Source organism: Podarcis filfolensis, assembly GCF_964270895.1.
Source record: "Podarcis filfolensis genome assembly, chromosome: 3".
Taxonomy (NCBI): Eukaryota; Metazoa; Chordata; class Lepidosauria; order Squamata; family Lacertidae; genus Podarcis; species Podarcis filfolensis.
Window position 1 is genome coordinate 121,819,263 of NC_139606.1, and position 251,806 is coordinate 122,071,068.

Consider the following 251,806-nt stretch of genomic DNA (forward strand, 5'->3'; position numbering starts at 1 on the left):
TGTGTGTTTGCTCCGTGGAGAGAGCAGCAAGATGTGCGCTCTGTCGCCGGGAAATTTATAGCTATTGTGTTTTGCTAAGGAATAAAGACTTAAAACATAGATAAGGAGACTGCTGCGTCCAGCCTGAGTTATTGCCCACACAGAACGTTCCTGCTTCTGTTCCGCTGTGTTTACGTGCTGCTGAGTCGGAGGTCCCTGGGGGAAGACCAGAGCCACGCAGCGAAGAAGTGTGCCGGACGCCATTGGGCTCCATAAGAACTAGCTCAAATTTGTGCTGGAAATGTAAAAGGAAAGAAGGTACCTTTTATCATATGTGGTGGTCCTGTGGAGTGGTAAAAGCGTTCTGGGAAATGATATATACTGAATTAAAGAAAGCGTTTAAGAAAACTTGTCATCATCAACATCATCAATTCTAATTTTTATACTGCCTTTCTATCTTACAATACTGAAAGTGGTTTACAAGCTGAAGAAACAGAAAATGTACATCTTCTAACAATCTAATGCAATACAAAACATGAATTTAAAATTGGCAGCCTACATCAAAATAGCAACATTCAACCATTAATTAGAATAGTGTAACATAATAATAACATATAAAAGTTAAACAGAAATCCACTCAACGGTTACAATAATATCTAAACTATAATCAATAAAACAACGGCAAGCCACAGTACACAAAAGAATACAATACACATTGAGAAGCGGGGGGGGGGGGCAAGGCAGGTGGGAGGAGGCCTTGCCTGATGGAGTTTCTCCCCTCACCCTTTCTCAGAAAACCAGAGGCTTCTCTGGTATAATATAATATGTGATGAATTACCAAAGAAAATAAGAGACTGTTTACGTATGTGTAATGGAGATTGGGGGTTGCCGCCACTCTCGGCGAGGTTGCCTGGATAAACCTTCCCCTGGCTGGACAGCCCTGATTCCGCGTCTGTCTCAGTCACTGGCAGAATCCGTCAGTGGGCGTTTCCTGAACTTCTTCCAACATAAAAGTTCCTTGACGGATAGTCTCCGCCTAGCCTCCCTGCGCGGAAGTCTTCTGCGCAGGGTGGGTGTGGGCAGTGGAGGACCCGTACTCTCCTTGCTAGTCTCTGGCGAAGAGTCCTGGAGCCAACTCTCCGAAGCCCGCCTCTGCCCGCCTTTCTCCCTGGTGTAACGCTGATTTCCTTCCCCGGTAGCTGAGTCCCCTCCTTTCCTGCTGGGACCTTCTCCGGCATCGCTTGGGAGCCCTTCCTCCACTCCTGGCTGCGATGGCAGTTCCCTGACAGTATGCAACAATGGCAGTGAGAATGTTTTTGGCCCAGAGATGGAAAGGTGAAGTACCGACTAAGGAAGAGCGGCAGACCAAACTGATGGAATGCGCAGAAATGGCGAGACTAAGGGGAAAGATCAGAAACCTGGAAGAACAAGTATTTTTAAAAGACTGGAATAATGTTATTGTTTACTTGAAAGACCACTGTAGATAGTTAAAATCCTGGGCAGGGATACAAGGACACTTGTAATGTGAACTGAACTTTGGTTACTATGGTTACATAAGAGATGGATAATGGTAAAAGATGCGGGGAAAAGGGAAAAGAGAACATCTTTAGAACTGGAACCCGTATGGGGGAAGGTCTGAAGCTTTGAAAGAACCTTGATATTTTGTATGTTTTATTCTGGATAACTTTATCTAAAACCAATTTAATTTTTTTTAAGAGCTGGCCATCTCCCAGCCATCTGGTCTAGGGCACCACCCACTAACTGCCTCAGTCTTATCTGGACTGAGTTTCAGTTTGACATTGAGTTTCAGACATCCACTCCACCTTCCTCCCAGGGAAGGCAAAAAGAGCAGAGACTGCTATAGACTACTAAAAATGCTGAAAAACGGAGGGACACATTCCATGCTGGATGCCATCAGACGGTTGACTCATGTTCAGCTTGTGGTCCACAAAGACCATTAGACCTCTACAATTCTATGATTCTATGGGAAACGGGGGGCCACTAGGGGGCGCATAGGAAGATGGCTGACAATAACATTGAGGCCGAGGGCCTTCTGGCGGTTCCCTCACTGCGAGAAGCAAAGCTACAGGGAACCAGGCAGAGGGCCTTCTCGGTAGTGGCGCCCGTCCTGTGGAACGTGCTCCCATCAGATGTCAAAGCGATAAATAACTACCTGGCATTCAGAAGACATCTTAAGGGAGCCCTGATCAGGGAAGTTTTTAATCTGTGATATTTTACTGTATTTTTGGTTTCTATGGAAGCCGCCCAGAGTGGCTGGGGAAACCCAGCCAGATGGGCGGGGTACAAATAATAAATTATTATTATTATTATTATTATCTCTCCGACCCACAGGAGGTAATTTGGAGGCTATGTTGGGAGTAATTAGCCTCCCTACCCACTCAGGTCGGTGAGTGGGGCCATATGCCTGCTGTGCCCGATACCACCCCCAAATTTTTGAGGGGGATGGGGGCATTAGGCACAAAAACCCTCCTGTGGGATCTCGGCACTCCTGGACGCTGTCTCTGACCTGCGCCACTAGCTGCAAGAACTTCAAAGGAAACAATTTGGCACGAAGGAATGCACATACTTCATGAAATGAGGAGTGAGTGAAGACTGCAACAGAAGAGGTCTCTGGAAAAGCAAGTTTTAAATTATGAGAAGATACGTCAAGATACGGTATGGCAAATGACTGATGGGGGAGGGGGAAAAACATTTTATTTTACTAAGTGATACCCCAAGAATCCCCTCCCTTCAGGAGTCAAAAGCCAGAAATTAGGTTTTAAGGACTTAAGCTGTGAATCTAAGGCTGTGTGGAGATAAACTTCCGAACCAAAGCATGTTTTTAGAAGACTGTGGAATGTATAAGAGCTTTGCTTCTGACGCAGTTAAAAATGTCGTCGACGCCATCTTAGGAAGCTCTGTCGGAGGAATAAGCCTGGGAGGTGGAAGAGAGTGTGTTTACATCGTGGGAGAGACCCCTCAAAGAGGCTTTAGGTACGACAGAGCTATAAATTTACGAGGGAAAAAGTGATCTTATCTCCGAAGGTGACGATTTATGGGAACTAACTGGAATTGAGGATTTACGACGGGAAATCTACGCAGGAATATTATCGGTGTTTATCGGCTTAAGGAGACCATGAGAAGAGACCATAAAGGACAAAGAGAAAATATTTGATTAAGAGTGATGTGGAAACAGCAAGATATGAATATATGTTTGGACTGTTTGAACATCTATTTGGACTTATTTGGACTGATTTGGACATTAATGCAGAAGGAATGATTAGATCAGAATTCTTCCTCGGATCTGGAAGTATGGGACCCCCCAACAAAATTTAAAAAATTCGGCTCTGTAATTTGGAATTTATGTGATGTGGTTTGATTTGATGTGATTGGCCGGTTAATAAAATTTATTTAAAAATAAAATAAAATATGATTCTATGGGAAACACCACACTTGCCGGCAGCATACGTGAAAAGGATCTAAGGGTCTTAGGACACCAAAAGCTTAACATGAGTCAACAAGGTGAGTCCGTAGCAAAATAAGCTAATGCTATTTCAGGCTATCTCAACAGACATCTAATGTCCAGGTCATGGGAAGTAATACTATGTTCCCGTCTGCCTTGGTCAGACCACACCTGGAGTCCTGTGCTCAATTCTGGATGTCACAATCAAAGGAGGATATTGAGAAGTTGGAATCTGTGCAGAGAAGGGTGACCAATATAATCAAGCATTTGGAAACCAAGCCTTTTAAGGAACGAGAGAAGGAGCTGGGTAGGCTTAGCCCAGAAAAGAGGAGATTGAGAAGACATAGGAGACCCATCTTCAAATACCATGATTCTCCCTGCTGTGAGTTCCTTGATGGAAAGTGAGACTTTTCTCACTTGAAAAGCACTTGAAGCTCATTCCACATTCCAAGCACTGATATGGTCTCTCCTCATGGTGAATTGTTTGATGGGAAGTAAGATGTCCCTTCTGACTGAAGTTCTTTCCACATTCCAAGCACTGATATAGTTCCTCCCCTGTATGAATTCTTTGATGGGAAGTGAGCTGGCAGCCCTTAATGAAGCCCCTTCCACATTCAAAGCATTTATATGGTTTCTCCCCTTGGTGAATTCTTTCATGTGAAGTAAGGGTACCCTTCCGACTAAAATTCTTTCCACATTCCAAGCACTGATATGGTTTCTCCCCTGTATGAATTCTTTGATGATTTGTGAGCTGAGCTTTCTGCCTGAAGCTCTTTCCACATTCCAAGCACGTATAGGGTTTCTCCCCTGTATGAATACTTTGATGGGATATGAGATGGTCCTTCCAACTGAAGCTCTTACCACACTCCAAGCACTGATATGGTCTCTCCCGACTGTGAATTGCTTTATGATAAGTGAGATGTCTCTTCAGTTTGAAGCTCTTCCCACATTCCAAACACTGATGGGGTTTCTCCTCTCTGTGAATTATTTCATGTGAAGTAAGGTAAGTAAGGGTATCCTCCCCTGTATAAGGGTATCCTCCCCTGTATGAATTCTTTGATGGGAAGTGAGCTGGCAGCCCTTAATGAAGCCCCTTCCACATTCAAAGCATTTATATGGTTTCTCCCCTCGGTGAATTCTTTCATGTGAAGTAAGGGTATACTTCCGACTAAAATTCTTCCCACATTCCAAACACTGATATGGTCTCTCCCCGCTGTGAACTGTTTGATGATAAGTGAGATGCCTCTTCAGTTTGAACCTCTTCCCACACTCCAAGCACTGATATGGACTCTCCCTTGTATGAATCCTTTGATGGGATATGAGATGGTTCTTCCAACTGAAGCTCTTACCACACTCCAAGCACTGAAATGGTCTCTCCCCGCTGTGAACTGTTTGATGATAAGTGAGATGCCTCTTCAGTTTGAAGCTCTTCCCACATTCCAAACACTGATGGGGTTTCTCCCTTCTGTGGATTCTTTCATGTGAAGTAAGGTAATCCTTCCGAATAAAATTCTTCCCACATTCTAAGCACTGATGGGGTTTCTCCCCTGTATGAATTCTTTTATGGAAAGTGTGAAATGTCTTCTGACGAAATGTCTTACCATCTTCCAAGTACCGATAATGATATTTCCCAGTAGGATATATTTTATGGGAAGTAGAATGGGAGCTCATGCTATAACTCTCTCCACACTCCAAATATTTATACAACTTCCCCACTGTGTGAATGTTGTCACGGTTCCCCTTGTTCATAATTTCCAATCCATCAGCACCTGCATCAAAGAGAGAAACTGATTAGAGCCTCAGGAAGAAATAGATCCCCCAATTATGGAAGACTGCTAATGAATGTTTGTGATAGATGAAGAACGGAAGGGAGTTAGATCTGAGGTCTTACTACAGGGTTCACTGCCTTTGTTGACTCTCAATGACACACAGATTGATGGGAACCTGAGATTCAAACAGCCTGGCATCTTCCAGGGTGGATTTTGTTTGACCTAATCGTGGAATCTGCCCCATCTGCAAGGTCAGTTGTCTCTTTGGTCAACCAGAAAGCGACCGAAGCAAAAAGAGAAAACCTCACAGAAGCTGCTAATTCTAACCACATCATGGAAGGTTACATTCAAGAAGGTCTGGACAGCTCAGACCAGCCTGGTCATGGTTTAAAAAGGCATATGTGGGGCAAGAATATTTGCAGACAAAACAGTAGATTCAAGGTGAGCTGTGGGGAAGGAGAATCCCAGATGCTGTCAAGCGCCATCAAAATATTGCAGTATTCTCACAGGGGTGGGTGGGTGTATTTCAAAACATATATTAAAGTCCAGCAGGAATCCTTACTGAGAGAATCCACAATCCTACGATTCTCCTCCATGACTTCCTTATGCAGAGCTCTCTGGTCAGGATCCAGCAACGCCCACTCCTCCTCGGTGAAATACACAGCGACATCTTCAAAGCACAGAGGACCCTGAAGGAAAAGGAAAAAGGTCCTCTTCTGAGACAGCATAAAGATTATCCACTATACATTCCTCAGTTGTTTTCTGCCCATTCCTTGTTGTGTTCTTTTAATGGGATTATTTTGCTGCACGTTTTAGGTCTGGATGCCTATTTTAGCATTTCAGTGGATTTATTTTACTGTGCATTCTAATGATGGGTATTAATCTTTGTGTGAATGGGTGGAACTCCGCAGGATGTTCTTCAAATTATTCTGTCTGTGGAAGTATTCCTGTCTGCCAGACAGAACGCTCCCTTCTCTACTCCTGCTGTGCGATGCTTGGGGGGCGATGGGACCCTCCCTCTGCCCTACAGCCAACTTCAAGGGGCTCATGGGGGCACAGAGAGGGGGAGGAGGGGGATTCCCCTTCTACAGCTGATGGGGCTGCTGAGGTGAATCCCGGCCACGGTTTGTTATGGCTTCTCAACTTCTTGGAAGCTTCTCAACTGCTTAGAAGCCTGATTAGATCAATATAGAAATATAACTGCAGCTACTGATAAATCATATAAATAGTGACATTCCGAAGCCCAGCTAAGGAGAGATGGCTGTTCATTCCTGTCAGTACATAGAGTTTCTCGAATGGCATTGCCCATCTTTGTTCAGGACCGAGGCTTGGACAGAAGCAAAGAGGAGGAGAAATTCTTTCCGGCCCAGAGGCTCCCTGGCTGCCCCACTCCTCTGACTCTTTCCCCACAAAGCTCTTTCCCCATACCAGATCTGTTTCCACAGCTGCTGCTTCTCCTCCATTCTCATGAAAAGATGGATGAGGAGGTCTGGGGGGCATCCTTCTCTCACCTGCAAGAGACAAAAGTCAAAGACATCAGCTCCTGCGTCTCTTACTTCTTCAGATACACTGAAACAGAAGTCTCTTTCAGAAACCTGTTTCAGTGTATCTGAAGAAGTGTGCATGCACATGAAAGCTCATACCAATAACAAACTTAATTAGTCTATGAGGTGCTACTAGAATGATTTTTTTTTTAATTTTGTTTCAACTATGGCAGACCCACACGGCTACCTACCTGTAACTAGAGGTTCAGCACTTAGAGATAAGTGCCATAGATGTGCCATGGAAAAGGTCTTGCTTGTTGAGTGCATTTCGACATTGTACCCATTTCAAATTTATGTCCTGTCAAAATACATCTGCCCTCCTTTGGGCTTTTGGCCCCAAGTGCCTCCCCCCCAAATGTGAACAGAACCCAAAGATTAGTTTCAAGATCCACAGAATGAGAAGAAAGACGAGTTCCTCCTTACCCAGTGGCCTCCCTCTGGCGTCCAACGGAGTCTTTTCTGCCTCACAGGAATCCAGGCCCATTTCCGCAAAGAGACCCTTTTCCTAAAAGAGTAACAAGGATTTAAAACAGAGAATGGGGAGAAGGATTAGAAAAGGAATGATCGGAGCAAACACTTTAGGGGAGCAGATCTCATCGCTTGCTTCTCCAAAGAGGGCGAGCCGTTAGGAGAGCATCTTGGAAGGCTCCCTGTCTTGCCTGGAGCCCCTTGGGAGTTTCCAGAGGAAAGTCTCTCTCACCTGCTGCTCTGCTTGCTTCCTCTCCTCCGCCTGACTCAGGAGGAAACTTTCAGCCAGGGCTACAGCCTGGGAACTGGTCTCCGCTCCACATTCCCTCACCCAGCTCTCCATCTCCAGCGGAAGGACAGCCAGGAACTGCTCCAAGATCACCAGGTCCAGAGTTTGGTCAATTGGCAGGATTTAAATTGAATAAGTTAAAGACAAAGGTATTAGAGAAAAATTTAACACAGACTGAAAAAGAAAGGTTTCAGAATGAGACAGGGTTGACCGTGGTTAAAAAAGTGAAATATTTAGGTATAAACATGACAGCTAAGAATGTGAACCTATTTAAAGACAATTATGAAAAAACTTGGACAGAAGTGAAAAAAGATTTGGAGATTTGGTCAAACTTAAAGCTTTCCTTGTTAGGTCGAATCACAGTTATAAAAATGAATGTACTGCCAAGAATGTTGTTTTTGTTCCAAGCATTGCAAATAATGGAAAAAATGGACTGTTTCAAGAAGTGGCAAAAAGATATATCTAAATTTGTCTGGCAGGGCAAGAGGCCCAGAATTAAATTTAAGATATTAACCGACTCAAAGGAAAGAGGGGGGTTTGCCCTGCCAGACTTTAAACTTTACTATGAAGCGGCAGCTTTCTGCTGGCTGAAAGAATGGCTACTTCTTGAAAACACAGACATTTTGGATTTGGAAGGTTTTAATAACATTTTTGGGTGGCATGCATATTTGTGGTATGACAAGGTTAAAGCACACAAAAGTTTTAAAAACCATATTGTCAGAAAAGCATTATTAAATGTTTGGATTAGATATAAAGATCTGCTGGAAAATAAAACTCCAAGGTGGTTGTCACCAATGGACGCTAAGGCAGTTAAAAAGTTAAACATGGAGTCGAAGTGGCCAAGATACTGGGAAATTTTGGAAAAGGAAGGGGACAAATTGAGATTGCAGAATTTTGAGAAATTAAAAGGGAAGGTGAGAGATTGGTTACACTATCATCAAATAAATGAAGCGTTTAAATTGGACAGTAAAATTGGCTTCCAGGTGGAAAAATCAAAATTGGAGACAGAATTGTTAGAACCCAGTACTAAGAATTTGTCAAAAATGTACAACTTGCTGCTGAAATGGAACACACAAGACGAAACGGTTAAATCAGCTATGATTAAATGGGCTCAGGACATTGGTCATAATATTTTGTTTGCTGATTGGGAAAAGTTGTGGACCACCGGGATGAAATTTACGGCATGTAATGCTCTAAGAGAAAACATTATGAAAATGATATATAGGTGGTACATAACCCCAGTCAAGCTTGCAAAGATTTACCACTTGCCTGATAATAAATGTTGGAAATGTAAAGAAAAGGAGGGTGCATTCTTTCACCTTTGGTGGACGTGCCCGAAGATCAAGGCATTCTGGGAAATGATCTATAATGAACTTAAAAAGGTATTTAAATATACTTTCCCTAAGAAACCAGAGGCCTTTCTCTTGGGTATTGTCAGACAGGGGGTGTTAAAGATGGATATAACTTTCTTTTTGTACGCTACAACAGCAGCTAGAATACTTATTGCGAAGTACTGGAAGACACAAGAACTACCCACACTGGAAGAATGGCAGATGAAGGTGATAGACTACATGGGCTTGGCAGAAATGACGAGCAGAATCCGAAACCAGGGAAGAGAAGCAGCGCAAGAAGAATGGAAAAAGTTCAAGGACTATTTAAAGAGATATTACAAAATTAACGAAAGTTAGAATGATGTTGGACTGGAAAGTAAATGGTTACTATTAGTAATGGTTAAGACAAGGAAAATAAGGAAGATTAATTTAAATTTAATTTAAAATAAGGGAAGATTTGCTGAGTAATTGATAAGAATTTGGAATACAGAAAAGGGAGGCATGAGGAAGTCGGGGAAGAAAGGTATAAGAAATTAAGATATGAAATGGTACATGTTTTTTGTTTTGTTTTTGTTTTTGTCTGTTTATGTATTTGTTATATGTTTGTTATTGTTATAAAAACCTTTAATAAAAAATTATTTTTTTTAAAAAAAAAAAGATCACCAGGTCCAGCACCTGAGCTTTCGTATGACTTTCTGGCTTCAGCCACCGACAGTTGAGGTGGTGGAGTCGGCCGCAAGCCTCTCGGGGTCCTTTGGCCTCCTGGGAGCAGAACTGTCTCAACTGCTGGCTCTGCACCTCTGAGCAGAGGGTGTCCTCCTCACCTGGGATCTTCTGCTCTGAGTTTTCCCATAATCTCCCACTGCTCCCAGTTTGGAGGGCAGGGCCTCCTCCTGCTTCAGGGTCAGCTGAGTCTTGCTCATCCATCTGGGCTCTCATGAAGCCTCCAAGAGATCAGAAGGAATCCTTTCGCTTTCTGCCAAGTTCTGATGGTCCAATCTAGAGGTGCTAGCAAATCCTACAAAGCAAACATATTGGTCTGTTATCAGACTGATACATGGTCAGGAGAAGAGAAATGTTTCCTGAGCAAGCGTGGCTGAGTCTTGCTAGGAGCCAGGGCTGGACTGCACCACAGCCCCGACTCTGAACTTCCATTAACAGGAAAAAAGTAAGAAGAAAGAGAAGTAAGCCTCTAGCCCTGGTCTATGGAAAGAGACCATGCGGAATTGCCTCACTGACAATTTCATGACCCAGAAGGTGGAAGAAACAAGAAGGGGATCATCTGTCTTGGACCTGGTCCTCACCAACAGATGGGAACTGATCAACAAAGTGGAAGTACTGGGAAACTCGGAAGTGATCATGTCCTCTTGAGGTTTCCTGAGACAGAGGGAAACGAAAGCTGAGTGTAGTCAGGAATTCACTTTAAGGCGGCCAATTTTAAAAGGCTTAAGGAGATACTGGGCAAGATCCTATGTTCTGAAATGCTAAAAGAAATGGGAGCTTCTTCAAGGTGAAATATTGAAGGCCCAAATGCAGGCAGTCCCAACAGGAAAGAAAAGTGAGAGGCATCTAAGGAAAACAGTGTGGCTGCATAAGGAAAGTGATGCCCAACCTAGTAATCAAAGAATAAATGATGTAAGGAGGGAGCTGAAGTCCAGGATCGGAAAAGTGGGAGTAACTGAACACCTGGCTTCTTCAAGTGAATTCCGATCTCCAGGACCTGCTGAGCTGCAGGGGTTTCTCGAAAACAAGTCATGCCAGACCCATCTGGCAGCTCCCAGATTATGGGCTGGGCTCCCTTTATTATGGCATTTCTATCCCACCTTTTTCTCCAAGGATCTCCCGGGGGCATCCATGCGTCTACCCCTCCTCACTGAGTCCCCACAACAATGGGGCTCTGTTCAAGGTGCTGCCATGAGGGGTTCACTTGGACCCCAATCTCTGAGGAGCCTCTGGGGCAGAGCCCACCGCTAAGCACCAACTGTTATGTCACAGACTCACTCATTATCGTTGCCCCACCAAATTTCTACCCTTTGCCACAGGCTGTGGGGGGGGCTCTTGTGTGAGGGAAAACCTAGTGATTTGCAGTCTGAGGCAGGAGTTGGTCAAACCAGAAAAGCTTTTTTTTTTAACACAAAATGTTGGTGAAAGAAGGTTGGGTCAGGAGAGGCATTCTTTCAGGCAGAAGTTAAGTTATTCTTAAACTAAACTCAAAGATGTCAAAGGCCTAAACACAGCGTCTCTCCAGATCGGTTCTTCCACTTGAGGGAGACGTTGAGGTGGACAGAAGAGGGGGCCATATGCTTCCCGGCCTTGCTGCTCCTTTCCCTAGTAATGGCAGAATTTTCCGTGAAAAGCTTTGGGCGCAGCCTCATTCTTTGCCTCCAGAGAAGGGACCTTTTCTTCCTTGACCCGACACTCTTAGGTCTTTCCAAAGAAGCTCACCGACCTCGGGGTCCCCTTCTCCCCTCCAGACGGGAAGGAGACCCCGGTCAGAGCATAGCTGTCAACCTTTCCTTTTTTTGCAGGAAATTCCCTGATTCCAGCGCCGCTTCCCGCTGCGATCCTGGATTGTTAGATATCCCGTCGACTGTCCCCGGGACAGGGGAGGCTGCGGATCCCTTCTTTTCCAATCTGAAAGTGGACAGCTCTGGTTCAGAGGGTCTTCCCACGGCTTCTCCTCTCCTGCCCCAGACTCAGCCCCCCATGTGCCGCCCGTCTGTCCATCCGTCTGTCTGCCTGCCTGCCTTCCCCAGAGGCTCCACCGGCTCTTCCTCTGGCCAGAGACCAGCTTCTCCTCAGAGAGGATGGAGGCTCCATCCAGAGCCACTTCTCCTCCCTCAGTCCAGGCCTCTCCGGATCCCTCTTTCTGCCCCCTTTCCAAAGGAGCCCTGTCTCACTTTAAGGCCTCTTTGGGGAAGCTTCGCTTTTCAGGGTTTTATTATGGCTTTATATGTGCTGGAAGCCGCCCAGAGTGGCTGAGGCAGCCCAGCCGGATGGGAGGGGTATAAATGATAAAATCATCATCATCATCATCATCATCAATAATTTGCTCTTTTCCCTTTTCTGCCCTGACTAAAAACTCCCTCAGAAACGGCTCCTTTTCTTTTCCCGCCCAAAGTGCTGGCTCCGCCCCTTTGACTGGTTGCTGAGCAGCCAATCAGAGAGAGGGGGGGCTCCGGCCCCCTGGTGGCGTTTGAGGAGAACTGCACCCCCACTCCGGCCTGGCTCTGCTGTCAATCACAGGCTCCTCCCGCCTTCACCCAGAGACTTCAGATGGAAGAGGAGGAAAATGACTCTCGAGGAGGCTGAATCCCAGCCCAGCCAGAGGCGCTCCTGACCTGGCGCTTGGGGGGTCACAGGGACCGCTCTCACTCACTTCTGTCCTCCTTCCTCTTTGTTCCTGGTTTGGTTTAAACCGATTCACGAACCAAGAGCCCGCATCCTGACCCCCGGCTGCGGACATCTCTGCCCATTTTGTGATGCACAAATGAAACAAGAAGACAGCCTATTTATTTGGGCCTATTATTCCTAAGATCCTTGTTTCTAAAGGCAACCTTGTTTAGGGAAGTTTTGAATCACTAATGTTTTAAAGTATTTTTACTCTTTTGTTGGAAGCCGCCCAGAGTGGCTGGGGAAACCCAGCCAGGTGGGTATAACTAATAAATTATTATTATTATTATAAAGGCCAATAAGAAGACCCCGGACCCGTGGTGCATCTGCCAAGCAGGACCAGAGCCCTTTCAAGAGTTATGGCTTCCTCCCCAGAATCCTGGGAACCGTAGTTTCTTCAGGATGCGGTGAGTGGATAGGAGAGCGCTCTGTCCCGCAATTCCTAGAGTGCTTTAACAACCCAGCCTCCTTGCCAGGGGACTTGGGGAATTTGGCGCTGTGGGTAAAACCTCAGTGCCTAGGACTTGCCGATCATCAGGTCGGCGGTTCGAATCCCCACAGCGGGGTGCGCTCCCGCTGCTCGGTCCCAGCGCCTGCCAACCTAGCAGTTCGAAAGCACCCCCGGGTGCAAGTAGATAAATAGGGACCGCTTACTAGCGGGAAGGTAAACGGCGTTTCCGTGGGCTGCGCTGGCTCGCCAGATGCAGCTTGTCACGCTGGCCACGTGACCCGGAAGTGTCTCCGGACAGCGCTGGCCCCCGGCCTCTTAAGCGAGATGGGCACGAAACCCCAGAGTCGGACACGACTGGCCCGTACGGGCAGGGGTACCTTTACCTTTTAGCTTGAGCAGAGGGGGCTGTTGAGAGAGGGTCTACCACTTACTCTCAGCACGTGGAGGGGGCTGCCTCTTTCACCCCACTCGCACCCTGGGATTTATTTATTACACGTACAGACCACTTTCATCTTCCCAGGATCTCAAGGTGGAATACGTGATTCTCCTCCTCCCTATTTCACCCTGTGAGGAAGGCGAGGCGAAGAGATGGTGACTGACTCAAGCTCACCCAGGGAGCTTCATGGCGAACCGAACCCTGTCTCAGTCCGGCACTCTAACCATTAGACCACCCTGCCCCTCCTTCCCACCATGGCCTCTCCTCTTGGATGCAAGACCTCCTGAGCCCCCCTCCTGGAGAAAGGAGATCCCGACTAAGCTCTTGGGCCCTGTCACCCCCAGGAGAGATGGCGGCCTCTCCTTCCTTGGAGGTTTCTGAGCAGAAGGTGGATGGCGCCTGCAATGGGGAACTGAGCTGAGATTCCTGCATTGCAGGGCTGGACTAGATGTCCTTTGGGTCCCCTCCGAGTCCCCAAGGCTTCCTCCTCAGTCTGGGGGAGGCAGATCTGCGATTTCGGTCTGGGCTGCAGTTTTCCGTTTCATGGCGGAGCTGGAAGGGGGAGCCCCGCGGGGTCCTCAGTCCAGCATCTCCAGCTGGGGGACTCCACCTCCCACCCCCCCTCCAGGCCCCCCTCGGCCAAGGCCTGCCTCCCCCAAGAGGACCACGAGGCGAGAGAGGAGACTCACCGGAGGAGGAGGCCAGAGGAAGACCCGCCCCTCCCTTCCGGTCCCCTCTAGGAGGGCGGCTCAGCTGCTCTTCACCCTTGCCTAGCCAGCTGGGAGGTCTCCTGGGGGGGAGCCTGGGGGGCCGGAGAAGGAGGAGCCGAGAGGGGGAGAGGCAGGGCGGGGGGGCCTGGAGGGCTGGCACTTTCTGGCCTCTGGGGCCAGGGCTCAAGTCAGGCAGGGCCAGAGCTGGCCAGGGAGCAGCAGCCTCCCCGCTCCCGGGACAGGCTGACAATCCTCTAAGGTAGACTGGCTCTGGCCCTGGAGGCTCCATGCAGGAAGAGCTCTGAGGAAGGTGCATCGCGCCAAAGGGGCCCATCCGGCCCAGGATCCTGCGCCCACAGTGGCACCCAGGCGCCCCAAGCAGGAGCAGAGCACCTCTTGCAGCTCTAAGGTAGACTGGCTCTGGCCCTGGAGGCTCCATGCAGGAAGAGCCCTGAGGCAGGTGCATCGGACCAAAGGGGCCCATCCGGCCCAGGATCCCGCACCCAAGCAGGGAGAGGGCGCCTTCCCCCCCCCCACCTTGTGCCCTGCCATTCTAAGGTAGACTGGTTCTGTCTATGGAGGCTCCATTCCAGGCTGCTCAAGCCCTGCAGCAGCTGGATCTAGGGGAACCATCTAGCCCAGGACCCTGCGCCCTCATTGGCCCCCAGTTGCCCCCCAAGGGAAACCCAAGAGCAAGATCCTAGGCCAAGAGCAGCCCTCTCTCCTCCTGTGCTTTCCCGGAACTGGGATTCAGAAGCCTTGCTGCTTTCGACTGTGGAGCCAGAGCAAAGCCATCGCGGGTTGTGAGCCATCCTCGCCTCCTCCGTGAATTTGTCCCGCCCTCTTTTAAAGCCATCCAAGGTTGGTGGTGATCACTGCCTCCTGTGGCAGCGAGTTCCACAGTTTAACTCTGTGCTGCATGAAGGAGGCTTTGCTGTTACCCCTCCCCCTGGATCCTGGCACACAGTCACCCTTCTTCCATCCAGGAGGAGGAATGAGAGTTTCAGAAAGCAAAGGGTTATAGAGTTGCCTGCTAGAGAGGAGGGCTGTGAAGAAGGAAGGGGCAGGCGGTGACGCACCCCCCAGAGGCGGAACCCCAGATCTCTCCCCATTGTCATCTCCCTGCAAATTGGAAGCGAGTCCGGCTTCCGCTTTTGGCTTCTGCCCCTGGTGGTGCTTTAGTCGAGATTTCTGCATTTAATAATAATAATAATAATAAATTTTATTTATACCCCGCCCTCCCTGACCAGAGCCGGGCTCATGGCTGCTAACACCAACAAAATCATAGTAAAACATAATAGGGGGAAAGGGGGGGAACAATTTAAAATACAGGTTAAAATGCAATTTAAAATGCAGCCTCATTTTAAAGTAGCTGGGGTTGGACTAGATGACCCTCGGGGTCCCTTCCATCTCTGATTCTGTGATTCCCACTTGCAGTGCAGGCCTCCACCTCCTGGTTGGCACCTCCAAGTGCCCCCTGGTGCCTGGCAGGGGCGCCCTGACTGCACCAGCCCCTCACTTGCCAGGAGAGTGACCCACTTTACAGGGGCAGCAGCACAAGACCCACCCCTGCCAGGTTGCCAGAAGTGCTTTGGAGGGAAGAGGCAGGGATGCAGTGGCTGGGGTTGCGGCGCTCATCTCGCTTTACTGGCCGAGGGAGCCGGCGTACAGCTTCCGGGTCATGTGGCCAGCAGGACTAAGCCGCTTCTGGCGAACCAGAGCAGCGCACGGAAACGCCGTTTACCTTCCCGCTGGAGCGGTACCTATTTATCTACTTGCACTTTGACGCGCTTTCGAACTGCTAGGTGGGCAGGAGCAGGGACCGAGCAACGGGAGCTCACCCTGTCACGGGGATTCGAACCACTGACCTTCTGATCGGAAAGTCCTAGGCTCTGTGGTTTAACCCACAGCACAACCCGTGAGGGAAGGATGCACATGGGAGCAAAAAAATCTGCGTGCCAGGATCCAGAGGGGCAAGGGATGAAAGCAAAGCCTTCTTCAGGCAGCGGAATTAAATTGTGGAACTCCCTCCCACAAGGGCCAGCCAGGGCCACCAACCTGGATGACTTTAAATGAGAATTTCTGGGGGGGAATTCATGAAGGTGGAGAGGGCTGGCAGTGGCTCTGCTCTATAACAACAACAACAACAACAACAATAAAATTTATTATTTCTACCCCGCCAATCTGGCTGGATTTCCCCAGCCCCTCTTTGCCTCCACAGTCAGAGGGAGCAGTGCTCCTGAGGGCAGTTCCTCTTGTGCTCAGATCCTGCTTGCAGTTGCAGGTTTCCCACAGGTTGGCCACTGTGAGGAAACAGAGAACAGGATGCGGTTTGTTTTTTGCATTGTCACCACAGTAGAATTATTATTATTATTAATATTATTATTATTAATATTATTATTATTGATATCCTGTCCATCGGGCTGGGTTTCCCCAGCCACTCTGGGTGGCTTCCAACAGAAGATTAAAAGTACAGTGGTACCTCAGGTTACAGACACTTCAGGTTACAGACTCTGTTAACCCAGAAATAGTACCTCGGGTTAAGAACTTTGCTTCAGGATGAGAACAGAAATTGGGCTGCGGCGGCACAGCAGCAGCAGCAGGCCCCATTAGCTAAAGTGGTGCTTCAGGTTAAGAGCAGTTTCAGGTTAAGTACAGCCCTCCAGAACAAAATAAGTACTGCACCTGAGGTACCACTGCACATTAAAACATCAGTCATCAAAAACTTCCCTCAACAGGGCTGCCTTCAGATGCCTTCTAAAATTCAGATAGTGGATTATTTCCTTGACATCTGATGGGAGGGCGTTCCACAGGGCGGGCGCCACAGGTTGGCATCTGTCTATCTCAGGAGACAAAGGAGGAGTGTTCTTCCAGGGGTAAAGTCAAACCATGAGAAGGTTGCATCTCCTGCTGTGGCTGTAGAAACCGAAACATGAAAGGCATGTTTAGTTGCAGCTGAGGCAGATGAAGGCGTCCGGTTCTGCTGCTGCAGATGCACCAAGACGATTCCTCTCCCTGCAGTCTTTCCTCTTCTGGCCACTACTGTGGATGCACAACCAGGCATCCCATATCCCCCCTCCAATTTAATTCACATTTCCCCTTGACTTAAGTTAACCATATTCATTCATTTCAGCTTGCCCACTGAGTATTGCTCACCCAGGAACCATGCAAGGCAGAAAATAAGAATGCCATTATTCAGAGCACTCTGCTTGGATGCACAGATTCTGTGACTTTTGGGTGTGCTGCAAATATAGGTGCTCAATGTGTTTTTGCAACATGAGAGTAATGCATGCTTGTGCATATTTATAAATGTTTATATTGAAGGCAGTGAGAGATTTGACTTTCTTGGGCTCCATGATCACTGCAGATGGTGACAGCAGTCAGGAAATTAAAAGACGCCTGCTCCTTGGGAGAAAAGCAATGACAAACCTAGACAGCATCTTAAAAAGCAGAGACATCACCTTGACAACAAAGGACTGTATAGTTAAAACTATGGTTTTCCCAGTAGTATGGAAGTGAGAGCTGGACCATAAAGAAGGCTGATCGCTGAAGAATTGATGCTTTTGAATTATGGTGCTGGAGGAGACTCTTGAGAGTCCCATGGACTGCAAGAAGATCCAACCTCTCCATTCTGAAGGAAATCAGCCCTGAGTGCTCTCTGGAAGGACAGATCCTGAAGCTGAGGCTCCAAGACTTTGGCCACCTCATGAGAAGAGAAGACTCCCTGGAAAAGACCCGGATGTTGGGGAAGATGGAGGGCACAAGGAGAAGGGGACGACAGAGGACAAGATGGTGGGACAGTGTTCTTGAAGCTACCAGCGTGAGTTTGACCAAACTGCGGGAGGCAGTGGAAGACAGGAGGGCCTGGCCTGCTCTGGTCCAGGGGGTCACGAAGAGGCAGACACGACTAAAGGTCAAGGATATATATATATTGAGCGGCGTTGTCCCCCCTGGGCCTGATCCTGCTGCAGGCTCTTTCTTCTTCTGCCCTCCCTCGGGAGGAGCTTCCAGGGGCAGAGCCAGTCTACCTGGATCCCGAGCTCCACAGGGACTTTTGACCCGCATGAGAACACGAGTCTGCCCCGGCCTGTCGGGATCCAGCGACCCGCCTCTCTTCGTCAAGGGTGGTTGCGCATGCGCCTGCGGCGTGTCGAGGGGCGGGGCCTCTGCCGTTCACGTGACGCCTCCCGGGCCGAGGTCACGTGCCGCATCATGGCTGCGCCCGGGCGCCTCTTCCCGATGCTGCTGCTGCTCCTCCTGCCCTGGCCGGGCTCCTGCCTGGCGGCGGCCGGAGACAGCACTGACGCGAGGCTGCCGGCGGTGTGCGGCGGAGGCTGCTGCCCGGGGTCCGCGCGGAAGGGCTCCCCGGTGGCCGCGCAGTGCGCCTCCCGGCCGGGCGCTCGGCTGCGGGGCCGCTGCTGCTGCTCGGGAGGCGAGGCCGCCGCCGCCGCGGTGGTGGGGTGAGTCCGGCCCGGGAGGGAGCCGGGGGCTGCAGCCAAAGGAATCCCGGCCATGTTGGAGAAGGGGACCCTCCCCGGAGGGATGAAGACGCCGACCTCGGTCCCCGAATCTGATGTCAGCGTGCCGGGAGGGGCGCTGCTTTCTCTTAATGTGTGATTTTATGTCCTGGATCCTTTAGTTGAGATTTTTACCTCGCAGGAATTTGGACTGGATGACCCGTGGGGTCCCTTCCAACTCTGCTATTCCGGGATCTGTGATTCTGTGTATCTTGTGCTTTTATGCTGTGTTTTAGAATCATAGAATTGTAGAACTGGAAGGGACTCCCAAGCATAGCTGTCAACTTTTCCCTTTTCTTGCGAGGAATCCTATTCGGAATAAGGGAATCTCCCTTAAAGAAAGGGAAACGTTGGCAGCTATGCTTCCAAGGATCATCTAGTCCAAGCCCCTGCAATGCAGCAGTCTCAACATGCAGGCCCCAATACAATCTGAACCTACACCAGACCTTGCTTAGCTTTGCAAATAGTAGTTTTATCCTTGAGTGAAGGGCAGTATATACATTTAATAAATAAATGCCTGAAGAACAGAATACATAAATATTTATTTTATTTATATCCCACCTTTTCCTCCAAGGACCCTCCCCATTTTATTCTCACAGCAACCCTGTGAGGTGGGGTTAGGCCAGGCTTCCTCAAACTCAGCCCTCCAGATGTTTTTGAGACTACAATTCCCATCATCCCTGACCACTGGTCCTGCTAGCTAGGGATCGTGGGAGTTGTAGGCCAAAAACATCTGGAGAGCCGAGGTTGAGGAAGCCTGAGTTGGGCTGAGTGACAGGTCCAAGATTCATCCAGTGAGCTTCACAGCTAAGTGGGAATTCAAACTCTGGTCCCCCAGGTCACACTCGCAGCACCACTGCCTGGCATGTGTGCTCCCAAGGGATAGTCACCTGGGAAATGTTACCTGTCACTCTGACCTTAGATTCTGGCAGCAGGGTAGCTGCTACAGTCGCCCGATGTGAACGCATTGTCATAGATTATTGTATTTTAGTGTTTTGTTGGAAGCCGCCCAGAGTGGCTGGGAAAACCCAGGCAGATGGGCAGGGTATAAATAAATTATTTTATTATTATTATTATTATTATTATTATTATTATTATTATTATTCATGGCAAGCGTAGCAGGTGTTGTGCCTCCCAGATGTTGCTGGACTACAACTCCCATTATCCCTTGACAATTGGCCATCTTGTCTGGGGCGGGGGGAGGAAAATGTTCATCCCACATCACCGCTTGGACTTGGATGCATTGCAGCAAATCTCTTGTGGGCCCTTGGGGAAGAGATGATGCTCTCAGGTGGCCCCCGAAAGGCTGATGCATCTATCCCCAACCTGATACACAGTGCCGAACTAACCCTGTGGAGGCCCCTAGGCAGTCAAAATCTTGGGGGGGGGGGGGCTTGCAATAATGTAGGCTTCTGAGTTAATGGGAGTTTCTCTTCCAAATTAAAAATTCTTTGAGGATGAAATCAATATTATTTTGATCCGTTCTCATGGGGCCGGTGTCTACTCTGGCTATTTGGTAACCTGGCACTGCTGGTATGCTCCATATTTGTGGGACTAGCACCCCCATCAGCCCCTGCCAGCATCTGGAGCACCTGCATTTCAGTTGGTTGGACTAGATGACCCTCAGGGTCCCTTCCAACTCTACAATTCTCTGCTTGGAAGCCTGGAACAGATTGTGACCTGATGCTGCCTAATTGGCGGCTGTTCCAAAGGCCCAACGGAAGGGCGAGGCTCTGGCGGCTGGCGTTTGGGGTGAGCCCCATATTATTGCTGCTGTGAGAAACTCATCCTTCACCCCCAACCTTAAATAATGCCCCCTCCAAAACTGCTGGAGGGGCAGGGACTGGGGACTCCTGTTAAGTGATTCTCTTCTCTCTTTGCTACCTAGGCTGGATCTGGGGAACTGCTCGCTGCAGCACCTGTGTTCCAGCTTCCAGGAGGCCAGCACGGCTTTGCTCATGTGAGTCTATAAAAACCTAAGAGGAGCCTGGCTGCTGGATCAGACCAAAGGGGCCCATCCAGTCCTGCATTCTGCTCTCACAGTGGCCAGCCAGGTGCCTGTGGAACTCTGTGGCACTCCAAGCCTTCTTTAGGCTCCTTTGTTCAGGCTGGATTGGTGGGACGGATTCAGCTCTTGGGTCCTAACCTGAAGTCGCCTGTCCCTCCCCCCCCCCACCTTCTCAGAGGGAGCTGGAGTGACAGAGTTCTGGTCTCCGCAGAGTACTGGTCTCCGCTTGGCTTTGTATTTGCTTGCTCATGCATAATGCCATGCAGGGATTTGGCTGCCCTGAAATGGGGTTGAGTCACAGTCTTGGTGCCCCATTGTACAGGGAAGTATTAGGAAGGGAGCCTGAGGTTTGCATTCAAGCACCCTCTCCCGGGTTGTTCATCTGCGCTCCATTTCAGGCTAGAAATAATGCCTCAACATGATACACTTGCCCTGAGGTTTTGGTAGCCCAGTCCCAGAGGGGCAATGATGCCCGTGTAAAGTGCCACACCAAAATGTGCCCTGTGGCAGAGCAGGTGCCTTGCATGCACAAGGCCTCAGGTTCAACCTCAGGGGAGGGCAGATGCAAGAAGGGCTGGTAAAACTTTCATGCCCCAAACCCTGGAGCAGTGGCTCTCAAAGGGTATGGTGCTATGCTATAATAATAATGATAACAATAACAATAAAAATTTATTATTTATACCCCGCCCATCTGGCTGGGCCTCCCCAGCCACTCTGGATGGCCCCCAACAAAATATCAAAACACAGTAATGCATCAAACATTAAAAGTTTCCCTAAACAGGGCTGCCTTTCGATGTCGTCTAAAAGTCAGATAGTTCTTTATTTCCTTGACATCTGGTGGGAGGGCGTTCCACAGGGCGGGTGCCACCACCGAGAAGGCCCTCTGCCTGGTTCCTTGTAACCTCACTTCTCGCAGGGAGGGAACCCCCAGAAGACCCTCTGTGCTGGATCTCAGTGTCCGGGCTGAACAATGGGGGTGGAGACGCTCCTTCAGGTATACTGGACCAAGGCCGTTTAGGGCTTTAAAGGTCAGCACTTTGAATTGTGCTTGGAAACGTACTGAATCAAGCACTGCTAGGAGCAGTTTCTTTTCATTTCCCATTGTATTTCTTACCAGTTTAAAAGTTGGTGCAGCCGAAGCAAATTTTTATTCTGTGGCCCAGAGAAAAAAGTATGAGAACCATTGCCCTGGAGAGCCCCTGTCAGCGGGCCTGACTCTGCAAAAGGCTGTTTCCTGTGTTTCCGTACCAGAGCGCAGGGCCTGACTCTGTTTCCTCCTTCTCAATGCAGCGACCTGACTGACAACCCTCTGGAGCCTCTCCCTGAAGACGCCTTCCGGGGCTTCACCCACCTGCAGACCCTGTGAGTGGGGTGGAGAGCTGGGCTGGGGGCTCCTGCTTCTCCTGGACTGTGCCAGCTGAGCCCGAGGGTGATGGGTTCCCCTGGTGCACCTCCTCCTGGGAAACAGCAGCTTAGTGGTGGCCAGGAAGCCTTTTGTGGCTCTCATGGCCCTTTGCTGCAGGGCGGGCCCCTGGGACATGGCTTCCAAGTCCTGCTGTTGGGGCTGTTGGGGGGGAACCAGTCCTGGACTCGGTGAGATTCAAAATTCCTCTTGATCCGCAGAGCTCTGCCCCTGATGCTGGACTGCCCTGGAGGCAACGAGGGCTGGCACAACGTCACCATCCAAGGAAGCAGCCGGATCTGCCAGGGCCAGAGGAACCCCTGCAACGGCTCAGGGGGGCTCGGTATGGAGGGGGTGGGCAGGGGCTGGCCTGCTTGGGTGCTGGAGGAGCAGCCTCGTGCGGAATGGGGGTGTCGGGGCAGCTGTGGGGCACAGGAATTATCGCTTTGGGAAGCCACAAAAGTCCTTCCTGAAAGCGCTGCAGGATGATGTGGTGTGTAGTGCTGTGTTCCAAAAGCAAGAAAGGATTGGACTCTGATTAATAGAATACACACGAGACTTAGGAAGTGCCAATAATAATTCCTCTCTACCCCTTGGTCCAGGCCGTTTTATTCACAAAACAACTTTTTACACAGTGTTCGTAAGAACCAATCAGATTTCCTCTGAGCATTTCAAAAACCCCACGTGGGACAAAGATCAGAAGAAATCCTTTTAACTACAAAGAAACTATTTCCTACTTGAGCATGCTTGCATGGTTAATCTAAATAAACAGGAGCCAAGTAGAAATGCATTTAGTACCCCCAGAGCTCATAAAGCCATAGGAAAGAAAGATGCATTTACCATCTCCATGTAAACTCTGTTTCTCGCCCTTAAGACCTATCTAAAGACTAACAAAAGCTACATCAAAGTTACCTCCTATTTTTATGGCTCAGGATTCCTGGTGAAGCAACCAGTCTGTGTTTCAGAATGCTTTACGTGCCTGTCAGGCGTAGAAAATGGACAGTAGAGAAAATGGGCAGAGATGCAGAAGCTTGAGGGATTTAATCAGGAATTATTGTCAATGAATCAAGCCCAGTCAATGCAGTGCTTTCATGGCGGACACAATGGCGTGCTCCATTTTTCATAATTCCTCATAGCAATTCTGACCCCCACTTGACCCCCACAGTGTAGGAACTGGAGCCGGGTCTGAACCATTCAGGGCTTCCAGAAGTGCCCTGTGGACCGAGAGCGACCTGACCTGGGACCTGGGCATGGTGCCGTGTCTCTTTGGTGTTCAGATCAGGCCACAAGCGGCGCTGAGAGAGCTCAGGGGAGGGCAGGAAAACATCCAGAGTCCAGAGCCATCCCAGGATCCCTCGTGCCACACGGCCCAGTTGCTCAGGGCAACCACCCGTCTCCCTCGAGGCACAGCCCTAGAAAGGACGGCTGCAGCTCTTTTGTGTTCCTGCCAAGGGCTGCCATCTGGCTCGTGGGGCACCAGCTGCCAGGAGCTTCTCCTGCACAAGACCTGTGTCCTTGCGTGGGACGTTCTGCTCAGACCTCGCTGGAACAGAGGGGAGCCCTGCAAGGACCTGGGGAGCTCCCGGGGGGGGGGGGTTCTCATTGCCTCCCGCACCGAGACATCATGGCCTGGCCCTGGTAGCCCGAAAGGAGGCTGGTCGAATCCTGCGTGTGGTCGGCCACTGTAAGAACAGCACTAGACTAGATTTGGCACTAGCCTGACCCAGCAGGCTCCTCTTCTGTTCTTCTAGAACCTCCAGGTCCAGAGACAGTCTACCTGGATTCTGAGGTTCTTTGGGGTATTTGGCCACTGTAGGACGAGATGCTGGACTAGTTGGGCCACTGGCCTGATCCCACAGACTCTTCTTAAACATTCTTCACCTGCAGGATGTGGGGAAAGTCTCCTTCTCTTGTCCTCTTCCTCCCGCAGGCCACCTGTGCCCAAAGGACTCCTCGTGTTCCCACGACGGGCCTGGCTTGCCCCAGTGTCTCTGCAGCAGCCCCCACTACGGCTACAAGTGCCTGCGCCAGGTGAGCTGCCCCAGAGGCTGGGGGGCTTTGTGTTTGAGAGGAGGGGTGCAAAGGGGGCCGGGGGTTGTGCTACTCAACTGGAGCAGAGTGGCTTTTTTCGTGCACCAGGAAAGCCTGGGGGCTGGGAGACAGCGGAGGCCAGGAATGCAGGGCCGCTGCCCCCCCTCCCTGGCCCAATGGCGGGAGCCCTGCCCTGCAGCTGTGTGGGCGGCTCAGGGCCGCAAGTTCAAGCCCCACAATGGGCAAAAAGATTCCTGCATTGTAGGGAATTGCACCAGGGCCTTTTCAGCACTGGCCCCGATGTGGTGGAACGCTCTGTCACAAGAGACCAGGGCCCTGCGGGACTTGACATCTTTCCGCAGGGCCTGCAAGACAGAGCTGTTCCGCCTGGCCTTTGGTTTGGATTCAGTCTGACCCTTATGTTGCCCTCCCCTTATGGTCTTGATTTATCGGCTACTTTAAAATGAGGCTGCATTTTAAATTGCATTTTAACCTGAATTTTAAATTGGGGTTCCCCACCCCTGTTTTGTTTTTACTGTAATTTTACTGGTGTTAGCTGCCCTGAGCCCGGCTCTGGTCAGGGAGGGCGGGGTATAAATAAAATTAATTATTAATATTAATTATTATTATTATATGACCCTCAGGGACCCTTCCAACTCATCCAATTTATGATTCTCTGCAAGAAGGCAGACCCTCGACCCAGCCAGGTCCAGCGGCAGCCCACAGGCAAAGGCGCTGCCCCTCCCGGCCTTCCCCAGACTGGCTTGGGTGTTGGGGGGCTTTGGGGGCTGCCCCAAGAGGAGAAAAGTCTCCCTAACTGACCTTTCTTTTCCAGGGCACCTTCCCCTACCTGCTGTTCTTTGGGACCTTGGGAGCCGTCACCATCGCCCTCTCCCTCCTTCTGTGGGTCACCCAGAGGCGGAAGGCAAAGGTCTCCTAGAGGCTCTCTTCTCTCTCCTCCTGGCCTGAGGCTGGACAGACACCCTTTGGCTTGGGCCACAAGTTTGTAATAAAGTCTGGAACCGGAACATGGAGAGGAACAGTCCTTGTGGCGGAACCGAACCCCCCAGGGGTTCTCAGGGGTCTCTGCCTGGGGGCTGCTGGCCAGAGGGTCCCAGAGGAAGAGGCGCCCTGGGCTCCCCCCTTCTCCGCCAAGGCCGCTCTGATATCTTGGGATTCTCACAAGGGGCAGAACCTGCATCTCACAAGCCTCGCTGCAGTTGCTGCCCTCCGGACCCCCAAACGGCCTGAAGGACGGGGTCCCTGACGCAGCCAGAGTCAGAGGGATGGTGGTTGCCGCCCTTGTTTTGCAGGTGCGTGGAACTCTCTCCCAGAAAGCCCACCGTGCGCTATTTCCCTAGAAAGGTTTGTCCGTTGCCCCCCAGCAAGAGTCAGGCTGGAGCCAGGGCACCTGTGTGTTGACGTCCTCGCCCGCAATTGCCAAAATGAAGGAACGTCACACTTTTGCTTCTGTGTGTGGACGGCGAGTTGGAAATGCAGAGGCAGCAGCCCCTGTGAGCGGCTCACGGCCACCTCAGGTTCATTCCAGGCATTTAAGCAGGATTGCCCAAAGGTTGCATAAGAACTTGTTTTTATTTTGAAATATTTTTTGTTTTTATCAATACAAATTTACAATCCAACTATTATATAATCGTCTCTTGAAATTCTCTGAATTGTTTGACTTCACCCTGTCCCCATCATGGTTCCTTATTAAAATGTTAATTCTTCTCCTTCTTTGGCGATCCCTCGTAGCCGAGTAAAATTGTCTTCCATAAACACAGTTTAACAATGAGTCCGTAAGTGACTGTGGAGGCCAATTCTGGACCCACATGTCCTTCCACAGTGGGGACACAGGTTTCTGGGCGGGAGTTGATCCCGGTGAGGGTTTGCCAAGTGTGCCTCCCTCTTAGCACGTTTCCCCGTTGCGGCCTGAGTTTGAGTGTCTTCAAAACCCAGGACACCTTTGGTGAAGGCTGTTCTCCAGTAGGAGCGCTTCTGTTCTCCAAATTTCAATTTTCAAATCATCCATACTTTCGTGACATTACAAGTGAGTCTCAGAGTCCAGCTAAAGTTTTGATTACAATGGTCTCCTAAATAAATTATGAATTTCCTCCATTATTTTTATTAAATCTTATCCTCTCGATTCCTGTCTTCCTGTTAGCTTTGCCATTTCGGCGTAGTCCAGCAGTTTGGCTGGTTGCGTAAGAACTTCAGTTGTGATTCCTGCATTGCCCTTGCGGGTCCCTTCCACCTGTATGATTCTGTGAACTCACCCCCCCAATTGTGAAGAGGCTGCTGTGGTCACTTGGGGAGACCTTGGCTGGCCAATTTTCCTTCTGTGAAAGAGCAGGGCCTTCCTGGGACGCTTGCATTGCAGGGGACTCATTCTTCATCTTTGCTGCTCCCTTCAGCTTGCCAAAGAGTTTTGAAGGGTGCCAGGAAAATACCGTATTTTTTGCTCTATAAGACACACTTTTTCCCTCCTAAAAAGTAAGGGGAAATGTGTGTGCATCTTATGGAGCGAATGCAGGCTGCGCAGCTATCCCAGAAGCCAGAACAGGAAGAGGGATTGCTGCTTTCACTGCGCAGCGATCCCTCTTGCTGTTCTGGCTTCTGAGATTCAGAATTTTTTTTTTTCTTCTTTTCCTCCTCCAAAAACTAGGTGCGTCTTGTGGTCTGGTTCGTCTTATAGAGCGAAAAATACAGTACTTTTTTATTGGGGAGGGGGAGATGGGGCCACCCTCCAAATACAGAATCGCGTACAAGCAAGGGGGAAAACGGCTGTGTCTTTTGCCTGCCTGCCCACAACTCAGATGGACGCCAGCTCCAGAACTCTCTTGGAAGGAGACCTTTGCTTCATACACAGAATTAAACAAGGCAGGCAGGTATTCTGGTGGTGGTGCTCCATAGCCTGGAATCATAAACGGGAAGAAGGGGCACCTGCTCCCTGCTTGATGCTAGAGCAGCCTGCCAGGTGGTATTTGCTGCTCTAAGATTTGAGTTGTGCAAAGAGTTCTGCACTGTTGGTGGCAGCAGGCAAGATCTGTTCGGCCGGATGCAGCAGCCCCAAGCAAGGAGCATCATTCGCATCTGGGGCCCAAAGTAGCTCTTCTCCTGGTGCCAGCTTTACACCCAGGGAGCGATTTGAAATTTGGCCCATGTGAGAGCCCTGGACTAGGTGGGTGTTAGGGAAAAATCTAGGTGCGAGGCTGCTCAGTCCCCCAGCTGGTCGGGCAGAACCGGCGGGTCCCTGCAGAATAAAGGAAGGAGTCCAGCCACCAACCGGAGCAAATGGCTATAGACCAAAGTTTATTGTGCAACAGGTTCAAAGAGGAATTTTGAACCCCGAGGATGGGGTGACAAAGACTTTTAAAACTTTCCCACCGTATCCCAGAATACAGTTCGTACAGCATCATTGATGCATCATTGCTACATCACTGACATGTCACCAAAGGGGAGGGGTAGACAGTAGTTTCACCTTGGCAAACGTGTCCAGACAATTCCTTGGTACAAGATTAGCATAAGGGCAAGACCCAGGTGCCGTATAAGATTAGCCTAGGCAAACACCTCTGAAGTCCCACCACCCAAAGTACAATAGAACTTCCTTTGCGTGTCTGGACCCCTTGGCAAGTCTGGTGATGGGATTAGGCTTTCCTTGGCCAACAATCAGCTCAGCAATTGTCACCTCTGGGAACTTCCTGGGGCAGGAGGTGTGGATTCATGTCCCCAGGCTTGGGGAGGTGGCAGGGAAAGAGTCCTTTTTTCCAAGGGCAAAATAGTGTTGAAGTGGAGGAAACTGGCAAAGGAGTTGATTTTATATGATTGTGAAAGCTAGGTAACTTCCCTAAACTGTCAAGTCGAAAGGATACATTTAGGCATAATATTTCTAACATTTAACTTTAAAGATGTGCGCCCCCCCACCATAATTTCCTTAACCATGGGCCATTGGTCTGATCCAGAAGGCTTAATTTCCTCAAGTGTTTTCCTTAAAACAGCCTCAGGAGCCTCTAGCGAACAAAATAAAATTATTGCAGTAAAAATACTTGAGAGTTTGTTTCATAGAGTCTCTGGTTCAACACTTGAGCATTCCCCATGAACACCATAGATTTGTAGAGCTGGATGGGTCCCGAGGGTCATCTAGACCAACCCCCTGCCATTCTTTATTTATTTATTTATACCCTGCCCACACTGGTCAGCTTCCAACAAAATATTAAAATACCGTAATACATCAAACATGAAAAGCTTCCCTAAACAGGGCTGCCTTCAGATGTCTTCTAAAAGTCTGGTAGTTGTTCTCTTTGACATCTAAAGGGAGGGCATTCCATAGGGAGGGTGCCACTACCAAGAAGGCCCTGTCTGGTTCCCTTGGCTTCTCACAGTGAGGGAACCGCCAGAAGGCCCTCAGCGCTGGACCTCAGCGTCTGGGTAGAACAATGGGGGTGGAATTGCAGCTACAGTGAGCAACGGCTGAGTGGCAAACCCTCAAGGCGGCTGCTTCTGCCAGGGCAGGGAGTGTGGCTTCTCCTTGCTAAGGTGCCCCACACATAAATGCAGCTCAAAGCCTGTCTGGCTCTTCTACATAGGCACTGCCCCTCATGCAAAGCGCCCCCTGCTGGCTGCTGCGCCCGGAGATCTGCCCAGGATGAGCCTCCACCCTCCCCACCTCGTGCTCCCACAATGCACTGCTCCTGCCTAAGCCACACACACACACACACATCCCACTCTTGTCCTGCACACCTTGCACGTCCTGGAGGCAAAGCAGCGCCCCCTGCTGGACTCCCTGGGAAAGACATGCCAAGAAGAGCCACATGTCAAGGGCTGCCAGAGGCACCTGGGCCAACGGGAACCGGGGTGTGGTGTAATAAACGGAAATCTGCCCTTATTCCCTTATGGGGGACAGAAGAACCCTTACAGAGTCCTTTGCAGGTTCTCCATCGGTAGGAGAAAAGAACAGAGGCCAACCAAAGAATATCGAGAAGCAAAGCAGCTCGTAAGCCTGATCTTTATTGATCTGTTGCAACCGGGGGCTCCCCTCACACAGGAGAAGGAGGAGGACCCAGGACAAAGGTGTGTCCGCCCTTATATAGACATTTTAAATTGCCCGCCCTGGAGGCCAAGACCACCCCCAGACACATCATACCTACATCACAGAAAGGGCGGTCTAAAGCAGATATCTGAGTGCGTTGTTTATTTCCTGTCGTCATTTATTTCCTATCTGGCAGGTTGCCTGTGTTAACGGAGAAATCTGAGGGCTCCCTTGGACAAAAAACAAGGCAGAGCAAAACAGCAGCCGGTCGGCTTGGTCTTGATTGAAGACTGTGGCGACAGGACTCCCACCTGCCACCAGGTGGAACAAGATGGAAGCCCCGAACAAAAGAGAACCCAAACTTTTATTAGCTGCTCATCCCCATGTTACACCCCCTCAACTACATCACTCATACATCACAGTTACATCATGAAAGGGGAGGTCTGGTGGCAGGAATCTGAGCATCCTGGACCCTGCCCCATGGTTCCCCTTGCCCTCCACCAAACACCCATCAAGTGTAACAAAAAAAGATATTTCTATTTCCCTGTTTCCCAGCCAAGTTCATCGCACCCTTTTGTCTTCATCTGGGTTTGTTATTTCTGGAATGGCTACCTGTCTGGCACTCAGGTATCAGGATGCCAGGGATTATCCCTCAGGCAGAGGGGCTGCTGAGGAGCTGAGCTCACAGGTCTATAGGAATTTTTGAAGTTTCCATATACAAAACAAAAAAATTTTTTTCCTGCCAGTAGCACCTTAAAGACCAACTAAGTTAGTTCTTGGTATGAGCTTTCGTGTGCATGCAGGTATCTGAAGAAGTGTGCATGCACACGAAAGCTCATACCAAGAACTAACTTAGTTGGTCTTTAAGGTGCTACTGGCAGGAAAAAATTTTTTTTGTTTTGAAGTTTCCATAGTGAGCCAGTACATAGGTACATCTATCAATGAATTTTTACATTTGGTATCGTGCAGCAGAGGCGCTTTGAACAGGCAGGAAGAAACTGTGATGAAGTGTTTTGCGGGGACAAATCACAAAAGTCACAAAAGCGATTGTGCTGATCTTAGTAGTGGGCTGCATGTGCAGGATATCTGCTGGAGGGGCAACCCCCCCCTACATAAATTCCTGCAACGCCTGTTTAATGGTTACTTGATTGGATTACCTGGAGAGCTTGGCCAATCTTTTGTAATGATAAATACTTAGTTCCTGGGCCAGGTCACAGGCTCACACCCTATTCAGATCTTAAATGTGCCATTAAGACAGGATTTGTGAGGAAAGAGACAATGGGGAGGTTTCCCACTTTGACCTTGCAGAGAAATATTTGAGGTCAATTTGTTCAGGACTTTTTTTCTGTGGGGTTTCAGACATTTGCTTTATATACCGTATTTTTCGCTCTATAAGACGCACCAGACCATAAGATGCACATAGTTTTGGGAGGAAAAAAAGAAAAAAAATATTCTGAATCTCAGAAGCCAAAACAGCAAGAGGAATCACTGCGCAGTGAAAGCAGCGATCCCTCTTGCTGTTTCTGGCTTCTGGGATAGCTGCGCAGCCTGCATTCGCTCCATAAGACGCACACACATTTCCCCTTACTTTTTAGGAGAGAAAAAGTGAGTCTTATAGAACAAAAAATACGGTATTTATGTACGTGTTTGCTTGGTACATTTATTACATATAGCGCAGGTGGCGCTGTGGGTTAAACCACTGAGCCTAGGACTTGCCAATCAGAAGGTCGGCGGTTCAAATCCCCGCAACAGGGTGAGCTCCCATTGCTCGGTCCCAGCTCCTGCCAACCTAGCAGTTCGAAAGCACGTCAAAGTGCAAGTAGATCAATAGGTACCACTCCGGCGGGAAGGTAAATGGCGTTTCTGTGCGCTATTCTGGTTCACCAGAAGCGGCTTAGTCATGCTGGCCACATGACCCGGAAGCTGTACACCAGCTCCCTCGGCCAATAAAGCGAGATGAGCACCACAACCCCAGAGTCGTCCGCAACTGGACCTAATGGTCAGGGGTCCCTTTACCTTTACCCAAGACCTTAAAATTCTTATAACAATGGCAAGAGTTCTCTGCGGCTGTGCAGCAGCGCCAGGCATTTGCTGCTTGCCGCCCATGCCCCGGGGTCTGGGGCGATGTCCGAGCAGCCTCTGCCAATGTGGCGCCCTCCAGGATGTTGCAGTACGACTCCCACTAGCCCTGCCCAGCTGCCGGCTCCCTTGCACGGGCTGTTGGCTTTCGGGGAGCTTTGACCTTGTTGGGTAATGCCAAAAGTGAAGTCCGCTGGCTTCTTGGCCTGGCCTCCCTGGTGGCCAGCAACCTTTCACTGTCTCCCCAAAAAAGGTTGGGGGCATTTGAAATTTTGCTTGCACAAAATGGCATTTCTGAGGCTTGCCTGGGCACAGGGCAGAGTCAGCAGAGTGGGGTCTTCCCTCTGTCCGTGTAAGCGGGTAGCCCTCCTCTGCAAACTTCATAAACGGCACTTTTTAATGAAAAAAAGAAGCGATAACATTGCAAAGGATGCATCCCTCCATTAAAAGCAATGCAGGAAGAGTGCTGTGCCACGAGGTTTCCATTCGAGTGTGGCTGGGGGGCCGTGGAGACCCCCAGCTGTATGTCTTGGGGGGGGGCTCCTTTTGTGATTAGAATTTAAAAGCCTTAGATGTATAATAAATGTTCATAAACGTACCAACCAAGCACGTACATAGATCAGCACTGGAAGACCCTTCTGAAACCATTTTTAATTCCCAAACTGCCCAAATGTTTTCTCTGAGAGGAGGGAGGGGGCGAGGCAACCTTCCCATTGTCTCAGAAATTGGGAAATCACCATCTCAAAGGGTGCCAGACTACCAGGAAAGGCCATCAGATAAGGCAGATAACCCGGCAGGCAGGAAAAACAACACCACCTCTTCTGTGATGCATGGGTGGAGGGGGGTCTCGGGCTCCAGGGGGGGCAATTCCCAAAGTCTATATAAGGGCTTGTGCGCCATTGTTCCTCCTGCGCGTGGCGAGCGGGGACCCCCTTGCAATAGCTTAATATCAGAGATCAGGCTTGGCTTTGCTTCTCCAGAGTCTCTGCTCGGCCTCTGCTATTTTCTCCTGCTATAGGGACCCCCCTAAGGACCCTCTCCGGCCTCTTGCGTGCTTCGCAGCCCTTTCTCCTCCCGCGGATCGACGCCTCCCCTCCTCCCGCCCCCTGGCGGGTCATTTCCTCCCCGGCCTCGCCGGCTCCGCCTCTTCTCCGGCGCCGCTCCTCGCCGCCCGGCCCCGATCCGGCCTCCCTCCCTCCCGCTCCCCGCTCGCCTCCTCCTCCTCTCCCCGGTCCCACGTGCCGGGCGCCGCGATGGGCAGCCTGGTGCTGGAAGATGGCACGCTGGTGCGCGGGCGCCCCTTCGGAGCCGCCAAGGTCGCCGCCGCCGGGGAAGTGGGTGAGTGTTTTTTTGGGGGGGGGTCCAGGTGGGGGGGGATCTGGTGCGGGGGCGGCACAAAGGCGGGATCCCCCTCCCCTCCCCCACCCTGTCCTCCTCCGGGTCCGCGCCTGCCCCGCCCCCAGACCGAGCCTTCTCCCTCCACGTGGGCGAGGGGCTTCCCCTTCTTCTCCTGCTCGGGGGGGGGGGCGATCGGGGGTCCCCCCGTAGGTCCGGGGCCCGGCAGCCCCGAAGCGCGCCCAGGGCGGGAGGCCGCAGCTGCTGGAGAGCGCCTCTGAGCGTGTCCAGAGTGCCTTCCGGGGAGGGTCGCGGGGGGGGGTTTCGCCTTGTGCCGGGGGCCAGGCCTGCGGGGCTGCAATGGGGCTCCAAGGCAAAGCCGGGCCCACACCTTGGCATCTGGATTGGGCCCTTTGGCATCTGGATCGGGCCCTTTCTCTGTTCCCCCGCCGAGGGAGCTGGGGGGCTCCTGGGACACCCCCGAGGAAGCAAGCCGGGCTGGGGGGGTCTCCTCTCACGCCCCCCTTCGGGCTTCTGCGACTTTGCTTTGTGTTGCAGAAATAATCCTGGATAAAGAAGGGGGCAGCAGGCGCTCTCAGGGCCCCACAGAGACCTCTGGCTAATGCCAGTTTCTCGGGCCCCAGCCCATAATAATAGTAAAATGACAGGGCGTGAAAACAAAATAAGACCCCCCCAAAAGAGTGAGACTAATGTGCAGCTCTAAGCTGAGACAGGGCTCTTGGCTGGGCTAGATGACCCCTGAGGTCCCCACCAGCTCTGCAATTTGGCGATTCTACGATCTGGACCTGAGGCGCCTAAAACAAGTCGTGAAACTTCCTAAATGCCAACAAATGGATCAGTGTCTGCGTGTGACGCCCCCCCTTTGAGGTCCAGGCCAGGCAGCCCCCCTCCTCCGCTGCCCTCTCAATTAGCCCAGAAGTGGGCCCTGGGGCCGCTGTGGTCCCCCCTTCCTGCCCCCCTTCCCTCCTGCAGCACCTGATACCTGAGCGGCTTCTGGCGCACTTCTAATTATCGTCACCTGAGAAGGGATGTCGTGGCGTCGGGATTGGCAGGACCCAGATCAGTGCAGCCCCAGATAAGGGGGGCAGGGAGGTCTAGGTCCAGGGTGGCTGCCTCTCTGCTTCCTCTGACACCCCCTGGGGGGTCAGGCGCCCTGCCCTGCGGGGGGGTGTTTGCTAATAATAATAATAGTAATTTGTACCTGCCTATCTGGCTGGGTTTCCCCATTGATGGCACAGCGGCTTCTGTCTTGATTTCCCCCCCATGACCCTCCAGCCCCCTGAAGTGGCTTTGGCCAGGTGCCTGGGGGTGTGGCCAGCAACCCCCCACAGATCGGGGCAGGAGGACTGACCCCTTGCCCAGGGCCTTGCGTTGCTGACCAGGCCTCCTCTGCCTCCCCTCTCCGCAGTCTTCCAGACCGGCATGGTGGGCTACCTCGAAGCCCTGACTGACCCCTCCTACAAATCACAGATCTTGGTGCTGACGTACCCCCTGGTCGGGAATTATGGGGTCCCGCCGGACGAGGAGGGTCCTTACGGGCTCAGCCGGGTGAGTAGGCGGGCAGAGATTCCCGGTTCTGCTTCATGTAGCTTGTCATCTAGATCAATGAGCGGCTTCTCAGCAGAGGCCGATATAAATGACACAGCCGCATTTCACGTCCGGTCCTGGGAATAAGCTGGTCATTGAGGGTTCTTGTCGCTGCCAGAAAGGCCAAGCATTAGTCCTTTGGAATCCGGCCTGTGCTTGTATTTAGGGAAGTTGTAAATTAAATTTGTTTAAAAAAACCTTGATCGGATCAACGGGGTTCATGCAGGGAGCTAAGAAACAATCTTGCAGGACTGAAATGGTAATTCCCTGCTTCTGCAGATATAACGATGTGGGTCCCCGGTGGGCCTCTCTGTGGGGCGGATCCCGCTCTCTCGCAGCCCCCCTCGCGCATCAAGTGGGGGAGGAAGGATGCCTCACATGCACTGCAGTGTCCTTCACGCAACACGTGGCCCAGAGTGCCTTCCATCAGCTTCGGCTGGTTGCCCAGCTCTTAAGCCCCTATCCTGACAGAGAGAGCCTAACTCCTCTTGTCTGTGCTCTGGCAACCTCAAGGTTAGATTACTGCAATGCGTTACACGTTGGGCTGCCTCTGAAGACGGTTCGGAAACTGCAGCTGGTGCAGAATTCAGCAACCAGGTTGCTCACCGGAGCAAGACGGTTTGAGCATATTGCACCAATCCTGGTCCGACTGCACTGGCTACCACTTAGTTTCTGGGCCCAATTCAAAGTGCTGGTTTGGACCTGTAAAGCCTTAAACTGCTCAGGACCGCAATATTTCAAGTACCGCCTCTCCCCATGTGTACCTGAACCCCAATATCATCTTTTGAGGCCCTCCTTCGTGTGCCTCCTCTGTGAGAGGCCTGGAGGGTGGCAACACGAGAGCGGGGCCTTCTCTGCAGTGGCTCTCTGTCTGTGGGATGCTCTCCCCAGGGAAGTTCGCCTGGTGTCTTCATTATACAGCACACCTTTAGGTGCCAGCAGAAATGTTCCTTTTTAACCAGGCCTTTGGTTGATCTGATTGACATCCTTTGCCCTTTTAAAATGTGGGTCTTTTCTGTTGGGGTGTTATTCGGTTGTTGTTTATATTTTGACTATGCGTTATGTGGTTTTATTCTGTGATCCACCATGAGACCCCCAGGTATAGGGCACGTATATAAATTCTAATTCTAATAATAATGATGATGATGATGATGTAGTTAAACTGTGGAGGCAATGGTGGCCGCCAAGGCTTTGAAAGAGGATGAGACAAATTCATGGTGGGCTCTCTGTGGCTGCTGGCCAAGATGGCGATGGTCCCCCTCCACAGCTGGAGGCAGCCATTCTTCCAAAAGCTACAGGAGAGTTGCTTTTGTGCTAAGATCCTGCTTGCTGGCTTCCCCTCCAAGGACACCTGGGTGGCCCCTGGGGAAACAGGCTGCTGGACTAGATGGGCCCACCTGGACGGACCCAGCAGGCGCTTCCGATATTCCTTAAGACTGTGGTGGTGGGATGCTGGCCCTGATTCCCTCTCCCCTTCCTCCTCCTCCTCCTCCTAGTGGTTTGAGTCCAGCTCCATCCACGTCGCGGCCCTCATCGTCGGAGAGTGTTCCCGAAACCCCAGCCACTGGAGCGCCACCACCTCGCTTGACCGCTGGCTGCAGGAAAAGGGGATTCCTGGCCTGGAAGGTAAGCCCAGGGCCAGCGGGAAGGCCCTGGGGGGCAGCAGGAGGGGCTGGCGAGGTTACCTGTTAATGCTCACTTGATTGGATACCCTGGGGAGCCTGGCCAGTCTTTTGTAATGATAAGTACTTCGTTCCTGGGCCAGGTCACAGGCTCACCCTATTCATACACAGACAGACATACCCTTCAGACAGGATTTGTGAAGGAAAAGACAATGGAGAGGCTTTTCCATTTTCCTTCTACCTTGCAGAGTAATATTTGAGGTCTATTTGGGAGGGACAAAATGGTTTCAGGACTTTTTCTGTGGGGTTTCAGACATGTGGTTTATATATTTATGTATGTATTTGCTTGGTACATTTACAAACATTTATCATATAAATATATATATATTCATATATATATATATATATATATATATATATATATATATATATATGAGAATGACCTTAAATTTTTCATTTCACCTCCATTATTAGATTCCTGTGGGGGAAAACACATAGGTGGAAAATGCAGAAATGGGGGGGATTATAGACACCCCCCAGGATTCCTTGTGACAAATACTCAGGTGTTCCCCCCACATCTGGGATTCTGGGAGGGAGCAGCCTGTGAGCAGACAAGGGCTTCTCCTTCCAAATCTTACAGGGGGATAAAAGAGCTTGTTCTCCAAAGCACCCTGTCCATTGTGGATTCCTCCTCCTCCCCCTTCGGGCCCCTTCCCTGTCGCCCCCACTTTCCCTGCTGCTGTTGATGGAAAAGACCATCTCTCTGCACGATGCAAAATGTCAGCTGAGATTGGATTTAGTGAACCCAGGAGTAGCTGGGGGGGGGACAAAACAAACACACCATCCTCATGGGGAGGGGGAGGCCCTTTGAAAAGGGGGTGGGGGCCACTGAAAAGGGACATGTGAGCCCCTTCATATATCTGAAAGGCGTCCCAAGCTTGTTTTCTGATGCTCCAGTGGGTGGGGCACAAAGCAACAGATGGAAATGGCAAGAAAGAAGATTCTGGCTAAACGCTAGGAATACTTTTCTGCACCTAAGAGCTCTTTGACAGCGTCCCAGACGCCCTTGCCAGATGGCAGACTCTCCTTTGCTAGAGGTTTTTAAGCAGAGGTCAGGTTGCCACGTGATCCTCCAGGAGCGCTTTAGTTGTGCTTCCTGCACTGCAGGGGCTGGACTAGATTACCCCTGGGGTCCCTTCTATAATTCCGCCAGGTGGCGGGGAGAATTTGCCCCCACAGAAGTGCGATGAGCTGTTCTCTGCCCCTTGGTGGCCGAACATGGCTGTGCGTCTCTGCCCAGGGGCCGCTCTGTGGGGGTGCCCTGGTTCTCCCGCTGAGCCTGGCAGGGGCTGCAAGGGACGCGCCGGCGGATGAGCCTGTCCTGGCGCTCACTGGCCCCTTGTGCTTGCAGGAGTGGACACTCGCGCCCTGACCAAGAGGATCCGGGAAAAGGGCAGCTTGCTGGGCAGGCTGGTGCCCGACGGTGTCCCCAACACCCACCTGCCCTTTGAGGACCCCAACAAGAGGCACCTGGTGAAGGAGGTCTCCCTCCAGGTAGGTGGGGCAAGCGGGGAGCTTGGGCGGTCGGACCTGGAGGTGGCTTGGCTGCCCATGAGGGGGTCTGCTTTTGTGCATGGCAGAGTTTGCTTCTGGGCCTAGATGTGGCCCTTGGCATTGGGGGCTTAGCAGGAGGGCAGGCTGTGCTCCAGTCTCCACGGCTGGAGGTTTCGTGGGCTGCTTGGACATAGAAGAAGGGTGGGAGGAAGCAGCTGGGGACCCCCACGGGAAGAAGGCTCAGAGCCCCGAGAGGGGTGAGTGGTCGGAGGGAGAAGCCTGGGAAGAGAAGGTGTCAGAAGCAGAAGGTGTAACAGGACTTGGTGAGCGGGGAGAGTCTGTGCCAGAGAGCAGTGAAGAATCGGAGGCAGAAGCTGAAGGAGGAGAGGAGGGAGACCAAGAGGCAGAGATGGGTCCTGCTGGTGAAGAGTCACGGGGGTCCCCCTCCTCCTGTGACAAGCTCCCAGAACCAGAAGAGGCATGAAGAGGGAGGGGCAGAGACAGGCACGCCAACAAAGTCTCAGATTGCTTGGGAAGAACCTGGGAGAGGAGGAGACTTCGGCCTCGTGGGGGCAAGATGCACCAGGAAGAGTTGCTGTGCGGGTTGCGCTGTGGGTTAAACCACAGAGCCTAGGGTTTGCCGATCAGAAGGTCGGCAGTTCGAATCCTCGCTATGACGGGGTGAGCTCCCGTTGCTCGGTCCCTGCTCCTGCCCACTGAGCAGTTCAAAAGCACGTCAAAGTGCAAAGTAGATAAATAGGTACCACTCTGGTGGGAAGGTAAACGGCGTTTCCGTGCGCTGCTCTGGTTCGCCAGAAGCGGCTTAGTCCTGCTGGCCACATGACCTAGAAGCTGTACGCCGGCTCCCTCGGCCAAGAAAGCGAGATGAGCACCGCAACCCCAGAGTCGTCCGCGACTGGACCTAATGGTCAGGGGTCCCTTTACCTTTACCTTTCACTGACACCATGCGATTTATTGCTGCCTTGCTCCTGGCAGCACCGCTTCTGAATGCCCTTTCCTGGAACCCACAGGAGGAGAGAGGGATCTTGTGCTTGAATCCTGCTTGTGGGTTTTGCAAAAGAGGCCCTGGGAGGACAGGGTGCTGGGTTCGATTTCACTGCCCTGCTCTAGCAGGCTCTCCTTACGTTCTTAAGCAGAGGGTGGCCAGGAGCACAGAGCCATTGTGGGCCAGCATCCTGGGGGTTGGGGGGTTTCCTGGGCCAGCCTGGCCCCTGAGTGCCCCCTGCCCACCCTGGGAGGCTCCCTTTCTGGCCATCCGCCTCACTCTTCCTCTCTGCCTCTGACTAGGCTCCCCGCCTCTTCAACCCCGAGGGATCCGTCAGGATCACGGCCGTCGACTGTGGCCTCAAGTACAACCAGATCCGGTGCCTCTGCAGCCGTGGCGCAGCCGTGAGAGTGGTGCCCTGGGACCACCCCCTGGACAGCGCAGGTGAGTGGGGCGGCCGGGGCCCGGTGGAGGCTGCTGGCAGGAGCCTTCCTGGGCGGTGGGCGGACACGGGGAGGGGAGGCTGCCGAGGGTCTCTCCTCGCTTGCTGAAGGGTCCCAGCTTGCCCCATTTCTGGATTCTCCTCCCAGAGTTCGACGGTCTGTTTGTCAGCAACGGCCCTGGAGACCCCCAGCTCTGCCAAGTGACGGTTGCCAACCTGCGCCGCGTCCTGGAGCTGCCAACCCCAAAGCCCGTTTTTGGGATTTGCCTGGGCCACCAGCTGCTGGCGTTGGCCATCGGGGCCAAGACCTACAAGATGAAGTAGGTGTCTGTGGGGGGAGAGTCAGGGCAGTCACCCTTTTTTTGCAGCTTACGGTTAACCTGTGGAACTCCCTCCCCCAGGAGGCAGGGATGGCCTGTCAGGAGTTCAGCCTACACTTGAGTAGGACCCTGGCAGAGACACATGCCCGACTGGCTTGTTCTCTCCTTCCTGGTCGATCGTTCGGGAGCTTCAAAAGCTTTCTTTTGCCCGAACATCACAGAGACCGATGCCAACAGACCTCGGCACACTTAGAGATCTGCAGAGTCTTCGCAGTTGCATAACAGACCTAAGCAACTCAGCATTTTGGCTAATCTACTTTATTTACATCTAAACACACATGGAGCACTGCAACATGGCTCCCTTTCTCTCTAGCATCAGACAGCAAAGAGAAAAAGGACAAAGGACAATAGTCCCATTTCACAGAACGCAGTAACACAAACACCCTCTCTCCGTCACTTCCCACTTTGTAGAGTCAAAACATATACTGGCACGTGATAGACAACAATCTCATGACTGCAGTCACGGAGCAGGAATTCTAACATGGCCACCAACCTGGATTGCTTTAAAAGAGGATTAGAAGTTTTTAACGTCCAATGTTTCATGGTGTTTATTATATTGTGTTGGAAGCTGCCGAGAGTGGCTGGGGCAGCCCGTTTTGATGGGCAGGGTGCAAGTAATATATTATTAGCACCAGGAGTTGACGCATTCATGGATGGCTCCTAGCCAAGTTGGCTCTGCTTTCCCTCCACAGTTGGTGCTTCCAAATCCCTGTTTCTGGTGCCCGGATCCTGCTTGCTGGTTTCCCATAATGGGCATCTGGTTGGCCCCTGTGAGAACAGGAGGCTGGACTGGAGGGGCCACGGGCTGGATCCAGCTGCAGGGCCCTTAAGGGCTGCAGTGGCCACCTCTGGCCATTCCTGTCTCTCCATGTCAAGTTCGCGCTGGGCACAGAAGTCCTTTGGCTCCTCCCTCTGGCCAGGCCTGACTGCCCCCCTCTCCCCACTGGGCAGGTACGGAAACCGCGGACACAACCAGCCGTGTCTCCACGAGGGCTCCCAGCGCTGCTTCATCACCTCCCAGAACCACGGCTTTGCGGTTGACTCGGCTAGCCTGCCGGCCGGCTGGTCCCCCCTCTTCATCAACGCCAACGACCTCTCTAACGAGGGCCTCGTCCACGACTCCAAGCCTTTCTTCAGGTGAGAGGCGGTGGGGGTATGCATGGGGGGCTGGGGTGTCTTGCCTCGCTCCTGCCCCCTTTGGAGTGGGGAGTACGGTGCATGGCAGAGCGCATAATGGGAGTTGGGCCAGATGACTTTTGGGTTCCCCTCCGACTCTCTGTGCGCTGGCAGGGTCTCCCCACACCCCTGGGGCTCCTGACCCCCCAAAGCCTTTTCTCTCTCCCCCCCCTTTCAGTGTGCAGTTTCACCCTGAGCACAACGCTGGACCAACAGACCTTGAGTGTCTCTTCGACATCTTCCTGGAGACGGTGCGAGGCCAGGTGGAGGGAGCGCAGAGCCCGGAGACAGGTGCCTATTCGGGGGGGGCAGGTCTGGTCCCTGAGGGGCTCCTATTTGGGGACTTCCCTGGCTTTTTTCTGGCCCACGTTGGACCAGTCTGGATAGTGAGCCTTGGTGAAGACTTGACGTTTTCATCCCCAAAAAAGTTTTTGATTGGAGTTTCTGCTGAAATGAGGCTGCATTTTAACATTGTATTTTAATCTTGTTTTTTAAGTCGTATTTCATTCAATTGTTTTTATACCTGGTGTTAGCTGCCCTGAGCCCAGTCTTGGCTGGGGAGGGCGGGGTATAAATAAAATTTATTATGATTATTATTAGGGACGCGGGTGGCGCTGTGGGTTAAACCGCAGAGCCTAGGACTTGCCAATCAGAAGGTCAGCGGTTCGAATCCCCGCGACGGGGTGAGCGCCTGTTGCTCGGTCCCTGCTCCTGCCAACCTAGCAGTTTGAAAGCATGTCAAAGTGCAAGTAGATAAATAGGTACCGCTCCAGCGGGAAGGTAAACGGCGTTTCCGTGCGCTGCTCTGGTTCGCCAGAAGCGGCTTAGTCCTGCTGGCCACATGACCTGGAAGCTGTACGCCAGCTCCCTCGGCCAGTAAAGCGAGATGAGTGCCGCAACCCCAGAGTCGACCGCGACTGGACCTAATGGTCAGGGGTCCTTTTACCTTTATCTTTATAATTATTATTATTATTTTCCGCCTTGCGTGCTGGTGGGGCCTGCCCCAGTCTCTGCCCTGTCCAGGTTGAGGTATCGCAGGCACCTCGTGTGGGGCTGGACCACTGTCTTAACTGAGATGCCCCCTTTTTCTTTCTCTCTCTCTCTCTCTTTCCCCCCCCCTCAGTTCGTGAGCTCCTGCAACAGCGCCTCTGCTTTGCCAAAGCGCCCCCCGCCAGCAGCACTGCCCGACCCCACAAGGTGCTCATCCTGGGCTCAGGGGGGCTCTCTATAGGGCAGGCGGGTGAATTTGACTACTCTGGCTCCCAGGTGAGTTGAGGGAGGGAGGGGAGGGCGATCAATCTGATTTGATTGAACGTATTTCCATGCCACTTTTTCCCCATTGAGACGCATCCCAAAGCAGCTTACAAAACAATATGTAGCAATAATGTAATTTTATTTTACCCTGTTTACATTATTTGCAGGCTACCCTTCACTCCGCAGAGTGAGGAGCAAAGTAATGAAAATAGTAAGAGAAAAGCAGTGTACAAAAATCGGAAAATCATGTAAACAATATCAATAAACAATTGTATCGTAAACAAACAAAATTACAACATGAATTTATATTTGTAATTTAATGAGCTGGGAGCTAAGTAATGAAAACACAGAAAAGCAATGTTCAGAAATTACAGAAACATGTCAACAGCACCAATAAAGAACTAAAATTTATCATAAACAAGCAAATCTACAACAGAACAAATATTTCGCAATTTAGCCATGTGCAGTTAAGATCATCACAGGGGCAACAAAAATCATATAATTAGCAAATCAGCAATTGCAATCTGTAGAGCACTCTTGGGAAACCTGCAACTAAAAAAAGAAGCTAGACATCACAGTGACCACAAAAGTCATGTTTATGCTTAACAAATCAATGTGGCATTTATAATCTCTAAAACAATAAACAAGATAGCAACCAGAAAATATGCTAAACCCTAGAAAATTAATACACACTATCCCCCCCCCCGCATGACTCATACTCCTTCACTCTGTTTACTAAAATACACAACCACAGACACAAGCCGTACGGAAGGTCCCTGATCTCACAGAAATATCTGCAGCAGATCTAGACTTTAAAGTTCCTAGGTGGGGGGAGAGGCCTTGGGGCTTTTGGGGGGGTGATGGGCAGGAGGTCGGGGTGCTGGGAGCATGTGGGGCCTGTCACAGTGTGGGTGCGGCTGAGATTCCCCCCCCCCAGCATCTTCTGGAGGTGCTAATCTCTCCCTATCAGCCAAGGCCACGCAAAGCCTTGCAAACTGCTTTCCCACACTGGGACGGCCGCCCTGCGCAAGTGCGCTGCTTCAGATTGTGAACGTTGTGGTTGCAAATTCGAGGTCGTTCCCTTGACTGGCGTCCTTGTTGGCAAGGCGGGTGGGGGTGGGGAGGGACCGGACCACACACACACACACACACACACACACACACACACACACATGACTGACCCAATGCCCTCTTCCTTCCCTCCCTGCCAGGCCATCAAGGCCCTGAAGGAGGAGAACATTCAGACGGTGCTGATCAACCCCAACATTGCCACTGTGCAGACCTCGAAAGGCCTGGCGGACAAAGTCTACTTCCTGCCCATCACCCCCGACTACGTGGCTCAGGTGAGCTGAGCTCCCCCTCCCGCCGTGGAATTGTAGAATTCAGAGGGACACGCAAAGGGCATCTAGCCCAACCAGCTGCAACTGGTATACGGAGTCATCTGGAGGCAGCAAGTAGTGGCTGCTGCTACCCCTCTGCTCCAATAATTTGTTCCATCCTCTTCTAAATCTGCCCAGATTGGTGGCCCTCACTGCCTCTTGTGGCAGCAAGTTCCGCAGTCTAACTCTGCGCTGTAGAAGGGCTTTATTCTCTCTGTCCTGAACCTTCTGGTTTATATACATATATTTTTATTAGTTTTTTAACATATCATTTTCCACAATTATTAAACATACTTTTATATCTTATACAATTTTTTTTACTTCCATCAATGACATCTAAAAGTTTTCCAATCTTTTCACTTAATTTACATTTCTTACTTTCACTACATAAATATCATAACCAGTATCTCTCTTCTTTCTCTTCTTTGCAGTATTTCATATATTCCTCCTTACAAAACTTCTTGTAGTCCTACTAGCGTAATTTGTTGATTACAGTTGCTCTTCAAATAATTCGTATATTTCTACCAATCTTCTGTGAATCTCTGGTTTTGAATCCTTCCTGTCATTTTATCCCATTCTGCGTAGTCCATTAATTTCGTCTGCCATTCTTCTTTTGTCGGTATCTGTCCTGAACCTTCTGATCTTCCTTGGGTGCCCCAGAGTCATACGGTTACGAGAGAGGGAGGGAGAAAAGTCTTTCACGTAGCAGGGACTTCAGCGGTGCCTGGGTGGCCCCCAGAGCTTTGGAGAGATGTGTTGCGTTAGGAGACTGCACCCGTGTGGCCACTTCCTCTGCTCCTCCCTTTTCAGCCCCCTCCTGGTTCTGCAGGAAGGTGAGGAAGGACCTGATCCTTCACTTGCCTGGCCCGCCTCTTCCCCCAGTTCTGAATCTTCTCCTGCCTCCAACTCTCGCTTCCTGGCCAGCACAGTTCCCCACAAACCGCTGCCCCCCCCAGGCGAGGCTCCAGCCCCCTTTCTGCTGGGGTCCCGCCAGTTCCCGACACCTCCTTCCCCTGCCCCCAGGTCATCAAGAACGAGCGCCCCGATGGGATCCTGCTGACCTTTGGGGGGCAGACGGCCCTGAACTGCGGCGTGGAGCTGACCAAGGCGGGGGTCCTGGAGCACTACCACGTCCGCGTCCTGGGCACTCCGGTGACCTCCATCGAGATGACGGAGGACCGCAAGGTCTTCGTGGAGAAGATGGAGGAGATCGGGGAGCACGTGGCGCCCAGCGAGGCCGCCTGCTCCCTCGAACAGGTGAGGGGGCTCGCGCAGGGTGACCACCTTCAGGCTCAAGGCTGGCCTTTCCTTTGCGGGGGGGGGGGTCCCCAAGGCCAGGTGGGCTTGTTCCTGTGGGAAGAAGGTCTGGAAGAGCCCTGCGGGCTTCTATTTATCGAGGGGGGCTTCTGAAAATCAGGGGGTGGGGAGGCTGCTATATCTGAGCGGCTACAAAGGGGCAGAGGGGTCCATCCCCCCTAAACACACACACTGCCCCCAGCTAATAATAATAATAATAATTTATTTGTACCCTGCCCATCTGGCTGGGTTTTCCCAGCCACTCTGGGCGGCTTCCAACAAAGATTTAAAATACATCAAACTGTAACATATTTAAAACTTCCCTGAACAGATGTTTTCTAAAGGGGAGGTAGTTATTTTTCTCTTTGGCATCTGGTGGGAGGGCGTTCCACAGGGCAGGTGCCACCACCAAGAAGGCCCTCTGCCTGGTTCCCTGTAACCTCACTTCTCGCAGGGAGGGAACTGCCAGAAGCCCCTCAGCGCTGGACCTCGGTGTCCGGGCAGAACGATGCGGGTGGAGACGCTCCTTCAGGTATCCTGGGCCAATGTAGGTCTTTCAAGACCGGTGTAATATGGTCTTGGCGGCCGCTCCCAGTCCCCAGTCTAGCTGCCCCATTCTGGATTAGTTGTAGTTTCTGGGTCACCCTCGAAGGTAGCCCCACGTAGAGTGCATTGCCAGAGCATGCACCACTCAGGCTAGTCAGTCTGCGGGCAGGGAGGGTCTCATCCTGCACATCAGATGGAGCTGATAAACAGCTGCCCTGGACACAGAATTGACCTGCGCCTCCATGGACAGCTGTGAGTCCAAAATGACTCCCAAGGCCACAGTTACCCCATTCAGGATCAAGGAGTCCCCCACACCCGCCTGCCTCCTGTCCCCTAAAAACACTACTTGTGTCTTATCAGGATTCAACCTCAATCCATTCGCAGTACGAATGGACTCCGAGAACTTGTGTCTGTAAGGACTGGGCGACGTATTCCTTCCACTGCACAATGTGATTTTACCTATTAAAATGCTGGGTCTGGGGGCACTGCAGGGAGCCCACAGCGGCTTCCTGGGCACTGCCTGGAGGTGCCCTTCGCTGGGGACCCTTGGGACCCTCCTGGAGGAGGCCGGGTCCCTCACTACTTCCTCCCTCCCCCCCCCAGGCGCAGGCGGCGGCTGAGAGGCTGGGCTACCCGGTGCTTGTGCGCTCTGCCTACGCGCTGGGCGGCCTGGGCTCCGGCTTTGCCAACGGGCGAGAGGAGCTGACGGCGCTGGTGAGCCAGGCCTTTGCCCACACCTCCCAAGTGCTGGTGGACAAGTCCCTCAAGGGCTGGAAGGAGATCGAGTATGAGGTGGTGCGGGACGCCTACGACAACTGCGTCACGGTAAGCGGCGGGGGGCGGGGGGGTCTTCGCTTGGTACAAGGAGGCAGGGCTGGCACTCACAGGACCCGGTTGGTCCTCACCTGTTGGATGTCTGTCTGGAAGCGGCCAGGCCGGGCAAGTCTCTAATGGTTCCTAGAAGTGAAAGGAAATCACAGCTAAAGGATCCCAGAGAGAGATCCCTAAAAGGTTGTGGACTGTCTCTCACTGGAGGTCTCTAAGCAGAGGTTGGGTGAGCGTCTGGCCCTGAGACTCCTGCATTGCAGGGGTTGGACTGGATGACCCTCAGGGTCCCTTCCAACACAATTCTACAATTCTATGATCTCTACTTAAAAACTTTCTTTGAGGGAGAGTTCCCCTCCTCCTCCGCCTTGGAGAAAATAAATTATCATTTATAAAGAGAGAAGAAGAAGAAGATATTTATACCCCACCCATCTAGCTGGGCTTCCCCAGCCACTCTGGGCGGCTTCCAATCAAATATTAAAATACAGTAAAATACAGATACAAAGATTATTATCATTTCTCTTTTTTGCCCAGACTAAAACGTTAACAGCGGAACCCTGGTTCCCACTCCACTTAGTTGATGAACAAATTGGCTCCCAAACACCGAAAACCTGAAATTTAGTGTTCCGGTTTTTGAACGTTTTTCGGAAGCCAAACGTCCAGTGCAGTTGTCAGCTATTGTTTCTGGGACGCCTGTGCCAATTGGAAGCCGTGCCTTGGTTTTCGAACGTTTTGGAAGTCGAATGGACTTCCAGAACGTATTGCGTTTGAGAACCAAGGTACCGCTATATCTAGGTCCAATTGGGAAGAAAGAGGGGGAGGGGATATATAAAAAGAGATGGAAGGATTAAAAGAGAGAGAAATAAAGTTAAGAAAGAAATTTCCGATTCTTCCATCTGCCAACTATATAGAGACCTTATTCGATGTCTCCCACTGCCGGAACAGCTTGTGTGGTGGGAGGGGCCTGTTTGTGCCCCAGAAGGGCCCCCCTCTTCCTACCTGCCTCACCTGCTCTCCCCCTCCCCCCCCCCCGATCCAGGTGTGCAACATGGAGAACCTGGACCCCCTGGGCATCCACACGGGGGAGTCCATTGTGGTGGCCCCCAGCCAGACGCTCAACGACCGCGAGTACAACCTCCTGCGCACCACGGCCATCAAGGTGGTGCGCCACCTGGGCATCGTGGGCGAGTGCAACATCCAGTATGCCCTGAACCCCGAATCTGAGCAGGTGAGACCCGGCGGGTGGGGTGGGTTGGGGTGGCTGCCCTGTGCCTGAGCAGCGCATGCCGGCTTCTGCCCTCTCTGGCCCCCGGCTGGGTCTGCTGCTGCAACCTTCTCTTTTGCCCCCCTCCCGCAGTACTACATCATCGAGGTGAATGCCCGGCTGTCGCGGAGCTCAGCGCTGGCCAGCAAGGCCACTGGCTACCCCTTGGCGTACGTGGCTGCCAAGCTGGCTTTGGGCATCCCTCTGCCTGTCCTCAGGTAATGCTCACCTGGGCTGGGGCATCGCTCTGCCCAGTCCTGGCTAGGGCGGGGGGCTTGCTGTTCACAGGATCCGAGGGTCCTTCCCCGCTTGAGCATCTTGTGGAGCAAAACCGCTTTCCTTGCCAGAAGCCTCCCTTGAAACACAGAAGCGGCCGGGTTGCGTCTTGCTCACGCCTGGGTTTTAGCTGCCCTCGCTTGGCTTTGCCTTCTTGCCCTCGCTTGGCACCAAAGACAGTGCCAGGCGAGGCTCCCTGGGGAGAGCTTTCCACAAACGGGGTCGTGGGTTCGAGCCCCTTGTTGGGCGGGAGAGTCCTGCCTTGCAGGGGGTTGGGCTAGATGACCCTTGGGGTCCCTTCCAACTGTACGATTCTCTGCCCCAGGAACTCGGTCACCAACTCCACCACCGCCTGCTTTGAGCCCAGCCTGGATTACTGCGTGGTCAAGATCCCGCGCTGGGACCTCAGCAAGTTTCTGCGCGTCAGCACCAAGATTGGCAGCTCCATGAAGAGTGTGGGTGAGCGGGGGAAGGGGGTGTCCCTGGGGGACCCGGCTGGGCTCCCTCGCTTTGCGCCTGCTGCTTCTGAGATGCTAAAGAGGCAGGATTTGGTCCTGGCGCTTGCAGGCTTCCTGATTCCTTGGCGCTGCCCCCTCCTTTTCCCTTTCGTGGGTCTAGAACTGTCAGTTGAGAGCATAAGCCCCGGACTAGCGCAGACCCGGAGTCGGGACTGGAGTCAGATGCAGTTCAGCGCCAAGCGGCAGAGTCTGGTGTCAGCAGAGTTAACCCTTTATTCAAGGAGACAACTCCCGGCAGGCCTTGGCCCTACAGGGCAGCGTCCAGGACTGAGCCTTGCAGCCTCCGAAGGCTCCTCTCTCAGATGTTTCCCCAGCAGACTCAAAACTGCATCTGCGCCCCTCTGGCCCCTCTTCTGCCCTCCTAGTGATCCTGCACAGTCTTGGAGACCAGAGGGGAGGGAGACTCCCACGATTCTTCAGCACCTCTTGACCCCCCTCCTCTGCTTCAGCCTCAATGTCTGAACTGCTCCCTGTCGCCAACTCTGTTGCCCCTTCCGCATCCCTTCTCCCTCGGATCTTGCTCACTTCCTTGGTTTAGTGTTGCGTTCCCAAAGCAAGGAAGGATTGGACTCTGATTAATAGAATACACACGAGGCTTGACTAGCAAGACTCTGGGAGGAGTGTGTATAATAATAATTCCTGTCCACCCTCCGGCCCAGGTTGTTTTATTCACAAAAAAACTTTTTACACAGTGTTCGTAAGAACCAGTCAGATTTCCTCTGAGCTTTTCAGAAAACCCCACGTGGGGACAAAGTTAAAGGTAAAACTACAAAGAGCTAATTTCCTTCTTGAGCATGCATATGCAGTTCAGAGTAAATAAAAGAGGAAGCGAAGAGGAATGCTTTTAGGAAGGTCATAAACAGGAGTAATCAGGAGAGGACGGAAGGATGGCAAGGAAAGAGTATTTACCATCTCCCTGTGAACTCTCTTCCTGGCCCTTAAGATCTATCTAAAGATTAAACTACACCAAAGTAACCTACTATCTTTATGTACTGAGGATGCCTGAGGAAGCAACTGGCCTGTGTATTTAGAATGCTTATACGTGCCTGTCAGGTGTAGAGAAAGCAAATGGCAGAGGTGCAGAGGCCTGTGGGATTTGATCAGAAATTATTGTCAATGAGTCAAACCCAGTCAACGCAGTGCTTTCATCGTGGATACAATGGCTTGATGCATATTTTATAATTCCTCATAGTAATCCCATCTGATCACTACAGTTTAGCGCCTGCCTCACTTGCTTTGGGGAACAGGCTCCCTTCCGGATCAATTGATAACTTGCATCTTCCCCACCCCCCTTCTTTCCTGCCCCCCCAGGCGAGGTGATGGCCATTGGGCGCAGCTTTGAAGAGGCCTTCCAGAAGGCTCTGCGCATGGTGGATGAGAACTGCGTGGGCTTTGACCACACTGTGAAGCCTGCCTCAGACATGGTAAGGGGTCCGGGTGGCTGGAGAGAGTCATGGCCAGACTGTGCCTGCCCCACCGGGCCCAGAGCCCTGACCCTCTCTGCCTGCCCCCTCCCTTTCTCCGACCCGCAGGAGCTGGAGACGCCCACCGACAAGCGCATCTTTGTCCTGGCGGCCGCCCTGCGGGCCGGCTACTCCATTGAGCGCCTCTACGAGCTGACCAAGATTGACCGCTGGTTCCTGCACAAGATGAAGAACATCACGGACCACGCCCTGTGCCTCGAGTCCTACCGCCAGGCCGAGCCGGGCTCCATGCCCACCGCCGTCCTCAAGCTGGCCAAGCAGCTCGGCTTCTCAGACAAGCAGGTGGCCCAAGCTGTGCTCAGGTACCTGGAGGGGTGGCCCCCCCCCCAATCCAGCCAGGAGCAGCAGCCCCCTCTTCCCTTGTGGGGAATAGCAAGGGGGGGAGGGAGGGCGTCACTGCAGGCCTGACTGCCAGGGTGCCAGCATGTTCGGCACTTCTTTCAGCTGTCCTGGGGCAATTGTCATGGAATTATAGAAGGAAAAGATGCTGCAGCTCACGGGAGTTGTCGTCCAAGCCACCTGGAGGGCGCCAGGTTGGCCATGGCTGAGCTAGGCCAAGAGATGGGTTTTCTAGGGACCCCCAAGGGCTATCTAGTCCAACCCCCTGCAATGCAGGAATGGCAGCTCAAGAATCCCTGACAAATGACAGTCCCACTGCTGTTCAAAAACCTTCAGCGAAGCAGAGTCCGCCCCCTTCCAAGATCATCTGTTCCAGCTCTTCCCGTCAGAAGAGTTCTTCCTAATGTTTAATCAGAATCTCATTTCTTGTAACTTGGCTCCATTGGTAATAATAATAATAATAATAATAATAATAATAATAATAATAATAATTTATAATTATTTATACCCCGCCCATCTGGCTGGGTTTCCCCAGCCACTCTGGACAGCTTCCAACAGAGTATTAAAATACAGTGGTCTGTTAAACATTAAAAGCTTCCCTGAACAGGGCTGCCTTCAGATGTCTTCTAAAAGTCTGGTAGTTGTTCATCTCTTTGGCATCTGATGGGACGGCGTTCCACAGGGCAGGTGCCACCACCGAGAAGGCCCTCTGCCTGGTTCCCTGTAGCTTTGCTTCTCGCAATGAGGGAACCGCCAGAAGGCCCTCGGAGCTGGACCTCAGCGTCCGGGCAGAACGATGGGGGTGGAGACGCTCCTTCAGGTATTCTGGACCAAGGCCGTTTAGGGCTTTAAAGGTCATCACCAACACTTTGAATTGTGCTCGGAATTCAGGTCCTTCTCTCTGAAGCAGCATAAAACAAACTTGTTCCCTCTTCCATGGGGCAGCCCCTCAGGTATGAGAGGAGGAGACACGAGAGCCATCTGGCAATATTGGAAGGGCTGCCCCATGGAAGAAGGAGCAGGCTTGTTTTCTCCTGCTCCGGAGGGCAGGACTTGAACACATGGCTTCGAGTGACAAGAAAGGAGATTCTGACTCAACAGATGGAAAAACTTTATGAAGGTGAGTTGTTTGATGCCATGCGCCATGGCTGGCAGCATCTCTAGGCAAGGCGAGGGAAGACCCCTTTCCAAAATCTCGGCCGGCCAGTGCTGCCAGTCAGTGCAGGCGAACCTTGAGCAGAAGCCCCTGGCTCCGCGCCTTACAAGGGAACTTTTCCTCTCCCAGCACGGAGCTGGCCGTCCGCAAGATGCGCCACGACCTGAAGATTCTGCCGGTGGTCAAGCAGATCGACACGGTGGCGGCCGAGTGGCCGGCCCAGACCAACTACCTCTACCTGAGCTACAACGGGACGGAGCACGACTTGGCCTTCCGCGAGCCCCACGTCATGGTCATCGGCTCCGGCGTCTACCGCATCGGCAGCAGCGTGGAGTTCGACTGGTGCGCAGTCGGGTGCATCCAGGAGCTGCGCAAGGTGAGCCTCTTCCCGGGAGGGGGGGGTAGATCCGTGGGGCCCCAGTCTATTCTCCCTCGGATCTTGCTCACTTCCTTGGTTTAGTGCCTGCCTCACCTGCTCTGCGGGGCCCCAGTTAGTGCCATTGCCTTCCGTTAAGAGTTTGGGTGTAATCCTTGACGCCTCCCTTTCCATGGAGGCGCAAGTTACAGCAACAGCCAAGGCGACATTTTTCCACCTTCGCCGCATCAAGCAGTTGGTCCCTTACCTTTCCTGCCCCAACCTGGCCAGTGATCCATGCGACGGTCATCTCCAGGCTTGACTACTGTAATTCGCTCTACATGGGGCTGCCCTTGAAGCTGTCCCAGAAACTCCAGCGGGTGCAGAATGCTGCAGCGAGGCTCCTCACGGGGTCTCTGCCATGGGAGCATATTCACCCAGTGCTTTTCAAGCTGCACTGGCTCCCGGTGGAGTACAGGGTCAGATTTAAGGTGCTGCTTTTGACCTTTAAAGCCCTTTGTGGCTTAGGGCCCTCGTATTTATGGGACCGCCTCTCCTGGTCTGCCCCGCAGAGGACCTTAAGGTCCATGAATAACCATAGTTTAGAGGTCCTAAGGAAGTCAGATTATACTCCATCAGGGCCAGGGCCTTCTCAGTGATGGCTCCAACCTGGTGGAATGCTCTGTCCCAGGAGACCAGGGCCCTGCAGGATTTAACCTCCTTCCGCAGGGCCTGTAAGACAGAACTATTCCACCTGGCCTTTAATCTGAATTCAGCCTGATCTTTTATTTCCCTTCCCTTCCCTCACCCACTCTGGGATCCCACAGCTAATTCTCCCCTGGTCTCCTTGCTGGCCCAAACAGGACTAATTTAGCCAGCTAGCCCTGGGGAGTATCTAATGTTTATTGGATGGATTTTCCCCCTAAATTGATTTTTGAATTCTGAATTTATTGTTATTCGTGTTTTATACTGTATTTTATGCTTTTTTTTGTTGCATCAATTAAGTGTTTTAAATTTGTTGTTAGCTGCCCGGAGCCCGGTTTTTTGAACCGGGAAGGGTGGGGTACAAATAAAAAATTATTATTATTATTATTATTATTATTATTATTATTATCCGCCCCCATCTCCCGCGGCTGCGCAGTGTTCGGTGATGCTCCTGCCCCATCTAGCCTTTGTATTTCATAGAGTTGTAGGGTTGAAAGGGACCCCCAAGGGACATCTAGTCCAGCCCCCTGCTGTGCAGGAACCTCAGCTAAAGCGTCCATGGCAGACGGCCATCCAACCTCTGCTTTGAGACCTCCAAGGAAGGAGATTCCCCAGGGAGACCGTTTCACTGTCAAGCAACTCTTGCCGTCAGAAAGTTCTTCCTGATGTTTAGTTGGAATCCCCTTTTATGTAACTCGAAGCCTTTGGAGCGGCAGAAAACAAGCTGGCTCCCTTTCCCGTGCGACAGCCCTTCAGATAATACAAAATAAAACAGAATAAAACCATGCATCTATTATAAAACAGCAACACTGGGGCTGAACTCTGAGCGGCATCCATATCTGATAGGTTTTCACCTAAATTTCTCCTAAATGCAGCCGATGGGGAGGATGGTTGTATCTCAGTCTGGAGGGTGTTCCATAAATGGGGAGCCACCACTGAGAAGGCCCTGTCCTGTCCCTTGTCCCCATTGTGAGCATCACACTGGCTTTCTCTGGGCTTAAGCCTGTGTGGGTGACACTGGTGCTGGGGAGGCCCTTCTGTCCGGCCCCCAGGCCATCGATGGTTTGGGGCCGTGTTTCTCCTCTGGAGCCCCAGCTGTCGATGGACTACAACTCCCATCACCCTGAACTAGCCAGCAGCACCAGTGGTCAGGGATGATGGGAATTGTAGTCCCAACAACGGCTAGGGACCCAGGTTTGAGAAGCACTCCCTTTGGGTGCTTGAGGCAGCAAGCTCCCAGCCCCTGGGGGGGTGGCAGGACAGGGGGCCGGACCCACAGCTAATATTCAGGCTGAGTTCCGGGAGAATGAGCTCGACGCCACGCCTTCCTTCTCTCCTCCGCAGATGGGTTACAAAACCATCATGGTCAACTACAACCCGGAGACGGTCAGCACCGACTACGACATGTGTGACCGGCTCTACTTCGACGAGATGTCCTTCGAGGTGGGTCCCATCCATGGGTGGTGATGCCAGGGGATCGGGGCCTCTAACAAGTCTCATCTGTCTTGTAGGGCTTCTCCTTATTTAGTTTACGCTACTCCTCAGCCGTCCTTTATTTACATAAACAACTACCTGACATTCAGAAGACATCTGAAGGCAGCCCTGTTCAGGGAATTTTTTAATGTACGACATTTTAGTGTATTTTTGGTCTTTGTTGGAAGCCGCCCAGAGTGGCTGGGGAAACCTAGATGGGCAGGGTACAAATAATAAATTATTATTATTATTATTATTATTATTATTATTATTATTATTATTATTATTTCACAAAGTCTGTATGCCCCTTGATCACAGGGGCAGGAAGGGGACCTCAAAGCAGTTGTCAAAAAAAGGAAAGATAGAGCAATAAAATTATCACTGAGTTGCAGCCATCATTCAAAACATACAGAAAACTGCAGCCACAATAGACTGAAACAAGTGGAAACTCACATCCATTCTCCCGGCAGGCTTGTTAAGCGAGAATGTTTTTTAGCAGGTGCCGGAAAGAGTGCAGTGATCTCAATAGGCAGGGAGTTCCAAAGGTTCTGTGCTAAAACATTTGAGTTGTTACTGTTGTGGTGCAGCAGGTATCAAGGCCTCCCATGGGAGTGTGCTATTAAAACGGCAAAACAATGGAATAAAACCCCACAATGATTCTCTCCAAAATGATTTCTGTTGATGGCTGTGTAAAGGACCCCCAAGTGGGTGAAAGGGGCCTCTTCTCTGCAGCTGGAACCGCAGTTGGGCTTTGCAGGGGGGTCTCCTTGGTGCAGCAGCAGGAGGAGGAGAAGCCCTGAGCTGCTGTGCCTGGCGGGCCTGATCCTGCCCCCCTTGGGATCCTCACCCGGCCTCTCCTCCCTCCCTCCCCCCAACCAGGTGGTGATGGACATCTATGAGCTGGAGAGCCCCGAGGGTGTGATCCTGTCCATGGGGGGCCAGCTGCCCAACAACATTGCCATGGCCCTCCACCGGCAGCAGTGCCGCATCCTGGGGACGTCCCCGGAGGCCATCGACTCGGCCGAGAACCGCTTCAAGTTCTCCCGCCTGCTGGACACCATCAGCATCAGCCAGCCCCTCTGGAAGGAGCTCTCCGACACCGAGGTGAGGAGCCGGGGAGGGCGGCTGGCTCTGCCCCTCGCTTGGCAACGCTGGGCAGGGGGCGGGCCAACCTCTCTCTTGACTCCAGGCAACCAAGAGGGGTGGGGGAGAGGGTTCGAATCCTGCTTGCGGGCTCCCCGTGTTGGGCATCCGGGTGGCCACTGTGAGAAGGGGGTTGGTTGCCAGTTTTCCAGACCCAACTCAGTTGGAAAGGGACCCCTAGGAGTCATTGCATTTTAACCTATATTTTAAATTGGTTTTCTTCCCCCCTATTATGTTTTTGGTTTTTTTTAAGGGACGCAGGTGGTGCTGTGGGTTAAACCACAGAGCCTAGGACTTGCCTAGGTCGGCAGTTCGAATCCCCGTGATGGGGTGAGCTCCCGTTGCTCAGTCCCTGCTCCTGCCAACCTAGCAGTTCGAAAGCACATCTAAGTGCAAGTAGATAAATAGGTACCACTCTGGCAGGAATGTAAACGGCATTTCCGTGCGCTGCTCTGGTTCACCAGAAGCGGCTTAGTCATGCTGGAAGCTGTACACCGGCTCCCTCGGCCTATAGAGCAAGATGAGTGCCGCAACTCCAGAGTTGGCCACGACTGGACCTAATGGTCAGGGGTCCCTTTACCTTTTTTATTATGTTTTTACTGTAATTTTTCTGGTGTTAGCTGCCCTGAGCCTGGCTCTGGCCAGGCAGTGCGGGGTATAAATAAAAATAATTTATTATTATTATTATTATTATCAAGTCCAAACCTTCAGTGCAGGAAGAATAGTATGGGGATCACGGCCTTAAATGGCCCCCAATCCCTTAAAGGCCCCCAGCTTCCCCGCAGACCCTTGTGGGTGCAGGGGGCCCCTCCTGGTAGACCCTCCGCCCTCTGGGGGGGGCCCAGGGAGAGACGGCCTTCTATGTGGGTCTCCCTCCTCTTTGCCCCCCTGACCTGTGCCTTTTAGGACCCACCTTATTGTTATGGTTGTAAGCTGTTTGAAATTCATGGTGCTATTCTCGCGGCCACTGGCCTGATCCAGCCCGTCTCTTCTGATCTTCTTTACTGAGTTTAGATACCGCCCTATACCCAGAGGTCATAGAAAAAAAAACCACAACATACATAATCAGAATTAAAAACAACACCCCAATAACACACACACCCAAAAAAGAGCCACATTTTAAAAGGGCATAGGATGCCAATCAGACCAACCAAAGGCCGGGCTAAAAAGCAACGTTTTTGCCTGGTGCCTGAAGGTGTATAATGAAGGTGCCAGGCGAACTTCCGTGGGGAGAGCATTCCACAGACGGGGAGCCACTGCAGAAAAGGCCCCGTTCTTGTGTTGCCACCCTCCGCACCTCTCGAGGAGGAGGCACATGAAGGAGGGCCGCAGAAGATGATATTGGGGTCCGGGTAGAGGCAGTCCTTGAGGTCTTGCGGTCCTGAGCCATTTAAGGCTTTACAGGTCAAGACCAGCACTTGAATTGGGTCTGGAAACTGATGCCAGATGCTCCCCCTTGGGGCCGTGGGTCGTTCGCTGCCCTTGTTCAGGGCAGAGGTCCAGAATGGATGAACCCCGGGGTCCCAGGCCAGAGGGAGCCCCTGGATCTTTTATCCCTGGAAACCCAAGTGGCCCCTCTGTCCGCCAGGGGTTGGCCCTGGGCGCCCGCTGACTGTTTCCTCCCCCCCCCCCACAGTCGGCCAAGCAGTTCTGCTGCAAGGTGGGCTACCCCTGCGTGGTGCGGCCGTCCTACGTCCTCAGCGGGGCGGCCATGAACGTGGCCTACTCCGACAGCGACCTGGAGAGGTTCCTCTGCAACGCCGTGGCCGTCTCCAAGGAGCAGCCGGTCGTCATCTCCAAGTTCATCCAGGAGGCCAAGGTGCGGGGGCAGAGGGAAAGGGCGGTTAGACTCTGGAACTCCCTGCCACCGGACCGGGCAAGGGTGGCCAGCCACTTCAAAAGAGGATCAGACCAATTCAGGCAGGAGAAGAGAGGGCTCTCGATGGCTCTGATCTTCCAGGAGGCAGTAAATGCTTCTGAATTCCACTCGCCGGAAGCCACAGGAGGGGAGAGGAGGCTCTGGTGCTTGGATCCTGCTAGTGGGTTTTACGCAATGGCTGTCTGCTCAGCCGCTGTGAGAACAGGATCCTGGACTGTATGGGCCAATGGTCTGATCCGGCAGACAGCCTTCCGAACGCAAAAACAGATGCTATTCTCCCCTTCCTAGAGATGGGGAAAATTGTGGAGCGGGGGACTGGGTTTTTCCAATTCCCTCCCTCCCCCAGTATTCCCATCTCTACCCCTTCCAGATTCAGAGCTGGGGGGATAAAGGGTGTGGTTTTTGTGATCTGGGGGTGAGCCCTCCAAGTGGGGAATAGATGTTCATCTGCCCTTCACTGCCGCAAAGGTGGCTGTTGTCGTGAGGGGAGCAGGGGGCGGGACTGGTGCTTTTGAGTGCCCGATGAAGCTCAGAGGCGCCCCCCCAGGAAAGCATGAATCAGGGGGGGGTGTCTGCTGGGGGTGGAGTGAACAGACGCTTCACTGGGCTCTCGCACTCCCCCCTTGCCACAGGAGATTGACGTGGATGCCGTGGCCTGCGACGGGCAGGTGGTGGCCATCGCCATCTCTGAGCACGTGGAGAACGCCGGGGTGCATTCGGGGGACGCCACCCTGGTGACGCCCCCTCAGGACATCACGCCCAAGACGCTGGAGCGCATCAAGGCCATTGTGCATGCCATCGGGCAGGAGCTCCAGGTCACGGGGCCCTTCAACCTCCAGCTGATTGCCAAGGTGAAGGGGGCGGGGGAGCGGGGGAGCCGGGGGGGTGACAGACCCCTTTGTCCGCCATCGGGCTCTGGGGTTCTCTAGCAGGTTTGCTTGGCCAAGTTTTCTATTGCAATACGATCACATCTGATACACATGTAACTTGCGCCATTTCAACCAGACGTGGTTGGAGACAGGCTGGTTCTTTATAATATTTCAAATCAAATATCCTTTATTAGGCATAGCAAACCACACATCAAACAGACACTATATACAAATTGTGCGAAATACAAGCTTAGCATAACAAGGTTTGTCCCAGTCAGATCTTTAACTCCAGAGGAAATTAATTTTCATAAATAATACGATACAACACTACCACATCACCGATCTTTAGTAAGAACCACTAAATCTCTTTATAACGGCCCAGTCTTTCTACATGGACAGCACTCAAAAATTCCGCCACTATTAAAGTAATTTGATCATTCCTGTCCAAAAGCAGGTCCTGAACCGTTGGTATCGTAGAAGTCAGCCTATTGAGTCGTAAGGCCTCTAATAATTGTCTTCTGGCATAAATGCCAAAATCAGAAGAAAATAAAATAGTAGTATTCGGTTCCTGTTTACTACATTTGCAGAGATGCAAAGTATCCGGGATCCAAAGTATCCGGTTCCTGTTTACTACATTTGCAGAGACGCTCTGATTCTGGGAGAGCTAAATATCTTTGTCTTACTATCATCGAGGGAAACATATTAAATCTGGCTAACATAAACAGCCTGTACAATCCATGATTCTTCATATTTATCATGTATCCCTTTTGAAAATCTCTACACAAAGAGAGATTTAAATAGAGAGGAGAGCAAGTTCTGTGCTTTGCAACCTCAAGAGTGGAGAGAACACTTTTTTCTGTAAGACTCTGCCTGATAATATCCCAAGCATCTTTGGGGTCCGAATTTTCAAAGTCAGTTAGATTAAGCCCTATCAAGTTCAGTTTTCTCCTACAAATCAATGATAAATTGTAAATTACATTATCACTTAAAAGGTTGTAAAGGAGAGAATTAGGAGATAGGGCTCTATAATGCAGGAAGATCCAATATTTCAAGGTTCTCAGCCATACTCTTACTGATAAAGGAAGTATTCCCAACTCACAACATGTTATAATATTTATTTTCTGCATTCATGTATTTAGTTGCGCTACAGTTCTATGAAGGCAGAAAGAGCTTTCATGCTTGGGGGGGGCAGTGTGCAGGTTCTGACATGCTTGCGCCAGCTTCCTGGAGCCAGTGCGCTGAGCATGCGATGAACTTCCTTCTTTTTGTGCTGGGCTTACCGTGCAAATTCCCTGGCCGGCAAGTTCCATTTGGCACAGGATCTCTGCGAGAAGGGAGGATTCTCACAGGGCTTGGCCATACAGGATTTCTGTGTATATGCAGACCCCCGGCGTGCGATTGTACAGTAACGTTTCAGCCCCTGTTGTTGTTTGGCGCTGAACTTGGCTTGGGCCTGGCACATCCCCGTGCGCTTGGGGCTCTGGGCTGGGGCCACGTGGCCCCCCTTTGAACCCCTGGCCAACCTGCCTCTCCTCCTCCTCCTCCTCCTCCGCAGCACGACCAGCTGAAGGTGATTGAGTGCAACGTGAGGGTCTCGCGCTCCTTCCCCTTCGTCTCCAAGACCCTGGGCGTCGACCTGGTGGCTTTGGCCACGCAGGTGATCATGGGCGAAGAGGTGGAGCCGGTGGGGCTGATGGCTGGCACAGGCATCGTGGGGGTCAAGGTGAGTGGCGGGGGGGGGAGGCCTCCTTGGGGGGGGGTGCTGAGGCAGCCGGATCTCCCCCTGGGTTCTCCGAGGGGCCTCTTGTTTGGGGCCCATAAATAATAATTAATAAATAATAAAATAAAAATATTAGGAATTCATCCTCATTTCCCCCCTCCCCATTTTTCACCTCCCTGAAAAAAAGAAAACCCTCCCTCCCTCCCCCCAGACTTCCCTCAGCTCCTCTCTCTGATTTTTCAGCACATTACAGAATTGTACAGATCCTTAATTTATCTATCTAAATGTTATCAATAAAAAGTTTGTGTATATTTATTCAAAACCTGACAAGGAGTCCAGTTCATTTTGTTGTTTCTTTAAATACTTTGTGAAAGGTTCCCATTCTTCTTTAAAGCCGCAATTATCCTTGTCATGTAATTTACATGTCAGTTTTGCCAATTCCGCGTAGTCCATCAGTTTCTCCTGCCACAGTTCTTTAGTCGGGATTTCTTCATTTTTCCATCCTTTTGCTCTTAAGACTCTTGCCGCCGTTGTCGCACACATGAAGATATTTTTCAATTTCCTTGTCAGGTCTTTTCCTACAGTCCCTAACAAAAATGCTTCAGGTTAATAAATAATTTTTTATTTATACCCCGCCCTTCCTGGTTCAGAAAACCGGGCTCAGGGCGGCTAACAATCAATTTAAAACACTTAAATCCCTGTGCCCCTCTCCGTCCGCAGGTGCCCCAGTTCTCCTTCTCGCGGCTGGCAGGGGCCGACGTGGTCCTGGGCGTGGAGATGACCAGCACAGGTGAGGTGGCCTGCTTTGGGGAGAACCGCTGCGAGGCCTACCTGAAGGCCATGCTCAGCACCGGGTTCAAGATCCCCCGGAAGAACATCCTGCTCACCATCGGAAGCTACAAGGTGAGCCGGGCAGAGAGGGGAACGGGGGGCAGCCTTGGGGCGAGGGAGGGCCTGAGTAGGGGGTCCAGCAGTGCCCCACACATCCCCAAAGGCCTTTTCATTTAGCACCAAGAATTCCAAAGTGGAAGAGAGGAGTCCTGTGCGGAGGGGAAGAGACTGGGCTGGCCGCGTGTGTTTCTGGAGAGGGGCCCTGGCGGCGGACGTAGCAGATTTGGACTTTGCCAAAGACTCCCAACTCAGATTAGCAGTCAGGAAATAAGAGGAGGGACCGTCTTGTAGGTCAGCAACTGCTTCAGAAACACAAAGCAGAGAGCTGGAATAAATGGTCAATTTTCAAGGATCAGAAAGGAGACCTGAGCTTTTTTAACCTGATCTGGAGTTTGGGGTGATCAGTGAAGTGGCCCATTTTGCTGAGGGTGCGAAACTCTTCAGGGCTGTTAAATAAAGAGAGATTGTGAGAGCTCCAGAAGGGAGCGAATGGGCAGAGGCCAGTGCCACCCTGGGTCTCTCTGCCCTCCACAGCTGGAGGCTGCCATGCTTCTGAGGAGCCAAGGAAGGCTCTTGCGCTCGAACCTACTTTTGGGTTTTCCTTTGGGGCAGCTGGTTGGGCGCTGCTGGAAGAGGAGCGGGGGGTTCTCAGGTTCCTCTGTCCTTGGATGCCAGCCTGTGGAAGCGGGCGCTTGGCACAAGGTGGCAGGAGAAGGCCGGGTGGTGGCAGCACCCACCCAGTACCGCGAAGACCCTCACCCCGGGAGGGAGGCAGCGAGAGGGCGCTGCCACGTGGCCTGACCTTGGCATCTCTTCCAGAACAAGAGTGAGCTGCTGTCCACCGTGCGAACCCTGGAGGGCCTGGGATACAACCTCTATGCCAGCCTGGGCACGGCCGACTTCTACACTGAGCACGGCATCAAGGTGGGCTGGGCAGGGGGCTGCAGCGCTTAACATCCCTGTCAGTTTGGCTGATGGCTGAGCCTTGCAGGGGTGGGGGTGGGGGGGAGGGATGGAAAAGGTCCCTGCAGGTGGGAGTGGGGCAACGGATCCATTTCCAAGGCCATGTGGGGTCGGGGGTGATGTTACTCCGTTCAACAACCGGAGCATCATTTGGCCCCCTCCCTCACCAAGTGCAGTGGACCCCCCCTTCTTATCCCCTGGGGGGGGGCACTGTGAAGACTTCTAAGGCCAGTTCCCTCTGTACCAGGACACGGGTGGCACTGTGGGTTAAACCACAGAGCCTAGGACTTGCCGATTAGAAGGTCGGCGGTTCGAATCCCAGCGACGGGGTGAGCTCCCGTTGCTCGGTCCCTGCTCCTGCCAACCCAGCAGTTCGAAAGCACATCAAAGTGCAAGTAGATAAATAGGTACCACTCCAGCGGGAAGGTAAACGGCGTTTCCGTGCGCTGCTCTGGTTCGCCAGAAGCGGCTCAGTCCTGCTGGCCACATGACCCGGAAGCTGTACGCCGGCTCCCTCGGCCAATAAAGCGGGATGAGCGCCGCAACCCCAGAGTCGGCCACGACTGGACCTAACGGTCAGGGGTCCCTTTACCCTTTTTACCCTCTGTGCCAGCCCTGGAGGGACTGGAAGTTTGGCATGTAACAATAATGATGGAGATAGTGATAATAATACTTTATTTATACCCCGCCCGTCTGCCTGGGTTTCCCCAGCCACTCTGGGTGGCTCCCAACCGAATATTAAAAACATGATACAGCATTATAACTTCCCCCACCCCCCTAGCTTACATTTTTACAACGCCTCCCTCTAAATCAGAATTGTAGCGTTGGAAGGGACCCCAAGGAATCTCAAGTAGATCCCACAGAACATATTTCCTTCCTTCCTCTTTAGCCACCAGTTTGTGCCTTACTGCATGTGGGGCTCAGGGGAAACTTCCTATGGGGAGGAGGCAAGGCATGGGGTGCACTAAATCCTAAAGCTGCGCAGTTGGAAGGGGACTCCAAGGGTCCTCTAGTCCAGCCCCCTGCAATGCAGGAATCCGGTGGCTCCCTGATCCCTAGCCTCCCGTGGCCCTTCCTTGCTGGGTGTGGCTGACCTGGGGCTGGGGGGTCTCCCCCCTTCTCTCGTGCGGCAGGTGATGGCTGTGGACTGGCACTTTGAGGAGGCCGACGGGGGCGAGGTGGCCGGCAAGGAGCGCAGCATCCTGGACTACCTGGCAGAGAACCACTTTGACCTGGTCATCAACCTCTCCATGCGCAACTCGGGCGGCCGGCGACTCTCCTCCTTCGTCACCAAGGGCTACCGCACCCGGCGCCTGGCCATTGACTACTCCGTGCCCCTCATCATCGACATCAAGTGCACCAAGCTCTTCGTTGAGGTGGGGGGGCATTTGGGGGAGGGGGCAGAAGGCTGGGACTGGGCTCTGGGGGTGGGAGACCCCAGTTAGAGGTTGTGAACGGGGAGGGTGGGAGGCAAGCATTGGGGGTTCGGGGGGGGCCTTTGCCAGCTATTCCTGGGCAGTTGTGACCCCCTCCTCTGCTCCCCGCAGGCCCTTGGACAGATTGGGGGGGCTCCTCCACTGAAGATGCACGTGGACTGCATGACCTCGCAGAAGCTCATCCGCTTGCCAGGTGGGACATTGGGTATGGGGGTGTCTGGGGGAGGGGGGTATTAGGCAGGCAGAAGAGCGTCTCCCCCTGAGCCCATCCTGGCCCTCTCTTGGCCCTCACTTGCCAGCACTGGGGTCCTGCCTCCATCCGTGGGGTCAGAGGGCAGACCTGGCTTGAGTTCTGTCCGTGGGGCTGGAGTGAAGCATCAGTCCCTTGGACCCACATGGTTTGTGGGCCCCAGACAGTAAATCCTGCCACTCTGAACAGACCATGGCTGGCCGACCCTGCCTCGGTTTCCCAGACGGTGTGCTCCATCGCCTGCGCACTTGACATTTTTCGGTTTATACTGGGCGTTCTGTTCTTATGGAACCTCCAGTTTCAAAGGCAGTCCGTCTGGACTGCAAGTTCTGAGGGGGTTTTGGCCACTGTGAGAAGAGGGGGCTGGACCAGGCGCAACTCAGGCTGCCGTCCTGAGCACCTTTGCCTGGCAGCAAGTCCATTCTGTGTGCGATGCGGCGATGAGTGCTTGGAGGAGCCTGGTGCTGGGTGCCCTCTTGGCCGGAGGCTGAGCTGGACCTGTTGGGCACCTGCCTGACTCCCCGGGGGGGGCTCCCTCCGCTGACCTTGGCCCCCTTCTCCCCCTCCAGGGCTCATCGATGTCCATGTGCACCTGCGGGAGCCAGGGGCCACCCACAAGGAGGACTTCGCTTCTGGCACGGCAGCCGCCCTGGCTGGCGGCATCACCATGGTGTGTGCCATGCCCAACACCTCCCCAGCTATCATTGACGCCGGTTCCTTTGCCCTGGCGCAGAAGGTAAAGAGGCTCCTGCCTGGCGGGTCCCGCCTTGCGGGGGGTTGGACTAAATGACCCTCCGGACCCCTTGCAGCTCACAATTCTGTGACTGCGGAGAAGGGAGGTGGGCGGCGGATCCTGCTTTTGGGTTTCCCGTAATGGGCATCTGGTTGGGCTCTCTGAGACTGGATGGGCTCCCTTTGCCCCAGCAGGGCTCTTCCTCGGTGGGGGTCACCGTCTGCAGCTCCTGGTTGGGGGGTGGCGAAAGGTGTGCCAGCCACGTTGTGAAACTGGGTTTGCCTCTCTGCCCTCTCCCCCCATCCCGCAGCTGGCGGAGGCCGGGGCCCGCTGCGATTATGCGCTGTACGTGGGCGCCTCCTCGGACAACGCCGGCTCCCTGGGGCCTCTGGCCGGAGCAGCCGCTGGCCTGAAGATGTATTTGAACGACACCTTTTCGGACCTCAAGATGGACAACGTCTCCCTGTGGATGGAGGTGGGTCGGGCACGCAAGACGCACGTCGTCGAGGCAGACCTTCCCATCCCTTCTCTGGCCGTGGGTCCAGGAATCATGTCTTAACTGGGCGAGGCCTTCGGCCAACACCCCAGAACACAAAATCACCTTGCTCCGCTGCTTCATTTTGGGGGACCTGGCACAGCTACAGGTGCCCTGTAATGCCCGTTCAACCTCTGTAAGAATTCAGCATTTTAGGGCAGCTGCAATTAGACTTTGGAACTCCCTGCCTCTTGATATCAGGAATCACTGGGCTCTTTTGTTGAGACAAGCCAAGATGCTTAGGAAGTCTGTGTGAATCTATTTCATCACTTGTACGCCATTTCACCATCAAGCGGTGCCTGAATATTGGGGAGGTGGTTGACCCGCCTCCTTGCACCCGGGGGGTCTCCTTCCCCCGCCTCTTTGCGCTCAGGGGGTCTCCCTCACTTGCTCCTCTCTCTCTGCCCTGGCAGCACTTTGAAAAGTGGCCCAAACACCTTCCCATCGTGGCTCACGCAGAGAAGCAGACGGTGGCTGCCATCCTGATGGTGGCCCAGCTTTACCAGCGCCCCGTCCACATCTGCCACGTGGCGCGGAAGGAGGAGGTGAGCGGGTCGGAAGGGGTGGGGGTGGCGGCCCAGGGGGGCTGCAGGGGGTCCTTGGCCGGGAAGAGTTCTCCTGCAGGAAGGGGGCAAGGGGACAAGCCAGGCTGGCAAAGCACCTCCAGCCTTGGGTGGCTTGAAAAGAGGGCTGGACCGATTCATGGAGGGGGGAGAGGGCGATCGATGGCTCTGCGCTGACTCCATGCCCACGAGGCAGCAATGCTTCTGAATCCCAGGGGCTGGGAAGCAAAGGGCAGAGGGCTCCTGGGCTCGGTGTGAGAACAGGATGCCTGACAAGATGCCATGCAGCATCCAGGCTCTTCCGGTGCTCTTATGCAGCCTCCAAGCTCAGAGACAGTCTGTCTAGAGTCCTAGGTTGCTAGGACTCAGGATGAGGCCAGATGGGGGGGTGCTGGCCTGATCCAGCAGGCCCCTGGGCACGCCAAGGGGTGAGAGGCAGTGGGAAGAGAGCAGGCTGTGGGCTGGGCTGGCACTGGGGCAGTTTTGAGCAACAGCGGAAAGGGGGTCAGTGGGTTGGGGAGGGAGAATCCACACAGGGAGGGGGCGCTGGAAGGGGAGAAGGGGGGCAGAGGCAGGTCTCCCTTTTCCTGCAACAGAGAGTCAGGAAGCTGCTTGGGGAGGGAAGGCCATCGTGATGCAGATCTGCCTTTTCACCCCACAACTAAGGGGCGAAGGGCTAAGGGTTGTGTGACCCCCCTTCCCCCACAGATCCTGATCATCAAGGCCGCGAAGCAGAAGGGCATTGAGGTGACCTGCGAGGTGGCCCCCCACCACCTCTTCCTGTGCCAGGAGGACCTGGGGCGCATCGGGGAGGGCAGGGGGCAGGTGCGGCCCATGCTGGGCACCCGCGAGGACATGGAGGCCCTGTGGGAAAACATGGACACCATCGACTGCTTTGCCACAGACCACGGTAAGGGGGGCGTGGGGGGGAGATCCGCCCGCCACGCTCCGTCAGAGCCCCATAGCTAATAGAGAGGCAGTGTGGTTCAGTGGTTAGAGTCTTGGCCTAGGACCTCAGAGAGACCAGGGGTCAAATCCTCACTCAGCCATGAAACTCTCAGGGTTCTCTCTCTCAGCGTAGCCCACCTCACAGGGTTGTTGTGGAGGATTAAATGAGGAGGGGGAGGGAGAACCGCCCCACCACCGTGACCTTCTTGGAGGAGAAGGTGGGGTAGATAAATGGGGGGAAGGGGTGCTGTGTGGGGCCCTAGTCTCTGCCACGCGTCTCTCTCGCACTCAGCTCCCCACACGCTGGAAGAGAAGCTGGGCAAGGAGCCCCCGCCCGGCTTCCCTGGCCTGGAGACCATGCTGCCCCTGCTGCTGACGGCTGTCTCCGAGGGACGGCTCAGCGTGGAAGACCTGGTCCAGCGTCTCTACGAGAACCCCCGGCGCATCTTCGGGCTCCCCCTGCAAGAGGACACCTACATCGAGGTGAGGCGGGGGGCAGCCCTCCCGGTGTGTCCCTCTGCGGGGGGGGGGGGACCTGGCAGGGGCGGGGGGCCTCCCAGGAAAGGCCCTGCTGCCTTCTTCTCCAGCCACAATGCTCTCTCTCTGCCGGTCAAGGCCGTCTGCCTGGGAGGACCAGGCCAATGCCCAGCAGCTTCCTCTCCTCACAGGGGCCAAAGACCCCTAAGAACGTGGGATCCAGATAGACTGCCTCTGGACCTGGAGGTTCCAAAAGAAGAGCCTGCTGGATCAGGCCAAAGGCAGCCCAGTATCCCAGGCATACATTTAATAATAATAATAATAATAATAATAATAATAATAATAATAATAATTTATATCCCGCACTCCCCAGCCGAAGCCGGGCTCAGAGCGGCTAACAACAATAAAAGTAACAGTTTACATAAAATCACAATCAATTAATTGGAATGCATTCTAAAATCAATTCATTCTAATTAATTGAAATGCATTCTAAAATCATTTCATTATAAAATTAATTCAAATCAAATTAATGGCAACCATTGGGATGGAGTTCTATGAGGGTTACAGAAGGAGGGGGTCAGGCTGTGCCTTGGCCAAAGGCCTGGTGGAACAGCTCCGTCTTGCAGGCCCTGCGGAAAGATGTCAAGTCCTGCAGGGCCGTCGTCTCTTGGGACAGAGCGTTCCACCAGATCAGGGCCACGGCTGAAAAGGCCCTGGCTCTGGTTGAGGCCAGCCTAACCTCCCTGTGACCTGCGACCTCCACGATGTTTTCATTTGAAGACCGTTTGAAGACCGTAAGGTCCTCCATGGGGGACATTTCCCAACCAGGTGCCCCCAGTGGCAGGGCAGAGCCAGCAACAGCCCCCTCCTCCCCCACGCATTTGTCCAAGCCCCTTTTCAAGCCCCCTAGGCTGCTCGCCATTGCTGGGTCTCCTTTGGCAGGGAGTTCCACCGTTTAACTATGTTCGGAGAGGAAGCCTCTGCTGTTGCCCCCAAGCCCTGCTTGCTTCCTGCAGGCTTCCTGCAGAAGAGGCTGCTGAAGGGCCGTGGTTCGGGCAGCGCATCCTTGCGTGCAGAAGGTCCCACGTTCCATCCCCGCTGGCAGCATCTCCTGGGGGGCTGGGAAAGACCCCTTGTCTGAAACCATGGAGATACCCTGCTGCCAGTCACTGCAGGCAGCGCAGAGGAGCCCCGTGGTTTGACTCTGTCTGAAGCAGCTTCTTATGGAGGTTCTTGTGGACCAGGTGGGCCGTGGGCCTGATCCACCAACTGCAGGGCTCCTGGTCCTCCAGGAACGACCCCCCCCTTGGCATGGGACCCCCAGGAGCTGGGGGGCTGAGGCTCCGTGGAACTGAGCCATTTCCTGCCGGCAGGTGGACCTGGAGCAGGAGTGGCTGGTGCCCCCCAACACAGCCTTCAGCAAGGCCCGCTGGACGCCCTTCGAGGGGATGCGGGTGAAGGGGACCGTGCGCCGGGTCATCCTCCGCGGGGAAGTGGCCTACATCGACGGGCAGGTAAGCGGGGCAGGGAGGGCGGAGAGGGAAGGGGCTGAGTCACAGAACCCTAGAACGGCAGAGGGGGAAGGGGCCCTCCGGGGTCATCCAGTCCAGCCCCTGCCACGCAGGAATCTCAGCTGAAGCATCCAGGACAGAGGCCCCTCCAAACTCTGCTTAAGAACCTCCAGGGAAGGAGAGTCCACCAGCCTCCAAGGCTGTCGAACAGCTCTTACTATCAGAAAATTATCCCTTATTATTATTTACATTTATATACTAACTTTATTTTCCCTTCCCATTTTATCCTCGCAACCACCCTGTGAGGAAGTAGGTCAGGCCAAGAGCTGGTGAGTGACTCCCAAGGTGACCCAGGGAGCTTCGTGGCTGAGTGCGGGATTCGAACCCGCCTCTCCCAGGTCACAGTCCAGCACTCTAACCATTAGGCTGCACTGGCTTCCATGAGCCCAAACCAGCTCTACCCGTTAACTATCCTTGTCGGAGGAAGACTAGATGTGATGCCAAGCTTGCAGTTGGGAAAATTGCAGCTTTTCGTTAAAGGAGGTGTCTTGGCAAAAATAAGCCCTGCACCTGCTGTCAGTCCTGGGATCCTGATGTTTAGGGTCGGCCGCTTTCCTTGAGCTGAAGGGGGCTGCGGACGCCGCTTCCTGGGGAGGGTCCTCTGGGGCTCTGAGCGCCTCCTGTCTCTCCTTCCAGGTCCTTGTAGCTCCAGGCTATGGGCAGGATGTGCGGAAATGGCCGAGTGCGGTGCCAACCAAAGAGATCCTGAAGGTAGGCGCTGGGGCTGGGCCCAGAATGCCCCCCAAGGGGGCGGGAAAGGTGAGGGAACCCACCTGCCAGGCTGCCCAGCACCCACACCACTTCCTGCACCCCTTTCTGTGGGGCTGTGAGGGTCTCTCTCTATCCTTAACCTTCTGCCCCCAAGAGGGATGAAGGAGAGGTGGCTTAGTCCGTGAAAGAGTGTTTGGGTGCTGCTTTCAGACAGCAAAGTTCCAAGTCTAAGCAGTTAGGAGACCCCTCAGGAAACACATGCAAGAGCAAAAGGAGGACTGAGAGAGGGCATTTATTTAATTCACAAACTTTATGCACCACCAAGAAAATCAAGAGCACTTTAAGAAACACAAAAGTTAAAATAACTAAAACAGGTTACTTTGCACCAACTTTCCAAACACCTGGGCAGGCTTGTCTAAACCAGAATGTTTTCAGCAGTGGCCAGAGTACAGCGACAGGCCTGCCTGATATCAAGAGGCAGGGAGTTCCAAAGGGCAGGTCCTGCCACACACGAGTTCTTCCCAGTGCAGATCAGCTATCGGGTGGCCCCTGCAGGACCAAAGTGGAGTAAGATAAATTGCTCCCAAGCTGTTAAGGGACAATTTCTTGGTGACTCCAAGCAGAGCCTCAGGCCAGCCATTCCGCGCACAGAGCGAAAAGGTGTCCATGTTGCAGCTTTGAGATCCCACCAGCCGTGGAAAATCCAGGCAGGGGGGTTGGTCCTGCTTTGAGCCAACTATGGGGAGGGGGGTCTTTGCCATAGCGCCTGGGCTCCTTTGCTTTGCTGTCCTTTTCCTACAAATTCAGGGGACACCCCTTGTGACGCCTTCTCCCCATGCAAGGGGGGCTGCTGCTGCTGCTGTGTGTCTGTCATCCTCACATGCCACTGGAGCAGGTGGGAGATGCCATTCCCCCCCCCTGCTTAACTCTCCCCCCTTTCAGACGCCAGAGCGGCCCCTCCCCACTGTCCAGCCAGAGGCCTTGCGCTGTCGAGCACCCAGCCCCCGTCGAGCCGGACCGGTGGGAGACGCCCGGTTCTTCCTGGCCCCCCGCATCCACCGTGCCTCGGACCCCGGGCTGCCAGGTGACGGGCGTGGGGGGTGGCGGGAGGGGGGTCCTTCCTGGGGGCAAAGAGGTGCTGTTGGAAAGGCCTCCCGTCTTTCTCTAACGTTGGTCCTCCTCTTCCTCTCTCCATCCTCCGGCAGCCGAAGATCTCAGGGAAAAGGTGGTCAAGAAAACGGTGGAGCCGCCAGGTGAGGTTTCCTTCCTCCCCTTGCAGAGCCCCTCGTTTCCTTTCTCTCGTAAAACGGATGCGCCGCTTGGTTGCTTTTAGAAAATTAAGAAAACCACGCAATAAAATGATCGATGAAGAGTTAGCAGCAATAATTTAAGGCTGTGGAAAAGTTAAAATAGCAGTGGACCAAAGGCTGATGGGAACCGACAGCAACTATATCTAGGTCTCTGGATGTGCTTTCCTAAACAATAATGCACAGCACAGGCGCCGGCCTGGTCTCAAGTAGCAGGGAGTTCCAGAGGGCAAAGATCTGATTTTTCACAAACTGGGACGGGGTATTACGCAGCCCCTGTGGCCGTGCCCACTTTGCTGATCCAAGAAACCAAGTGGGGAAAGGGGATCTCTAGGTAAACTGCTCCCAATTTGTTCAGGGCTTTGTGTACTGATAGACTTCCTGGGGTGTTTCCAGGATCAGAGAGGAGCTGGGGTTTCCTGCCATACCGTGGCAAGAGGCCGAGAGGCAGATCCTACTGCCCCCGCTGGGTGGTGCCTCTCTGGTCCTCCTCTCGAGCGGAGCTGACCTTCCTTTCCCCCCGCAGACTTGGCCATGATCCAGGACGGCCCCCTGTACCTGGCAGGCCCCTTGCCCAGGCAGACGTCCCCGCAGAGCCTGCCGCACCCCCAGACTTCGCCGCTCCTCCACCCGCTGGTCGGGCAGCACGTCTTGTCCGTCAAGCAGTTCACCAAGGGACAGGTACTCGCGCAGAGACACACTGGGACACCCCGCTCCTCTGGCCTGCCTCGGGGAAGGGAAAAGCCCAGAGAGGAGCCTGCAGGATCAGGCCAGATGCCCCAAGTGGAGACCCACCAGAGCCTTCTCCCCTCCCGGGGCTTCCAGCCCCTGGATTCAGAAGCATTGCTGGCCATCCTGGCCAGGAGCCACCCAAAGCCCTCTCCTCCATGAATCTGTCCAGCCCTCTTTTCAAGCCATCCAAGTGGGTGGCCTTCACTGTATCCTGCGACAGGGAGTTCCACAGTTTAACCATGTGCTCTCTGTGTGAAGAAGGACTTTCTGTCGTCTGTCTTGACTCTCCCGACCTCCAGCTTCATTGGGTCTCCACGGGATCGAGTGTTAAGAGAGAGGGAGGAAAGCTTTTCTCTGTCCACTTTCTCGCAGGCTAGGGAGAACTTTTTAAGCTTTGATCGTGTGTTGCCATTTCTCTAAACTGAAAAAGTCTCAACTGCTGCGACCATTCCTCATGGGGGCAGTCGCTCCCTCCCCTCAGTCACTGACCTTGTTCCGAACGCTGCCGAACGCCATAGAATAGTATAATGCCCTTGGTAGCATTTTGAGACCCCCTCCTGTCCGACTGAGCGCCCCTCTCCCCTCTGCTGCAGATGTCTCACCTCTTCAACGTGGCCCACAACCTGCGCATGATGGTCCAGAAGGAGCGCAACATAGACATCCTCAAGGTGAGGTGGGGGCCGGGGGTGTAGGGGGTGGGGGTTGGGGAGTTTCTGTACCTGTACTGAACTCTGCCGCTTCCTCCCGTGCAGGGCAAAGTGATGGCTTCCATGTTCTACGAGGCCAGCACGCGCACCAGCAGCTCCTTTGCCGCCGCCATGTACCGCCTGGGGGGTTCCGTCCTGCCCTTTTCGGAGGCCACCTCCTCCTGCCAGAAGGGGGAGTCGCTGGCGGACTCGGTCCAGACCATGAGCTGCTACGCCGACGTCTTGGTGCTGAGGCACCCCCAGCCGGGGGCCGTGGAGGTGAGCTCTGGCCAAGGCCGCTCTGATGGGACGCAGGGCCTTCGGGGGCCCCCAGCAAAGAAAATCCTAGGACTGTCAAGTTGGGAGGGGGACCCAAAGGTTATCCAGTCCCACCCCCTGCAGCGCAGGGGTTACAGCAAAGGGATCTCTGAGCATCCAGGGAGAGGCTGCTCCCCTCCGAGGGAGACCGTCCCAGAGGATTGGGGTCTAGCAATCATCATCCCAAGAAAGGGAGCAGATCGGACCCTGCTAATTACAGGCCAATTAGTCTCCTAAGCATTATCAGTAAACTATATGCTGCCCACTTATGTAATAAACTTGTGAGTGAGAACATGTCCTTGCAGAAGCACAAGCTGCTTTCAGGGCAAACCAGTCAACCTTAGACCAAGCCTAGGACTCCAACGTCTTGTGGAAAAATATACCTCAAGAAAAGGAGGATCCCTCTATGCAGCTTTCATAGATTTTAAATCTGCCTTCGATTTAATATCACGAGATAGGCTTTGGGAAAAACCAAGCGCCTCAAACATAGACGTCTACTGTGTCTCATCTGCAGTTTATACGAAAACACTCGGGTCCGGGTTTGGTGTGACTGACAGGGCCATTTATCCAAGGAAATCCAAACCTCCCATGGTGTTCAACAGGGCTGCGTCCTTGCGCCTACTGTATTCAACTTCTATATTAACTCCTTAGTAGGAAACATGGAGAAAGGAAATGCCCACCCCCCTAAATTGGCTGGTACACCCCTCTCGGTTCTCTGATATGCGGATGACCGTTCCAGTGTTGAGGAGAAGGAACAGATCCAGCCTATGCTATCAGTGGGGCGCAGTTCCCTAAAGCCTCTTGTTTTCCCTCCCTGGGTCTGTGGATGGGCTTCTTCTTCCGCCCAGAGGAGGCTCTGAGCCACTTCACTCCCACCCCAGGCAGCAGAGTTATTGGTTTGTTTATTTATCTGATTGCATTTCTGAACCACCTTATTCTCCAAGGAGCCCAAAGTGCTCTACGTGCTTCTCCCGCTTCCCATTTCATCCTCACAATGACCCTGCAAAGTAGATTAGGCTGAGAAAGGCAGCGACTGGCCCAAGGGTCACTCCCAGTGAGAGCTTCATGGCCAACTGGGAATTTGAACCCTGGGCTCTCGTGTGGCCCTGGGAACCGCCGTGGGCAACTGGGCTTCCATCTCCCAGAAAGGATGAAATGGGGACCCTCTCCACGGCAGCCGTGAAAGGGCTCTGCAGGAGCGCCCCTGCTGACTCCCTCCTTCCTCCTTGTGCCAGCTGGCTGCCAAGCACTGCCGCAAGCCTGTCATCAACGCGGGCGACGGGGTCGGGGAGCACCCCACGCAAGGCCTGCTGGACATCTTCACCATCCGGGAGGAGCTGGGCACGGTCAACGGCATGACGGTGAGGGGACCTCGCTCGGAGGGGGGGGTTGGGGGGGGCTTCTTTGCTGGGGCCTCCGCCCCGGCCACGGGTGCTGACGGCTGCCTCTGCCCTCCCCCCAGATCACCATGGTGGGCGACTTGAAGCACGGCCGGACCGTCCACTCTCTGGCTCGCCTGCTCACCCTCTACCGGGTCAGCCTGCGCTACGTCACGCCACCCAACCTCCGCATGCCGGCCGACATCTTCCACTTCGTGGCCTCCAAGGGGATCAAGCAGGTGAGGGGGAGGGGGCTGCGCTGGGGGTCCCCCCCTGCTGTATTTTAACAGAGCTAAAAGAGTATCAAAAGCAAATCTATTAGCGTTTGATTTAATTTGCTGTTCTCTACGGAAGCCATTCCCTTCCTAAATTTAACTGATTTGGGCATTTTTAGACTGTTGAAACTCTGAGGTGGGCAACATTTTAACTTCTAAGCCCGCTCTTAATGGTTCATGCAACACCTTAAAGAAAAGCACAGCCAAGAGAGATACACAAGCTCAGCATCCGGCAGAGACCCCGTTTATTAGACGAGCTATTGCCATAGGGCAGGCTCCATAAACCTGTGCTTCAGAGAACCACCAGTTAGGGGAGCTGCCCCAAAGGCACCTTCTAACATTAGCTCATAGGATGCATACCTGGAAGGTCAGGAAACTAGAACAATCCTGCTTTGCCTTCTTATCTTCCGTCCCCTCGGACTCTGGAGCCTCAAGAGTCACGCTTCACCCACTGATCATCCTGCTTCCTTGACAACCAGACCTCCTTAACTTACCATTCCTGTAGCTTCCCATACCTTGGGGAATCTCAAGGAAGGCACATTGCTCCCTCAATCTTTGCAAACCACCCGTCAGGGATAGTTAAGCCAGGAATGCCAGAGTCCAGCAGTTTACACAGCGTAGGAGAGGTACAAAAATACAGGGATGCAAGAACCAAATCATGCCTTGATACCCAAGTTCTGCATAGAGAATGAATACAATTACCGTATCGGCCCAAATATAAACTGCGCTTTCCCCCCAAATTCCTCCCGTGAAAAGTTAAAGCATCGCTTATATTCGCAGTCTTATTGTATGCAGCTAGGTGCACCCGTATGCAGCCGAGAGAAGTGAGGAAGGAAACAGCTTACATTCGGGTATTTTTTCTTTTCCCTCCTCCAATTTTAAAGGTGCAGCTTATATTCGGGCCAATATGGTATAACTGGAGAAGGCTGCTGAGGGGCTAAAGCATTTTCTTCTTCTTCTCCCTTTTCCATGTTTGATCTGTGTGTTGCTTTGATCCGTGCAAGCTGCCTCGAGTCCCCTTCTGCGGAAAAAGGCAGAGTATAAATCATGGGGTATTTTTACACCTTAAACCGTTGTAGTTTTTTTTCCTTGGTGTTATCTTTCTGCAAACGGCGTTGAGGCGGGCTCTGCTGCCATTGTTCCAGTTGAGAGGCGTGTGGATTTTAAGGAATAACAAAAAGGCAAGTAAATAAATGTAGGAGCCATAATTGCGGTAATAATTCTCAGGAGGAGTTTGAGAACATCGAGGAGGCTCTGCCCGACACGGACGTCCTCTACATGACCCGCATCCAGAAGGAGCGCTTCGCCTCGGTCCAGGAGTTTGAGGCGGTGAGTGAGGGAGGGGCCCTGAATTGCTGCCCCCACCCATGGCGTCCCCATGGCCTCCCTCCCTCCGGGCCAGGCTGGGAGACCCTGAAGCAACCCAGCGGGGATGGAGAAGAGGGTCCCTTGGCGGGAGGAGTGGGGCCAGCCCCAGACGCAGGCTCACTGGCTGTGCTCCTCTCCTTCCTCCTCAGTGTTTTGGGCAGTTCATCCTGACCCCTCACATCATGACCCGGGCCAAGAAGAAGATGGTGGTGATGCACCCGATGCCCAGGGTCAACGAGATCAGGTGCGCTGGCCAGGGAATTGCTTCAGGGTGTCACATGGGGTGAGGGGACATTTTGGGTGGGGCTGAGGAATTTGGACCAGTGGTGGACCCAGCAGAGCCCCCATGTAGGAGGATCAAGACCTGTGGGTCACGGGGGGGGGCGGGTTCATAAGCAGCAGACGTCCACAGCTTTGTCCCTGTTTCTTTGCTTCTGGCTGCTTGGAGACTCTGGAGCAGTAGAAGGGGGTGTCAGATGGGGGGGCGTAGTTTGGCGATGGGAACACCAAGCCTCAGTTGGTCGCCTTGGGGTGTGTAGAACCACACAGAGCATCAGAGTTGGAAGGGACCCGCAGGGTGTGGCGTTCCCAAAGCAAAGCAAGGACTGAACTCTGATGAAATACACACAGAGGCTTGAACCAGCAAGACTCTAGGAGGGGTGCGTATAATAATAATTCCTCTCCACCCCTTGGCCCAGGTCGTTTTATTCACAAAAGAACTTTTTACACAGTGTACATAAGAACCAATCAGGTTTCCTCTGAGCATTTAAAAAAAACCCCACGTGGGGACAAAGTTAAAGTTAAAACTACAAAGAGTTAATTTCCTACTTGAGCATGCATATGCAATTCAGAGTAAATAAAAGGGGAAGCGAAGAGGAATGCTTTTAGGAAGGTCATAAACAGGAGTAAAGGAAGGAAGGATGGATAGTATTTACCATCTTCTTGTGAACCCTCTTCCTGGTCCCTAAGATCTATCTAAAGATTAAACTACATCAAGATAACCTATCTTTATGTACTGAGGATGCCTGGTGAAGCAACTGGCAGCTGGGCTGTGTCCGAGACTTGTCAAGCTTGATAAATAGACGGTAGAGGAAATGGCCAGAGATGCAGAGGGTTGTGGGATTTGATCAGAAATTATTGCCAATGAATCGAACCCAGTCAACGTCATGCTTTCATAGTGGACACAATGGCTTGATGCCTATTTTATAATCCCTCATAGCAATCCCATCTGATCCCCCCACTCTGGATATTTGCACTCCTACCCCAGGGGTCATCTAGCCCCCACCCCCTGCAATGCAGGAACTGGAGCTGAGTTAGAAGAGCGGCCTACCTCGCAGGGCGGGTGGCAAAGCATCTTGCACAGGAGAAGCACATCGTGTGCAGAGCTCTGGGCCCTCGGAAGGGCGAGGGGTCTGTGTGTGGCCTGGAGCGCTTGCTGACTTAGAGGCAATCATGACCTCCCCGCTCTTTCTCTCCTTCCAGCGTGGAGGTGGACTCGGACCCGCGCGCGGCCTACTTCCGACAGGCAGAGAACGGCATGTACATCCGCATGGCCCTGCTAGCCACCGTGCTGGGACGGTACTGAAGCCGCCTGGGCGGGACTCTGGGCCCTGGTCTGCGTTGCGCACCTGGCTCCTCCACCAAAGAGCAAAGAACGGCGCTGCTGGGAGGCAGCCTTGGGACAGCTCCATGCTGGGGGGGGGCACGGGAACCTGGGGGGAGCAAGCTCAGGAAAGGCCCCACCCTCCCTGCCTGCCCAGCTCTTGTCTTCCAGCCTCCAGGACGGGCTCTGTGGGGCTCTTTGCCTTCCCCTCTTGGGCTGAGCTGCTTCCTGGGCCCAGCCCTGGAGACATTCCTCCTTCCCGAGGACCAAGTTCTGTTCGTTTTGGGTCTGGGTTGGCAGCCCCCTCTGGCAGGCTGCAACACCCTTCAGCCCTCGCTGCCCGCAGTGACTTTTCTACACATACTAGTGAGCCAAGCGGATCCCTTTGTTTCCGTTTCTTTTTTTTAATAAAAACAGTTGAATACAACCTACTGCTCTTTTGTGAACTGCTTTGGGGTGCCTGTGTGGCTTTCTTAATCCCACCAGCGTGTAAGTTTTATTAATAAATCCGTTCCAGAGAAACGGTCTGCACAGGGATTGGATGATTCTGAGAATTTCCCATAGAGAAAACTCCCTAAGGCTTTCCCAACTAACAAAAGTCAGGGAATAAAATCAGAAACAGTGTTACCATTAAACTACAGTGGTACCTTGGTTCTCAAACACCTTGGTAATCAAACAACATGGAACCCAAACACTGCAATTCTGGAAATGTGTGTTCCGGTTTGCAAACTTCTTTCGGAAGCCAAATGTGCTCCATTTTGAGTGGTACGCTGAGGTCTGTCTGTTTTTTGCTATTCATTTTGCTTTTTTGTTTCTGTGACTGTCGAACCCAGTTCAGTTACTGATTGACTGCAGTACATTGATTCTTGCTTTCATTTTATGGATCAATGGTCTCATTGGATAGTAAAATTCATGTTAAATTGCTGTTTTAGGGGTTGTTTTTAAAAGTCTGGAAGGGGTTAATCCATTTTTCATTACTTTCTATGGTAAAGTGCACCTTGGTTTTGGAACCCTTTGGTTTTGGAACAGACTTCTGGAATGGATTAAGTCTGAGAACCAAGGTACCACTGTACAAACTCACTCTCTCTCTCTCACACACACACAAACAAGCAAGCAATTAAAGCATGGTTTTGCAGTGCAAAGAGTTGGCAAGGGAGCAGGAAGAGGAGGTGAAGGCGATATTACGACGACTGCAAATGAAGATCTGCCTTTGTGACTCTTGCTCAGATATCTGAAACTAAAAAGTGTGAATATATATTGCTACAGCAGGTTGAAAGCACCATAAGGTTTGACATTATCACTGCGCTTGTTAAGAAACATGGAAAACACCGTTTCTCCCCACAAACCTGGGCCACCTCCAGTCCGCCTTCTGGCCAGTCCAGACCCCTGACCTTCCGCGGCCAAGCAAGCCAGGGAAGAAAGGGCTCCCCCAGCCAGCCAGCCCCGGGAGAGAGCCTGCAGTTCTCCCTTTCTTGGCTCCTGCCCGGGCTGGATGCTTCTGGCAGAGCCTTTTCCAGCCAGCATCTCCTCCTTGGTGCGGGGGGGGGGGTGTTGCCCCTCCAGTTGTGACTTTTGTGATTTGTCCCCATCTTGTTCCACCTGTCCTGTGGCGACAGTCTTCAATCAAGACCAAGCCTGCTGGCTGCTCTTTTGCTCTGGGATTCCTGGCTGGTCTCCTTGCTTTTTGTCCAAGGGATCCTCAGATTTCTCCGTTAACATCCTCCGGCCCCCAGGCTCCCCCAAGCGAGGGACCAGCTGGGCGCGCCAAGGGTTAAGAGCAGCTGAGCCGCATTCCTAGAGAGGACGGGCAAGGAAGGGGAAGGGGGCGGGTCTTCCGGAGGCGCCCCTCTTGTCTCCTCGGTGAGTCTCCCCCTCTTCCCGGGCTCGGTCCTGGGGGTCCTGGGGGGCTGTGGGGGGGCTGCTCAGCTGGGGGCCTCTTCCCCCCCCACAGGCGAGGGGTCCTGCCATTGGGGGAAGGAGGGGGTCCAAGAAACCCCCTTCAGGTGGGGGGGAACCAGGCCCTGGGGGGCCGGGCGGAAAGCGGGGGACGGAAAAGAAACGCAGCAAAGCAGGACTGGGGGGCCTTGGGGACCCCGGGCAGCTCCGCCTGGAGGGCGGGCCAGCATCCCCTGGGGTCCCTCCCTGAGACGGGGGGGGATGCAGGAGGACCCCCAAGCAGCTGCTCCCTGCCAGGCCTGGGGGGCACACTCCTCTCCCCCCCCCCCAGCAGAAGAGATTCCTGGGAGGCCGGAGGGACCTTGCCCTGCTGGGAGCCCTGAAGAGCCCAGACTCAGGGGGACAAACTGGGCGGCGGGGGGAAATGTCAAAAATGCTTTTAAATAGTTTTCAATCCGTTGCATTTTAAATTTTAAGATTCGGGCCTCATTTGCGCTAGTTGATGATCTCTGGTGGGCGAGGGACAAAGGTGAGAGCTCTGCTGCATCTCTTAGAGGCTTTTGATACCATTGTTATTATTAACCTTCCCTTTCCCAACGTTCCCAGGGCAGATGAATTCTACTCCTATTGATCCAGAGCAGAGTAAAACTTAAACATGTTGCAGGGTTCGCTGTTGCAGGATAGACCAGAGGCCATTGTATTTCGATCAGCAGAGCTTTACTGCTACTGAAGGCAAGTGAGCCTAAGGGTCACAATTCAGGACTGGCACACGTTCAGTATTGGGACTATTCATAAGAAATCCACTTGCAGCAGACTTAACTTAAACTTACAGTAGCTTATAATAATATGTCTAAAGCTTAACACTATACAGTGGTACCTTGGGTTACATACGCTTCAGGTTACAGACTCCGCTAACTCAGAAATAGTACCTCGGGTTAAGAACTTTGCTTCAGGATGAGAACAGAGATCGCGCAGCGATGGAAGCAGGAGGCCCCATTAGCTAAAGTGGTGCTTCAGGTTAAGAACGGACCTCTGGAACGAATTAAGTACTTAACCCAAGGTACCACTGTATGCAGAATGCCACACGAGAAGGAAGAGGGACAGAAAGAGAAGTGAAACCCAGGCTCCTTCTGGCCTTACTCTTATAGTCAGCATGACCTTGACAGAAGAGAGAACAGGAACAGTCTAATCCATCAGTACTCAGCTTCTCTGAAGGAATAACCCAAACATCAAGAACCTTCTGCTTGTTTCACACAGAGAAGCTTCCAGAACCCTCTTGAACTAATTAGAATAGGAAAGATCTCTACACATCAGATCAATACTTTCTGTACTTAGAAATGCAAACTGACAATGACAACATTAAAACTATATTTAAAACAGAAAGAAGGTGAATTCTACTTGACTTGCTTTTTAGCACTGTTCTTTGGCCCCACCTAATAATCGTTGTTGTTGTTTAGTTGTTTAGTCGTGTCCGACTCTTCGTGACCCCCTGGACCAGAGCACGCCAGGCCCTCCTGTCTTCCACTGCCTCCCGCAGTTTGGTCAAACTCATGTTTGTAGCTTCGAGAACACTGTCCCACCATCTCGTCCTCCGTCGTCCTCTTCTCCTTGTGCCCTCCATCTTTCCCAACATCAGGGTCTTTTCCAGGGAGTCTTTTCTTCTCATGAGGTGGCCAAAGTCTTGGAGCCTCAGCTTCAGGATCTGTCCTTCCAGTGAGCACTCAGGGCTGATTTCCTTCAGAATGGAGAGGTTTGATCTTCTTGCAGTCCATGGGACTCTCAAGAGTCTCCTCCAGCACCAGAATTGAAAAGCATCAATTCTTCGGCGATCAGCCTTCTTTATGGTCCAGCTCTCACTTCCATACATCATTACTGGGAAAACCATAGCTTTAACTATACAGTCCTTTGTTGGCAAGGTGATGTCTCTTCTTTTTAAGATGCTGTCTAGGTTTGTCATTGCTTTTCTCCCAAGAAGCAGGCGTCTTTTAATTTCATGGCTGCTGTCACCATCTGCAGTGATCATGGAGCCCAAGAAAGTAAAATCTCTCACTGCCTCCATTTCTTCCCCTTCTATTTGCCAGGAGGTGATGGGACCAGTGGCCATGAGCTTCGTTTTTTTGATAATCATAGTCATAATAAACTTATATGCCGCCCCTCGGACTGGGTTTCCCAGGCATTCTGGGCAGCTTCCAACAAATTAAAACACAATAAGACAACAAACCTTAAAAACTTCCCTATACAGTGGAACCTCAGGTTACATACTTAATTTGTTCCGGAGGTCCATTCTTAACCTGAAACTGTTCTTAACCTGAAGTACCACTTTAGCTAATGGGGCCTCCTGCTGCCGCTGCACCGCCGCCACACGATTTCTGTTCTCATCCTGAAGCAAAGTTCTTAACCCAAGGTAATATTTCTGGGTTTGCAGAGTCTGTAACCTGAAACGTCTGTAACCTGAGATACCACTGTACCTGGCTGCCTTTAGACGTGCTTTGGCCTCGCCCAGTTAGCCCTTGGGGGGTTGGCCAGGCAATAATCTGGCCCACAGAACAAGAAAGGAGCCCACCCAAGTAGTGTGCCTTGAGGACGTTGGGGGTTCCAAATGTTAGAAAATAAGACAGAAGCTGGAAGGTAATGGGCCCTGAAGTGGGGGTGGCAGAGGAAGAGAGAGCAACTCTTGAGGATCCCCAGCTTAAGACCCCAACTATGGCCTAGTGTCTAAATTATATTCACTACAAATTACTCACTTGTCCATCATCATTCTGTCTTTACTTCTTCTCCTGACCTTGTATCAATCTAATAACAGAACAATGTATTTGCTTTGTAGGATTTGTAAGCAACTCTACATCAGATAGACGGAACTTGACAGAAGACTACAGGATTCCTTCCGATCTCTTGAAGGCTTCCTAAGAGCACCAACAGATGAGCAAGACAGTTCCTGGCTGCTCTTCTGCCGGAAATGGAGAGCTGGGTGAGGGAATGTGGGGCAGAGACCACTTCCCAGGCTGTAGCCCTGGCTGAAGGTTTCCTCTTGAGTCAGGCAGAGGAGAGGAGGCAAGCAGAGCAGCAGGTGAGAGAGACTTTCCTCTGGAATCTCCCAAGGGGCTCAGAGTGTGAGGGAGAATCTCCCAAACTGCTCTTCTAATGGCTCACCATCTTTTGGGAAGCAAGGGATGAGATCTGCTCCCCTAAAGTGTTTGCTTCAGCCATTCCTTTTCTAATCCTTTTCCCTATTCTCTGTTTTGAATCCTTGTTGCTCTTTCTGGGAAAGGATCCGTTTGCAGAAATGGACCCAGATTCCTCTGAGGCAGAGAGGACTCAGATGGACACCAGAGGGAGGCCGCTGGGTAAGGAGAAGCGAGTTTTTCTTCTCATTCTGTGGATCTTGAAACTAATCTGTGGGTTCTGTTCATCTTTAGGGGGGAAAGCACTTGGGGCCAAGAGCGCCAAGGAGGGGAAATGTATTTTGACCCAAATTAAGTTTGAAATGAGTACAAATGTGTAAATGGACTTTGCAAGAAAGACTTTTTCTAAGGCCCATCTGTAGCCTGAAATGCGCTGCTGAAGCTCTGAGAGACGCAGGAGCTGATGGCTTGCCATTGACTTTTGTCTCTCACAGGTGAGAGATGGATGCCCCCCAGACCTCCTCATCCATCTTTTCATGAGAACGGAGGAGAAGCAGCAGCTGTGGAAACAGATCTGGTATGGGGAAAGAGCTTTGTGGGGAAAGAGTCAGAGGAGTGGGGCAGCCAGGGAGTAGGCCAGAACGAATTTCTCCTGCTCAAAGCTTTTTTTGTTTCATTCTCTCTATTTTCCATTCTTCTCCTTCATCTCAGCCACCGCCAAGGCATCGCACATCAATTCCTGAGATGCGTAAACTCCTTCTACATCAACCTTTAACTTTTCCTGGTCCCTTTTCACAACTTTCACCTCTTCTTGTGTACATTTAGTTTTCTCCTCCACCCCTTTTAACCTAGTTTCCACTTTAGTGATTCTCACATTTAATTCCTTCATTTCCCCCATCATTTCTAACATTGTATTTTATTTTATTTCCAGTTTGGCTGCCTAATGCAGCCACATTTTTAAAAAAGTTGTTACCTATTTCTAGTTTAAATTCTGAAAAAGGATCAGCAAGTTAAGATCTGGTACCCTCTTGCAAAGAAACCTTTCTGCCTGGTGTCACTACTCTTAAATTCAACACCAACATTTTCTCAGCCTTGACCAATTTGCTCTCAAAACAAAGAGCCTTTGGCCTTATCAACCCTTTGTCAAGGTCACTTCACAAAACAGCATTTGGCTAGTTTCCCTTTGTTCTGACCCCTTTACCAACACCTAGAATTAACTTCGAATTATAAATGAAAGGATCAATGCAAATTTACAAATCCAAATTGAAAAGGATAAAGGTCTTCCATACATATATACTTTGTCATATTCTAAAATATAAATGTATAGAAATATAGAAATTTATGTTATAAAAGTATAAGATGTAGAGGTGTTAAGAAGTGAAAGAAATATGTAAATAACAGTCTTTTACACAGGGCTATTTACTATGTAAAATAAAGTAGTCCAAACCATAAAATTTATCTCAGTTCCAGTTGGTTTAAACAAAAAAGCAAAACAAAACAAGAGAATTTGACTCCATTTGCTGATACTCAATGTCCAGTGAAAATATAGTTTAGTATTCCAGCGTAGTTTTAATTCCAAAATAATCTTTCCAGAATATAATTATAATCCACTTTCTTTGCTCTTGAAACTTGACACAGTATTCAGTCCCAGTTGTTTTCTCCAATATCTCAAGATTCTTTGAGTTTTAAAAGTATTAATAACTTCCCAAATTAATAAAAAATCCCTTAGTTCCACCAGGTTTTTAAATTGGTATTTAAAAAGCTTTGTATAATCCTTTGTCTTTGTCAGCCATTTGTTGTTGTTTAGTCGTGCCCGACTGTTTGCGACCCCCTGGACCAGAGCACGCCAGGCACTCCTGTCTTCCACTGCCTCCCGCAGTTTGGTCAAACTCATGTTCATAGCTTCGAGAACACTGACCAACCATCTCGTCCTCTGTCGTCCCCTTCTCCCATTAGGTGGCTTTAACTCCAAAGGTTGATCCCCAGTTTCCCACTTGTAAAACTTCTCATGTGGTTGAAATAACCACAGATGGGAGTAGACTTCCTTTTTAACCTCCTGTTTTTTGCCGAATTAGTAATAAATTTTCCTTCTCACCTTGCCAATCGGCTTGAAATTATTTGGAAAGATAGTCCACTGCTGACTGGTTCAGAGGCTTCGCAACACAGAATCATGCTGGTGCCTAGATCGTTGGCTTTTCTCTCGGCTTTCACCCCCACTCGCCTCTCGGTGCAGGGGCAGAAACCGGAGCTTCCGAGTTGCCGTTTGCTGTCTGCAGGACGTCACGACACATCAGATACCCTTTTGAGGCATTTTTCGGGGTGCACCTTGCCTGAGCACTTCCCCAATCCACTGCAGAGCAGAGTTTGACGCAGCTTTCAAACTCGCAGTCCGTTTGCCATTCACGCCTACCCAGAAGTGCCATTAAATCATTAAAATAAACAGCCATACCTAAAATGTGCAGCAAAATAATCCCATTAAAACAACACAACAATTAACGGACAGAAAACGACGGAGCATAATCTTTATGCTGTCTCAGAAGAGGACCTTTTTCCTTTTCCTTCAGGGTCCTCTGTGCTTTGAAGATGTCGCTGTGTATTTCACAGAGGAGGAGTGGGTGTTGCTGGATCCTGACCAGAGAGCTCTGCATAAGGAAGTCATGGAGGACAATCGTGCAATTATGGACTCTCTCAGTAAGGATTCCTGCTGGATCATAATATCTGTTTTGAAATCCAATACATATATAAATATTTTGATGGCACTCGACAGCATCTGGGATTCTCATTCCCCACAGCTCACCTTGAATCTACTGTTCTGTCTGCGAATATTCTTGCCCCACATATGTCTTTTTAAACCATGACCAGGCTGGTCTGATCTGCCCAGACCTTCTTGAATGTAACCTTCCATGTGTTGGCAGGAGTAGCGGCTTTTGTGAGGTTTTCTGTTTTTGCTTCTGTCACTTTCTGGTTGACCAAAGAGACAACTGACCTTGCAGATGGGGCAGATTCCATGATTAAGTCAAACAAAATCCATCCTGGAAGATGCCAGGCTGTTTGAATCTCAGGTTCCCATCAATCAGTGTGTCAAGGAGAGTCAACAAAGGCAGTGAACCTCGTAGTAAGTCCGTAGCTCTAACCCCCTTTAATTCTCCATCGATCACAAACATTCCATTAGCAGTGCTCCATTATTTGAATAATTTGGGGCTCCATTTCTTCCTGAGGCTCTAATCTGTTTCTCTCTTTGATGCAGGTGGTGATGGATTGAAAATTATGAACAAGGGAGACATTCACAGAGTGGGGAAGGTGTATAAATATTTGGAATGTGGAGAGAGTTATAGTCAGAGCTCCCATTCCACTTCCCATAAAATAAATTCCATTGGGAAGAATCGCTATCAGTGCTTGGAAGGTGGTAAGACGTTTCGTCAGAAGAAACGTCTCACTTTCCATCCAAGAACTCACAGCAGGGAGAAGCCATATCAGTGCATGGAATGCGGAAAGAGCTTCAGTCAGAGGTCCAATCTCACGACCCATCAAACCATTCATACAGGAGAGAAACCATATCAGTGTTTGGAATGTGGAAAGAACTTCAGGAAGAAGGCTAAGCTTATGGCTCATCAAAGAATTCATACAGGAGAGAAACCATATCATTGCATGGAATGCGGAAGGCGCTTCAGGCAAAGAGCCCATCTCACTTCCCACCAAATACTTCACAGTGGGAAGAAACCCCATCACTGTTTGGAATGTGGAAAGAGCTTCAGTTACAGGCATGTGCTCAAGGCCCATCAAAGAATTCATACAGGGGAGAAACCATATCAGTGTTTGGAATGTGGAAAGAGCTTCAGGCAAAGGGTTGCACTCACAGCCCATCAAATAATTCATACAGGAGAGAAACCATATCAGTGCTTGCAATGTGGAAAGAGCTTCCGTCGGAGGTCCCATCTCACTTCCCATCAAATAACTCACAGTGCGGGGAAAACCCATAAGTGCTTGGAATGTGGAAAGTGCTTTAATCAGAGATCCTATCTCAATTCCCATCAGAAAATCCATAGAGGGGAGACACCATATAAGTGCTTGGAATGTGCAAAGAGCTTTAGTCACAAGGCTGTGTTTAAGGCCCATCAAAGAATTCACACAGGGGAAAAACCATATCAGTGCTCGGAATGTGGAAAAAGCTTCAGTCAAAAGGCTGTGCTCACAGCCCATCAAAGCATTCACACAGGTGAAAAACTGTATCAGTGCTCAGAATGTGGAAAGAGCTTCAGTCAGAAAGCTAAGCTCATGGCTCATCAAGGAATTCATACAGGAGAGAGACCTCATAAGTGCTTGGAATGTGGAAAGAGCTTCAGGCAGAGGGGGCATCTAAAGGGTCATCAAAGCATTCATACAAAGGAAAAACCATATCAGTGCTCGGAATGTGGAAAGAGCTTCAGGCGGAAGAATATTCTCACTTCCCATCAAACAATTCACACTGGGGTGAAACCACATCAGTGCTTGGAATGCGGAAAGCACTTCAGTCATAGGTCCCATCTCACATCTCACCAAATAACTCACAGTGGGAAGAAACCCCATCACTGTTTAGAATGTGGAAAGAGCTTCGGTCACAGGGCTGTGCTCAAGGCCCATCAAAAAATTCACACAGGGGAAAAACCATATCAGTGCTTGGAATGTGGAAAGAGCTTCAGTCGGAAGGACCATCTCACTTCCCATCAAACAACTCATACTGGGGTAAAACCATATCTCTGCATGAAATGTGGAAAGACTTTTAGCCGGAAGGATAGTCTCACTTCACATGAAAGAATTCACAAAAAAGAAGAACCATGTAAAAGCTTCAAATGTGGAACGGACTTCATTAAGGGATCCCAATTCACTTCCCATCAAATAACACACAGTGGTGAGAACCCGTATCAGTGCTTGGAATGTGGGAAAAGCTTCAAGTGGAAGAGAAGTATCATTTGCCATCAAAGCATTCATACAGGGCAGAAACCATATCAGTGCTGGGAATGTGGAAAGAGCTTTTCCTGGAAGACAAATCTCATTTCCCATCAGAGAATTCATACAGGGGGGGCACCGTATCAGTGTTTGGAATGTGGAAAAACATTCAATCAGAAGTATACCCTTACTTCACATGAAAGAATTCACAGAGGGGAGGGAGGATATAAGTGCTTTGAATGTGGAAGGAGTTTCAGTAGGGGCTCCCAGCTCTCTTCCCATCAAAGAATTCATACAGGGGAGAGACCTTATCAGTGCTTGGAATGTGGGAAGAGCTTCAATAGGAAAAAAAGTCTAATGTCCCATCAAATAACTCATTCAATGGATGAACCCTATCAGTGCTTGGAATGTAGAAAGAGCTTCAAATCAAAGAGAAGTCTCACTTTACATCAGAGAATTCATACAGTGGCGAAACCTTATCAGTGCCTGGAGTGTGGGAAGAGCTTCAGTCGGAATGAACATCTCACTTCCCATAAAACAATTCACAGTGAGGAGAGACCATATCAGTGCTTGGAATGTGAGAAGAGCTTCAAATCAAAGAGAAGTCTCACTTTACATCAAATAATTCATACAGGGGAGAAGCCACATCAGTGCTTGGAATGTGGAAAGAGCTTCAGTCGGAAGGAACATCTCACTTCCCATAAAACAATTCACCGTGAGGAGAGACCATATCAGTGCTTGGAATGTGGAAAGAGCTTCAAATGGAAGAAAAGTTTCACATTCCATCAAAGAATCCATACAGGGGAGAAACCATATCAGTGCTCAGAATGTGGAAAGAGCTTCATGCAGAGGTCTAAGATGACAATCCATCAAAGAACTCACAGCAAGGAGAATCATAGCATTTGAAGATGGCTGACACATCTCCTCTTAATCTCCTCTTTTTGAGACAAAACATATCCAACTCAGAACTCTGGGTATAGGGCGGTGTATCATTTTGATCTCCCTCCTCTGCACATGTTCCAGCTTGACAATATCCTTCTTTTATTGTGGCGTCCAGAACTGGACCCTGTACTCCAGGTGTGTTCTGACCAAGGCAGAAGGGAGCAGTAATATCACGTCCAATCATCAGGACGCCAGATGTCTGTTGATGCAGCCGAAAATATCATTAGCTTATTTTGCTGCTGCCTCACAATGTTGACTCGTGTTAATCTTGTGGTGGACTAAGACTCCTAGGTCCTTTTCACATGTACGGCTGGCAAGTCTAGGGTTCATCATAGGAATCAAGGAATTGCAGAGTGCTGAGGGACCACAAGAGTCATTGTTCAACCCTCTCGCAATGCAGGAATCTCAAGTAAAGTATCCATGACAAATGGTCATCCAAGCTCTGCTGAAAACTTCCAACGAAGGAGAGTCCACCACAGTTTTATGGGTGAATCAGAGGACAAAGGGTATCAGAAAAGATTATGAATGTCAGTTACAGCAGCAGGAAACCCGTTTTATTTTTATGTTTAAATCCATTCATCCAGGGGGACGTAACTCTGAATTAGACCTCAGTTGTTGTTTTTTTGATTATCTGTATCTTTGCTCTTACTTTGTACTGTAGCTTTAAGCTCAGTCTCCTTGTTATCAGTATCACCTGGAGCTGGCTATATATATTTTTCAAAAAATGTTGTTAGTAACAGTGACTGCATAATCGCATGAGCACTGTTCCAGAGTATTTTTCATTCTCATACATACTATATCCATTCAAAAAAAAGATTGGGTATGTAACCTTTTTACGTTTATAATTCCACGCTATTTGAAGTTATTGTTATATGCGTGCAGGTCATCGTTTGAATATTTTATTTTCAGATAATGAAGAAATTACATAACTTTTTACTTACGAGTGTTTGTTGAACTAATTGGCTGAAGAAGAACTGAATGAAACAGTAGTTGCTATCCGGAAACACTGTTCAGCAGTTCAGAGTTGGACATCAGAATTGGACATTTGCTGATTATACAAAGCTTTATAAGCTTGATCTCTGCTGGGTAAAGTCTGGCACAGTGACTTATTCAAGGACTTTCAGAGATTTCAGCTTGATAGTTTTGATGTTTTGCATTATTTCACAAAGTTTTCTATACTGTAATTGTTTCTGGCCATCGTGGTGCTTTCGATATTGCTGTATCTTATCCAATCAGCAGGACAATGTTTTACCATTGGGAGTTAATGTTACATTAGTTTATGAATTAGGTCTTCTACACGGAAAAATGTTTAGAATTTATCAGGCTCCGTTAAGCTTGTAGATAGTCCCTTTCTATAAAAGTGTATTGTTGTTTAGTCGCTGAGTCATGTCCGCCTCTTTGCGACCCCCTGGACCAGAGCATGCCAGGCACTCCTGTCTTCCACTGCCTCCCACATGTTGGTAGCTTCCAGAACACTGTCCCACCATCTCGTCCTCTGTCGTCCCCTTCTCCTTGTGCCCTCCATCTTTCCCAACATCAGCGTCTTTCCAGGGAGTCTTCTCTTCTCATGAGGTGGCCAAAGTATTGGAGCCTCAGCTTCAGGATCTGTCTTTCCAGTGAACACTCAGGGCTGATTTCCTTCAGAATGGATCGGTTTGTTCTTCTTGCAGTCCATGGGACTCAAGAGTCTCCTCCAGCACCAGAATTCAAAAGCATCCATTCTTCGGTGATCAGCCTTCTTTATGGTCCAGGTCTCACTTCTATACATCACTATTGGGAAAACCATAGGTTTAACTATACGGACCTTTGTTGGTAAGGTGATGTCTCTGCTTTTTAAGATGCTGTCTAGGTTCGTCATTGCTTTTCTCCCAAGAAGCAGGTGTCTTTTAATTTTAACACAAGTGTATTAGAGTCCAATAAATTCTAAAAAATGTTTTTGCTGCTAGAGATGTAATTAGGAAAATGCTTTTTTTAAACGTATGTTCATAGGATGTCCAAAGCTTGCATTTTGGAGGAAAGTATTAAGGTGCATAAATACTACAGACCAACTTTATATGTGTTGACAATGGGTTAATGTAAATGAACTCTTTGCATCCTTCCTTCTGCTAAACAACTGATATTGATTCATTGGAAAGATAATGCCAAGGTCCCCTTTGAACGATGTATACAAGATAGGACTATTCTTGCAACATAGGAGTGTAGATTGTGAAGAAAGATAATGATATTTAGAATGCATTTATAAAAACAATGAATTGTTAATAATATTTTACTTGTTAGAATAATTGTTCCACTTATATACCTACATATTGTATTGTATCACAGTTTAAAGCAGTTTCCTTTGGTTTGGCTTGACCTTTCTCCATCTTTGTCACTTCATTTCTCTTCTGAAAATTTACAACAAAATAGAAACCAGTCACGCTTCTGCCTGGTTGAACAGACCCCCATCGCTCCTTGAAGTGAAGCCATGTGACCTTGACTTTCAACTTCCTTTTGACCCAGGGTCTCATTGGGGATCCTCTGTTTTCCTCAGAGTCAGATCGGTTGGCCTGTGTTTCACAATTGTGCATTTTACAAAGAATACAACATTAAGGAGTTAAGTGGAACCGCAGTGATCCAGGTGAATGTAATTAAGGTCCAGCTCCTGATTCACTGTTTTTTGTGACTCTCATCCACTGTCCCTTAAAAGAAGGGAAAATATGTTTGCATGCCAGTAGTAGCAGTGGTAGAGAGGGGAGGGCTAGAGGAGGTCTGAATGCAGAATGTGAACTGGGGGGGGGGGGTCCATAGGGTGAGCTCGTATTTCGCCCAGGACATCCAGCAGGATGTGGGAGCCAGCTGGGAGAATGGCCAGAGCATGGAAGAGGCCGGAGAACCTTCCACCAGGAGCCGTCCAGGAGAATAACGGGACAGGCAGGCAGCCTTGGACTCCTGGAACAACCGCACTGTTGTTCTTGCACTTAAAAGGACTGCACCCTCTGGTGAGAGAGAGACTTTGTGTTGAGACCTTGCATTGGACTGGTTGCCTCTTTGCTCATTAAATGAATTAAAGACTTGTCTTCCTTCATCTCTATGAGATGTGGTTATTTCATCCTGGGGGTCCATCCTGCTGCACTGTAGAAACACAACCAACCAGATCCTTGGGTTCCCCTTGGCTAACTATGGACCCCCTTCCCAGAAGATGCAGGGCTTCCCCCAGCCACCCATCCCTTTGGAGAGCCAGTCTACCTGCGGGAGATTCTGCAGTCCCCCTCCGGGCATTTGGCCCTTTCCGCCCGAGCCCGTTCAAGGTGTGGAGGGCACACGGAAACAGCGTATCCCTTCCCATCACAGTGGTACCTCTTTATCTACTTGCACTTGTGTGCTTTTTGAACACTTGGGTTGGCAGAAGCTAGGACAGAGCAACCGGAGCTCACCCCATTGTGTGGATTTGAAGGGCTGACCTTCTGCTGGACAAGCTGAAGAAGCTGAGGGGGGGGGTGCAGGCGAGAGAGAGGGAGGCACCTGTTGGCTGAGTCTATCTGCTGCCTGCCAGTCTAGCTGCTCCATGCTTTGGAAGCCCCCCCAGCCGGTTTACCCCCAGAGGCCAGGACTCTAGGAGCAAGGTTGCCCCCGAGAGAGAGGGCAGGAGGGAGTGGCCATGGGGGCCAGGGGTGCATCCACCTCCCTAGGTCAAGTAAAACAAGAGAGGTACTCACCTAACTGACCAACCTAACCAAGGCCTGCCCCCCCCCCCAAAAAACCATTGGCTATGCCCCTGGAGCTGCCTGTGCAAGAACCTTTGGAGAGGCTGTGTGGTGTAGTGGTTCAGAGCGGTGGACTCGTAATCTGGTGAACCGGGTTCGCTTCCCCGCTCCTCCACCTGCAGCTGCTGGGTGACCTTGGGCCAGTCACACTTCTCTGAAGTCTCTCAGCCCCACTCACCTCACAGAGTGCTTGTTGTGGGGAAGTGTAGTGATCAGGTGGGATTGCTATGAGGAATTATAACAAATATAGAGTCGTCAACAGGCTCATCACAGCTATCTGCCAATCACCCATTCCCACCACCCTTCTGAGTAATACCCCTCCCCACCTTCTCACTATATAGAAGGATCTGGCAACTTCTGTTTCAGTGTATCTGAAGAAGTGTGCATGCACACAAAAGCTCATACCAAGAACTAACTTAGTTGGTCTTTAAGGTGCTACTGGAAGGGGGGAAAAAAATTTTTTTTGTTTTGACTATGGCAGACCAACACGGCTACCTATCTGTAACTGGAACTATGGAAGTTTTCCAGTCGGCAGCGTCGCCCCCGGCAGGAGGTCAATCTTGCAGTCGTAAGGCCTGTGGGGAGGCAGCTTATCCGCTTCCCTCTCGCAGAAGACCTCCAAAAACTCCTTGTACTTGTTGGGTACCGCTTGCACCATGCCTAGGTGTAACTGCGGTTCATCCTCTTGCCCCTCGTCGTCCTGGCAGGTCCGGATGCAGTGTTCTGCGCAGTAGGAGGAGCAGAAGGTCAATTGCCGCTGGTACCATGCTAATGCCGGGCTGTGCCTATCCAGCCAACTCATACCCAACACTATGGGCGTGTTGGTCTTTAAGGTGCTACTGGAAGGAAAAAAAATTTTTTTGTTTTGACTATGGCAGACCAACACGGCTACCTATCTGTAACAAATATAGAGTAAGCCATCTGTGTCAGCAATGAAACCCCCAGAGGCCAGGACTCTAGGAGCAAGGCTGCCCCCGAGAGGGCGGGCAGGAGGGAGTGGCCATGGGGGGGGGTCAGGGGTGCATCCACCTGCCTGAGGGGGCGCGTCCCTGGAGCTGCTCGACCCCCAGCCAGCCTGCAGGGCGCTCTGCACATGCTCCGATCTCCCTCTCCCCAGCCCGCCCAGCCCTAGGCAGCAGGGGGCTCCTCTTTCCCCTCTCTCGGCTCCCTGCTTCGGGCCGAGCCTTTTCCTCCCCTCAAACGAGACCTCCCTCGGAAGGGACCAGCTGGGCGCGCCCGGCGGGCCAAGGGTTAAGAGCAGCTGCGCCGCATTGCTAGAGAGGACAGGAAATGACGGAGGCGGGTCTTCCGGAGCCCCTCCCTGGCCCCCTCTTGTCTCCTCCGGTGAGTCTCCTCTTCCCTCTCGGGGTCCCCGGGATGCCGGGGGGCTGCTCGGCTCGAGGCCTCTGCCCCCCCTTGGCCCAGCCGGCGACCAGGCGAGGGGTCCGGCCCCTGAGGCGGAGGGGGAGATCCCTCCTTGACAGAGGATGCAGCCGGAGGGACACCTTTGGACATAAAATAAAGGCCCCATCAAGGAAAAGGGTGGGAAGATGGAGGGCGAGACCATAGCTGTCCACGTTTCCCCTTTTTTAAGGGAAATCCCCTTATTCCGAATAGGATTCCTCGCGAGAAAAGGGAAACGTTGACAGCTATGGCGGAGAAGAGGAAGGTCTTCCTCCTGCAGCGTCTTGTAACAGGGAAAGAAAAACTCGCCGAGTCCAAGGTCCAAAAGAAGAAGCCTCTCCTGAAAGACACGGGCTCGGTGCAAGACCTTTAGAAATAAGCAGGAGACAGACGAGGTTGAACCGGAAGCCAGAGAGAGAAAGGGAGCAGCTGCTGAGCGCGGGCATTTCTCCCTCCTGGCTCAGCGCGACCTTGAGATCCTCAAAGCAAAATTGCCAGCAGAAAGGAGCCTTAGAGAATCTTCCAGGATTTTCCAAGTCAGATTGCTAATTCCAATGTCGATTTCATTTCAATTTCCTGCTGCATTTTGGACCGGTTCCAAGTCGTGTTCCAGGGGAGCTTCGCATAGAGGGCTATAATCCCCTCGGATCCAGAGCCTGGAATACCCTGGAAATGTCATGTCTGTCCCAACCTAGTCAGCGAGGCCACCGGAGCCTCCCCTGAGATGGTGGGATGCAGGAGGACCCCCAAGCATCTATGGCTCCGTGGGGATTATGCAATGGAACATCATCATCATTGTGGTCATTATTATTACTATCCTCCCCTTCCCTGAAGTTTTCGTGGCAGAGGAATGGAATGGAATTCTACTCATCGGTCCAGAGCAGATTCCAACGTAGAGTTAGCAGAGTAAACATTAAACACGTTGCAGGATTCCCCAAAATAGACCAGAGGCCGTTGTATTTCATCCAGCAGAGCTTTGCTGCTACTGAAGGCAAATGAGCCTAAGAGTCACAAATCCAAACATTCAGGATTGGCACCATGTATAAGAAATCCACTTGCAGCAGACTTAACTTAAACTTACAATAGCTTATAATAATATGTCTAAAGCTTAACACTATATACAGAATACCACACCAGAAGGGAAAGAGACAGAAAGAGAAGACAGAGAGAGTAAGGCTCCTTCTGGCCTTTCTCTTATAGTCAGCATGACCTTGACAGAAGAGAGAACAGGGACAGACTAATCCAGCAGTACTCAGCTTCTCTGAAGGAATAACTCAGACATCAGGGACCTTCTGCTTGTTTCTTTCACACAAAGAAGCTTCCAGAACCCTCTTGAACTAATTAGAATAGGAAAGATCTCTACGCATCAGATCAGTACTTTCTGTACTAATAAATGCAAACTTTAAAACTATATTTAAAACAGAAAGACCTCGCCCAGTTAGCCCTTGAGGGGTTGGCCAGGTAATCATCCGGCCCTCAGAACAACAAGAAAGGACCCCACCCAAGTAGTGTGCCTTGAGGACGTTGGGGATTCCAAGTGCTAGAAAATAAGGCAAAGGCAGGAAAGAAAGATGCCCTGAAGTGGGGGTGGGAGAGGAAGAGAGAGCACTCTTGAGGGTCCCCAGCTTAAGACCCCAACTATGGCCTAGTGTCTAAATTATATTCAGCACAAATTACTCACTTACCCATCACCATTCTATCTTCGCTTCTTCTCCTGACCTTGTATCAATCTGATAACAGAACAATGTATTTGCTTTGTAGGATTTGTGAGCAACTCTTAATTGTATAGACAGAACTCGACAGAAGACTACAGGATTCCTTCCGATCTCTTGGAGGCTTCCAGAGAGCACCAATGGATGAGCAAGACTCAGCTGGCCCTGAGGCAGGAGGAGGCCTTGCCCTCCAAACTGGGAGCAGTGGGATATTATGGGAAAACTCAGAGCAGAAGATCCCAGGTGAGGAGGACACCCTCTGCTCAGAGGTGCAGAACCAGCAGTTGACGCAGTCCGGCTCTCAGGAGACCAAAGGACCCCGAGAGGCTTGCGGCCGACTCCACCACCTTGACTGTCGGTGGCTGAAACCAGAAAGTCATACGAAAGCTGAGATGCTGGACCTGGTGATCTTGGAGCAGTTCCTGGCTGTCCTTCCGCTGGAGATGGAGAGCTGGGTGAGGGAATGTGGGGCAGAGACCAGTTCCCAGGCTGTAGCCCTGGCTGAAGGTTTCCTCCTGAGTCAGGCAGAGGAGAGAAAGCAAGCAGAGCAGCAGGTGAGAGAGACTTTCCTCTGGAAACTCCCAAGGGGCTCAGAATGTTATAAGCCAAAAATAGCTTATCTCCTGAGTTTATGCCAATAAAAACTCAGAAACGTGAGGAGTCCAACATTTATTGCAAAGCAATAGGTTACAGTCGGTTTGTTCCGCAAAACTGCAACCCTGCCCAGTGGTCCAGGTGGTGGTATTTATAACATTTCAAACAAAGCTTTTCAATTTTCACCAATCATATACCTCATTACTTCATTTCTTGTTTTACACATGCGCAATAAGCTCTGGCAATTTATGCTGATTCAGGTTTGATTCTCACCGTGTTCTGTTGCATTGTGCTATACACATGTTGGGAACCTGTGTTACGTGTAGTCATTAGCACCATGTAACAACTTGAGCTGTATCTTTATAATTTACATATTAGCTATATTCCTGCCCCAAATGGAGGGTGGCAACTTGCAAAATCATCAGTTTCATAAAGTAACAGGTTACCATAAATTCTCTATTAGAAGCACACTCAAGGATTTACAGGAGTACACATCACATTTATTGTGGCCTTTTGGGCCCACCACCACAAGAATATGAAAGAGAATCTCCCCAAATGCTTTTCTAATGGCTCACCCACTTTGGGGAAGCAAGGGATGAGATCTGCTCCCCCAAATTGTTTTATTCGGCCATTCCCCATTCTCTGTTTTGAATCCTTGTTGCTCTTTCAGCGGAAGGATCTGTTTGCAGAAATGGGCCCTGATTCCTGTGAGGCAGAGAAGACTCTGTTGGATGCCAGAGGGAGGCCGCTGGGTAAGGAGGAAGGAGTTTTTCCTTATTCTCTGGATTTTGAATCTAATCTGTGGGTTGTGTTCATCTTAGGGGGTTGAGTCCCTGAGTGTTTTTCCCCTGCCAGCAAACAGTTACCTGGCAACAGCTCCTGATTGGCCAGAGCTCCAAGGAGGCAGTTGGAGTGGAGGGAGAGACGGTGTGGGAGAGTCATGGCATGGGAGAGTCATGGCGTCTGTGAGGGGATTCTGTGCGGAGAGTTCCTTCTGACCGGGGTCAAGATGAGGATAGGCAAGAACTCTCAGGAGATGTTCTCCGGTTCTGAATGGCAGAACCCTGTAGAAATAGACAAGACACAGCCCCACAAGTTCTGACAGGAAAAAGGGTCCTCAGAGGGAATCCTCTGACAGGAAAGGGCAGGAGGGATTCCGAGGCCAAGGAGGATTTGGGGGTCTGTAGGGAAACAGTCCAGCGGAAATCCAGTTGAACTATGGGAGACGTCTTGTAGTGTCCCCAAAACAAGGAAGGATTGGATTCTGATTAATAGAATACACACGAGACTTAGGAAGTGCCAATAATAATTCCTCTCCACCCCTTGGCCCAGGTCGTTTTATTCACAAAAGAACTTTTTACACAGTGTTCGTAAGAACCAGTCGGATTTCCTCTGAGCATTTCAAAAAAACCCACGTGGGACAAAGTCAGATCAGAAGAAATTCTTTTAACTGTAAAGACTACTTTGAGCATGCAGACATAGCTGAGAGTAAATAAAACAGGACTAGAGGAATGGATTTAGGAAACTCTGGAGGTCATAAACAGGAGAGGAAGGATGGGTAGTATTTACCATCTCCTGGAAGGATGGCAGTATTTACCGTCGTCTTCTGAACCGTCTTCCTGCCCCTTAAGATCTATCTAAAGATTAAACTGACCTATTTTTATGTACTGAGGATGCCTGGTGAAGCAACTGGCCTGTGTTTAATAATAATAATAATAATAATAATAATAATAATAATAATAATAATAATTTTTATTTATACCCCGCCCTCCCCAGCCAAGGCCAGGCTCAGTTTAGAATGCTTATATTTGCCTGTCAGGCAGAGAAATAGGACAGAGACGCAGAGGCATGGATTGATCAGAAATCCTATCAAAATGGCTCAAACCCAGTCAACGCAATGCTTTCATTGCTGGCCCAAATGGCTTGCTCCATATTTTTTATAATTCCTCATAGCAATCCCACCTGATCACGACAGTGTATAAAAGAAAGCCTGAGCAGCATACAGCCAGTGTTTTAATAAAAAGCAACAGCACTGTGCCGTGGTGAAGAACCACACTGTTTGCTCCATTTCTGTGGAAGAAGAAGAACCCAAACCCCTTGTTTACATCCGTTATAATAAAGTCTGTTTGCAACCTGTTTTCCCCAAAGAGGCTCCCGATTCCTTCTCCATTGGGAATTTCACCTGAGGGAGGGAAACAGGGAGAGAGAGGGCTGCTGCATATTAATTGGTGGCAACGCCGTGATACAAAGTTAAAACCCACATAGAAACATGCCCACAGACACAGAACAACCAGCTTAATAAAGTATTGAGGTTATCTTATTAAAAGAAGGAAAATTTTCTGTCAGAAAATGGCCAGCAAGCACCAAGCAAAAGAGACTCGGGATGAGCCAGGGCAGGGAGCTGCCGCATCTGAGGAGAATCCTAATACTGAATTAGAAATGATGGGACTAAGATTAGGATTGGCCAGAGTTGAAGCAGAGAAAGAAAGACTTGAAGTTGAAACAGGGAAAGAAAAGGAAAAGGCAACTTAGCAGCTGAGCAGGCCAGAATTACAGCCGACAGTTAGTGCAGATGCAGGCTGAGGGATATGGCAGAGAGAGAGAGAGAGAGAGCGGATTAGCTCATGAGGAAAAAGAGAAAGAAAGAAATGCCAGATTAGCCCAAGAAGAAAGAGAAAGGGAGGCCAAGATGGGCCATGAAAAATACATGTTTCTTTTGAAAATGGAGGAAATGAAGCTGAGAGCAGAACTGCCACATCCGTTGGTGGGCGGTGGAGATTTTACCTCAGCTAATTCAAGAGATTTCCTAAGTATGTCCAAGGTGGTGATGTACAGGCATTCCTGTTTAGTTTGGACTTTCCTGAGGAAAATTGGATGCTTTCTTTGCGCCACAGATATGTGGAACATTGAGGGAAATATACTCAGATTTAAGAGAAGATGAAACCTCTGATTACCTCACATTCAAAGAAAGAGCAAAAGGGCGCTTTGGTTTAACTGCATTGCATAGGAGAAAAGCCTTTTGTGACACTGAAAGAAAAGCAGGAGAGACTTCTGCCCAGCTGGGTAGACATATTGATAAAGCTCTGGACAGATGGGTGGAAGGAAGGAAAATGGAAACCTGCGATTAGCTTGTCTGTAGCCTGAAAAGCGCTGCTGAAGCTCTGAGAGACGCAGGAGCTGATGGCTTCCCTCTGACCTTTGTCTTTTGCAGGTGAGAGATGGATGCCCCCCAGACCTCCTCATCCATCTTTTCATGAGAACGGAGGAGAAGCAGCAGCTGTGGAAACAGATCTGGTATGGGGAAAGAGCTTTGTGGGGAAAGAGTCAGAGGAGTGGGGCAGCCAGGGAGCCTCTGGGCCGGAAAGAATTTCTCCTCCTCTTGGCTTCTGTCAAAGCCTCTGTCCTGAACAAAGATGGACAATGCCATTCGAGAAACTCTATGTACTGACAGGAATGAACAGCCATCTCTCCTTAGCTGGGCTTCGGAATGTCACTATTTATATGATTTATCAGTAGTTGCAGTTATATTTCTATATTGATCTAATCAGGCTTCTAAGCAGTTGAGAAGCTTCCAAGAAGTTGAGAAGCCATAGCAAACAGTGGCCAGGATTCACCTCAGCAGCCCCATCAGCTGCACAAGGGGATTCCCCTCCTCCCCCTCTCTGTGCCCCCATGAGCCCCTTGAAGTTGGCTGTAGGGCAGAGGGAGGGTCCCATCGCCCCCCAAGCATCGCACAGCAGGAGTAGAGAAGGGAGCATTCTGTCTGGCAGACAGGAATACTTCCACAGACAGAATAATTTGAAGTTACACCCATTCACACCCATTCACACAAAGATTAATACCCATCATTAAAATGCACAGTAAAATAAATCAACTGAAATGCTAAAATAAGCATCCAGACCTAAAACGTGCAGCAAAATAATCCCATTAAAACAACACAACAGTGAACGGGCAGAAAATAACCAAGCAGTGTGTGGTAGATAATCAATTAACACAAAGAAGAAGAAGAAGATGATGATGATCATGATGATAATAATTTATTATTTGTACCCCGCCGATCTGGCTGACTTTCCAATCGAGTGTTAAAAACAGTACAGCATTAAATATTAAAAACTTCCCTGAACAGGGCTGCCTTCAGATGTCTTTTAAAGAGAAGATAGCTGCTTATCGGGTGGCGCTGTGGATAAAACCTCAGCGCCTAGGACTTGCCGATCAGAAGGTCGGCAGTTCGAATCCCCACAACGAGGTGAGCTCCCATCTTTCGGTCCCAGCTCCTGCCCACCTAGCAGTTCGAAAGCACACTTAAGTGCAAGTAGATAAATAGGTACTGCTTTATAGCGGGACGGTAAACAGCGTTTCCGTGTGCTGCGCTGGTGCTGGCTCGCCAGAGCAGCTTCGTCACGCTGGCCACATGACCCAGAAGTGTCTTCGGACAGCGCTGGCCCCCGGCCTCTTAAGTGAGATGGGCGCACAACCCCAGAGTCGGACACGACTGGCCCGTCTGGGCAGGGGTACCTTTACCTTTACCTTTTATGAAGGGAGGGCGTTCCACAGGGCGGGTGCCACTATCGAGAAGGCCCTCTGCCTGGTTCCCTGTAGCTTTGCTTCCAGCACGAAGGGAACCGCCAGAAGGCCCTCGGAGCTGGACCTCAGTGTCCGGGCAGAATGATGGAGGTGGAGACGCTCCTTCAGATATACTGGACCGAGGCCGTTTAGGGCTTTCAAGGTCAGTAACAACACTTTAAATTGTGCTCGGAAATGTACTGGGAGCCAATGCATATCTTTCTGACCGGTGTTATGTGGTCCTAGCGGTTACTCCCAGTCCCCAGTCTAGCTGACGCATTCTGGATTAATTGCAGTTTCCGGGTCACCTTCAAAGGTAGCCCCACGTAGAGCACATTGCAGTAGTCCAAAGTAGTCCATTGCAGTAGTACAAAGATTAATACCCATCATTAAAATGCACAATAAAATTATTCAGTTACCCTATTTTTTGCTCCATAAGGCGCATCTGACCATAAGACGCACCTAGTTTTTAGAGAAGGAAAACGGGGTTGGTTGTGAATCAAATGTTGTACTAAACTATTTAATAAACTACCGGTATATCAGAGTGAGAGGGACAGGAGCTATATGTTTGTTTAGCATGAACGCTCAAGGAGCCAGTGGATCAGCTGAGACGCTGGGGGATTTGCGTAATTTTTCCCTCTCCCTCATCCTGTGCCCTCCTGTCCCCAGCATCCTTCCTATTTTACCTCCTGGTTTTCACTGTGCTCGTGGCTCAGAACTCGAGGTGGTTTTTTTTTGCTGCTGGTTGTTTAAATTTCATCCTTCCCAATCCAGCCTCTCCTGTGCCCTGTCGTCCCTCTGCAGCCTCATTGCTCCATTTAGGGAGCGCGCGGACCTTTGCTAGCTGAGGCTGCTGCAGCTGTTGCTGGCTACGCACCACTTTTAAAAACACCTGCTGGCTTTGAATCGCCTGCCTTCCCTTGCTATTTTACTTGTTTGCCCTGTGCCTGGGTTTTTTTTTTTCCATTTAACAGTTTGCAGCCTTTTCCTTCCGCTGCTTGTTTTGAGGCAGGATAGATTTGAGCACGTGAGCAGGACTTGGATTGCAGGGAATTCGCCACTAGCTGTGTAAATGCGCTCCTCCTTGCAGCCTTCTACTTTGTTTGTACACGTGGCTACCTAACAATAGCGAACCTACCTCTTTTCTACTGTAAAAGTTACACTTTTGCTCCGATTCTGTTGCTGCCAGTGGCTTCTTATCACTCGAACTGAACCTGATATAGTCTATTCAGCTCTGCTTTTAGCACCTCTTGTTTGTTTTATGGCTGTGCCAGTAGCCTGAGAGTTACAACTGATTAGCTGTTAGTTAGCGAGACCAGTTGCTAGGCAACAAGCGGGGGAGCAGCACGCCCCCAAACAGACCCGACACAAGGACCCCAGCGGCCTCCTCTCATGTAAGCAGCTCCTCTCCTGCTTTGCTGCTTTAAAGCGAGTCATGGAGGAGGGAAGGTAGGGGAGCCCATTCATCACTCCTCCCCGGCTCGCTTTAAAGCAGCAAAGCGGGAGAGAAGCCGCTTACATGGCTCCCGCTTTGCTTGCTTTACAGTGAGCCGAGCCGGGGAGGAGGGAGGGAAGGAGAGCCATGGATCCTCTGCTCGCAACTGCAGCGGCGGCAGAGGGATCCCACAGCCGTCTGTATGCATTCACTCCCTAAGACACACAGACATTTCCCCTTACTTTTTAGGAGGAAAAGAGTGCGTCTTATGGAGCAAAAAAAGGTAAAATGCTAAAGTAGGCAGTACCTATGGATCAAAGTGTGCATCAAAGTAATCCCATTAAAACAACACAACAATCAACAGACAGAAAACAACCGGGCAATGTGTAGTAGAGAATCTTTATGCTGTCTCAGAAGAGGACCTTTTTCCTTTTCTTTCAGGGTCCTCTGTGCTTTCAAGATGTCGCTGTGTATTTCACAGAGGAGGAGTGGGCGTTGCTGGATCCTGACCAGAGAGCTCTGCATAAGGAAGTCATGGAGGACAATCGTAGGATTGTGGACTCTCTCAGTAAGGATTCCTGCTGGATCATAATATATGTTTTGAAATCCAATACATTATAAATTTTTTGATGGTGCTCAACAGCATCTGGGATTCTTGTTCCCCACAGCTCACCTTGATTCTACTGTTCTGTCTGCAAATATTCTTGCCCCACATATGCTTTTTAAACCATGACCAGGCTGGTCTGAGCTGCCCACACCTTCTCGAATATAACTGGCAGAAGAAGAAGTAGTCAACAAAGGCAGTGAACCCTGTAGTAAGGCCTCAGATCTAACTCCCTTCAGTTCTTCATACATCACAAACATTCATTAGCAGTGTTCCATAATTTGAATAATTTGAGGCTCCATTTCTTCCTGATGGTCTGTTTCTCTCTTTGATGCAGGTGCTGATGGATTGGAAATTATGAACAAGAGAGGCCATGACAACATTCACAGAGTGGGGAAGCTGTATAAATATTTAGAGTGTGGAGAGAGCTATATTCAGAGCTCCTATTCCACTTCCCATAATATAAATCCTGTTGGAAAGAATCTCTATCAGTGCTTAAAAGATGATAGGACGTTTCGTCAGAAGAAATGTCTCACTTTCCATCCAAGAACTCAGAGCAGGGAGAAACCACATCATTGCTTTGAATGTGGAAAGAGCTTCATCCAGAGGGCTAAGCTCATTACCCATCAAAGAATTCATACAGGGGAGAAACCATTTCAGTGCTTGGAATGTGGAAAGAGCTTCAGTCAGAGGGGTCATCTCACTTCCCATCAAACAATTCATACCGGGGTGAAACCATATATGTGCATGAAATGTGGAAAGACTTTCAGTCGGGAGGATAGTCTCACTTCACACCAAACAATTCACAGTGAGGAGAGACCATATCAGTGCTTAGAATGTGGAAAGAGCTTTAAATGGAAGAAAAGTCTCACTTTACATGAAAGATTTCACAGAGGGGAGGGACCATATAAGTCCTTGGAATATGGAAGTAGCTTCGGTCAGAATAGTAGTCTCACTTCACATCAAAGAATTAACATTGAGGAGAGACTATATCAGTGCTTGGAATGTGGAAAGAGCTTCAGTCACAGGGCTGTGCTGAAGACTCATCAAAAAATTCATACAGGGGATAAATTGCATCAGTGCTTGGAATGTGGAAAGAGCTTCAGTTACAAGCACGTGCTCACAGCCCATCAAAGAATTCATACAGGGGAGAAACCATATCAGTGCATGGAATGTGGAAGGAGCTTCAGTAGAAAGGACCATCTCACTTCCCACCAAATAACTCACAGTGGAGAGAAACCCCATCACTGCTTGGAATGTGGAAAGAACTTCAGTCACAGACATGTGCTCACGGCCCATCAAAGAATTCATACAGGAGAGAAACCGTATCAGTGCATGGAATGCGGAAAGAGCTTCAGTCACAGACATGTGCTCATGGCCCATCAAATAATTCATACAGGGGAGAAACCATATAACTGCTTGGAATGTGGAAGGAGCTTCAGGAATAGGGCCGATCTCAATTACCATCAAATAAGTCACAGTGAAGGGGAAACCCATAAGTGCTTGGAATGTGGAAAGAGCTTCAGTCAGAGAGCTAAACTCATGGCTCATCAGAGAATTCATACAGGAGAGAAACCATATCAGTGTTTTGAATGTGGAAAGTGCTTCAGGAATAGGACCCATCTCACTTCCCATCAAAGAACTCACAGCGGGGAGAAATCCCATAAGTGCATGGAATGCGGAAAGATCTTCCTGCAGAGGGATCAGCTAAAGGCTCATCAGAGAATTCATACAGGGGAGAAACCATATCAGTGTGTGGAATGCGGAAGGAGTTTCAGTAGGAAGGACAATCTCACTTCCCACCAAATAACGCACAGTGGGAAGAAACCCCATCACTGCTTAGAATGTGGAAAGAACTTCAGTCACAGGGCTGTGCTCAAGGCCCATCAAAAAATTCACAGAGGTGAGAAACCATATCAGTGTTCAGAATGTGGGAAGAGCTTCGGTAAGAAGGCTGTGCTCACAGCCCATCAAAAAATTCATATAGGGGAGAAACCACACCAGTGTTCTGAATGTGGAAAATGCTTCAGTCAGAAGGTCCACCTCACTTCCCATCAAAGAACTCATACAGGGGTGAAACCATATCTCTGCATGAAATGTGGAAAGCCTTTCAGTCGGAAGGATAGTCTCACTTTACATGAAAGAATTCACAGAAAAGAAGAGCCATATAAAAGCTTCAAATGTTTAAGGGACTTCATTAAGGGATCCCAGTTCACTTCCCATCAAATAACACACAGTGGTGAGAAAGCATACCAGTGTTTGAAATGTGGGAAGAGCTTCAAATGGAAGAATAGTCTCACTTTACATCAAACAATTCACAGTGAAGAGAGACCGTATCAGTGCTTGGAATGTGAGAAGAGCTTCAAATTGAAGAAAAGTCTCACTTTACATCAAATTCTTCACAGTCAGGAGAGACCATTTCAGTGCTCGGAATGTGGAAAATGCTTCAGTCGTAAGGCATATCTCACTTCCCATCAAACAATTCACAGTGAGGAGAGACCATATCAGTGCTTGGAATGTGGAAAGAGCTTCAAATGGAAGAAAAGTTTCACATTCCATCAAAGAATTCATACAGGGGAGAAACCATATCAGTGCTCAGAATGTGGAAAGAGCTTCATGCAGAGTTCTAAGATGACAATCCATCAAAGAACTCACCGCAAGGAGACTCATAGCATTTGAAGATGGCTGACACATTTCCTCTTAATCTCCTCTTTTTGGGACAAAACATATCCAGCTCAGAACTCTGGGTATAGGGTGGTGTATCATTTTGGTCTCCCTCCTCTTCATGTGTTCCAGCTTGACAATATCCTCCTTTTATTGTGGCGTCCAGAACTGGACCCTGTACTCCAGGTATGTTCTGACCAAGGCAGAAGGGAGCAGTAATATCACGTCCAATCATCAGGACGCCAGATGTCTGTTGATGCAGCCTAAAATAACATTAGCTTATTTTGCTGCTGCCTCACACTGTTGACTCGTGTTAATCTTGTGGTGGACTAAGACCCCTAGGTCCTTTTCACAAGTAAAGCATCCCTGACAAATGGCCATCCAAGCTCTGCTGAAAACTTCCAACAAAGGAGAGTCCACTACCTCCCAAGGGAGACGGTTCCACTGTCGACAGCTCTTACTGTCAGAAGGTTCTTCTTGATGCTTAGTCAGAATCTCCTTTCCTGTAACTTGAAGCCATTGATTTGAGTCCTACTCTCCAGAGCAGGAGAAAACAAGCCTGCTCCCTGGAGCAGCCCTTGAGATATCTGAAGTTGGCAGTTGTATCTCCTCTCAGTCTCCTCTTTCCCAGGCTAAACATCCGCAGCTCCCTCAACAGTGGTTCCATGTGGTGGGTGAGTTTCTTGTTATTTTCCAGAAAGGTTAAGAATAACTCTGCAGCTGGATTAGCCCATTGTTCCACCCAAAGGCTATTCTTTCCTTAAAAAGAAATACAACACCAGCCCTGCCATGAGGCAAGGTGCCCTAAGTCTTGCCTCAGGCAGTGGCTTTGGGTATAGCAGCACACAGCCCCTACAACCCGAGTGTCTCTGCCCAGTAAGGCCCTTCCATGACATAGGAAGCTGGTTGAAGTCTTGTCAGGATTTTGTCTGTCCAGCAGTGGCAAGCAGCTTGGACCCATCAGGGCCTGGGAGAGGAAGAGAACCAAGAAGATGCCATAGCTCCTGCTACAGCTGAAGGTAAAGAAGGGTCCAGAGAGCAGACCCAACGCCTCTCTCCTGCGCCCAAGAGGCCCTTGCTGCAAAGCAGAGGCCACAAAGGCTGCTCATTGGTGAAGGGGAGCCCAAAGCAGAACCCCTGTTCCTGCTCACTGCAACATGCTGACCTTCCCTAGTCTTCAGCCCTGGCCTAAGAACAGGCATGGCTAAACTCGGCCCTCCAGATATTTTGGGACTACAGTTCCCACCATCCCTGAACACTGGTCCTGTTAGCTAGGGATGATGGGAGTTGTAGGCCAACAACATCTGGAGGGCCAAGAGGCAAGAGGTTTCAACACCAAGTGGTAAGAATCCCTACATACCTGTTTGCTTTTCTCCTCTATTTGGCAAAAGGTTGTAGTTCAGCAGCAAGGCAGTTGCTTGGCATGCAGAAGGTCTCAAGTTCAATCCCCTTCTGGAGAGCTGCTGCCAGTCAGGGTAGACCAGTGCTGGCCAAAGGTGTCCAATTCTAAAAATGCTTTTGCTGCTACTTCTTTGAAACATATGTTCATGGGATGTCCTTTTATTTCATCGTATCAAAGAACATCTTCAAAGTCAGTTACATCATAGACAATTACAGGATATATTTAAGGAGGATAACAAAAAAGGCTTCTCATATTCGGCTTCCAATTTCCAAAAGGAAGTGATAGAAGAAAACACAAAATTATTAAAAAAGGCATATAACATCCTTTTGGAATGGGAGCCCAAAGATGAAGAAGTAAAATCAGTAATGATTAAATGGGTGCAAGATGTAGGACATAATATACAATTTCATGAATAATAAAATTGTAGAAAATAAATTTGAAATTTACAGATTGCATATTATTGAGAGAGAATTATATGAAAATGATGTACAGATGGTATTTATCACCGGTTAAATTGGCAAAAATGTATAAAAACGAAAAGAAAAAGTGTTGGAGATGTGAAACAGAAGGTACGTTCTATCATATGTGGTGGGATTGTAAGAAGGTAAAATCCTACTGGGAAATGATATACAATGAATTGAAGAAAATGTTAAAAATAACTTTTGTAAAAAAACCTGACGCCTTTTTATTAGATATGTTAGGTCAAGACATACCAAAAGAAATGAGGACTTTATAAATGCCAGCTAGAATGTTGATTGCACAAAATTGGAAGACTGGAGAAATACCAACTAAAGAACAATGGCAGGAGAAGTTGATGAACTATGCAGAACGGGCAAAAATGACAGAAAGACTAAGAGAAAAAGACAACAGAGACTTTGAACAAGATTGGGAACCATTCATAATATATTTGCAGAAACAAAGAAAGGCAATAGACTTGATGGCAAGATTTAAATAAACATTCACATTATGAGCATCAGAAAATGTTTGGAAGATAGTGAAATAAGATGATGTATTTAATTTTAATTTTATGTTTTTAAGGTTTGATGTTATGTTATTAATAACTTTCTGTTGAGAGATAGCAAAGTGGGTGAAAATAGAAACAAACCAGAAACGCAAGTTGGGGGAAGTCTTGGAGGGGAGGGAGGGAGGAATATATAGGAAATGTTAAGAATTTGAGATGTATGTAATGAACGAAAATGAAAAATGAATAAAAAAATTAAAGAAATAAACATATGTTCATGGGATGCCCGAAGCTTGCACATTTTTGGAGGAAAGTATTAAGGTGCATACGAACTACATATGAACTTTATATGCATTGACAATGGGTTAATGTAAATGTACTCTTTGCATCCTTCCTTCTGCTAAACAACTGATATTGATTCATTGGAAAGATAATGCCATGGTCCCCTTTGAACGATGGATACAAGATAGGACTACTCTTGCAACATAGGAGTGTAGATTGTGGAGAAATAGAATGCATTTATAAAAACAATGATTTGTTAATCCAGTGGTACCTCAGGTGAAGTACCTGCTGTTGCCGCGTCGCCAGAGCACAATTTCTTTTCTCATCCTGAAGCAAAGTTCTTAACCTGAAGCACTATTTCTGGGTTAGCAGAGTCTGTAACCTGAAGCGTATGTAACCTGAGGTACCACTGTAATATTTTACTCGTCACTATATCGTACTACTTATATACCTACATATTGTATCACAGTTTCAAGCAGTTTCCTTTGGTTTGGCTTGACCTTTCTCCATCTTTTTCACTTCATTTCTCTTCTGAAAACTGACAACAAAATAGAAATTTTAAGAGAAAAAGAGAGGTTGAATGGTGCATTTCCTTTGGTGGGGGGTTCCCATGGGAGTGGGAAGAGGTTCATAAAAGAGAAAAGTGCCGCTCCTGATGCAGCCCATGTGGAAGGTGTTGAGGCGTCGCTCCTGGTGGGTGCAAGTGGCCCAGATCTGGGAGAATGGCCAGAGCATGGAAGAGGCCGGAGAACCTTCCACCAGGAGCCGTCCAGGAGAATAACGGGACAGGCAGGCAGCCTTGGCCTCCTGGAACAACCGCACTGTTGTCCTTGCAGTTAAAAGGACTGCACCCTCTGGGGAGAGAGAGACTTTGTGTTGAAACCTTGCATTGGACTGGTTGCCTCTTTGCTCATTAAATGAATTAAAGACTCGTCCTCCTCCGTCTCTGTGAGATGTGGTTATTTCATTCTGGGGGTCCGAGGGGGAACCTTCTGCAGTGTAGAAACACAACCAACCAGATCCTTGGCTTCCCCTCGGCTATGGACCCCCTCCCAGAGGATGCAGGGCTTCCCCCAGCCATCCATCCCTTTGGTGAGCCAGTCTACCTGCGGGAGATTCTGCAGTCCCCCTCTGGGCATGTGGCCCTATCCGCCCGAGCCCGTTCAAGGTATGGAGGGCACACGGAGGGCACACGTTCAAAGTATGGAGTCACACTTCTCTGAAGTCTCTCAGCCCCACTCACCTCACAGAGTGTTGTGGGGGAGGAAGGAAAAGGAGATTGTGAGCTGCTTTGAGACTCCTTCGGGTAGCGATAAAGCGGGATATCAAATCCAAACTCTTCTTGGGACTGGCGGTGAAATATACTCGGAGTCGAGAGTGGATTTCATTCTCTTTATTCAGCTCATAGTGGTGAGGAGGAAAGTTCCCCCACAATATCTGCTTTATATACATTATTTACACAATGGGCTGCACGCGATTGGCTAATTCTGGGATTCTCCTGTGGACCAATCAGTTTGTGGATTCACGTCCACCTGGAGCTCGATTGGGTGGCTCCTGCGGACCAATCATACTGCTGCATTGTTCTAGGACCAATCAGACTGCTGCATTTTGGATCCTATTCAACTCAGTACATAACAGGCAGAGAGAGGGAGGGTGTCCGGCCATGCAGGGCTCTCTCAGGGCATTTGCCCTTTCTGCCCGCTCCAGGTCTGGGGTGCGCGGCGGCTCCTTGAAGCCTCACCATCCCCTCGCTGGGGAGGAACAGGTTAGACCCCGAAGCTCCAGAGGCGCAGCCGAGAGGGTGAACGGGGGAGAAGCTGGTCCAGGGGAGGTGGAGGGTAGATCTGCCCCTGGGCGGAGGAAGCGAGCTCCTTGCCCAACAGCACAGAGGGACCATTCTGACCTCCGGACTCAGCTCCTGTCCGCCCAGCCCAGACCTCGTGAAGAGCTGGGGCAACAGAGGACTCCAGTTGGGGTGACACCCAGAGCGAGGCTGGGCTGGAGTTTAGCAGCAAAGGGGGCTTTCAGCTTTGAGCGCCCCCCTTTTGCCCCCTTCCCTTGCCAGCTGCGGCCCCCCCTGATGTTTCTGGACCAACCTCCCACCCCCGATGCAGAGCCTAGGAAGGGGGCTGGGGGGCATAGCTGCCAACCATCCCTTTTTTGGTGGGAAAGTCCCTTATCCCAGCGCCGTGTCCCGCTGCTGTCCCTTATTGATGATATCCCTTAAATTTCCCAGGTTTCAAAAGCCTTTGCAGATGACCTTGTATTAACATTACAAGAGCCAGTACCCAGTACTAAGAGAGCTTTAGAATTAATCCAGGAGTTTGGTCATGTGGCAGGATTTAAGTTAAATAAGTTAAAGACTAAAGTTTTGGAGAAAAATTTGACGCCGATGGAGAGAGAGAGGTTTCAGAAAGAGACAGATTTGACATTAGTAAAGAAGGTTAAGTACTTGGGGGTGAATATGACTGCTAAGAATGTAAATTTATTTAAAGATAATTATGAGAAATGCTGGTCAGAAGTGAAGAAAGATTTAGAGATTTGGTCGAATTTGAAGCTTTCCTTGCTGGGTCGGATTGCTGCCATTAAGATGAATGTATTGCCGAGAATGTTGTTTTTGTTTCAATCATTACAAATTATTGACAAGATGGATTGTTTCAAGAGGTGGCAAAGAGATATTTCTAGATTTGTCTGGCAGGGCAAAAAGCCCAGAATAAAATTCAAGAAACAGAGGGGGGTTTGCCCTGCCAGACTTTAAACTTTACTATGAATTAGCAGCTTTCTGCTGGTTGAAGGAATGGCTACTTCTTGAGAACACTGACATCTTAGATCTTGAAGGTTATGATAATGTATTTGGGTGGCATGCATATTTGTGGTATGGCAAGGTTAAAGCGCATAAAGCATTTAAAAACCATATTGTCAGGAAAGCATTATTTAATGTCTGGACAAGATATAAAGATTTTTTAGAGAACAAAACCCCAAGGTGGTTATCACCTATGGAAGCGAAAGCTATGAAAAAACTTAATATGGAGGCGAAATGGCCAAAGTACTGTGAAATTTTAGAGCAGGAAGGTGACAAGTGGAAATTGCAGAGTTATGACAAGCTCAAAGGGAAGGTGCGAGACTGGTTACATTATTTTCAAATAAGAGAGGCTTATAATCAAGATAAAAAAATTGGCTTTCAGGTGGAAAAATCAAAGTTGGAAACAGAACTCTTAGAACCCAATGCTAAGATACTATCTAGAATGTATAATGTGCTGTTGAAATGGAGTACTGAGGAAGAAACGGTAAAATCTGCTATGATTAAATGGGCACAAGATATAGGACATAATATTATGTTCGCTGACTGGGAGCAGTTGTGGACCACTGGGATTAAATTCACGGCATGTAATGCCCTAAGAGAGAATATTATGAAAATGATGTACAGGTGGTACATGACCCCAGTCAAGCTTGCAAAAATTTATTACTTGCCCAAGAACAAATGTTGGAAATGTAATGAAATTGAAGGTACATTCTTTCACCTTTGGCGGACATGCCCGAGGATTAAGGCTTTCTAGGAAATGATTTATAATGAAATGAAAAAGGTGCTTAAATGCACTTTCGTGAAGAAACCAGAGGCCTTTCTCCTAGGCATGGTTGGCCAATTGGTGCCAAAGAAGGATAGAACTTTCTTTATGTATGCTACAGCAGCAGCAAGAATACTTATTGCGAAGCATTGGAAGACGCAAGATCTACCCACCTTGGAAGAATAGCAGATGCAAGTAATTGACTATATGGAAATGGCTGAGATGACTGGCAGAATCCGAGACCAGGGAGAAGAGTTGGTGGAAGAAGATTGGAGGAAATTTCAAATTTATTTACAGAAGTATTGTAAAATGTATGAATGCGGATGACAATGTAATAAAATGAAGGGGTTCTAGCAACAAGAGATAAAAATTTGAAACTATAATTTTGGGAGGTAAAATATTTAAGGATAAAGTAGTAGGATATGAATTTGCTGAACTAATTGTAAAGAAGGATACAAAAAAGGGAGGCGGGAGGAAGTCAGGAAAATAAGTTAATCAAAGTTGAATAATCAGAAAAGAGTGATTTGTGTTTGTTTTATTGTATTGGTTGTGTTTGTATTGTATCTATTGTTGTGTTTCTTTTTTGTATGTGTGTCTTTTATTTTAAGTTTGGTTGTAAACCTAATAAAATATTATATATAAAAAATTTTTTTTTCCCAGGTTTCAAAGGAAGCCGCTCCCTCCCTCCCTGCCGGCCAGGGAGGAGGGAGGCTTCAACGGTGTTGCTTGGTTGCGTTGCTCACCCAATAAGGAGTCTAAGAACGACTGGGGGGTGGAGCTTGCATGCTTTGTGCTGATCAAATCGGCTGCGTTGCCTGGGGACTCGCCTTTGCTCAGCGCTTCCCAGCGGAGAGGTGACGGTGGTTTTCCTTGCTGCATCCCCTTTGCCGGGTTGCTGCGCTGTGGGAACCGCCGCTTGAGGCTTCGTTTGGCTGCTGGCTGGGCTTTCTGCCTTTGGCTCGGAGGGGCTCAGAAGTTGAACATACCTGTGGCCCTTGGAAAATCCCTTATTTGGGCTGCTGGTCCCTTCTTTTCAAATCTGTAAGTTGACAGCTATGCTGGGGGGGGGTCAGCCCGAAGAGCCCCCCTGGAACCCGCCTGCTGCGGCCTGAGTGGGGGGGGGCGTGCAGGAGAGGCGGCGGCAGCGCGGGCGCCCCTCTCCTCGGCGGGGACGCGCTTTGGGGCCGCGTGAGCGTGCAGGGGGACTTCTGGCGGGGAGGGCGCGCGCCCTGCTATCTGGAGGCGCCGCTTGGGCAGCCCGCGCTCCACGCCCCGCCTGCTCGGCCCCGGCTGCCTTGCCGAGCCCAGGTCCGCATCCTCGGCGACCGAGACCGGGCAGCGGAGGGGAGGCTCCGCGGGGCAGGCGGAGGAGAGGTCTGCCCGTCCCTGGAGCTGCTCGACCCCCAGCCAGCCTGCAGGGCGCTCTGCACATGCTCCAGGGGGCGCCTCTTTCCCCCCTCTCGGCTCCTGGCCGGGCTCCTTCTCCTCCTCCGGCCCCCAGGCTCCCCCCAAAGGAGACCAGCTGGGCGCGCCCGGCGGGCCAAGGGTTAAGAGCAGCGGAGCCGCCCTCCTAGAGAGGACAGGACAGGAAGAGGCGGGTCTTCCGGAGGCGCCCCTCTTGTCTCCTCGGGTGAGTCTCCCCCTCTTCCTGGGCTCGGCCTTCGGGGTCCTGGGGGGCTGCTCAGCCGGGGCCTCTCCCCCCCCCCGACCAGGCGAGGGGTCCTGCCATTGGGGGAAGGAGGGGGGCAGAGAAGCCCGGGGGGGCGGGCGGAAACCGGGGGGGCGTGAAAGAAACGCAGCCAGTGAGAACTTGGGGTGGAGCAGCCCAGTCCCTCCTCGGGCTGCTGCTGCCTTGGGGAGCCCGGGATGCAGGGGGGCTGCTCAGCTCGAGGCCTCTGCCCCCCCTTGGCCCAGGCGGGGAGGGGGCTGTGGGTCCAAGAATCCTCAGAGCTCTAGATGAAGGCTCTGAGCTTACATCCCCAAGCTCCTTCAGTACCTTGGATGAAAGTTCAGTCAGGGATATAGTGCAGTCCAGCCCTGGCTCCTAGCAAGACTCAGCCACGCTTGCTCAGGAAACATTTCTCTTCTCCTGACCAAGTATCAGTCTGATAACAGACCAATATGTTTGCTTTGTAGGCTTTGCTAGTACCTCTAAATCGGACCATCAGAACTTGGCAGAATGCAAAAGGATTCCTTCCGATCTCTTGGAGGCTTCATGAGAGCCCAGATGGATGAGCAAAACTCAGCTGACCCTGAAGCGGGAGGAGGCCCTGCCCTCCAAACTGGGAGCAGTGGGAGATTATGGGAAAACTCAGAGCAGAAGATCCCAGGTGAGGAGGACACCCTCTGCTCAGAGGTGCAGAACCAGCAGTTGACGCAGTCCGGCTCTCAGGAGACCAAAGGACCCCGAGAGGCTTGCGGCCGACTCCACCACCTCGACTGTCAGTGGCTGAAGCCAGAAAGTCATACGAAAGCTGAGATGCTGGACCTGGTGATCTTGGAGCAGTTCCTGGCTGTCCTTCCGCTGGAGATGGAGAGCTGGGTGAGGGAATGTGGAGCGGAGACCAGTTCCCAGGCTGTAGCCCTGGCTGAAGGTTTCCTCCTGAGTCAGGCGGAGGAGAGGAAGCAAGCAGAGCAGCAGGTGAGAGAGACTTTCCTCTGGAAACTCCCAAGGGGCTCCAGGCAAGACAGGGAGCCTTCCAAGATGCTCTCCTAACGGCTCGCCCTCTTTGGAGAAGCAAGGGATGAGATCTGCTCCCCTAAAGTGTTTGCTCCGATCTTTCTTTTTCTAATCCTTCTCCCCATTCTCTGTTTTAAATCCTTGTTACTCTTTTAGGAAAAAGGTCTCTTTGCGGAAATGGGCCTGGATTCCTGTGAGGCAGAAAAGACTCCGTTGGACGCCAGAGGGAGGCCACTGGGTAAGGAGGAACTCGTCTTTCTTCTCATTCTGTGGATCTTGAAACTAATCTTTGGGTTCTGTTCACATTTGGGGGGGGAGGCACTTGGGGCCAAGAGCCCAAAGGGGGGGGAGAGATATATTTTGACAGAACAAAAATTTGAAATGGGTACAATGTCAAAATGCACTCAACAAGCAAGACCTTTTCCATGGCACATCTATGGCACTTATCTCCAAGTGCCGAACCTCTAGTTATAGGTAGGTAGCCGTGTTGGTCTGCCGTGGTTGGAAAAAGAAAAAAAATCCCTTCCAGTATCACCTTAGAGACCAACTAAGTTTGTTATTGGTATGAGCTTTCATGTGCATGCACACTTCTTCAGATACACTGAAACAGACTTCTGAAAGAGACTTCTGTTTCAGTGTATCTGAAGAAGTGAGAGACGCAGGAGCTGATGGCTTGCCATTGACTTTTGTCTTTTGCAGGTGAGAGATGGATGCCCCCCAGACCTCCTCATCCATCTTTTCATGAGAACGGAGGAGAAGCAGCAGCTGTGGAAACAGATCTGGTATGGGGAAAGAGCTTTGTGGGGAAAGAGTCAGAGGAGTGGGGCAGCCAGGGAGCCTCTGGGCCGGAAAGAATTTCTCCTCCTCTTGGCTTCTGTCAAAGCCTCTGTCCTGAACAAAGATGGACAATGCCATTCGAGAAACTCTATGTACTGACAGGAATGAACAGCCATCTCTCCTTAACTGGGCTTCGGAATGTCACTATTTTTATGATTTATCATTAGCTGCAGTTATATTTCTATAGTGATCGTTAGATGCCAAAATCTAATCAGGCTTTTAAGCAGTTGAGAAGCCATAGCAAACAGTGGCCAGGATTCACCTCAGCAGCCCCATCAGCTGTACAAGGGGATTCCCCTCCTACCTTTTTTATAAAATAATATTTATTACTTTTAAACCTTACAAAAAGGAGAAAAGAAAAGAAAAGAAAAAAGCAAAAGCAAAAGAAAGAAAAAACAATACAATTCAATATATAAACAATACTCGACACAACATTAACACAAAGATGGACAATGCCATTCAAGAAGGTTTATGTGCTGACAGGAATGAACAGCCATCTCTCCTTAGCTGGGCTTCGGAATGTCACTATTTTTATGATTTATCAGTAGCTGCAGCTATATTTCTATATTGATCTAATCAGGCTTCTAAGCAGTTGAGAAGCTTCCAAGAAGTTGAGAAGCCATAACAAACAGTGGCTGGGATTCACCTCAGCAGCCCCATCAGCTGTAGAAGGGGAATCCCCCTCCTCCCCCTCTCTGTGCCCCCATGAGCCCCTTGAAGTTGGCTGTAGGGCAGAGGGAGGGTCCCATCGCCCCCCAAGCATCGCACAGCGGGAGTAAAGAAGGGATCGTTCTGTCTGGCAGACAGGAATACTTCCACAGACAGAATAATTTGAAGAACATCCTGCGGAGTTCCACCCATTCACACAAAGATTAATACCCATCATTAAAATGCACAGTAAAATAAATCAACTGAAATGCTAAAATAAGCATCCAGACCTAAAACGTGCAGCAAAATAATCCCATTAAAACAACACAACAATGAATGGGCAGAAAACAACTGAGCAATGTGTAGTAGATAATCTTTATGCTGTCTCAGAAGAGGACCTTTTTCCTTTTCCTTCAGGGTCCTCTGTGCTTTGAAGATGTCGCTGTGTATTTCACAGAGGAGGAGTGGGCGTTGCTGGATCCTGACCAGAGAGCTCTGCATAAGGAAGTCATGGAGGAGAACCGTGCGACTGTGGACTCTCTCAGTAAGGATTCCTGCTGGACTATAATATATGTTTTGAAATACACACACACACACACACCCCTACCTACACCTGTGAGAATCCTGCAATATTTTGCTGGCGCTTGACAGCATCTGGGATTCTCATTCACCACAGCTCACCTTGAATCTACAGTTCTGTCTGCAAATATTCTTGCCCCACATATGCCTTTTTAAACCATGACCAGGCTGGTCTGAGCTGCCCAGACCTTCTTGAATGTAACCTTCCATGTGTTGGCAGGAGTAGCGGCTTCTGTGTGGTTTTCTGTTTTTGCTTCTGTCGCTTTCTGGTTGACCAAAGAGACAACTGGCCTTGCAGATAGATGGAGGAGATTCCACGATTAGGTCAAACAAAATCCACCCTGGAAGATGCCAGGCTGTTTGAATCTCAGGTTCCCATCAATCTGGGCGTCAATGAGAGTCAACAAAGGCAGTGAACCCTGTAGTAAGACCTCAGATCTAACTCCCTTCCGTTCTTCATCTATCACAAACATTCATTAGCAGTCTTCCATAATTGGGGGATCTATTTCTTCCTGAGGCTCTAATCAGTTTCTCTCTTTGATGCAGGTGCTGATGGATTGGAAATTATGAACAAGGGGAACCGTGACAACATTCACACAGTGGGGAAGTTGTATAAATATTTGGAGTGTGGAGAGAGTTATAGTCTGAGCTCCCATTCTACTTCCCATAAAATATATCCTATTGGGAAAAATCGTTATCGGTACTTGGAAGATGGTAAGACGTTTCGTCAGAAGACATTTCTCACTTTCCCTAAAAGAACTCACAGCAGGGAGAAACCCCATCAGTGTTTGGAATGTGGGAAGAGCTTCACTCGCAAGAATAGTCTCACTTTCCATAAAAGAATTCATACAGGGGAGAAACCCCATCAGTGCTTAGAATGTGGGAAGAGCTTTAGTCACAGGTCTGTTCTCAAGGCCCATCAAAGAAGTCATACAGGGGAGAAACCATACAAGTGCTTGGAATGTGAAAAGAGCTTCAAACTGAAGAGACATCTCACTTATCATCAAGCAATTCACAGTCGGGAGAGACCATATCAGTGCTTGGAGTGTGGGAAGAGCTTCAGTTGGAAGGACCGTCTCATATACCATCAAAGGATTCACATAGGGGAGAAGCCATATAAATGCTTTGAATGTGGAAGGGGCTTCAGGAAAAGGGTCCATCTCGCTTCCCATCAAAGTATTCATACAGGGGAGAAACTATATCAGTGCTTGGAATGTGGGAAGAGCTTCAGCCAGAGGGGTCATCTCACTTCCCATCAAAGAATTCATACAGGGGAGAAACCATATCAGTGCTTAGAATGTGGGAAGAGCTTCAGTCGGAAGGACTGTCTCATATACCATCAAAGGATTCACATAGGGGAGAAGCCATATAAATGCTTTGAATGTGGAAGGGGCTTCAGGAAAAGGGTCCATCTCGCTTCCCATCAAAGTATTCATACAGGGGAGAAACTATATCAGTGCTTGGAATGTGGGAAGAGCTTCAGCCAGAGGGGTCATCTCACTTCCCATCAAACAATTCACACTGGGGAGATACCCCATCAGTGCTTAGAATGTGGGAAGAGCTTCACTAGCAAGAATAGTTTCACTTCCCATCAAAGAATTCATACAGGGGAGAAACCGTATCAGTGCTTGGAATGTGGAAAGAAGTTCACCTGGAAAAAAAGTTTCACATCCCATCAAATAATTCATACAGGGGAGAAACCGTATCAGTGCTTGGAATGTGGAAAGAGCTTCAGTGACAAGCAGGGTTTCACTTATCATCAAAGAATTCATACAGGGGAGAAACCGTATCAGTGCTTGGAATGTGGAAAGAGCTTCAGGCAGAAAGCTAAGCTCACAGATCATCAAATAATTCATACAGGGGAGAAACAATATCAGTGCTTGGAATGTGGTAAGAGCTTCAGTAGGAAGAGAAGTCTGACTTGCCATCAAAGAAGGCATACAAGGTATGAACCCTATAAATGCTTGGAGTGTGGAAAGAGTTTCAGTCGGAAGTAGCATCTCATATCCCATCAAAGTATTCATACAGGGGAGAAACCATATCAGTGCTTGGAATGTGGAAAGAGCTTTAGTGGCAAAAATAGTCTCAGTTCCCATCAAAGAATTCATACAGGGGAGAAACCATATCAGTGCTTGGAATGTGGAAAGAGCTTCAGTCGGAATGACCATCTCATATCCCATCAAAGAATTCATACAGGGGAGAAACCATATCAGTGCTTGGAATGTGGAAAGAGCTTCAGTCGGAATGACCATCTCATATCCCATCAAAGAATTCATACAGGGGAGAAACCATATCAGTGCTTGGAATGTGGGAAGAGCTTTAGTCGCAAGGATAGACTCACTTCCCATCAAAGAATTCATATAGAGGAGAAACCATATCAGTGCTTAGAATGTGGGAAGAGCTTTAATCACAAAAATAGTCTCACTTCCCATCAAAGAATTCATACAGGGGAGAAACCATATCAGTGCTTGGAATGTGGGAAGAGCTTCAGTCGGAAGGATACCCTTACTTCACATGAAAGCATTCACCGAGTGGAGAAACCATATCAGTGTTTAGAATGAGGGAAGAGCTTTAGTCGACAGAATAGTCTCACTTCCCATCAAAGAATTCGTACAGGGGAGAAACCATATCAATGCTTGGAATGTGGAAAGAGCTTCAGTCAGAAGGATACCCTTAGGACCCATCAAACAATTCACCGTGAGGAGAGACCATATCAGTGCTTGGAATGTGGAAAGAGCTTCAAATGGAAGAAAAGTCTCACTTACCATCAAGGAACTCACAGCAGGGAGAATCATGGTATTTGAAGATGGGTCTCCTATGTCCTCTCAATCTCCTCTTTTCTGGGCTAAGCCTACCCAGCTCCTTCTCTCGTTCCTTAAAAGGCTTGGTTTCCAAATGCTTGATTATATTGGTCACCCTTCTCTGCACAGATTCCAACTTCTCAATATCCTCCTTTGATTGTGACATCCAGAATTGAGCACAGGACTCCAGGTGTGGTCTGACCAAGGCAGACGGGAACATAGTATTACTTCCCATGACCTGGACATTAGACGTCTGTTGAGATAGCCTGAAATAGCATTAGCTTATTTTGCTACTGACTCACCTTGTTGACTCACGTTAAGCTTTTGGTGTCCTAAGAGCCTTAGATCCTTTTCACATGTGCTGCTGGCAAACGTGGTGTTTTACATAGAATCATAGAATTGTTTTTTTTTTTTAACTTTTAATAAATTTTTATTCAATACGCGTTAAAATACATACATAATCACGACAAAAGAAAATACAAAAGAGAAAAACAAATACATCTATCCAAGGAAAAGGAATTAGAGAATATTTTGTCTCTTTTCATATTTACAGTTATTTATACCTCTATAAAATGCTATTCATGATAACACAGTGAAATGAAATGTAAGATATCAGAATAAAGAAAAAGGGAACAAAAGGAGAATAAAAAAGTAAAAAAAACAGGTCATATATTGTAATGGTTATATGGGGTTGCTTGTGCGTAAGTTGCCGCCACTCCTGGCTAGGTTGCCTGGTTAAACCTTTTCCTGGCTGGACAGCCCTTCACTTCGTGGCTGTTCAGTCGCTAGCAGAATCCGTCAGTGGGCGTTTCTTGAACTTCTTCCAGCAAAGAAGTTCTTTGACGCCAAGTCTACGCCTACTTTCCCTGCGCGGAAGTCTTCTGCGCAGGGTGGGTGTGGGTAGCGGAGGACCTGTGCTCTCCCCGCTGGTCTCCGGCGAAGAGTCCTGGAGCCCCCTCTCCGATTCCCCCATCCGCCCCCCTTTCTCCCTGGTGTTACGCTGATTTCCTTCCCCAGCTGATGAGTTCCCTCTCTCCCTGCTGGGCCCTTCTCCAGCATCGCTTGGGAGCCTTGCCTCCACTTCTGGCTCCGATGTCAGTTCCCTGACATCCACCTCCCCCCCAGGACCCCCTCCACCCCTGGCCCGACCTTTTGACCCAACTTCGTCCCTTTCCTCGGCCGACGATGCGGGGAATCCCCGGAAGGAGCTGTCGCCATCCTCTGAGGATTCAAACTCCGCTTCCCACCCGCTCTGATCTCTTCCCGCGGGGTGGCCCTCCCAGTCCGATTCTTCTTCCTCTGACGCCTCTCCTCCCTCCTCTTCGGAGGCAGGAAAACCCACAAAATCCTCTTCATCATCTGTGGTTCCAAATTGCTCCTCCCAGAATCTCGCTAGTGGTTTAGGTTTATCTGGGAACAGGCTGTGGAACTCCTCCATAAGATACCCATCATTGATAGCCTCCGCGGGGACCCACGTGTTTTCTGACTCGGGTTCTCCCTCCCAAGCTACCAAGTACTCCACCTGGCGCCCTCGCCATCTTGAATCGAGTATTTCCTTGGCTCGGTTGTGGTGTTCCCTCTCCTCTACCTGCGGGTATGTGGTGACTTCTCCCTCTCGCCCTGGGAATTCCCGCCCCTCCCTGTACGGTGAGAGTAGGGACCTATGGAACACTGGGTGTATTTTCATGCTGTCCGGCAACTTGAGCTTGAATGCCACGGGGTTCACCTGCTGTGTTACCTCAAAAGGAGTACGCTACAACAGCAGCAAGAATACTTATTGCAAAGTATTGGAAGACACAAGATCTACCCACTTTGGAAGAATGGCAGATGAAGGTGATGGACGATATGGGATTGGCAGAAATGACTGGCAGAATCCGAGACCAGGGAGAAGAGTCGGTGGAAGAAGATTGGAAGAAATTTAAAGACTATCTACAGAAATATTGTAAAATTAATGAATGTTAGAATGATGTTGGATTGAAATTAAGTGGTTTGCAGCTGTAATGCTTTAAGAGAATATGAAAAAAAAAGGATTATAAATAGATAATAATATAATGGTAAGGATTTGCTGAACCAACAATTTGTGGTGGAATACAAAAAAGGGAGGTACGAGGAGGTCCGGGAAACAAGTTAAAGGAAAATAAGCAATTGAAAATTTATGTGTTTTTAATTATTTTTATTCTGTATTTTTGTTATTTATCTGTTTTTTTTCTTTTTCACTTTATTGTAATACTTAAAAAAATCTTAATAAATATCTTATTTAAAAAAAAAAAAGGTCCCAGCCGCCTTGGCCGCAACTTCTTGCACCCTCCCTTAAAAGGTAACCCTTGGGTTGACAACCACACACGGTCTCCCACCCGTATGGTCTCCACTTCCCGACGGTGCTTGTCTGCCTGCCTCTTGTAAATTTCCTTGGCCCGTTCCAAGTTCATCTTAAGTTGCTGGTGCAAGGCCTCCATTTCTTCCACAAACTGCTCTGCCGCAGGTACGCTCCACCCTTCCTCCCCCCTCCCCGGGAAGGCCCTGGGGTGACACCCATAATTGGCCATGAATGGGCTCATTCCCGTGGACACATGTTCAGCGTTATTGTACGCAAATTCGGCCAGCGCTAGTTTCTCTACCCAATCGTTCTGTCTCTCGCTGACGTAGCAGCGTAGGTATTGCTGGAGTATACTGTTCGCTCTTTCCGCTTGCCCGTTGGTTTCCGGGTGTCTCGCTGTCAAGAAGCCCACCTCGACCTGCAACAAGCTCATGTCCTGGGACATTGTATAGAATGTCCTGGGACATGTTCTATACAAGATCTCAAAGTAGCTGTATTACTACAAAGGAATTTCAGAAATAGACTGGAAAGAGAAGCTGCTGAATTGCAACTCATTACCAAACTTAAAACCATGGAGAGACCTGGTCTGAACAAAGACATTGGATTCTTATCTCATTATACATGACAAAGCCATTTTTCACCTTCTCACCCCTTGCTTTTTCCTGTAAGACCTATTGCAGTCGTTAAGAGTCGTCAACAGGCTCATCACAGCTATCTGCCAACCACCCATTCCCACCACCCTTCTGAGTAATACCCCTCCCCACCTTCTCACTATATAGAAGGATCTGGCACCTTCTGTTTCAGTGTATCTGAAAAAGTGTGCATGCACACGAAAGCTCATACCAAGAACTAACTTAGTTGGTCTTTAAGGTGCTACTGGAAGGGGGGGGGGATTTTTTTTTTGTTTTGACTGGAAAACTGTATTCCATGTCTGAGGACGAACTGCAAGAACTCAGGGAGTTCATAGATCACAACTTGAAGCGGGGGTTCATCCAAGAATCCAAAGCAGTGGGGGGCAGTCCCGTGTTTTTCGTGAAGAAGAAGGACACGCCCCAACGCAGACTCATAGTTGATTATAGGATCATCAATTCCAGGACGAAGCCCACAACATTCCCCATGCCCAAGATCGACGACCTGCTCGCGACGGTGAGGAAGGGACGACTCTTCACCAAGTTGGATCTACGAGGGGCGTACAATCTCATACGCATGCGGGAGGGCGATGAGTGGAAGACAGCCATGTTTACACCTTTAGGCACCTATGAATATCGCGTAATGCCTTTTGGTCTGCAAAATGGCTCCCATACCTTCCAAGCTTTCATGCATCACGTGTTAGCGGGACTCCTCTACAAGAGGTGCGTCTGCTTCCTGGACGACATCCTGGTCTTCTCGGAATCGCAGGAGGCTCACGAGAGGGACGTCAAGGAGGTCCTGCAGAGGCTACGGGAGCACAGACTTTACGCCAAACTAGAGAAGTGCCAGTTCGACATGACGGAGGTGGATTTCCTGGGCTACAAGCTGTCCGACAAGGGACTCGCCATGGACAGCACCAAGGTCCGCGCGGTGTTGGACTGGAAGAGCCCGCGCAATCGGAAGGAGGTCCAGAAGTTCGTCGGCTTCGCCAACTTTTATCGCAAGTTCATCAAGGGGTTCGCGAAGGAGACGGCGGCCATCACGGACACCCTCAGCTCCAAGAAGAAGAAGTTCATCTGGACGGACCAGGCGGAGCAGTCCTTTCGGAGACTCAAGCGTCTCTTCGCGTCCGAAGAACAGCTGCTACATGTAAACCCCAGCAGACCAATGAGGGTTGAGACGGACGCCTCGGACAGAGCGGTGGGGGCCGTCCTGTTGCAGCAAGATCCGCAAGGGGAATGGAGGCCGTGCGCATTCTACTCCAGGAAACTCAGCAAGGCGGAACAGAACTACATCTGGGACAGGGAGTTGCTGGCCATTCATGCAGCTTTCAAGGCGTGGCGGCACTTCCTCGTCAGAGCCAGACACACAGTGCAAGTCCGCACGGACCATAAGAACCTGGAGTACTGGCGCACGGCGCGGTTCCTGAACCAGAGACACATCCGCTGGGCGGAGTTCTTTGCGGATTTCGATTTCCGGATAGAATACATCCCGGGAGACAACAACGTCATGGCGGATGCACTATCCAGGAAGCCGCAGTATCTCGAGGAAGCGGCACCGGTGGCGGCCAAACACATTTTCGCACCGAAAGCGTGGGCGTGCGCTTCAGCCGCCGTGGACCTGGACGCGGTGCGTCGAGCGCTGCAGACGGATTCGTTCGCACAATCCAAGATGGAGGAGGTGCGAAGAGGCACAGCGAAGGACGACGAGTTCCAGATACGAGACGGACTGCTCATCCGCAAAGGGGCTCTCTACGTACCCGGAGACGACCTCCGCGCAAAAGTCCTGCAGCAGTTACACGACGCGCCCAGCGCGGGGCACTTCGGCAAGGACAAGACGGCGGAATTAGTAACCAGAGACTTTTGGTGGCCCAAGGTGAGGGGAGAAGTCGCGGATTACGTCTCCAGGTGTGACACCTGCCAAAGGGCCAAGCCAGTACACAGGAAGCCGGCGGGTCTGCTAGAACCCCTACAGACGCCGCTCGAACCGTGGGAGAAAGTGGCCCTGGACTTTGTCACAGATCTGCCCAGTTCGCGAGGCAAAATAGCGGTACTCGTGGTCGTAGACATGTTCACCAAGATGGCGCACTTTATTCCGTGCGCGAAGGTGGCCACAGCGGAACAGACCGCCAAGCTGTTCATAGACCACGTGTTCAAAGCTCACGGCTTGCCGCGGTCCATCCTGTCCGACCGGGGTTGCCAATTCGTCTCGAGCTTCTGGCAGAAGCTGCTGGGCATCCTGAACGTCAAGATCAACTTAGCGTCGGCACGACACCCGCAGACCAACGGACAAGCGGAGAGGGTCAACGCCATCATGCAGCAGTACCTGCGATGCTATGCCAATCAACAACCCTAGACCTGGGTGGACTACCTACCGCTGGCCGAGTTTGCCTACAACGACACGAAGCACGGGTCTACAGGAGTGACACCGTTCTTCGCCAATAATGGGCGGCATCCCAGAACTTTCCCGGGGTTAGAGACGAAGGGGGAGGGGGAGCCAAGGGGAGCAGAGCACTTAGCAGCAGAGTTACAGGAGGTCCACGAGCAACCCCGAAGGCAATTGGAACTGGCGAAACACGCCTACAAAATGCAGGCAGACAAGCACAGGAGGGTCGGGGAGGACATCCAGGTGGGGGACTGGGTCTGGTTAGCAGCCCAGGCAGTGCCGGCCAGGACGCTAGCTAAGAGGAAGCTCAAACACAAGCAGCTGGGGCCTTACCAGGTAGCGGCGCAAATCAATCCAGTGGCCTTCCGGTTGACACTCCCGGAGGGTTCCAGAATGCACCCAGTCTTTCATAGGCCAGTGCTCACACCCTACAGGGCACCCCACAGGTTTCAGGCGCCAGGGAACGCACCAGACCCACTTAACGAATCTCTGAAGAGGGAGGGGTCACGGAGGGCGACGCCACTCAACGAGGTCACGGAGATTTTGGACTCGAGGTGGGGGGAAGAGGGGGTGGAATATCTCCTAGCCAGGGAAGGTAGCCCAGCCAGCGCCAACAGATGGGTACCGTGCTATGCCGTGGAGGAGCACTACCTCAAAGACGAGTTCCATGCACTCTTCCCACACAGACCTATGCCGGCAGAGTATTTCGACGACTGGCTTTTCACACCCACACTTTCAGCCAGTACGTTCCAGGGTTTTCCATCAGCTGAAGAGACGCCGCCGGAAACAAGTTCCCCGGAGGGGTCATTCTCGGGGTTTGCCACAGACCGCTCCTATTGGTGGGACACTCAACCGGAGGTGGGGTGGCGCAGGGAGCTGCTGCGGGGACCTTTACACGCAGTCTCACCAGAGGTACCCGGGGGAGGGGAGGACATGGACGTGTTGGGGGAAGATCCTGGATTCGAGCACAACAGCAGGGAGATGGAAGCAGAAGAAATCAACGTCGACGAGCCCGTTGCGGTCTGGCCGGATCCTGCGGACCGGCTGCACACCGGGGGGGAAGAATGGTATCCCGCACTCACACCCACAGCACTGGAGCACCCGGAACCCACACCCGAAGAGGGGGAGGGGGGAAGGGGGGGCTTCGAGGGGGGATGGATGTCAGGGAATCAGGAGCAGGAGCACTGGGGAGAGAGGAATTGGAGAGCGAAGGGGAAGAATCCGAGGGCAGCATAGGGGAGTATGACAGTGGCCCGAGAGATTCCATGAGCTTCTCCAGTGAATCAGAAGATTCCCAGAAGGGGGCGCCGATGGTCAGGACAAGGGGGGTCCCAGGGGGGACGCACCCGGAACACGGATCCAGAGGGGAACCCCAAAGTAGCAGTGGGGGATCGGGACCAGTTTCCCCACCAGAGCGTAGTGGGGGGGAAGAGTCACATGTGTCAGGACCAGCGTTTCCTCCAGCGGGGAGAGGAGATGAGTCAGGGCTGACCACGCCTCCATCGGAGAGTGGGGGAATGGAGGGGAGGTCAGTTGCAGCTAGCCCCCCCCGAAGGGGGAAGCAGTGACGGCAGCAGTGAAACGGTCATGAGGAAAGCTGCTGGCTGGGCGCGCGCGCCAAGTTCAAATGTACAGGCGTGAGGGACAGCAGGAGACCCGGATGGGGAACCAGCTCCTAAAGCCCGCCGGAGGGAGGGAGAAGGCTCAGGGGAATCAGCGTCAGAAGAGTCTAGAAAAGGCGAGACCCCGGCGGGCAGGCGGACCCAGAGGAGGAAAGAGCAGCGGAAAAGGTGGAGCAAGGCGAGGGTCTTAAACTGGTGTACAGGGGGAGGAGATTCAGACGGAGCATCAGCGGTCTGACAGTTGAGACGTAGAGCTGCGCGCTGCGGCTCTGGAAGTGAAAATGAACTTCAATAAAGACTTTTGTACTTAACAACGAAGCAGCGTTGGTCCTTTGTGAGCTGGGACCTTGGGCAGCTCTGACACCCGCGATCCGAGACAACCCTCGAGGGAGCCCATGCAGCCTGAAGATGTGATCTACAAACAACCTGGCTGTTACCTCTGCCGTTACCACATGCGAGCAAGCGATGAAATGGCACATTTTTGTTAGCAGGTCGACTACTACCATGACTGCTGTCTTCCCCCTTGACTTGGGCAAATCTGTCATAAAATCTATGGATACCACCTCCCAGGTCTTCCCGGCGTGGGTAAGGGTTCCAGTAACCCTGCGGGTGCAGCCCTCTCCCCCTTTGCCCTCTGGCAGCGGTCGCACCCCCGCACATATTCCCGTACATTCCCTCACCCTTGGCCACCAGAACTGCCTGGTGACAAGCAACATGGTTTTGTGTCGACATAAATGCCCCGCTGTTGGGTTGTCGTGGAGTTGTTTGAGTACCCTTCCCCTCAAGGTCTCCCCCGGTACGTACAGCTCTCCCTTGTAGTACAGTAGCCCTTCCTTTTCCTCAAACCCTCCATGGTTTTCCCTTCCGTCCCGGAGTTCCCTGATTTTTGTTTGAGCGAATTTGTCGTTTCTAGTAAGCCCGGCTAGTTCTCGTTTCCCAACCAACACTCCCCCACACACCCATCGGTTCTCGGGGAACACGTGTCTGACTTCTGGCGGTCCCTCTCCTTCCATGTACTCCGGCTTCTGGGAGAGAGCATCTGCTCTTACGTTTTCCTCTCCCGGCACGTACAGGATCTCGAAGAAAAACTTGGAGAACTCCTGTGCCCATCGAACCTGTCTCTGGTTGAGTACTCGCGCAGTCCTCCAGTATTCCAAGTTCTTGTGATCCGTACACACCTGGATCTTGTGCTGCGCCCCTATTAGCAGATGTCTCCATCATCGAAATGCTGCATAAATTGCAAGCAGTTCGCGGTCATACATCGTGTAGTTTTGCTCCGACTTGCTCAGCTTCCTCAAGAAAAAGGCGCACGGCCTCCAGCTCTGCTGGTCCCCCTGCTGCAACAGTACCGCTCCGATGGCCCGGTCTGACGCGTCAGTCTCCAGCTTCATTGGCTTCTGCAGATCCACGTGCAGGAGCTGCTCTTCCGAAGCGAACGCCTTCTTCACCCTTTCAAAGGATTGCTGGGCACTTTCTGTTCTTTTTGCTATGAGACAATCTGTGATGGGCGCTGTCAAGTGGGCAAAGTTCTTGATGAACTTCTGGTAGAAGTTGCTGAACCCTAGGAACCTCTGCATGTCCTTCCGGGCTTTGGGGGTCTTCCATTCCAGCACTGCCTGCACCTTGCTGGGGTCCATAGCTAGGCCCTTGTCTGACAACTTGTACCCCAGAAACTCAACCTCTCTTGCGTGAAATTGGCATTTTTCCAGCTTGACCCACAACTGGTGCTTCTGCAGTCTCTTTAGCACTTCCCTGACGTCTCTGACATGTTGCTTCTCATTGTCCGAATAGATTAAGACGTCGTCCAAAAAGGCTACGCAGTTCTTGTACAGCAGGGGCCCCAACACGTGGTGCATGAAAGCTTGAAAACAGGCGGAGCCCGACTGTAATCCAAATGGCATAACTAAGTACTCAAAGGCCCCCAGGGGGGTGAACATGGTGGTTTTCCATTCGTCCCCCTCCCTCATCCTAATCAAATTGTACGCTCCCCTGAGGTCCAGCTTGGTAAAAATTTTCCCCTGCCTTACCCGTGTTAAAATGTCGTCAATCCTGGGCATTGGGAAGGTCACGGGTTCTGACACCAGGTTGACGGCCCGGTAGTCCACAACTAGCCTGGGCTTATTAGTATCCTTTTTGTCCACAAAGAACACCGGACTGCCCCCCACTGCCTTTGATTCTCTTATGAAACCTCTTTTCAGGTTCTTGTCTATACATTCCCGCAACTCCTGCATTTCCCGGTCTGACATGGCATACAGTTTGCCCACCGGCAGCTGAGCCCCTGGGAGTAAGTTGATTTGGCAGTCAAAGGGCCTATGGGGGGGTAGTCTATCCGCCTCCTTCTTGCTGAAGACCTCCTGCAGGTCAGCATATTGTGGTGGTACCTCCCCTTTTGGCTCCACCGCCATCCCAGCCACCCTGGCCACGGTCATCCTTGGGTTTCCCCCCCCCCCCAGACAGTGTTCCAAGCAGTGAGCTGACCCAAAGGTGACCGTCCGCTGATGCCATGCCACTACTGGATCATGTAGTGCCAGCCAGCTCATCCCTAATATTATTGGGGGTCCTGCCAGTGTGGCTACGTGAAAGGCAATGGTCTCTGTGTGCCTGGAAACCCTCATTCTCATTGGTGGGGTCTGGTGCGTCACTTCCCCTCCCAGAAGTTCTCTGCCATCGATGGTGGTCACTTGCAAGGGAAAATCCAGGGGCAGCAGGTGGAGTTGGTGCTCCAGAGCGAAGTTCTTGCTGAAGAAATTGCAGGAGCTGCCTGAATCCAGCAGCCCCTTCACCTTAACTGGGTGCCCATTCGGGAGTTCTAGCACCACTTCTATGGCTATAGCTGCCTTGGGGGGGTCTGGCTGGGGCACTTCTATTGGTTGCTGGCCTGGCTGCTGTGCCCGCTGATTGGCAGCCAAGCATTGGCGTTTCCCTGCGCCTGCCCCTTTAACCCCTCCTCCTCACAGCCAGCGTCTCCCACCATCCCTTGCCATGCCTTTCTTTGAGGGCAGACCCTGGCAAAATGTCCTGGCCGTTGGCAGAGGAAACACTTCTTGGTGGTTTTCCAATCCTTTCCCTCCCTCTTGCGACCTTCACTGGAGTTTGAAACCTCGCGCGCGCGCGCGCCATCTATTTCCATTGGCTCAGCCGGCTGGGAAGGCTGCCTCGGCATTTCAGGAATGCGGTAGTCATGGCAACGTTCCCCTCTCCCTTTGCGCTTCTCCTGAGCCCGCGCTTCCTGTCTTACTCCTATTGCAAGCACAGCCTTGGTCAGCTGATCCATCGACTGTAGGCGGGGCGCGCGGGAAAGCTCGTCCTTCACCGTTGGGGACAACCCCTCCTCAAACAACATTTGAATGGGTTCAGAGTCCAGATCCCACCCGAGCCGGTGGATCAGCATCGCAAAACGCGACCAGTGGTCTCTAACTGATTGGCTCCCCTGCTTGCACCCCATCAATTCCCGGCGAGTCACATTTCGCTCCACTTCACTGGAATACATTGCATCCATCGCTCCAAAAAATTTCCTATGGTCCTTCAAGGCAGCATTTTGCGTCGCCATTAGGGGCCTGATCCATTCCCGGGCCCCATCCTGTAGATGCCCGACAATATAGGCCACCCTTTCCCCATCATCAGCAAAGTCATTATGCTGCAGTTCCAAAGCGTACTCTATTTCCGTTCGGAACGCGTTATAGTCCTGGGGCTTCCCCCCAAACTTGTGCACCAGTCCCGGTACCTTCCTTGCGACAGGGGTGTGTCTGACCTGTGCATCCTGATTCCGCCTTTCGTCTAGCCGCGCCGTCAACAGAGCCACATGCTGTTCCAAATCTCGGTTCCTCTCCACCAGATTTTGCACTCCAGCTGCTTGCTCCGTGGCGCCGGCTCCTCCGGTTTGGCTCATGGTGCTGCCTGCCTGTCGCTGTGCACAAGCAACGTCAGGGACTGACGGATTGCTGTAATGGTTATATGGGGTTGCTCGTGCGTAAGTTGCCGCCACTCCTGGCTAGGTTGCCTGGTTAAACCTTTTCCTGGCTGGACAGCCCTTCACTTCGTGGCTGTTTCAGTCGCTAGCAGAATCCGTCAGTGGGCGTTTCTTGAACTTCTTCCAGCAAAGAAGTTCTTTGACGCCAAGTCTACGCCTACTTTCCCTGCGCGGAAGTCTTCTGCGCAGGGTGGGTGTGGGTAGCGGAGGACCTGTGCTCTCCCCGCTGGTCTCCGGCGAAGAGTCCTGGAGCCCCCTCTCCGATTCCCCCATCCGCCCCCCTTTCTCCCTGGTGTTACGCTGATTTCCTTCCCCAGCTGATGAGTTCCCTCTCTCCCTGCTGGGCCCTTCTCCGGCATTGCTTGGGAGCCTTGCCTCCACTTCTGGCTCCGATGTCAGTTCCCTGACATATAGGGTTTTTTTTTTAAAGTAGATAAATACTCACAATACATAGCCATTTCCCATCTATATTTACATTCAATTGTATAATTTCGTCTTGTCCTTATCTACCTTAAACAAATTGTTTCTTTTGAAAGAAAAAAGAAAAAGAAAAGAAAAGAAAAAAACGACTTCCACTGTTTACCTCACGCGTTTTTAATAATCCGTTCTTCAGAGCCTCTGTTCTTCATATTTTCCCTTTGGGTTTCCTTAATGTCTCACTTTGTATCTTTTGTTATATTACGCACAAGATTATTCTAAACACAACCAGATTTTTGTAGTTGAGCCCTGATTTTGTAAATAATCATTTAAACACTCCCATTGCTTCATAACCATAGTTTTGGATTTTCTCCTTATTATATCTGTCAATTTTGCTAATTCCAGGTACTCGCAAAGTTTCCCCAACCATTCTCTTTCCTCTTTCCAGTTACTAGCAATCAAAATTCTTGCCGCTGTTGTCGCGTATAGAAATAAGTTAATTTTCTCTTTGGGGATATCTTTATCTAAGATTCCTAATAAATATGCCTCTGCCTTTTTTTTATGTGATGTCCTTATCAATTTTTTTATTTCGTCATGGATCATGTCCCAAAAGATTTTAATCTTTGGGCATGTCCACCACATGTGATATAATGTACCTTTTGTTCTGTTACATTTCCAACATTTGTCGTTGTTCCTTTTATTTATTTTTGACAATCTGTCAGGGGTTAGGTACCATCTGTGGTGCATTTTTCTGAAATTCTCCCTTAATAAATCACAAGCAGTAAAATTTACATTTTCCTCCCGAAAAGTTTTCCATCTTTCCAGATCTATCTCATATCCCAAATCGTGCTCCCATTTTAACATGTTTTCCCCTTTCGTCTCTTGTTCTAGGGTGGTTTTCATTAATAGTCTATACATTTTTGCAAGTATTTTTTTGATCGCTCTGTAGTATTTCCTTTTCTAATTTTGAGGTTTTATTTTCAAATCCCCCCCTTTTTATGTCTTTTTCATAAGTTGCTTTTAATTGATAATATTGTAACCAATTTATTCTAAATGTTTGTAATTGTTTGTAAGTTTTTAATTTAATATTTCCATCGGCTTCCTCTAATATTTCCTTATATGTTGGCCAAGTCTCTTTTACATTACTCTTTAATGTTGTAGTTGCTTTCACTGGCGAAACCCATTGGGGAGTTTTCTCAATAATTTTTCCTTTTGTTCTTTCCCAGACATCCAATAGAGTCTTTCTTACTATGTGGCTTGTAAATTTTTTGTGTTGTTCTTTTTTATCATAGAATAAGTAGCCGCGCCATCCATATATTTTGTCCCAGCCCTCTAACGTTAGGACTTCATTATCTTTTAATAATATCCATTTTTTTATCCAGCACCAACACGCTGCCTCAAAATACTTCCTTAAATCTATGATTCTATGAATATTACATAGAATCATAGAATTGCAGAGGTCTAATGGTCTTAGTGGACCACAAGCTGAACATGAGTCAACCGTCTGATGGCATCCAGCATGGAATGTGTCCCTCCGTTTTTCAGCATTTTTAGTAGTCTATAGCAGTCTCTGCTCCTTTTGCCTTCCCTGGGAGGAAGGTGGAGTGGATGTCTGAAACTCAATGTCAAACTGAAACTCAATCCAGTTAAGACTCAGGCAGTTAGTGGGTGGTGCCCTAGACCAGATGGCTGGGAGATGGCCAGCTCTTAAAAAATTTAAATTGGTTTTACATAAAGTTATACACAATAACTGTAACCTTTCCAAAACATAAACAGTAACAAGGTTCTTTCAGACCTTCCCCCACATGGGTTCCAGTTCTAAAGATGTTCTCTTTTCCCTTCCCCCCGCATCTTTTACCATTATCCATCTATTATGTAACCATAGTAACCAAAGTTCAGTTCACATTACAAGTGTCCTTGTATCCCTGCCCATGATTTTAACTGTCTACAGTGGTCTTTCAAGCATACAGTAAAATTATTCCAGTCTTTTAAAAATACTTGTTCTTCCTGGTTTCTGATCTTTCCCCTTAGTCTCGCCATTTCTGCGCATTCCATCAGTTTGGTCTGCCGCTCTTCTTTAGTCGGTACTTCACCTTCTTTCCATCTCTGGGCCAAAAACATTCTGCCGTCGTTGCGTACATAAACAGTCTCTTATTTTCTTTGGTAATGCATCACATATTATAACAGAAAAGCCTCTGGTTTTCTGACAAAGGGTGAGGGGAGAGACTCCATCAGGCAAGGCCTCCTTCCACCTGCCTTGCCCAACCCTCTGCTTCTCAATGTGTATTGTATTGTTTTGTGTACTGTGGCTTGCCGTTATAGTTTAGATATTATTGTAACCGTTGAGTGGATTTCTGTTTAACTTTTATATGTTATCATTATGTTATACTATTCTAAGTAATAGTTGAATGTTGCTATTTTGATGCAGGCTGCCAATTTTAAAGTTATGTATTATTATCACATTTTTCTATTGCATTAGATTGTTAGAAGATGTACATTTTCTGTTTCTTCAGGTTGTAAACCGCCTGGAGTATTGTAAGATAGAAAGACAGTATACAAATTAAAATTGATCATGTTGATGATGACAAAGGTTTTCTTAAACGCTTTCTTCAACTCAGTATATATCATTTCCCAGAACGCTTTTACCACTCCACAGGACCACCACATATGATAAAAGGTTCTATACATTTGAGCTGGTTCTATACATTTTTGCAGGCTTACGTACCAACAGTACATCATTTTCATATAGTTTTCTTTCAACAAACAGCAAGCCGTAAACTTCAAATCCTCATTCCATGACTTTTCCCATGATAAAAATTGTATATTATAACCAAAGTCTCTTGCCCATCACTGATCTAACTTCATCATTTTTAGTATACCATTCTAGGGAGATGGCCTGCTCTTGATGGGGTTACACTTCCTCTGAAGGAGCAGCTTCATAGCTTGGGGGTCCTCCTGGATCCTTTGCTGTCACTCAAGACTCAGGTGGCCTCCGTGGCCCAGAGTGCCTTCCATCAGCTTCGGCTGGTGGCCCAACTACGCCCCAGTCTGGACAGGGATCACCTAACTACTGCTGTTTATGCTCTGGCAACCTCAAGGTTAGCTTACTGCAATGCGTTACACGTTGGGCTGCCTCTGAAGACGGTTCGGAAACTGCAGCTGGTGCAGAATTCAGCGGCCAGGTTGCTCACCGGAGCAAGACGGTTTGAACATATTATACCAATCCTGATCCGACAGCACTAGCTGCCCATTCAGTGTGCTGGTTTTGACCTATTAAGCCTTAAACAGCTGAGGACCGGAATTCCTCAAGGACCGCCTCTCTCCATATGAACCTACCAGGACCCTGAGATCATCTGAGGCCCTTCTTCATGTCCCTCCTCTCTGAGAGGTCCAGAGGGCGGCAGCACAGGAACGGGGCCTTCTCTGCAGTGGCTCCCCATTTGAAGAATGCTCTCCCCAGTGACGTTTGCCGGGTGCCTTTTGTTATACACCTTTAGGCACTGGGCAAAAACATTCCTTTTTAACTAGACCTTTGGTTGATTTGATTGACATCCTATGTCCTTTTAAAATGTAGTTGGGGGGAGGGTTTATTGGGTTGTTGTTGTTTTTATTTTGATGACTCTGTGGTTTTATATTCTGGTTTTATTTTGTGAATTGTCCTGAAAGCCTGTGGGCATAGGGTGGTATGTAAATTTAATAAATAAGTAAAATGTCTCCTTCCAGGATTGTTTCTTCCTCTGGATAAATAGGAGGCCCCATTAGCTAAAGTGCTGCTTCAGGTTAAGAACATTTTCAGGTTAAGAACGGACCTCCGGAACGAATTAAGGTCTTAACCTGAGGTACCACTGTAAATAAGTAGAATGTCTCCTCCCAGGATTCTTTCCCCCTCTGGATAAACAGCTCCTGCTGAAGTTGGAGAGGGGTAGCGAGAGCGGCAGTAGCAGACCCAGCACCCCCCTCTTGCGCCCCAGAGGCGCTTGCTCTAAAGGGGAAGGGGAGGCAGCCCCCCTTTTCCTGCTCACACCAACATGTGGACCTTCCCTTCCCCTATTTGGTGAGGCAAGGACCCCTGGAAGGTCAGGTCCCGTCAAAGGCGAGTGGGGTGCAGAGCCCATCTCGCTTCAGGCTGAGGGAGCCGGCAGTGTTGGTCTGCAGACAGCTTTAGGCGGCAGGACTGAACCGCTTCTGGTGCAACGGGACACCGTGACAACTGCCAGAGCGCACAGAAACACCACAGTGGTACCTATTTCTCTACTTGCGCTGGTGTGCTTTCGAACTGCTAGGTTGGCAGGAGCTGGGACAGAGAGAGGGGAGCTCAGTCATGGGGGTTGGAAGCACAGACCTTCCGCTGGGCAGCCCAAGTCTCAGTGGCTTATAGACCACAGAACCCCCTGCGCCCCACGACCTTCCCTTTTTTGGCGGGAAATTCCCTTATTCCAGCGCCATTTCCCTCTGCTATCGCTGATTGTTAGATATCCCATAGACTGTCCCTGGGACAGGGGAAGCTGCTGATCCCTTATTTTCAAATCTGGAAGTGGACAGCTATGGCAGGATCCTGGGCCGGGGGGGGGTCCCCTTTGGCGCGATGCACCTTCCTCAGAGCTCTTCCTGCATGGAGCCTCCAGGGCCAGAGCCAGTCTACCTTAGAGGGCAAAAGGCGCTCTCCTCCTGCTTGGGGGCGCCTGGGTGCCACTGTGGGCGCAGGATCCTGGGCCGGATGGGTCCCCTTTGGCGCGATGCAGCTGCCTCAGGGCTCTTCCTGCATGGAGCCTCCAGGGCCAGAGCCAGTCTACCTTAGAGGGCCAAAGGCGCTCTCCTCCTGCTTGGGGCACCTGAGTGCCACTGTGGGCGCAGGATCCTGGGCCGGATGGGTCCCCTTTGGCGCGATGCACCTTCCTCAGAGCTCTTCCTGCATGGAGCCTCCAGGGGCAGAGCCAGTCTACCTTAGAGGGCAAAAGGCGCTCTCCTCCTGCTTGGGGATGCCTGGGTGCCACTGTGGGCGCAGGATCCTGGGCCGGATGGGTCCCCCTTGGCGTGATGCACCTTCCTCAGAGCTCTTTCTGCATGGAGCCTCCATGGACAGAGCCAGTCTACCTTAGAGGGCAAAAGGCGCTCTCCTCCTGCTTGGGGATGCCTGGGTGCCACTGTGGGCGCAGGATCCTGGGCCGGATGGGTTCCTTTGGCATGATGCACCTTCCTCAGAGCTCTTCCTGCATGGAGCCTCCATGGACGGAGCCAGTCTACCTTAGAGGGCAAAAGGCGCTCTCCTCCTGCTTGGGGATGCCTGGGTGCCACTGTGGGCGCAGGATCCTGGGCCGGAGGGGTCCCTTTGGCGCGATGCACCTTCCTCAGAGCTCTTCCTGCATGGAGCCTCCAGGGCCAGAGCCAGTCTACCTTAGAGGGCCAAAGGCGCTCTCCTCCTGCTTGGGGGCGCCTGGGTGCCACTGTGGGCGCAGGATCCTGGGCCGGATGGGTCCCTTTGGCGCGATGCACCTTCCTCGGAGCTCTTCCTGCATGGAGCCTCCATGGACAGAGCCAGTCTACCTTAGAGGGCAAAAGGCGCTCTCCTCCTGCTTGGGGCGCCTGGGTGCCACTGTGGGCGCAGGATCCTGGGCCGGATGGGTCCCCTTTGGCGCGATGCACCTTCCTCAGAGCTCTTCCTGCATGGAGCCTCCAGGGCCAGAGCCAGTCTACCTTAGCGGGCCAAAGGCGCTCTCCTCCTGCTTGGGGGTGCCTGGGTGCCACTGTGGGCGCAGGATCCTGGGCCGGATGGGTCCCTTTGGCGCGATGCACCTTCCTCAGAGCTCTTCCTGCATGGAGCCTCCAGGGCCACAGCCAGTCTACCTTAGAGGGCAAAAGGCGCTCTCCTCCTGCTTGGGGGTGCCTGGGTGCCACTGTGGGCGCAGGATCCTGGGCCGGATGGGTCCCTTTGGCGCGATGCACCTTCATCAGAGCTCTTCCTGCATGGAGCCTCCAGGGCCAGAGCCAGTCTACCTTAGAGGGCCAAAGGCGCTCTCCTCCTGCTTGGGGCACCTGAGTGCCACTGTGGGCGCAGGATCCTGGGCCGGATGGGTCCCCTTTGGCGCGATGCACCTTCCTCAGAGCTCTTCCTGCATGGAGCCTCCAGGGGCAGAGCCAGTCTACCTTAGAGGGCAAAAGGCGCTCTCCTCCTGCATGGAGCCTCCAGGGGCAGAGCCAGTCTACCTTAGAGGGCAAAAGGCGCTCTCCTCCTGCTAGGGCGTGCCTGGGTGCCACTGTGGGCGCAGGATCCTGGGCCGGATGGGTCCCTTTGGCATGATGCAGCTGCCTCAGAGCTCTCCCTGGTTTCCAAGGAGTCCTGCATGGAGCCTCCAGGGGCAGAGCCAGTCTACCTTAGAGGGCAAAAGGCGCTCTCCTCCTGCATGGAGCCTCCAGGGGCAGAGCCAGTCTACCTTAGAGGGCAAAAGGCGCTCTCCTCCTGCTAGGGGGTGCCTGGGTGCCACTGTGGGCGCAGGATCCTGGGCCGGATGGGTCCCTTTGGCATGATGCAGCTGCCTCAGAGCTCTCCCTGGTTTCCGAGGAGTCCTGCATGCAGCCTCCATGGACAGAGCCAGTCTACCTTAGAGGGCAAAAGGCGCTCTCCTCCTGCATGGAGCCTCCAGGGCCAGAGCCAGTCTACCTTAGAGGGCAAAAGGCGCTCTCCTCCTGCTTGGGGGCGCCTGGGTGCCACTGTGGGCGCAGGATCCTGGGCCGGATGGGTCCCTTTGGCGCGATGCACCTTCCTCAGGGCTCTTCCTGCATGAAGCCTCCATGGACAGAGCCAGTCTACCTTAGAGGGCAAAAGGCGCTCTCCTCCTGCTAGGGGGTGCCTGGGTGCCACTGTGGGCGCAGGATCCTGGGCCGGATGGGTCCCTTTGGCGCGATGCACCTTCCTCAGGGCTCTTCCTGCATGGAGCCTCCAGGGCCAGAGCCAGTCTACCTTAGAGGGCAAAAGGCGCTCTCCTCCTGCTTGGGGGCGCCTGGGTGCCACTGTGGGCGCAGGATCCTGGGCCGGATGGGTCCCTTTGGCGCGATGCACATTCCTCAGGGCTCTTCCTGCATGGAGCCTCCAGGGGCAGAGCCAGTCTACCTTAGAGGGCCAAAGGCGCTCTCCTCCTGCATGCAGCCTCCCACTGCTCTCCCAGATTGTTAGACATCCCGTCGACTGTCCCCGGGACAGGGGAGGCTGCTGGTCCCTTGACAGCTCTGGCCCTGCCTGCCTTGAGCCCTGGCCCCAGAGGCCAGAAAGTGCCAGCCCTCCAGGCCCCCCCGCCCTGCCTTCTGCCCTGCCCATCCTCTTTCCCCCTCCGGCCCCCAGGCTCCCCCCAAAGGAGGTCAGCTGGGCGCGCCCGGCTAGGCAAGGGTTAAGAGCAGCTGAGCCGCCCTCCTAGAGAGGAGGGGAAACGGCGGAGGCGGGTCTTCCGGAGCCCCTCCCTGGCCCCTCTGGCCTCCTCCGGTGAGTCTCCTCTCTCCCCTCGGGTCCTCTAGGGGGGGCTCCTGCAGGGAGGGGCAGGCAGGGCTTGGCCAAGGGGGGCAGCGAGGGGGTTTCTCCAGCTGGGGGTCCCCAGATGGTCTTGGACTACAACTCCCATCATCCCTGAGCCCTGGCCTGGCTAGCGGGGGGTGATGGGAGTTGTAGTCCAGCCACACCTGGGGACCCCCAGCTGGAGAAAGGCTGGTCCAGATGCTGGACTGAGGACCCCGCGGGGCCCCCCCTTCCAGCTCCGCAATGAAACTGCAGCCCAGACCGAAATCGCTCAGATCTGCCTCCCCCAGACTGAGGAGGAAGCCTTGGGGACTCGGAGGGGACCCAAAGGACATCTAGTCCATCCCTGCAATGCAGGAATCTCAGCTCAGTTCCCCATTGCAGGCGCCATCCACCTTCTGCTCAGAAACCTCCAAGGAAGGAGAGGCCGCCATCTCTCCTGGGGGTGACAGGGCCCAAGAGCTTAGTCGGGATCTCCTTTCTCCAGGAGGGGGGCTCAGGAGGTCTTGCATCCAAGAGGAGAGGCCATGGTGGGAAGGAGGGGCAGGGTGGTCTAATGGTTGGAGTGCCGGACTGAGACAGGGTTCGGTTCGCCACTCAGCCATGAAGCTCCCTGGGGGACCTTGGGTCAGTCACCATCTCTTCGCCTCGCCTTCCTCACAGGGTGAAATAGGGAGGAGGAGAATCACGTATTCCACCTTGAGATCCTGGGAAGATGAAAGTGGTCTGTACGTGTAATAAATAAATCCCAGGGTGCGAGTGGGGTGAAAGAGGCAGCCCCCTCCACGTGCTGAGAGTAAGTGGTAGACCCTCTCTCAACAGCCCCCTCTGCTCAAGCTAAAAGGTAAAGGTACCCCTGCCCGTACGGGCCAGTCGTGTCCGACTCTGGGGTTTCGTGCCCATCTCGCTTAAGAGGCCGGGGGCCAGCGCTGTCCGAGGACACTTCCGGGTCACGTGGCCAGCGTGACAAGCTGCATCTGGCGAGCCAGCGCAGCCCACGGAAACGCCGTTTACCTTCCCGCTAGTAAGCGGTCCCTATTTATCTACTTGCACCCGGGGGTGCTTTCGAACTGCTAGGTTGGCAGGCGCTGGGACCGAGCAGCGGGAGCGCACCCCGCTGTGGGGATTCGAACCGCCGACCTGATGATCGGCAAGTCCTAGGCACTGAGGTTTTACCCACAGCGCCAAATTCCCCAAGTCCCCTGGCAAGGAGGCTGGGTTGTTAAAGCACTCTAGGAATTGCGGGACAGAGCGCTCTCCTATCCACTCACCGCATCCTGAACAAACTACGGTTCCCAGGATTCTTGGGAGGAAGCCATAACTCTTGAAAGGGCTCTGGTCCTGCTTGGCAGATGCACCACGGGTCCGGGGTCTTCTTATTGGCCTTTATAATAATAATAATAATAATTTATTAGTTATACCCACCTGGCTGGGTTTCCCCAGCCACTCTGGGCGGCTTCCAACAAAAGATTAAGAATACTTTAAAACATTAGTGATTCAAAACTTCCCTAAACAGGCCTGCCTTTAGAAACAAGGATCTTAGGAATAATAGGCCCAAATAAATAGGCTGTCTTCTTGTTTCGTTAGTGCATCACAAAATGGGCAGAGATGTCCGCAGCCGGGGCTCAGGATGCGGGCTCTTGGTTCGTGAATCGGTTTAAACCAAAGCAGGAACAAAGAGGAAGGAGGACAGAAGTGAGTGAGAGCGGTCCCTGTGACCCCCCAAGCGCCAGGTCAGGAGCGCCTCTGGCTGGGCTGGGATTCAGCCTCCTCGAGAGTCATTTTCCTCCTCTGCCATCTGAAGTCTCTGGGTGAAGGCGGGAGGAGCCTGTGATTGACAGCAGAGCCAGGCCGGAGTGGGGGTGCAGTTCCTCCGAAAGGCCACCAGGGGCCGGAGCCTCTCTCTCTCTCTCTGATTGGCTGCCCAGCCAGTCAAAGGGGGCGGAGCCAGCACTTTGGGCGGGAAAATAAAAGGAGCCGTTTCTGAGGGAGTTTTTAGTCAGGGACAGAGAAGAGCAAATTATTGATCATTATTATGATTATTTTATCATTTATACCCCTCCCATCCGGCTGGGCTCCCCCAGCCACTCTGGGCAGCTTCCAGCACATATAAAGCCATAGTAAAACGTCGACCCTGAAAAGCGAAGCTTCCCCAAAGAGGGCCTTAAAGTGAGACAGGGCTCCTTTGGAAAGGGGGCAGAAAGAGGGATCCGGAGAGGCCTGGACTGAGGGAGGAGAAGTGGCTCTGGATGGAGCCTCTCTGAGGAGAATCTGGTCTCTGGACAGAGGAAGAGCCGCTGGAGCCTCTGGGGAAGGCAGGCAGACAGGCAGACGGATGGACAGACGGGCGGCACATGGGGGGCTGAGTCTGGGGCCGGAGAGGAGAAGCCGTGGGAAGACCCTCTGAACCAGAGCTGTCCACTTTCAGATTGGAAAAGAAGGGATCCGCAGCCTCCCCTGTCCCGGGGACAGTCGACGGGATATCTAACAATCCGGGATCGCAGCGGGAAGCGGCGCTGGAATCAGGGAATTTCCTGCAAAAAAAGGAAAGCTTGACAGCTATGCTCTGACCGGGGTCTCCTTCCCGTCTGGAGGGGAGAAGGGGACCCCGAGGTCGGCGAGCTTCTTTGGAAAGACCTCCGCAGTGGCATTGCTCAGAGAACCGGGTCAAGGACGAAACAATATTGTGGAACAATAATGAACATTCAAATTTAAAGAGACCATTCAACATGTACTACTCTGTTTAGGCCTGTGACAGCTTTCTGTTTAGTTTAATAATAACTTAACTTCTGCCTGAAAGAATGCCTCTCCTGACCCAACTTTCTCTCACCAACTTTTTGTGTTAAAAAAAAAAGCTTTTCTGGTTTGACCAACTCCTGCTTCAGACTGCAAATCACTAGGTTTTCCCTCACACAAGACCCGCACCCCCGACAGCCTGTGGCAAACGGTAGAAATTTGGTGGGGCAACGATAATGAGTGAGTCTGTGACATAACAGTTGGTGCTTAGCGGTGGGCTCTGCTCCAGAGGCTCTTCAGAGATTGGGGTCCAAGTGAACCCCTCATGTCAGCACCTTGAACGGAGCCCCATTGTTGTGGGGACTCAGTGAGGTGGGATAGAAATGCCATTAATAAAGAAAGGCAGCCCCGCCAATAATCTGGGTGCTGCCAGATGGGTCTGGCATGACTTCATTTCGAGAAACCCCTGCTGGGTCTTAGTAATCACAGCATCCTTTTCTCAGTCCTCACAGACTGACGGTTTAATTATCTGTTCTAGGACCTTCCCTGGTTGCCTGGTATCAATCTCAAGCTCACCGGTCGGTAGTTTTTCCTGTTTTTGAAGATGGGGACAACATTTGCCCCCCTCCAGTCTGCAGGAACCTCTCCTGTTCTCCAAGAATCCTCAGAGCTCTAGATGAAGGCTCTGAGCTTACATCCCCAAGCTCCTTCAGTACCTTGGATGAAAGTTCAGTCAGGGATATAGTGCAGTCCAGCCCTGGCTCCTAGCAAGACTCAGCCACGCTTGCTCAGGAAACATTTCTCTTCTCCTGACCAAGTATCAGTCTGATAACAGACCAATATGTTTGCTTTGTAGGCTTTGCTGGCACCTCTAAATCGGACCATCAGAACTTGGCAGAATGCAAAAGGATTCCTTCCGATCTCTTGGAGGCTTCATGAGAGCCCAGATGGATGAGCAAGACTCAGCTGGCCCTGAAGCGGGAGGAGGCCCTGCCCTCCAAACTGGGAGCAGTGGGAGATTATGGGAAAACTCAGAGCAGAAGATCCCAGGTGAGGAGGACACCCTCTGCTCAGAGGTGCAGAGCCAGCAGTTGACACAGTCCGGCTCTCAGGAGACCAAAGGACCCCGAGAGGCTTGCGGCCGACTCCACCACCTCAACTGTCGGTGGCTGAAGCCAGAAAGTCATACGAAAGCTCAGGTGCTGGACCTGGTGATCTTGGAGCAGTTCCTGGCTGTCCTTCCGCTGGAGATGGAGAGCTGGGTGAGGGAATGTGGAGCGGAGACCAGTTCCCAGGCTGTAGCCCTGGCTGAAGGTTTCCTCCTGAGTCAGGCAGAGGAGAGAAAGCAAGCAGAGCAGCAGGTGAGAGAGACTTTCCTCTGGAAACTCCCAAGGGGCTCCAGGCAAGACAGGGAGCCTTCCAAGATGCTCTCCTAACGGCTCGCCCTCTTTGGAGAAGCAAGGGATGAGATCTGCTCCCCTAAAGTGTTTGCTCCAATCTTTCCTTTTCTAATCCTTCTCCCCATTCTCTGTTTTAAATCCTTGTTACTCTTTTAGGAAAAGGGTCTCTTTGCGGAAATGGGCCTGGATTCCTGTGAGGCAGAAAAGACTCCGTTGGACGCCAGAGGGAGGCCACTGGGTAAGGAGGAACTCGTCTTTCTTCTTATTCTATGGATCTTGAAACTAATCTTTGGGTTCTGTTCACATTTGGGCGGGAGGCACTTGGGGCCAAAAGCCCAAAGGAGGGCAGATGTATTTTGAAGAACAAAAATTTGAAATGGGTACAATGTCAAAATGCACTCAACAAGCAAGACCTTTTCCATGGCACATCTATGGCACTTATCTCCAAGTGCCGAACCTCTAGTTATAGGTAGGTAGCCGTGTTGGTCTGCCGTAGATGAAACAAAATAAAAAAATCCCTTCCAGTATCACCTTAGAGACCAACTAAGTTTGTTATTGGTATGAGCTTTCATGTGCATGCACACTTCTTCAGTTACACTGAAACAGACTTCTGAAAGAGACTTCTGTTTCAGTGTATCTGAAGAAGTGAGAGACGCAGGAGCTGATGGCTTGCCATTGACTTTTGTCTCTCGCAGGTGAGAGATGGATGCCCCCCAGACCTCCTCATCCATCTTTTCATGAGAACGGAGGAGAAGCAGCAGCTGTGGAAACAGATCTGGTATGGGGAAAGAGCTTTGTGGGGAAAGAGTCAGAGGAGTGGGGCAGCCAGGGAGCCTCTGGGCCGGAAAGAATTTCTCCTCCTCTTGGCTTCTGTCAAAGCCTCTGTCCTGAACAAAGATGGACAATGCCATTCGAGAAACTCTATGTACTGACAGGAATGAACAGCCATCTCTCCTTAACTGGGCTTCGGAATGTCACTATTTTTATGATTTATCATTAGCTGCAGTTATATTTCTATAGTGATCGTTAGATGCCAAAATCTAATCAGGCTTTTAAGCAGTTGAGAAGCCATAGCAAACAGTGGCCAGGATTCACCTCAGCAGCCCCATCAGCTGTACAAGGGGATTCCCCTCCTACCTTTTTTATAAAATAATATTTATTACTTTTAAACCTTACAAAAAGGAGAAAAGAAAAGAAAAGAAAAAAGCAAAAGCAAAAGAAAGAAAAAACAATACAATTCAATATATAAACAATACTCGACACAACATTAACACAAAGATGGACAATGCCATTCAAGAAGGTTTATGTGCTGACAGGAATGAACAGCCATCTCTCCTTAGCTGGGCTTCGGAATGTCACTATTTTTATGATTTATCAGTAGCTGCAGCTATATTTCTATATTGATCTAATCAGGCTTCTAAGCAGTTGAGAAGCTTCCAAGAAGTTGAGAAGCCATAACAAACAGTGGCTGGGATTCACCTCAGCAGCCCCATCAGCTGTAGAAGGGGAATCCCCCTCCTCCCCCTCTCTGTGCCCCCATGAGCCCCTTGAAGTTGGCTGTAGGGCAGAGGGAGGGCCCCATCGCCCCCCAAGCATCGCACAGCAGGAGTAGAGAAGGGAGCATTCTGTCTGGCAGACAGGAATACTTCCACAGACAGAATAATTTGAAGAACATCATGCGGAGTTCCACCCATTCACACAAAGATTAATACCCATCATTAAAATGCACAGTAAAATAAATCAACTGAAATGCTAAAATAAGCATCCAGACCTAAAACGTGCAGCAAAATAATCCCATTAAAACAACACAACAATGAATGGGCAGAAAACAACTGAGCAATGTGTAGTAGATAATCTTTATGCTGTCTCAGAAGAGGACCTTTTTCCTTTTCCTTCAGGGTCCTCTGTGCTTTGAAGATGTCGCTGTGTATTTCACCGAGGAGGAGTGGGCGTTGCTGGATCCTGACCAGAGAGCTCTGCATAAGGAAGTCATGGAGGAGAATCGTAGGATTGTGGATTCTCTCAGTAAGGATTCCTGCTGGACTTTAATATATGTTTTGAAATACACCCACCCACCCCTGTGAGAATCCTGCAATATTTTGATGGCGCTTGACAGCATCTGGGATTCTCCTTCCCCACAGCTCACCTTGAATCTACTGTTTTGTCTGCAAATATTCTTGCCCCACATATGCCTTTTTAAACCATGACCAGGCTGGTCTGAGCTGCCCAGACCTTCTTGAATGTAACCTTCCATGTGTTGGCAGAAGTAGCAGCTTCTGTGAGGTTTTCTGCTTTTGCTTCTGTCACTTTCTGGTTGACCAAAGAGACAACTGGCCTTGCAGATGGAGGAGATTCCATGATTAGGCCAAACAAGATCTTTTCCGGAAGATGCCAGGCTGTTTGAATCTCAGGTTCCCATCAATCTGTGTGTCATTATCAGTCAACAAAGGCAGTGAACCCTGTAGTAAGACCTCAGATCTAACTTCCTTACGTTCTTCATCTATCACAAACTTTCATTAGCAGTCTTCCATAATTTGGGGCTCCATTTCTTACTGAGGCTCTAATCAGTTTCTCTCTTTGATGCAGGTGCTGATGGATTGGAAATTATGAACAAGGGGAACCGTGACAACATTCACACAGTGGGGAAGTTGTATAAATATTTGGAGTGTGGAGAGAGTTATAGTCTGAGCTCCCATTCTACTTCCCATAAAATATATCCTATTGGGAAAAATCGTTATCGGTACTTGGAAGATGGGAAGACGGTTCGTCAGAAGACATTTCTCACTTTCCCTAAAAGAACTCACAGCAGGGAGAAACCCCATCAGTGTTTGGAATGTGGGAAGAGCTTCAGTCGGAAGGACCATCTCATATCCCATCAAAGTATTCATACAGGGGAGAAACCATATCAGTGCTTAGAATGTGGGAAGAGCTTCAGTCGGAAAGACTGTCTCATATCCCATCAAAGTATTCATACAGGGGAGAAACCATATCAGTGCTTGGAATGTGGAAAGAATTTTAGTCGGAAGGGTACCCTTACTTCACATGAAAGAATTCACAGAGGAGAGAAACCATATAAATGCTTTGAATGTGGAAGGGGCTTCGTTAGGGGCTGCCAGCTCACTTCCCATCAAACAATTCACACTGGGGAGATACCCCATCAGTGCTTAGAATGTGGGAAGAGCTTCACTAGCAAGAATGGTTTCACTTCCCATCAAAGAATTCATACAGGGGAGAAACCGTATCAGTGCTTGGAATGTGGAAAGAGCTTCAGTCACAGGCCGGGTCTCACTTCCCATCAAAGAATTCATACAGGGGAGAAACCGTATCAGTGCTTGGAATGTGGAAAGAGCTTCAGGCAGAAAGCTAAGCTCACAGATCATCAAATAATTCATACAGGGGAGAAACTATATCAGTGCTTGGAATGTGGAAAGAGCTTCAGTAGGAAGAGAAGTCTGACTTGCCATCAAAGAAGGCATACAAGGTATGAACCCTATAAATGCTTGGAGTGTGGAAAGAGCTTTAGTCGCAAGGATAGACTTACTTCCCATCAAAGAATTCATATAGAGGAGAAGCCATATAAATGCTTTGAATGTGGAAGGGGCTTCATTAAGGGCTGCCAGCTCACTTCCCATCAAAGAATTCATACAGGGGGGAAACCCTATAAGTGCTTGGAATGTGGAAAGGGCTTCAGGCGGAAAGCTAAGCTCACAGATCATCAAAGAATTCATACAGGGGAGAAACCATATCAGTGCTTGGAATGTGGAAAGAGCTTCAGTCAAAAGCATAATCTCACAGCCCATCAAAGAAGTCATACAGGGGAGAAACCCCATCAGTGCTTAGAATGTGGGAAAAGCTTTAATCGCAAAAATAGTCTCACTTCCCATCAAAGAATTCATACAGGGGAGAAACCATATCAGTGCTTGGAATGTGGGAAGAACTTTAGTCGCAAGGATAGACTCACTTCCCATCAAAGAATTCATATAGAGGAGAAACCATATCAGTGCTTAGAATGTGGGAAGAGCTTCAGTCGGAAGGACCATCTCATACCCCATCAAAGAATTCATACAGGGGAGAAACCATATCAGTGCTTGGAATGTGGGAAGAATTTTAGTCGGAAGGATACCCTTACTTCACATGAAAGAATTCACCGAGTGGAGAAACCATATCAGTGCTTAGAATGAGGGAAGAGCTTTAGTCGACAGAATAGTCTCACTTCCCATCAAAGAATTCGTACAGGGGAGAAACCATATCAATGCTTGGAATGTGGGAAAAGCTTTAATCACAAAAATAGTCTCACTTCCCATCAAAGAATTCATATAGAGGAGAAACCATATCAGTGCTTGGAATGTGGGAAGAGCTTCAGTCGGAAGGACCGTCTCATACCCCATCAAAGAATTCATACAGGGGAGAAACCATATCAATGCTTGGAATGTGGAAAGAGCTTCAGTCAGAAGGATACCCTTACTTCCCATCAAACAATTCACCGTGAGGAGAGACCATATCAGTGCTTGGAATGTGGAAAGAGCTTCAAATGGAAGAAAAGTCTCACTTACCATCAAGGAACTCACAGCAGGGAGAATCATGGTATTTGAAGATGGGTCTCCTATGTCCTCTCAATCTCCTCTTTTCTGGGCTAAGCCTACCCAGCTCCTTCTCTCGTTCCTTAAAAGGCTTGGTTTCCAAATGCTTGATTATATTGGTCACCCTTCTCTGCACAGATTCCAACTTCTCAATATCCTCCTTTGATTGTGACATCCAGAATTGAGCACAGGACTCCAGGTGTGGTCTGACCAAGGCAGACGGGAACATAGTATTACTTCCCATGACCTGGACATTAGACGTCTGTTGAGATAGCCTGAAATAGCATTAGCTTATTTTGCTACTGACTCACCTTGTTGACTCACGTTAAGCTTTTGGTGTCCTAAGAGCCTTAGATCCTTTTCACATATGCTGCTGGCAAACGTGGTGTTTTACATAGAATCATAGAATTGTATTTTTTTTTAAACTTTTAATAAATTTTTATTCAATACGAGTTAAAATACATACATAATCACGACAAAAGAAAATACAAAAGAGAAAAACAAATACATCTATCCAAGGAAAAGCAATTAGAGAATATTTTGTCTCTTTTCATATTTACAGTTATTTATACCTCTGTAAAATGCTATTCATGATAACACAGTGAAATGAAATGTAAGATATCAGAATAAAGAAAAAGGGAACAAAAGGAGAATAAAAAAGTAAAAAAAAACAGGTCATATATTGTAATGGTTATATGGGGTTGCTCGTGCGTAAGTTGCCGCCACTCCTGGCTAGGTTGCCTGGTTAAACCTTTTCCTGGCTGGACAGCCCTTCACTTCGTGGCTGTTCAGTCGCTAGCAGAATCCGTCAGTGGGCGTTTCTTGAACTTCTTCCAGCAAAGAAGTTCTTTGACGCCAAGTCTACGCCTACTTTCCCTGCGCGGAAGTCTTCTGCGCAGGGTGGGTGTGGGTAGCGGAGGACCTGTGCTCTCCCCGCTGGTCTCCGGCAAAGAGTCCTGGAGCCCCCTCTCCGATTCCCCCATCCGCCCCCCTTTATCCCTGGTGTTACGCTGATTTCCTTCCCCAGCTGATGAGTTCCCTCTCTCCCTGCTGGGCCCTTCTCCGGCATCGCTTGGGAGCCTTGCCTCCACTTCTGGCTCCGATGTCAGTTCCCTGACATCCACCTCCCCCCCAGGACCCCCTCCACCCCCGGCCCGACCTTTTGACCCAACTTCGTCCCTTTCCTCGGCCGACGATGCGGGGAATCCCCGGAAGGAGCTGTCGCCATCCTCTGAGGATTCAAACTCCGCTTCCCACCCGCTCCGATCTCTTCCCGCGGGGTGGCCCTCCCAGTCCGATTCTTCTTCCTCTGACGCCTCTCCTCCCTCCTCTTCGGAGGCAGGAAAACCCACAAAATCCTATTCATCATCTGTGGTTCCAAATTGCGCCTCCCAGAATCTCGCTAGTGGTTTGGGTTTATCTGGGAACAGGCTGTGTAACTCCTCCATAAGATACCCATCATTGATAGCCTCCGCGGGGACCCACGTGTTTTCTGACTCGGGTTCTCCCTCCCAAGCTACCAAGTACTCCACCTGGCGCCCTCGCCATCTTGAATCGAGTATTTCCATGGCTCGGTTGTGGTGTTCCCTCTCCTCTACCTGCGGGTAGGTGGTGACTTCTCCCTCTCGCCCTGGGAATTCCCGCCCCTCCCTGTACGGTGAGAGTAGGGACCTATGGAACACTGGGTGTATTTTCATGCTGTCCGGCAACTTGAGCTTGAATGCCACGGGGTTCACCTGCTGTGTTACCTCAAAAGGAGTACGCTACAACAGCAGCAAGAATACTTATTGCAAAGTATTGGAAGACACAAGATCTACCCACTTTGGAAGAATGGCAGATGAAGGTGATGGACTATATGGGATTGGCAGAAATGGCTGGCAGAATCCGAGACCAGGGAGAAGAGTCGGTGGAAGAAGATTGGAAGAAATTTAAAGACTATCTACAGAAATATTGTAAAATTAATGAATGTTAGAATGATGTTGGATTGAAATTAAGTGGTTTGCAGCTGTAATGCTTTAAGAGAATATGAAAAAAAAGGATTATAAATAGATAATAATATAATGGTAAGGATTTGCTGAACCAACAATTTGTGGTGGAATACAAAAAAGGGAGGTACGAGGAGGTCCAGGAAACAAGTTAAAGGAAAATAAGCAATTGAAAATTTATGTGTTTTTAATTATTTTTATTCTGTATTTTTGTTATTTATCTGTTTTTTTTCTTTTTCACTTTATTGTAATACTTTAAAAAATCTTAATAAATATCTTATTTTTTAAAAAAAAGGTCCCAGCCGCCTTGGCCGCAACTTCTTGCACCCTCCCTTAAAAGGTAACCCTTGGGTTGACAACCACACCCGGTCTCCCACCCGTATGGTCTCCCCTTCCCGACGGTGCTTGTCTGCCTGCCTCTTGTAAATTTCCTTGGCCCGTTCCAAGTTCATCTTAAGTTGCTGGTGCAAGGCCTCCATTTCTTCCACAAACTGCTCTGCCGCAGGTACGCTCCACCCTTCCTCCCCCCTCCCCGGGAAGGCCCTGGGGTGACACCCATAATTGGCCATGAACGGGCTCATTCCCGTGGACACATGTTCAGCGTTATTGTACGCAAATTCGGCCAGCGCTAGTTTCTCTACCCAATCGTTCTGTCTCTCGCTGACGTAGCAGCGTAGGTATTGCTGGAGTATACTGTTCGCTCTTTCTGCTTGTCCGTTGGTTTCCGGGTCTCGCTGTCGAGAAGCCCACCTCGACCTGCAACAAGCTCATGAGCTTCCTCCAGAACCAGGAAGTAAATTGTTTCCCGCGATCCGAGACAACCCTCGAGGGAGCCCCATGCAGCCTGAAGATGTGATCTACAAACAACCTGGCTGTTTTCTCTGCCGTTACCGCATGCGAGCAAGCGATGAAATGGCACATTTTTGTTAGCAGGTCGACTACTACCATGACTGCTGTCTTCCCCCTTGACTTGGGCAAATCTGTCATAAAATCTATGGATACCACCTCCCAGGTCTTCCCGGCGTGGGTAAGGGTTCCAGTAACCCTGCAGGGGCCGCCCTCTCCCCCTTTGCCCTCTGGCAGCGGTCGCACCCCCGCACATATTCCCGTACATTCCCTCACCCTTGGCCACCAGAACTGCCTGGTGACAAGCAACATGGTTTTGTGTTGACCAAAATGCCCCGCTGTTGGGTTGTCATGGAGTTGTTTGAGTACCCTTCCCCTCAAGGTCTCCCCCGGTACGTACAGCTCTCCCTTGTAGTACAGTAGCCCTTCCTTTTCCTCAAACCCTCCATGGTTTTCCCTTCCGTCCCGGAGTTCCCCGATTTTTGTTTGAGCGAATTCGTCTTTTCTAGTAAGCCCGGCTAGTTCTCGTTTCCCAACCAACACTCCCCCACACACCCATCGGTTCTCGGGGAACACGTGTCTGACTTCTGGCGGTCCCTCTCCTTCCATGTACTCCGGCTTCCGGGAGAGAGCATCTGCTCTTACGTTTTCCTCTCCCGGCACGTACCGGATCTCGAAGAAAAACTTGGAGAACTCCTGTGCCCATCGAACCTGTCTCTGGTTGAGTACTCGCACAGTCCTCCAGTATTCCAAGTTCTTGTGATCCGTACAAACCTGGATCTTGTGCTGCGCCCCTATTAGCAGATGTCTCCGTCGTTGAAATGCTGCATAAATTGCAAGCAGTTCGCGGTCATACACCGTGTAGTTTTGCTCCGACTTGCTCAGCTTCCTCGAGAAAAAGGCACGCGGCCTCCAGCCCTGCTGGGCCCCTGGCTGCAATAGTACCGCTCCGATGGCCCGGTCTGACGCGTCGGTCTCCAGCTTCATTGGCTTCTGCAGATCCACGTGCAGGAGCTGCTCTTCCGAAGCGAACGCCTTCTTCAGCCTTTCAAAGGATTGCTGGGCACTTTCTGTCCAGACGAACTTCTTTTTGCTATGAGACAATCTGTGATGGGCACTGTCAAGTGGGCGAAGTTCTTGATGAACTTCCGGTAGAAGTTGCTGAACCCTAGGAACCTCTGCACGTCCTTCCGGGTTTTGGGGGTCTTCCATTCCAGCACTGCCTGCACCTTGCTGGGGTCCATAGCTAGGCCCTTGTCTGACAACTTGTACCCCAGAAACTCGACTGGCGTGAAATTGGCATTTTTCCAGTTTGACCCACAACTGGTGCTTCTGCAGTCTCTTTAGCACTTCCCTGACGTCTCTGACATGTTGTTTCTCATTGTCCGAATAGATTAAGACGTCGTCCAAAAAGGCTACGCAGTTCTTGTACAGCAGGGGCCCCAACACGTGGTGCATGAAAGCTTGAAAACAGGCGGAGCCTGACTGTAATCCAAATGGCATAACTAAGTACTCAAAGGCCCCCAGGGGGGTGAACATGGTGGTTTTCCATTCGTCCCCCTCCCTCATCCTAATCAAATTGTACGCTCCCCTGAGGTCCAGCTTGGTAAAAAATTTCCCCTGCCAGTGTGGGGGTCCTGCCAGTGTGGCTACGTGAAAGGCAATGGTCTCTGTGTGCCTGGAAACCCTCATTCTCATTGGTGGGGTCTGGTGCGTCACTTCCCCTCCCAGAAGTTCTCTGCCATCGATGGTGGTCACTTGCAAGGGAAAATCCAGGGGCAGCAGGTGGAGTTGGTGCTCCAGAGCGAAGTTCTTGCTGAAGAAATTGCAGGAGCTGCCTGAATCTAGCAGCCCCTTCACCTTAACTGGGTGCCCATTCGGGAGTTCTAGCACCACTTCTATGGCTATAGCTGCCTTGGGGGGGTCTGGCTGGGGCACTTCTATTGGTTGCTGGCCTGGCTGCTGTGCCCGCTGATTGGCAGCCAAGCATTGGCGTTTCCCTGCGCCTGCCCCTTTTCCCCCTCCTCCTCACAGCCAGCATCTCCCACCATCCCTTGCCATGCCTTTCTTTGAGGGCAGACCCTGGCAAAATGTCCTGGCCGTTGGCAGAGGAAACACTTCTTGGTGGTTTTCCAATCCTTTCCCTCCCTCTTGCGACCTTCACTGGAGTTTGAAACCTCGCGCGCGCGCGCGCCATCTATTTCCATTGGCTCAGCCGGCTGGGAAGGCTGCCTCGGCATTTCAGGAATGCGGTAGTCATGGCAACGTTCCCCTCTCCCTTCGCGCTTCTCCTGAGCCCGCGCTTCCTGTATTACTCCTATTGCAAGCACAGCCTTGGTCAGCTGATCCATCGACTGCGGGCGGGGCGCGCGGGAAAGCTCGTCCTTCACCGTTGGGGACAACCCCTCCTCAAACAACATTTGAATGGGTTCAGAGTCCAGATCCCACCCGAGCCGGTGGATCAGCATCGCAAAACGCGACCAGTGGTCTCTAACTGATTGGCTCCCCTGCTTGCACCCCATCAATTCCCGTCGAGTCACATTTCGCTCCACTTCACTGGAATACATTGCATCCATCGCTCCAAAAAATTTCCTATGGTCCTTCAAGGCAGCATTTTGCGTCGCCATTAGGGGCCTGATCCATTTCCGGGCCCCATCCTGTAGATGCCCGACAATATAGGCTACCCTTTCCCCATCATCAGCAAAGTCATTATGCTGCAGTTCCAAAGCGTACTCTATTTCCGTTCGGAACGCGTTATAGTCCTGGGGCTTCCCCCCAAACTTGTGCACCAGTCCCGGTACCTTCCTTGCGACAGGGGTGTGTCTGACCTGTGCATCCTGATTCCGCCTTTCGTCTAGCCGCGCCGTCAACAGAGCCACATGCTGTTCCAAATCTCGGTTCCTCTCCACCAGATTTTGCACTCCAGCTGCTTGCTCCGTGGTGCCGGCTCCTCCGGTTTGGCTCATGGTGCTGCCTGCCTGTCGCTGTGCACAAGCAACGTCAGGGACTGACGGATTGCTGTAATGGTTATATGGGGTTGCTCGTGCGTAAGTTGCCGCCACTCCTGGCTAGGTTGCCTGGTTAAACCTTTTCCTGGCTGGACAGCCCTTCACTTCGTGGCTGTTTCAGTCGCTAGCAGAATCCGTCAGTGGGCGTTTCTTGAACTTCTTCCAGCAAAGAAGTTCTTTGACGCCAAGTCTACGCCTACTTTCCCTGCGCGGAAGTCTTCTGCGCAGGGTGGGTGTGGGTAGCGGAGGACCTGTGCTCTCCCCGCTGGTCTCCGGCGAAGAGTCCTGGAGCCCCCTCTCCGATTCCCCCATCCGCCCCCCTTTATCCCTGGTGTTACGCTGATTTCCTTCCCCAGCTGATGAGTTCCCTCTCTCCCTGCTGGGCCTTTCTCCGGCATCGCTTGGGAGCCTTGCCTCCACTTCTGGCTCCGATGTCAGTTCCCTGACATATAGGGTTTTTTTTTTTAAAGTAGATAAATACTCACAATACATAGCCATTTCCCATCTATATTTACATTCAATTGTATAATTTCGTCTTGTCCTTATCTACCTTAAACAAATTGTTTCTTTTGAAAGAAAAAAGAAAAAGAAAAGAAAAGAAAAAAACGACTTCCACTGTTTACCTCACGCGTTTTTAATAATCCGTTCTTCAGAGCCTCTGTTCTTCATATTTTCCCTTTGGGTTTCCTTAATGTCTCACTTTGTATCTTTTGTTATATTACGCACAAGATTATTCTAAACACAACCAGATTTTTGTAGTTGAGCCCTGATTTTGTAAATAATCATTTAAACACTCCCATTGCTTCATAACCATAGTTTTGGATTTTCTCCTTATTATATCTGTCAATTTTGCTAATTCCAGGTACTCGCAAAGTTTCCCCAACCATTCTCTTTCCTCTTTCCAGTTACTAGCAATCAAAATTCTTGCCGCTGTTGTCGCGTATAGAAATAAGTTAATTTTCTCTTTGGGGATATCTTTATCTAAGATTCCTAATAAATATGCCTCTGCCTTTTTTTTATGTGATGTCCTTATCAATTTTTTTATTTCGTCATGGATCATGTCCCAAAAGATTTTAATCTTTGGGCATGTCCACCACATGTGATATAATGTACCTTTTGTTCTGTTACATTTCCAACATTTGTCGTTGTTCCTTTTATTTATTTTTGACAATCTGTCAGGGGTTAGCTACCATCTGTGGTGCATTTTTCTGAAATTCTCCCTTAATAAATCACAAGCAGTAAAATTTACATTTTCCTCCCGAAAAGTTTTCCATCTTTCCAGATCTATCTCATATCCCAAATCGTGCTCCCATTTTAACATGTTTTCCCCTTTCGTCTCTTGTTCTAGGGTGGTTTTCATTAATAGTCTATACATTTTTGCAAGTATTTTTTTGATCGCTCTGTAGTATTTCCTTTTCTAATTTTGAGGTTTTATTTTCAAACCCCCCCCTTTTTATGTCTTTTTCATAAGTTGCTTTTAATTGATAATATTGTAACCAATTTATTCTAAATGTTTGTAATTGTTTGTAAGTTTTTAATTTAATATTTCCATCGGCTTCCTCTAATGTTTCCTTATATGTTGGCCAAGTCTCTTTTACATTACTCTTTAATGTTGTAGTTGCTTTCACTGGTGAAACCCATTGGGGAGTTTTCTCAATAATTTTTCCTTTTGTTCTTTCCCAGACATCCAATAGAGCCTTTCTTACTATGTGGTTTGTAAAATTTTTGTGTTGTTCTTTTTTATCATAGAATAAGTAGCCGCGCCATCCATATATTTTGCCCCAGCCCTCTAACATTAGGACTTCATTATCTTTTAATAATATCCATTTTTTTATCCAGCACCAACACGCTGCCTCAAAATACTTCCTTAAATCTATGATTCTATGAATATTACATAGAATCATAGAATTGCAGAGGTCTAATGGTCTTAGTGGACCACAAGCTGAACATGAGTCAACCGTCTGATGGCATCCAGCATGGAATGTGTCCCTCCGTTTTTCAGCATTTTTAGTAGTCTAGCAGTCTCTGCTCTTTTTGCCTTCCCTGGGAGGAAGGTGGAGTGGATGTCTGAAACTCAATGTCAAACTGAAACTCAATCCAGTTAAGACTCAGGCAGTTAGTGGGTGGTGCCCGAGACCAGATGGCTGGGAGATGGCCAGCTCTTAAAAAATTTAAATTGGTTTTACATAAAGTTATACACAATAACTGTAACCTTTCCAAAACATAAACAGTAACAAGGTTCTTTCAGACCTTCCCCCACATGGGTTCCAGTTCTAAAGATGTTCTCTTTTCCCTTCCCCCCGCATCTTTTACCATTATCCATCTATTATGTAACCATAGTAACCAAAGTTCAGTTCACATTACAAGTGTCCTTGTATCCCTGCCCATGATTTTAACTGTCTACAGTGGTCTTTCAAGCATACAGTAAAATTATTCCAGTCTTTTAAAAATACTTGTTCTTCCTGGTTTCTGATCTTTCCCCTTAGTCTTGCCATTTCTGCGCATTCCATCAGTTTGGTCTGCCGCTCTTCTTTAGTCGGTACTTCACCTTCTTTCCATCTCTGGGCCAAAAACATTCTGCCGTCGTTGCGTACATAAACAGTCTCTTATTTTCTTTGGTAATGCATCACATATTATAACAGAAAAGCCTCTGGTTTTCTGACAAAGGGTGAGGGGAGAGACTCCATCAGGCAAGGCCTCCTTCCACCTGCCTTGCCCAACCCTCTGCTTCTCAATGTGTATTGTATTGTTTTGTGTACTGTGGCTTGCCGTTATAGTTTAGATATTATTGTAACCGTTGAGTGGATTTCTGTTTAACTTTTATATGTTATCATTATGTTATACTATTCTAAGTAATAGTTGAATGTTGCTATTTTGATGCAGGCTGCCAATTTTAAAGTTATGTATTATTATCACATTTTTCTATTGCATTAGATTGTTAGAAGATGTACATTTTCTGTTTCTTCAGGTTGTAAACCGCCTGGAGTATTGTAAGATAGAAAGACAGTATACAAATTAAAATTGATCATGTTGATGATGACAAAGGTTTTCTTAAACGCTTTCTTCAACTCAGTATATATCATTTCCCAGAACGCTTTTACCACTCCACAGGACCACCACATATGATAAAAGATTCTATACATTTGAGCTGGTTCTATACATTTTTGCAGGGTTACGTACCAACAGTACATCATTTTCATATAGTTTTCTTTCAACAAACAGCAAGCCGTAAACTTCAAATCCTCATTCCATGACTTTTCCCATGATAAAAATTGTATATTATAACCATCACTGCCCATCACTGATCTAACTTCATCATTTTTAGTATACCATTCTAGGGAGATGGCCTGCTCTTGATGGGGTTACACTTCCTCTGAAGGAGCAGCTTCATAGCTTGGGGGTTCTCCTGGATCCTTTGCTGTCACTCAAGACTCAGGTGGCCTCCGTGGCCCAGAGTGCCTTCCATCAGCTTCGGCTGGTGGCCCAACTACGCCCCAGTCTGGACAGGGATCACCTAACTACTGCTGTTTATGCTCTGGCAACCTCAAGGTTAGCTTACTGCAATGCGTTACACGTTGGGCTGCCTCTGAAGACGGTTCGGAAACTGCAGCTGGTGCAGAATTCAGCAGCCAGGTTGCTCACCGGAGCAAGACGGTTTGAACATATTATACCAATCCTGATCCGACAGCACTAGCTGCCCATTCAGTGTGCTGGTTTTGACCTATTAAGCCTTAAACAGCTGAGGACCGGAATTCCTCAAGGACCGCCTCTCTCCATATGAACCTACCAGGACCCTGAGATCATCTGAGGCCCTTCTTCATGTCCCTCCTCTCTGAGAGGTCCAGAGGGCGGCAGCACAGGAACGGGGCCTTCTCTGCAGTGGCTCCCCATTTGAAGAATGCTCTCCCCAGTGACGTTTGCTGGGTGCCTTTTGTTATACACCTTTAGGCACTGGGCAAAAACATTCCTTTTTAACTAGACCTTTGGTTGATTTGATTGACATCCTATGTCCTTTTAAAATGTAGTTGGGGGGAGGGTTTATTGGGTTGTTGTTGTTTTTATTTTGATGACTCTGTGGTTTTATATTCTGGTTTTATTTTGTGAATTGTCCTGAAAGCCTGTGGGCATAGGGTGGTATGTAAATTTAATAAATAAGTAAAATGTCTCCTTCCAGGATTGTTTCTTCCTCTGGATAAATAGGAGGCCCCATTAGCTAAAGTGCTGCTTCAGGTTAAGAACATTTTCAGGTTAAGAACGGACCTCCGGAACGAATTAAGGTCTTAACCTGAGGTACCACTGTAAATAAGTAGAATGTCTCCTCCCAGGATTCTTTCCCCCTCTGGATAAACAGCTCCTGCTGAAGTTGGAGAGGGGTAGCGAGAGCGGCAGTAGCAGACCCAGCACCCCCCTCTTGCGCCCCAGAGGCGCTTGCTCTAAAGGGGAAGGGGAGGCAGCCCCCCTTTTCCTGCTCACACCAACAGGTGGACCTTCCCTTCCCCTATTTGTGAGGCAAGGACCCCTGGAAGGTCAGGTCCCGTCAAAGGCGACTGGGGTGCAGAGCCCATCTCGCTTCAGGCTGAGGGAGCCAGCAGCGTTGGTCCGCAGACAGCCTTCCGGGTGATTTAGGCAGCAGGACTAAACCGCTTCTGGCCAGAGCGCAAAGAAACACCACAGTGGTACCTATTTCTCTACTTGCGCTGGTGTGCTTTCGAACTGCTAGGTTGGCAGGAGCTGGGACAGAGAGAGGGGAGCTCAGTCATGGGGGTTGGAAGCACAGACCTTCCGCTGGGCAGCCCAAGTCTCAGTGGCTTATAGACCACAGAACCCCCTGCGCCCCACGACCTTCCCTTTTTTGGCGGGAAATTCCCTTATTCCAGCGCCATTTCCCTCTGCTATCGCTGATTGTTAGATATCCCATAGACTGTCCCTGGGACAGGGGAAGCTGCTGATCCCTTATTTTCAAATCTGGAAGTGGACAGCTATGGCAGGATCCTGGGCCGGGGGGGGGTCCCCTTTGGCGCGATGCACCTTCCTCAGAGCTCTTCCTGCATGGAGCCTCCAGGGCCAGAGCCAGTCTACCTTAGAGGGCCAAAGGCGCTCTCCTCCTGCTTGGGGCGCCTGGGTGCCACTGTGGGCACAGGATCCTGGGCCGGATGGGTCCCTTTGGCGCGATGCACCTTCCTCAGAGCTTTTCCTGTATGGAGCCTCCATGGACGGAGCCAGTCTACCTTAGAGGGCAAAAGGCGCTCTCCTCCTGCTTGGGGGCGCCTGGGTGCCACTGTGGGCGCAGGATCCTGGGCCGGATGGGTCCCCTTTGGCGCGATGCACCTTCCTCAGAGCTCTTCCTGCATGAAGCCTCCATGGACAGAGCCAGTCTACCTTAGAGGGCAAAAGGCGCTCTCCTCCTGCTTGGGGGTGCCTGGGTGCCACTGTGGGCGCAGGATCCTGGGCCGGATGGGTCCCTTTGGCATGATGCAGCTGCCTCAGAGCTCTTCCTGCATGGAGCCTCCATGGACGGAGCCAGTCTACCTTAGAGGGCAAAAGGCGCTCTCCTCCTGCTTGGGGGCGCCTGGGTGCCACTGTGGGCGCAGGATCCTGGGCCGGATGGGTCCCCCTTGGCGCGATGCACCTTCCTCGGAGCTCTTCCTGCATGGAGCCTCCAGGGCCAGAGCCAGTCTACCTTAGAGGGCAAAAGGCGCTCTCCTCCTGCTTGGGGATGCCTGGGTGCCACTGTGGGCGCAGGATCCTGGGCCGGATGGGTCCCTTTGGCGCGATGCACCTTCCTCAGAGCTCTTCCTGCATGGAGCCTCCAGGGGCAGAGCCAGTCTACCTTAGAGGGCAAAAGGCGCTCTCCTCCTGCTTGGGGGCGCCTGGGTGCCACTGTGGGCGCAGGATCCTGGGCCGGATGGGTCCCTTTGGCATGATGCACCTTCCTCAGAGCTCTTCCTGCATGGAGCCTCCAGGGGCAGAGCCAGTCTACCTTAGAGGGCAAAAGGCGCTCTCCTCCTGCTTGGGGGCGCCTGGGTGCCACTGTGGGCGCAGGATCCTGGGCCGGATGGGTCCCTTTGGCATGATGCAGCTGCCTCAGAGCTCTCCCTGGTTTCTGAGGAGTCCTGCATGGAGCCTCCAGGGCCAGAGCCAGTCTACCTTAGAGGGCAAAAGGCGCTCTCCTCCTGCTTGGGGGCGCCTGGGTGCCACTGTGGGCGCAGGATCCTGGGCCGGATGGGTCCCCCTTGGTGCGATGCACCTTCCTCGGAGCTCTTCCTGCATGGAGCCTCCAGGGGCAGAGCCAGTCTACCTTAGAGGGCAAAAGGCGCTCTCCTCCTGCTTGGGGGCGCCTGGGTGCCACTGTGGGCACAGGATCCTGGGCCGGATGGGTCCCTTTGGCGCGATGCACCTTCTTCAGAACTCTTCCTGCATGGAGCCTCCATGGACAGAGCCAGTCTACCTTAGAGGGCAAAAGGCGCTCTCCTCCTGCTTGGGGGCGCCTGGGTGCCACTGTGGGCGCAGGATCCTGGGCCGGATGGGTCCCCTTTGGCGCGATGCACCTTCCTCAGAGCTCTTCCTGCATGGAGCCTCCAGGGCCAGAGCCAGTCTACCTTAGAGGGCCAAAGGCGCTCTCCTCCTGCTTGGGGATGCCTGGGTGCCACTGTGGGCGCAGGATCCTGGGCCGGATGGGTCCCCTTTGGCGCGATGCACCTTCCTCAGAGCTCTTCCTGCATGGAGCCTCCAGGGGCAGAGCCAGTCTACCTTAGAGGGCAAAAGGCGCTCTCCTCCTGCTTGGGGGTGCCTGGGTGCCACTGTGGGCGCAGGATCCTGGGCCGGATGGGTCCCTTTGGCGCGATGCACCTTCCTCAGAGCTCTTCCTGCATGGAGCCTCCAGGGCCAGAGCCAGTCTACCTTAGAGGGCAAAAGGCGCTCTCCTCCTGCTTGGGGGTGCCTGGGTGCCATTGTGGGCGCAGGATCCTGGGCCGGATGGGTCCCTTTGGCATGATGCAGCTGCCTCAGAGCTCTCCCTGGTTTCCGAGGAGTCCTGCATGGAGCCTCCATGGACAGAGCCAGTCTACCTTAGAGGGCAAAAGGCGCTCTCCTCCTGCTTGGGGCGCCTGGGTGCCACTGTGGGCACAGGATCCTGGGCCGGATGGGCCCCTTTGGCGCGATGCACCTTCCTCAGAGCTCTTCCTGCATGGAGCCTCCATGGACAGAGCCAGTCTACCTTAGAGGGCAAAAGGCGCTCTCCTCCTGCTTGGGGGCGCCTGGGTGCCACTGTGGGCGCAGGATCCTGGGCCGGATGGGTCCCTTTGGCATGATGCAGCTGCCTCAGAGCTCTCCCTGGTTTCTGAGGAGTCCTGCATGGAGCCTCCAGGGCCAGAGCCAGTCTACCTTAGCGGGCCAAAGGCACTCTCCTCCTGCTTGGGGCGCCTGGGTGCCACTGTGGGCACAGGATCCTGGGCCGGATGGGTCCCTTTGGCGCGATGCACCTTCCTCGGAGCTCTTCCTGCATGGAGCCTCCAGGGCCAGAGCCAGTCTACCTTAGAGGGCAAAAGGCGCTCTCCTCCTGCTTGGGGATGCCTGGGTGCCATTGTGGGCGCAGGATCCTGGGCCGGATGGGTCCCTTTGGCATGATGCAGCTGCCTCAGAGCTCTCCCTGGTTTCCGAGGAGTCCTGCATGGAGCCTCCAGGGCCAGAGCCAGTCTACCTTAGCGGGCCAAAGGCGCTCTCCTCCTGCTTGGGGGTGCCTGGGTGCCACTGTGGGCGCAGGATCCTGGGCCGGATGGGTCCCTTTGGCGCGATGCACCTTCCTCAGAGCTCTTCCTGCATGGAGCCTCCAGGGCCACAGCCAGTCTACCTTAGAGGGCAAAAGGCGCTCTCCTCCTGCTTGGGGGTGCCTGGGTGCCACTGTGGGCGCAGGATCCTGGGCCGGATGGGTCCCTTTGGCGCGATGCACCTTCATCAGAGCTCTTCCTGCATGGAGCCTCCAGGGCCAGAGCCAGTCTACCTTAGAGGGCCAAAGGCGCTCTCCTCCTGCTTGGGGCACCTGAGTGCCACTGTGGGCGCAGGATCCTGGGCCGGATGGGTCCCCTTTGGCGCGATGCACCTTCCTCAGAGCTCTTCCTGCATGGAGCCTCCAGGGGCAGAGCCAGTCTACCTTAGAGGGCAAAAGGCGCTCTCCTCCTGCATGGAGCCTCCAGGGGCAGAGCCAGTCTACCTTAGAGGGCAAAAGGCGCTCTCCTCCTGCTAGGGCGTGCCTGGGTGCCACTGTGGGCGCAGGATCCTGGGCCGGATGGGTCCCTTTGGCATGATGCAGCTGCCTCAGAGCTCTCCCTGGTTTCCGAGGAGTCCTGCATGGAGCCTCCAGGGGCAGAGTCAGTCTACCTTAGAGGGCAAAAGGCGCTCTCCTCCTGCATGGAGCCTCCAGGGGCAGAGCCAGTCTACCTTAGAGGGCAAAAGGCGCTCTCCTCCTGCTAGGGGGTGCCTGGGTGCCACTGTGGGCGCAGGATCCTGGGCCGGATGGGTCCCTTTGGCATGATGCAGCTGCCTCAGAGCTCTCCCTGGTTTCCGAGGAGTCCTGCATGCAGCCTCCATGGACAGAGCCAGTCTACCTTAGAGGGCAAAAGGCGCTCTCCTCCTGCATGGAGCCTCCAGGGCCAGAGCCAGTCTACCTTAGAGGGCAAAAGGCGCTCTCCTCCTGCTTGGGGGCGCCTGGGTGCCACTGTGGGCGCAGGATCCTGGGCCGGATGGGTCCCTTTGGCGCGATGCACCTTCCTCAGGGCTCTTCCTGCATGGAGCCTCCAGGGGCAGAGCCAGTCTACCTTAGAGGGCAAAAGGCGCTCTCCTCCTGCATGGAGCCTCCAGGGGCAGAGCCAGTCTACCTTAGATGGCAAAAGGCGCTCTCCTCCTGCATGGAGCCTCCAGGGGCAGAGCCAGTCTACCTTAGAGGGCAAAAGGCGCTCTCCTCCTGCTAGGGGGTGCCTGGGTGCCACTGTGGGCGCAGGATCCTGGGCCGGATGGGTCCCTTTGGCGCGATGCACCTTCCTCGGAGCTCTTCCTGCATGGAGCCTCCAGGGCCAGAGCCAGTCTACCTTAGAGGGCCAAAGGCGCTCTCCTCCTGCATGCAGCCTCCCACTGCTCTCCCAGATTGTTAGACATCCCGTCGACTGTCCCCGGGACAGGGGAGGCTGCTGGTCCCTTGACAGCTCTGGCCCTGCCTGCCTTGAGCCCTGGCCCCAGAGGCCAGAAAGTGCCAGCCCTCCAGGCCCCCCCGCCCTGCCTTCTGCCCTGCCCATCCTCTTTCCCCCTCCGGCCCCCAGGCTCCCCCCAAAGGAGGTCAGCTGGGCGCGCCCGGCTAGGCAAGGGTTAAGAGCAGCTGAGCCGCCCTCCTAGAGAGGAGGGGAAACGGCGGAGGCGGGTCTTCCGGAGCCCCTCCCTGGCCCCTCTGGCCTCCTCCGGTGAGTCTCCTCTCTCCCCTCGGGTCCTCTAGGGGGGGCTCCTGCAGGGAGGGGCAGGCAGGGCTTGGCCAAGGGGGGCAGCGAGGGGGTTTCTCCAGCTGGGGGTCCCCAGATGGTCTTGGACTACAACTCCCATCATCCCTGAGCCCTGGCCTGGCTAGCGGGGGGTGATGGGAGTTGTAGTCCAGCCACATCTGGGGACCCCCAGCTGGAGAAAGGCTGGTCCAGATGCTGGACTGAGGACCCCGCGGGTCCCCCCCTTCCAGCTCCGCAATGAAACTGCAGCCCAGACCGAAATCGCTCAGATCTGCCTCCCCCAGACTGAGGAGGAAGCCTTGGGGACTCGGAGGGGACCCAAAGGACATCTAGTCCAGCCCTGCAATGCAGGAATCTCAGCTCAGTTCCCCATTGCAGGCGCCATCCACCTTCTGCTCAGAAACCTCCAAGGAAGGAGAGGCCGCCATCTCTCCTGGGGGTGACAGGGCCCAAGAGCTTAGTCGGGATCTCCTTTCTCCAGGAGGGGGGCTCAGGAGGTCTTGCATCCAAGAGGAGAGGCCATGGTGGGAAGGAGGGGCAGGGTGGTCTAATGGTTGGAGTGCCGGACTGAGACAGGGTTCGGTTCGCCACTCAGCCATGAAGCTCCCTGGGGGACCTTGGGTCAATCACCATCTCTTCGCCTCGCCTTCCTCACAGGGTGAAATAGGGAGGAGGAGAATCACGTATTCCACCTTGAGATCCTGGGAAGATGAAAGTGGTCTGTCCATGGGTTAAATCGATCCCAGGGTGCGGGTGGGGTGAAAGAGGCAGCCCCCTCCGAGGGCTGAGAGCAATCGGGGGACCCTCTCTCGGCCCCCTCTGCTCAAGCTCCAGTTCCCCAAGGCCCCTGGCAAGGAGGCTGGGTTGTTAAAGCACTCTAGGAATTGCGGGACAGAGCGCTTTCCTGTCCACTCACCGCATCCTGAAGAAACGACGGTTCCCAGGATTCTGGGGAGGAAGCCGTAGCTCTGGAAAGGGCTCTGGTCCTGCTTGGCAGATGCCCCACAGGTGGAGCCTGGGTGGGGGTCCGGGGTCGTCTTCTTCTCATGCTTTATAATATAATATAATATAATATAATAATAATAATAATTTAAAGGGCTCTGGTCGTGCTTGGCAGATGCCCCACAGGTGGAGCCTGGGTGGGGGTCCGGGGTCGTCTTCTTCTTCTGCTTTATAATATAATAATAATAATAATTTAAAGGGCTCTGGTCCTGCTTGGCAGATGCGCGACGGGGTCCGGGGTCTTCTTATGGGCTTTATAATAATAATATTAATTTATACCCAGCCCATCTGGCCGGGTTTCCCCAGCCACTCTGGGCGGCTTCCAACAAAAGATTAAGAATACTTTAAAACATTAGTGAGTAAAAACTTCCCTAAACAGGCCTGCCTTTAGAAACAAGGATCTTTGGAATAATAGGCCCAAATAAATAGGCTGTCTTCTTGTTTCATTTGTGCATCACAAAATGGGCAGAGATGTCCGCAGCCGGGGGTCAGTACAGTTTGTGGCTTCTTGGTTCGTGAATGGATTTAAACCAAACCAGGAACAAAGGGGAAAGAGGACCGAACAGATCAGTCCCCGTGGCCCCCCAAGCGCCAGGTCAGGAGCGCCTCTGGCTGGGCTGAGATGAGTTTCCTCGAGAGTCATTTTCCTCCTCTGCCATCTGAAGTCTGTGGGTGAAGGCGGGAGGAGCCTGTGATTGACAGCAGAGCCAGGCGGAGTCGGGGTGCAGTTCTCCTCAAACGCCACCAGGGGGCCGGAGCCCCCCCTCTCTCTGATTGGCTGCTCAGCAACCAGTCAAAGGGGCGGAGCCAGCACTTTGGGCGGGAAAAGAAAAGGAGCCGTTTCTGAGGGAGTTTTTAGTCAGGGATTATTATGATGATGATTTTATCATTTATACCCCTCCCATCCGGCTGGGCTCCCTCAGCCACTCTGGGCGGCTTCCAGCACATATAAAGCCATAATAAAACCCTGAAAAGCGAAGTTTCCCCAAAGAGGCCTTAAAGTGAGATAGGGCTCCTTTGGAGAGATAGAAGCAGAAAGAGGGATCCGGAGAGGCCTGGACTGAGGGAGGAGAAGTGGCTCTGGATGGAGCCTCTCTGAGGAGAATCTGGTCTCTGGCCAGAGGAAGAGCCGGTGGAGCCTCTGGGGAAGGCAGACAGGCAGACAGGCAGACGGATGGACAGACGGGCGGCACATGGGGGGCTGAGTCTGGGGCCGGAGAGGAGAAGCCGTGGGAAGACCCTCTGAACCAGAGCTGTCCACTTTCAGATTGGAAAAGAAGGGATCCGCAGCCTCCCCTGTCCCGGGGACAGTCGACGGGATATCTAACAATCCGGGATCGCAGCGGGAAGCGGCGCTGGAATCAGGGAATTTCCTGCAAAAAAAGGAAAGCTTGACAGCTATGCTCTGACCGGGGTCTCCTTCCCGTCTGGAGGGGAGAAGGGGACCCCGAGGTCGGTGAGCTTCTTTGGAAAGACCTCCGCAGTGGCATTGCTCAGAGAACCGGGTCAAGGACGAAAAGCTCCCTTCTCTGGAGGCAAAGAATGAGGCTGCGCCCAAAGCTTTTCACGGAAACCTCTGCCATTACTAGGGAAAGGAGCAGCAAGGCCGGGAAGCATATGGCCCCCTCTTCTGTCCACCTCAACGTCTCCCTCAAGTGGAAGAACCGATCTGGAGAGACGCTGTGTTTAGGCCTTTGACATCTTTGAGTTTAGTTTAAGAATAACTTAACTTCTACCTGAAAGAATGCCTCTCCTGACCCAACCTTCTTTCACCAACATTTTGTGTTAAAAAAAAAGCTTTTCTGGTTTGACCAACTCCTGCCTCAGACTGCAAATCACTAGGTTTTCCCTCACACAAAAGCCCCCCCCCCAGCCTGTGGCAAACGGTAGAAATTTGGTGGGTCACCGATAATGAGTGAGTCTGTGACATAACAGTTGGTGCTTAGCGGTGGGCTCTGCTCCAGAGGCTCCTCAGAGATTGGGGTCCAAGTGAACCCCTCATGGCAGCACCTTGAATGGAGCCCCATTGTTGTGGGGACTCAGTGAGGAGGGGTAGACGCATGGATGCCCCCGGGAGATCCTTGGACAAAAAGGTGGGACAGAAATGCCATAATAAAGGCAGCCCAGCCAATAATCTGGGAGCTGCCAGATGGGTCTGGCATGACTTGTTTTCGAGAAACCCCTGCAGCTCAGCAGGTCCTGGAGATCGGAATTCACTTGAAGAAGCCAGGTGTCCAGTTACTCCCACTTTTCCGATCCTGGACTTCAGCTCCCTCCTTACATCATTTATTCTTTGATTACTAGGTTGGGCATCACTTTCCTTATGCAGCCACACTGTTTTCCTTAGATGCCTCTCACTTTTCTTTCCTGTTGGGACTGCCTGCATTTGGGCCTTCAATATTTCACCTTGAAGAAGCTCCCATTTCTTTTAGCATTTCAGAACATAGGATCTCGCCCAGTATCTCCTTAAGCCTTTTAAAATTGGCCGCCTTAAAGTGAATTCCTGACTACACTCAGCTTTCGTTTCCCTCTGTCTCAGGAAACCTCAAGAGGACATGATCACTTCCGAGTTTCCCAGTACTTCCACTTTGTTGATCAGTTCCCATCTGTTGGTGAGGACCAGGTCCAAGACAGATGATCCCCTTCTTGTTTCTTCCACCTTCTGGGTCATGAAATTGTCAGTGAGGCAATTCCGCAGGGTCTCTTTCCATAGACCAGGGCTAGAGGCTTCCATCTCTTTCTTCTTCCTTTTTTCCTGTTAATGGAAGTTCAGAGTCGGGGCTGTGGTGCAGTCCAGCCCTGGCTCCTAGCAAGACTCAGCCACGCTTGCTCAGGAAACATTTCTCTTCTCCTGACCATGTATCAGTCTGATAACAGACCAATATGTTTGCTTTGTAGGATTTGCTAGCACCTCTAGATTGGACCATCAGAACTTGGCAGAAAACGAAAGGATTCCTTCCGATCTCTTGGAGGCTTCATGAGAGCCCAGATGGATGAGCAAGACTCAGCTGACCCTGAAGCAGGAGGAGGCCCTGCCCTCCAAACTGGGAGCAGTGGGAGATTTGGGGGAAATTCAGAGCAGAAGATCCCAAGTGAGGAGGACACCCTCTGCTCAGAGGTGCAGAGCCAGCAGTTGAGACAGTTCTGCTCCCAGGAGGCCAAAGGACCCCGAGAGGCTTGCGGCCGACTCCACCACCTCAACTGTCGGTGGCTGAAGCCAGAAAGTCATACGAAAGCTCAGATGCTGGACCTGGTGATCTTGGAGCAGTTCCTGGCTGTCCTTCCGCTGGAGATGGAGAGCTGGGTGAGGGAATGTGGAGCGGAGACCAGTTCCCAGGCTGTAGCCCTGGCTGAAGGTTTCCTCCTGAGTCAGGCAGAGGAGAGAAAGCAAGCAGAGCAGCAGGTGAGAGAGACTTTCCTCTGGAAACTCCCAAGGGGCTCCAGGCAAGACAGGGAGCCTTCCAAGATGCTCTCCTAACGGCTCGCCCTCTTTGGAGAAGCAAGGGATGAGATCTGCTCCCCTAAAGTGTTTGCTCCGATCTTTCCTTTTCTAATCCTTCTCCCCATTCTCTGTTTTAAATCCTTGTTACTCTTTCAGGGAAAGGGTCTCTTTGCGGAAATGGGCCTGGATTCCTGTGAGGCAGAAAAGACTCTGTTGGACGCCAGAGGGAGGCCACTGGGTAAGGAGGAACTCGTCTTTCTTCTCATTCTGTGGATCTTGAAACTAATCTTTGGGTTCTGTTCATCTTTAGGGGGGGGGAGCACTTGGGGCCAAGAGCCCAAAGGAGGGGAGATGTATTTTGACAGAACAAAAATTTGAAATGGGTACAATGTCAAAATGCACTCAACAAGCAAGACCTTTTCCATGGCACATCTATGGCACTTATCTCCAAGTGCTGAACCTCTAGTTACAGGTAGGTAGCCGTGTTGGTCTGCCATAGGCGAAACAATATTAAAAAATTCCTTCCTGTAGCACCTTAGAGACCAGTTTGTTATTGGTATGAGCTTTCGTGTGCATGCACACTTCTTTAGATACACTGAACCAGACTTCTGAAAGAGACTTCTGTTTCAGTGTATCTGAAGAAGTGTACATTCACACAAAAGCCCATACCAATAACAAACTTAGTTGGTCTCTAAGGTGCTACTAGAAGGAATTTTTTTTATGGTGAACCTCTGAGAGACGCAGGAGCTGATGGCTTGCCATTGACCTTTGTCTCTTGCAGGTGAGAGATGGATGCCCCCCAGACCTCCTCATCCATCTTTTCATGAGAATGGAGGAGAAGCAGCAGCTGTGGAAACAGATCTGGTATGGGGAAAGAGCTTTGTGGGGAAAGAGTCAGAGGAGTGGGGCAGCCAGGGAGCCTCTGGGCCGGAAAGAATTTCTCCTCCTCTTGGCTTCTGTCAAAGCCTCGGTCCTGAACAAAGATGGACAATGCCATTCGAGAAGCTCTATGTGCTGACAGGAATGAACAGCCATCTCTCCTTAACTGGGCTTCGGAATGTCACTTTTATTATTATGATTTATCATTAGCTGCAGGTATATTTCTATATTGATCGTTAGATGCCAAAATCTAATCAGGCTTTTAAGCAGTTGAGAAGCCATAGCAAACAGTGGCCGGGATTCACCTCAGCAGCCCCATCAGCTGTACAAGGGGATTCCCCTCCTCCCTTTTTTTATAAAATAATATTTATTACTTTTAAACCTTACAAAAAGGAGAAAAGAAAAGAAAAAAAGCAAAAGCAAAAGAAAGAAAAAACAATACAGTTCAATATATAAACAATACTCAACACAACATTAACACATTAAACAAAACGAAAGCAAAAACAATTCAAAAAACACACATCATACCATCTCAATACCCTCTCTTTCATTTCCTTGTTTCATCGACCTCCTCTCACCTCCCTTTTTGTATTCCATTTCTATTAATTATTTCAGCAAATCCTTTCCATCTTTCTCTATTTTCTGTCATCTGGTTATCTGAACATATTTTAACCTTATTTTCCATTAATGCTATAGTGCTTATTTATGCTTACAGTGGTGCCCCGCAAGACAAATGCCTCGCAAGACGGAAAACCCGCTAGACGAAAGGGTTTTCCGTTTGCGATGTGCTTCGCAAGACGAATTTCCCTATGGGCTTGCTTCGCAAGACGAAAACGTCTTGCGAGTCTCGCCATTTTTTTTCCGCTTTCCCCCCCTTTTTCAAAGGCGCTAAGCCACTAATAGCCTTTTAGCAGCTTAGCCGCTAATCCTTTAATAGCCGCTAAGCCGCTAAATCGCTAATAGCGCTAATCCTCTTAGCCGCTAATGGGGTTGCTTCGCAAGACGAAAAAACCGCTAGACGAAGAGAATCGCGGAACGGATTCTTATTGTCTTGTGAGGCACCACTGTAATTCCTTATAACATTTCTACTAAAGCCGTATAATTCCATTCCAACATTTTTCTAACACTCATTAATTTTACATTATTTCCATATATAGACTTTAAACTTTTTCCAATATTCTTCCACCGTCTCTTCTCCCTGGTCTTGGATTCTGCCAGTCATTTCCGTCCATTCCATCTAGTCCATCAACCTGGTGATCTTCTGTCCGAGGCTCTTAACACTTCTCCAAGTCCCTTCTGCAGGTCTTCTTCATATTTATACATGCACTTTACTTTGTCTTCTCCTGATCTTGTTCTTATTTTCCTTCCTTTGATGCTGAAGAATAGATCTCGGGGAAATTCCCACCTAGCAATGTTTTTATTCCTTCTCGACAAGTCAGCCAAATCTCCATAGTTAAAACTAAGATTCAAAAGATATTTCAGGACGTATTTCAAAGTTCCTCCAAATCTGGCGGTCCCCACAACTCCAGTCTCCTCCTGACCCAAGTCCAGGTCCCAAAGGTCAGTAAATCCCTGCATGAAGGGATCTATCCAACTTTCCTTCTCCAGTCCAAGCGGGGCTCCAATCCTCAAAATCTGACTTTCTCTAAATTCAATCATAAAAAGCATCAACTTATAGTCATCAAATTGCATCTGTAAGGCTGGGGCTCTCTCCCTCTCCACTTGTGCTACTTTAGGTTCAACAACAACAACTTTCTCCCCCGCCTTCTCCACAATTTGCCATGTCAAAGTAGATCCCTGTATCGATTCCTGAATAGTTTCTGTATTAATATTCACTTTTTGTCCCAAATTAGTCACTTTTTGTTCCAAGTTATCAATTTTTATAGTCATCGCATCCATCTTCTTATGGAGCTGTTCCAGTGAATCATTTATCTTACATAATGCAACCACTAAGGCTTCTTCTGTCAACATTCTTAACGCTCCAAGGTCAATCCCAGATTCTCACAGTTTTTTATCTTGCAGCTGGAAATTCCCCCAGCTCAGCTCATGTAACAATTTCAAAGGCTTCCTCTAGGGGGAAACAATTTCTATTTGTATCAATCCTTTTAAGCACAGTTCAAGCAATAAATTTAGTTTCAATTTTCAGTTACTTTTACTCCTTTTTAAACGCAGAAGGAGACAATGGAAACAATGTATTTCTTTTTTTTTTTAATAATATTTTTATTTTTCCATATAAACACAATACAACAAACATAAACATACAAAAACAAAAACAAAACAAAAAACATGTATCATTTCATATCCTAATTTCATATCCTATCTTCCCCGACTTCCTCATGCCTCCCCTTTCTGTATTCCAAATTCTTATCGATTGTTCAGCAAATCTTCCCTTATTTTAATTTAAATTTAGACTATTCTTCCTTATTCTCCTTGTCTTAACCATTGCTAATAGTAACCATTTACTTTCCAGTCCAACATCATTCTAACTTTCATTAACTTTGTGATATTTCTTTAAATAGTCCTTGAATTTTTTCCATTCTTCTTGCGCTGCTTCTCTTCCCTGGTTTCGGATTCTGCTCGTCATTTCTGCCAAGCCCATATAGTCTATCACCTTCATCTGCCATTCTTCCAGTGTGGGTAGTTCTTGCGTCTTCCAGTACTTCGCAATGAGTATTCTAGCTGCTGTTGTAGCATACATAAAAAAAGTTATATCCGTCTTTAACACCCCTTGGCCGACAATACCCAAGAGAAAGGCCTCTGGTTTCTTGGGGAAAGTATATTTAAATACCTTTTTAAGTTCATTATAGATCATTTCCCAGAATGCCTTAATCTTCGGGCAGGTCCACCAAAGATGAAAAAATGTACCTTCAGTTTCTTTACATTTCCAACATTTGTTGTCAGGCACATGGTAAATCTTTGCAAGCTTGACTGGGGTTATGTACCACCTATATATCATTTTCATAATGTTTTCTCTTAAGGCATTACATGCCGTAAATTTTATCCCGGTGGTCCACAACTTTTCCCAATCAGCAAACAAGATATTATGACCAATGTCCTGAGCCCATTTAATCATGACCGATTTAACCATTTCATCTTGTGTATTCCATTTCAGCAGCAAATTGTACATTTTGGACAAATTCTTAGTACTGGGTTCTAACAGTTCTGTCTCCAATTTTGATTTTTCCACCTGGAAGCCAATTTTACTGTCCAGTTTAAACGCTTCATTTATTTGATGGTAGTGGAACCAGTCTCTCACCTTCCCTTTTAATTTCTCAAAACTCTGCAATCTCAATTTGTCCCCTTCCTTTTCCAAAATTTCCCAGTATCTTGGCCACTTGGACTCCATATTTAACTTTTTAACTGCCTTAGCTTCCATTGGCGACAGCCACCTTGGAGTTTTATTTTCCAGCAAGTCTTTATATCTGTCCCAGACATTTAGTAGTGCTTTTCTGACAATATGATTTTTAAAACTTTTATGTGCTTTAACCTTGTCATACCACAAATATGCATGCCACCCAAAAATATTGTTAAAACCTTCCAAATCCAAAATGTCTGTGTTTTCAAGAAGTAGCCATTCTTTCAGCCAGCAGAAAGCTGCCGCTTCATAGTAAAGTTTAAAGTCTGGCAGGGCAAACCCCCCTCTTTCCTTTGAATCCGTTAGTATCTTAAATTTAATTCTGGGCTTTTTGCCCTGCCAGACAAATTTAGATATGTCTTTTTGCCACCTCTTGAAACAATCCATTTTATCAATTATTTGCAATGCTTGGAACAAAAACAACATTCTTGGCAATACATTCATCTTTATAACTGCAATACGGCCTAACAAGGAAAGCTTTAAGTTGGACCAAATCTCCAAATCTTTTTTCACTTCTCTCCAAGTTTTTTCATAATTATCTTTAAACAAATTCACATTTTTAGCTGTCATATTTATACCCAAATATTTCACTTTTTTAACCACAGTCAACCCTGTCTCATTCTGGAACCTTTCCTTTTCTATCTGTGTCAAATTTTTCTCCAAAACCTTTGTCTTAGACTTATTCAATTTAAATCCTGCCATTTGACCAAACTCTTGAATTATTTCCAAAACTCTTTTCGTGCTAGCTTCTGGCTCTTGCAATGTAAGTACTAAGTCATCTGCAAATGCTCTCAGTTTATATTGTTTAGCTCCGACCTGAATCCCTTTAACCAACTGGTCCCTCCTAATCATATTAAGCAAAACCTCCAGGACCGATATAAAAAGTAATGGGGAGATAGGGCACCCCTGACGTGTCCCTTTTTCAATCTTGAACTCCACATCTTGAAATAACCACATTATTTACAATTAGTTTGGCTTTCTGTTCAGAGTATATTGCACCTATACCATTTTCAAACCCTTGGCCTACCCCCATCCCCCGGAGGTTCTTCAACATAAAACTCCAAGAAATGTTGTCAAAGGCTTTCTCGGCATCCACAAATATCAAAACAGCTTTAGTGTTTATGTTCACTTCCAGCTTTTCCAAAATGTCAATTATATTCCTTACATTGTTCGACAAGTGCCTTTTTGGGAGAAAGCCCGCTTGGTCCCCGTGAATCTCCTCCATCAAAACTCTCTTCAGTCTTTTTGCCAAAATATCAGCAAAGATTTTGTAATCCACATTCAATAACGAAATGGGTCGGTAGTTTTTAAGTTGGGTCTTTTCAGTCTCTGTCTTTGGTATAAGTGTAATGTAGGCCTCTCTCCACGTATCGGGTGCCCTTTTCCCCTCCATAATCTCATTGCAGACTTCCTTCAAAGGTTGTATCAACCCTTCCTTCAAAACTTTGTAGTATTTGGAAGTCAGTCCATCCGGTCCAGGGGATTTGCCCAGCGTCATGCCTTGAATGGCATCTTCTATTTCTTGTGCTGATATCTCCTGGTTCAATATTATCTTGCTTTCTTGCGAAACCTTTTTCAGCCCATTTTCCTCGAGGAACTGTTGTATGTCCATTTCTTTTTGCGGCCCTTGTGTGTAAAGTTGTCTAAAGTAGTTCTGAAAACAATTCCTAATTTCCGCTGGGTTGCTTATGTTTTTTCCTTCCACTTCTATATTTGTTACCGTGTTGAGTTTTTGTCTCTTCTTTATTTGCCAAGCCAGTAACTTGCCACATTTATCAGCAGATTCAAAGGTCTTTTGTCTCATTTGTTTAATTTTCCACTCTAATTCTTGATTCATCAGTTCCATATATTGCGTTTGATGAAATTTGATTTCTCTTAGAATCTCTTGGGATTTTGGCTTCGATCTTAATTGTTTTTCCCCTTCTTTTATCTTTTCCAAAATTCTCTCCTTTTTCTCATTTTGCTTTCTCTTCTTTAAAGTATTTTGCTGAATCAAAAACCCTCTCATCACGGCTTTGCTTGCGTCCCATACTATTCTTTTTTCTACTTCAGACCTTAAGTTGATTTCAAAATAGTCTTTCAAGGTTTTTTGGGCCTTCTTGCAGATCTCCTCGTCTCTAAATAAGGTGTCATTCATTCTCCATCTGAAGGAACCAGTTGTTGTTTGCCTCATCACCATCTTTACAGCATTATGGTCGGAGAAAGTTTTTGGGCAGATTTCTACTTTTTTTATGTTCGGAGCCATACTGCTAGTCACCCAGATTTGGTCAATCCTTGTCCATGTCATTTTGGCTTCAGAAAAGAAGGTTCCCTCTCTTTCTAATGGGTGTTTTGTTCTCCAAATATCAATCAAGTCCATATTGTCAGTCATTTCAAAAAAAGTCTTTGGTAGTCTTCCATCTTTTGTTATTACCTGTCTTTGTGCCTTGTCCATATTTGTTGAAACCACTCCATTCATATCTCCCATCAAAATTAAGTTGTAATCCATATGGTCCATCAAAATTTCATGCAACTTCTTAAAAAATTCAGCTTTCCCTTCGTTTGGTGCATAGATTCCCACTATCAGATACTTCTCTCCTTGAGATTGAATTTCAATTGCCAAATATCTTCCTTGATCATCTTTAAAGATTTGTTTCGGTTGCAATTTTTCTTTTGCATAGATCACCACTCCTCTCTTTTTTACTCTGTCTGAAGATATAAATTCCTGTCCCAGTCTTTTATTTATTAATAATTTTCTGTGTGCTCTTGTCACGTGGGTCTCTTGTAGGCAAATCAAGTCCAATTGGTCTTTCTTTAAGGCATGAAATATACTTTTTCTCTTCCTGGGAATATTTAAGCCATTACAATTCCAGGTTAGAAGTTGCAGAGCCATGATGGGATTATTTACTCCTTCCTCCTACAGCTCCCTGTTTTTGTTCCTCGTCTGTCGGTGGTACCGTGTTCGTGTCCAGTGATAGATGCCCTTGTCCTGGAAATGTCTCTTTCTGTAGGTCTTCTTCGTGTTCTCCCAAGAACTTGTCTTTATCACTTACAGTCTTTATTCTTCTCTTCTTTCCCTTATATTTAAAAGACAAGCCTTGGGGAAATTCCCACCTGAATGGTATGTAGTTCTTCTTCAGCAGTGTCACCAGGTCCTTATAATGTCCTCTTGCGTCCAAGATACTCTTAGGGATGTCTTTAAAGATCTCAATAAAAAAGTCTTCAATTCGAAGGGCTGTTTGGTAGTGCAGGTTCAGTATTTTATCTCGCTCCTCCTTTGATCTTAAAGTAATAAGACAATCTCTGGGTCGATTTCTCTTCTGTCTTATTCCCAATCTAAATGCACTTTCTATCTTAAAGTCCTCTTTCTTCAGCTCCTGCTTCCAAAAATCAGAAAATTCTTTTGTCAAATAATCCACCAAGTTCTCTCCTTCCTTTTCCGGCACAAGTCTGATCCTCAGGTTCCTCTCCTTGCGTTGCATATCCTGCATAGAGAGTGCCAGTTCATATTCATCCAATTTCTTGTAAACTGGTGGAAATTTTTCCTCCGCAGCAGTTGCAATTTCCTTAGCTTCCTCAGCTATCTTTCGTGTTATAGATGAATCTTCCAATAATTTCCCAATTGCTTCTGCATTTGAGTTCACTTTATTCCCTAGGTCAGTTATACTTTTAGTATTTAGGTCAATTTTCCCAGAGATTTCTTCAATTTTTTTATTTGTTTCAGCAACTTGTACTTTAGTTTCAGCAACTTGCAATTTAGTCTCCGCACCTTGCTTTTTTAGTTCCTCCAAAGAGTCATTTATCTTCTCCAATACCTTAGCAAATGATTCTTCTGTAGACATTGCTTTCACTTTTGGCTTTGCAGCCACTATAGTTCCAGAGGCTCCTGTTACAGAAGCCCTTCTTTGCATGAAAGTGTCAATTTTGTATTGTCTGCCAGATCTCAAGGTTGTTTCTTGTAACTCCCCTTTCTCTTTACCATCTGCCATAACAAAGTCTTTTAGTCAAGGTCATTCCCAGACTTTGAAACTCACAAAGTTCTCAAATTTTAAACTCCACTTGTTGCTGAAACAATTTGTAGGTCCTCTAGGGGGCGTAGAGTCAGTTCTATGCTTCTCAAAGTAATCCCACACTCTTCAAAAAAGAAGGAATAAAAGTTTCCTAGTCCCTTTCAATTTTTCTTTCCTTTTTCAAGGGGATCCCAGTCAATAGTGTCCTGTATGTAACTTTGTAATACCACAGAAACAGTGTTTCAAATTGGAAGTAACCAAAGTCAATTTGAGATACTTTTTAGCTTCTTATAGCAACAGTCCTTAGCCGGTTCCTTTTCTCCGGCAGTCCGATCCCAGGTTAAAGAGCAGCGATACTTAATCCAATTCTTTTAAATTGGCAGGGAAACACTTTTAAAATCTTCTTCCCCCCCCTCCTGCCTTCGGGGGGGGGGAGTTCTTTGCTTTGGTGGTGGATTTCTTAAATCCCGCAAGTTTCCTCTCAAGCAGTTACAGCTAGAGTGCCTTTCGCTTTGATCTTGCTACAGAACGGAAAGCAGACTTCCTTTTTAGTGCTTATCCGTCTCGGTGCCCAATTTCTTTATTTTAGAATCCAATTTATACTTTAGCAGTCAATCCTACTCACGGATAGTTGTTCTTTTAATCCAATTTCACGGGAAGAAGTCAGCGCTCTCCGCTAATGGCGACGCGGCTTCGCTTCGCAGGCTGGGTGAAGACGACTCTCAGCACCGCTCCAAGACCCCTCCGCTGCTCCGGAGCCTTTAAAAAGGCTATTTCGCAGCGTCGGGGGGGCGCAAAGGTGCCCGCCGAGTCTCCAGTTCACAGGCAACGCGCCTGTGATTTTTAGGGGTCCCCGCTTCGCCGTAGCTGACAGGACCCGAACCCACGAAGCAGATCTCTCCCGGAGCTCCAGTTGAGATCCGCCATTAAGCGCCGGCGCTAACCGGAAGTCCGGAAACAATGTATTTCTCTTATTTAACTAGCTGTCAACAAACGATCTATTCACAGTCAATGAGCATTTCCAAAATGTCAGTCTTACTAGCAGCCCATTTCCAGGTTCAGAGCGGTGGTAATTTGACTTTCTTCACTCTCTCCTGCAGGCTTACACGATCCAAAATTTCCCCCCTCTTCTCCTGCTTCCAAGGGGGGTTTGATAATTTTAGCCGATGGAAGTTTAATCCTTTATGGAAGGCTTTCCAAGACTTTAGCTTGCAGCCTCTTTGCTTCAGTCTATTTACAAAAGGGGAAGGCGGACTTCCTGTTTGAAACCTCCCCGTTTCGGTTCCAAATTAAGACGTTTAAAAATCCAATTTTCCGTTCTACTCACGGGTAGTTGTTTTAAGATCAAATTGTCCACAGGAAAAAGTCAGCACTCTCTGGCAACAGCAATGCGGCTTCGCTCCGTGAAAGAAGCAGTCAATTCGAAGCACCGTGCCGCTCACCCCACGTCGCTCCGGATCCCTGAAACCAGGTTTCCCCGCGAGTAGGGGAGGCGCAAAAGGTGCCAGCCGAATCCCACGTTCACAGGCTTCTCCCGCCTGTGATTTTTTGTGGGTCCCCGCCTTTGCCGTGGCAGCCAGACCCTAATTTCCACGAAGCAAATTCCTCCCGATCAGAGGAATTCAGCCATTACCGGAGGCGCTAACCTGGAAGTGGGGATTCCCCCCCTCCCTGTCTCTGTGCCCCCATGAGCCCCTTGAAGTTGGCTGTAGGGCAGAGGGAGGGTCCCATCACCGCCCAAGCATCGCACAGCGGGAGTAGGGAAGGGATCGTTCTGTCTGGCAGACAGGAATACTTCCACAGACAGAATAATTTGAAGAACAGCATGTGGAGTTCCACCCATTCACACAAAGATTAATACCCATCATTAGAATGCACAGTAAAATAAATGATTGAAATGCTAAAATAGGCATCCAGACCTAAAACGTGCAGCAAAATAATCCCATTAAAAGAACACAACAATGAACGGGCAGAAAACAACTAAGCAATGTGTAGTAGATAATCTTTATGCTATCTCAGAAGAGGACCTTTTTCCTTTTCCTTCAGGGTCCTCTGTGCTTTGAAGATGTCGCTGTGTATTTCACCGAGGAGGAGTGGGCGTTGCTGGATCCTGACCAGAGAGCTCTGCATAAGGAAGTCATGGAGGAGAATCGTAGGATTGTGGACTCTCTCAGTAAGGCTTCCTGCTGGATCATAGTATCTGTTTTGAAATACACACACACACACACACACACACACACACCCCTACCTCCACCTGTGAGAATCCTGCAATATTTTGATGGCGCTTGACAGCATCTGGGATTCTCATTCCCCGCAGCTCACCTTGAATCTACTGTTCTGTCTGCGAATATTCTTGCCCCACATATGCCTTTTTAAACTATGACCAGGCTGGTCTGAGCTGCCCAGACCTTCTTGAATGTAACCTTCCATGTGTTGGCAGAAGTAGCAGCTTCTGTGAGGTTTTCTGCTTTTGCTTCTGTCACTTTCTGGTTGACCAAAGAGACAACTGGCCTTGCAGATGGAGGAGATTCCACGATTAGGTCAAACAAAATCCACCCTGGAAGATGCCAGGCTGTTTGAATCTCAGGTTCCCATCAATCTGTGTGTCTTTGAGAGTCAACAAAGGCAGTGAACCCTGTAGTAAGACCTCAGATCTAACTCCCTTCCGTTCTTCATCTATCACAAACATTCATTAGCAGTCTTCCATAATTTGGGGCTCTATTTCTTCCTAAGGCTCTAATCGGTTTCTCTCTTTGATGCAGGTGCTGATGGATTGGAAATTATGAACAAGGGGAACCGTGACAACATTCACACAGTGGGGAAGTTGTATAAATATTTGGAGTGTGGAGAGAGTTATAGTCTGAGCTCCCATTCTACTTCCCATAAAATATATCCTATTGGGAAAAATCATTATCGGTACTTGGAAGATGGGAAGACGGTTCGTCAGAAGACATTTCTCACTTTCCCTAAAACAACTCAAAGCAGGGAGAAACCCCATCAGTGTTTGAAATGTGGGAAGAGCTTCAGTCACAGGGCTGTGCTCAAGGCCCATCAAAGAATTCATACAGGAGAGAAACGCTATAAGTGCTTGGAATGTGGAAAGAGCTTCCGGCAGAAAGCTAAGCTCACAGATCATCAAAGAATTCATACAGGGGAGAAACCATACCAGTGCTTGGAATGTGGGAAGAGCTTCAGTCGGAAGGACCATCTCATATCCCATCAAAGTATTCATACAGGGGAGAAACCATATCAGTGCTTGGAATGTGGAAAGAATTTTAGTCGGAGGGATACCCTTACTTCACATGAAAGAATTCACAGAGTGGAGAAACCATATAAATGCTTGGAATGTGGAAGGGGGTTCATTAAGGGCTGCCAGCTCACTTCCCATCAAACAATTCACACTGGGGAGAAACCCCATCAATGCTTAGAATGTGGGAAGAGCTTCACTCGCAAGAATAGTCTCACTTCCCATCAAAGAATTCATACAGGGGAGAAACCCTATAAGTGCTTGGAATGTGGAAAGAGCTTCAGGCAGAAAGCTAAGCTCACAGATCATCAAAGAATTCATACAGGGGAGAAACCATATCAGTGCTTGGAATGTGGAAAGAATTTTAGTCGGAAGGATGCCCTTACTTCACATGAAAGAATTCACAGAGTGGAGAAACCATATAAATGCTTGGAATGTGGAAGGGGGTTCATTAAGGGCTGGCAGCTCACTTCCCATCAAACAATTCACACTGGGGAGAAACCCCATCAGTGCTTAGAATGTGGGAAGAGCTTCACTCGCAAGAATAGTCTCACTTTCCATCAAAGAATTCATACAGGGGAGAAACCATATCAGTGCTTGGAATGTGGAAAAAGCTTTAGTCGCAAAAATAGTCTCACTTCCCATCAAAGAATTCATACAGGGGAGAAGCCATATCAATGCTTGGAATGTGGAAAGAGCTTCAGTAGGAAGAGACCTCTCACTTGCCATCAAAGAAGTCATACAAGGTATGAACCCTATAAATGCTAGGAGTGTGGAAAGAGCTTCAATCGGAGGTCCTTTCTCATTTCCCATCAGAGAATTCATACAGGGGAGAAACCATATCAGTGCACAGAATGTGGGAAGAGCTTCACTCGCAAGAATAGTCTCACTTCCCATCGAAGAATTCATACAGGGGAGAAACTATATCAGTGCTTGGAATGTGGAAAGAACTTCAGTCAGAAGGGACATCTTACTTCCCATCAAACAGTTCACCGTGAGGAGAGCCCATATCAATACTTGGAATGTGGAATGAGCTTCAGATGGAAGAAAAATCTCACTTTCCATCAAGGAACTCACAGCAGGGAGAATCATGGTATTTGAAGATGGGTCTCCTATCTCCTCTCAATCTCCTCTTTTCTGGGCTAAGCCTACCCAGCTCCTTCTCTCGTTCCTTAAAAGGCTTGGTTTCCAAATGCTTGATTATATTGGTCACCCTTCTCTGCACAGATTCCAACTTCTCAATATCCTCCTTTGATTGTGACATCCAGAATTGAGCACAGGACTCCAGGTGTGGTCTGACCAAGGCAGAAAGGAACATAGCATTACTTCCCATGACCTGGACATTAGATGTCTGTTGAGATAGCCTGAAATAGCATTAGCTTATTTTGCTACGGACTCACCTTGTTGACTCATGTTAAGCTTTTGGTGTCCTAAGACCCTTAGATCCTTTTCACATATGCTGCTGGCAAGCGTAGTGTTTCCCATAGAATTGTAGAGGTCTAATGGACTTAGAGACATCACCTTGCCAACAAAGGTCCGTATAGTAAAAGCTATGGTTTTCCCAGTAGTGATGTATGGAAGTGGGAGATGGATCATAAAGAAGGCTGATCGCCGAAGAATGGATGCTTTTGAATTCTGGTGCTGGAGGAGACTCTAGAGAGTCCCCTGGACTGCAAGAAGATCAAACCTCTGCATTCTGAAGGAAATCAGCCCTGAGTGCTCACTGGAAGGACAGATCCTGAAGCTGAGGCTCCAAGACTTTGGCCACCTCATGAGAAGAGAAGACTCCCTGGAAAAGACCCTGATGTTGGGAAAGATGGAGGGCCCAAGGAGAAGGGGACGGCAGAGGATGAGATGGTGGGACAGTGTTCTCGAAGCTACCAGCATGAGTTTGACCAAAGTGCGGGAGGCAGTGGAAGACAGGAGGGCCTGGCGTGCTCTGGTCCAGGGGGTCACAAAGAGTCGGACAACACTAAACGACTAAACAACAACAACAATGGTCTTACTGGACCACAAGCTGAACATGAGTCAACCGTCTGATGGCATCCAGCATGGAATGTGTCCCTCCGTTTTTCAGCATTTTTAGTAGTTTAGCAGTCTCTGCTCTTTGAGGAAGGTGGAGTGGATGTCTGAAACTCAATGTCAAACTGAAACTCAATCCAGATAAGACTGAGGCAGTTAGTGGGTGGTGCCCTAGACCAGATGGCTGGGAGATGGCCAGCTCTTAAAAATTCTTTTAAAAAATTAAATACACGATAACTTTAACCTTTCCAAAACATAAAAAATATCAAGGTTCAGACCTTCAGACCTCCCCGCCATGGGTTCCAGTTCTAAAGATTCTACCTTTTCCTTTTTTCCTGCATCTTTTACCATTACCCATCTACAGTGGTACCTCGGGTTACATATGCTTCAGGTTACATACACTTCAGGTTACAGACTCCGTTAACCCAGAAATCGTATCTCGGGTTAAGAACTTTGCTTCAGGATGAGAACAGAAATTGTGCTCCGGCGGCGAGGTGGCAGCAGGAGGCCCCATTAGCTAAAGGTTTAGCTTCAGGTTAGCTTCAGGTTAAGAACGGACCTCCGGAACGAATTAAGTACTTAACCCGAGGTACCACTGTATTATGTAATCATAGTAACCAAAGCTGAGTTCACATTACAAGTGTCATTGTATCCCTGCCCATGATTTTAACTGTCTACAGTGATCTTTCAAGTATACAATAAAATTATTCTAGTCTTTTAAAAATACTTGTTCTTCCAGGTTTCTGATCTTTCCCCTTAGTCTCGCCATTTCTGCGTATTCCATTAGTTTGGTCTGCCGCTCTTCTTTAGTCTTCTTTCCATCTCTGGGCCAAAAACATTCTCACTGCCGTCATTGCATACATAAACAGTCCCTTATTTTCTATTAAATAATTTTTATTGGTTTACAACAAAAACAAAAACACATAATAATTTCACATCCAATTTTTCACAAATTATTTATTTTCTGGACTTCAGCTTTTCCGTTAATCACTGTTTAAACCTTTCTTTTTCTATTCCCTTTAAACAATACTTCTCGAATTTCACAGTGCTTCTTTAAATCCCTCTAGCGTTATCTGTCCCTCACTTATACTTTCCAGATATTCCACAAATTTTTGGTCTCTTAAATATCTAATCTTCCCAGTCAATTTATCCAATTCAGCATAGTCATTCTCCATTCTTCCATCGTCGGTATTTCCTGCTGTTTCCATTTTTGGGCCAGTAACACTCTTGCAGCTGTCACTGCATATTGGAAAAATTTACAGTCCTTTCTCTTTATCTCATTTCCTAATATTCCTAACAGAAAAGCCTCTGGTTTCTTTATAAATGTATATTTTAATATCTTCTTCAATTCATTATATATCCTTTCCCAGAAGCCTTTCACTTTCTTACATTCCCACCACATATGATAAAAAGAACCTTCTTTATCTTTACATTTCCAACACCTATTACATGTCTTATACATTTTCGCTAATTTTACCGGTGTTATGTACCATCTGTAAAACATTTTCATAACATTTTCTTTTAATGCCATACATGCTGTAAATTTTAAATTTTCTTTCCATAATCTTTCCCAATCCTCAAATTGTATGTTGTAACCAAAATCTCTGGCCCAATGTATCATTACCGACCTAACTTCTTCATCCTTCAAATTCCATTCTAGCAACAACTTATACATTTTGGATAAAATGTTGAAATCGTTATTTATTATTTCTGTCTGAAATTTTGAATCCTTGTCTGCATAACCACATTATTTGATATCTTTCCTAAACATTTCATTTATTTGAAAATAATGCAACCAGTCATATACATGTTATTTAACCTGTCCATATGGTTACATTTTCCATTTTCCTCCTTCTTTAAATAACAATTGGCCATATGTAATCCAATTACCTCTCATATTAACAGTCCCTTATTTTCTTTGGTAATTCATCACATATTATACCTAACAGAAAAGCCTCTTAAACACTTTCTTCAACTCAGTGCATATCATTTCCCAGAACGCTTTTACCACTCCACAGGACCACCACATATGATAAAAGGTACCTTCTTTCCTTTTACATTTCCAGCACAAATTTGAGCTGGTTCTATACATTTTTGCAATTTTATTCAGTTTTAGATACCAACAATACATCATTTTCATATAGGTTTCTTTCAACAGAACAGCAAGCCGTAAACTTCATATCCTCATTCCATAACTTTTCCCATGATAAAAATTGTATATTATAACCAAAGTCTCTTGCCCATCACTGATCTAACTTCATCATTTTTAGTATACCATTCTAGAGAGATGGCCTGCTCTTGATGGGGTTACACTTCCTCTGAAGGAGCAGCTTCATAGCTTGGGGGTTCTCCTGGATCCTTTGCTGTCACTCAAGACTCAGGTGGCCTCCGTGGCCCAGAGTGCCTTCCATCAGCTTCGGCTGGTGGCCCAACTACGCCTCTGTCTGGACAGGGATCACCTAACTACTGTTGTCTATGCTCTGGCAACCTCATGGTTAGCTTACTGCAATGCGTTACACGTTGGGCTGCCTCTGAAGACGGTTCGGAAACTGCAGCTGGTGCAGAATTCAGCGGCCAGGTTGCTCACCGGAGCAAGACGGTTTGAACATATTATACCAATCCTGATCCGACAGCACTAGCTGCCAATTCAGTGTGCTGGTTTTGACCTATTAAGCCTTAAACAGCTCAGGACCGCAATTCCTCAAGGACCGCCTCTCTCCATATGAACCTCCCCAGACCCTGAGATCATCTTCTGAGGCCCTTCTTCGTGTCCCTCCTCTTTGAGAGGTCCGGAGGGTGGCAGGAACAGGGCCTTCACTGCAGTGGCTCCCCATGTGAAGAATGCTCTCCCCAGGGAGGTTCCCCCAAGCGCCTTCGACATACACCTTTAGGCGCTGGGCAAAAATGTTCCTTTTTAACCAGGCCTTTGATTTGATTGGCATCTTATGCCCTTTTAAAATGTGTTTGGGGGGTGGGTTTATCAGGTGGTTGTTGTTTTTATTTTGAATATTCTGCAGTTTTATATCCTGTTTTTATTTTGTGAAAGCCTGTGGGCATAGGGCGGTATATAAATTTAATAAATAAGTCGAATGTCTCCTCCCAGGATTCTTTCCCCCTCTGGATAAACAGCTCCTGCTGAAGTTGGAGAGGGGTAGCGAGAGCGGCAGTAGCAGACCCAGCACCCCCCTCTTGCGCCCCAGAGGCGCTTGCTCTAAAGGGGAAGGGGAGGCCAAGGCAGGCCCCCTTTTCCTGCTCACACCAACATGTGGACCTTCCCTTCCTCTGTTTGGTGAGGCAAGGACCCCTGGACGGTCAGGTCCCGGCAAAGGCGACTGGGGTGCAGAGCCCATCTCGCTTCAGGCTGAGGGAGCCGGCAGTGTTGGTCTGCAGACAGCTTTAGGCGGCAGGACTGAACCGCTTCTGGTGCAACGGGACACCATGACAACTGCCAGAGCGCACAGAAACACCACAGTGGTACCTATTTCTCTACTTGCGCTGGTGTGCTTTTGAACTGCTAGGTTGGCAGGAGCTGGGACAGAGGAAGGGGAGCTCAGTCATGGGGGTTGGAAGCACAGACCTTCCGCTGGGCAGCCCAAGTCTCAGGGGATTATAGACCACAGAACCCCCTGCGCCCCAAGACCTCTCCATAGTTGTCAACCTTCCCGTTTTTTGCGGGAAGTTCCCTTATTCCAGCCCCGTTTCCGGCTGCTATCCTGGATAGATAACCTATAGACTGTCCCCGGGACAGGGGAGGCTGCTGATCCCTTATTTTCAAATCTGAAAGTTGACAGCTATGGCAGGATCCTGGGCCGGATAGGTCCCCTTTGGCGCGATGCACCTGCCTCAGGGCTCTTCCTGCATGGAGCCTCCAGGGGCAGAGCCAGTCTACCTTAGCGGGCCAAAGGCGCTCTCCTCCTGCTTGGGATGCCTGGGTGCCACTGTGGGCACAGGATCCTGGGTCGGATGGGTCCCTTTGGCGCGATGCACATTCCTCAGAGCTCTTCCTGCATGGAGCCTCCAGGGCCAGAGCCAGTCTACCTTAGAGCTGCAAGAGGTGCTCTGCTCCTGCTTGGGATGCCTGGGTGCCACTGTGGGCGCAGGATCCTGGGCCGGATGGGCCCCTTTGGCGCGATGCACCTTCCTCAGAGCTCTTCCTGCATGGAGCCTCCAGGGCCAGAGCCAGTCTACCTTAGCGGGCCAAAGGCGCTCTCCTCCTGCTTGGGGCGCCTGGGTGCCACTGTGGGCGCACGATCCTGGGCCGGATGGGTCCCTTTGGCATGATGCAGCTGCCTCAGAGCTCTTCTTGCATGGAGCCTCCAGGGGCAGAGCCAGTCTACCTTAGAGGGCAAAAGGCGCTCTCCTCCTGCTTGGGGGCGCCTGGGTGCCACTGTGGGCGCAGGATCCTGGGCCGGATGGGTCCCTTTGGCGCGATGCACCTTCCTCAGAGCTCTTCCTGCATGGAGCCTCCAGGGCCAGAGCCAGTCTACCTTAGAGGGCAAAAGGCGCTCTCCTCCTGCTTGGGGGCGCCTGGGTGCCACTGTGGGCGCAGGATCCTGGGCCGGATGGGTCCCTTTGGTGCGATGCACCTTCCTCAGGGCTATTCCTGCATGGAGCCTCCAGGACCAGAGCCAGTCTACCTTAGCGGGCCAAAGGCGCTCTCCTCCTGCTTGGGATGCCTGGGTGCCACTGTGGGCGCAGGATCCTGGGCCGGATGGGTCCCTTTGGCGCGATGCACCTTCCTCAGGGCTATTCCTGCATGGAGCCTCCAGGGCCAGAGCCAGTCTACCTTAGAGGGCAAAAGGCGCTCTCCTCCTGCTTGGGGCGCCTGGGTGCCACTGTGGGCACAGGATCCTGGGCCGGATGGGTCCCTTTGGCGCGATGCACCTTCCTCAGGGCTATTCCTGCATGGAGCCTCCAGGGGCAGAGCCAGTCTACCTTAGCGGGCAAAAGGCGCTCTCCTCCTGCTAGGGGGTGCCTGGGTGCCACTGTGGGCGCAGGATCCTGGGCCGGATGGGTCCCCTTTGGCACGATGCACCTTCCTCAGAGCTCTTCCTGCATGGAGCCTCCATGGACAGAGCCAGTCTACCTTAGCGGGCAAAAGGCGCTCTCCTCCTGCTTGGGGGTGCCTGGGTGCCACTGTGGGCACAGGATCCTGGGCCGGATGGGTCCCCTTTGGCGCGATGCACCTTCCTCAGAGCTCTTCCTGCATGGAGCCTCCATGGACAGAGCCAGTCTACCTTAGCGGGCAAAAGGCGCTCTCCTCCTGCTTGGGGGTGCCTGGGTGCCACTGTGGGCGCAGGATCCTGGGCCGGATGGGTCCCTTTGGCGCGATGCACCTTCCTCAGAGCTCTTCCTGCATGGAGCCTCCAGGGCCAGAGCCAGTCTACCTTAGAGGGCAAAAGGCGCTCTCCTCCTGCTTGGGGATGCCTGGGTGCCACTGTGGGCGCAGGATCCTGGGCCGGATGGGTCCCTTTGGCGCGATGCACCTTCCTCAGAGCTCTTCCTGCATGGAGCCTCCAGGGGCAGAGCCAGTCTACCTTAGAGGGCAAAAGGCGCTCTCCTCCTGCTTGGGGGTGCCTGGGTGCCACTGTGGGCGCAGGATCCTGGGCCGGATGGGTCCCCTTTGGCGCGATGCACCTTCCTCAGAGCTCTTCCTGCATGGAGCCTCCAGGGCCAGAGCCAGTCTACCTTAGCGGGCCAAAGGCGCTCTCCTCCTGCTTGGGATGCCTGGGTGCCACTGTGGGCACAGGATCCTGGGCCGGATGGGTCCCTTTGGCGCGATGCACCTTCCTCAGGGCTATTCCTGCATGGAGCCTCCAGGACCAGAGCCAGTCTACCTTAGCGGGCGAAAGGCGCTCTCCTCCTGCTTGGGATGCCTGGGTGCCACTGTGGGCGCAGGATCCTGGGCCGGATGGGTCCCTTTGGCGCGATGCACCTTCCTCAGGGCTATTCCTGCATGGAGCCTCCAGGGCCAGAGCCAGTCTACCTTAGAGGGCAAAAGGCGCTCTCCTCCTGCTTGGGGCGCCTGGGTGCCACTGTGGGCACAGGATCCTGGGCCGGATGGGTCCCTTTGGCGCGATGCACCTTCCTCAGGGCTATTCCTGCATGGAGCCTCCAGGGCCAGAGCCAGTCTACCTTAGAGGGCAAAAGGCGCTCTCCTCCTGCTTGGGGCGCCTGGCTGCCACTGTGGGCACAGGATCCTGGGCCGGATGGGCCCCTTTGGCGTGATGCACCTTCCTCAGAGCTCTTCCTGCATGGAGCCTCCATGGACAGAGCCAGTCTACCTTAGCGGGCAAAAGGCGCTCTCCTCCTGCTTGGGGGCGCCTGGGTGCCACTGTGGGCGCAGGATCCTGGGCCGGATGGGTCCCTTTGGCTCCATGCAGCTGCCTTGGGGCTCTTCCTGGTTTCTGAGGAGTCCTGCATGGAGCCTCCAGGGCCAGAGCCAGTCTACCTTAGAGGGCAAAAGGCGCTCTCCTCCTGCTTGGGGATGCCTGGGTGCCACTGTGGGCGCAGGATCCTGGGCCGGATGGGTCCCTTTGGCGCGATGCACCTTCCTCGGAGCTCTTCCTGCATGGAGCCTCCAGGGCCAGAGCCAGTCTACCTTAGAGGGCAAAAGGCGCTCTCCTCCTGCTTGGGATGCCTGGGTGCCACTGTGGGCGCAGGATCCTGGGCCGGATGGGTCCCTTTGGCGCGATGCACCTTCCTCAGGGCTATTCCTGCATGGAGCCTCCAGGGCCAGAGCCAGTCTACCTTAGAGGGCAAAAGGCGCTCTCCTCCTGCTTGGGGCGCCTGGGTGCCACTGTGGGCACAGGATCCTGGGCCGGATGGGTCCCTTTGGCGCGATGCACCTTCCTCAGAGCTCTTCCTGCATGGAGCCTCCAGGGCCAGAGCCAGTCTACCTTAGAGGGCAAAAGGCGCTCTCCTCCTGCTTGGGGGTGCCTGGGTGCCACTGTGGGCGCAGGATCCTGGGCCGGATGGGTCCCTTTGGCGCGATGCACCTTCCTCAGAGCTCTTCCTGCATGGAGCCTCCAGGGCCAGAGCCAGTCTACCTTAGAGGGCAAAAGGCGCTCTCCTCCTGCTTGGGGGTGCCTGGGTGCCACTGTGGGCGCAGGATCCTGGGCCGGATGGGTCCCTTTGGCGCGATGCACCTTCCTCAGAGCTCTCCCTGGTTTCTGAGGAGTCCTGCATGGAGCCTCCAGGGCCAGAGCCAGTCTACCTTAGAGGGCAAAAGGCGCTCTCCTCCTGCTTGGGGATGCCTGGGTGCCACTGTGGGCGCAGGATCCTGGGCCGGATGGGTCCCTTTGGCGCGATGCACCTTCCTCGGAGCTCTTCCTGCATGGAGCCTCCAGGGCCAGAGCCAGTCTACCTTAGAGGGCAAAAGGCGCTCTCCTCCTGCTTGGGATGCCTGGGTGCCACTGTGGGCGCAGGATCCTGGGCCGGATGGGTCCCTTTGGCGCGATGCACCTTCCTCAGGGCTATTCCTGCATGGAGCCTCCAGGGCCAGAGCCAGTCTACCTTAGAGGGCAAAAGGCGCTCTCCTCCTGCTTGGGGCGCCTGGGTGCCACTGTGGGCACAGGATCCTGGGCCGGATGGGTCCCTTTGGCGCGATGCACCTTCCTCAGAGCTCTTCCTGCATGGAGCCTCCAGGGCCAGAGCCAGTCTACCTTAGAGGGCAAAAGGCGCTCTCCTCCTGCTTGGGGGTGCCTGGGTGCCACTGTGGGCGCAGGATCCTGGGCCGGATGGGTCCCTTTGGCGCGATGCACCTTCCTCAGAGCTCTTCCTGCATGGAGCCTCCAGGGCCAGAGCCAGTCTACCTTAGAGGGCAAAAGGCGCTCTCCTCCTGCTTGGGGGTGCCTGGGTGCCACTGTGGGCGCAGGATCCTGGGCCGGATGGGTCCCTTTGGCGCGATGCACCTTCCTCAGAGCTCTCCCTGGTTTCTGAGGAGTCCTGCATGGAGCCTCCATGGACAGAGCCAGTCTACCTTAGAGGGCAAAAGGCGCTCTCCTCCTGCTTGGGGGTGCCTGGGTGCCACTGTGGGCGCAGGATCCTGGGCCGCATGGGTCCCTTTGGCGCGATGCACCTTCCTCAGAGCTCTTCCTGCATGGAGCCTCCAGGGCCAGAGCCAGTCTACCTTAGAGGGCCAAAGGCGCTCTCCTCCTGCATGCAGCCTCCCACTGCTCTCCCAGATTGTTAGACATCCCGTCGACTGTCCCCGGGACAGGGGAGGCTGCTGGTCCCTTGACAGCTCTGGCCCTGCCTGCCTTGAGCCCTGGCCCCAGAGGCCAGAAAGTGCCAGCCCTCCAGGCCCCCCCGCCCTGCCTTCTGCCCTGCCCATCCTCTTTCCCCCTCCGGCCCCCAGGCTCCCCCCAAAGGAGGTCAGCTGAGCCGCCCTCCTAGAGAGGAGGGGAAACGGCGGAGGCGGGTCTTCCGGAGCCCCTCCCTGGCCCCTCTGGCCTCCTCCGGTGAGTCTCCTCTCTCCCCTCGGGTCCTCTAGGGGGGGCTCCTGCAGGGAGGGGCAGGCAGGGCTTGGCCAAGGGGGGCAGCGAGGGGGTTTCTCCAGCTGGGGGTCCCCAGATGGTCTTGGACTACAACTCCCATCATCCCTGAGCCCTGGCCTGGCTAGCGGGGGGTGATGGGAGTTGTAGTCCAGCCACACCTGGGGACCCCCAGCTGGAGAAAGGCTGGTCCAGATGCTGGACTGAGGACCCCGCGGGGCCCCCCCTTCCAGCTCCGCAATGAAACTGCAGCCCAGACCGAAATCGCTCAGATCTGCCTCCCCCAGACTGAGGAGGAAGCCTTGGGGACTCGGAGGGGACCCAAAGGACATCTAGTCCAGCCCTGCAATGCAGGAATCTCAGCTCAGTTCCCCATTGCAGGCGCCATCCACCTTCTGCTCAGAAACCTCCAAGGAAGGAGAGGCCGCCATCTCTCCTGGGGGTGACAGGGCCCAAGAGCTTAGTTGGGATCTCCTTTCTCCAGGAGGGGGGCTCAGGAGGTCTTGCATCCAAGAGGAGAGGCCATGGTGGGAAGGAGGGGCAGGGTGGTCTAATGGTTGGAGTGCCGGACTGAGACAGGGTTCGGTTCGCCACTCAGCCATGAAGCCCCCTGGGTGACCTTGGATCAGTCACCATCTCTTCGCCTCGCCTTCCTCACAGGGTTGTTGTGCGGGTGAAATAGGGAGGAGGAGAATCACGTATTCCACCTTGAGATCCTGGGAAGATGAAAGTGGTCTGTACGTGTAATAAATAAATCCCAGGGTGCGAGTGGGGTGAAAGAGGCAGCCCCCTCCACGTGCTGAGAGTAAGTGGTAGACCCTCTCTCAACAGCCCCCTCTGCTCAAGCTAAAAGGTAAAGGTACCCCTGCCCGTACGGGCCAGTCGTGTCCGACTCTGGGGTTTCGTGCCCATCTCGCTTAAGAGGCCGGGGGCCAGCGCTGTCCGAGGACACTTCCGGGTCACGTGGCCAGCGTGACAAGCTGCATCTGGCGAGCCAGCGCAGCCCACGGAAACGCCGTTTACCTTCCCGCTAGTAAGCGGTCCCTATTTATCTACTTGCACCCGGGGGTGCTTTCGAACTGCTAGGTTGGCAGGCGCTGGGACCGAGCAGCGGGAGCGCACCCCGCTGTGGGGATTCGAACCCGGCAAGTCCTAGGCACTGAGGTTTTACCCACAGCGCCAAATTCCCCAAGTCCCCTGGCAAGGAGGCTGGGTTGTTAAAGCACTCTAGGAATTGCGGGACAGAGCGCTCTCCTATCCACTCACCGCATCCTGAACAAACTACGGTTCCCAGGATTCTTGGGAGGAAGCCGTAGCTCTTGAAAGGGCTCTGGTCCTGCTTGGCAGATGCACCACGGGTCCGGGGTCTTCTTATTGGCCTTTATAATAATAATAATAATAATTTATTAGTTATACCCACCTGGCTGGGTTTCCCCAGCCACTCTGGGCGGCTTCCAACAAAAGATTAAGAATACTTTAAAACATTAGTGATTCAAAACTTCCCTAAACAGGCCTGCCTTTAGAAACAAGGATCTTTGGAATAATAGGCCCAAATAAATAGGCTGTCTTCTTGTTTCGTTAGTGCATCACAAAATGGGCAGAGATGTCCGCAGCCGGGGCTCAGGATGCGGGCTCTTGGTTCGTGAATCGGTTTAAACCAAAGCAGGAACAAAGAGGAAGGAGGACAGAAGTGAGTGAGAGCGGTCCCTGTGACCCCCCATGCGCCAGGTCAGGAGCGCCTCTGGCTGGGCTGGGATTCAGCCTCCTCGAGAGTCATTTTCCTCCTCTTCCATCTGAAGTCTCTGGGTGAAGGCGGGAGGAGCCTGTGATTGACAGCAGAGCCAGGCCGGAGTGGGGGTGCAGTTCCTCCGAAAGGCCACCAGGGGCCGGAGCCTCTCTCTCTCTCTCTGATTGGCTGCCCAGCCAGTCAAAGGGGGCGGAGCCAGCACTTTGGGCGGGAAAATAAAAGGAGCCGTTTCTGAGGGAGTTTTTAGTCAGGGACAGAGAAGAGCAAATTATTGATCATTATTATGATTATTTTATCATTTATACCCCTCCCATCCGGCTGGGCTCCCCCAGCCACTCTGGGCAGCTTCCAGCACATATAAAGCCATAGTAAAACGTCGACCCTGAAAAGCGAAGCTTCCCCAAAGAGGGCCTTAAAGTGAGACAGGGCTCCTTTGGAAAGGGGGCAGAAAGAGGGATCCGGAGAGGCCTGGACTGAGGGAGGAGAAGTGGCTCTGGATGGAGCCTCCATCCTCTCTGAGGAGAATCTGGTCTCTGGCCAGAGGAAGAGCCGCTGGAGCCTCTGGGGAAGGCAGGCAGACAGGCAGACGGATGGACAGACGGGCGGCACATGGGGGGCTGAGTCTGGGGCAGGAGAGGGAGAAGCCGTGAGAAGACCCTCTGAACCAGAGCTGTCCACTTTCAGATTGGAAAAGAAGGGATCCGCAGCCTCCCCTGTCCCGGGGACAGTCGACGGGATATCTAACAATCCGGGATCGCAGCGGGAAGCGGCGCTGGAATCAGGGAATTTCCTGCAAAAAAAGGAAAGGTTGACAGCTATGCTCTGACCGGGGTCTCCTTCCCGTCTGGAGGGGAGAGGTCTTCCCGAAGGAGAAGGGGACCCCGAGGTCGGTAATATTATTTGGAAAGACCTAAGAGTGTCGGGTCAAGGACGAAAAGGTCCCTTCTAACAATCCGTCAGGAGGGGAGAGGTCTTCCCGAAGGAGAAGGGGATCCCGAGGTCGGTAATCTTATTTGGAAAGACCTCTGCAGTGGCATTGCTCAGAGAACCGGGTCAAGGACGAAACAATATTGTGGAACAATAATGAACATTCAAATTTAAAGAGACCATTCAACATGTACTACTCTGTTTAGGCCTGTGACAGCTTTCTGTTTAGTTTAATAATAACTTAACTTCTGCCTGAAAGAATGCCTCTCCTGACCCAACTTTCTCTCACCAACTTTTTGTGTTAAAAAAAAGCTTTTCTGGTTTGACCAACTCCTGCTTCAGACTGCAAATCACTAGGTTTTCCCTCACACAAGACCCGCACCCCCGACAGCCTGTGGCAAACGGTAGAAATTTGGTGGGGCAACGATAATGAGTGAGTCTGTGACATAACAGTTGGTGCTTAGCGGTGGGCTCTGCTCCAGAGGCTCTTCAGAGATTGGGGTCCAAGTGAACCCCTCATGTCAGCACCTTGAACGGAGCCCCATTGTTGTGGGGACTCAGTGAGGTGGGATAGAAATGCCATTAATAAAGAAAGGCAGCCCCGCCAATAATCTGGGTGCTGCCAGATGGGTCTGGCATGACTTCATTTCGAGAAACCCCTGCTGGGTCTTAGTAATCACAGCATCCTTTTCTCAGTCCTCACAGACTGACGGTTTAATTATCTGTTCTAGGACCTTCCCTGGTTGCCTGGTATCAATCTCAAGCTCACCGGTCGGTAGTTTTTCCTGTTTTTGAAGATGGGGACAACATTTGCCCCCCTCCAGTCTGCAGGAACCTCTCCTGTTCTCCAAGAATCCTCAGAGCTCTAGATGAAGGCTCTGAGCTTACATCCCCAAGCTCCTTCAGTACCTTGGATGAAAGTTCAGTCAGGGATATAGTGCAGTCCAGCCCTGGCTCCTAGCAAGACTCAGCCACGCTTGCTCAGGAAACATTTCTCTTCTCCTGACCAAGTATCAGTCTGATAACAGACCAATATGTTTGCTTTGTAGGCTTTGCTAGTACCTCTAAATCGGACCATCAGAACTTGGCAGAATGCAAAAGGATTCCTTCCGATCTCTTGGAGGCTTCATGAGAGCCCAGATGGATGAGCAAGACTCAGCTGACCCTGAAGCGGGAGGAGGCCCTGCCCTCCAAGCTGGGAGCAGTGGGAGATTATGGGAAAACTCAGAGCAGAAGATCCCAGGTGAGGAGGACACCCTCTGCTCAGAGGTGCAGAGCCAGCAGTTGACACAGTCCGGCTCTCAGGAGACCAAAGGACCCCGAGAGGCTTGCGGCCGACTCCACCACCTTGACTGTCAGTGGCTGAAGCCAGAAAGTCATACGAAAGCTCAGGTGCTGGACCTGGTGATCTTGGAGCAGTTCCTGGCTGTCCTTCCGCTGGAGATGGAGAGCTGGGTGAGGGAATGTGGAGCGGAGACCAGTTCCCAGGCTGTAGCCCTGGCTGAAGGTTTCCTCCTGAGTCAGGCAGAGGAGAGAAAGCAAGCAGAGCAGCAGGTGAGAGAGACTTTCCGCCGGAAACTCCCAAGGGGCTCCAGGCAAGACAGGGAGCCTTCCAAGATGCTCTCCTAACGGCTCGCCCTCTTTGGAGAAGCAAGGGATGAGATCTGCTCCCCTAAAGTGTTTGCTCCGATCTTTCCTTTTCTAATCCTTCTCCCCATTCTCTGTTTTAAATCCTTGTTACTCTTTTAGGAAAAGGGTCTCTTTGCGGAAATGGGCCTGGATTCCTGTGAGGCAGAAAAGACTCCGTTGGACGCCAGAGGGAGGCCACTGGGTAAGGAGGAACTCGTCTTTCTTCTTATTCTATGGATCTTGAAACTAATCTTTGGGTTCTGTTCACATTTGGGGGGGAGGCACTTGGGACCAAAAGCCCAAAGGAGGGCAGATGTATTTTGAAGAACAAAAATTTGAAATGGGTACAATGTCAAAATGCACTCAACAAGCAAGACCTTTTCCATGGCACATCTATGGCACTTATCTCCAAGTGCCGAACCTCTAGTTATAGGTAGGTAGCCGTGTTGGTCTGCCGTAGATGAAACAAAATAAAAAAATCCCTTCCAGTATCACCTTAGAGACCAACTAAGTTTGTTATTGGTATGAGCTTTCATGTGCATGCACACTTCTTCAGTTACACTGAAACAGACTTCTGAAAGAGACTTCTGTTTCAGTGTATCTGAAGAAGTGAGAGACGCAGGAGCTGATGGCTTGCCATTGACTTTTGTCTTTTGCAGGTGAGAGATGGATGCCCCCCAGACCTCCTCATCCATCTTTTCATGAGAACGGAGGAGAAGCAGCAGCTGTGGAAACAGATCTGGTATGGGGAAAGAGCTTTGTGGGGAAAGAGTCAGAGGAGTGGGGCAGCCAGGGAGCTTCTGGGCCGGAAAGAATTTCTCCTCCTCTTGGCTTCTGTCAAAGCCTCTGTCCTGAACAAAGATGGACAATGCCATTCGAGAAACTCTATGTACTGACAGGAATGAACAGCCATCTCTCCTTAACTGGGCTTCGGAATGTCACTATTTTTATGATTTATCATTAGCTGCAGTTATATTTCTATAGTGATCGTTAGATGCCAAAATCTAATCAGGCTTTTAAGCAGTTGAGAAGCCATAGCAAACAGTGGCCAGGATTCACCTCAGCAGCCCCATCAGCTGTACAAGGGGATTCCCCTCCTACCTTTTTTATAAAATAATATTTATTACTTTTAAACCTTACAAAAAGGAGAAAAGAAAAGAAAAGAAAAAAGCAAAAGCAAAAGAAAGAAAAAACAATACAATTCAATATATAAACAATACTCGACACAACATTAACACAAAGATGGACAATGCCATTCAAGAAGGTTTATGTGCTGACAGGAATGAACAGCCATCTCTCCTTAACTGGGCTTCGGAATGTCACTATTTTTATGATTTATCATTAGCTGCAGTTATATTTCTATAGTGATCGTTAGATGCCAAAATCTAATCAGGCTTTTAAGCAGTTGAGAAGCCATAGCAAACAGTGGCCAGGATTCACCTCAGCAGCCCCATCAGCTGTACAAGGGGATTCCCCTCCTACCTTTTTTATAAAATAATATTTATTACTTTTAAACCTTACAAAAAGGAGAAAAGAAAAGAAAAAAAAAAGCAAAAGCAAAAGAAAGAAAAAACAATACAATTCAATATATAAACAATACTCGACACAACATTAACACAAAGATGGACAATGCCATTCAAGAAGGTTTATGTGCTGACAGGAATGAACAGCCATCTCTCCTTAGCTGGGCTTCGGAATGTCACTATTTTTATGATTTATCAGTAGCTGCAGTTATATTTCTATATTGATCTAATCAGGCTTCTAAGCAGTTGAGAAGCTTCCAAGAAGTTGAGAAGCCATAACAAACAGTGGCTGGGATTCACCTCAGCAGCCCCATCAGCTGTAGAAGGGGAATCCCCCTCCTCCCCCTCTCTGTGCCCCCATGAGCCCCTTGAAGTTGGCTGTAGGGCAGAGGGAGGGTCCCATCGCCCCCCAAGCATCGCACAGCGGGAGTAGAGAAGGGAGCGTTCTGTCTGGCAGACAGGAATACTTCCACAGACAGAATAATTTGAAGAACAGCATGCGGAGTTCCACCCATTCACACAAAGATTAATACCCATCATTAGAATGCACAGTAAAATAAATCCACTGAAATGCTAAAATAGGCATCCAGACCTAAAACGTGCAGCAAAATAATCCCATTAAAAGAACACAACAAGGAATGGGCAGAAAACAACTGAGCAATGTGTAGTAGATAATCTTTATGCTGTCTCAGAAGAGGACCTTTTTCCTTTTCCTTCAGGGTCCTCTGTGCTTTGAAGATGTCGCTGTGTATTTCACCGAGGAGGAGTGGGCGTTGCTGGATCCTGACCAGAGAGCTCTGCATAAGGAAGTCATGGAGGAGAATCGTAGGATTGTGGATTCTCTCAGTAAGGATTCCTGCTGGACTTTAATATATGTTTTGAAATACACCCACCCACCCCTGTGAGAATCCTGCAATATTTTGATGGCGCTTGACAGCATCTGGGATTCTCCTTCCCCACAGCTCACCTTGAATCTACTGTTTTGTCTGCAAATATTCTTGCCCCACATATGCCTTTTTAAACCATGACCAGGCTGGTCTGAGCTGCCCAGACCTTCTTGAATGTAACCTTCCATGTGTTGGCAGAAGTAGCAGCTTCTGTGAGGTTTTCTGCTTTTGCTTCTGTCACTTTCTGGTTGACCAAAGAGACAACTGGCCTTGCAGATGGAGGAGATTCCATGATTAGGCCAAACAAGATCTTTTCCGGAAGATGCCAGGCTGTTTGAATCTCAGGTTCCCATCAATCTGTGTGTCATTATCAGTCAACAAAGGCAGTGAACCCTGTAGTAAGACCTCAGATCTAACTTCCTTACGTTCTTCATCTATCACAAACTTTCATTAGCAGTCTTCCATAATTTGGGGCTCCATTTCTTACTGAGGCTCTAATCAGTTTCTCTCTTTGATGCAGGTGCTGATGGATTGGAAATTATGAACAAGGGGAACCGTGACAACATTCACACAGTGGGGAAGTTGTATAAATATTTGGAGTGTGGAGAGAGTTATAGTCTGAGCTCCCATTCTACTTCCCATAAAATATATCCTATTGGGAAAAATCGTTATCGGTACTTGGAAGATGGGAAGACGGTTCGTCAGAAGACATTTCTCACTTTCCCTAAAAGAACTCACAGCAGGGAGAAACCCCATCAGTGTTTGGAATGTGGGAAGAGCTTCAGTCGGAAGGACCATCTCATATCCCATCAAAGTATTCATACAGGGGAGAAACCATATCAGTGCTTAGAATGTGGGAAGAGCTTCAGTCGGAAGGACCATCTCATATGCCATCAAAGAAGTCATACAGGGGAGAAACCATACAAGTGCTTGGAATGTGAAAAGAGCTTCAAACTGAAGAGACATCTCACTTATCATCAAGCAATTCACAGTCGGGAGAGACCATATCAGTGCTTGGAGTGTGGGAAGAGCTTCAGTTGGAAGGACCGTCTCATATACCATCAAAGGATTCATATAGGGGAGAAGCCATATAAATGCTTTGAATGTGGAAGGGGCTTCAGGAAAAGGGTCCATCTCACTTCCCATCAAAGTATTCATACAGGGGAGAAACTATATCAGTGCTTGGAATGTGGGAAGAGCTTCAGTCGGAAGGACCATCTCATATCCCATCAAAGTATTCATACAGGGGAGAAACCATATCAGTGCTTAGAATGTGGGAAGAGCTTCAGTCGGAAGGACTGTCTCATATCCCATCAAAGTATTCATACAGGGGAGAAACCATATCAGTGCTTGGAATGTGGAAAGAATTTTAGTCGGAAGGGTACCCTTACTTCACATGAAAGAATTCACAGAGGAGAGAAACCATATAAATGCTTTGAATGTGGAAGGGGCTTCGTTAGGGGCTGCCAGCTCACTTCCCATCAAACAATTCACACTGGGGAGATACCCCATCAGTGCTTAGAATGTGGGAAGAGCTTCACTAGCAAGAATGGTTTCACTTCCCATCAAAGAATTCATACAGGGGAGAAACCGTATCAGTGCTTGGAATGTGGAAAGAGCTTCAGTCACAGGCTGGGTCTCACTTCCCATCAAAGAATTCATACAGGGGAGAAACCGTATCAGTGCTTGGAATGTGGAAAGAGCTTCAGGCAGAAAGCTAAGCTCACAGATCATCAAATAATTCATACAGGGGAGAAACTATATCAGTGCTTGGAATGTGGAAAGAGCTTCAGTAGGAAGAGAAGTCTGACTTGCCATCAAAGAAGGCATACAAGGTATGAACCCTATAAATGCTTGGAGTGTGGAAAGAGCTTTAGTCGCAAGGATAGACTTACTTCCCATCAAAGAATTCATATAGAGTAGAAGCCATATAAATGCTTTGAATGTGGAAGGGGCTTCATTAAGGGCTGCCAGCTCACTTCCCATCAAAGAATTCATACAGGGGGGAAACCCTATAAGTGCTTGGAATGTGGAAAGGGCTTCAGGCGGAAAGCTAAGCTCACAGATCATCAAAGAATTCATACAGGGGAGAAACCATATCAGTGCTTGGAATGTGGAAAGAGCTTCAGTCAAAAGCATAATCTCACAGCCCATCAAAGAAGTCATACAGGGGAGAAACCCCATCAGTGCTTAGAATGTGGGAAAAGCTTTAATCGCAAAAATAGTCTCACTTCCCATCAAAGAATTCATACAGGGGAGAAACCATATCAGTGCTTGGAATGTGGGAAGAACTTTAGTCGCAAGGATAGACTCACTTCCCATCAAAGAATTCATATAGAGGAGAAACCATATCAGTGCTTAGAATGTGGGAAGAGCTTCAGTCGGAAGGACCATCTCATACCCCATCAAAGAATTCATACAGGGGAGAAACCATATCAGTGCTTGGAATGTGGGAAGAATTTTAGTCGGAAGGATACCCTTACTTCACATGAAAGAATTCACCGAGTGGAGAAACCATATCAGTGCTTAGAATGAGGGAAGAGCTTTAGTCGACAGAATAGTCTCACTTCCCATCAAAGAATTCGTACAGGGGAGAAACCATATCAATGCTTGGAATGTGGAAAGAGCTTCAGTCAGAAGGATACCCTTACTTCCCATCAAACAATTCACCGTGAGGAGAGACCATATCAGTGCTTGGAATGTGGAAAGAGCTTCAAATGGAAGAAAAGTCTCACTTACCATCAAGGAACTCACAGCAGGGAGAATCATGGTATTTGAAGATGGGTCTCCTATGTCCTCTCAATCTCCTCTTTTCTGGGCTAAGCCTACCCAGCTCCTTCTCTCGTTCCTTAAAAGGCTTGCTTTCCAAATGCTTGATTATATTGGTCACTCTTCTCTGCACAGATTCCAACTTCTCAATATCCTCCTTTGATTGTGACATCCAGAATTGAGCACAGGACTCCAGGTGTGGTCTGACCAAGGCAGACGGGAACATAGTATTACTTCCCATGACCTGGACATTAGACGTCTGTTGAGATAGCCTGAAATAGCATTAGCTTATTTTGCTACTGACTCACCTTGTTGACTCACGTTAAGCTTTTGGTGTCCTAAGAGCCTTAGATCCTTTTCACATATGCTGCTGGCAAACGTGGTGTTTTACATAGAATCATAGAATTGTATTTTTTTTTAAACTTTTAATAAATTTTTATTCAATACGAGTTAAAATACATACATAATCACGACAAAAGAAAATACAAAAGAGAAAAACAAATACATCTATCCAAGGAAAAGCAATTAGAGAATATTTTGTCTCTTTTCATATTTACAGTTATTTATACCTCTGTAAAATGCTATTCATGATAACACAGTGAAATGAAATGTAAGATATCAGAATAAAGAAAAAGGGAACAAAAGGAGAATAAAAAAGTAAAAAAAAACAGGTCATATATTGTAATGGTTATATGGGGTTGCTCGTGCGTAAGTTGCCGCCACTCCTGGCTAGGTTGCCTGGTTAAACCTTTTCCTGGCTGGACAGCCCTTCACTTCGTGGCTGTTCAGTCGCTAGCAGAATCCGTCAGTGGGCGTTTCTTGAACTTCTTCCAGCAAAGAAGTTCTTTGACGCCAAGTCTACGCCTACTTTCCCTGCGCGGAAGTCTTCTGCGCAGGGTGGGTGTGGGTAGCGGAGGACCTGTGCTCTCCCCGCTGGTCTCCGGCAAAGAGTCCTGGAGCCCCCTCTCCGATTCCCCCATCCGCCCCCCTTTATCCCTGGTGTTACGCTGATTTCCTTCCCCAGCTGATGAGTTCCCTCTCTCCCTGCTGGGCCCTTCTCCGGCATCGCTTGGGAGCCTTGCCTCCACTTCTGGCTCCGATGTCAGTTCCCTGACATCCACCTCCCCCCCAGGACCCCCTCCACCCCTGGCCCGACCTTTTGACCCAACTTCGTCCCTTTCCTCGGCCGACGATGCGGGGAATCCCCGGAAGGAGCTGTCGCCATCCTCTGAGGATTCAAACTCCGCTTCCCACCCGCTCCGATCTCTTCCCGCGGGGTGGCCCTCCCAGTCCGATTCTTCTTCCTCTGACGCCTCTCCTCCCTCCTCTTCGGAGGCAGGAAAACCCACAAAATCCTATTCATCATCTGTGGTTCCAAATTGCGCCTCCCAGAATCTCGCTAGTGGTTTGGGTTTATCTGGGAACAGGCTGTGGAACTCCTCCATAAGATACCCATCATTGATAGCCTCCGCGGGGACCCACGTGTTTTCTGACTCGGGTTCTCCCTCCCAAGCTACCAAGTACTCCACCTGGCGCCCTCGCCATCTTGAATCGAGTATTTCCATGGCTCGGTTGTGGTGTTCCCTCTCCTCTACCTGCGGGTAGGTGGTGACTTCTCCCTCTCGCCCTGGGAATTCCCGCCCCTCCCTGTACGGTGAGAGTAGGGACCTATGGAACACTGGGTGTATTTTCATGCTGTCCGGCAACTTGAGCTTGAATGCCACGGGGTTCACCTGCTGTGTTACCTCAAAAGGAGTACGCTACAACAGCAGCAAGAATACTTATTGCAAAGTATTGGAAGACACAAGATCTACCCACTTTGGAAGAATGGCAGATGAAGGTGATGGACTATATGGGATTGGCAGAAATGGCTGGCAGAATCCGAGACCAGGGAGAAGAGTCGGTGGAAGAAGATTGGAAGAAATTTAAAGACTATCTACAGAAATATTGTAAAATTAATGAATGTTAGAATGATGTTGGATTGAAATTAAGTGGTTTGCAGCTGTAATGCTTTAAGAGAATATGAAAAAAAAAGGATTATAAATAGATAATAATATAATGGTAAGGATTTGCTGAACCAACAATTTGTGGTGGAATACAAAAAAGGGAGGTACGAGGAGGTCCAGGAAACAAGTTAAAGGAAAATAAGCAATTGAAAATTTATGTGTTTTTAATTATTTTTATTCTGTATTTTTGTTATTTATCTGTTTTTTTCTTTTTCACTTTATTGTAATACTTTAAAAAATCTTAATAAATATCTTATTTTAAAAAAAAAAGGTCCCAGCCGCCTTGGCCGCAACTTCTTGCACCCTCCCTTAAAAGGTAACCCTTGGGTTGACAACCACACCCGGTCTCCCACCCGTATGGTCTCCCCTTCCCGACGGTGCTTGTCTGCCTGCCTCTTGTAAATTTCCTTGGCCCGTTCCAAGTTCATCTTAAGTTGCTGGTGCAAGGCCTCCATTTCTTCCACAAACTGCTCTGCCGCAGGTACGCTCCACCCTTCCTCCCCCCTCCCCGGGAAGGCCCTGGGGTGACACCCATAATTGGCCATGAACGGGCTCATTCCCGTGGACACATGTTCAGCGTTATTGTACGCAAATTCGGCCAGCGCTAGTTTCTCTACCCAATCGTTCTGTCTCTCGCTGACGTAGCAGCGTAGGTATTGCTGGAGTATACTGTTCGCTCTTTCTGCTTGTCCATTGGTTTCCGGGTCTCGCTGTCGAGAAGCCCACCTCGACCTGCAACAAGCTCATGAGCTTCCTCCAGAACCAGGAAGTAAATTGTTTCCCGCGATCCGAGACAACCCTCAAGGGAGCCCATGCAGCCTGAAGATGTGATCTACAAACAACCTGGCTGTTTTCTCTGCCGTTACCGCATGCGAGCAAGCGATGAAATGGCACATTTTTGTTAGCAGGTCGACTACTACCATGACTGCTGTCTTCCCCCTTGACTTGGGCAAATCTGTCATAAAATCTATGGATACCACCTCCCAGGTCTTCCCGGCGTGGGTAAGGGTTCCAGTAACCCTGCAGGGGCCGCCCTCTCCCCCTTTGCCCTCTGGCAGCGGTCGCACCCCCGCACATATTCCCGTACATTCCCTCACCCTTGGCCACCAGAACTGCCTGGTGACAAGCACCATGGTTTTGTGTTGACCAAAATGCCCCGCTGTTGGGTTGTCATGGAGTTGTTTGAGTACCCTTCCCCTCAAGGTCTCCCCCGGTACGTACAGCTCTCCCTTGTAGTACAGTAGCCCTTCCTTTTCCTCAAACCCTCCATGGTTTTCCCTTCCGTCCCGGAGTTCCCCGATTTTTGTTTGAGCGAATTCGTCTTTTCTAGTAAGCCCGGCTAGTTCTCGTTTCCCAACCAACACTCCCCCACACACCCATCGGTTCTCGGGGAACACGTGTCTGACTTCTGGCGGTCCCTCTCCTTCCATGTACTCCGGCTTCCGGGAGAGAGCATCTGCTCTTACGTTTTCCTCTCCCGGCACGTACCGGATCTCGAAGAAAAACTTGGAGAACTCCTGTGCCCATCGAACCTGTCTCTGGTTGAGTACTCGCACAGTCCTCCAGTATTCCAAGTTCTTGTGATCCGTACAAACCTGGATCTTGTGCTGCGCCCCTATTAGCAGATGTCTCCGTCGTTGAAATGCTGCATAAATTGCAAGCAGTTCGCGGTCATACACCATGTAGTTTTGCTCCGACTTGCTCAGCTTCCTCGAGAAAAAGGCACGCGGCCTCCAGCCCTGCTGGGCCCCTGGCTGCAATAGTACCGCTCCGATGGCCCGGTCTGACGCGTCGGTCTCCAGCTTCATTGGCTTCTGCAGATCCACGTGCAGGAGCTGCTCTTCCGAAGCGAACGCCTTCTTCAGCCTTTCAAAGGATTGCTGGGCACTTTCTGTCCAGACGAACTTCTTTTTGCTATGAGACAATCTGTGATGGGCACTGTCAAGTGGGCGAAGTTCTTGATGAACTTCCGGTAGAAGTTGCTGAACCCTAGGAACCTCTGCACGTCCTTCCGGGTTTTGGGGGTCTTCCATTCCAGCACTGCCTGCACCTTGCTGGGGTCCATAGCTAGGCCCTTGTCTGACAACTTGTACCCCAGAAACTCGACTGGCGTGAAATTGGCATTTTTCCAGTTTGACCCACAACTGGTGCTTCTGCAGTCTCTTTAGCACTTCCCTGACGTCTCTGACATGTTGTTTCTCATTGTCCGAATAGATTAAGACGTCGTCCAAAAAGGCTACGCAGTTCTTGTACAGCAGGGGCCCCAACACGTGGTGCATGAAAGCTTGAAAACAGGCGGAGCCTGACTGTAATCCAAATGGCATAACTAAGTACTCAAAGGCCCCCAGGGGGGTGAACATGGTGGTTTTCCATTCGTCCCCCTCCCTCATCCTAATCAAATTGTACGCTCCCCTGAGGTCCAGCTTGGTAAAAAATTTCCCCTGCCAGTGTGGGGGTCCTGCCAGTGTGGCTACGTGAAAGGCAATGGTCTCTGTGTGCCTGGAAACCCTCATTCTCATTGGTGGGGTCTGGTGCGTCACTTCCCCTCCCAGAAGTTCTCTGCCATCGATGGTGGTCACTTGCAAGGGAAAATCCAGGGGCAGCAGGTGGAGTTGGTGCTCCAGAGCGAAGTTCTTGCTGAAGAAATTGCAGGAGCTGCCTGAATCTAGCAGCCCCTTCACCTTAACTGGGTGCCCATTCGGGAGTTCTAGCACCACTTCTATGGCTATAGCTGCCTTGGGGGGGTCTGGCTGGGGCACTTCTATTGGTTGCTGGCCTGGCTGCTGTGCCCGCTGATTGGCAGCCAAGCATTGGCGTTTCCCTGCGCCTGCCCCTTTTCCCCCTCCTCCTCACAGCCAGCATCTCCCACCATCCCTTGCCATGCCTTTCTTTGAGGGCAGACCCTGGCAAAATGTCCTGGCCGTTGGCAGAGGAAACACTTCTTGGTGGTTTTCCAATCCTTTCCCTCCCTCTTGCGACCTTCACTGGAGTTTGAAACCTCGCGCGCGCGCGCGCCATCTATTTCCATTGGCTCAGCCGGCTGGGAAGGCTGCCTCGGCATTTCAGGAATGCGGTAGTCATGGCAACGTTCCCCTCTCCCTTCGCGCTTCTCCTGAGCCCGCGCTTCCTGTATTACTCCTATTGCAAGCACAGCCTTGGTCAGCTGATCCATCGACTGCGGGCGGGGCGCGCGGGAAAGCTCGTCCTTCACCGTTGGGGACAACCCCTCCTCAAACAACATTTGAATGGGTTCAGAGTCCAGATCCCACCCGAGCCGGTGGATCAGCATCGCAAAACGCGACCAGTAGTCTCTAACTGATTGGCTCCCCTGCTTGCACCCCATCAATTCCCGTCGAGTCACATTTCGCTCCACTTCACTGGAATACATTGCATCCATCGCTCCAAAAAATTTCCTATGGTCCTTCAAGGCAGCATTTTGCGTCGCCATTAGGGGCCTGATCCATTCCCGGGCCCCATCCTGTAGATGCCCGACAATATAGGCTACCCTTTCCCCATCATCAGCAAAGTCATTATGCTGCAGTTCCAAAGCGTACTCTATTTCCGTTCGGAACGAGTTATAGTCCTGGGGCTTCCCCCCAAACTTGTGCACCAGTCCCGGTACCTTCCTTGCGACAGGGGTGGGTCTGACCTGTGCATCCTGATTCCGCCTTTCGTCTAGCCGCGCCGTCAACAGGGCCACATGCTGTTCCAAATCTCGGTTCCTCTCCACCAGATTTTGCACTCCAGCTGCTTGCTCCGTGGCGCCGGCTCCTCCGGTTTGGCTCATGGTGCTGCCTGCCTGTCGCTGTGCACAAGCAACGTCAGGGACTGACGGATTGCTGTAATGGTTATATGGGGTTGCTCGTGCGTAAGTTGCCGCCACTCCTGGCTAGGTTGCCTGGTTAAACCTTTTCCTGGCTGGACAGCCCTTCACTTCGTGGCTGTTTCAGTCGCTAGCAGAATCCGTCAGTGGGCGTTTCTTGAACTTCTTCCAGCAAAGAAGTTCTTTGACACCAAGTCTACGTCTACTTTCCCTGCGCGGAAGTCTTCTGCACAGGGTGGGTGTGGGTAGCGGAGGACCTGTGCTCTCCCCGCTGGTCTCCGGCGAAGAGTCCTGGAGCCCCCTCTCCGATTCCCCCATCCGCCCCCCTTTATCCCTGGTGTTACGCTGATTTCCTTTCCCAGCTGATGAGTTCCCTCTCTCCCTGCTGGGCCCTTCTCCGGCATCGCTTGGGAGCCTTGCCTCCACTTCTGGCTCCGATGTCAGTTCCCTGACATATAGGTTTTTTTTTTTTTTAAGTAGATAAGTACTCACAATACATAGCCATTTCCCATCTATATTTACATTCAATTGTATAATTTCGTCTTGTCCTTATCTACCTTAAACAAATTGTTTCTTTTGAAAGGAAAAAGAAAAAGAAAAGAAAAGAAAAAAACGACTTCCACTGTTTACCTCACGCGTTTTTAATAATCCGTTCTTCAGAGCCTCTGTTCTTCATATTTTCCCTTTGGGTTTCCTTAATGTCTCACTTTGTATCTTTTTTTATATTACGCACAAGATTATTCTAAACACAACCAGATTTTTGTAGTTGAGCCCTGATTTTGTAAATAATCATTTAAACACTCCCATTGCTTCATAACCATAGTTTTGGATTTTCTCCTTATTATATCTGTCAATTTTGCTAATTCCAGGTACTCGCAAAGTTTCCCCAACCATTCTCTTTTCGTTGGGATGCTTTCCTCTTTCCAGTTACTAGCAATCAAATTTCTTGCCGCTGTTGTCGCGTATAGAAATAAGTTAATTTTCTCTTTGGGGATATCTTTATCTAAGATTCCTAATAAATATGCCTCTGCCTTTTTTTTATGTGATGTCCTTATCAATTTTTTTATTTCGTCATGGATCATGTCCCAAAAGATTTTAATCTTTGGGCATGTCCACCACATGTGATATAATGTACCTTTTGTTCTGTTACATTTCCAACATTTGTCGTTGTTCCTTTTATTTATTTTTGACAATCTGTCAGGGGTTAGCTACCATCTGTGGTGCATTTTTCTGAAATTCTCCCTTAATAAATCACAAGCAGTAAAATTTACATTTTCCTCCCGAAAAGTTTTCCATCTTTCCAGATCTATCTCATATCCCAAATCGTGCTCCCATTTTAACATGTTTTCCCCTTTCGTCTCTTGTTCTAGGGTGGTTTTCATTAATAGTCTATACATTTTTGCAAGTATTTTTTTGATCGCTCTGTACTATTTCCTTTTCTAATTTTGAGGTTTTATTTTCAAATCCCCCCCCTTTTTATGTCTTTTTCATAAGTTGCTTTTAATTGATAATATTGTAACCAATTTATTCTAAATGTTTGTAATTGTTTGTAAGTTTTTAATTTAATATTTTCATCGGCTTCCTCTAATATTTCCTTATATGTTGGCCAAGTCTCTTTTACATTACTCTTTAATGTTGTAGTTGCTTTCACTGGCGAAACCCATTGGGGAGTTTTCTCAATAATTTTTCCTTTTGTTCTTTCCCAGACATCCAATAGAGCCTTTCTTACTATGTGGCTTGTAAATTTTTTGTGTTGTTCTTTTTTATCATAGAATAAGTAGCCGTGCCATCCATATATTTTGTCCCAGCCCTCTAACGTTAGGATTTCATTACCTTTTAATAATATCCATTTTTTTATCCAGCACCAACACGCTGCCTCAAAATACTTCCTTAAATCTATGATTCTATGAATATTACATAGAATTATAGAATTGCAGAGGTCTAATGGTCTTAGTGGACCACAAGCTGAACATGAGTCAACCGTCTGATGGCATCCAGCATGGAATGTGTCCCTCCGTTTTTCAGCATTTTTAGTAGTCTAGCAGTCTCTGCTCTTTTTGCCTTCCCTGGGAGGAAGGTGGAGTGGATGTCTGAAACTCAATGTCAAACTGAAACTCAATCCAGATAAGACTGAGGCAGTTAGTGGGTGGTGCCCTAGACCAGATGGCTGGGAGATGGCCAGCTCTTAAAAAATTTAAATTGGTTTTACATAAAGTTATACACAATAACTGTAACCTTTCCAAAACATAAACAGTAACAAGGTTCTTTCAGACCTTCCCCCACATGGGTTCCAGTTCTAAAGATGTTCTCTTTTCCCTTCCCCCCGCATCTTTTACCATTATCCATCTATTATGTAACCATAGTAACCAAAGTTCAGTTCACATTACAAGTGTCCTTGTATCCCTGCCCATGATTTTAACTGTCTACAGTGGTCTTTCAAGCATACAGTAAAATTATTCCAGTCTTTTAAAAATACTTGTTCTTCCTGGTTTCTGATCTTTCCCCTTAGTCTCGCCATTTCTGCGCATTCCATCAGTTTGGTCTGCCGCTCTTCTTTAGTCGGTACTTCACCTTCTTTCCATCTCTGGGCCAAAAACATTCTGCCGTCGTTGCGTACATAAACAGTCTCTTATTTTCTTTGGTAATGCATCACATATTATAACAGAAAAGCCTCTGGTTTTCTGACAAAGGGTGAGGGGAGAGACTCCATCAGGCAAGGCCTCCTTCCACCTGCCTTGCCCAACCCTCTGCTTCTCAATGTGTATTGTATTGTTTTGTGTACTGTGGCTTGCCGTTATAGTTTAGATATTATTGTAACCGTTGAGTGGATTTCTGTTTAACTTTTATATGTTATCATTATGTTATACTATTCTAAGTAATAGTTGAATGTTGCTATTTTGATGCAGGCTGCCAATTTTAAAGTTATGTATTATTATCACATTTTTCTATTGCATTAGATTGTTAGAAGATGTACATTTTCTGTTTCTTCAGGTTGTAAACCGCCTGGAGTATTGTAAGATAGAAAGACAGTATACAAATTAAAATTGATCATGTTGATGATGACAAAGGTTTTCTTAAACGCTTTCTTCAACTCAGTATATATCATTTCCCAAAACGCTTTTACCACTCCACAGGACCACCACATATGATAAAAGGTTCTATACATTTGAGCTGGTTCTATACATTTTTGCAGGGTTACGTACCAACAGTACATCATTTTCATATAGTTTTCTTTCAACAAACAGCAAGCCGTAAACTTCAAATCCTCATTCCATGACTTTTCCCATGATAAAAATTGTATATTATAACCAAAGTCTCTTGCCCATCACTGATCTAACTTCATCATTTTTAGTATACCATTCTAGGGAGATGGCCTGCTCTTGATGGGGTTACACTTCCTCTGAAGGAGCAGCTTCATAGCTTGGGGGTCCTCCTGGATCCTTTGCTGTCACTCAAGACTCAGGTGGCCTCCGTGGCCCAGAGTGCCTTCCATCAGCTTCGGCTGGTGGCCCAACTACGCCTCTGTCTGGACAGGGATCACCTAACTACTGCTGTTTATGCTCTGGCAACCTCAAGGTTAGCTTACTGCAATGCGTTACACGTTGGGCTGCCTCTGAAGACGGTTCGGAAACTGCAGCTGGTGCAGAATTCAGCGGCCAGGTTGCTCACCGGAGCAAGACGGTTTGAACATATTATACCAATCCTGGTCCGACAGCACTGGCTGCCAATTCAGTGTGCTGGTTTTGACCTATTAAGCCTTAAACAGCTGAGGACCGGAATTCCTCAAGGACCGCCTCTCTCCATATGAACCTACCAGGACCCTGAGATCATCTGAGGCCCTTCTTCATGTCCCTCCTCTCTGAGAGGTCCAGAGGGCGGCAGCACAGGAACGGGGCCTTCTCTGCAGTGGCTCCCCATTTGAAAAATGCTCTCCCCAGGGAAGTTCCCCCAAGCGCCTTTGTTACACACCTTTAGGCACCGGGCAAAAATGTTCCTTTTTAACCAGGCCTTTGGTTGATTTGATTGACATCCTATGCCCTTTTAAAATGTGTTTGGCGGGAGGTTTTATTGCGTGGTTGGTTTTATTTTGTGAATTGCCCTGAAAGCCTGTGGGCATAGGGCGGTATATAAATTTAATAAAGAAGTAAAATGCCTCCTCCCAGGATTGTTTCCCCCTCTGGATAAACAGCTCCTGCTGAAGTTGGAGAGGGGTAGCGAGAGCGGCAGTAGCAGACCCAGCACCCCCCTCTTGCGCCCCAGAGGCGCTTGCTCTAAAGGGGAAGGGGAGGCAGCCCCCCTTTTCCTGCTCACACCAACATGTGGACCTTCCCTTCCCCTATTTGGTGAGGCAAGGACCCCTGGAAGGTCAGGTCCCGGCAAAGGCGACTGGGGTGCAGAGCCCATCTCGCTTCAGGCTGAGGGAGCCCATGTTGGTCCGCAGACAGCTTTAGGCGGCAGGACTGAACCGCTTCTGGTGCAATGGGACACCATGAGAAGTGCCAGAGCGCACAGAAACACCACAGTGGTACCTATTTCTCTACTTGCGCTGGTGTGCTTTCGAACTGCTAGGTTGGCAGGAGCTGGGACAGAGGAAGGGGAGCTCAGTCATGGGGGTTGGAAGCACAGACCTTCCGCTGGGCAGCCCAAGTCTCAGTGGCTTATAGACCACAGAACCCCCTGCGCCCCACGACCTTCCCTTTTTTGGCGGGAAATTCCCTTATTCCAGCGCCATTTCCCTCTGCTATCGCTGATTGTTAGATATCCCATAGACTGTCCCTGGGACAGGGGAAGCTGCTGATCCCTTATTTTCAAATCTGAAAGTTGACAGCTATGGCAGGATCCTGGGCCGGGGGGGGGGGGTCCACTTTGGCGCGATGCACCTTCCTCAGAGCTCTTCTTGCATGGAGCCTCCAGGGCCAGAGCCAGTCTACCTTAGAGGGCAAAAGGCGCTCTCCTCCTGCTTGGGGGTGCCTGGGTGCCACTGTGGGCGCAGGATCCTGGGCCGGATGGGTCCCCTTTGGCGCGATGCACCTTCCTCGGAGCTCTTCCTGCATGGAGCCTCCAGGGCCAGAGCCAGTCTACCTTAGAGGGCAAAAGGCGCTCTCCTCCTGCTTGGGGGTGCCTGGGTGCCACTGTGGGCGCAGGATCCTGGGCCGGATGGGTCCCCCTTGGCGCGATGCACCTTCCTCAGAGCTCTTCCTGCATGGAGCCTCCAGGGGCAGAGCCAGTCTACCTTAGCGGGCCAAAGGCGCTCTCCTCCTGCTTGGGGATGCCTGGGTGCCACTGTGGGCGCAGGATCCTGGGCCGGATGGGTCCCTTTGGCGCGATGCACCTTCCTCAGAGCTCTTCCTGCATGGAGCCTCCAGGGCCAGAGCCAGTCTACCTTAGAGGGCAAAAGGCGCTCTCCTCCTGCTTGGGGGTGCCTGGGTGCCACTGTGGGCGCAGGATCCTGGGCCGGATGGGTCCCTTTGGCGCGATGCACCTTCCTCAGAGCTCTTCCTGCATGGAGCCTCCATGGACAGAGCCAGTCTACCTTAGAGGGCAAAAGGCGCTCTCCTCCTGCTTGGGGGCGCCTGGGTGCCACTGTGGGCGCAGGATCCTGGGCCGGATGGGTCCCTTTGGCGCGATGCACCTTCCTCAGAGCTCTTCCTGAATGGAGCCTCCAGGGGCAGAGCCAGTCTACCTTAGAGGGCAAAAGGCGCTCTCCTCCTGCTTGGGGATGCCTGGGTGCCACTGTGGGCACAGGATCCTGGGCCGGATGGGTCCCTTTGGCGCGATGCACCTTCCTCGGAGCTCTTCCTGCATGGAGCCTCCAGGGCCAGAGCCAGTCTACCTTAGAGGGCCAAAGGCGCTCTCCTCCTGCTTGGGGGCGCCTGGGTGCCACTGTGGGCGCAGGATCCTGGGCCGGATGGGTCCCTTTGGCGCGATGCACCTTCCTCGGAGCTCTTCCTGCATGGAGCCTCCAGGGCCAGAGCCAGTCTACCTTAGAGGGCCAAAGGCGCTCTCCTCCTGCATGGAGCCTCCAGGGGCAGAGCCAGTCTACCTTAGATGGCAAAAGGCGCTCTCCTCCTGCATGGAGCCTCCAGGGCCAGAGCCAGTCTACCTTAGATGGCAAAAGGCGCTCTCCTCCTGCATGGAGCCTCCAGGGGCAGAGCCAGTCTACCTTAGAGGGCAAAAGGCGCTCTCCTCCTGCTAGGGCGTGCCTGGGTGCCACTGTGGGCGCAGGATCCTGGGCCGGATGGGTCCCTTTGGCATGATGCAGCTGCCTCAGGGCTCTTCCTGGTTTCTGAGGAGTCCTGCATGGAGCCTCCATGGACAGAGCCAGTCTACCTTAGAGGGCCAAAGGCGCTCTCCTCCTGCTTGGGGGTGCCTGGGTGCCACTGTGGGCGCAGGATCCTGGGCCGGATGGGTCCCCTTTGGCGCGATGCAGCTGCCTCAGGGCTCTTCCTGGTTTCCGAGGAGTCCTGCATGGAGCCTCCAGGGCCAGAGCCAGTCTACCTTAGAGGGCAAAAGGCGCTCTCCTCCTGCTTGGGGATGCCTGGGTGCCACTGTGGGCGCAGGATCCTGGGCCGGATGGGTCCCTTTGGCGCGATGCACCTTCCTCAGAGCTCTTCCTGCATGGAGCCTCCAGGGGCAGAGCCAGTCTACCTTAGAGGGCAAAAGGCGCTCTCCTCCTGCTTGGGGATGCCTGGGTGCCACTGTGGGCGCAGGATCCTGGGCCGGATGGGTCCCTTTGGCGCGATGCACCTTCCTCAGGGCTCTTCCTGCATGGAGCCTCCAGGGGCAGAGCCAGTCTACCTTAGAGGGCAAAAGGCGCTCTCCTCCTGCATGGAGCCTCCAGGGGCAGAGCCAGTCTACCTTAGAGGGCAAAAGGCGCTCTCCTCCTGCTTGGGGGTGCCTGGGTGCCACTGTGGGCGCAGGATCCTGGGCCGGATGGGTCCCCCTTGGCGCGATGCACCTTCCTCAGAGCTCTTCCTGCATGGAGCCTCCAGGGGCAGAGCCAGTCTACCTTAGCGGGCCAAAGGCGCTCTCCTCCTGCTTGGGGATGCCTGGGTGCCACTGTGGGCGCAGGATCCTGGGCCGGATGGGTCCCTTTGGCGCGATGCACCTTCCTCAGAGCTCTTCCTGCATGGAGCCTCCAGGGCCAGAGCCAGTCTACCTTAGAGGGCAAAAGGCGCTCTCCTCCTGCTTGGGGATGCCTGGGTGCCACTGTGGGCACAGGATCCTGGGCCGGATGGGTCCCTTTGGCGCGATGCACCTTCCTCAGAGCTCTTCCTGCATGGAGCCTCCAGGGGCAGAGCCAGTCTACCTTAGAGGGCCAAAGGCGCTCTCCTCCTGCTTGGGGGTGCCTGGGTGCCACTGTGGGCGCAGGATCCTGGGCCGGATGCGTCCCTTTGGCGCGATGCAGCTGCCTCAGAGCTCTCCCTGGTTTCTGAGGAGTCCTGCATGGAGCCTCCAGGGGCAGAGCCAGTCTACCTTAGAGGGCAAAAGGCGCTCTCCTCCTGCTTGGGGATGCCTGGGTGCCACTGTGGGCGCAGGATCCTGGGCCGGATGGGTCCCTTTGGCGCGATGCACCTTCCTCAGAGCTCTTCCTGCATGGAGCCTCCAGGGCCAGAGCCAGTCTACCTTAGCGGGCAAAAGGCGCTCTCCTCCTGCTTGGGGATGCCTGGGTGCCACTGTGGGCGCAGGATCCTGGGCCGGATGGGTCCCTTTGGCGCGATGCACCTTCCTCAGAGCTCTTCCTGCATGGAGCCTCCAGGGGCAGAGCCAGTCTACCTTAGCGGGCAAAAGGCGCTCTCCTCCTGCTTGGGGATGCCTGGGTGCCACTGTGGGCGCAGGATCCTGGGCCGGATGGGTCCCTTTGGCATGATGCAGCTGCCTCAGAGCTCTTCCTGCATGGAGCCTCCATGGACAGAGCCAGTCTACCTTAGAGGGCAAAAGGCGCTCTCCTCCTGCTTGGGGATGCCTGGGTGCCACTGTGGGCGCAGGATCCTGGGCCGGATGGGTCCCTTTGGCGCGATGCACCTTCCTCAGGGCTCTTCCTGCATGGAGCCTCCAGGGGCAGAGCCAGTCTACCTTAGAGGGCAAAAGGCGCTCTCCTCCTGCATGGAGCCTCCAGGGCCAGAGCCAGTCTACCTTAGAGGGCAAAAGGCGCTCTCCTCCTGCTTGGGGATGCCTGGGTGCCACTGTGGGCGCAGGATCCTGGGCCGGATGGGTCCCTTTGGCGCGATGCACCTTCCTCAGGGCTCTTCCTGCATGGAGCCTCCAGGGCCAGAGCCAGTCTACCTTAGAGGGCAAAAGGCGCTCTCCTCCTGCTTGGGGGTGCCTGGGTGCCACTGTGGGCGCAGGATCCTGGGCCGGATGCGTCCCTTTGGCGCGATGCAGCTGCCTCAGAGCTCTCCCTGGTTTCTGAGGAGTCCTGCATGGAGCCTCCAGGGGCAGAGCCAGTCTACCTTAGAGGGCAAAAGGCGCTCTCCTCCTGCTTGGGGATGCCTGGGTGCCACTGTGGGCGCAGGATCCTGGGCCGGATGAGTCCCTTTGGCGCGATGCACCTTCCTCAGAGCTCTTCCTGCATGGAGCCTCCAGGGGCAGAGCCAGTGTACCTTAGCGGGCAAAAGGCGCTCTCCTCCTGCTTGGGGATGCCTGGGTGCCACTGTGGGCGCAGGATCCTGGGCCGGATGGGTCCCTTTGGCGCGATGCACCTTCCTCACAGCTCTTCCTGCATGGAGCCTCCAGGGGCAGAGCCAGTCTACCTTAGAGGGCAAAAGGCGCTCTCCTCCTGCTTGGGGATGCCTGGGTGCCACTGTGGGCGCAGGATCCTGGGCCGGATGGGTCCCCTTTGGCGCGATGCACCTTCCTCAGAGCTCTTTTTGCATGGAGCCTCCAGGGCCAGAGCCAGTCTACCTTAGAGGGCAAAAGGCGCTCTCCTCCTGCTTGGGGGTGCCTGGGTGCCACTGTGGGCGCAGGATCCTGGGCCGGATGGGTCCCTTTGGCGTGATGCACCTTCCTCAGAGCTCTTCCTGCATGGAGCCTCCAGGGGCAGAGCCAGTCTACCTTAGAGGGCAAAAGGCGCTCTCCTCCTGCTTGGGGGTGCCTGGGTGCCACTGTGGGCGCAGGATCCTGGGCCGGATGGGCCCCTTTGGCGCGATGCACCTTCCTCAGAGCTCTTCCTGCATGGAGCCTCCAGGGGCAGAGCCAGTCTACCTTAGAGGGCAAAAGGCGCTCTCCTCCTGCTTGGGGATGCCTGGGTGCCACTGTGGGCGCAGGATCCTGGGCCGGATGGGCCCCTTTGGCGCGATGCACCTTCCTCAGGGCTATTCCTGCATGGAGCCTCCAGGGCCAGAGCCAGTCTACCTTAGCGGGCCAAAGGCGCTCTCCTCCTGCTTGGGGCGCCTGGGTGCCACTGTGGGCACAGGATCCTGGGCCGGATGGGTCCCTTTGGCGCGATGCACCTTCCTCAGAGCTCTTCCTGCATGGAGCCTCCAGGGGCAGAGCCAGTCTACCTTAGAGGGCCAAAGGCGCTCTCCTCCTGCTTGGGGGTGCCTGGGTGCCACTGTGGGCGCAGGATCCTGGGCCGGATGCGTCCCTTTGGCGCGATGCAGCTGCCTCAGAGCTCTCCCTGGTTTCTGAGGAGTCCTGCATGGAGCCTCCAGGGGCAGAGCCAGTCTACCTTAGAGGGCAAAAGGCGCTCTCCTCCTGCTTGGGGATGCCTGGGTGCCACTGTGGGCGCAGGATCCTGGGCCGGATGGGTCCCTTTGGCGCGATGCACCTTCCTCAGAGCTCTTCCTGCATGGAGCCTCCAGGGCCAGAGCCAGTCTACCTTAGCGGGCAAAAGGCGCTCTCCTCCTGCTTGGGGATGCCTGGGTGCCACTGTGGGCGCAGGATCCTGGGCCGGATGGGTCCCTTTGGCGCGATGCACCTTCCTCAGAGCTCTTCCTGCATGGAGCCTCCAGGGGCAGAGCCAGTCTACCTTAGCGGGCAAAAGGCGCTCTCCTCCTGCTTGGGGATGCCTGGGTGCCACTGTGGGCGCAGGATCCTGGGCCGGATGGGTCCCTTTGGCATGATGCAGCTGCCTCAGAGCTCTTCCTGCATGGAGCCTCCATGGACAGAGCCAGTCTACCTTAGAGGGCAAAAGGCGCTCTCCTCCTGCTTGGGGATGCCTGGGTGCCACTGTGGGCGCAGGATCCTGGGCCGGATGGGTCCCTTTGGCGCGATGCACCTTCCTCAGGGCTCTTCCTGCATGGAGCCTCCAGGGGCAGAGCCAGTCTACCTTAGAGGGCAAAAGGCGCTCTCCTCCTGCATGGAGCCTCCAGGGCCAGAGCCAGTCTACCTTAGAGGGCAAAAGGCGCTCTCCTCCTGCTTGGGGATGCCTGGGTGCCACTGTGGGCGCAGGATCCTGGGCCGGATGGGTCCCTTTGGCGCGATGCACCTTCCTCAGGGCTCTTCCTGCATGGAGCCTCCAGGGCCAGAGCCAGTCTACCTTGGCGGGCCAAAGGCGCTCTCCTCCTGCTTGGGGCGCCTGGGTGCCACTGTGGGCGCAGGATCCTGGGCCGGATGGGTCCCTTTGGCGCGATGCACCTTCCTCAGAGCTCTTCCTGCATGGAGCCTCCATGGACGGAGCCAGTCTACCTTAGATGGCAAAAGGCGCTCTCCTCCTGCATGGAGCCTCCAGGGGCAGAGCCAGTCTACCTTAGAGGGCAAAAGGCGCTCTCCTCCTGCTTGGGGGCGCCTGGGTGCCACTGTGGGCGCAGGATCCTGGGCTGGATGAGTCCCTTTGGCGCGATGCACCTTCCTCAGAGCTCTTCCTGCATGGAGCCTCCAGGGCCAGAGCCAGTCTACCTTAGAGGGCAAAAGGCGCTCTCCTCCTGCTTGGGGATGCCTGGGTGCCAGATTGTTAGACATCCCGTCGACTGTCCCCGGGACAGGGGAGGCTGCTGGTCCCTTGACAGCTCTGGCCCTGCCTGCCTTGAGCCCTGGCCCCAGAGGCCAGAAAGTGCCAGCCCTCCAGGCCCCCCCGCCCTGCCTTCTGCCCTGCCCTCTTTCCCCCTCCGGCTCCCAGGCTCCCCCCAAAGGAGACCAGCTGGGCGCGCCCGGCTAGGCAAGGGTTAAGAGCAGCTGAGCCGCCCTCCTAGAGAGGAGGGGAAATGGCGGAGGCGGGTCTTCCGGAGCCCCTCCCTGGCCCCTCTGGCCTCCTCCGGTGAGTCTCCTCTCTCCCCTCGGGTCCTCTAGGGGGGGCTCCTGCAGGGAGGGGCAGGCAGGGCTTGGCCAAGGGGGGCAGCGAGGGGGTTTCTCCAGCTGGGGGTCCCCAGATGGTCTTGGACTACAACTCCCATCATCCCTGAGCCCTGGCCTGGCTAGCGGGGGGTGATGGGAGTTGTAGTCCAGCCACATCTGGGGACCCCCAGCTGGAGAAAGGCTGGTCCAGATGCTGGACTGAGGACCCCGCGGGTCCCCCCCTTCCAGCTCCGCCATGAAACGGAAAACTGCAGCCCAGACCGAAATCGCTCAGATCTGCCTCCCCCAGACTGACGAGGAAGCCTCTCACTTTTCTTTCCTGTTGGGACTGCCTGCATTCGGGCCTTCAATATTTCACCTTGAAGAAGCTCCCATTTCTTTTAGCATTTCAGAACATAGGATCTCGCCCAGTATCTCCTTAAGCCTTTTAAAATTGGCCACCTTAAAGTGAATTCCTGACTACACTCAGCTTTCGTTTCCCTCTGTCTCAGGAAACCTCAAGAGGACATGATCACTTCCGAGTTTCCCAGTACTTCCACTTTGTTGATCAGTTCCCATCTGTTGGTGAGGACCAGGTCCAAGAGAGATGATCCCCTTCTTGTTTCTTCCGCCTTCTGGGTCATGAAATTGTCAGTGAGGCAATTCCGCAGGGTCTCTTTCCATAGACCAGGGCTAGAGGCTTCCATCTCTTTCTTCTTCCTTTTTTCCTGTTAATGGAAGTTCAGAGTCGGGGCTGTGCTGCAGTCCAGCCCTGGCTCCTAGCAAGACTCAGCCACGCTTGCTCAGGAAACATTTCTCTTCTCCTGACCATGTATCAGTCTGATAACAGAACAATATGTTTGCTTTGTAGGCTTTGCTGGCACCTCTAAATCGGACCATCAGAACTTGGCAAAATGCAAAAGGATTCCTTCCGATCTCTTGGAGGCTTCATGAGAGCCCAGATGGATGAGCAAGACTCAGCTGGCCCTGAAGCGGGAGGAGGCCCTGCCCTCCAAGCTGGGAGCAGTGGGAGATTATGGGAAAACTCAGAGCAGAAGATCCCAGGTGAGGAGGACACCCTCTGCTCAGAGGTGCAGAACCAGCAGTTGACGCAGTCCGGCTCTCAGGAGACCAAAGGACCCCGAGAGGCTTGCGGCCGACTCCACCACCTCAACTGTCGGTGGCTGAAGCCAGAAAGTCATACGAAAGCTCAGGTGCTGGACCTGGTGATCTTGGAGCAGTTCCTGGCTGTCCTTCCGCTGGAGATGGAGAGCTGGGTGAGGGAATGTGGAGCGGAGACCACTTCCCAGGCTGTAGCCCTGGCTGAAGGTTTCCTCCTGAGTCAGGCAGAGGAGAGAAAGCAAGCAGAGCAGCAGGTGAGAGAGACTTTCCTCTGGAAACTCCCAAGGGGCTCCAGGCAAGACAGGGAGCCTTCCAAGACGCTCTCCTAACGGCTCGCCCTCTTTGGAGAAGCAAGGGATGAGATCTGCTCCCCTAAAGTGTTTGCTCCGATCTTTCCTTTTCTAATCCTTCTCCCCATTCTCTGTTTTAAATCCTTGTTACTCTTTCAGGGAAAGGGTCTCTTTGCGGAAATGGGCCTGGATTCCTGTGAGGCAGAAAAGACTCCGTTGGACGCCAGAGGGAGGCCACTGGGTAAGGAGGAACTCGTCTTTCTTCTCATTCTGTGGATCTTGAAAATAATCTTTGGGTTCTGTTCATCATTAGGGGGGGAGGCACTTGGGGCCAAGAGCCCAAAGGAGGGCAGATGTATTTTGAAGAACAAAAATTTGAAATGGGTACAATGTCAAAATGCACTCAACAAGCAAGACCTTTTCCATGGCACATCTATGGCACTTATCTCCAAGTGCCGAACCTCTAGTTATAGGTATGTAGCCGTGTTGGTCTGCCGTAGATGAAACAAAATAAAAAAATCCCTTCCAGTATCACCTTAGAGACCAACTAAGTTTGTTATTGGTATGAGCTTTCATGTGCATGCACACTTCTTCAGTTACACTGAAACAGGCTTCTGAAAGAGACTTCTGTTTCAGTGTATCTGAAGAAGTGAGAGACGCAGGAGCTGATGGCTTGCCATTGACTTTTGTCTTTTGCAGGTGAGAGATGGATGCCCCCCAGACCTCCTCATCCATCTTTTCATGAGAACGGAGGAGAAGCAGCAGCTGTGGAAACAGATCTGGTATGGGGAAAGAGCTTTGTGGGGAAAGAGTCAGAGGAGTGGGGCAGCCAGGGAGCCTCTGGGCCGGAAAGAATTTCTCCTCCTCTTGGCTTCTGTCAAAGCCTCGGTCCTGAACAAAGATGGACAATGCCATTCGAGAAACTCTATGTACTGACAGGAATGAACAGCCATCTCTCCTTAGCTGGGCTTCGGAATGTCACTATTTTTATGATTTATCAGTAGCTGCAGTTATATTTCTATAGTGATCGTTAGATGCCAAAATCTAATCAGGCTTTTAAGCAGTTGAGAAGCCATAGCAAACAGTGGCCAGGATTCACCTCAGCAGCCCCATCAGCTGTACAAGGGGATTCCCCTCCTACCTTTTTTATAAAATAATATTTATTACTTTTAAACCTTACAAAAAGGAGAAAAGAAAAGAAAAGAAAAAAGCAAAAGCAAAAGAAAGAAAAAACAATACAATTCAATATATAAACAATACGCGACACAACATTAACACAAAGATGGACAATGCCATTCAAGAAGGTTTATGTGCTGACAGGAATGGACAGCCATCTCTCCTTAACTGGGCTTCGGAATGTCACTATTTTTATGATTTATCAGTAGCTGCAGCTATATTTCTATATTGATCTAATCAGGCTTCTAAGCAGTTGAGAAGCTTCCAAGAAGTTGAGAAGCCATAACAAACAGTGGCTGGGATTCACCTCAGCAGCCCCATCAGCTGTAGAAGGGGAATCCCCCTCCTCCCCCTCTCTGTGCCCCCATGAGCCCCTTGAAGTTGGCTGTAGGGCAGAGGGAGGGCCCCATCGCCCCCCAAGCATGGCACAGCAGGAGTAGAGAAGGGATCGTTCTGTCTGGCAGACAGGAATACTTCCACAGACAGAATAATTTGAAGAACAGCATGCGGAGTTCCACCCATTCACACAAAGATTAATATCCATCATTAAAATGCACAGTAAAATAAATCAACTGAAATGCTAAAATAAGCATCCAGACCTAAAACGTGCAGCAAAATAATCCCATTAAAACAACACAACAATGAATGGGCAGAAAACAACTGAGCAATGTGTAGTAGATAATCTTTATGCTGTCTCAGAAGAGGACCTTTTTCCTTTTCCTTCAGGGTCCTCTGTGCTTTGAAGATGTCGCTGTGTATTTCACAGAGGAGGAGTGGGCGTTGCTGGATCCTGACCAGAGAGCTCTGCATAAGGAAGTCATGGAGGAGAACCGTGCGACTGTGGACTCTCTCAGTAAGGATTCCTGCTGGACTATAATATATGTTTTGAAATACACACACACACCCCTACCTACACCTGTGAGAATCCTGCAATATTTTGCTGGCGCTCGACAGCATCTGGGATTCTCATTCCCCGCAGCTCACCTTGAATCTACTGTTCTGTCTGCGAATATTCTTGCCCCACATATGCCTTTTTAAACCACGACCAGGCTGGTCTGAGCTGCCCAGACCTTCTTGAATGTAACCTTCCATGTGTTGGCAGGAGTAGCGGCTTCTGTGTGGTTTTCTGTTTTTGCTTCTGTCGCTTTCTGGTTGACCAAAGAGACAACTGGCCTTGCAGATAGATGGAGGAGATTCCATGATTAGGCCAAACAAGATCTTTTCCGGAAAATGCCAGGCTGTTTGAATCTCAGGTTCCCATCAATCTGTGTGTCATTGACAGTCAACAAAGGCAGTGAACCCTGTAGTAAGACCTCAGATCTAACTCCCTTCCGTTCTTCATCTATCACAAACATTCATTAGCAGTCTTCCATAATTTGGGGCTCCATTTCTTACTGAGGCTCTAATCAGTTTCTCTCTTTGTTGCAGGTGCTGATGGATTGGAAATTATGAACAAGGGGAACCGTGACAACATTCACACAGTGGGGAAGTTGTATAAATATTTGGAGTGTGGAGAGAGTTATAGTCTGAGCTCCCATTCTACTTCCCATAAAATATATCCTATTGGGAAAAATCGTTATCGGTACTTGGAAGATGGTAAGACGTTTCGTCAGAAGACACTTCTCACTTTCCCTAAAAGAACTCACAGCAGGGAGAAACCCCATCAGTGTTTGAAATGTGGGAAGAGCTTCAGTCACAGGGCTGTGCTCAAGGCCCATCAAAGAATTCATACAGGAGAGAAACCCTATAAATGCTTGGAATGTGGGAAGAGCTTCAAACTGAAGAGGCATCTCACTTATCATCAAGCAATTCACAGTCGGGAGAGACCATATCAGTGCTTGGAGTGTGGGAAGAGCTTCAGTTGGAAGGACCGTCTCATATACCATCAAAGGATTCATATAGGGGAGAAGCCATATAAATGCTTTGAATGTGGAAGGGGCTTCAGGAAAAGGGTCCATCTTACTTCCCATCAAAGTATTCATACAGGGGAGAAACCATATCAGTGCTTGGAATGTGGGAAGAATTTTAGTCGGAAGGATAACCTTACTTCACATGAAAGAATTCACAGAGGAGAGAAACCATATAAATGCTTTGAATGTGGAAGGGGCTTCGTTAGGGGCTGCCAACTCACTTCCCATCAAACAATTCACACTGGGGAGAAACCATATCAGTGCTTGGAATGTGGGAAGAGCTTTAGTCGCAAAAATAGTCTCACTTCCCATCAAAGAATTCATACAGGGGAGAAGCCATATCAATGCTTGGAATGTGGAAAGAACTTCACTAGCAAGAATAGTTTCACTTCCCATCAAAGAATTCATACAGGGGAGAAACTGTATCAGTGCTTGGAATGTGGAAAGAGCTTCAGTAGGAAGAGAAATCTTACTTCCCATCAAAGAATTCACCGTGAGGAGAGACCATATCAGTGCTTGGAATGTGGAAAGAGCTTCAAATGGAAGAAAAGTCTCACTTTCCATCAAGGAACTCACAGCAGGGAGAATCATGGTATTTGAAGATGGGTCTCCTATGTCCTCTCAATCTCCTCTTTTCTGGGCTAAGCCTACCCAGCTCCTTCTCTCGTTCCTTAAAAGGCTTGGTTTCCAAATGCTTGATTATATTGGTCACCCTTCTCTGCACAGATTCCAACTTCTCAATATCCTCCTTTGATTGTGACATCCAGAACTGAGCACAGGACTCCAGGTGTGGTCTGACCAAGGCAGACGGGAACATAGTATTACTTCCCATGACCTGGACATTAGACGTCTGTTGAGATAGCCTGAGATAGCATTAGCTTATTTTGCTACTGACTCACCTTGTTGACTCACGTTAAGCTTTTGGTGTCCTAAGACCCTTAGATCCTTTTCACATGTGCTGCTGGCAAACGTGGTGTTTTACATAGAATCATAGAATTGTTTTTTTTTTTAACTTTTAATAAATTTTTATTCAATACGCGTTAAAATACATACATAATCACGACAAAAGAAAATACAAAAGAGAAAAACAAATACATCTATCCAAGCAAAAGGAATTAGAGAATATTTTGTCTCTTTTCATATTTACAATTATTTAAACCTCTGTAAAATGCTATTCATGATAACACAGTGAAATGAAATGTAAGATATCAGAATAAAGAAAAAGGGAACAAAAGGAGAATAAAAAAGTAAAAAAAACAGGTCATATATTGTAATGGTTATATGGGGTTGCTCGTGCGTAAGTTGCCGCCACTCCTGGCTAAGGTTGCCTGGTTAAACCTTTTCCTGGCTGGACAGCCCTTCACTTCGTGGCTGTTCAGTCGCTAGCAGAATCCGTCAGTGGGCGTTTCTTGAACTTCTTCCAGCAAAGAAGTTATTTGACGCCAAGTCTACGCCTACTTTCCCTGCGCTTCCGCGCAGGGTGGGTGTGGGTGTGGGTAGCGGAGGACCTGTGCTCTCCCCGCTGGTCTCCGGCGAAGAGTCCTGGAGCCCCCTCTCCGATTCCCCCATCCGCCCCCCTTTATCCCTGGTGTTACGCTGATTTCCTTCCCCAGCTGATGAGTTCCCTCTCTCCCTGCTGGGCCCTTCTCCGGCATCGCTTGGGAGCCTTGCCTCCACTTCTGGCTCCGATGTCAGTTCCCTGACATCCACCTCCCCCCCAGGACCCCCTCCACCCCCGGCCCGACCTTTTTACCCAACTTCGTCCCTTTCCTCGGCCGACGATGCGGGGAATCCCCGGAAGGAGCTGTCGCCATCCTCTGAGGATTCAAACTCCGCTTCCCACCCGCTCTGATCTCTTCCCGCGGGGTGGCCCTCCCAGTCCGATTCTTCTTCCTCTGACGCCTCTCCTCCCTCCTCTTCGGAGGCAGGAAAACCCACAAAATCCTCTTCATCATCTGTGGTTCCAAATTGCTCCTCCCAGAATCTCGCTAGTGGTTTAGGTTTATCTGGGAACAGGCTGTGGAACTTCTCCATAAGATACCCATCATTGATAGCCTCCGCGGGGACCCACGTGTTTTCTGACTTGGGTTCTCCCTCCCAAGCTACCAAGTACTCCACCTGGCGCCCTCGCCATCTTGAATCGAGTATTTCCGTGGCTCGGTTGTGGTGTTCCCTCTCCTCTACCTGCGGGTGTGTGGTGACTTCTCCCTCTCGCCCTGGGAATTCCCGCCCCTCCCTGTACGGTGAGAGTAGGGACCTATGGAACACCGGGTGTATTTTCATGCTGTCCGGCAACTTGAGCTTGAATGCCACGGGGTTCACCTGCTGTGTTACCTCAAAAGGAGTACGCTACAACAGCAGCAAGAATACTTATTGCAAAGTATTGGAAGACACAAGATCTACCCACTTTGGAAGAATGGCAGATGAAGGTGATGGACTATATGGGATTGGCAGAAATGACTGGCAGAATCCGAGACCAGGGAGAAGAGTCGGTGGAAGAAGATTGGAAGAAATTTAAAGACTATCTACAGAAATATTGTAAAATTAATGAATGTTAGAATGGTGTTGGATTGAAATTAAGTGGTTTCCAGCTGTAATGCTTTAAGAGAATATGAAAAAAAAAGGATTATAAATAGGTAATAATATAATGGTAAGGATTTGCTGAACCAACAATTTGTGGTGGAATACAAAAAAGGGAGGTACGAGGAGGTCCGGGAAACAAGTTAAAGGAAAATAAGCAATTGAAAATTTATGTGTTTTTAATTATTTTTATTCTGTATTTTTGTTATTTATCTGTTTTTTTTCTTTTTCACTTTATTGTAATACTTTAAAAAATCTTAATAAATATCTTATTAAAAAAAAAAAAGGTCCCAGCCGCCTTGGCCGCAACTTCTTGCACCCGCCCTTAAAAAGTAACCCTTGGGTTGACAACCACACCCGGTCTCCCACCCGTATGGTCTCCCCTTCCCGACGGTGCTTGTCTGCCTGCCTCTTGTAAATTTCCTTGGCCCGTTCCAAGATCATCTTAGGTTGCTGGTGCAAGGCCTCCATTTCTTCCACAAACTGCTCTGCCGCAGGTACGCTCCACCCTTCCTCCCCACTCCCCGGGAAGGCCCTGGGGTGACACCCATAATTGGCCATGAACAGGCTCATTCCCGTGGACACATGTTCAGCGTTATTGTACGCAAATTCGGCCAGCGCTAGTTTCTCTACCCAATCGTTCTGTCTCTCGCTGACGTAGCAGCGTAGGTATTGCTGGAGTATACTGTTCGCTCTTTCTGCTTGCCCGTTGGTTTCCGGGTGTCTCGCTGTCAAGAAGCCCACCTCGACCTGCAACAAGCTCATGAGCTTCCTCCAGAACCGGGAAGTAAATTGTTTCCCGCTGTCAGGGAATCAGGAGCAGGAGCACTGGGGAGAGAGGAATTGGAGAGCGAAGGGGAAGAATCCGAGGGCAGCATAGGGGAGTATGACAGTGGCCCGAGAGATTCCATGAGCTTCTCCAGCGAATCAGAAGATTCCCAGAAGGGGGCGCCAATGGTCAGGGCAAGGGGGTTCCCAGGGGGGACGCACCAGGAACAAGGATCCAGAGGGGAACCCCAAAGCAGCAGTGGGGGATCGGGACCAGTTTCCCCACCAGAGCGTAGTGGGGGGGAAGAGTCACATGTGTCAGGGCCAGCGTCTCCTCCAGCGGGGAGAGGAGATGAGTCAGGGCTGACCACGCCTCCATCGGAGAGTGGGGGGATGGAGGGGAGGTCAGTTGCAGCTAGCCCCCCCGAAGGGGTAAGCAGTGACAGCAGCAGTGAAACGGTCAGGAGGAAAGCTGCTGGCTGGGCGCGCGCGCCAAGTTCAAATGTACAGGCGTGAGGGACAGCAGGAGACCCGGATGGGGAACCAGCTCCTAAAGCCCGCCGGAGGGAGGGAGAAGGCTCAGGGGAATCAGCGTCAGAAGAGTCTAGAAAGGGCGAGACCCCGGCGGGCAGGCGGACCCAGAGGAGGAAAGAGCAGCGGAAAAGGTGGAGCAAGGCGAGGGTCTTAAACTGGTGTACAGGGGGAGGAGATTCAGACGGAGCATCAGCGTTCTGACTGTTGAGACGTAGAGCTGCGCGCTGCGGCTCTGGAAGTGAAAATGAACTTCAATAAAGACTTTTGTACTTAAAAACGAAGCAGCGTTGGTCCTTTGTGAGCTGGGACCTTGGGCAGCTCTGACAGTATGCTCCGTCTCCGCCAGAATTAACCCTCGCAGCGTGAGTTGGTGCAGCGAGGGGCAAGACTTGGTGTTTTGCGAGCTCACGAAGATTAGCAAACATGACTACAGAGGAGCAGGTGAAAGAACTGCAAAGCGCAGTCACGAGGCTGTATGCAGAAGTAGAGGCATCCAGAAAAAGAGAAGACGAAGCAGTAGCGCTCTGCCGGGATCTACAAGCCAGGTGGGAACGTTGGGGCAAAGAGGGGCTGCCAGGATCCAAGCCGGAGGGAGTTGGCCTCGGGAAGAGGGGGGGCAGCATAGTAGCCCACTTCGACGGGAACCTGCAGCAATACCCTAACTTCAGAGCCGACATAGTTTACGCGCTCAATTTGCTTCGGAAAGACTTTAGAGATGAGGAAGAAAAAGTGGGATTCATCTGCATGGGGAAGCTAAAGCGTGGCTGCGGAATTTGTGGCGCGAAAAAGACCCCGCCCTCCAAGATTCCGACGCATTTATCAAAGCTATGGATGCTTGTTTTAAATCAACGGTAGATGTGGATGTGGCTCGGAGGGAAATGCATGGGCTGCAGCAAGGGAAAGCCACGGTGAGGCAATATCACTCACGCTTTTTTGCATTAGTAAATGTGCTGGGCTGGGAGAAGGACTCCATTGCCGTCAGGGACCTGTTCTGGGAGGGACTAAATGGGGCCGTGAAAGATGAGCTGGCAAGGGGAGAAAGACCCAAAAGCACCACAGAAGTTGCCCAAAGAGCGCTGGCGATTGGAGTGCGCCTGGAGGAACGCCCTTGGATCAGGGAGGAAGGACGTAGGGCAAGCACACCAGCCAGGACAACCCCCTTCCTACCCAGAGAGACAGGGCGGGCGCTATCCACGCCTCCACTGGGGAGGGGAGAAGAGCCGATGGAGATAGGTGGTGCCAGAGCTCAGACTGCCAGCAGAGCCCAAACACCGGGAGCAGTCAAGGCGAAGGCTCCTAGAGGGACCAGGAAGTGTTACATCTGCGACAGTGCACAGCACATGGCCAAAGAGTGTCCCCAGAGGCTCCGGAAGCACACTGCAGCCTCAGCAACAGTAAAGGGAACAGGTCAGCAGCCAGAACAGCTGCAGGGAAACGGAGAAGCCTGGTTGGAAGGGGAAGGACTGGGGCCCAACCAGGCGAGTCAGTGAAGCAGTCCCCAGAGATTTTACAGCCCACAGACCCCCTCCCACCCAAACCAGTGGTGCAACTCACCGCTTCGCTCCAGCTGCCCAATGGGCTCACCCTGGAAGTACCAATTACTATTGACTCTGGGAGCAACGCAGACTTTATAGGAGTGGACTTCATCAAGCAACATCGCATAGCACTCCTGCCAGCCACGATGCCCCTAAACGTCGTCACGGTCGATGGCAGGAAGCTACTGGGAGGAGAGGTGGTACAGCAAACACCGCCTATGGTGATGCAAATTGGAAACCACCGCGAAGTCATCAGCTTCAACGTCACCCACCTGTCGGACATGCCCATAGTGTTGGGTATGAGTTGGCTGGATAGGCACAGCCCGGCATTAGCATGGTACCAGCGGCAATTGACCTTCTGCTCCTCCTACTGCGCAGAACACTGCATCCGGACCTGCCAGGACGACGAGGGGCAAGAGGATGAACCGCAGTTACACCTAGGCATGGTGCAAGCGGTACCCAACAAGTACAAGGAGTTTTTGGAGGTCTTCTGCGAGAGGGAAGCGGATAAGCTGCCTCCCCACAGGCCTTACGACTGCAAGATTTACCTCCTGCCGGGGGCGACGCTGCCGACTGGAAAACTTCCATAGTTCCAGTTACAGATAGGTAGCCGTGTTGGTCTGCCATAGTCAAAACAAAAAAAAAATTTTTTCTCCTTCCAGTAGCACCTTAAAGACCAACTAAGTTAGTTCTTGGTATGAGCTTTCGTGTGCATGCACACTTCTTCAGATACACTGAAACAGAAGTTGCCAGATCCTTCTATATAGTGAGAAGGTGGGGAGGGGTATTACTCAGAAGGGTGGTGGGAATGGGTGGTTGGCAGATAGCTGTGATGAGCCTGTTGACGACTCTTAACGACTGCAATAGGTCTTACAGGAAAAAGCAAGGGGTGAGAAGGTGAAAAATGGCTTTGTCATGTATAATGAGATAAGAATCCAATGTCTTTGTTCAGACCAGGTCTCTCCATGGTTTTAAGTTTGGTAATGAGTTGCAATTCAGCAGCTTCTCTTTCCAGTCTATTTCTGAAATTCCTTTGTAGTAATACAGCTACTTTGAGATCTTGTATAGAATGTCCCACCACCCTTCTGAGTAATACCCCTCCCCACCTTCTCACTATATAGAAGGATCTGGCAACTTCTGTTTCAGTGTATCTGAAGAAGTGTGCATGCACACGAAAGCTCATACCAAGAACTAACTTAGTTGGTCTTTAAGGTGCTACTGGAAGGGGGGAAATTTTTTTTTGTTTTGACTGGAAAACTGTATTCCATGTCTGAGGACGAACTGCAAGAACTCAGGGAGTTCATAGATCACAACTTGAAGCGGGGGTTCATCCAAGAATCCAAAGCAGTGGGGGGCAGTCCCGTGTTTTTCGTGAAGAAGAAGGACACGCCCCAACGCAGACTCATAGTTGATTATAGGATCATCAATTCCAGGACGAAGCCCACAACATTCCCCATGCCCAAGATCGACGACCTGCTCGCGACGGTGAGGAAGGGACAACTCTTCACCAAGTTGGATCTACGAGGGGCGTACAATCTCATACGCATGCGGGAGGGCGATGAGTGGAAGACGGCCATGTTTACACCTTTAGGCACCTATGAATATCGCGTAATGCCTTTTGGTCTGCAAAATGGCTCCCATACCTTCCAAGCTTTCATGCATCACGTGTTAGCGGGACTCCTCTACAAGAAGTGCGTCTGCTTCCTGGACGACATCCTGGTCTTCTCGGAATCGCAGGAGGCTCACGAGAGGGACGTCAAGGAGGTCCTGCAGAGGCTACGGGAGCACAGACTTTACGCCAAACTAGAGAAGTGCCAGTTCGACATGGCGGAGGTGGATTTCCTGGGCTACAAGCTGTCCGACAAGGGACTCGCCATGGACAGCACCAAGGTCCGCGCGGTGTTGGACTGGAAGAGCCCGCGCAATCGGAAGGAGGTCCAGAAGTTCGTCGGCTTCGCCAACTTTTATCGCAAGTTCATCAAGGGGTTCGCGAAGGAGACGGCGGCCATCACGGACACCCTCAGCTCCAAGAAGAAGAAGTTCATCTGGACGGACCAGGCGGAGCAGTCCTTTCGGAGACTCAAGCGTCTCTTCGCGTCCGAAGAACAGCTGCTACATGTAAACCCCAGCAGACCAATGAGGGTTGAGACGGACGCCTCGGACAGAGCGGTGGGGGCCGTCCTGTTGCAGCAAGATCCGCAAGGGGAATGGAGGCCGTGCGCATTCTACTCCAGGAAACTCAGCAAGGCGGAACAGAACTACACCATCTGGGACAGGGAGTTGCTGGCCATTCATGCAGCTTTCAAGGCGTGGCGGCACTTCCTCGTCGGAGCCAGACACACAGTGCAAGTCCGCACGGACCATAAGAACCTGGAGTACTGGCGCACGGCGCGGTTCCTGAACCAGAGACACATCCGCTGGGCGGAGTTCTTTGCGGATTTCGATTTCCGGATAGAATACATCCCGGGAGACAACAACGTCATGGCGGATGCACTATCCAGGAAGCCGCAGTATCTCGAGGAAGCGGCACCGGTGGCGGCCAAACACATTTTCGCACCGAAAGCGTGGGCGTGCGCTTCAGCCGCCGTGGACCTGGACGCGGTGCGTCGAGCGCTGCAGACGGATTCGTTCGCACAATCCAAGATGGAGGAGGTGCGAAGAGGCACAGCGAAGGACGACGAGTTCCAGATACGAGACGGACTGCTCATCCGCAAAGGGGCTCTCTACGTACCCAGAGACGACCTCCGCGCGAAAGTCCTGCAGCAGTTACACGACGCGCCCAGCGCTGGGCACTTCGGCAAGGACAAGACGGCGGAATTAGTAACCAGAGACTTTTGGTGGCCCAAGGTGAGGGGAGAAGTCGCGGATTACGTCTCCAGGTGTGACACCTGCCAAAGGGCCAAGCCAGTACACAGGAAGCCGGCGGGTCTGCTAGAACCCCTACAGACGCCGCTCGAACCGTGGGAGAAAGTGGCCCTGGACTTTGTCACAGATCTGCCCAGTTCGCGAGGCAAAATAGCGGTACTCGTGGTCGTAGACATGTTCACCAAGATGGGGCACTTTATTCCGTGCGCGAAGATGGCCACAGCGGAACAGACCGCCAAGCTGTTCATAGACCACGTGTTCAAAGCTCACGGCTTGCCGCGGTCCATCCTGTCCGACCGGGGTTGCCAATTCGTCTCGAGCTTCTGGCAGAAGCTGCTGGGCATCCTGAACGTCAAGATCAACTTAGCGTCGGCACGACACCCGCAGACCAACGGACAAGCGGAGAGGGTCAACGCCATCATGCAGCAGTACCTGCGATGCTACGCCAATCAACAACCCTCGACCTGGGTGGACTACCTACCGCTGGCCGAGTTTGCCTACAACGACACGAAGCACGGGTCTACAGGAGTGACACCGTTCTTCGCCAATAATGGGCGGCATCCCAGAACTTTCCCGGGGTTAGAGACGAAGGGGGAGGGGGAGCCAAGGGGAGCAGAGCACTTAGCAGCAGAGTTACAGGAGGTCCACGAGCAACTCCGAAGGCAATTGGAACTGGCGAAACACGCCTACAAAATGCAGGCAGACAAGCACAGGAGGGTCGGGGAGGACATCCAGGTGGGGGACTGGGTCTGGTTAGCAGCCCAGGCAGTGCCGGCCAGGACGCTAGCTAAGAGGAAGCTCAAACACAAGCAGCTGGGGCCTTACCAGGTAGCGGCGCAAATCAATCCAGTGGCCTTCCGGTTGACACTCCCGGAGGGTTCCAGAATGCACCCAGTCTTTCATAGGCCAGTGCTCACACCCTACAGGGCACCCCACAGGTTTCAGGCGCCAGGGAACGCACCAGACCCACTTAACGAATCTCTGAAGAGGGAGGGGTCACGGAGGGCGACGCCACTCAACGAGGTCACGGAGATTTTGGACTCGAGGTGGGGGGAAGAGGGGGTGGAATATCTCCTAGCCAGGGAAGGTACCCCAGCCAGCGCCAACAGATGGGTACCGTGCTATGCCGTGGAGGAGCACTACCTCAAAGACGAGTTCCATGCACTCTTCCCACACAGACCTATGCCGGCAGAGTATTTCGACGACTGGCTTTTCACACCCACACTTTCAGCCAGTACGTTCCAGGGTTTTCCATCAGCTGAAGAGACGCCGCCGGAAACAAGTTCCCCGGAGGGGTCATTCTCAGGGTTTGCCACAGACCGCTCCTATTGGTGGGACACTCAACCGGAGGTGGGGTGGCGCAGGGAGCTGCTGCGGGGACCTTTACACGCAGTCTCACCAGAGGTACCCGGGGGAGGGGAGGACATGGACGTGTTGGGGGAAGATCCTGGATTCGAGCACAACAGCAGGGAGATGGAAGCAGAAGAAATCAACGTCGACGAGCCCGTTGCGGTCTGGCCGGATCCTGCGGACCGGCTGCACACCGGGGTGGGAAGAATGGTATCCCGCACTCACACCCACAGCACTGGAGCACCCGGAACCCACACCCGAAGAGGGGGAGGGGGGAAGGGGGGGCTTCGAGGGGGGATGGATGTCAGGGAATCAGGAGCAGGAGCACTGGGGAGAGAGGAATTGGAGAGCGAAGGGGAAGAATCCGAGGGCAGCATAGGGGAGTATGACAGTGGCCCGAGAGATTCCATGAGCTTCTCCAGTGAATCAGAAGATTCCCAGAAGGGGGCGCCGATGGTCAGGACAAGGGGGGTCCCAGGGGGGACGCACCCGGAACACGGATCCAGAGGGGAACCCCAAAGTAGCAGTGGGGGATCGGGACCAGTTTCCCCACCAGAGCGTAGTGGGGGGGAAGAGTCACATGTGTCAGGACCAGTGTTTCCTCCAGCGGGGAGAGGAGATGAGTCAGGGCTGACCACGCCTCCATCGGAGAGTGGGGGAATGGAGGGGAGGTCAGTTGCAGCTAGCCCCCCCGAAGGGGGAAGCAGTGACGGCAGCAGTGAAATGGTCAGGAGGAAAGCTGCTGGCTGGGCGCGCGCGCCAAGTTCAAATGTACAGGCGTGAGGGACAGCAGGAGACCCGGATGGGGAACCAGCTCCTAAAGCCCGCCGGAGGGAGGGAGAAGGCTCAGGGGAATCAGCGTCAGAAGAGTCTAGAAAGGGCGAGACCCCGGCGGGCAGGCAGACCCAGAGGAGGAAAGAGCAGCGGAAAAGGTGGAGCAAGGCGAGGGTCTTAAACTGGTGTACAGGGGGAGGAGATTCAGACGGAGCATCAGCGGTCTGACAGTTGAGACGTAGAGCTGCGCGCTGCGGCTCTGGAAGTGAAAATGAACTTCAATAAAGACTTTTGTACTTAACAACGAAGCAGCGTTGGTCCTTTGTGAGCTGGGACCTTGGGCAGCTCTGACACCCGCGATCCGAGACAACCCTCGAGGGAGCCCATGCAGCCTGAAGATGTGATCTACAAACAACCTGGCTGTTACCTCTGCCGTTACCACATGCGAGCAAGCGATGAAATGGCACATTTTTGTTAGCAGGTCGACTACTACCATGACTGCTGTCTTCCCCCTTGACTTGGGCAAATCTGTCATAAAATCTATGGATACCACCTCCCAGGGTCTTCCCGGCGAGGTAAGGGTTCCAGTAACCCTGTGGGTGCAGCCCTCTCCCCCTTTGCCCTCTGGCAGCGGTCGCACCCCCGCACATATTCCCGTACATTCCCTCACCCTTGGCCACCAGAACTGCCTGGTGACAAGCAACATGGTTTTGTGTTGACCAAAATGCCCCGCTGTTGGGTTGTCGTGGAGTTGTTTGAGTACCCTTCCCCTCAAGGTCTCCCCCGGTACGTACAGCTCTCCCTTGTAGTACAGTAGCCCTTCCTTTTCCTCAAACCCTCCATGGTTTTCCCTTCCGTCCCGGAGTTCCCTGATTTTTGTTTGAGCGAATTCGTCGTTTCTAGTAAGCCCGGCTAGTTCTCGTTTCCCAACCAACACTCCCCCACACACCCATCGGTTCTCGGGGAACACGTGTCTGACTTCTGGCGGTCCCTCTCCTTCCATGTACTCCGGCTTCCGGGAGAGAGCATCTGCTCTTACGTTTTCCTCTCCCGGCACGTACAGGATCTCGAAGAAAAACTTGGAGAACTCCTGTGCCCATCGAACCTGTCTCTGGTTGAGTACTCGCACAGTCCTCCAGTATTCCAAGTTCTTGTGATCCGTACACACCTGGATCTTGTGCTGCGCCCCTATTAGCAGATGTCTCCATCATCGAAATGCTGCATAAATTGCAAGCAGTTCGCGGTCGTACACCGTGTAGTTTTGCTCCGACTTGCTCAGCTTCCTCGAGAAAAAGGCGCACGGCCTCCAGCTCTGCTGGTCCCCCTGCTGCAACAGTACCGCTCCGATGGCCCGGTCTGACGCGTCGGTCTCCAGCTTCATTGGCTTCTGCAGATCCACGTGCAGGAGCTGCTCTTCCGAAGCGAACGCCTTCTTCAGCCTTTCAAAGGATTGCTGGGCACTTTCTGTTCTTTTTGCTACTGAGACAATCTGTGATGGGCGCTGTCAAGTGGGCGAAGTTCTTGATGAACTTCCGGTAGAAGTTGCTGAACCCTAGGAACCTCTGCATGTCCTTCCGGGTTTTGGGGGTCTTCCATTCCAGCACTGCCTGCACCTTGCTGGGGTCCATAGCTAGGCCCTTGTCTGACAACTTGTACCCCAGAAACTCAACCTCTCTTGCGTGAAATTGGCATTTTTCCAGCTTGACCCACAACTGGTGCTTCTGCAGTCTCTTTAGCACTTCCCTGACGTCTCTGACATGTTGCTTCTCATTGTCCGAATAGATTAAGACGTCGTCCAAAAAGGCTACGCAGTTCTTGTACAGCAGGGGCCCCAACACGTGGTGCATGAAAGCTTGAAAACAGGCGGAGCCCGACTGTAATCCAAATGGCATAACTAAGTACTCAAAGGCCCCCAGGGGGGTGAACATGGTGGTTTTCCATTCGTCCCCCTCCCTCATCCTAATCAAATTGTACGCTCCCCTGAGGTCCAGCTTGGTAAAAATTTTCCCCTGCCTTACCCGTGTTAAAATGTCGTCAATCCTGGGCATTGGGAAGGTCACGGGTTCTGACACCAGGTTGACGGCCCGGTAGTCCACAACAAGCCTGGGCTTATTAGTATCCTTTTTGTCCACAAAGAACACCGGACTGCCCCCCACCGCCTTTGATTCTCTTATGAAACCTCTTTTCAGGTTCTTGTCTATAAATTCCCGCAACTCCTGCATTTCCCGGTCTGACATGGCATACAGTTTGCCCACCGGCAGCTGAGCCCCTGGGAGTAAGTTGATTTGGCAGTCAAAGGGCCTATGGGGGGGTAGTCTATCCGCCTCCTTCTCGCTGAAGACCTCCTGCAGGTCAGCATATTGTGGTGGTACCTCCCCTTTTGGCTCCACCGCCATCCCAGCCACCGTGGCCACGGTCATCCTTGGGTTTCCCCCCCTAGACAGTGTTCCAAGCAGTGAGCTGACCCAAAGGTGACCGTCCGCTGATGCCATGCCACTACTGGATCATGTAGAGCCAGCCAGCTCATCCCTAATATTATTGGGGGTCCTGCCAGTGTGGCTACGTGAAAGGCAATGGTCTCTGTGTGCCTGGAAACCCTCATTCTCATTGGTGGGGTCTGGTGCGTTTCTTCCCCTCCCAGAAGTTCTCTGCCATCGATGGTGGTCACTTGCAAGGGAAAATCCAGGGGCAGCAGGTGGAGTTGGTGCTCCAGAGCGAAGTTCTTGCTGAAGAAATTGCAGGAGCTGCCTGAATCCAGCAGCCCCTTCACCTTAACTGGGTGCCCATTCGGGAGTTCTAGCACCACTTCTATGGCTATAGCTGCCTTGGGGGGGTCTGGCTGGGGCACTTCTATTGGTTGCTGGCCTGGCTGCTGTGCCCGCTGATTGGCAGCCAAGCATTGGCGTTTCCCTGCGCCTGCCCCTTTTCCCCCTCCTCCTCACAGCCAGCATCTCCCACCATCCCTTGCCATGCCTTTCTTTGAGGGCAGACCCTGGCAAAATGTCCTGGCCGTTGGCAGAGGAAACACTTCTTGGTGGTTTTCCAATCCTTTCCCTCCCTCTTGCGACCTTCACTGGAGTTTGAAACCTCGCGCGCGCGCGCGCCATCTATTTCCATTGGCTCAGCCGGCTGGGAAGGCTGCCTCGGCATTTCAGGAATGCGGTAGTCATGGCAACGTTCCCCTCTCCCTTCGCGCTTCTCCTGAGCCCGCGCTTCCTGTATTACTCCTATTGCAAGCACAGCCTTGGTCAGCTGATCCATCGACTGCGGGCGGGGCGCGCGGGAAAGCTCGTCCTTCACCGTTGGGGACAGCCCCTCCTCAAACAACATTTGAATGGGTTCAGAGTCCAGATCCCACCCGAGCCGGTGGATCAGCATCGCAAAACGCGACCAGTAGTCTCTAACTGATTGGCTCCCCTGCTTGCACCCCATCAATTCCCGTCGAGTCACATTTCGCTCCACTTCACTGGAATACATTGCATCCATCGCTCCAAAAAATTTCCTAAGGTCCTTCAAGGCAGCATTTTGCGTCGCCATTAGGGGCCTGATCCATTCCCGGGCCCCATCCTGTAGATGCCCGACAATATAGGCTACCCTTTCCCCATCATCAGCAAAGTCATTATGCTGCAGTTCCAAAGCGTACTCTATTTCCGTTCGGAACGAGTTATAGTCCTGGGGCTTCCCCCCAAACTTGTGCACCAGTCCCGGTACCTTCCTTGCGACAGGGGTGTGTCTGACCTGTGCATCCTGATTCCGCCTTTCGTCTAGCCGCGCCGTCAGCAGAGCCATATGCTGTTCCAAATCTCGGTTCCTCTCCACCAGATTTTGCACTCCAGCTGCTTGCTCCGTGGCGCCGGCTCCTCCGGTTTGGCTCATGGTGCTGCCTGCCTGTCGCTGTGCACAAGCAACGTCAGGGACTGACGGATTGCTGTAATGGTTATATGGGGTTGCTCGTGCGTAAGTTGCCGCCACTCCTGGCTAGGTTGCCTGGTTAAACCTTTTCCTGGCTGGACAGCCCTTCACTTCATGGCTGTTTCAGTCGCTAGCAGAATCCGTCAGTGGGCGTTTCTTGAACTTCTTCCAGCAAAGAAGTTCTTTGACGCCAAGTCTACTTTCCCTGCGCGGAAGTCTTCTGCGCAGGGTGGGTGTGGGTAGCGGAGGACCTGTGCTCTCCCCGCTGGTCTCCGGCGAAGAGTCCTGGAGCCCCCTCTCCGATTCCCCCATCCGCCCCCCTTTATCCCTGGTGTTACGCTGATTTCCTTCCCCAGCTGATGAGTTCCCTCTCTCCCTGCTGGGCCCTTCTCCGGCATCGCTTGGGAGCCTTGCCTCCACTTCTGGCTCCGATGTCAGTTCCCTGACATATAGGTTTTTTTTTTTTAAGTAGATAAGTACTCACAATACATAGCCATTTCCCATCTATATTTACATTCAATTGTATAATTTCGTCTTGTCCTTATCTACCTTAAACAAATTGTTTCTTTTGAAAGGAAAAAGAAAAAGAAAAGAAAAGAAAAAAATGACTTCCACTGTTTACCTCACGCGTTTTTAACAATCCGTTCTTCAGAGCCTCTGTTCTTCATATTTTCCCTTTGGGTTTCCTTAATGTCTCACTTTGTATCTTTTTTTATATTACGCACAAGATTATTCTAAAAACAACCAGATTTTTGTAGTTGAGCCCTGATTTTGTAAATAATCATTTAAACACTCCCATTGCTTCATAACCATAGTTTTGGATTTTCTCCTTATTATATCTGTCAATTTTGCTAATTCCAGGTACTCGCAAAGTTTCCCCAACCATTCTCTTTTCGTTGGGATGCTTTCCTCTTTCCAGTTACTAGCAATCAAATTTCTTGCCGCTGTTGTCGCGTATAGAAATAAGTTAATTTTCTCTTTGGGGATATCTTTATCTAAGATTCCTAATAAATATGCCTCTGCCTTTTTTTTATGTGATGTCCTTATCAATTTTTTTATTTCGTCATGGATCATGTCCCAAAAGATTTTAATCTTTGGGCATGTCCACCACATGTGATATAATGTACCTTTTGTTCTGTTACATTTCCAACATTTGTCGTTGTTCCTTTTATTTATTTTTGACAATCTGTCAGGGGTTAGCTACCATCTGTGGTGCATTTTTCTGAAATTCTCCCTTAATAAATCACAAGCAGTAAAATTTACATTTTCCTCCCGAAAAGTTTTCCATCTTTCCAGATCTATCTCATATCCCAAATCGTGCTCCCATTTTAACATGTTTTCCCCTTTCGTCTCTTGTTCTAGGGTGGTTTTCATTAATAGTCTATACATTTTTGCAAGTATTTTTTTGATCGCTCTGTAGTATTTCCTTTTCTAATTTTGAGGTTTTATTTTCAAATCCCCCCCTTTTTATGTCTTTTTCATAAGTTGCTTTTAATTGATAATATTGTAACCAATTTATTCTAAATGATTTTTTATTAAAGGTTTTTATAACAATAACAAACATATAACAAATACATAAACAGACAAAAACAAAAACAAAACAAAAAACATGTACCATTTCATATCTTAATTTCTTATACCTTTCTTCCCCGACTTCCTCATGCCTCCCTTTCCTGTATTCCAAATTCTTATCAATTACTCAGCAAATCTTCCCTTATTTTAATTTAAATTTAATCTAATCTTCCTTACTCTCCTTGTCTTAACCCTTGCTAATAGTAACCATTTACTTTCCAATCCAACATCATTCTAACTTTCATTAATTTTGTAATATTTCTTTAAATAGTCCTTGAACTTTTTCCATTCTTCTTGCGCTGCTTCTCTTCCCTGGTTTCGGATTCTGCTCGTCATTTCTGCCAGGCCCATATAGTCTATCACCTTCATCTGCCATTCTTCCAGTGTGGGTAGTTCTTGTGTCTTCCAGTACTTCGCAATAAGCATTCTAGCTGCTGTTGTAGCGTACAAAAAGAAAGTTATATCCATCTTTAACACCCCCTGTCCGACAATACCCAAGAGAAAGGCCTCTGGTTTCTTAGGGAAAGTATATTTAAATACCTTTTTAAGTTCATTGTAGATCATTTCCCAGAATGCCTTAATCTTCGGGCACGTCCACCAAAGGTGAAAAAATGTACCCTCCTTTTCTTTACATTTCCAACATTTATTATCAGGCAAGTGGTAAATCTTTGCAAGCTTGACTGGGGTTATGTACCACCTATATATCATTTTCATAATGTTTTCTCTTAGAGCATTACATGCCGTAAATTTCATCCCGGTGGTCCACAACTTTTCCCAATCAGCAAACAAAATATTATGACCAATGTCCTGAGCCCATTTAATCATAGCTGATTTAACCGTTTCGTCTTGTGTATTCCATTTCAGCAGCAAGTTGTACATTTTTGACAAATTCTTAGTACTGGGTTCTAACAATTCTGTCTCCAATTTTGATTTTTCCACCTGGAAGCCAATTTTACTGTCCAATTTAAACGCTTCATTTATTTGATGATAGTGCAGCCAATCTCTCACCTTCCCTTTTAATTTCTCAAAACTCTGCAATCTCAATTTGTCCCCTTCCTTTTCCAAAATTTCCCAGTATCTTGGCCACTTCGACTCCATGTTTAACTTTTTAACTGCCTTAGCTTCCATTGGCAACAGCCACCTTGGAGTTTTATTTTCCAGCAGATCTTTATATCTAATCCAAACATTTAATAATGCTTTTCTGACAATATGGTTTTTAAAACTTTTGTGTGCTTTAACCTTGTCATACCACAAATATGCATGCCACCCAAAAATGTTATTAAAACCTTCCAAATCCAAAATGTCTGTGTTTTCAAGAAGTAGCCATTCTTTCAGCCAGCAGAAAGCTGCCGCTTCATAGTAGAGTTTAAAGTCTGGCAGGGCAAACCCCCCCCCCCAATTTATTCTAAATGTTTGTAATTGTTTGTAAGTTTTTAATTTAATATTTCCATCGGCTTCCTCTAATATTTCCTTATATGTTGGCCAAGTCTCTTTTACATTACTCTTTAATGTTGTAGTTGCTTTCACTGGCGAAACCCATTGGGGAGTTTTCTCAATAATTTTTCCTTTTGTTCTTTCCCAGACATCCAATAGAGCCTTTCTTACTATGTGGTTTGTAAAATTTTTGTGTTGTTCTTTTTTATCATAGAATAAGTAGCCGCGCCATCCATATATTTTGTCCCAGCCCTCTAACGTTAGGACTTCATTATCTTTTAATAATATCCATTTTTTTATCCAGCACCAACACGCTGCCTCAAAATACTTCCTTAAATCTATGATTCTATGAATATTACATAGAATCATAGAATTGCAGAGGTCTAATGGTCTTAGTGGACCACAAGCTGAACATGAGTCAACCGTCTGATGGCATCCAGCATGGAATGTGTCCCTCCGTTTTTCAGCATTTTTAGTAGTCTAGCAGTCTCTGCTCTTTTTGCCTTCCCTGGGAGGAAGGTGGAGTGGATGTCTGAAACTCAATGTCAAACTGAAACTCAATCCAGTTAAGACTCAGGCAGTTAGTGGGTGGTGCCCTAGACCAGATGGCTGGGAGATGGCCAGCTCTTAAAAAATTTAAATTGGTTTTACATAAAGTTATACACAATAACTGTAACCTTTCCAAAACATAAACAGTAACAAGGTTCTTTCAGACCTTCCCCCACATGGGTTCCAGTTCTAAAGATGTTCTCTTTTCCCTTTTCCCCGCATCTTTTACCATTATCCATCTATTATGTAACCATAGTAACCAAAGTTCAGTTCACATTACAAGTGTCCTTGTATCCCTGCCCATGATTTTAACTGTCTACAGTGGTCTTTCAAGCATACAGTAAAATTATTCCAGTCTTTTAAAAATACTTGTTCTTCCTGGTTTCTGATCTTTCCCCTTAGTCTCGCCATTTCTGCGCATTCCATCAGTTTGGTCTGCCGCTCTTCTTTAGTCGGTACTTCACCTTCTTTCCATCTCTGGGCCAAAAACATTCTGCCGTCGTTGCGTACATAAACAGTCTCTTATTTTCTTTGGTAATGCATCACATATTATAACAGAAAAGCCTCTGGTTTTCTGACAAAGGGTGAGGGGAGAGACTCCATCAGGCAAGGCCTCCTTCCACCTGCCTTGCCCAACCCTCTGCTTCTCAATGTGTATTGTATTGTTTTGTGTACTGTGGCTTGCCGTTATAGTTTAGATATTATTGTAACCGTTGAGTGGATTTCTGTTTAACTTTTATATGTTATCATTATGTTATACTATTCTAAGTAATAGTTGAATGTTGCTATTTTGATGCAGGCTGCCAATTTTAAAGTTATGTATTATTATCACATTTTTCTATTGCATTAGATTGTTAGAAGATGTACATTTTCTGTTTCTTCAGGTTGTAAACTGCCTTGAGTATTGTAAGATAGAAAGACAGTATACAAATTAAAATTGATCATGTTGATGATGACAAAGGTTTTCTTAAACGCTTTCTTCAACTCAGTATATATCATTTCCCAGAACGCTTTTACCACTCCACAGGACCACCACATATGATAAAAGATTCTATACATTTGAGCTGGTTCTATACATTTTTGCAGGGTTACGTACCAACAGTACATCATTTTCATATAGTTTTCTTTCAACAAACAGCAAGCCGTAAACTTCAAATCCTCATTCCATGACTTTTCCCATGATAAAAATTGTATATTATAACCATCACTGCCCATCACTGATCTAACTTCATCATTTTTAGTATACCATTCTAGGGAGATGGCCTGCTCTTGATGGGGTTACACTTCCTCTGAAGGAGCAGCTTCATAGCTTGGGGGTTCTCCTGGATCCTTTGCTGTCACTCAAGACTCAGGTGGCCTCCGTGGCCCAGAGTGCCTTCCATCAGCTTCGGCTGGTGGCCCAACTACGCCTCTGTCTGGACAGGGATCACCTAACTACTGCTGTTTATGCTCTGGCAACCTCAAGGTTAGCTTACTGCAATGCGTTACACGTTGGGCTGCCTCTGAAGACGGTTCGGAAACTGCAGCTGGTGCAGAATTCAGCGGCCAGGTTGCTCACCGGAGCAAGACGGTTTGAACATATTGCACCAATCCTGGTCCGACAGCACTAGCTGCCAATTCAGTGTGCTGGTTTTGACCTATTAAGCCTTAAACAGCTGAGGACCGGAATTCCTCAAGGACCGCCTCTCTCCATATGAACCTACCCGGACCCTGAGATCATCTGAGGCCCTTCTTCATGTCCCTCCTCTCTGAGAGGTCCAGAGGGCGGCAGCACAGGAACGGGGCCTTCTCTGCAGTGGCTCCCCATTTGAAGAATGCTCTCCCCAGTGAGGTTTGCCGGGTGCCTTTTGTTATACACCTTTAGGCACTGGGCAAAAACATTCCTTTTTAACTAGACCTTTGGTTGATTTGATTGACATCCTATGTCCTTTTAAAATGTAGTTGGGGGGAGGGTTTATTGGGTTGTTGTTTTTATTTTGATGACTCTGTGGTTTTATATTCTGGTTTTATTTTGTGAATTGTCCTGAAAGCCTGTGGGCATAGGGTGGTATGTAAATTTAATAAATAAGTAAAATGCCTCCTCCCAGGATTGTTTCTTCCTCTGGATAAACAGCTCCTGCTGAAGTTGGAGAGGGGTAGCGAGAGCGGCAGTAGCAGACCCAGCACCCCCCTCTTGCGCCCCAGAGGCGCTTGCTCTAAAGGGGAAGGGGAGGCCAAGGCAGCCCCCCTTTTCCTGCTCACACCAACATGTGGACCTTCCCTTCCCCTATTTGGTGAGGCAAGGACCCCTGGAAGGTCAGGTCCCGTCAAAGGCGAGTGGGGTGCAGAGCCCATCTCGCTTCAGGCTGAGGGAGCCAGCAGCGTTGGTCCGCAGACAGCTTTAGGCGGCAGGACTGAACCGCTTCTGGTGCAATGGGACACCATGAGAAGTGCCAGAGCGCACAGAAACACCACAGTGGTACCTATTTCTCTACTTGCGCTGGTGTGCTTTCGAACTGCTAGGTTGGCAGGAGCTGGGACAGAGGAAGGGGAGCTCAGTCATGGGGGTTGGAAGCACAGACCTTCCGCTGGGCAGCCCAAGTCTCAGTGGCTTATAGACCACAGAACCCCCTGCGCCCCACGACCTTCCCTTTTTTGGCGGGAAATTCCCTTATTCCAGCGCCATTTCCCTCTGCTATCGCTGATTGTTAGATATCCCATAGACTGTCCCTGGGACAGGTGAGGCTGCTGATCCCTTCTTTTCAAATCTGAAACGTGACAGCTATGGCAGGATCCTGGGCCGGATGGGTCCCTTTGGCGCGATGCACCTTCCTCAGAGCTCTTCCTGCATGGAGCCTCCAGGGCCAGAGCCAGTCTACCTTAGAGGGCAAAAGGCGCTCTCCTCCTGCTTGGGGGTGCCTGGGTGCCACTGTGGGCGCAGGATCCTGGGCCGGATGGGCCCCTTTGGCGCGATGCACCTTCCTCAGAGCTCTTCCTGCATGGAGCCTCCAGGGGCAGAGCCAGTCTTCCTTAGAGGGCAAAAGGCGCTCTCCTCCTGCTTGGGGGCGCCTGGGTGCCACTGTGGGCGCAGGATCCTGGGCCGGATGGGTCCCCTTTGGCGCGAGGCACCTTCCTCAGAGCTCTTCCTGCATGGAGCCTCCAGGGGCAGAGCCAGTCTACCATAGAGGGCAAAAGGCGCTCTCCTCCTGCTTGGGGGCGCCTGGGTGCCACTGTGGGCGCAGGATCCTGGGCCGGATGGGTCCCTTTGGCATGATGCAGCTGCCTCAGAGCTCTCCCTGGTTTCTGAGGAGTCCTGCATGGAGCCTCCAGGGGCAGAGCCAGTCTACCTTAGAGGGCAAAAGGCGCTCTCCTCCTGCTTGGGGGTGCCTGGGTGCCACTGTGGGCGCAGGATCCTGGGCCGGATGGGTCCCTTTGGCGCGATGCACCTTCCTCAGAGCTCTTCCTGCATGGAGCCTCCAGGGCCAGAGCCAGTCTACCTTAGAGGGCAAAAGGCGCTCTCCTCCTGCTTGGGGGCGCCTGGGTGCCACTGTGGGCGCAGGATCCTGGGCCGGATGGGTCCCTTTGGCATGATGCAGCTGCTTCAGAGCTCTTCCTGCATGGAGCCTCCAGGGGCAGAGCCAGTCTACCTTAGAGGGCAAAAGGCGCTCTCCTCCTGCTTGGGGGAGCCTGGGTGCCACTGTGGGCGCAGGATCCTGGGCCGGATGGGTCCCTTTGGCGCGATGCACCTTCCTCAGAGCTCTTCCTGCATGGAGCCTCCATGGACAGAGCCAGTCTACCTTAGAGGGCAAAAGGCGCTCTCCTCCTGCTTGGGGGTGCCTGGGTGCCACTGTGGGCGCAGGATCCTGGGCCGGATGGGTCCCTTTGGCGCGATGCACCTTCCTCGGAGCTCTTCCTGCATGGAGCCTCCAGGGCCAGAGCCAGTCTACCTTAGAGGGCCAAAGGCGCTCTCCTCCTGCTTGGGGGTGCCTGGGTGCCACTGTGGGCGCAGGATCCTGGGCCGGATGGGTCCCTTTGGCGCGATGCAGCTGCCTCAGGGCTCTTCCTGGTTTCTGAGGAGTCCTGCATGGAGCCTCCATGGACAGAGCCAGTCTACCTTAGAGGGCCAAAGGCGCTCTCCTCCTGCTTGGGGGCGCCTGGGTGCCACTGTGGGCGCAGGATCCTGGGCCGGATGGGTCCCCTTTGGCGCGATGCAGCTGCCTCAGGGCTCTTCCTGGTTTCCGAGGAGTCCTGCATGGAGCCTCCAGGGCCAGAGCCAGTCTACCTTAGAGGGCAAAAGGCGCTCTCCTCCTGCTTGGGGATGCCTGGGTGCCACTGTGGGCGCAGGATCCTGGGCCGGATGGGTCCCTTTGGCGCGATGCACCTTCCTCAGAGCTCTTCCTGCATGGAGCCTCCAGGGGCAGAGCCAGTCTACCTTAGAGGGCAAAAGGCGCTCTCCTCCTGCTTGGGGATGCCTGGGTGCCACTGTGGGTGGCCACACCCGAAGAGGGGGAGGGGGGAAGGGGGGGCTTCGAGGGGGGATGGATGTCAGGGAATCAGGAGCAGGAGCACTGGGGAGAGAGGAATTGGAGAGCGAAGGGGAAGAATCCGAGGGCAGCATAGGGGAGTATGACAGTGGCCCGAGAGATTCCATGAGCTTCTCCAGTGAATCAGAAGATTCCCAGAAGGGGGCGCCGATGGTCAGGACAAGGGGGGTCCCAGGGGGGACGCACCCGGAACACGGATCCAGAGGGGAACCCCAAAGTAGCAGTGGGGGATCGGGACCAGTTTCCCCACCAGAGCGTAGTGGGGGGGAAGAGTCACATGTGTCAGGACCAGTGTTTCCTCCAGCGGGGAGAGGAGATGAGTCAGGGCTGACCACGCCTCCATCGGAGAGTGGGGGAATGGAGGGGAGGTCAGTTGCAGCTAGCCCCCCCGAAGGGGGAAGCAGTGACGGCAGCAGTGAAATGGTCAGGAGGAAAGCTGCTGGCTGGGCGCGCGCGCCAAGTTCAAATGTACAGGCGTGAGGGACAGCAGGAGACCCGGATGGGGAAAGAAGTACAGGGGTTAATTCAATGGTGTAAAGAAAACAATCTTATGCTTAACACCAAAAAAACCAAAGAACTCATAATTGACTTTAGGAGAAAGAAAAGTGTATTTTTACCATTGTACATAAATGGCGAGGAGGTGGAGAGGGTTGGTAGTTTTAAATACCTGGGCATTTATATCTCTGAGGACCTCTCATGGACTGCAAATATTAATATGGTTGTGAGGAAGGTGCAGGGGAGGTTGTATTTCCTGAGAATGCTCAGGGGACTGAATCTATCTCAGCACCTACTTCTGTCCTATTATCACAGTACCATCGAGAGTGTCTTAACCTATAGTGTATTATCGTGGTATGGGAGCAGCTCCGAAACGGATAAAAAAGCTTTACAGAGAATAATTAAAATTGCCCAGAATGTTATTGGGCTCCAACTACCAACCCTGGATGAGATCTTCACGTCTCGCACTTTGAAGAAGTCACACAATATCCTGAGAGATCCCACCCATCCTGCTCACAACTTCTTTGAACTGTTGCCTTCGGGCAGAAGATATAGGACAATGAAAACACGAACCACACGCCTTCTGAATAGTTTCTATCCAAGAGCTCTGATTGCACTAAATAATGATCTCAGGGCCAGTTGCAAGAAATAGCAAGCAGGGAGTAGGAAGGAATGAGATAGGTTTTAGGTTATGTTATGCCTTTAAATAGGTTATGTTATATTCTGGATTATGTTATGTTTTATAGATTATGTCTGAATAGGATGAGAGTGTTGGAGATACGTGTAAATGTGTATGTGAACCCGGTCTTTGGGGGGGTGTTTGATTTTCGTTGTTGTGTATACTGTGTATATACGGACAATGACAATAAATTTATCTTTATCTTATCTTATCAAATGTACAGGCGTGAGGGACAGCAGGAGACCCGGATGGGGAACCAGCTCCTAAAGCCCGCCGGAGGGAGGGAGAAGGCTCAGGGGAATCAGCGTCAGAAGAGTCTAGAAAGGGCGAGACCCCGGCGGGCAGGCAGACCCAGAGGAGGAAAGAGCAGCGGAAAAGGTGGAGCAAGGCGAGGGTCTTAAACTGGTGTACAGGGGGAGGAGATTCAGACGGAGCATCAGCGGTCTGACAGTTGAGACGTAGAGCTGCGCGCTGCGGCTCTGGAAGTGAAAATGAACTTCAATAAAGACTTTTGTACTTAACAACGAAGCAGCGTTGGTCCTTTGTGAGCTGGGACCTTGGGCAGCTCTGACACCCGCGATCCGAGACAACCCTCGAGGGAGCCCATGCAGCCTGAAGATGTGATCTACAAACAACCTGGCTGTTACCTCTGCCGTTACCACATGCGAGCAAGCGATGAAATGGCACATTTTTGTTAGCAGGTCGACTACTACCATGACTGCTGTCTTCCCCCTTGACTTGGGCAAATCTGTCATAAAATCTATGGATACCACCTCCCAGGGTCTTCCCGGCGAGGTAAGGGTTCCAGTAACCCTGTGGGTGCAGCCCTCTCCCCCTTTGCCCTCTGGCAGCGGTCGCACCCCCGCACATATTCCCGTACATTCCCTCACCCTTGGCCACCAGAACTGCCTGGTGACAAGCAACATGGTTTTGTGTTGACCAAAATGCCCCGCTGTTGGGTTGTCGTGGAGTTGTTTGAGTACCCTTCCCCTCAAGGTCTCCCCCGGTACGTACAGCTCTCCCTTGTAGTACAGTAGCCCTTCCTTTTCCTCAAACCCTCCATGGTTTTCCCTTCCGTCCCGGAGTTCCCTGATTTTTGTTTGAGCGAATTCGTCGTTTCTAGTAAGCCCGGCTAGTTCTCGTTTCCCAACCAACACTCCCCCACACACCCATCGGTTCTCGGGGAACACGTGTCTGACTTCTGGCGGTCCCTCTCCTTCCATGTACTCCGGCTTCCGGGAGAGAGCATCTGCTCTTACGTTTTCCTCTCCCGGCACGTACAGGATCTCGAAGAAAAACTTGGAGAACTCCTGTGCCCATCGAACCTGTCTCTGGTTGAGTACTCGCACAGTCCTCCAGTATTCCAAGTTCTTGTGATCCGTACACACCTGGATCTTGTGCTGCGCCCCTATTAGCAGATGTCTCCATCATCGAAATGCTGCATAAATTGCAAGCAGTTCGCGGTCGTACACCGTGTAGTTTTGCTCCGACTTGCTCAGCTTCCTCGAGAAAAAGGCGCACGGCCTCCAGCTCTGCTGGTCCCCCTGCTGCAACAGTACCGCTCCGATGGCCCGGTCTGACGCGTCGGTCTCCAGCTTCATTGGCTTCTGCAGATCCACGTGCAGGAGCTGCTCTTCCGAAGCGAACGCCTTCTTCAGCCTTTCAAAGGATTGCTGGGCACTTTCTGTTCTTTTTGCTACTGAGACAATCTGTGATGGGCGCTGTCAAGTGGGCGAAGTTCTTGATGAACTTCCGGTAGAAGTTGCTGAACCCTAGGAACCTCTGCATGTCCTTCCGGGTTTTGGGGGTCTTCCATTCCAGCACTGCCTGCACCTTGCTGGGGTCCATAGCTAGGCCCTTGTCTGACAACTTGTACCCCAGAAACTCAACCTCTCTTGCGTGAAATTGGCATTTTTCCAGCTTGACCCACAACTGGTGCTTCTGCAGTCTCTTTAGCACTTCCCTGACGTCTCTGACATGTTGCTTCTCATTGTCCGAATAGATTAAGACGTCGTCCAAAAAGGCTACGCAGTTCTTGTACAGCAGGGGCCCCAACACGTGGTGCATGAAAGCTTGAAAACAGGCGGAGCCCGACTGTAATCCAAATGGCATAACTAAGTACTCAAAGGCCCCCAGGGGGGTGAACATGGTGGTTTTCCATTCGTCCCCCTCCCTCATCCTAATCAAATTGTACGCTCCCCTGAGGTCCAGCTTGGTAAAAATTTTCCCCTGCCTTACCCGTGTTAAAATGTCGTCAATCCTGGGCATTGGGAAGGTCACGGGTTCTGACACCAGGTTGACGGCCCGGTAGTCCACAACAAGCCTGGGCTTATTAGTATCCTTTTTGTCCACAAAGAACACCGGACTGCCCCCCACCGCCTTTGATTCTCTTATGAAACCTCTTTTCAGGTTCTTGTCTATAAATTCCCGCAACTCCTGCATTTCCCGGTCTGACATGGCATACAGTTTGCCCACCGGCAGCTGAGCCCCTGGGAGTAAGTTGATTTGGCAGTCAAAGGGCCTATGGGGGGGTAGTCTATCCGCCTCCTTCTCGCTGAAGACCTCCTGCAGGTCAGCATATTGTGGTGGTACCTCCCCTTTTGGCTCCACCGCCATCCCAGCCACCGTGGCCACGGTCATCCTTGGGTTTCCCCCCCTAGACAGTGTTCCAAGCAGTGAGCTGACCCAAAGGTGACCGTCCGCTGATGCCATGCCACTACTGGATCATGTAGAGCCAGCCAGCTCATCCCTAATATTATTGGGGGTCCTGCCAGTGTGGCTACGTGAAAGGCAATGGTCTCTGTGTGCCTGGAAACCCTCATTCTCATTGGTGGGGTCTGGTGCGTTTCTTCCCCTCCCAGAAGTTCTCTGCCATCGATGGTGGTCACTTGCAAGGGAAAATCCAGGGGCAGCAGGTGGAGTTGGTGCTCCAGAGCGAAGTTCTTGCTGAAGAAATTGCAGGAGCTGCCTGAATCCAGCAGCCCCTTCACCTTAACTGGGTGCCCATTCGGGAGTTCTAGCACCACTTCTATGGCTATAGCTGCCTTGGGGGGGTCTGGCTGGGGCACTTCTATTGGTTGCTGGCCTGGCTGCTGTGCCCGCTGATTGGCAGCCAAGCATTGGCGTTTCCCTGCGCCTGCCCCTTTTCCCCCTCCTCCTCACAGCCAGCATCTCCCACCATCCCTTGCCATGCCTTTCTTTGAGGGCAGACCCTGGCAAAATGTCCTGGCCGTTGGCAGAGGAAACACTTCTTGGTGGTTTTCCAATCCTTTCCCTCCCTCTTGCGACCTTCACTGGAGTTTGAAACCTCGCGCGCGCGCGCGCCATCTATTTCCATTGGCTCAGCCGGCTGGGAAGGCTGCCTCGGCATTTCAGGAATGCGGTAGTCATGGCAACGTTCCCCTCTCCCTTCGCGCTTCTCCTGAGCCCGCGCTTCCTGTATTACTCCTATTGCAAGCACAGCCTTGGTCAGCTGATCCATCGACTGCGGGCGGGGCGCGCGGGAAAGCTCGTCCTTCACCGTTGGGGACAGCCCCTCCTCAAACAACATTTGAATGGGTTCAGAGTCCAGATCCCACCCGAGCCGGTGGATCAGCATCGCAAAACGCGACCAGTAGTCTCTAACTGATTGGCTCCCCTGCTTGCACCCCATCAATTCCCGTCGAGTCACATTTCGCTCCACTTCACTGGAATACATTGCATCCATCGCTCCAAAAAATTTCCTAAGGTCCTTCAAGGCAGCATTTTGCGTCGCCATTAGGGGCCTGATCCATTCCCGGGCCCCATCCTGTAGATGCCCGACAATATAGGCTACCCTTTCCCCATCATCAGCAAAGTCATTATGCTGCAGTTCCAAAGCGTACTCTATTTCCGTTCGGAACGAGTTATAGTCCTGGGGCTTCCCCCCAAACTTGTGCACCAGTCCCGGTACCTTCCTTGCGACAGGGGTGTGTCTGACCTGTGCATCCTGATTCCGCCTTTCGTCTAGCCGCGCCGTCAGCAGAGCCATATGCTGTTCCAAATCTCGGTTCCTCTCCACCAGATTTTGCACTCCAGCTGCTTGCTCCGTGGCGCCGGCTCCTCCGGTTTGGCTCATGGTGCTGCCTGCCTGTCGCTGTGCACAAGCAACGTCAGGGACTGACGGATTGCTGTAATGGTTATATGGGGTTGCTCGTGCGTAAGTTGCCGCCACTCCTGGCTAGGTTGCCTGGTTAAACCTTTTCCTGGCTGGACAGCCCTTCACTTCATGGCTGTTTCAGTCGCTAGCAGAATCCGTCAGTGGGCGTTTCTTGAACTTCTTCCAGCAAAGAAGTTCTTTGACGCCAAGTCTACTTTCCCTGCGCGGAAGTCTTCTGCGCAGGGTGGGTGTGGGTAGCGGAGGACCTGTGCTCTCCCCGCTGGTCTCCGGCGAAGAGTCCTGGAGCCCCCTCTCCGATTCCCCCATCCGCCCCCCTTTATCCCTGGTGTTACGCTGATTTCCTTCCCCAGCTGATGAGTTCCCTCTCTCCCTGCTGGGCCCTTCTCCGGCATCGCTTGGGAGCCTTGCCTCCACTTCTGGCTCCGATGTCAGTTCCCTGACATATAGGTTTTTTTTTTTTAAGTAGATAAGTACTCACAATACATAGCCATTTCCCATCTATATTTACATTCAATTGTATAATTTCGTCTTGTCCTTATCTACCTTAAACAAATTGTTTCTTTTGAAAGGAAAAAGAAAAAGAAAAGAAAAGAAAAAAATGACTTCCACTGTTTACCTCACGCGTTTTTAACAATCCGTTCTTCAGAGCCTCTGTTCTTCATATTTTCCCTTTGGGTTTCCTTAATGTCTCACTTTGTATCTTTTTTTATATTACGCACAAGATTATTCTAAAAACAACCAGATTTTTGTAGTTGAGCCCTGATTTTGTAAATAATCATTTAAACACTCCCATTGCTTCATAACCATAGTTTTGGATTTTCTCCTTATTATATCTGTCAATTTTGCTAATTCCAGGTACTCGCAAAGTTTCCCCAACCATTCTCTTTTCGTTGGGATGCTTTCCTCTTTCCAGTTACTAGCAATCAAATTTCTTGCCGCTGTTGTCGCGTATAGAAATAAGTTAATTTTCTCTTTGGGGATATCTTTATCTAAGATTCCTAATAAATATGCCTCTGCCTTTTTTTTATGTGATGTCCTTATCAATTTTTTTATTTCGTCATGGATCATGTCCCAAAAGATTTTAATCTTTGGGCATGTCCACCACATGTGATATAATGTACCTTTTGTTCTGTTACATTTCCAACATTTGTCGTTGTTCCTTTTATTTATTTTTGACAATCTGTCAGGGGTTAGCTACCATCTGTGGTGCATTTTTCTGAAATTCTCCCTTAATAAATCACAAGCAGTAAAATTTACATTTTCCTCCCGAAAAGTTTTCCATCTTTCCAGATCTATCTCATATCCCAAATCGTGCTCCCATTTTAACATGTTTTCCCCTTTCGTCTCTTGTTCTAGGGTGGTTTTCATTAATAGTCTATACATTTTTGCAAGTATTTTTTTGATCGCTCTGTAGTATTTCCTTTTCTAATTTTGAGGTTTTATTTTCAAATCCCCCCCTTTTTATGTCTTTTTCATAAGTTGCTTTTAATTGATAATATTGTAACCAATTTATTCTAAATGATTTTTTATTAAAGGTTTTTATAACAATAACAAACATATAACAAATACATAAACAGACAAAAACAAAAACAAAACAAAAAACATGTACCATTTCATATCTTAATTTCTTATACCTTTCTTCCCCGACTTCCTCATGCCTCCCTTTCCTGTATTCCAAATTCTTATCAATTACTCAGCAAATCTTCCCTTATTTTAATTTAAATTTAATCTAATCTTCCTTACTCTCCTTGTCTTAACCCTTGCTAATAGTAACCATTTACTTTCCAATCCAACATCATTCTAACTTTCTTTTTTTTTTTTTTTCACATTTAATTTTTTATTACTTGCATCAAGAAAAGGATTAAACAAAAGAATTATCTACACACACATAAGCTAATAAAAATAGAAATCATACACAATCATACACCACTAAAGAGAAAAAAAGTAAGAACAGAAGAAATATAAAAAAAAAAAAAACAAAAAAAAAAACTTAATTTTCACATTTACTCCTTCTTAAATTAACACTTTCGGGACTTCCTTTAGCTTTCCCGACAATCATTCGAAATAATACTTTAAGCTACGCATTTCTTAGTAAATATTGTCATTATACTTTTTTATATTTATTTCTTAATATATACTATTCATTATTCGTTATACATTATTTGTACTCCTATTATCTTCAAACAATAACTCATATTCACTTACAGTGCATCTCTAAATCCCCTTAGCGTTATTTTCCCTTGACTAATAAATTCCAGATAATCCACATACTTTCCCCAATCCTTGGTAAATTTTTGGTCTCTTATGTATCTTACTTTACCTGCAAGTCTATCCATTTCCATGTAATCTAGTAGTTTAGATCTCCACTCCTCTACCGTTGGTGTTTCCTGTCTTTTCCACATCTGAGCAAGCATTACTCTTGCTGCTGTAACTGCATAGTACACTAGTTTACAATCTTTTTTCTTTATCTCATGGCCTAACATGCCTAATAAGAAAAGTTCTGCTTTCTTTGAGAACGTATATTTTAAGATCTTCTTTAATTCTATATAAATTTTTTCCCAGAACTGCTTCACTATTCCACACTCCCACCACATATGGTAGAAGGAACCCTCACTAACCCTGCATTTCCAGCATTTATTATCCACCTTATACATCTTTGATAATTTCATGGGTGTTAGATACCATCTATAAAACATCTTCAATACGTTCTCCTTTATCATTGTACAGGCCGTAAAATTTAATCCTTCATTCCAAAGTCTTTCCCAATCTTCAAATAGTATACTATGTCCTACGTCCTGTGCCCAGCGAATCATCACACATTTAACTTCCTCATCTCCTAAACTCCAGTCTAACAGTATCCTATACATTTTCGAAACAGTTTTCTCTTCTTTATTTATAATCTCCATCTGAAACTTGGATTCCTTCTCTCCATAGCCTCTCTCTTTAAGATCTTTCTTAAACATCTGATTCACCTGGAGATGGTGTAGCCAATCGAAAACATACTCTTTGACCTGATCGTATGGTCGGACCTTCCATTTACCGTCTTCTTTAATTATTAGCTGATTATATCTTGCCCAGTTACTTCTCATATTAATAGCCTTTACGCACATTACTTCCAGAGGTGAAAGCCAATGTGGCGTTTTTGGTTCCAGCAAGTTTTTATATTTTTCCCAAATTTCAATTAGTGGTCCTCTAAAAATATGATTTCCAAACCCCCTGTGTATCCTCCATTTTTCCCGCCATAAATAGGCGTGCCAGCCGAAGTTGTTGTCATGACCCTCCAAATCCAATAACTCCCTATTCTCCAACTTTACCCAGTCCTTAACCCAACATAGGCAAACCGCCTCATAGTATAACTTCACATCCGGCAATGCGAAACCTCCCCTTTCTTTTATATCTGTCAATAATTTAAACTGAATCCGCGGCTTCTTTCCCTGCCAGATGTATCTCGAGAGCGTTCGTTGCCACTCTTTAAAAATTCGGCTTCCTTTAATTATTGGGATAGTTTGAAACAGAAACATCAACCTGGGTAATACATTCATCTTAATTGTGTTAATCCTGCCCCAAAATGACAGTTTTAACCTCCCCCATATTTCCAAGTCTTTTTTTATTTCCCTCCACGTCGGTTCATAATTATTTTTAAATAAATCTATGTTCTTAGGTGTTATCCAAATACCGAGATATTTCACTTTTTTGACTACCTCTATTTGTGTTTGCTGTTGAATTATTTCTGTGGTTTTCTGATCTAAGTTTTTGCTTATTATTTTGGTTTTACTCTTATTTAATTTGAACCCTGCCACCTCTCCAAATTGCTCTAATTCTTTCAATATTTCTTCCATTGCAGTTGTTGGTTCCTCTGACATTATTACAACATCATCCGCATATGCTCTGATCTTGTATACATTCTGTCCGACCCACACTCCTTTTATTTTTTGGTTCTGCCGTATAGAATTTAATAGGACTTCCAATGTCATTATGAACAGAAGCGGGGAGAGCGGGCAGCCCTGTCTCGTTCCTTTTTGTATCTTTATCTCTTCTGTCACTATGTTATTAATGATCAATTTGGCTTTCTGGTCTGTATATATAGCTTTTACTCCATTAAAGAAATCTTCCCCCACCTCCATATATTCTAAATTTTTCAGCATAAAGTCCCAAATGACATTGTCAAATGCCTTTTCGGCGTCTACAAACATCATTATAGCTTGTTTGTTAATCCTAACAGATAAGTACTCCAACATATTGATTATATTCCTTGTGTTGTCTCTCATCTGCCGACCTGGCAGGAATCCTGCTTGATCTCTGTGAATATTTTCTGATAACAACCTCCTCAACCTTCTCGCTAGGATCCCTGCAAAAATTTTATAATCTATATTCAGCAGTGAGATCGGTCTATAATTTTTAACCTGGGTTAAATCCGCGTCCTGTTTAGGAATGAACGTAATAAATGCCTCCCTCCAAGTCTCTGGGAGTTCTCCTTTCCTTAGAATATTATCCATAATTTCTTTCATAGGTCCCATCAATACAGTTTTCATCTCCTTATAATAACCTGCAGTAAATCCGTCTGGACCTGGGGCTTTTCCTCTCTTTAGCTCTTTTATTACATCTTCTATTTCATCACTTCCTATTGGGGTATTTAGTCGTTGTTTTCCCTCCATTGAGATTTTCTGCACCCCTTTGTCCCTCAGAAATCTTTCTATTCTCCTTAAATTAGTTCTCTCCCTGTTAGAGTATAGTCTTCTATAGTAGTCATGAAACTCTCTCCTAATTTCTTTGGGGTCTGTTTTCTCTTCCTCTCCTACCTTTATTTTATTTATTGTACTCCGTTCCTTCCTCTTTTTTATTTGCCAGGCAAGCCATTTGCCTGATTTATTTGCAAACTCAAAGTTTTTTTGTCTTAATTTTTTGATATTCCACTCCACCTCTCTGTTTATTATTATGGCAAATTGGGCTTGTAATATTTTTATTCTTTCTTTTGCTTTCTGACAGTTGGGTTTTTGGGCTAATTTTTGTTCATTTACCATTATCTGCCTCAAAATTTCCTCCCTCCCTTTCTCTCTATTCTTATTTTTAATTGCATTTTGCTGGATAAAGTAGCCTCTTATTACTGCCTTGCTTGCGTCCCACACCACATTAGCTTTTGTTCCTTTACCACTGTTTTCCTTAAAGTATTGCTTTAGTCTTTCCTGCGCCGTCTCAACAATTTTTTGGTCTTCCAGAAGATAATCCTTCAATCTCCATCTAAAACTTCTTGGCTCCAGGCTTTTTATTTCTAACTCTATCGGGTTATGATCTGAAATTACCCTCGGTCTTATTTCTATTAGTTTAATTCTTGGGCATAATTCACTTGAGGTCCATATCTGGTCGATCCGTGACATAGACTGATTGGGTTCCGAGTGGAAGGTGAATTGTTTATCTAGTGGGTGTTTGAGACGCCAGATATCTATCAAATTACTATTATCCACCATTGAAAAAAAAGATTTTGGTAGTTTCCCGTTCCTACTTCCTCCTTCTCTATACCTATCCACTTCTAGAGAAACCACCCCGTTCAGATCACCCATTAGAACAATTTTCTGATCTACATATTCACATATTTTCTCTTCCAATTTATTAAAGAATTCCGACTTATTGTCATTTGGGGCATACACCCCTATTAACACCAAATTTTCTCCTTGCCAATTAATACGGACCCCTATTATCCTACCCTCTTCATCCTTAAATATTGTTCTAGCTTCAATCTTATTTTTAATATATAGTACCACTCCTCTTTTCTTCTCTTTATCCAATGATTCAAATTCCTTCCCCAATCTCTTGTTAATTAATATTTTCCTGTGCCTTCTGGCTATATGCGTTTCCTGGAGACAAATAACATCCAAATTTTTCTTTTTCAAATATTGCTCGATTTTATTCCTCTTTTTTTTCTCATTCATCCCATTGATGTTCCAACTCCAAATTTTTAACCCCATAATTTCTAACTCTCCCTAACTCTCCCGTGAATTTTCCTTTTCTTTATGGATTCTCTGGGTCCCCCTCTTCTACTTCGCCCTCTGTTTCTTCGTCTGGTCCACTCCCCCCTCCCTCCTCTTCCTCTTTCGATTCTGATTCTCCTGAAGCTCCTCCCTCCGCTCCCCCCCTTCCATTCATCTGTGCTCTTAACTCTTTATATTTTCTCAGGAATTTCCCGGTTTCCTCCTGATTTAATAACTTGTGTTTTTTGCCTCTGTATGCAAAAGATAACCCCTCCGGGAATTCCCACCTGAATTCAATTTTATTTTTCTTCAGTGCCTGCACCAATGGTTTATAAGAGTCTCTTCGTTTGAGTAGTCTGATTGGGATGTCTTTAAAAATAATGATGTAATTCCCCTCAATATTCAACCTCTTTTCCCTATTCTTTTGAAGAATCTTGTTCCTTATATCTTTATCTTTAAATGTAATCAGGCAGTCGCCTGTATATCTCTTTGTTCTTGTTGAGCTAACCCGCATTCTAAATGCACTCTGCACATTTTTGGCCATTTCTTCCACTGATATACCCATCCATTCCGCTAGCTCCATTACTAATTTCTCCTTAATATTTTCATTTTGTGCCTCTGGCACTGCCCTCAGCCTTAGATTCACCTCCCTCTGTCTCAATTCATTCATTGCTATAATGTCCTTCATCTCTTCCTGTGCCTTGTTTAAATCCATCACTTCTGCTTTCACCTTTTCCTTTTCTCTTTTTATATCCTTTAACTCCAATCTAGTCTTTTTTAATCCTTCTTCATTGAGCTGCGTTCTCCTAAATATTTCCTTTATTTGGCCTTTAAGTTCACTCACTGTTTCATCCATCTTTTTGTCCATTCTCCCAATCCTGTTATCTACTTGTTCTAATTTATATTCTACATTATTTTGACTCTGTTTAATTTCAGCAAGCACCTTCAAAATATCAGTCTTAAAATCCACTTCTTGTTTAGATCCCCTTCTATCACTAGGTACTCCCCCATTCGTACCCTTCTTTCCCGTATGCGACATCCTTCAGATTTTTCTTTTCCCCACCTCCCAGAAAGTATCTTCCTCCCTTATTTCTTTCTTGTGTTCTAATTGTATATTTTTCACCTCCTCCCTTTCGCTATATTGACTTTTCGTCCTTACCCCCCTCCTGGGCTACCAGACCTTTAT

General features: G+C 50.2%; 11 protein-coding genes across 24 annotated transcripts; 10 read left to right on the forward strand and 1 right to left on the reverse strand.

Annotated features, from left to right (window-relative positions):
- Positions 1 to 4,426: 4,426 nt before the first annotated feature.
- Positions 4,427 to 7,602, reverse strand: LOC310759215 (uncharacterized protein; the record flags this gene model as incomplete). Its single annotated transcript, XM_083606152.1, has 5 exons — positions 7,456 to 7,602; positions 7,179 to 7,260; positions 6,640 to 6,722; positions 5,774 to 5,900; positions 4,427 to 5,211 (listed from the first exon to the last, which is right to left on the reverse strand). Exons 1-5 carry the CDS (start codon positions 7,564 to 7,566, stop codon positions 4,427 to 4,429), a joined length of 1,188 nt encoding a protein of 395 aa, XP_083462278.1. The 5' UTR covers positions 7,567 to 7,602.
- A 4,511-nt stretch (positions 7,603 to 12,113) lies between these two features.
- On the forward strand, positions 12,114 to 25,442 carry ATRAID (all-trans retinoic acid induced differentiation factor). Of its 2 annotated transcripts, none has more exons than XM_083605584.1 (6): positions 12,114 to 12,643; positions 20,239 to 20,310; positions 21,649 to 21,720; positions 21,982 to 22,103; positions 23,691 to 23,791; positions 24,627 to 25,442. In XM_083605584.1, exons 1-6 carry the CDS (start codon positions 12,639 to 12,641, stop codon positions 24,729 to 24,731), a joined length of 477 nt encoding a protein of 158 aa, XP_083461710.1. In that variant the 5' UTR covers positions 12,114 to 12,638; the 3' UTR covers positions 24,732 to 25,442. The 2 variants fall into 2 exon arrangements, with proteins under 2 accessions (XP_083461710.1, XP_083461709.1); XM_083605583.1 differs by lacking the exon at positions 12,114 to 12,643 and adding an exon at positions 18,023 to 18,293.
- A 6,614-nt stretch (positions 25,443 to 32,056) lies between these two features.
- Positions 32,057 to 75,673, forward strand: CAD (carbamoyl-phosphate synthetase 2, aspartate transcarbamylase, and dihydroorotase). 2 transcript variants are annotated; one of them, XM_083604702.1, is made up of 44 exons: positions 32,057 to 32,234; positions 33,661 to 33,800; positions 35,336 to 35,465; positions 36,873 to 37,015; positions 38,324 to 38,465; positions 38,612 to 38,783; positions 39,795 to 39,980; positions 40,198 to 40,310; positions 41,143 to 41,285; positions 42,485 to 42,616; positions 43,676 to 43,909; positions 45,098 to 45,319; positions 46,359 to 46,547; positions 46,677 to 46,801; positions 47,185 to 47,318; positions 48,689 to 48,801; positions 48,910 to 49,163; positions 50,486 to 50,732; positions 52,761 to 52,859; positions 53,769 to 53,993; positions 55,669 to 55,851; positions 56,544 to 56,762; positions 58,336 to 58,503; positions 59,221 to 59,403; positions 60,211 to 60,315; positions 61,488 to 61,730; positions 61,902 to 61,983; positions 62,610 to 62,776; positions 63,084 to 63,248; positions 63,722 to 63,853; positions 64,580 to 64,781; positions 65,112 to 65,302; positions 66,670 to 66,810; positions 67,504 to 67,578; positions 68,521 to 68,662; positions 68,784 to 68,831; positions 69,412 to 69,566; positions 70,211 to 70,285; positions 70,370 to 70,582; positions 71,857 to 71,982; positions 72,084 to 72,239; positions 73,503 to 73,604; positions 73,793 to 73,887; positions 75,126 to 75,673. In XM_083604702.1, exons 1-44 carry the CDS (start codon positions 32,150 to 32,152, stop codon positions 75,226 to 75,228), a joined length of 6,699 nt encoding a protein of 2,232 aa, XP_083460828.1. In that variant the 5' UTR covers positions 32,057 to 32,149; the 3' UTR covers positions 75,229 to 75,673. The 2 variants fall into 2 exon arrangements, with proteins under 2 accessions (XP_083460828.1, XP_083460827.1); XM_083604701.1 differs by having other exon boundaries at positions 32,115 to 32,234; positions 48,689 to 49,163.
- A 1,387-nt stretch (positions 75,674 to 77,060) lies between these two features.
- On the forward strand, positions 77,061 to 89,196 carry LOC310758497 (uncharacterized protein). 3 transcript variants are annotated; one of them, XM_083605019.1, is made up of 6 exons: positions 77,061 to 77,106; positions 79,967 to 80,209; positions 80,411 to 80,486; positions 80,759 to 80,841; positions 82,829 to 82,955; positions 83,512 to 89,196. In XM_083605019.1, exons 2-6 carry the CDS (start codon positions 80,099 to 80,101, stop codon positions 86,094 to 86,096), a joined length of 2,982 nt encoding a protein of 993 aa, XP_083461145.1. In that variant the 5' UTR covers positions 77,061 to 77,106; positions 79,967 to 80,098; the 3' UTR covers positions 86,097 to 89,196. The 3 variants fall into 3 exon arrangements, with proteins under 3 accessions (XP_083461145.1, XP_083461147.1, XP_083461146.1); XM_083605021.1 differs by having other exon boundaries at positions 77,068 to 77,106; positions 80,976 to 82,955; XM_083605020.1 differs by lacking the exons at positions 77,061 to 77,106; positions 79,967 to 80,209 and adding an exon at positions 78,257 to 78,529.
- Positions 89,197 to 91,173: 1,977 nt separating this feature from the next.
- Positions 91,174 to 105,497, forward strand: LOC310758493 (uncharacterized protein). 10 transcript variants are annotated; one of them, XR_014545821.1, is made up of 9 exons: positions 91,235 to 91,598; positions 91,766 to 92,171; positions 93,041 to 93,545; positions 94,256 to 94,337; positions 96,797 to 96,879; positions 100,025 to 100,151; positions 100,525 to 102,442; positions 102,528 to 104,054; positions 104,162 to 105,497. XR_014545821.1 is itself a non-coding variant. In XM_083605001.1 (7 exons), exons 2-7 carry the CDS (start codon positions 93,132 to 93,134, stop codon positions 102,556 to 102,558), a joined length of 2,655 nt encoding a protein of 884 aa, XP_083461127.1. In that variant the 5' UTR covers positions 91,174 to 91,219; positions 93,041 to 93,131; the 3' UTR covers positions 102,559 to 105,497. The 10 variants fall into 10 exon arrangements, 4 of the variants coding, with proteins under 4 accessions (XP_083461127.1, XP_083461125.1, XP_083461124.1 ...); XR_014545822.1 differs by having other exon boundaries at positions 91,258 to 91,598; positions 91,766 to 92,079; XR_014545818.1 differs by lacking the exons at positions 91,235 to 91,598; positions 91,766 to 92,171 and adding an exon at positions 91,174 to 91,219.
- Positions 105,498 to 106,536: 1,039 nt separating this feature from the next.
- On the forward strand, positions 106,537 to 129,943 carry LOC310759216 (uncharacterized protein; the record flags this gene model as incomplete). The annotated part of the gene is made up of 6 exons (XM_083606153.1): positions 106,537 to 106,664; positions 107,204 to 107,659; positions 111,899 to 111,980; positions 113,645 to 113,771; positions 114,353 to 117,008; positions 129,398 to 129,943. 5 exons carry the CDS (start codon positions 106,537 to 106,539, stop codon positions 115,801 to 115,803), a joined length of 2,244 nt encoding a protein of 747 aa, XP_083462279.1. The 3' UTR covers positions 115,804 to 117,008; positions 129,398 to 129,943.
- On the forward strand, positions 110,656 to 140,588 carry LOC310759217 (zinc finger and SCAN domain-containing protein 31-like; the record flags this gene model as incomplete). Its single annotated transcript, XM_083606154.1, has 4 exons — positions 110,656 to 110,692; positions 139,045 to 139,549; positions 139,745 to 139,826; positions 140,284 to 140,588. The coding sequence occupies exons 2-4, from the start codon at positions 139,088 to 139,090 to the stop codon at positions 140,586 to 140,588; spliced, it is 849 nt and encodes a 282-aa protein (XP_083462280.1). The 5' UTR covers positions 110,656 to 110,692; positions 139,045 to 139,087.
- A 586-nt stretch (positions 140,589 to 141,174) lies between these two features.
- LOC310758572 (uncharacterized protein) lies at positions 141,175 to 143,836 on the forward strand. The gene is made up of 2 exons (XM_083605219.1): positions 141,175 to 141,613; positions 142,175 to 143,836. Exons 1-2 carry the CDS (start codon positions 141,448 to 141,450, stop codon positions 143,767 to 143,769), a joined length of 1,761 nt encoding a protein of 586 aa, XP_083461345.1. The 5' UTR covers positions 141,175 to 141,447; the 3' UTR covers positions 143,770 to 143,836.
- Positions 143,837 to 164,112: 20,276 nt separating this feature from the next.
- On the forward strand, positions 164,113 to 204,286 carry LOC310758626 (uncharacterized protein). The gene is made up of 4 exons (XM_083605398.1): positions 164,113 to 164,174; positions 174,206 to 174,332; positions 174,922 to 177,494; positions 203,269 to 204,286. Exons 2-3 carry the CDS (start codon positions 174,299 to 174,301, stop codon positions 176,172 to 176,174), a joined length of 1,287 nt encoding a protein of 428 aa, XP_083461524.1. The 5' UTR covers positions 164,113 to 164,174; positions 174,206 to 174,298; the 3' UTR covers positions 176,175 to 177,494; positions 203,269 to 204,286.
- On the forward strand, positions 188,744 to 194,559 carry LOC310759219 (uncharacterized protein; the record flags this gene model as incomplete). Its single annotated transcript, XM_083606163.1, has 5 exons — positions 188,744 to 190,151; positions 190,347 to 190,428; positions 190,886 to 190,968; positions 192,469 to 192,595; positions 193,157 to 194,559. Exons 1-5 carry the CDS (start codon positions 189,690 to 189,692, stop codon positions 194,557 to 194,559), a joined length of 2,157 nt encoding a protein of 718 aa, XP_083462289.1. The 5' UTR covers positions 188,744 to 189,689.
- Positions 204,287 to 213,367: 9,081 nt separating the features above from the next.
- LOC310758563 (uncharacterized protein) lies at positions 213,368 to 217,951 on the forward strand. Its single transcript, XM_083605198.1, has 5 exons — positions 213,368 to 213,824; positions 214,020 to 214,101; positions 214,560 to 214,642; positions 215,763 to 215,889; positions 216,465 to 217,951. The coding sequence occupies exons 1-5, from the start codon at positions 213,399 to 213,401 to the stop codon at positions 217,544 to 217,546; spliced, it is 1,800 nt and encodes a 599-aa protein (XP_083461324.1). The 5' UTR covers positions 213,368 to 213,398; the 3' UTR covers positions 217,547 to 217,951.
- The last annotated feature ends 33,855 nt before the right edge of the window (positions 217,952 to 251,806 follow it).

Bases quoted from the DNA above. Each gene is read 5' to 3' on its own strand.
- LOC310758563 (XM_083605198.1), top strand. From the start codon at position 213,399: ATGAGAGCCCAGATGGATGAGCAAGACTCAGCTGGCCCTGAAGCGGGA. The intron at 214,643-215,762 runs GTATGGGGAAAG...CTTTTCCTTCAG, and splicing joins CAGCTGTGGAAACAGATCTG to GGTCCTCTGTGCTTTGAAGA. The intron at 215,890-216,464 runs GTAAGGATTCCT...TCTTTGTTGCAG, and splicing joins TGCGACTGTGGACTCTCTCA to GTGCTGATGGATTGGAAATT.
- ATRAID (XM_083605583.1), top strand. From the start codon at position 18,046: ATGGCTGCGCCCGGGCGCCTCTTCCCGATGCTGCTGCTGCTCCTCCTG. The intron at 18,294-20,238 runs GTGAGTCCGGCC...TTTGCTACCTAG, and splicing joins GCCGCCGCCGCGGTGGTGGG to GCTGGATCTGGGGAACTGCT. The intron at 20,311-21,648 runs GTGAGTCTATAA...TTCTCAATGCAG, and splicing joins GCCAGCACGGCTTTGCTCAT to CGACCTGACTGACAACCCTC.
- CAD (XM_083604701.1), top strand. From the start codon at position 32,150: ATGGGCAGCCTGGTGCTGGAAGATGGCACGCTGGTGCGCGGGCGCCCC. The intron at 43,910-45,097 runs GTGAGGGGGCTC...TCCCCCCCCCAG, and splicing joins CCGCCTGCTCCCTCGAACAG to GCGCAGGCGGCGGCTGAGAG. The intron at 64,782-65,111 runs GTAAGGGGGGCG...TCTCGCACTCAG, and splicing joins CTGCTTTGCCACAGACCACG to CTCCCCACACGCTGGAAGAG.
- LOC310758572 (XM_083605219.1), top strand. From the start codon at position 141,448: ATGCTGTCTCAGAAGAGGACCTTTTTCCTTTTCCTTCAGGGTCCTCTG. The intron at 141,614-142,174 runs GTAAGGATTCCT...TCTTTGATGCAG, and splicing joins TAGGATTGTGGATTCTCTCA to GTGCTGATGGATTGGAAATT.
- LOC310758497 (XM_083605019.1), top strand. From the start codon at position 80,099: ATGGAGAGCTGGGTGAGGGAATGTGGGGCAGAGACCACTTCCCAGGCT. The intron at 80,842-82,828 runs GTATGGGGAAAG...CTTTTCCTTCAG, and splicing joins CAGCTGTGGAAACAGATCTG to GGTCCTCTGTGCTTTGAAGA. The intron at 82,956-83,511 runs GTAAGGATTCCT...TCTTTGATGCAG, and splicing joins TGCAATTATGGACTCTCTCA to GTGGTGATGGATTGAAAATT.
- LOC310758493 (XM_083604999.1), top strand. From the start codon at position 93,132: ATGGATGAGCAAGACTCAGCTGGCCCTGAGGCAGGAGGAGGCCTTGCC. The intron at 93,546-94,255 runs GTGAGAGAGACT...TTGCTCTTTCAG, and splicing joins GAAAGCAAGCAGAGCAGCAG to CGGAAGGATCTGTTTGCAGA. The intron at 96,880-100,024 runs GTATGGGGAAAG...CTTTTCTTTCAG, and splicing joins CAGCTGTGGAAACAGATCTG to GGTCCTCTGTGCTTTCAAGA.
- LOC310758626 (XM_083605398.1), top strand. From the start codon at position 174,299: ATGGAGGAGAATCGTAGGATTGTGGACTCTCTCA. The intron at 174,333-174,921 runs GTAAGGCTTCCT...TCTTTGATGCAG, and splicing joins TAGGATTGTGGACTCTCTCA to GTGCTGATGGATTGGAAATT.